We start from the raw sequence: 288358 nt of genomic DNA, 5'->3' as shown, positions 1-288358 counted from the left end.
TTCCATTTCATGTTCCAAAATCAGTTCAGAAAGCAGTACTTTCTAAAGCCCTGAATAGCATAGGGAACTTTCTATCTTCCTTAAAACTTAATGTAGTTTACAATCCTCATGGGATAAGAAATTCCTCTTGTGTAAGAAATAGGTGCTTTTGTGAAACAACGTCTAGCCTCCTTCCCTAGCTTAGTACCGAAAGTGGTGGATCAGTGGTGCACCCTTGAGCTCTGGACAAACTCTTCTTCTGGCATAGGAGGTGGGGAGAGGTAGGATGGAAAGTTTCAAAATCCTAGAGGAGAAATTGTGTGGCCAATACAATTCATAGCTGAAAGACGAACCTGATACTGTTTAGGAAGTTCTAATTATTCCTCTAGATGTTTATGTGAATGTATCAGTAACATTTTAACATTAGCCTTTTCCAGTCCAGATACTTTTCTCGAGCTTATCAGCCTAGATAAGAGGAGGGAAATCAGATGTGAGGGAGAGCACGGGAACCATCAGCTGTGCATCAGCCACCCGATTGTTCTCCCCTGGCTCTGCTGGTCTTGCCAGTCTGCCGGCTCACAAAGGCCTCAGCTTTGATCCCAATCTGACTGTTTGACAAAGCCAGTTGCAGATGCCCTTCATGGAGACAGCAGATTACAGACAATACCATGCTAAAGAAATCCTATCTTCTAGCCATGTATACACTGAAAGCTATCGCTTTATTCTGGGATATGCTTGTTTCAAGGAGTCTCAGAAATGAGGCAACTGTGGAATGGAAGGCATCTATTTATCTGAGTTGCAAAATCTCCCTGAGAAAGACCAAATTTAGCAGCAACCGCTAAATAACAATTGTCTATGGCATGAAAATCATGTAGATTCATGTTTAAGGCATAGCTAGTATAGAAAGACTAATGAGGCATTCAGGCAGCTAAATATGCTCCTCTTTTCCCTAGAACACCTTTCGCTGTTGAAAGTGGGCAACAATAATACAATCATGTGGTTGAGCGCTCACTTGCAGGGATGTGATTCCAGTCTTCAAAACCCATTTTGACCTTCGCTATCCCTCTGACTTAGCAAAGAGATTCTGATTTCACTTTGGCTAATACTTATGGAAGGAAGAATGCCATTTAAATGATTTTGCTTAAAGTAATCTTTACTACAAGATACATGTAGTATCAAGTTGCCAGAAAGTACAAAGTCCTTTTGTAATTTGAAATTATACCTCCAGAATTGAGCAAATGACTCTGTTGATGTCAGAAGAATAGACATTGAGTTTTATCCTTATGTTTAGGTTGGTAAATTCCTTGGTGGTCAAGTCCTTCTTCGTCTCAGCAGCCCTAGAAAAATCAAATAAAATGACATTGCTTTCCAATTACTTTATTTTTCATGCTTTGACTTGAAAATCTTAGTCTTTAGTCTTTTAAAATTAGTGAATAAAACTGAGCTCTTACTCAGCTCTACTTTCCTTTAAAAATTGAAAGAAGATATATTAATACTTACCTCTGAGATCCACACAATCTCATGCTCAGTGATATCACTCTATGGCCATCTTGAGGTTTCTCATTCCCTGTCATCATCCTAAGCGCTCCTCTTGTCATTCAGACTTGACAGCTTCCCACATTCCAAGTTTACTTATTTACCTCTGCAAGACACAACCTCCAAAAAACTTTTCCTTGTCCAAATTAAACAGCTATTGTTAAATTCTGGTTTGGAAAGTACAAATGGTCTGCTATATTTTGGTTTTCCTCTTGCCTTGGGCAGTTGCACCAATATCTCTAAAATTTACTGTGTGCATATTTGTCATCCATCAACCAATACAATGCTAATCATTTCCTCCTTGATTTAGAACTAATAAAATGAGATAATGCAAAGAAGTTCCTTAAAAACAAGGTAAGTATTCAGGGTTATATCTGTCCACAAATCTGGTTGACCAAGTTCAAACAGGGCCTGCTCGGTAGCAGAATTCTCAAGGAAACACAGATTAGCCCCTGGTCACTAGCAAAATCTCCAATACCATATAAGATGTCTACTGTAAGTACACTTTAATCACCAACTCCTAATACAACTTATAAGGCAAAATGTTTTAGGTTTTTTTTTTCTAATTATAATAGTAGTCAACAAAATTTAATAATTACAGGATATCATTAAAGAGAAAATCCCCTGTAATTTCCCCACTCTGGAAAATCACTATCAATAATTTGAGACCAAGTCTCCTCTTCGATATTTTTTTAATTTATATTTATATCAAAAAGTATGTATACAGTATTTTTAAGAAAAATGTGATACCATGTATACTAATTTGTAATCCACTTCCCCATACTCTACCATATTTAGATATCTCTCTATGTGTTTCAGAAGAGCACTAGGTTTTAAAATTCATTTTGGAAAAACAACTCATTTTTTAGAGTGTTTGCTTTCAGAAATATCTAATGTAAATCCAAATATCTACCAAATGTGGTAAGTTCAAATGGACAACAAGAAGATATTGTTCCGTGAGTATCTAATTAGCATTTTCCAGAGGCTCAAAGAACATGGAGAAATCCATGAATTATCTCATCATTACTACAAATGGGTGGACTGAAGAGGTGGTTGTATGGATCTCTGCATATTTGCATTCTATAAGGATTCAATATGAAGTCATAAGAAGTAATTGTTCTCTGGCTCTCTTTCTATATCTTTTCTTTTCGCCCTCACCTTTTTCTTCTTCACACCTAAATCATCATCCAGATTTTTTTCTATGTACACATTGCATGACATTTATGATTTTAAAAGTTTGACTTTGTTGCAAGAGGTTATCATTTCCACTATAGCAAGAGTAAATGATTTATTGTAAGCCATTTTCATCCCATTTAAATGTTCTTCTTAAGAAATGAAGAAATTGGACATATGGAAGAGGCTTGTGTTCGGATGACATACAAATTTATGTAATATCTATCTTAAGTCTTCTTTCTGTTTCCCTCTCTCTTTCTCTTCCTTCTTTTTCTCTCTGCAGTAACCAGGGCATAAGGGCAGCTGGAACATGTGGGCTTTTATTTGATCAAAGGTAATGATCAACCAAGCCAGAGGAAGGTAGGTCAGCTTTCCTAGCTCACCTGCTAAATAGAATCTTTTTACATTCTCTCCAATTGTGAGTCCATCTGTGCCACCATCAAGAAGGAAAAATCTACAGAAATAAAGGGACTGGCTGCAACAGGAACTGAACATTTAAAGTTGCTTTGAATGGGGATGTAGGGGCTGCTACTCTATGGATGAAATGTGTCCTTTGCTCATTTCTGTGAATCTGAAGAGCCATAGATTGGTTGCCTTTGTTGTTTTGCTTGTTTGCTTATTTTATTTTTTATTTTCTTCTCCTACATCATCATTTTCATCTTTGTAGTTCTCTTTTTTCTTCCTTAAATTTTAAGAGGTGACACAAATCTCAGGTTTATGCCAAGAAATGACAAAACTTGCATATGTACTGTACAATCAATATATGTTTGCTAATCATAGTTTCCAGAATAAATGCTCTTTATTTATGAAGAAAAATGTCAAAGGTGGAAATTCATTGCAGGGCTCCCTACTTATTTGCTGCACAATGTTTCTTCTAGCATTTGAGGAAAATTGATATAGTATCTTGGAGTTTCTGTGAATCCTGACTATTTTTTCAGATACAAGTCATTTTAATGATAGTAATATTAATACATCAGATTGAAGTAAAAAAAAAAAAAAAAACCCACTATAAACACCATTGAGTTTCCAGGTCATTCTGATGCTACAAGCACTTTTCTTCCCCACGTCTGATTCTTTGCACTATTTCTGTGGCTCAGCACTCAGATTTTAATTGTAAGTACTGTTCTCTGTACAGATAAACAGAAAATAAAACGAGGCATACCTGCCAATGCCTGCTGGCTCTAGAAACTTTATGTTCCTGTGCCCCAGAATAATAGTCCCTGGTACTTAACAATACTTGTTGGTTGACATATCGACTGCTCATTTCAGAAAAGGCTTCAAACTGCTATTGAAATGTAGTGACAGCTGGCTGTAGGGTCGGGGCAGAGGGTGAGGAATTGTCATGTTCACTGTAAACTTCAAAAGGGAAAGATGAAAAAAGAAAAACAGGAGATGGCCATTGACAGAAAGTGTGATTGTCTGAGGAATAAAGAAAACCAGAACACAGTAATCTGAGGAAGTCGCATGTCCTTCTGACAAGACTATTTTGATGTTGCTATTTTCACACTGTGACCATTTTAAATTTTACATACATTCACGAAATTGCAAAGACGAAGTGTTAACTCTGAGCTTGTAAAAAACACTATGTAAGAAGATAGCAGGGCACTTTCACATATTTCTAAATCTCCTTCAGTCCTCCAGGTCATACTTGGGGGCGTAGGGGTGAGTCTGAGAGGGGAACTGGGGGTCACAATGGAGTAAAGTTGTCTACTGTATATGTTACCAGGTAATTAAAAAGCTGAAAGTTTACATTCTACCTTTAGGCTAGCCTAAATGTGTCTGTGGCTTGTTGTTGCTCTATCAGAACTTCCTGCTTCACCAGGAACATAATATATCTTTGTGTGTTCCCTGTGTACATATGTGTGCAGTACAGTGGCTTGAAACTCACCCTAATTCAATTCAGTCTGTCAGGGAATTTCATGAGATATGCCCATATACTTGGATTTTGTAGAAGTCTCCACTTTCTGAAGATTTTATGGCTGTGCTGCTTTGATAATGGAGCTTGTCTTTTGGATGAGGAATACTGAATTATGAGGAAGATATACAACCTGGTTAGGTCGCTGTGTTGCTGATCTGGTGATTAAGAAGTATGCAACCAAATAGAGAAAATTTCTGGTGTGGATGTTGCTTTCACTCACTCATCACCAGGGCCATCCCATTTTTCTTCTGCCAGGGTTTTGAGGGAAAGCTTAGAAGAACAAGGCTCATAAACAGATGGGTCGTGTTGCAGATCCTGCCAAAGGATGAGAATAGATGGTGAATATCACATGCATGTAGAATGTCATGGTAGGGTAGTGAAAAGGAAAACAATAGGAAGTTCCATTCATGCAGCCAAGGACACTTCTTCCTGTCACTCTATCCATCTTCTTCGTCTCTTTCCCTTCCATGCCTTCCCTGCTGCCAGTTGTTTCTCTGTAGCCCATAAGCATGCTTACATGTCTTCCAGTCAAAAAGGCAAAATATCTTAACCCTGAATCCCCGTGCTCTCAAATGCACAGGGTCCAGAAAAAAGTTTTTAGAGAGTATTCTACATTCATTGTCTACCTTTTCCCACTTCCCATTTACATTTGGATTTTCATGTACATTTTGATCGAGTAGTCCGTCCGAACCCATACAAGCTGGCTTTTGCTTAGAGCACTACGTTCAAACTGCCTTGGCAAAACCCAGCAATCACCATATGGCCAAGCCCAACATATATTTTCCAAGCTTTTTATGGGGCATCTATGCTATGTTTGCCACTATTGACGATAATGTGTTCTTGAAACTCCCTACATCCTCGACTTCAGGTCACTGCTATCCTTTTTCTGTTCCCAGCTCTGACCCTCAGTCTCCTTTATAGATACCTTTTCTGTGTCTTTTTTCTAAACCTGGGTGTTTCTCAGGCATCTTCTTCTGGCACACTGCTCTGCCCGGTCTATGTACTCTCCCTGGGCAAATAATTTTGTAGCTTATAGTTCTAATTAACACCTTATCTTAGTGACCATCAAATGCATATTTCCAATCTTTGTAGTTCCCCTGAGTCTCAGGCTAGAAATAGATCAGTCCAGGCATGCCCCCAAAAGAACCACAAAATTTGTGTAAAATCAGTATGTCTCTTGTCACTTTTCACCAGAATATCCCTCACAGAAGTACTATGCTTCCTCCTATAGGTCTTAATTGGTTATTGGCATCGCTATATACCTAGTCTCCAGTCAGCCCTTTTCTCCCTATCTCTCTTACAACCACTTTCCTCCCCCACATCCAATTAATCAAGTATTTTTTAACCTATCAATCATGGCAAGAGTTGAGGCCTTAACCATCTTTTGCCTGCAATATTACAGTATATTCCTTATTGATTATAAAGATTGTAGTAACCCAAGGAATTCCAGGTACCAAATACAGCTTTTATGTGACACGTGGGGCTTCCTCCCATGAATAATTTGTACCTCAGCAGAAACACAAATACACATCCCTGTCTCAGAAAAACCAATCCAGGTAGGAGTTAATCTCCTTTATATAACTTGGAAAAGTCTTTGATTGTTAGAGGTCGTTTGCACTGACCTTGAGCAGGAATTTGGATTTCATTCTTTGGGAAGGGATGTCGAAGATGTTTCCAAATCATTCCTTTTACCTAAGGGAATGCGTGATAAATCTAGCCTGGAAAGCAGAAGGCAGATGAGTTGCTAGGCTATTGAGAGCTGTGTTTGCATGGAGAAATAATTTCAAGGGAGGAAGCCATGTGTTTATACCTCATCAATATTAACTGAACTTGAAAGAATGAATTGTGACATTGGCATCGATAGTAGATCAAATCATGACCTCCAAAGTACCTGAATTTCACCAAGCATGATGGCTTAATGGTATTTACCCTCATTCAAATTTTACTTGCTCATGTTCTCCATCGTGCATTGTGTTCATCATCTCTTACCTAGACTACTGCCACATCTTCATGTGTCTCCCTGTCTCCAAAGATATGCTCATAGTTCACTTGAAGGCAAATAGATGTTCATGTTTCAACGGGTCTTTTTTGGCATTTAGGCCAACAACGCTATTTTGCCATATCTACCCTAATGGTTTCATAAAGCCTCTTCTCCTAACATTCACCATGAATAGGAATATAATATATTACATAGAGATGCTGTGAAGATTAAATGAACACATCCATTGATCGATATTATTAGTATTTTGAAAAGAATACCCATCTAGGAATATTTAAGCAATTAATCATCCCTAAGATTTTCACTTTGGGCAGTTTTAGTGTAGCATCCCTTTTCCCCACCTCCAAAGTAGACAGGTAAAAATTATTGTGGGGATATATTAATATCCTGGGGATGTCAACCATCAGACATGCTAATAGCTGGCTAGGATGTTCTAGTGGTTTTGTCTCCTCAACATAAGACATGTTCAAAATACCTGGGAAATTTAGTTCATCATCTGAATGATTCCATATGTTAAAAAATATCAACTCTGTGTATGTGTTGGAGTTCAGTAAAAATAAAGCTGGGATTGGAGGATATTCTAGGTCATATTTTTCCAATGAACCAGGAAATAATTTTCTTTTTTTTAAGTCTAGAAACCACTTAATTATCCAGTAGTAGGGGATTGATTAAGTTATAACATATCTATCAGAAGAGACTGTACACAGCTACTAGAAATATTCTGTAAGAAGAAACTAGATAACATAGGAAAAAGTTTACATATAATACTAAATGTATGCACACAGTGATGTAATTAAATCATGTGTGCATGTAGGCATATGTGTGTGTATGTATGGAAAAATTATGTTTCTAGACTCATTTATGAGAGGCGAGATTATACTCCACTTCTATTCAACATAGTGCTGGAAGTCCTTGCTAGGGCAATTAGACAAGAGTGGGAAATTAAGGGCATCCAAATGGGGGCAGATGAGATCAAATTCTCACTCTTTGCTGATGATATGATATTATACCTAGAAAACCCCAAGGATTCAACCAAGAGACTCCTGGAATTGATAAAGGAATTCAGTAAAGTCTCAGGATACAAAATCAATACACACAAATCAGAGGCATTCATATATACCAACAACAGTCAAGCCAAAATTCAAATCAAAAACGCAATACTTTTTACAATAGCCTCAAATAAAATTAAATACCTAGGAATATATTTGTAACAAAAGATGTGAGAGACATATACAGGGAACTACAAAACACTAAGAAAAGAAATTGTAGAAGATGTAAACAGATGGAAAAATCTACCTTGCTCACGGATTGGTAGAATCAACATGGTTAAAATGTCCCTACTACCTAAAGTAATCTACAGAATTAATGTGATAATTTTCTTACCTCAGCCTTTGCCTCAGTTAGGCTTTTATATGCCTTTATGTCATGGAGGTCCATCAAGGCATTTCCTCAGTCCTTTAGTATCACTTTGTCACACATTAAAAAGGCTGAGAATTGAGCCAAAAACTTCCATTAAATAAGATTTCCTTCAGTGTTCCTTGTGTCAAATGCTAATATCTTGAAATATTTTATAGCCATTAAAGCCATTGATTTTAATAAGCATTTTAATCTCTTATTGACCATTTATCATTCATATTCCTACACTTTCTACTCTGAGAACAAAACATAGACGAAATCCCGGTAACTACAGAATGATTACTTTTGCCATCTAAAAATTTTGTAGACCTTCCATTTGCAAACCAAGTCCCAAAGAGCATATACATTATATTGATTAACACTAGCTCCGAGCAGGAGAAGGGAAAAAGCCTTAGACCTACGCAGAGGAGCGTGGGCTTTGTTCTGAGGTCAGAGAGGAGCAAGCCAGCAAAGAATCTTGAGCAGAGGTGTAGTTTGTGCTTAAGAAAAATCTCTCCAGAAGTGACAGGAAAGCTGATTGAGTTAAAACTAATGCCATAATCCTGATAAGATATGAGAATTTACGCTGGGTTGTACACAAGAATGAAGAGAATGAGAGAGCTCAGAAAGATAATTAGGATGAAAAAAGTGACTGGAAAAGAGGCAGTGAGGGAGAGCTTAGGATGATTCCCAGGTTCCTGGCTTCCGTAGCGCTATAATGACGAGAGAAAAATGTGGGGAAAATGCAATCAGAATGAAACAAATGGCTCTGGGCCTGTGCACGCTGAGCTTCAGGGGCCTGCAAAACATCCCGGGGGAGATGCTCAGGTTAGGCTTGGCAGTGCTTATGGCCAGGGTGATGATTTTCCCTCAACAGTAATAAGGAGAACAGAAAGCACCTTGTCCTGACCTGGTAGTTACAAAGGCATCAGAAATGTCCAGCTTATTAATAATTTCTGATTATAAATTTAATCATACAAACTTTCAGAAATACTGATTTAATTGACTTTTATGGGAAAAATGAATCAGTGAAGAATACTTCATTCCTAATAGAAAATTTCACAGAAAATTTTCATATTTTTTAATGACAGTTTATTACAGGTCTATGAAAACAAAGACAATCAATCAAACTGAAATGAACATTGACAGTTGCCCTCCCAGAATTACTGATTAATCAAGGAAGAATTTGTATCATTGTATAAAACCAGTTAAATATATATAAACAAATTGTTTTAAAATATTGCTTGTGATCTTGTTTTCATATCTAACAATCATACCATATTGTATCCTATGAGTGTCACCTCTATGAAACCACACTGATGTAGTTAATAATTTACTACATTTTACTTTTTTTCCTTTACTTTTACATAATAAATTCTTATTTAATTAGCACTGGCCTAAGTTACCTTACTAGACAACTCTAGCAATAGAACAGTCTACATTACACACAAAGATACAAAAGAACAGTTTGCATTGCTTTTAATAATCTACTGATTCCATGAGATTTCAATACTAATAAAGATAATTAATAAGTTACTATTTATGGAGCCTGTACAATGTGTCAGGAACCATAATGCTAAACATCCAAATTAATTCTCACAAGAACTTGTGACAAATACTATTATTAAGCCCATTTTACCTTTGAGAAAAATGAGTCTCTGGGAAGTTATCTAAATTATCACACGGCTATTGTGGTTTTAAACAGAGCTGTCTGACTCTGTTATGTTTTAAATCTCTACATATTTGGCCTCTACTTGAGATCATGTTTTATGTTAATTCTGCCTTTATATTTTAGTAGAGACTTGAATAACCACTTCAATGCTGTTCTATAGGGGCGAGTGTGGGATTCTTGGGGAGATGTCTTCCTGGGAGAGCTCAGGACTTGCCCACATCTTTCCGATACATCTTCGTCCCTCTGCACCTTATCTGACTCTCAAATGCAGAGACCAGGAAAAGTTACACAGGCGTTTCACCGGGTCAAGTCACTTAGCACTGAAGCATGTGCCAAAGACAAGCTATTCTCTTTCATTTCTAGGACTCACTAGTCAATTCTTGGCCACTTTTCCCTTACACTGGGGAGCTTCAGCATGCGCAGGAACCACCGATATGCCAAGGGGTTATCTCTCTTCCAAGGTGCAATGTACCCTCAGAGGGCTTTTTCTGCTGGTTTGATGTCCAAGTGTTTCTAATTCCCCGGGCCTCTGAATATCCAGCTTCCTATGAAAACTCTTACATCATATACCACCTTCAGGCTCATTTTCTAGGTGAAGTTTCTTTGGGGAGCAGAGAGTCAAAATGGACAATATAAATTGTACACGTGTCCAGACAATAAGTAATGAGTGAAAAACAGCGTGTGGGTGGTGACGGGGAGGGTGGCAAATAATACAAATATATTACCCCCAAAATTCAAAGGCAAGAAATCCTGCCATTTTTAATATAAAAACATTATATGGTAAAATATGGAAACAGTTTTCTGTTACATAGAGTTCATGTGTAAAGTATTAATAAGCTAAAGTACACAAAGCCAAATGACAAATCTTGATTAACAAACTACCCACGCTGCCCATGTTTGCCTCAGTGTGTTTAAAGATGCTTGAAGGCTGTAAATCTCTGACCCTCACTCTGACTATTGATTGGTAGGAACTCCACCCTTGTTTTTTAACTAATAAAAACAATGGTTTCTCTTTACTTTAGAGCAGGTATCATATTGGGTAGTTAATTTTTCACTTTTGTAAACGTGTTTCTCACCCAATTCTTACTTGGAGGCTCTACAACACCTATTATAAGAAAAGAGGTAAAGTCTCCACATCACACTAAGAAATCTTGGTTTTGACCTCTTCACCTGTAGTTTCCTTCCATTTCAGGGTTAAAATCAGCATAGAAAATATATAGAATATTTGAAAAAATATAGAATATAGAAAAATGTCATTTAAAAGCATTAACATGTTTTCCTTTCCTTGTTATTTAAATGTATTTTTCAGGAGAGGAAGTCTGGGATTGAATTTGTGGGAAAAATAATACTGAATTCTACTACAACTTGTTTATATTGCCCGAAATCATCATTTTCTAAAGAGATCCAAATTAAAACCTCCAGAAAGAATCCCATGAGATTAATTTCCTTGATTATATGTTGTCATGGGACACATAAAAGAGACTTAAGGGCTATTAAATAATTTTTAAGTGTGAAATCTTCCAGGAAAGCAAGGCCATTCTCATCATGAAAATGTATTAGTATTTCAGAGTTTATACATTCTTGCCAAACCTCTTCTAATTCTTTACAAATCTTCACCATCATACAACTTTCTCATGTTTTATCAATAAATCACTAAGATCACCATTAAAGTTTGAAAGCCGAAGGACTATCTCCCCAAGCCAAGGAGTATCTCCCCAGACTCATTCTGGCCATTCTTCCAAGGTCTCTGTGATCTTCTGACAACGTGTCTTTTCAGCTTTGACATCCAGTCGTTGATTCTTCCCGTGCAGGATTCCTGTCCTGAACACTGGTTCTGCTGCTCATGTCTCCCCACAAAAACATCTGTCCCCATCACCACCCACTTCCTACTCATTCTTCAGGACTCAGCCTATACATCACTTCTTCCAAGAAGCTCCTCTGATCAGCATTCCCCTCCCAATCCCCTGCCCTGCACACACCTTCATTAGCCTCACTCTTGTTATAATTTCTCTGACATATTTTCAATTAATTATCTCTTAATTGTAGCCAATTGTGTAAATATGTAGCTAAATGTCTGTTCTCCCTCATAAACTATTAACTCCATGAGGGGAGGAGAGCTGCCTATTATTACCAGGGTGAGCAGACATATTTGTCAAAATGTGAGCTGAAAGGGACTATCTCTTGAACCCTTCAGCCCACTCTTTTTTTTTTTTTTAAATGTTTTTTATTTCAGCTTATTATGGGGGTACAAAAGTTCAGGTTATATATATTGTCCATGCCCCCCATCCCCCCGAGTCAGAGCTTCAAGCGTGTCCATTCCCCAGACAGTGTGCAACTCTTTACTAAAACGTAACCAAGCCTAAGAACACTACCAAGATTTTTCATTAAGAATACTGAATCACTGGCTTTTCTAATGCAATTTCTAAAAAAGAAAAAAAAGAATATTCAAATAATAAATAAACTTTAATTCTTGAGATCAAATGAAATATTTGAAAATAATGAGATGAAGTTTTTAACAGAAACAAGAATCTAGAGATATTCTACATTTATATGTCCAAATCTTCCCATACTATCGAATGGACAGAGTAGGCTTCTAATAGGACTGTTGCTATGATAAGTAAAAGAGTCAAACTAATGAGTGCTCCATTTTTCCCCATAAACATCTGCATGAATATTATTGAAAATATAGACATTAAAGAGAGATTTGGGGAAAAATCAGAGATCTCTCACCTGGATTGGATTCCAAAAAAAAAAAAAAACCTAAATAAAAATTATTTTGTTTGTTCTAGAAAATAAATTGTTTCTATAATAGAAAACATTTCTACCATAGTATTAAATATAGCCAAGATCAGTAAAAATTAAGCACTAGTTACAGGATTTTGATATTAGAAAATTAATTTAAAACCTTTTATCAATAAGAACAGAGAGAAGGCCTTATTTTGTGATTAAATATCTCAAAATTAGTGAATAGATTATTCATTAGAGTCTGCTTACAGCTACCAATCTTTTTCAGCCATTGCTCATGCTTATAATCAAAGAATAACTGAAATTTATTTTCTTTTCATTTAATCAGTGTGCTTTTGGAACAGACAGGTTGTGTTCTCTGCCATTTACAAACTCGAGGATTTAATTTAGAATTCAATAATTGAATGAGATGGTACAATAACCTTTTATATAAATTCATCATTTCTTATCTTTCCCAAAGAACAAAATGTCCTGTATGCCATAATCACCATTGTTTACTTTTCTGGACGGTTTTTGTTTAAATTTCTATAACTCACCCTGGATTGTAAATCTGCCCTCAAAATTCAGTGTGAACAGTTTACTACTTCAGGCCTTATAAGAGCTCATAGCTGCTCTTCTGACACATGTAAGGCAATTAATTTCATCTCCTGTTGTATAGAAAGCTGAATCCCCGTAATGTCCCTTCCAGGGAGTACAAACATATGACTCTCATTTGCCTCCTGCTTTTTTAAAAAGCTGAAGCTTTGGATTTGGGTTTCAGAATTCATGTATCTCAAAGATTTCCTTCCTTCCTTCCTTCCTTCCTTCCTTCCTTCCTTCCTTCCTTCCTTCCTTCCTTCTTTCCTTCTTTCTTTTCTTTTTTGAAGAATAAATAGGGAAAATACACTACCTAGGCTGACTTTCAAGAATTGGCAGTATTCTTTGTCCTATCTTTATGGACTGCATTTGTATGAGATAGATTCAGTCATTCAAAAATAAAAATCAGTGAACCTCTATTTTATGGCTTATCAAGTTTTTCTGCAAAAGAGGAAACACATGCTGTAGTGCACTTGGTAGGATATTTAGAGCAGCTATATGGACACCTCATCCATCTACGTCTCCAAGGAGAATTGGGCAATGTTCCTCACTCGTCAGGACAGCACAGCCACAGCTCTGGGTTTCTGCTGCAGGTCTGGGAACCTGTCATTTCATTACAGGGTCCCAACCATTGCTGCCACAGCCCCTTTCACAGCTCAGCTTCTCTCTCCCTCTGCTTCTCTCTGTCTCCCTCTCTTTGTAGCCTACTCCTCTGCCTGTTTGTTTCTCTAGGCTGTGAGTGTGAGAGTTTTGCAGTCACAGATCCTGAAGGGATTGTCTGATTGGATTGGCTAGATGCTATACAATTTGCTATATAATATGAAATGCCACCACTGGGCAAAGTTTGGGGGCAATCACCTCACAGCCTACTGGTCTACCCTCATTCCATATAGAAGTATTATTGGCTTTTGAAATGGGACAATTCTTCATTGTGCAGACCTGTCCCACATGTCGTGCACCTGCCTTCTTTAGGTGCACAACCCCTCTCCATTTCCAAAATAGGCTCTGGGTGTGTGAGACACTGAGAATCTCACAGAGTCTTTTTTTCTTGAAACAGGAACAAAGAGAGAGATTTTTACATCACTACTATAACTGGAATTTAGCTTTCATTGTGTGTGTTTTTTTTAAAAAATCTTGCTGATCTGAAAGCATACTTGGGAACATATAACTGAGGAGAGCTCCAATTTTTCTTAGCTCAACACCACCTGGAAAGAAGAAAATAAACCAACTCCCTCTCATCTGTGATTCTATGTTAATGACACGGCTGGGTTTTAAGTTGTTACAAAACAGGGTTTTGGTCTCTAAATTGTATTAAGAATCCACTGAATTAATTAAAGCATTCATTTGTCAATATGTATTTTATCTGTAATAGCCACCATAAGATTTGAAATATAGTACTCTAAAAATTGAATTTTAAGGCAAACATTTTTGAACATTGATTTCCTAATTCTGTATTTCACATAGGCATTAGCTTAAACAGGTCACTTCTTTGTAATTGTTACTCCACAACTTCCAAAAACCACTTGAAGAATAATTTATTTACTTTTGAAAATAGAAACACTAAAAAGCTAGTCAAGATTCTTTGCCTATATACATATATGTAAATATATGTATATTTTATTTTTTTATTTTTTTGAGACAGCCTTGCTCTGTCACCCAGGCTGGAGTGCAGTGGCACAAATCAGAGCTCACTGTAACCTGGAACTCCCAGGCTGAAGCAATCCTCCCACCTCAGCCTCCCAAGTAGCTAGGACTAGAGGCATGTGGGACCATGCTTATGTAATTTTTTCAAAATTTTTTTGTGGAGAAGGGAGTCCCTCTACATTTGTCCTTTGCCTATATCAAAATTAACAACAAATATCAGAAAATGCCCTGAGCTTCAGGTCCTTGAAGGAAACAATTCTTAAATGATGAATGTAACCAAAGGGCAGAGAGGTATTATGTTGTCTCATGCTCCTTCTAGGTAAAATTAAAGATGCTGTCACCTTTAATTCACGCAGGACTAGCACTGCCTCTCCAGGGGCATTTGAAAATTTATGAGGTGTTTTTGGTTGTCACAATAACTGGGAAACGGGCTTCTACTGGCATTTAGTGTTTGAGGTGCAGAGATACCAAATCTTGTGCAATATGCAGAATAGTTCTGTAAAACAAAGAACTGTTCTGCCTGACAGCCAATAGTGCCTGCACTGAGGAACATTGTTATGCATGTAACAAAGATAAACTCCAGTCGCATTACCTGGGGAAAAGATCAAGTTGGTTATCTGCCCCTTGACATCAAGATTGAGCACCCTGTTATCAGCCAGGTGCATGAGACCCAGAGACGCTGCCCACATGTCTTGTGAACCTCTCCTTGCTCCAGATCACTTTCCCTCATTAACAAAGCGGGTATCAACATAGGGTCAACTATTTGCACTGCAATGCCTTGCAAATAGAGTTAGGGAAAATTCTTCAATGTATTCTTTGAAATGATGCTCGTGCTTCTTTCTCTCTCCCTCATCTCATTTCTTCTGCTTCCAGATATTCTCTGTGCTTATCTGCTATACATCTAGAGAGAAACAGCCTCCCCAATAGCCTTTTCTCAGGCTAATTCCTCCTCTGTCCAATCCACCTCCTCCCTCCCAATGCTACTGGATACCCCCTTGAATGTCACTTTCCCCACATTGTTTTTCGACTCAAAAATCTTCAAGGAGCCTCTACTTCCTGTCACATCACCCTTTCACCATTACACCAAAATGTGCTAAAGGTATGGCAATGTCCTTCTTATCTCTGAATTTTCCAGGTTGTCTAATACACTGTCTGACACATAGTAGATGCTGAATATATATTTAATTACTATACCTTGAAATTTTGGTTCTTAACTTCCAAAACTTATGGCCAAACACTTGTTAAAGCTGTTTTGTTCACTATTTTGTTCCAAGCCTTTATTAATTTCACCCTCCTTTGTACTCCTATGATAGTACTAGAAAAAAGAATAGAACATTTAATTTGCTATTTCTCATGATTTGCTATTGCAATCTTTTTCTGCTCAATTAATTAGATCATAAACTACATACCACTGAATATACAACTAATATAGAGTAGCAGCACTTCAACAAGTCCACAGATAATTGTTTATTGCTTGCTGAAAACAATTCCAGTTTGTTTCACCAAATTATGTCCTGATGTGTAATGGGTATTTGGGATTTACAGATCCTTTTATGATGTACCTGGAGCTCACGGGATAGCCTAATCCTTAATACAGATAAGATGAACCTATCCTATGGCTATAGGAGAAGCCTGTACAGTTAATGGAAGTTCCTTACTGTAGGCCAGGAATCTTAAAACAGTCCTTTCAGCCAAGACATATGGAAAACAAAAAGAAACAGAGCTAAATAGATGGTGCTATGAAATTGTATTAATTTATGTGCAATGAATCCTTCACTTCTGAATCAGCCTGTGCATCCAAATGGTCTCTGAATACTCATTCACTCTCAATTTCTAAGCAAAGTACTTGATTAAAAAACTGCTTCCAAATCTGAAAAAGTTCAGTCTACAAGTCACAATTTCTTTATATTTATCGGCATGGATCTGATATGCAAATATTGTTGAGTTACAGTGTTTGGTCAATCAGATTTCCTCTTTAATTTCATATCCAAAGGAGTTCTGCCTACAAATCCTCAGTGTTTTTCAAAAACAGTACCAGCCCTGAGAGCAACCAAGCCTTTAAAAATATTTCCATACATTATTTCTCTTATTTCTTTTTATCTTTTTTAAATAAAGAGGGGAAAGCGTTTATTATCTCTATTCAGTTACACAGAATTGGAATATTGCTATGTAACAGAAATCATCACACTAATGCACAGGAATTGAAAATCAAGCAACTTTGGTCTAGGCTGAATTGAATTAAATCTTGACCTTGTAAACATTTCCATAGGAGGTAGAACATACACAATTTGACTTTTTGTCAAATAAGGGATAGTAAACAATGATTCTGAGATCCTAATAATTTAAAGGTATTGTAAAGGCATTAAATATACTTTTCTCTTTCTTAGAAACCAAAGATAAAAGAGCACACAAATTTTTAATAAATTAGAAAATGAAATATTAAATCTTCATAGTTGAAATGTCTGCATCTTTGAATCTCCACTGATTTCATTTGATAATTTTTGAAAGTATGATTAATAATGAGATCATGTTTTAAGCCATTTGTGTGCAAGGTGAACTCCGCAAGTATCTCCATTCACTGTGGAGTTGTCTGAAGTACGAGTGACTTGAAAAACAATGTCCAGCCACTGCATATTCCATTTTCTTTACTCTCATGGTAGTCTGAATGAATAATGATATTTGCACAGCAGAGATTTTTAAAGTTTCAACCCCCTCAATAATGTTGGTTTAAGTGCCTCCAGCTGCTGTTCCCATGAACACAGTGTTGATGGGTGGTAAAGAGGACACCATTTCTCTACTGCTTGTTCCATGGGAGTCCAGGGTTTCTTGATACTGATTGGAAGTTCCATACATACACTGGGATGAGGAGGAAGGTATTGGGGTTTGCAAGCTGGAAGCTGGAAGGGAAAATATAATCAGCAATTGAAAATTGATTGACATTTTCTTTTCTTTGCAAATGCCACTCACTGTAAACCTCTGTACTTATTTTTGCATTTAGCACATATACCTGTTCTAAATTTGAGTTTTTATGGTTTGTCAAAGCAATTATCTTTTTTTCATTTTTTTCTCACTTGGCTATTCTTCCAGAAATCTTCCTTCTACCTATTTCACAAAGAAAACTTGGTTTCAACTTAGGTTCTACCACCAAAATATATTCCCCAATCTACCTCCTCTTTCTATCTGCACCCACTATTGTAGTTCAAACCACCATCTTCTCTTACCTGGAGCAACACAGCAGCCTCCTAACTGGTCCTGTGACCCTCACCTTTGTCTCACTCTCTCAGCCTCCAGACAGTAGCCAGAATGATCTTGCTGAAGTGTAAATCAAACTTTCACTCTTCTTCCCACATGCTTGTATGACTTCACATACTCTTGAACAAGATCTAAGCTTCTTGCCCTGGTTCTTAAAGCCCTGTGTGGATTGATCCCTGCCTTTTGATTTGTTTTGCTCCACTTTCTCCTTCCTTCACCATGCTTAAGCCACACTGGCCTTCTTTCTGCCCAGTGATCTTTCCAAGCGTATTCTGACTTCAGAGGCTCTACGTTTGCTGTTTCGTCGGCTTAGAACTCCTCCCTCAGATCTTCAGTCACTGCCTCCTTGTCTTCACTCAGCTTTCAACTCAAATGTTTCTGCCTCAGAATTCCTTTCCCAACTACCTTATCTAAAGCAACTCCTCCAATACTATCTGCCATTTTATCCTATTCAATTGACTTCTGAATACCTGAAATGATCTTTTTAATGCATTTATTTATATATCCATTGCCTTACTCTTTCCCTACTTGAATGTAAACTTCTTCCAGGCAGAAACTATGGCCTGATTTCTACCATATCTCACACCTAGAATGGAGTCTGGCACATAGTAGGTTTTCAAAAATATTCACTGACGGGCTCACTGGCCCTATATTTCCCTAATGTGTGGTTGCTGTCTTCTTATAGCTGACCTGGCAGGTTCTCTGTCACTAAGAACCAGGTTTTATAACTAAGGAAGCCCACAGTGGGTCTCAATTCCCCTTGCACTACCTACCCACCTATTCTATTCCTCCTTTTCACCCTGAAGCCCACTTTGCAATCTACTTGTAAGCCAGCTCTAACAACTAATGCTTCGAATCCACCCTACTCCCAACCTATGTTTCATCAAAGCTTCCACTATCTCTACAAGTAAATAGAACTAATAGTAACAATAGCAACACAGTACATTTTAGCCTCATGGTGAAGAAACTTCCTGAAGTGGAATTTTCTGCTTCATTAGAGTAACCTAGAAGCAATGACCATTTGCAGATAGCAGGAGATGAGCTGCTAGACTCTGCTCAGGGAGCATCTGTGATGGTCAGCAGGAGGGGAAGAAGTACTTCCTATTGAATTATTGGATAAGTACACTGAGTGAGGACAGATGAAATTTATTTTATTTTCCCTTACGCTCTGGTTGGGTGTCAATGCCCTTTACTTACGCTAGTCTGAAATCAATTCCATGGGGAGATTTCAACCATCTCATATAAACATTAACACTCTGCCTTGATACTTAATGAATGTATACTGTCTCTGTGATACCTTATTAGTAATTTTAGAAACTAAATCAACGTATAGATTTAATCTCTAAGTCTGTTATTAGTAATAATATACTAATTAATTATTTATAGACTGAATGTACATATAGATTTAGTTTTGACTTCTTTTTTCACTCATTAATAACTGAGTTCCTACTATGTGGCAGACTTTTTGCTAAGTGCTGGTGAGGCATCTATTATGAGTTGCAGAATTTCTTCATAGATGAAGCTTAGGGACAGCAACCTGATTGGAAGAAGATTCCAGGAGACTTCATGGCCAGCACACTGTTTTGCTCATTTTTAATTAAGTTGTATGTTATAGAGCAATAAAAATAGCAACATTTTCTACAGTGTTGAATCACATTTTACATAAAAGATTAAGAAAAAGCTAGTAGCATCCACCATAGGACATTATTTTTTAAAAAACTTGGAGTGTTTTTTCAGGTAATGATGAAGATTATAAAATACATACCTTTTGGAACTACAAGTGGGTTGGTCCAACAAAATCAAGAGAGAGTGAGAAAAAGACACCATTCCTGTCCTTGTAAAATTAATAGCTTTAGACTGCATTTGACAGGTCAATTTTTTGCGTACATAATAGATGCCAGCTATTTTTTTTTAAAGAATAACAGATCTAGCAGCAGGCTGCATAATAGTGATGTATAGAATAAGAAATGGAAAACTGTTAGTAACTGTGTATGTTCAGACACAACAACATAACTTCAGATCCAAAGTGATAAATCGACTATGGGAATCTGAGCACTCAGTTCACCTAAACACATCACCTTCAGGTAATGCTGCATACCTGAGGTCAATGACTTTTTAAAATGTTTTCAAGAACTACTACAGTAATTTACCTAGTACTGGAGTCCGACATGCAACTGGAGATGATGTGTCCGCGTAAAATGAGCTGGGCTGTTTTCTACTATTGTCATCTAAAATGTTCAGGGGGTCGTGGATGTCGCTGTAGGGAGGCAGTGAGCGAACGCTGCTGATGACGGAAACGTGTTGATTCACCATTGATCCGAGTCTGTGAGACTCTGGGTAGTTGATGTTGCTCCCATAATATCCTATAACAGAAAGTGATGAGAATGTGCTGTTGACTTATTATAAACATTCAGGAAAGAAAAAAATGACAAGGTAATTGGGTAGAGCCCTAAAGATGTCAAACGATAAATATTACATTTATATCTACGTTTGCTATAGAGTTGGATTTATGTTTATACATGGATATGGTTTACTACGCTGGTTTTTTGAAAAAAATACAAAAGAATTGTTGTATTATTGATTTTGAGACAGACTATACCTCTCTCATATTTCCCTTATCTAAATTAACAAGATCTGACTATGAAGAAAGAAATCGGACTGTTAGCCTCTCATGAATATACTCTTTTTATTTATAGACTCATATTTATAGGAGAAAGACTTTCCTACACCTTTAGGAGAAAGGCATCAAAGTAGCTTACACGCAAAGCCTATTTTGATAGCTGAAGGTGTCCACAGATCTTTCTAGCTCCCCTGACTTCAAGTTTTTATCCACATAATGAGGTCATTATTTTGTTCTGAATCTTTCAAGTCTCCTTTTAGTTCTCTGGAAGAAACATTGTCCACTAAAAATAGTTTAAAAGGACAGAATGTTCTTCTTTGGGGCTACTAAGGTTGGTCTCAAGCATGTGGTTTGACATAATTTTTTTTTTATTGTATGTGGCATTTAGAAGGGCAACTTTAATAAAGCCATAAGAATTAGGGAATATGTTTGGATGTGGCAGAAATCAGCTCCAAATCTCTAAGATTCCATGATCATTAGAAGCCTGACATGGGATGACATGCTATTCAGCAGAGGTGGAACTCAATGTCCAATTTTGCCTTATTGGCTATCTCAAATGCCATGAAAAGTTCTTTAAAAATTTCAATACCATTAGGTGAATTAGGAGGCAACGTTGCTCCTTGGCAGTTGGCAGCCCCTGCATTGCTCAAGAAATTGAAGCTTCCTGTATTTAAAAATTGCATACTGTGTGAATCTTGGGCATGTGAGGATGGTCCATAGCTGGAAGGTGGCCGAGAGTTATATGGAGACCCAGCACAGCTGCCACTGAAGAAGTCTCTAGAAAGCTGCTGTTCAGTCCAGGCCATGCATCGACCATGCTCGGTATGATGAGGATAGAGTCCTGATGGGGGGTGGGGCTGTGACCTAAACACAGTCTGATAGTTAGAGCTGGTCCCATAGAAGTCATGGTTGGCTTGAGGGAGAGTAGGGTAAATGGGCTCTGGGTATGTCGAGCAGTGTGACGGAGCTGGCAATACTGGGCCCACACTTGGGGGTCTCCCTGCCATTGGTCCTTGGTTAATGACGCTTCCTCGGCTTGCCATGGCTGGGGAAATGGGTGGTGTCATCAGATGGCCCGTGCTCTGTGAAAGCTCCATTTGACCTGGGAAAAAATTACCAGAACAGTCACTTAGTGTCATATTAAAGTGGATGTGCTCACATCTTTAAAAAATATTCAAAAGGTTTATTAATGTACCTTTTTTCCAACTTGGTTCATTCTAACCCTCCAAAAATAACTGAACTGGGGAACACCAAAAATCCAGATTTAAAAAAAAAATAAAATCGCAGCACATGTATATATCACAATAGTGGAGACTTGGAGTTAGTGACTATAGAGGAAAGTCTGGGAGGACCTTATACTTCCACAAGTATGAAGATGGTTAGAACTCATTCGTGCTTGGGAAGGACATAGGAGTCTGCTGGTTACATTTCTCCATAATTAAAAAACAAGCTGAATGTTAAATGGTTTGATTTTTACAGTAAAAGAAAAAGGCACTAATGTTAAAATGGCCATGGCTTCAAAGCAGTCAATTCAAAATAGCATGGATGAGCAATGCAATTTATGAATGCCACCAACTCCCTGGGCCTCTGATTTTCCATATGTAGAATTAGATCCCTGAACTATAAAGGCTCTCCCAGGTTTAAAATTCTGTATGTCCAATGAAGTAATGTATATAAAACGATTTCAAAAAAGACACAAGGCAATAAGCAGATTTAAAATACTCCCTAATAACTAGTTCAAGCCACTAAACATTCATTTTAACACAAAGAGGACCTCAACCAAAAGAGAAAATTAATGGTTATCCTAAAATGCCCAAATCCACTTTCTAATGGCGGAGAAATAGTCTCCTGAAAGGCCAAAAATAAATAAGCTACCCATTTTTTGACCTTCAAAGCATCTTAAAGATTTTATGCACATCTAACCTAATTTTTTCTTCCATTACACGAAGACAATTATACTCCTGATATAACTTATCAAGTGTGTCAAAACGTGATACCCATGTTAATAATGGTATTAATTGAATAACTGCTGAAAATCACAAAAATAGTATAAATATGTATTAGAAGCCAGTTAAGATAATCCTTATTTATTCTTGGAATCCCAAGTGGTGGTTACAAATTATAAGACAAACGAAGGTCCAGGCTCCTCTGAGCTGTGTTCAAGCCCCAGTGGTTCTCTTGGCTGTCACAGGTACCTGCGAGCGGCATGCCGTCTGTATTCCCAGCAGGGAACGGGTGCAGAGCAGGAGCTAAGCCTCCAGCTTGACTGGATGACAGAGGAAGATAGGTTGTCTCCACGTGGCTTTCATTCTTCACAGTGTCGCTGGAAACCAAGCTCCCTTTATTACGGTTAGCCAGAAAACATGAACTTGGAGAAGCAGTGAAAGCAGCTTTACTTGCATCTGGAAAGATTTTTTTAAATGGGAAAGCTGAGATTATTCCCATATTCCTAGTAGATAAACCCAAGTAAAAGAAACTGAAAATGTTTCATGATTGAGTTATTAATCTGGAAACTCCTAAGCGATGTGTTCTGTGGGAAACAAGGCTGGCAGACCTTTGTTCTTGGCAATGCTGCGGATTTTTAGTTGTGGATTTGTGGGTGTAGATGTGTTCTGAGGGGCACTAAATAATCCACTCTGGAGTGAAGTCTTCAAGATACAAGTTGTCCCATCCCAAGTAGATGTGTTCTCTTCCTTCTCTAAACTCCTGTAGAACTTATTTCTACACCATTTATATATGCAGTATACCATGTGTATTGTCTTGAATTAGGTATTCTTTGTATTATAATCACTTCTCCAACTCCATCTAAATTTCCAGAAATTAAGAACATCAATTTTGTATCCTTCAGAGTTCCCAGTAAAGCAACTTGACTACTCTATGTATAAATTAATGAAAGAAAAAACAGTGCTCCAATAGTGTTGGTACATGGTGTCTACTGGTGATGTATTTGGGGAAAAATTTTGAAACTACTATAAACCCACTTAACATGTGTATTTACAGCGTCTTGAACTTAGGTTTAAACACAGAAGTATGCAAAATAAGATAGCTATTTTAAATTACCTGAATTCTTCATATACTTGTCCAATAAATTCTGTAATTCCTGCTCTTTGTCATTATTAAACTGGGTCTCCATGGCCAGGAGAATGTATTCATCAAGAAGCATTCGAATCAAATGGAAAGAACCTTGTTTATGAATGAAGAATGGGGAGAGGACATTGTGAAATGAAAAAAAAAAAAAAAAAAAGGAGAGAGAGAGAGAGAGGGAAAGAGAAAGAGAGTTATCTTTGTGACCATCTCGCAACATTTTACAAGGAGCAACTGATATAAACAAATACTTGTTGGACTTTAAATGACCTGCTAAGACCAACATGCTTAACTCAGGTCTCTAATCTTTCTGTGTCCTGCCTGCCCAGCTCACTGTGTGTACTGTCCTGCCAGCTCTTTGGCCACTAATTACATCAAAGGAAAATACGGATGAAAGTGAGACATGCTTTATGCTTTAAGAGGGCACACATTGGAGCGTGATAAGCTTTAACCTGGGGAGAATGAGCTCTACTCTGCTCTATTTCTGTTTGCTTTGTACTAAATAATTAGACAATAGCCAAACATGGTCTGAAAAAAGCATCAAGTAAGGCAATGTCTTTCTAGCCTGAAACAAAATATTTCTTGATTAAAAAAAAATCAAAAGAATAATTTTCATGGGAAAGATGTACTGAAAACCTTAAACTTCTTTTAACTATTCAACAGATGTCCCAGTAAAAGTCTTTTTTCATAATAAAGTCAGGATTCAATGCTGTATATTTTAAGAAATCTTAAACATGAGCAAGTCTATTTCAAATAATAGACTCAACACATTTAGTTCATCCCTCAATACAAGTTCACTGATTTTATTTAATTCCATTAAGCATCAAATAAAAACAATGTAGTTAATCATAATCTATTTCACAATGTGAAGATTTCTTGAAATGTAGCTATTAAAGGCAGAATTACTGCCCATGAGTTTAGTATTTTAACTACAAAATATGAACCTCAGAAATTTTCCCTAGGAAAAAAAGGTATTCAATTTTTGGAAAAGCTAATGTGACCCAATATGTCTCACAAGTCATATAGATCAGGAAAGATAGTCCAGAAACTTATGAGGGTGTGTCTTTTAAGGTGCTCTTTGGGATTCCCGGAGTGCAGCTATATGAGTGTCTGGAAAAGATGCAAAAATTTGCCATATTAATCCCTTTGGAAAATAATGTCTTAGTTATTGCTTATTTGTTTAACAAAGAAAATTTTTCCAAGCACTGATAGAATGGAATGTAACAGTTGCTATTCATTAAGTATTTGCTGAGAATTATGCAATGTGTTTTAATATACATCATCTCACTAAAGCACCTATGCAAGGGTATAAAGAGAATATTATTCTCCTTCTTCACTGAGCAGACTGGCTTGGGTAAAGCCCACAGAAAGAGAGAAGCAGTGTGGTCTGACTCCAAGACCCAGCCAGTCTCATAACTACTATTCTCTACTAGCTCAATATTCAGATACAGTTTGAGAATTGACCATGTAACATGTTTAAAACTTGATAGGAGATGTGACTGGGGAATGAATGACATAACTCATTTAATAAGAATTTTATAAAGCACATAGGATACCAAAACTGGATGCATTGTTCAAGGTGAGATTATGCATTACTCGAGCACCAAAAAAGCTCCACTTTAGCAGAAAGTCTTGAGCCCTCTTCTTTAATGATCTTCCGTTTTGTTTGCTGGTCTAAAAATAAAGGAACAAAATGAAACTATAAAATCTGTCCTCTTGTTACTACATGCATCCTATGTTAGATCAAGAGGTAAACAGACATTTGACAAATGGACAGATGGCATGGCATGCCATTTATTTCATCAAACAAAACGATCCTTCCAGGGATTTAATTTTAGGCTGTCATTGCTGTCATTTTAAGAGTGGTAAGTCTTTATTTTATATGGCTTTGTTTCCTAATAGAATTAAACAACAAAATGAAATAATTTACAAAGTATTTTTATTTTTAAATTTTCCTTTCACAGAGCTTTAAAAAAGAACAGAAGGTGAAGTGTGAAGGAAGGGTTATATATTTCTGTGAATGATTAACTCTGACTTCTCTGGTTCCTGAATGATAATCTGTTTTCCTTCCAGAAGAAAAAAGTCCCCAAACTATAACTAGTTTCCTTGATAGGGAATGGCTCACACCAACTAGTGATGGATATATTTGTTCTTATTGCCTTGTTTCATGATGGATGACTTGAAGGTTAACTGAAAAAGTTGAAGAAACCACAGAGAAAACACAAAATACCGAGCTTTTGGAATTCGGAAATGCAAATGCTTAAAACCATATTTTTCTGTCAGAATTTCTAAAAACTTACTTTTTAGAAAGAGCCAAATCTTTCTAGTTTCTAAGTTTATCCTTCACTATTCATGTTACTCAGCTGTAACTTTATTGACTGATAGGGAAGGCAGAGCATCTTCTAGTCCTTGGTCAGGAAAGGAAAAATACAATGGAATCCATGCCCAATGCTCTCAAATCTGACATATTGCTAATTTTGATATTTGGGCTGCCTTATGTGTAGAGTATCAAAGCTTTTCAAAGCCTGCAGATACACAGCCTGCCACCTCCCTCACCGGTCAAGAAATTACAGCCAGTTTAGCATTTACTCATAGCAAAAAATGTATTTTCTGAATCTGTCATTTAAAAAGTACCTTAATAACTCTCTGTTCTACCACAGTATCCAACCATTCAATAAAAGCTTCCACGGTAGCATTCTTCTTAAGGAGATCCTTCAGTTCTTGGAACACAGTGATAGAGTCATCTACCAAGTTCAAAAAAAAAAAAAAAGAAAAGAAAAGAAAAGAAAGCAGAACATCGCACTCAGGTTTCACAAAAGAAAACCTAAAACTAGGAATCATCAATAATTTGAGCATAAAAGGGAAGGTAGATCAAGTTAATTTAATCAGGCAGATTAAGTTAAATGTGTGAAAGGAATTCATTTCATATCTTGAGAACAGTAACAAAATATTCTTAGTACTCTTCAAAATTTTAATCTGAAGTATATATAGGTATGTACTGAAATACAGGTTTATATATTATATATGTATGCATGTATTAGGGAAGAGTAAGTTGTTAATATAGCTGGATATTCATTTTGAATCCAGCGCTTTCATTAAATGGAACAGATTAGTTTGAAAGCTAATGAATGAACAAAACTAAGCTTGTTGATTTTTTTGCTTTTTGAAATATCCTTTTCTTTGGCAAAAATTAAATTCAGCACTGCAGAATTTAGTGACATACATGAATAACCTTCCATAATATAAAATTTAGAGGGGAAGTTTAGAACTATAATTTTATTAAAGAGTTTGACATTTACTGAATCTCAAGGGTAAAAAAATTTTATGTTAGGAAATAAAATGTAGGGTTGAGGTTGGACTCCAGAGAGCAGTCCATCATTTGTGCTATATAGGAGGCTGTGTTTTTTGTCTTTTTGGAGAGAAAGGGAGGGAAAAATAGTGGGCCATTTCATTATTCCTCAGAAACCAAGCCTAGCTGTCTAGTCACACATATTGGCTTGGCAAGTTCTGTCAGATGCTCTAAATGTGAGTAGAGAGTCTCCTTTGAAAAGCAGTATTGTGTTGAAATATCATTTTGATATGTATCATACAGTATATGACAAAAGTGTAAAACACATGTAAACGTGTATGTGTGTCATGTAAAACTGGAAGAAAACTCATAAAGCATAAAACCATTTTGTTTATTTCTAGGCAATGAGATTATAGATTACTTTTATTTTTCTCAATATCATCTATATTTTCCAGGTTTTTCACAATGAGTAAGTACAACTGTTTTTGAATAGAGGACAAATATTTTTTAATAAAAATGTTTTCATAAACCATGGTTTTCAACCAGATGTGATTTTGCAGCCCAAGGGACATTTGGCAAAGTCTGGAGACATTTTTGGTTGTCTCAACTTGGGGGAGGTGCTGCAAAACACCCTACAATGCCCAGGACAGCCCCCCACAACAAGCAGTTACCCAGCTCAAGATGTCAGTAGTGCTGAGGTTGGGAAACCTCGTTTCAAACAAAGAGAATGGACTTACGTTCAGTGTAGATATCAGATTCAGTGTCTGAGCTGCCTGAAATGGTAAGAAGGGCCTGAGATCCAATACTATTCAAGTCAACTCTTTCAATGTCAGATACCATGGAATTCACGACATGCTGATCAAAGAGAGCTGGTCTGGCAATCTGCACAAAGAAAGTGAAAAAGACACTATGCTACATCATTTATAGTCCATCTAGAGGAAAGTTTTAGCTTTGAGAAAAAATAGTTCCTTGAGGGAAAGGATCATTAATAACTTTTTCCTTATTTTAAAACTAAAAGCCATAGCTGAGACCCATAATCATCTCTGTCAAAGACTTGAAAATTATTTTTGGACTTAGCAAATGAAAATGAATTTTTTTTGTCCGTGGTCATAAAATAAGGATTTAAAAATGTTATATTTCCTATCTGGAACTATCCCATGCTAGTCTTTTAACATTTAGGGGACAAGAAACGCTCATAAGGGAACCAATCATTTGTGGGAAGGGGAAGTACATAGTAACAATATACAAATATGGTATTCCTAATTTATGAATTACTTTTGTTCTTCCCTATATAAAAGAGCCATAATTATTAGGAAGTTTAAAATGTGTTGGGTTTGTGAGTTTCACAACATCAAATATCACAAAGGCTCATTTCCCAAAACCTTAATTTGTCCGAATCGGATTCACATGACAAATGACTGTTTTACATTTTGATTACATTCAGAAGATTTTTTTTACTTTTTATTTTGAAATAATTTTAAATCACAGAAAAGTTGCAAAGATAGTGCAGAGTATTTCCAAGTACTCTCCATCCAGTGTCTTACCCTATTACATAACCATTGCATATGACCCAAGTCAGAAAATTAACATTGGTACAATACTATTAACTGAACTACAAACATAATTCAAATTTCACCAGTTTTCACATTAATGTCCTTTTTTTGTTCTAGCATTCACTTTAGGATCTCATATTTCATTTAATTGTTGTCTATTTAGTGGAAGTCCTTCAAATCTTTCCTTAAATTTAGTGACAAATACTGTCAGCTTACCAACTTACCTGAGCAAGATGTAAGAAAGATGTTTGTCGTTTCAGGGATGATACAAATCTTCGCACAATGGGGATCTTCTTATCTGTTAGGGCTTCTGGCAAGTTTTCCAATGAGGAAACAACCCACTGTTCCCAATTTTTAGCAAAATTTCTTATGTCTGCTAGTAAGCTAGAAAGAAAGCTATGTGTCAGAGGCTGCATTGTTACAGATGCACTAAATAAGTGTATTTTAATGGAAGTACACTATTATTCTAGAATTCCAAGAGCAGACAGACTCGGCCTAGGTCTGTCATTTATCACCTTGGTCAAAATACTCAATCTGCTTAAGCTCCAGTTTCCTCATATGTTAAATGGGAAGAATAATAGTATCTGTGTCATAGGATTATTGTGAGGATTATATAAAATAATTCATGGAAAGCACCCAGGTTAAAGCCTGGCCCACAAGGAGTACTCAATAAATAATATCTTTATTATTAACTCATAAATCAATAATTTTCTATAAAAAATTTCTAGGAAAATGTAAGAGTGCACCTGATTTCACGTATCTTGACTTCTTGAGAGACATCATCATATTGAGATCATAACATCATTTCATGTATTTAATACTAGTTTCTAATAGCATAGTCTTATAATCCATTTGTGAGATGAATTATCAAAAGCACCCTAATTATACGACCCAACATGGAAAACTGCAAATGTTGGTTGTGTATATATTGCAAGAACATACAAAAATTTGAAAATCAATCAAAATCTAGATATATTATTTTAACAAAACAAATCTAAATATGTTTGGGATGATACACATGTTGGGAACAGTGACATGGTACAGGAAACAGAGTAAGCAGAGTTTAGAGTTAAACAGACTTTGATTAAAATCTAAGCTCTGCTTCTTACTAATTCGCTGCCTCTGGGAAAATAAATTAACTTCTTTCTGCTCCCAGGTTCCTAATTTGTGAATTTGGAATCATAAAAGCTACTTTGGAATAGTCTGACAGGCTATATTTAAAAAAATATAATTGTTCAATGATAACGAATTGGTTAAATGAAGTACAATATTCTCCAGAAGCTGGAAATTTATGCAACTATTTAAAAAGATAATGTTGACCTATATTTATTGATATGGAGAGATGTTTACAGTATACTTCTATAATATGTATGCTATAGTTCCATTCTTTAAATGTGTATATTTACAAATAGTCCTAGAAAAAAGTCTGTGAGATATAATCTAAGACATTAAGCATATGGTGAGATTATGAGTGATTTTTTTAAATGCACTCATGTATGTTTTTCATTATCTATGGTGACCATGAATTGCTCATATAGTTAAGAGATAAATCAATAAGCAATCCCCTTCAGGCTTGATGTAGGAATTAAATGGAATAAGTTACATAAAGTCTCAAAGCCTATGCTGTGTTTAGTAAAGGTTAGCTATTATCACTACTAATTGTCATGTGACTGGATGCCTGCTACTAAGTACAGCCATTTTGCTACGACATGGAAGTGTTAGGTATATCTGATTTAGAGTATAGATTAGATGCTTAAAAACTACAATTGATAATTAAAAGACACAATTGACCAGGCCAATAACAACTATTATACAAATAAATAAAACAATCTAGAAGAAAAGGTAAATAAAAAATAAAATTTGTTTTATTTTATCTACATCTACTTATTGACCACCAACTCTGTCCAGCCCTATATGAATTTGTGCCCGCAAAATATTGAAATAAATTTTATTATTTCATTAGACTCTGTTTTCAAAGAAAAATTTGGCCTTTTGTTTCAAGTTTCTATTGTTCTCGCATCAAAAAAGTCTTTGTGAAAAATCTTCAGGTACCATTTCAATACACTATTTGAAAGTTTATTCCTTTGTCAAAAGAAGGTAATAATTTCATTATGCCACTTTCTGATTTTGTAATTAAGACCAACGTTAATAATTAAACATAATATTTCCCCTATATTATTTATCACTATGCTTATTTTTCATCAATTATCCTCATTTATCATCTTCCAACTAGTTTCCACTGAAGAACTTTCTCAGTATCTTGAAGGCCAGAAGCACTTAAATATTTATTTTTCACTTTGGCAATCCTCAGATTAAAGGGATTTCAGAATTGTTTCACCCATTTTGTTCACTGAGGTCCAAATATAAGGATTGAGGCTCTCTTCTAGCTGATACAAAGGGACAGAGAAAGAAAATAATCTTGATAAATGAATAAATTACTGCCTAATGTTTTCTTTTAATATTATGTATGAGGTGAAACCCCATACTAAGAAATGATAATGTTTTATTAATTGAACATACCTTTCAGGCATTTCTTGCATTGTTGCAGGAATGAGTACATCTGTAAGAACCTTAATCACAGCAAAAGAGAGTTAATATAAGTCTCAACTGAGTGTTTCTATAGAAAGACATTATTTGTCAACTATTTTTTCTTCCTAGCTTCCTAGAGATAACATGTTAACTCCTTCATGAAAGTTATAATTTTATCTCTAAAATAAATGTATGTATGAGTTGTGTGTGTGTGTGTGTGTGTGTGTGTGAGATAGTAAAACAAGAGACAGTGTTGTATTTGCCCAGTATGTTAATTACCAAAGGACTGGCCACGGTAATCATGTACTGTTTTATAACTAAAACCTGACCACTCTCCAGAGGTGGGATGAAGATCTTGCAGAAGCTCATTTTACAGTGCTCTACTTACAGTGCTCACTGTGCCTCCCTGGTTCCACCATAAGGAGGAGAAAACAGGTTTGTTTAAGGTTACATAAAGTCAAGATTTCTGTGTTGGACTAAAAAAAATCATTTGGTGGGGGAAAGTATGTTTTAAGGGTATTTCTTGGAGGAGCTGAGTGACAGTCCAAAGAGCAGTGCTTTAGTGGTTGTAAACGTGTATGCATGAGACCCAGATCTTTTCTTATACTCACTCTTGGAACCACCACCATTTCTGCTTTTGGTTGCTTCCTCCAGTGTTAAGCATTACAGACAATCAATGCAAATTAAACCCTTTCTCTCTAAATAATGACATTCTTATTCAACCCAGAAAAAAAAATAAGATAATCCTTGCTTTCCTCTGCCCTTCTTCAACTTTATCTGGAACTAAAGGCAGAGAGTATACTGCACTAAACCCTGGTTTCTTATCCTGTGATGAGGAAGAACTGAACACAGAATGAGAATATGGGCTCCCTCATTCTGCCTCAAGCCAACCTATCAATTCTTGGTCTGCAAAGTTACTTCTGGACTGAGTCCACCTAGCTTTTGCGTCACTTTCTGAGAAGTCAAGAACCTGACAGTCGCAACTAACTTAGAAGGCTTTTATTTCACAAACACTTAACAGGCTCCAGCTTGGGTTTTCTTGCCAACTCAGATTATTTTTTAAAAGGAAAGCTTTTAATTTTATCTATGACAATTTAGCAGGTAAATGCAGGCAGACTCACTTTAAAGTACTCAGCTTACAATATAGTTTTATCTCTTAGCTTGGACCTTGTAGCAACCAGGGAAGAGACTGTGTCAGAGATTAGCCTCTTTCTCTTTCCCTTTCCCATTAAATGTTTGGCTAGAAGGATGCCAGCTTGTCTTTATACAGGATGTCTTCGTGATCCCTCTGTAGATACTTGAGGACTTTTATTTTGTTTGAGAATAGAATTAGATGTTAATACATTAAAGATAGAAGCTTTCAAGATTTAAAAGTTATTATTTTTATGGGAAAAAACATTATATTATTTTAATCTGGAAATATGTTGAAGAGTTAATAAAAATTAACTATGTTTTCACATATTAATAAGTATGTCATGTATACAGTCATTCTTAGCTGCAAACAGAAATTGAGTTTTTTTTACTTAATGTAAACTTCAATTAAAATACGTACACTATTAAACATGCCTATTAAATTATTTTCTCATCAGAAAAAAATTGATAGTGTATCTCTAGCCAGAAATAACAAATTTATTGAAAATATATTGCAAGAATTTAGATAGAATGCCATGTAAAGAAACAAATGGTTCATGTTTAATATATCCCAAAGAGCTTACCTTATAAAGAATTGAGTCACAAACACAGAAAATGTCAATGATAACAGGGTTTTCAAGCAGGGGAAGAAGATGATCAGGCATTCCTTGCCAAAAGTGTAATAAGAAATGCTGGATCTAATTGCAGAGCAAAGAGTATGTACGTTAAGATTTTCCCTTAACATGAACTCATTAAGAACAGGACATGAAAGTATATATCATATGGTCAACAAAGCGTTCTGTGTCACCCTTACCTCTTCAAAGTTTCCATTAATTGCATTGTCCAGGATACATTGGCAGTGAGTTTTGTACATCATTATGAGAGTATCAACCTATTTCAAGGAAGAAAAAGCTTAACCAAAGCAGCCTTTTTATTTGTTCATTCATTCAACACACATTTTCAAAGCTCCCATTATGTACGAGACAGTATATTCAATGCTGAAGGCTCAAAAATAAATCCTTATTTCAAGGAGATTACTGCCTTGTGAAGAGAGAAACAAAAGTCAATTGACAATTGCAGTGCAGTATGATAAGAACAAAGAAAAAGGTAATTGTGCAGGGAGTCGTGGGTCAAAAGAACATCCTAATTTTCTGCCTAATAAGAAAATTACCTTTGACTGGGGGGAATAAACATAAAATGATAAAATACATCAACTCTTTACACAGTTTTATTAAGTGGATGCTTGGAGCAGTGTGGCGTAGTAGTTTCGAGTTTTGGTTCTGAAGTCGGCTGAACCTGAGTGCCCAGCTCCACTGCACTACTTAGCAGGTGTGACCTACAAGTTGCTTCGTCTCTGAGCTCCAAGCTTTTATCTTTAAGTAGGTAGTAATAATATAGTACCCATATGGTGTTAAGAAAATCAAATAAAATAAGATGTGCTATACATGGAACAGAATCTGGCACACAATAAGACCTTACTAAGTATTATCTGGAATTAGTAATAATACCAAATGATGCATTTACCAAAAAATACTCAAACATTGAGTGTCTATTACGAAGAGTCTCTATTTCCAAGTTAATAAGGATATTTGTATTGCATAGTTTAAAAAGTTTTAAATATATTTTAAAAATTTCAATGGATTTGAACTAGATAGTATTCCAGCAACTTAATATTCAAACTAAAACCTTTATTTTATGTGCTAGAAATGTCCCTACGTGTTGCTGGTTGTTTGCTCTATGTGAAAAGGAGCTCAGCTTAGATTAAAGGTATGAGCTTTCCCCTAGATTACTTGGATTTGAATACCAGCTTTGATCTGCCACTTAGTAAAGATATGTGACATTGGGTAAGCTATTTAATATTTATATGCTTTAATTTCCTCTTCCATAAAATTTACATGGTAATGACAGTAACTATATAGGTTGTTTGTGCAGTAAACAAACATAAAGTGTAGTACATGTTAAAAAATTGTCAGCTATTTTGATCCCAATGACACTAAGGGTGGTGGTGATGCAGGTGTTCTATCCTAACCCTTTGCATTCCACCCTTTATTCCTGAAGCCCGGTGAGAGCACCCATCTTTGTGGTCCTGCTTACAGCTGAACAATGAAAACATGCAGATTGCCATCTATTTCCTTGGAGGCATGCTGACTACAGGACACCTCTAGCAGGATAGGACATCGTTAATGCAAATGAGACTTGATCTCTACTTTAGGCAATGCTATTATGTTTTTAGATGGATTGTAAGTCATACTTTTGAAATGAGAATGAAAACTACTTGAAAGACGGAAGGGAAGTCATAATTATTGTCAAAAATTAACCCTTTGTTTATATATACAAAAGAAAGGAAAACAATGTATCAAGGAGGTATCTACACTCCCATGTTTATTGCAGTGCTATTCACAATAGCCAAAATTATGGAATCAACCTAAGTACCCATAGTGGATGAATGGATAAAGAAAATGTGGTATATATACACAATGGAAGATTTTCCAGTCATAAAAAGAAGGAAATCCTGTCATTTGCAGCAACATGGGTGGAACTGGAGGTAAAGTAAAATAAGCCAAGCACAGAAAGACAAATATCACATGTTATCACTCATACATGGGAGACAAAAAAGTGGATCTCATGAATGTAGAGAGTAGATTGGTTACCAGAAGCTGGGAGGGGGAGGGGTGAGGGGTTGATTAATATTACAAATATACAGTTTGATGGAAGAAGTAAAACTTAGTATTTGATAGTACGGGGACTATAGTTTACAATAATCTATTGTATATTCAAAAGAGCTAGAAGGGAATAATTCAAATGTTTCTAGTATAAAGAAAAGACAAATATTTAAGGTGATGGATATCCCAATTACATTGGTTTGATCTTTACAGATTATATGATTATATTAAATTATCACATGTATCCCTGAAGTATGTACATCTATTATGTCTCAATGAAAAAAATTTAATTAACCCTTTGAGCTCTGAAACCTACTAAAGGACAAATAAGATTTTATTTTCACAATTATTTCTATTTATTTGTGTCAAAATTTGTTGTTTTATACGCAAATCAACATTTTTTAATCTTACTATTAGTACTTCATTTGTTTATTTAATACTTACATAGTCTTAGGCTAATAAATTTTAATTGTAGTGTACTTTGCATTCTTTACAAACCTAATTTTACTCAGTTTTCTGAGACTAGCCATCATGTTAGAGGGAGCAGGAGCAGAGACAAGGCTTAGCTCCATTAGAGGATGTCAGCATGTGGTGGGGGTGGCAACTGCCTTGAGTGACAGTATGATGAGTCAGGAAGCAGACCCCCAGCTTCAGCCAACATCTCTCACTGGGGTCTGCTTCTCATTGGGCAGTCTCCATTCTTTCTGCCTTAAAGAAACAGGTGCTTGGCTTCAGCCCCACCCCCTCTTTCTAGGAACTGACAAGTTACCTAGGGAACTTGGCCACTAGCTATAAAGGTGAAAGGGCTAAGCTGTCCTCAAGGGACAAAGAAGAGTGTCAGTCCTTGGTGCTCATGACGAAGTCCACTGGGAATGAACTTAGAAACCAAGGGTTATATGAGCACCTTGATACCTGAATGAGAAATGATCTACAGACCAGTCTTTCAAGTTGGCACGTAAGAAATTCCTTGGAGGCCAGCAAAGAAACTGAAATAAACTATTGGAGTCTGATCCTCACCTCTCTTTTTTCCTTTGTTGCTCAACCTCCCTGTCCCTCTCCCTCTCCCTCTTGCCAGGTATATTCACACAGTAAACATCTCCATGATAAGTTTGTATGTAAGCAATCATCTCCACAAAAGCTACCCCATATTACCCTTCCCCAGAGAACTGAGATCCCATCGATTTCCACAGGCTTCCCCACAAACTGCCACATGTTAACATTTACTGGCTATTTCCAAAATATGAAGTCATAATATCACACATTATATCTACAAGGTTAAAAAAATGTGGTAATTTTGAGAAATGCGGTGAGAAAGGAGAACAGTAGGAAGTGGACATATTTCAGGAAACTCCCTTGGATTTGGCATCTGAGAATTATCTGCAATACTCTGCCTATTCTTAACTGGCAGAGTATGACTGTCATAAAAATTAACCCTGTAAGTTACTGTGCATCTCTACTTATCTACCAATAACCTTTTTTTGAATCAATGTGTTATTTTTATTTCCTGTTTCTACAAAAAGCCCATTACTAAAGTAATACAGCTGGACATTAGTTAATCATATTCCTCTCTTTGCTTCAGAAGTATAAACTGACTCAATATACTGTGAAAGGTGTGTTCTTCCAATGCTAATGAAAAAAATAAACTTTAGTTGAAAGGAAAACATAGAAATCATTAAGTTTTGATTTAATAATGGCTCCTGCTATACAATAGCCAATAAATCCCCAGCAAGTGACTCTAGAAGTACAGAAATAAAGGAGAATTTAGCCTCAAATTTTATTACATAGGCATTGAAAAGTCATATTGAGGATTATTTATAAGCTGAATCCAATTAAAATATTTCTTTGTTAACTTTAAAAAATTGCAAATATAAGTGAGCATAGAATTTGAGAATTGAAAGGAAACTTTGTGATCATCTAATGTAGTCCTTGTATTCATCTAGTTATTTCCCCCCTCAGTGCTATGAGCATATTCTGTACTAGAAAAATGCTTGATAACTATTTACTGAAATAAAATTAAGCTAATTGAAAACATAAAACTTTTAATTGAAGAAACTGCACATGATAGACACATTCTAGTGCTTTCTTTCTCAACAGAGTTTTAAATAAAAAATAATCTTTAGTCTTTTAAGGTTTATTTTATCACCTTCTGATTACATGCTATCATGGAGATGGTAAATAATTAATTGGAAAGTGTTTAATCAATGTTAGTAAGCATTTGTCTCTCTTATAAATCAGTCAATTATGTTTGATTATGCTGACTTCTGACTGCTTCCTGCAGTGCCATGAGATTCCCAGAAAATTGAGATATGGAAACAACCTATCACAAAATCAATAGAGAAGTATCTTTAATTGATACCTTGTCCTTAGAAATGCATCCTTGGTACACTAGGTGTTGAGCACTGGGGAATTCTGGAAGAAGTGTTCCAGTCTTTGAGCTAAGCGAATATTTACGAGTGAAGCCACCCTATAATTTAGAAAAATGAAAATAAATAAGTCATTATCAACTACATACCTCCAAAACACAATCCTAATAAAATAGAAACCCATAAAATTTCACTGTTCTTCACCCTGCGAATTATGATAAATTAGAATATTTGAATACACTGTTTAGATTATATAACTGAATAAACTACACGTCAGCCAAAATGTTTTCAAACCTTAAATAGTTTCATAGTCATGATGTTTTTCCTATCACTTTAGATGTTGGTTTTGAATATTTGTCAGTTTTTACAACTTTTTAGAAATTTAATTTCACATTAGTTAATGGTGTAAGTTTTGGAAGATCTACATCTGGAATTATTGAAATTATTTTAACTATAAGAGGATCAGGAATTGCCAAATTCAACCTCCTCTTTTACAGATTAAGTAAATGAGATGATGAGAAGTTAATTTATTTAGTCTCAGAGATAATTACTGTCAGAATTTTCACTGGAGTCTAAGTCTTCTGATTCCCAAACTAGTACCCTGGATTTTCCCACATCAACCTTTCCCCACCCTGAGTTCAGATATGTGTTGTTCTTTCACATCTTTGGGGAAATCACACCTTTAGAAGTTTTCAGAAAATTAGAAAAAGTGCCAAATAACTTATGATGCAGTAGTGCTCACATACGTACAAGAAAACCACACGGAAAAAATAAATACATACTCATGACAGAACCAAATCCTCAGCAAATCAGTCTCCCAGGCTATAATTGATTGTTCCTGCTCCACAAACAAAATTTTAACAAACTGAATGGTAATCAAAAGTTTGGGGAAAAATGAAATTGTGAATATGGTAAAGAAAGTAAAATATCTCTGGGAAGGACAAAATGTCATTTTCCCCAGAGTTCCTCCACATTTATTTCTAGACTTTTTATGTTTCTTTATCTCTGTCATATTGAAAATGTTTACTAGACAAAAGCTTTATTACTGACATAGATAGATTGGGTTCCTACCTTGTCTTATCACTCCCAGACTTTATATACCTTGTAGAGCAGAAAGGAGCTGGGAGTTCTTTTGAGTCCTTAAACACCAGATACTTTAGAATGGGTTGCTTATTGACTAATTTGATATAAGCTCTTAAACAAATTTTATATCAAAAACATAGAAATGCTTTTAAAAAATGTTTAGCCTATCTTGCCTCTATTTGCAAACATAGTAAAGTATTATTCTGATTGAATAATTTTTTTAAAAATTCAACATTCATGTGCACAAAGGGAAATAACATTCATTGGAAATCAAGCAGGAGGGAAGGGGGAGGAGGGTTAGGTAAAATCACACCTAATGTGTACAATGCACGCTATCTGAGGGATGGACATGGTACAAAAGCAATTCATCTAACCAAATCATTTGTACACCTGTAACATTCTGAAATAATAAAAAATAATTTAAAAGACAATCTAAATAACAAGAAAGAAATATTACATAAGAAAAAATATAAAATGCAACAAAATAAAGGATTTAATATTTAAAGGAAGGAAAATGTATGGCGAAATATGAAACTAACATTTGATGAATAAACATAACAAAAATAAACCTAAATTCTAATTTTACAAAAGCTTACACTTTTCTTATATTCTTGGATGAAAAATCATCTTTATTTATCCCAAGATGTAATTTGGTGAGATGGAAAAAGAGAAACAGAGAAATATAAACCAAAAAGAAAAGACAATATATAGTGTTGGAAATATAAGTAGTAATCAAAAATCTTTTGATGAAGCAAAAAAGATAGGCCCAAAAGATTTAGCAGGTAAGTTTTATAAAGCATTCAGGAAACATATAATTTGCAAGCTTAAGAGAAATTTGTCAAACAATAGAAAAGAAGGACCACTTCCCAATTCACTTCAAAACTCACATTCCAAATTTGACAAGGACAGAAAAAGAAAGAAAAATTATAGGTCAGTCTTGTTTTATCTCCAAGTTTGCAACAGTATCAACCAAAATATTAGCAAACCGAATCCAGCAGTGTATAAGAATGGTCATAGTCAGGTGAGGTTTAAATTCACTGAATTAACAGAAAAAAAGGAGAATATCATATATTAATCATCTCATTGATGCAGAATAAAGCATCTGTTTAAAATGCAACTCTCATTCACTATTGTCTCTCTCTCTCTCTCCCCCTCTCTCCTCCATAGAAATAGAATAAACCTTACTTAATCATTACACAAAGAATATAAAGAACCCACAAAAATATCTTACTCAAGGGTAAAATACTATAAAAATTGTCTTGAAAATCATAAACAAGATAAAGTTGCCTGCTCTCACTTCTTTTATTCAATACTGTACTAGAGTGTATAGGAAGAGCAATAATAAACAAAAAATTAGGTACTGAAAAAGAAGAAACAACACTAGCATTATTTGTAATTGATATGATTGATTACACTTAAAAACTAAGATGAACCACAGAAAAATTGTTATGATTAACAATAAAATTTTTTAGCAAATATACTGAATATAGGATCAATTCAATTTCTAAATTCAAGGAACAAACATTAAGAACATGCAACAAAAAGATACTGTATGAAATAACAAATATTAGAAGATGCCTAAGAATAAGCCTAATAAAAGAAGTATAAAACATTTATATCAAAATGATTAAACTTTATCAAAAGGCACTAAAGAAGTTATGTAAGAAGATTCAGTGTTGAGAAATGTGAGTTCGACACAAATTTGTTTTCTTCTTCAATGTAGTTCCAATCAAAATAACATCAGGGTTTTCTGAGTAGTTTAACAAGCTGATTCTAAAATATATGTGGAAATACAAAAGATCAATAACAGATACAACATTTCTGATAAAGTAGAACCTGGCAGAAGGATTTGCACTACCACATATGAAGATATATTATAAAGTTTTAATAAATAAAACAGCTGGATGCAGTGGCTCATACATGTTATCCTAGCACTAAAGAAAAGGGTGATATTGGCATAGGTATAGGCTAAAAGATCACTGGAATGGAATGTATAGGTTAGAAATGGCCCATGCATACATGACAAAATTGGCATTGCACATTAGCAAAGATAAAAATGGTTGCCTATCTCATATCACATTCAAAAATCAATTAGAGGAGGAGGACTATTCTGGGAAGATGGTGGAGTAAGAAGCACCAGGAACCACTCTCCCCACCTAGACAACAATTGCACTAGTAGAATATGTTTTATGGAACTATCTTGGAATTCTGGAGCCTACTAAAGGCTTGCCATTTCCAAGGTCTTGGATGGTAAACTACAGTTCATTTTGGTCAATTTCATCTTTTAGCTCAGTAGAAGCTACCATCTCCCACCCCCAGCCCATGGCAGGTAGTGCATGAGATGCAGTAGCAGCTTATACATAGCTAATGGGAGCCAGGGTGAGCAATAAAGACCCTGTCCTTCAGATATTGAGGATCCACACTGTGATTTCTGATTGCTGCTTCTGATCATGAAGGTATAGACACAGAGGCAAGCAGCCACTGCTTCTGGAAACAAGACCCATATCCCCATGTGGACACACAATTGCAAGTCCCTCCTCCTCCATCTGAAATAATTTCTATGGGATTTAAAGATCCCTCACTCTTCCCCTCATTCTCCTTTCCCTTCACTCTCTGGGAGTCAGACATTAAAGTCTAGAGCATTCAAAAGCAACTTCATTTAAGGGGGAAATTAGAAAGTCCCCACACATACTCAGGGAAAGGCACAGACTCAGAAAAGACCTAAAAAGACTGTAAATTTACATCTCAGGCTGATCCTCACTATAGAGACAGTCTACAACAATCAAAAACAGAATAAAACAAAAACAAAAAACAGCAAATCCTGGGGCAGAGACAGAATTTGATTTCCAGACTTAGAGCATGTTGTTATATTCAAATGTTCAGTTTACAATAACAACAAAAATCACAAAGCATACGAAAAAATAAGAAAGTATGACCCATTCAAAGGATCAACAGAAACTGTCATGGAAAAGACCAGATGTTGGACTTACTAGACAGAGGTTTTAAAACAACTGCTGAAGTATGCTCAAAGAACTAAAAGACATGGTGACAGCCAAGAAAATGATAAATGAACTAAATGAAACTGTCAATATAGAGATAGAAAACCTAAAAAAATCTAGAGTAAAAAATACAATAACTTAAATGAAAAATTCCCTAGAGGTATTCAATGCCAGATTTAAGCAGGCAGAAGAAAGAATCAGTGAACTTGAAGAAAGAACAATTGACTTTGTTGAATCTGAGGAACAGAAAGGAAAATGATTGAAAAAAATTGAACAGAGCCTAAGGGTTCTGTCAGACATCATCAAGCAGACCAAGGCATTGTGAGAGTATCAGAAGGAGAAGAGAAAGAGAGAAAGAAGCAGAGAGAATATTTGAAGAAAGAATAGCTGAAAACTTCCCAAGTTTGATGAAAGAAATAAATATAAACATCCAGGAAACTCAACAAAACTCCAACATAGGGAACTCAAAAGAGACTTGCAGCAAGACATCATAATCAAACCGTGAAAAGATGAAGACAAACAAAGAATCTTGAAAGAGAGAAGTGACTGATACATACAAGTGATTCTCTCAAATCATGTGCAAAAGAGAAATTAAAGTTACAACTGTTGTTACAATAACATTGGCTTTTATTATAATTGCCCATGTCTTTAATTTTACTGAGATTTTTATGTTTTCATATGGCTTCAAGGTACTGTCTACTGTCCTTTCATTTCAACTTGCAGTATTTCCTCTACCATTTCTTGCAAGGGAGCTCTAGTGGTAACTAACTCACTCAGCTTCTATTTATCTGGAGATGTCTTAATTTTAATCATAAAAGTGTTTCTCCACAATATTATCAGCAGATTTTTTCATCAGAAACTTTGGAGGCCAAAAAGTAATGTGGCTGATATATTCAAAGTACTAAAAGAAATAAATTATCAAACAAGAATTCTATTTCCAGAAAAACTGTTCTTCTAAAGTATTTTATACCCACAGGATTGGCAAAAACCAAAACGTCATTCAATACCAAGCATAAGAATGTGCTGTAAATGGAATGTTCATATATAGCTGGAGAGACATAAGTTGACACAACCACTTTGGAAAATAACTTGACCTTATCTAGTAAAGTTAAACCTGAGCATATAGGACCTGGAATTTCACTCTTATAGATGTGTATCTGGAGAATGCTCATGTCCATATTGTTTTTCAAGAAAAAAATGCATCAACAATGTAATGAATAAATGCATTGTGATATCTTCATACAGTGGAATACTATACAGCAGTACAAATAAAGAAACTAGAACTTCATATATTAGCATATATATGTGGAATCACAAAACCTAATGCTGAATAAAATCAGAAGGTCATAAAAAATCCATTTCTATGTAGGATAAAACTGGGTGAATAATAAATCATACATTGTTTAGGCATATATAATAAGTGATAAACTTTAGGGAAAAAATGAATGCATAATATCAAATTATGGAGAGTGGTAACTTTTGATAAGTCAGAAGGAGAAAGTGATTGAGGTGGGTACACAGAAGGCTTCTTTCTTTTAGGCTACAAGGTAGGGATGTATGTGCTTGTGTGTGTGTGTGGTGGCGGTGTTGCAAATAATACATTTTTCCAATCAAAAATGTTAGCATGCTAAGGTAACACATATTAAGGAACAAAGTCCATATCTTTTATTTTAATGCTTTTTAAAAACTCTCATGTTGATAAATAATAATTTTGTGTAATAGAAGCTAGCAATATGTGTGGAACATCAACAAGAGGCAAAAGAACCCAAAGGAAAAATTTTAAAAATTAAATTTATTTGAATATGTTAACAATTGTGTACAAATATGGTATAAGTGGCATATATCAAGTAATAATAGGTTGTCAGAATGTGTAACACAAAAAGAAAGGAGGGGCCGATCATCCGCCAAAAAAAATAAAATATGTCAATTCCACTAATGTTTGCTATTACAATTGTACTAAAAGAGGAGAGGTGCCAGATCATAGGCCATCTACAGAAGTCTGGGTTTTTTTTTTGCTTTTTTCTTTCTTAACTGATGACTTTGGTACCCTTGGGTGAACTGTTAAGAATCTTATTTCTAAAAGAAAGCAAGAAGGACCCTACAGAAAAGAAACAAATATGATTAGTAGGTGAGGGTCTGATTTATGAAGAAAGATTAAAGGAGTTAAGCTGCACAGCTTGGCTAAGTGATGACAAAGGAGAGTATGATAACAGTCTACAAATATTTGAAAAGCATATACCAAAAAGGTAGGATTTGATATTTATCTCAGCACAAAGTTGTTCAGCTGGCCATGAATGGCTGATGTTAAGAAGAAAACTCTGGCTATCAAGGAAACTTCCTGGTCATTTCAAATCAAGGGCCCCATTCCCTATGAAATAATGGTAACTTCATCACTCTAGCTACTTAAAACAAAATTCAGCCCACACTAGAAGATTCACAGGAAAAAAAAAGCTTTCTTTGATCAGGGCAAAGTATTAGAAGTAGGTTTGGTTCGTTTGTTTTATTCCTGGGAATTAACGGATTCTGAGACAATCTTTAAGACATTTCTGAAATCTAAACCACTACATTTATGAATAAAGAATTTAAAACAATCAAATTATTACCACCAAGTGGTAATGGCTCTTGCCAACCTCTCACTGTTACTTTGTTTTGCTTTTGTTGTTGCTGGCTTTTTTTTGCTTTTATATTTTGAACTATGTAAAACTTTTAAAAACTTTAAAAAACTTTTTAAAAAGTATAGAGAAAAAATAAGAAACACCCATGTACTTACCATCTTGATTAAGACATGACACATTTCAAATATTAAAGCAGCCTTTGTAACCCTGCCTAATCTCATTTCCTTTCTCTCTGCAAGAAAAAATAAATGTTCTAGATTTGGTTTTGATTATTCCTGTTCAAACTTGTAAAAATTTGCCTTGTAAATATTCTTAAATAACATATATCGTTGCTTTAAAACTGGTGCTATACAGTATGCATCCTAAATTCAATGTGCTTTTTCCACTCAACTTTGTGTTTGAGATGACTCTAATTTGATTCTAATAACTATAGTTCACTCATTTCCAAAGCACTATAGTATTTTATTGTAAAAATATATACAAATTTATTTTCCCATTACATCATAATGAACATTTTAGATTATCTTCCAGTGTTCTGCAATTATAAAAGACACTGCGATGAACATCAGCATACATGCCTCCTTGTGCAGTGTGAAGGTTTCTCTAGGAATGCAGTCATAAAATGTGTGCATCTTCAACTTTATTAGGTACTGTCCCTTCTACTGTTTATGAGAGTTCCTCTGTTCCACATTCCTGCCAACAAAATATCTTTAGACTTTTTAATTGTTGTTCATCTAGTAATTGTGAAATAATTACTCATGAAGGTTTTATTTGCATTTCCCTGATTAGTACTTAGATTGAACACTCTTTTATCAGCAGAGATGATATTCAAAATATGTACTGATTATGTTTGGACTCTGGTAAGTCAGAATGGGCACCAAGAACAGCAGTATTATTTATTGTCATTCTTTTTATTTTTTTTACCTTGTATGAATTTGCCTGTTCATATACTTTGCTATACTTACTTTGGGTTGTCTTTTCATTATTGAGTTGAATTCTTTACATATTATAGAACAGTGCTGTTCAATTAAGCTTTCTGTAATGATGCAAATGTTCTATATCTTTACTGTTTAATATGGTAGCCACTAGCCACATATGGTTTTTAAGCGTTTGAAATGTAGTTAGTTGACTGATAAATTGTTAATATATTGTTTTATTATTTGTTATCTTATTATTTTGATATTTATTATTAATAATGAATAATTATTATTTATTTTATTTAATTAATAGCCATATGTGACTAGTGGCTACCATATTGCACAACATAGTCATAGATATTAATCCTCTGTCATTTATACAGATGCTCCTTGACTTATGATGGGGTTATGTCCAATAAACTCATTGTAGGTTGAAAATATTCTAAGTCAAAAGTGCATTTAATACACATATAATAAAGTGTTGAATATCTCATGTAATTTATTGAATACTGTACTGAAAGTAAAAAACAGAATGATTGCATGGGTACTCGAAGTTTGGTTTCTACTGAATGTGTATCACTTTTGTACAATCATAAAGTTGAAAAATCATTAAGTCAAACCATCGTAAGTCAGGAGCAATCTCATTATGACTTATAAATATCCAGTTTTGTTTTACATATTTGAGGCCGTATATGTACATATTTGCCTTTGTGTACAATTTTTTCATAATTAACATTTCTCCATCTCATTAAAAGAGCCTTTTAATAATTGAAATAATATTCAGTCCTATAAATGTACTATAAGTTATATAACAATTTATTTATTTTTAGTCATTTAGGTTATATATAGTTTTTCACTATAGTCAATAACAATTTTGTGCATGATGTTTTGTTCACATTTTCTATTTTTTATGTGAGATTTATACAGAAGTAGAATTAGCAAGAGAGTCTTGATACAAATCTACAAGCTGTTTTCCAGAAAGTTCATTCTGCCTTCACCAGCAGAATATGAAAGAGCTTATCTCATCATACCTTCACCAGCTTCAGAATTTCTTAATATCTGGTAACTTTATTAATATAATGTAAAATGTTATTTTAATTTTTATTTCATCAAACCTTCTTTAAGTGAATCATCTATTCATATTTTTTATTCTTTATTATGGTCTTCATATTTTTCTTATGAATCTTAGGATTTCTTCAGGTAGTATATATATTATTTCATTGTGATATTTACTGAAGATATTTTCCCCAGTTTTTCCTTTGACTTCAAATTTTGTATGTGATGTTTTTGATATGAAGTTTCTAAAGTCTGTGTATTTCTTATCCTTTGAAATTTCTTGAATTGTTTTCATGCTTAGAAAGTGAATTACACCATCCAGAAACAAGGAAGGTATATATATTTACTCCTAAGTATTCTTTTTATATTTAACAGTTTATATGAAATTCATATAGGATATGAGGTATAGAATTTTTTTTTCAAAATAGTACATTTTTTAACATTATGCCTGAAGAATTTTATTCTTTCATTGGTACTCCACCTTCCTCTGGAAAAAACTTAAGACAACTTATTGAAAAATAGTTTCTTTCTTCATTGGTTGTAATGTGTCCTTGATCATACACCAAATCCTTATATAAACCAGAGCCTTTTTCAGGTACCTAATCTTTGCTGCAGATTTGTCCCATCTGCAGCTGAGGCAGGATCATAGTGTCACAGTATTCTGATATCTGCCAGACAAGTTCCCTTTGACTCTTGTTTACATTTCTCAACTATTCCTTCCTGCAGATTTAACTTGTAACTATTTTGATCATTTCCAAAAATAAATTACCCATTCAAATTTTTATTAGAATATAAAATATCTAATTTAATTTAGGAAGAATTGGCATATTTATAATATTTAGCATACCTATCCAGGCCCATGGCTTGTCTTTTCATTTAAAATTTTCTTTTATACTTGTATTTTTTCCAAACAGTTAGTATGCTTCTTTTTTTAGGACTGCTCCTGAATATTTTGCATGTCTGCTGGCTCCCACCATTTAAATTTTACAATTTTCTACCTTTCCTGTCTTCCACAAAGACTGTTCCCATCTCTCTCAATAGAGTGTGAGAAAATTAAGTCCTACAGAAAACAATTTGAACAACCATTTTCTCAATTCTTTCAAGGGTGGCACTTAGCTAGCACCATTCCACATGCATAAAACAGTTCATTCCTTCCCTACAATGGGTGCCTTAGGGCATTAGGGCTGCAAGCTCTCTGGGAATCCTGATTGAGAATAATTAGAGATTTCTTTAAGCTCTTCAAATTCCTACTTTCCCTCCATGATTTTCACTCACAGCAAATAACCCAGACTGTTACCTCTGAGAGATATCCCAAACCACCACACAGAAGCTACCTCAACTCCCTACCACATAATTTACAAATCTACTCACATCTGAATGGACCCTTTCCTCTTTCCAGTTTTAATGAAAGAAGAGCTCCTTCTTCCAGGGCCAATTCCTTCATTCTGAAGCTCTTCCTTCCCAGCTCGTCCGTTACCTTGTGCTCTCAACTTTCCCCACTTTTATGTCTGCAGTCTCTACTCTTTACCGAATCAGTCTTATCAACATTAGCACATCAGTCTAATCACCCTTCAGAACTAAACTCCAAACCCTTTTCTGAGTATGGCCCTCAACTTGACTAAATTTTCCACCTTCAGTGTCACTTCCCACTCATTTCCCAAACCAATCAAACCCCGGCTCACCACTAAAAATGTTCTCCCTGAAGTCATGAGTTATCACCACTTAACTAATTCCACAGATCGTTTCCTGGTCCTTATCTTGATGACCTTTTAGCACCATTTGATAGTACTGAGAGTAGTGAGTATTCCCTTCTGCTGGACATATTTTTTTCCTTGGCTTCTGTGACATTATATTCTTCTCCTTCTCTTTATACCTCTCTGGATTCTCCTCAGTCATCTCGCTGACCCTCGTTCTCTTTCCCACTTTTCACAACTCTTTTCTGGTAACCTCTTCTCTTCTCATTCATTTGTCACCTAGGCATTTTTGTCCATTACCATGACTTCAATCACCCCCAAACTACATCTCTAAGTCTTCTTTTCCAGTCACATATATCCAACTGCCCACTTTGAATTTGCACCGGATGTTTCACAAACACATCAAATGCAACAAGTCCCAAATTGAACTAATTATCTTTCTACCTGCTTCTCCTTCAATATTTGGTAACTGAAATCAGTTACTTCTCTCCATCTCTAGGTCAGTTATCCTAGTCCAGATCTTTTCTTACACAGGCTCATATATGCTCCAGTGGATTTACTGGCTTCCTTTCTTACACTCTTCTAACTGGTTCTCTGTATTATAACCAGGACAAGTTTTAGAAAACACAAGTCTGATGACATCCTTTCCCTTCAATGGCTTCCCGTTCCAGAATTCTTAACCTAATAAGACCATGCACAATCCAGCCCTTACCCACCTATTATATAGGTATACTCTCTATCTCATTCTACTCTAAAGCTATGTCAAATTTCTTTTATTTTTTTCTACAACACGATGCTCTTGTTGCTTGCCTTCACATATGCCAGTGGTTGATATTTGGCCATGTCAGAGACATTTTTTTGGGAGAGTGCTGTCACAACAAAGGAGGGGGTGTGCTGCTGGAATCTGGTGTGTTAGAAGACAGAGAGGCAGTGATACTACTCAGCATCCTACAATATACAGGATATCTCCAACAAACAGAATTTTCTGGACCAAAATTTCTATGGAATTGAGGCTGAGAAACCCTGCCTTTGCCATTCCCTCTGTCTGGATCATTCATTCTTACTCCCCTACCCCTACTCCACTCCTCCTCCAAACTCCCACTTATTCTCAGTCCTTTCCTTAAGAATCACTTCCTATGGAGAATATCCTCAACCCCCTAAACTCAGTCAACTCCCATGACACCCTTTATAATTCCTTGTTCAAGGTACAGTTTCTTACCATACTGTAAAGCTCTGTGAGGACAGGACCAAATTTATCCATTCACTATTTTGTCCCCTTATATGTATAATACCATATATCTGTTTATTAATATCTTGAACATGGGTTTTAAAAAATAGAACCTTACTCCGACTTTTTAAAAAAGCAAATACATCTCTCAGCCTCATTTTTCTTAGCTGTAAATTAGCATGTTAACACCTGTTCATCCTACCTCTCAGTTATTAATGTTCAAATGACCTAAAGTATATGTGTTTGCATCAAAAGTCTCGTGTCCTGAGCAAACCTGTGATGATTTGGTAACTCTAAATATAAAAAATATATTTTTTTAATTTCAACTTTGTTATGAAAATTTTTATCATTTTAAAGCATTTAGAGTAGTTTTAAGTTTTTAGAAAGCCCTTAATTATGTTAATTTCTATAATTATCATAATAATGATACACTATTATTGCTTCAGGTATCTGTAGAAAATTCATAGGCTATCTAGCCTAACCAGAATATTTTATTTTAACTTTATAAACAAAATCTAGAACTGAGTTTGTAGTGTACTCTTCTAAGAAAGAAAAAGTAGACTCAGGAAATATTTCCTTTTATTCCACAAAGCAAGGCTCGCTGTACTTGGGATATATCAGCTGATGGCTCGCTAGTACCCCCAGCCTCATCAAACTGGTAGAAAGAACACCTGAGAAAAATTACTTAAATTCTCTATTGACATAAACTTTAGTCAACCGAAGTGTATTTCTAAGTCAATATTTTTGCAGTTTCACAATTGTTTATCTAATAAAGAGCTATTATTTCATTGATAAAAAGAACAATCTGGAGGATTTTTATTATGTAATTAGCTATTAACTGTATTAAAAGCACTGGTGGAAAGAAATGATCATTTCAGAGGTTGGGGGCTTTATGTTATTTCTTAAGATAATATGCTTGCATCATTTCACCAAACTAATGGACTTACACTCTTACACTTTACCTCAGGTCCACATTTACACACAACACATTGTCATGTGCCCTTCGCTCTGTGGCACCTTTTTTAATGATTAGTTAACTTGAGGATAATGAAGGTCTTATCATGTGCCTAATTAGCCATGCAGTCCCTAATGGTAGCCTAACTCATTTAGATAAAGTTAGTTTGCTGATCTGTTCTTTAAGGAGGGGGTGGAGAGGAAGCCTAGGGAGAAAGATTGTGTGTGTGTGTGTGTGTGTGTGTGTGTAGTGTGTGTGTAGTGTGTGATGTGTTTGTGTGTGTATACACAAACTAGCAAAGTGAACCATAATGTAGTATAGCTTTTGGGCATCTTGATAACTATTAAATGTTTTGTCTAAATAGGTGTAGTCCAAACACCAATTCTTTCTATATCTTCCACTTTAGCTTTTTGCTTATATTTAAGTGAAAACTTTTTGGACGAATGATAGTCCTTTTTTTTTCTTTTCCAGTCTCCTAACTATCTGATATTAGGTAAGGATAACTGAACAATGATCTTTCCTAGGTTAACTGAAAGTTGTTTGGTAGTTCCGTGTAGAAACTCACTTGTTGCCCCAAATATAATTTAGCTGTATCTGAAATCCTCAGTCATTCAAGGCGTTCCTAATAAATAACATTTATTTCTATATTTGTCAACACAGATGATCAACACGTATTGCTCAGCTTGTAAGACATATTATAGCAGATGTAAAATAGAGATGAAAATAATTCTTACCTCATTCTTCAGCTTGCTTCCAGAAAACCTTTAAAAAATCAGTACATTTCCCATTACTTAAAAAAAATTAGTTATAGTATTCAAGGATATGCAGAGGACCCCCCTAAAAATTGTAACTTCATGTCATGATTAGTGGAATAAACTGGAGAAATTTCTTTGTTTTTTCAAATGAGCTCAAGCATCTTTCTCAACTTACTAAAAAAATAAGTCCTTTAGGGAAAAGTAAAATGGGGAATATTTAGGAAAGTAAGGTGAGATTTGAGGCAAGCAAAGAACACTTGATATTAAACAGTTGTATGTGTTGCAGACTGTATTTACATTTTATAGTGGGTAGTAGATAGTAAGTAGCCATTATGTTTATTTTAATATCTGAATTTACCATAGTATAACTCAGGTGACTAAAATTATTTTTTTCTATAGATACTTTACTTTTAAAAATAATTTTGTCCTCAGCTAAGAGCAGTTCTTAGTAAATCATACGATAAAAGGCAATCTCAGATGCAGACTTAATGTGTTTTTTTTAAAAAAATTGTATATTATCACTGGTTTCATTGGATGTCACTTTATTTATTAATAACCTTCTCCTGATAATTAACAGCAGCTTGGAACAATGTGCTTTTTATTTTCATTTATGCTTCTCCTTTCATAGAGACCCAAACAGGCCAGTAGCTTCATCTTACAAGGGAAAGTGCTATTCAATGTATATGTGATTAAAGATTATTAAAATAAACTTTTCATCTTGGTGAAGTACTAGTCAAACACATAGATCTTTATAACAGATTGTCTCTTAGGAAAAAAATCATGTTTACATTTTCTGCCTTTATTTTATTGAATCCAGCTTGAAAATAGACTAAGCTTTATGACTAAATAAAAATTTAAAAAAAATTCTGCTTCCTTGATTTCTCCTCTTAATCTCTCTAAGACACCTAGTTCACCCTTAATTTCTCATTAATTATTACAAATTATATTTTATAATATTAATAATTTGCCCAGTCATCTAAACTATATAAATGCCTATACAAAGTTGACATTAAGGTCTGACACTTAAAAGAAAACATTTTGATGAGTAAAATTAGAAAGTCATTTTATTCAATAGATTTCATGCACATTTAAAGAAATGCAGAGAATTTGCATTGAAGATGGTATAACTCTACCTTGTTAGGCCCTTTCCAGAATAAACGGAGTGGTAATATGCACTGCTCTCTTTGATGCCAATCCCATAGTAATGATACCTAGAGCAAGGACAGGAACCAGCTCTGTATTAATGAAGGAGATTTTTCAAGTGGGAAAAGAGGCTAAGATATAACTGAAGTAACCACAAGCAAGAACTGCAACCTCTTGATGACATTCCTCTTCCCGTATTTTTTAGGTAGGTAGCATCTTAATGTGCTAAATCCTTCTTTGACAGCCACTGATTCTACTTTTGGTCATAATGCTGGCCCTAGAGTTGAAAAAAGTAGGAGACTCACTTACTGCTACATTCCCTTATATCCCTTAAAAAATTAGCTTTCAAATCTCCCAAATTTGTAAATGTTAGGCATTGGCTCTAAGTATGTTGATTGCAACTATTTTCAGATTGCTCAGTTCAACCTAAATTTAGTCAATTGAACAGTAAAATGCTTTTTACAGTATATCTATTGGATAGAGAAAACAGTGTGACATTATGTATAAGGAAGACAATGATGTCATGCATAGGAAAACGTACGAAGCATGTGACCCTCATGAGGAATGAAAGGCCTAATTTATCATCATTTTCACTTAAAACTTCTGTGCAATAATGGGGAAAAAGTGATGTCACAAATCAATGGAAATATGACACATGGAAAGTAACAGTATTATGAATTATTTGTTATAAATATGCCAATGGATCACGAACCACAAATGTAACATCTCATCAGTTCTCAAATTACAGCTCATTCTCCTAAGCTGCAGACTCTTGACATATTACAGACCCAAGAACAAACACTACAAATATAGTACGAAAGATAGTGGAATAGGTGGCATGTAGTGAGAGCAGCCAGAGTCCTCTAACATCTGCTTTCTGTGGTCAGTTCCCACTCTCCCCCATTCCCTCCCCCATAAAGCATCTCTACCCACTGTTTCCCTATCCCTTCAATTTGCATTTATCTAAGATCAGGAAAGGAATGAAATAAAAGAGAATAAGGGGGTTTCCAGTGGCCTCCAGTCTAACTATATCTGAAAATGTCAAAAGTTTGCTGTTTGTTCTATTTGCTAAAGCAATATATAATAAGCATTGCTTTAAAAGTTGATAAATTTATTTTATTATAACTTTGATCTTATTTCTCATTTATAAACCTTTTTTTAAACATGTAAATAATATTATACCATGGTAAAGTGGTTTGTCATGTAGACCGAGAAAAAACTACATTGCCTTCACAGGTGGTGGACAAAAGCATAAGTCAAAGGGATGACTATGAGTTCAACAAATATTGGCATGTATACTGTGCCCTCATCAATGAGCTAGTTGTCAGTTCAATGATGAGCAAAACAGACATTGAAAATCTGGTCAGGAACATTGATGTCTAGCCTAGTCCACAGCTTCCTGAGCCAGATGCCTGCCAATCATGAAACAGTGACCAGCACTGAGGCACATTTTACTTCCAATTTTTAAACTACCTGATATTCACATTTTTTAAGTGCCACATTTTTAGGACCAAATAAATACTAATATGGATTTATAATTTTTTTCTTATTACCTTTAAGGACAGTATATTTCTATTTCACAATTTATTTGATTCTTATTTTTATAAATTGCTGTGTTTGGTCCCCTCGGTCCTGTTCCCAATCATTAGGGCAGAATACCTTTACAATTAGAAGTATTCAATGCCTCTACCTACATTCAGTGTCAAGATTCTATACATACCCCCCAAAAAGTCCTTTTTGAGCAATATATGTATTTTATTTAAAGGTCAAATATAAATGACACTATCAACCCAGACACAAATTGACACCTGAGGAAAATGACTTGGTCAGCTCCATTCAGCTCTACACCTGGGAAATGGCAAGTCCTTTTCTCTTTATTAATACCTGATAATTTAGTTATATTGATGTAGCTAAGCATATTCTATCAATAAAATCTTATAAACATGCCGGGAGATAGAAAACCAGTGCAAGAGTACATTCTCTTTTCTTCCAACATGTATCCAGTGCTTACTGTGTGCTAAGTACTGAGGATTCAAAAAGAGGTAGTCTCTGGAGGGATTGACAGTCTTATAGGGGAGAAAAGAATGCAAAGAAAGAATTGTAATACCCAACTTAACATGTGCTACAATTGAAACAGGTGATAGGAGGTCATAATGTAAATAGTTACGATTTATTAAGCACCTATTACATGTAATACATCTATTACATGTATACATGATCTCAAATTTCCATAGAACTCTGCAAGTAGAGTATTATCCCCATTTCAAAACAGAGGTTCAAAAATTATGGGATTTATTTGAAAATGTTATGGAAAAAAGCTATGGGTTTGAAGGCAAAATTCAAACTCATGGCTCAGCAGAACACTCTATCTCAACAGTCCATATTGCCTCCATGTTCAAGATGCAAAATATATGTTAAATTCATACTTTAATTTTACCTACAATTAGAAAGTCTTAAGAGAAATATAGTTTGAATACGTTTGCATTTATTCACACACACTCTCTATTCTAGTTAGGCGGGAGTACCTAGTAAGCATGAATAACTAACATGAATCATTGAAACCTACACCATTGATCTAGATGTTTCATATTTGACATTCCATATATAAACAAAGACTCCTTCTAGAATATAAGTGCCTTATAATAGGAAATTAATAAACATTTGTTGAATAAATGAATAAATAACATCAAAAAAGTTAAAAATAACAATGTGTCATAAAGAAAACTATAAAAAGAACTTGTCAATTAAAGGCATGCATGTGGTATCATCTACTTAAACATATCAGCACAATTTAAAATTTGGTAAGGTTAAGAAAATCTCTTATCCAACATGATGTAAGGAAGTCTACTAACTCCTTTACCCTTACACGAGTACTGGATAAACTTATCTATTACTATCAGGACTGCTTGTGCTCTATAAATATCTTGTGCTTTTTACTCTGGTGCTTTTGTTTTGTTGAGCTCTCCATTGGGAATACCCTTCTTCCATCATGTCCTCATTTCTTTTTTCCCCCCAACTTTATTTAATTCTTTCTTTCTTTCTTTATTTTCAGAAAATTACGGGAGTATAAATGTTTAGCTTACATATATTGCCTTTGCACAACCCAAGTCAGAGCTACAAGTGTGTCCCTCCCCCAGACAGTGTGCCTCGCACCCGTTAGATGTAAATTTACCCGAGCCCTCCTCCCCTCTTCCACCTGAACTCTCATTTCTTACTCATGCTGCAAGGCATAGCTTTAACGCATGAAGGCTTTGCCTTGTCTCTCAGACAAAACTCCTAAACTCCCCTGAACTCTCTTGGTCATTTGTCCCATGTAGCTTTGCCCCTGTATCATTGGTATGTGTGTACATGGATTACCTTCCCTATTAAACTCTAAGATTTAGAGGAAAAGAACTTTATTTTTCCCTTCATTGTAGTCCCCATTAGAAATTACTGTAAAGAAAAATCCTCAAACACTTATCTGACGAATCAATGTGTTCTTCCAGGAATTTAGAAACAGATTAAACATAAATTTTCTTAAAGCCAAGAGTTTTTAATAACCACTATCTGACACTGCACTTCTAGGTCATCAGTAAAATACTGGGGTTGAACAAAAATTGTATACCTAACCAATATATATGAAGGGCTTAAAATCACTGTATTTAGGCAGAAAGACTGTTGCTGGCAACACAAATCTCCATATTTAGCAATGACCATTGTAATGTTTTAGCATATTTCATATCCAGTTTCTTTTGGAGCCAATAAAATAATCTTTCCCCTTTAATTTTTCTTTTAGTCTAACTAGGTACATGTTGTCATCTGAGTGATGCTTTTGTGTCTTTGAGAACAGAGGGGGAGAGATAATAAAGGAGCAGCTCTCTGTCTTCCTAACAGCTAAAGATAAACCTCATAAAACTGGGGAGAGTGAGTTCACGAAAAGTGTACATGGAGTTTTCATCTCACTTGCAACATTTTATACCATTATGTTGTTGTTAATAGACTTACCCCAAATAAATCTTGCTAGAGAATATTTATCATGAATATTCTAATATAACAAGAATATATGCTAATGCAAATTAAATAAAAAGTCAGATTTGTCTCATTGTGGAATAACTAGTTATTTTAACTTATATACCACTTATATACCACTGCCTGATGCTTATCCTATAGATTACTCTGAATAAAAACATTTCACAGTTCTTTCTCCCTTTATGACCATTATTCATTTTTGTTAAAGAAAATATATGATAAATGCTCAAAAATCCTGGGGATGATTAGCTAATTTGTCTAAGAAAACATAAGTAGCCTTCTGATTATCTAACAGAATTGTGTTCATCCATTATAATCAACTGTCCTTAGTCTTATATCAAGGACAGATCTAATTTACAATTCATGAATAAAGAAGAATTATTAACTAATGTTTGTGGCTACATTTTTAAGTGAACATGTTATAAAATATAAGAGATTTTTAATAGGACAAATGAAATTATTGCTGTTCTTTCATACTACTAAAATATTTATGTACAATTTTTTCTTCATTTGCTGATAAATTTATACCTTCTTTTCCATTTCAGTCCTTATATAGAATTCCTGAAACATATGTTCCCATTGAGCTAGTAGCCCTGATGTTAGTTTACACTACACAAATGATAACTGATAAGGAAACGATGGGATTAAGCTGGTCAGGGACTTGCAATAACTTGCTATGATAAGAGCAGCTGCCATATCAGTTTTATTAACTCACTAAATCACTACTAATAAATAAGATAATAGGTTTTGTCCGTCATGTCTGAAAACCAAGATTTGGCTGATCAAAGTCTACAACAAATTAAAATGTAACTTCAAATCAAACAGTCTACCATGTGCATGGAATCTATTTGTGGGCTCAACTATGTTCTCCCTTATGTGGCTGAGCTATTCTGAGCAAGGGTAGGACACAGGCTCTTTTTGCTTACCATTGTGTCCTAAGGCCTAGTCAGCACTGAGACCTCAGTAAAATGCTTATAAAATAATTAATATTAATAGTAAAAGTTCTTTGACAGCAAGTATCCTATCTCACAATTCTTTGTATCTCAAACGCTTTGTACATCAATATAAATATGGATTGATTATTCTCAATATAATACATTTATAACCACAAAATATGCCAGAAGTACTCTTCCTTATTCTATTGTACTTATAGAATTTCATTCTATTTTTATTTATTCAAAAGCTAAATTTAAAAATATAACAAAGCCTGCGAGATAATGATACACTTTGCTTCTACCCCTCCCTGTGACACATTTTTGCTCCAGGCTCCCCTTTAATTGAAATACACTGTCTGTGTTACTGTTCTTGGTATAAAAGTAAACACATTTAACATAAGAAAAAAATATTACAGAACGTAAAACCAGTTGTATACTTTTGACATTGGTGGTAAGTCAAAGAGAAAAAAAAAGAAGCAGCATGAAATGAAGTCAATTTTTATTTTGGTGTTGAGAATGTACAGAGTCTGCCACTGAGGTTATTGGTTTTTTTGGCAGGGAGGGGATAGTCAGAGTGAAGGCATGAATGAAGAGCTGAGCTGCTAATGCCACCTGCAAATTGACTGGCTTTGTCCTCATATTAGTTGCTCTAGAGTGAGGCTTTCTGACCCTAGGTGTTAATCTTTAGAGAATTTTTTGCATAACCATTACTAACAGTGGCTTCCTGTGTGGAACATCAGACTTGCCTCTTGAAATAAATTATTCCATTTTTAATTGTTTCTAACTTTGATGGTGAACGATATCTGGGCCTACACAGTGATTTTATCCATTGAGATATTTTTGTTTTAATGTATCTGTTTTAAATATTTTATCTCTTCCTTTTAGATAGATGATTAGATAAATTTGGGGTTACTTTTTTCATCTTTCAGTTTTTAATGAGGGAAAGAAGCAGCACCTGCACATAGTTGAGAGTTGTGAGGACTGATTGCTAGAATAAGACCCAGTTATTTCAGAACGTAGAAAAGCAAAACTTGAAAATAGATGCTGGTTTTACTCATAATTTTTAGACCCTACTAACTATCTCTTTGTCACATAGATCAGCATTTTCCAAACTTTGGCTCTCATATGTGGACCAGTAAAATCTGGAGAGAGACATTTCCATGAACCCCAAAGACATCTAAGAACAGTTTTAGAAACAGTGGTGCTATTTTGTGCCCACAAGACAGAAAAGAACGTTTCGAGTCTATCGTCATCTATAATAAATTCTGTCTGATAGTCCCAAATGAAATGACTGGACATACTCTAGCAATCCTAGGAGAATTTGGCAAAAATTGAGTACTTATTTTTTAAAGTGATCATCACCAGAACAGTTACATAATATTGTTATATTTTAATATACAATCCAAGGAAGTCAAAATAAATAGCAAATTTATTGATATTTTAAAATAATTCAATAAATCTTTAGTAATAGTAAATAAAATTTAGTAACAGTATGTTTAAAGTACTATATTAAACAGTACAATGACAATAAAATAAGTTTTGCAAATTACTAGTAAGATTGGGAGAAATTAGGATTTCCTGATTCTCTAAGATATATTTACTTCATTTATATTTCTGTGTCTCATTCAATTGTTCATATTATTATAGACATAAAATATTTTTCATAAAGTATAAATTATGAGATATTAAACAGCCATTAGAAATAATAGTTGTGAAGATAATATACTAACAGAGAAATGTTTAGGACAAAAATTAAAAGGCAGAGAGTAAAGTTGCATTTGTGCTGCAAATTTGCTTTTATGTAAAACATAAATATCTCTAAATAAAATGACTTATAATTGAGGCTTGATAAAGTGCAGTTAGCTCTTTGAAGAAGAATCTAATCTATCAAAACATTTTAAGAACTGTTAGATCAGTAAAAATAATCTTAATAAAACATACTTCAAAAAGTCAAAAGTTCAATTAAACAATTATTTTGTTGCTATGACTGATATTGGGAAAAAGCAGACTTTCCTACTTTTACTCGTGGATATAACATAAACTTCAGAGTCAGATAAACCTAGAATTAAATGCCAGCATTGTTAGTGTGTAGTACCTGTGTGGCCTTGGGCAAGTCAATCACCTTTGAATTGCAATTTCCTCATTTGCAAAACATAGTAATTTTAATCTTCTATCATTATTGCAAGGATTAGAGATAATGAGTATATGTGTCTGTGTGTGTGTAGTACTCAATAAACAATAACTTTTAATTGTATTGCTGATTTTTTTTGATTCATTGAGCCATAAATTTCATGTTATTAAGGGCAGTGAATTTGAAAGCATATTTGCTCCTCCATTCATTCCTACACTTAATCTCATTTAACTCTCACAACAATCCTATGAGATATTGTACACCCACTTTACTGATGAAAAGCTAAATAATCCATCCAGTGTCACACAGCTATATATGGAAGTATGGGATTCATGCTTAGATTTGTCCAACTTTTAACCCTATGTGCCTAACCACTAGACACACTGCCTTTTGATATACTATCTTCCAAAATAAAACCCAGGGATATTTCTTGGAAATAAAGGTAGGAAAACTACCTGGTTAAGAATAATTACATCAAAACTTTACCATTTATAAGATGCACAAACTTTACATCTTGCTATATCTTTCAACATTCTAAGTTTAAATATGGAAAATTAATTTTTCCTGATATAAAAATACCAAAAATTGTAATAATCATGTCAGAAAAAGCAAATCGCATATCAGCAAGGCAGAAAAAAATTCAAACTTTTAACACTTTGCCCTTGGGCACTTCTCTGGCTCTTAGATTCAAATAAATTGCTAGAAGTCACCACATGCTGTTACATCAACCTGAGTACTAGGGCCTCACTTAGTCACAATGGACAGAGTTAATGATTCATCCCTAATCCTGAAGGCTCCTTCTAGGATTAATTGACTTTCTCTGCAGCTTACCAGCCCGCTCTCTTGTAGACCCTGTCAAGAGGATTTCTCCGCATTGCTTTGCCTCTTTCCCCCCTATCTATTTACCTTAAACACTATCTGATCTTTCCTCCACCTACACAATTCAGCAGGAATCAAATTCAGTAGAAACCAGTCAGTTAAATTGAGTCAACTTTGAAATAAAGCTTATTTCATTAGAAGGAAAGGACTAACTTTATCTGTTTCAATTTGACATTTTATTCCTCCTTCCCAGGCCACAATACTGCCAGCATTAATAGAAATCAATTAAATAAGTATTAATTGATAATCTATTATGTATCAGACAACAGAAATGATATAAAAGTGAATGGGGTAAATTTTCTATCCTCAAAATATTTACTATCTATTTAGGGGAGAAGATAAATTAATTTCTATTAAGATAGACACCAACAAACTGCTATCAGGGTGCAGAGAAAGAGCCTACAATTAATCAATAGGTTAAGAAAAGGAAGAAGTTGTTCATGAGACATTCTTTTAAATGGGTAAAATTTCAACACACATATAGAGAAGAGGGCATTCTCAGCAGGGAAGGCAACATAAACAAAAGGCTGACAGCTGGGGGTGAAGCAAAGGGTACTGAGGTAAGAACTTGCTGAGAGCGTAGGCCACATGATGAAGAGTAAGAAGTAGATGGTATGACAGTAAAATAGGTTGGGATTAAATCAAAATGAACCTTGCATGCCAAGGTGAGAAAAGTTTGTCTTTAATAGTTAGCATTATGAGCCAGTGAGAGCTTCTAAACATGGGAGAGATGTGATGGAATCTAAACTTTACCAGGTCAGTTTGGAAAAATTGTATTGCATGGACTAGAAAGACACAGTCAAAGCCAGGTTATAAAAGTAGGCATGAGGAGAGACAAACTCAAGAGGATTCAAAAAGTAGCACCTATTTTTGGGAACTGACCAAAGCTGAGCTAGCCAATAGGGTAGCCACTAGCCGAACATAAGTACGTGAAATGTGGCTAGTCTGAATTAAGATGTAAGTGTAAATACACACTGGATTTCAAAAATTTAGTATGGGCCAGGCATGGTGGCTCATGCCTGTAATCCTAGCAATCTGGGAGGCTGAGGCAGGAGGATCTCTTGGGCTCAGGAGTTTGAGACCAGCCTGAGCAAGAGTGAGACGCGTCTCTACTAAAAATAGAAAAATTAGCTGGGTGTGGTGGTGCATGCCTGTAGTCCCAGCTACTCAGGAGGCTGAGGCAAAAGGATCTCTTGAGCCCAGGAGCTTGAGATTGCTGTGAGCTAGGACAATGCCACTGCACTCCACCCAGGGCAACAGACTGAGACTCTCAAAAACAAAAATAAATAAAAAACTTAATGTGAGAAAAGAATGTAAAATATCTCATTATTAATTTTTATACTGATTACATGGTGAAATGATAATGTTTTAGATAAATTGGGTTAAATAAAACATTAAAATTAATTTTACTTGCTCCTTTTTACTTTTTTAATGTGGCTACTGGAAATTTTTGACTTAAATACGTGGCTGCATTATATTTCCATTGGTCAGTGCTGGACTAGATGTCAGGACAGAAAGAGACAGTGGACGAGCTAGAAAAGGAGTGGTAGACCAGGGCAGAGGACTTGGGCAGTGCCATGACAGGGAAGTCATAGCGGAATCTGCTGTATTTATTTTAAGAGAGTGTCATCAGCAGGTTCAAATGCTAGACAGGAGCCAAGAAAGATGAGTAACAGTAAAAAGGAGCCTTTTTTCTTTTTTTTTGCCCAGGTAAAGAAATGGACTAGGTCAGAGGGATGTGATCAGTGGTAGGGGAAGTGAGCAGGTAGCTAGTTTTTCAACAAATAGCAAAGAGAAGGAAAATAATAGAAGAACCATGAAGGCATCATACAGCAGGTTTGATGTGGTTTTTTTTTTTCTTAGTGTAAAAGAGATCTGGATATGCTTGTAGGCAGAAGGAAAGGAGAAACTGAAAGCACAGCGGACAGAGGAAATAACTGACGAATGAGAACCTGTCACTGAGGGTTCTCCAGAGATTGCCACAAGAGAGAAGAAAAGCTAAAGATACCAAGAAGGGGAATATTCAACAGCTTATTTTATGTTTGTATTTATATGAAGAGATAATCAAAGAGGCCATTTGTGCATGTCATTTGTTGCAGAGAGAAGAGAGGGGAGATTAAGAAATTATTGTCTGGGAGAGAAAACTTGAGGAAGAACCAGAAGCCTGTAGGCACTTCCTTCCCACTCACAGCTCTTCCCTCCCTGACTTTGGCCTCGTTCTTCAGGAGTGTTGTAGGGTCTGCCTGGTCCCTGCAGCTAGTCTCATACATTTCTCCTTCATGACACCGGCGCCTCCAGTAATGGCTTTAAGATTATTTCATCTGAAAGAATATATTATGATTTCTCTGTGTAAAGTTTGCTTTTTAGACATTACTCTAAAATTGTTCTTGTTAGTTCTCACAGCTGGTAAAAGTCTGCTTCATCAAGAAGAGAATAACTGTTTCTATTCACTGCCAAAGACAATACTTATTTTTCATTTGTGTCAATCCTCATGTACAAGGGCAAAATCTGATATACGTTCATTGATGTATCTTACTTTGAATGGCCTCTTGTTCCAAGCCGCCGCGTTGTTAGCAGGGGAAATTTCTGGCGAATTGTCTAAAAAGAAAGACAATAACTTTAGCTTTTATTTAATAGAAAGCATGTGGTTCTAATACAAGCCCCTCATAGCCAATTACTTGGAGACAGTAAATGAACTCTGAGTGAACTGTGAATGAATACTGGCCTGTACAAAGTAATATCTTACACATATTGATAAGAAATACATCAGCAGACCCAGGAAAGTACTTTTTGATTGGAATATTCTACTGCCTTTGTGTCAATTTCCAAGGAAGATCAATATCTACTTTTGATTGATGTTACTACCAAAGCAGTTATTACTTTATTTGCATAACAAGTGGGAATATTTGGGGTTTTTCATGACTCCATAAAGAAACTTACCCACAATTAAATATCTATCCTCAACCCTGAAAGGACACATGAAACTTCCTCTGCCTTATTGGATCTCCATGATAGTGTTATAAAAAATTTTTTTGTATGTTCCTTTCTCTAAATTTGCTAAAATTAGAATCTGATTAGAGATCAAAAAATGTCTTCTGTGTAAAACAGGAGTTTTAACCTGGATTTTAGGAGAGTCACACATGAACTTCAGAGAGCTCAATGGCAAATTTTACGTATGTGTTAATTTCTTGGGGACTGGGTCTACAGTTTTTACTGGATATTCAAGCTGCTTCCTGACCCCCAAATGGTTAAGAATTATTGCCATAAAGTGGACTCACAAAATGGTAATGTTAACATGGACACCTAAAGTTGTCTTATCCAACCTCCTCATTTTATGGAATGAATGAACCGAGTTTTGAAGAGGTTAAGTGCTTTTCAGAAGGTCTCACAAGAAATTATTCAGTTTAGGCCAGAATCTAAATCACTTGATTACCATGTGCCATATCGCACTGCCTCCATAAATAGACAGGTCTTCAAAACAAATAAATAATTTTTTTAAAGAAACTGGGGAGCTGGATCATAGTATTCATTATTTTCTGGACAATGAGTCCCTCTACAGGCTAGAATTCGGATTTCAGTTTACATGAGGTACAATATTTTTGAGATCCAACCTTCCTATAGTTTTTCTGGGATATTCTAAGTTCTTAGACAGCAGAGCATGACAAGAATCTCATAGAATAAGGCTTTTCAAAAAATTGATATTGTTTCCTGATTCTCATAAGGATGTCAATAGATTTAACGATAGTAATGTCAGATCTATAGATTCCTATCCTAACTATATAGATTGGGTAGAAAGAAGTGCTTTTAAATGAAAGAAATTTAACCAATCCCATCATAAAATATGGAGTTTGGGATGTAAACATCCTCAGAGTGAAATGGAGAATTAGAAGAACTGCTTAGGTAATAGAACAAAACCTATTAAAAGCTCATATACTTGGACTACCTAAATAATGAGGATAACCACTAATGGCCTTAACAAGAGACTTGCCACCTCTGTTTAATTTTGCTTCTCTACACACCATACCACACATCTTTAAAGCTTTTATGATTTTAACATATTCCTTCTTTAAAGGGAAGTGCTAAATCGAGCTTGCTTTAAGTTCACATTAGATCTTCTGATAGCCAGGGTTATAATATTCAAAATCAAGGTATAAACATACACTAGTCCCAAACATAATCCTTAAGAGATTTCATTTATGTCTGCAAAGCAAATGTCTTCATATTCTCTAACAGAACTTGCTCAGATGATTTTGTTTTCATAGTGTCTGCCTGACATGAGTTTAGTTGTAAGTCAATACAGCCAATATATGCCATTTACCTTTCCAAAGGTGGCCGCACAGGCTGGCTCCAATTTCTCTTTCCTGCAGAAATCTAAATAGTGTGCATAAAGGATGCACCGTGGTAAGCAAACTCCTTCACATACAATGTAATTTTCTTCAAGCCTAAGAAAAAAAGCCAAAAATTAGGTCAAATCTTTTTCTTTCCCTCTCCTTTTCTTTCCCTCTCCTTTTCTTTCCCTTTCCTCATTAACTTAATGCCCATTTTGAATATAGATTGTATGCAAATAAGTTAATGAGTAGACATGAGTACAATTTCTTTGTTCTGAATGTTTTTAAAAAATCAGATCACTGGGGTTAGTGTTAGAAGAGCTAGAACCCCAGTGAACATCTGCTAGTGCATTCCTGCCATGCCTGCCTGGTCCACATCACAAACATTAGGTTTTATTTCTATATAAACCTCATTTTTCATCATGGTTTGCTCTGTGATATATAAATATGAATGGTGAAACTGATGATATGGGTTTTTTTAAATAACATCCTCAACAACTAAGGGCTGCCAGGCTTTAGGCTGGCAAATGCTTACATTCTCTCACTTTCATTCACAAACTAGTTCTGAACCCTTAATAGTTAGGGAAGGATGGTGATGCTTTTATTTGCAAAATACATAAGGATAGGCTAATTTTATGTAACTCTAAATGATACTCATCTATTCCGATTCCTACACGTTTTACTGTGGTCAGTACTGTAATTATCTGAAACATCCTGTACATTTGAAACATAACGTTTCCATCTCTATAGATGGCTCCAAACATAACATATAAAACTTCAACTCTATATTATAAAAATAATTACATAAACTTTAAAAATTTAGAGTAATTCTATTTAGTTTGCAATTAAGTATAATTTATATAAATGCAATATATATATATATATTTGTGTTATGACCATATGAACAGCAATCTAGAAATCAGAACTTCTATATTCTAGTCTCAGTTTTTCCAACACTTCAGTAGGTAATTTTGGCTAAAATTTACTTATATCAATTTTATGTATAGTAAGATCATAATTCTAATGTAGGAATAATGCAATATAGAGTATACATTCAGATTGAAATTGGGTGAAACCCTTCAAGACTTTTGACTTAACATATTTCCAACATGCACGAGATAAAGGCTAAAGGAGGTATTCCCTGAGCAGCTAAAGTATTTCTACAAAGAAAAAACAAAGACCAAACCCCAGTGAGAGCTAATGTTTCAAAACATAAAATCAATTCACATGCATAAAATCAAACATCTAGTTGACAGTGAAAACTGGAAATAATCAGTCAGCTTTTTCACTTTGATTTTCAGTCCTAGTTGTTAGCACTCCCAAAATAATCTATAATCTTAAAGGAAAATACAAATAACTCAGTTTTTTAAATGTATAACACTCATTATTTAGAAGCCAGTGTGGAAAATTCAAACAAAAATGACAGTGCTTTTTAGTTTGAAAAATATGAAAATTGTTACAAGAAACATTTACCTATTTAAAATGATATTTTAATTATATGCATATAATGTCCACTTTCATCTGGCTATTTTGATGTTGTTGTAGGCATTGTCTTTGTCTTCAAAATATTGAGTAATTCTAGACATAACTACAATGTTAATTTGGGGTATGATTTTTTTCTTTAATCTTAATGTGTACAGATTTATAAAATAAAAACCCAGGGTTGTTTCCACTGACTCAATTTGAATGGAAAAAAATGAGAGTGATCACTCAAAACACCTCAATAACATATCTGAAATCAAAACACTTTTGCCCCAATTATCCTAATGAAAATAGTTGTATCCTAAATATTCTAGATAGTTAACTCAATTATTTACTGTTCTAGTGTATTCTTAACCAGTAATCATGACATTAACTTCAATAGTTAAACCATAACTTTAGAGGAATATTTGGTTTATATTTCAAATATTTGAAAGGGTTCAAGCATATAATCACAAAAAATAGTATATGCAAATTGTGATTTAATGTTTAAATAAATAAAAAAAATTACTAAGTTTAGAGTCTATTTTTTCATTGTATTTTTCTAAGGTTTAGATTATACTTTGCATATAAATAGGTTATGTAATTTATCATTAAACAAGTAGCTCTTTATAGTAATTTGTTTATTACTTAGAATTTGGAAACAAATTTATATGCCTATTTCTTCCTATTACATAGGGAAGTTTAATATTATGTTTTTACTTTAGCTCCCTCTTTGAAATAAATATTACAACATGTTCTATGTTGAAATCCTACTGACATACTCTTCCTTTTAAAAGATTTTCCACAAAATCCAATTTGTGATATTTCATTAAATCACATATGACAGGTGCTCTAAAAGTAGTTGAACATCTACAAGTTAATAATATCTTAACTGATTTTTCTATGTCTTCTACTTCAAATGCATTTTATCTTATGGCAAATACACTATTTTTAATTTGCCCTCTTATGGATAAATCCAGTGTTAATATCCTTCCTCTTTTCAAGTTGTTTTTAAGAATTATGCTTCATAAACGCAAAAACTACTAAATAACAAACATACAAGGACCAAAGTGATTACATGTTAAGCAAGTAAGTCATGAAAACATTCATTATTGCTTACATTTGAAGAAATTACGGTTTTAGTCAATAATGAACAAAGCAATGTTCTTTTTATTTGCATTGCAGATCATTTTTCATCGGTACTGGAATACGCCTCTTTACTAAACATTCAGTGAAAAAAAATCTGGATTAAATTCTAATCAGTATTTCAAACTTCACCAAAAAGTTTGAGGGAGAAGCAAACTGTGAAAAGCAAAGATCCTGAAGACACTGGCTTTGGGAACTTCACATACTTCAGTGTACCCCTGTGGGCAAGTCTTACCACTGCAGCGTGAGCTGTGTCTGCTTCTTTTTATCCTTCATAATCTGCGTGATGGTTTTCTTCTGAGACAGGTGTTGATCGGCTGCTTTGGTTTTGCTGTCGTGATTGTCCGCATCCTCTTCTTCAGAGGAAAAGTTACCTTCGTGCAAATGCATTTCTGATTGCCAGTTGAAGGGAAGATAAAGAAAAACAGAATATAAAAACTACCTAAGTAGCCTCTTGGTGGACTTTAACTTCAAAGGTGTAGCCTACCAGAGGGTGGGGAGGAGGAGGAGAGCAGCGCAAAACCCCTTAATCTCCAGTTGACATTTTCCTGAGGAAATACGATTTGGAGAGAACACTCTCCATACCCTGTATGGATGTGTGAGATGTGTTTATTTTTATTATTGGCTACCCTTCTTAGACTACATCGTCGTCCCAGTCACAGCGCGGGACGGGGCACACACTCACCTGATTTCACTCCCACCCGCGGCTCCGGGGCTTCCCCTGGCTCCCCGCCGCCCTGCTCGCCCCCGGGCTGCGCCTCAGCCGCCAGGTACGCTCTCTCCTCGGGATAGACGAGCAAGCCCTTGCCCAGGAGCTGCACGCAGCAGTCTTCCCGGATTTCAGGGGACAGTCGGGGCGAAGGCTGCGCCTTCAGGAAGGTGTCTTCCAGCTCGGGGACCTTGGCCATCCTCCCGGCCGCCGAGACCTGGCACCCTCCGCGCGCCCGGCTCCTCGGCGGAGCCCCGAGACCGGGGCGGGGCAGGGCGGGGCGGGGCCGGGACCCGCGGCCGCAGGGGCGGGGGAGGAGGCCACCGGCCGCGGAGTCGTCAGGCGTAGCGGAGAGACGAGCCGCGCACAGGTTCAGCTCAGACCGCCCGACCCGAGGTGGGCCGAGACGCGTCTGCGTTTCTCCGCCGGTCTGTGGTCCGGGCAGGTGCTCCCCTCGGGACTCTCCAGCTCACCTGCGCCCGTCACGCCCTGAGCAGCGCAGACCGGCTCCCCGCACCCCTTCCGCCCCCTTCCTCCCTGTCTCTCATTTTGCGCAGAGCGGAGGACAGTTTTCACACCCAAAGCTCCCAGAAAGATCGAGAGAGCTTCGCTCTCCTCGGCGGGGGAGAAAGCCGCTCCAACTGTGCCCATACCTACTCTCGGGAGACAGAAATGAGGCACCTGGCCGGCAGCCTTGACTCTGCACTCCCGGGGCGGGGAAAAGAGTACTCCAGGGTACCGCTCCGTCTTTGCACAGCGTGGGCCCGGTTTTTAGTCCCAGAATAATTTGAGGAATTGGTGAGGGCTCTTCTCAGTGGCTTGAGGAAAGATCCCATCTCATCACACACTGTTCTGCTCGCGCGCACACACGGGCTTGGACTCCTGGGCTTTGCAGCCTTTGAGGATCTGGCCCCGAACTTGGAGGAAAGATCCACTCCCTTCCATTTATCGTATTTTGTAATTTAAATGTGTCCCTGGTGATTCCTCATCTCTTATGCCTAGCGATAGTGCAATGGACTTTCGCTTAAACGAAAAATGAAATTGCAATAATTTTCCAATCCAAAATGGCAAGAGAGTCACGTGTCGGGGAAAAACAATCTGTGCTTTCTTTGAGCAGGAGCAGGCGGTGAAGACTTGGAATTAGGAAGACTTGGAATTAGTGTTACCTGACTGCTACATCATCTTCCCTTCCTTCCATCCTTTGTTCTCTTGACAGATACGCCCTGTGCCTTTATGTGCCTGGTGCCTTCCAGGAAAAACTTTAGTTCGAATTGCCTCATCACAATCTACAACCTGTCATCCTCTCGGAGCATTAGAGAAAGAAATCACCCTTGAACTGTAATTAAATATTAAACTACATTACAGTGAGGTTTAACATAGAAAAAACAAAACGGGACCCAAGGTGGTGGGTGGCTGAAAGGTGAATTATTGGAAGGAGTCTAAGTAATACAGCCCGAGAAGCTGAAATTACAGGTGCGTTGGAACCTCTCCCATTTTTTAGTACCACTCCTTGGGGAAGGCATCAACTGTCAAAGGTTTTCTCCTTACCTGGTACCTCCAGCAGCTGAATCCAGGTTGGGGCCGCCCACCCATCCACACACCTACAGCTCTGAGGCTATACCCCACAGGAGAACTTTGCCAGTCTTCTCTCTACGCAGTCCCCTGGAAGCCTCACAGCGTACTGAGTCCGGAGGACTTAGCTCTGCAGTACTAACGTTTAGAACGTTCCCACTTTACAGAGACACTCTCAGATTCATTCTGCTCAAATCCCCTTGGATTCTGTTCACATTTTCCGAGCACCTGTCCCTCAGTCTCTACCTCCTGTGTGTTTCCTGTGTCCAGCCCCAAGACCACCACTTGAGAGAACCCGAGACTGAGACTCTTTGGAGGAACTGCCCTTGGTTCCTAGACCACCATTGCCCATAGGCAGAGGAAGCCTAAGTACCTGTATGTTTATATACCCCCAGGGTAGCCCTTAGCCAATGACTGGTGGTTAAGGATCTTGACCTCTTGGTGGATAAATCTGAGGTCCAATTTACAACCCAGAGCTCTTGTGTGGGATCAGATTGAAGCCATCCTCCACCAGAACATCCAGAAATCCCACTCTTGTTTGGCTTCTTCCCCTTCTCTGTACTGCTACTCCTACTCCTTTACCATATATATATATTATTTTGTTGTCCTTATTGTATGTAGGATAATAGAGAAGTAATGGGGAATGGACAATGAAGAGGAGAGAGAAAGAAAAGGAAGGGTCAAGAAATGGCTAAGAAGATTGGGGGAGGCAATTAAAAAAAGAAATATAAAATAAAATATATTCAGTTGGTTAGAATTTAGGAGACCAAGTTGATGGGTTCAATTTCCATGTGACCAGAACTGTTTATCGTTTCTTTCCATAACTGCAAATCAATGTAAAAGATAAATTAATCTGGGGAAAATCTAGGAAAGGGATTTTCTAGGAAGCTATACCCAGATTCCAGTTGGGCAGTGATCAGGGCCAGGAAGGGAGTTATATGGTTGGAAATGGGGTAACAGGTGCTAATGTTATTTAAAGGAAGAATCAGTATCACTTGGGTAACAAAAGGGGAGGGCTTGCATGGAAAGGAAAAGTTACTTCCCAGATGGCAATCTTTAGGAAGTATCAAGAAAAAGTACTTTCTATGTACATAATTTCTCAGCTAGCTGCTTTGACCCTACATCAGAAGTCACTGAAAAACTCAATTACAAGATAATTTCACTACTTTTACCAACATCATTCCAAAGACAGACATATCTCTTAAGCCCAAGGTAGGAACTTCACCTGGAATTAGAGTTTGAAGGTAGCAACTCAACCTTGAGCCGGAAGTGTCTTAAATGAGAGTGTGTCATGAACCGGAAGTGTCTTAAATGAGAGCGTGTGCTGCTGAAACCCTTTCAGGTATCTAGACATTTCATTAGATTTTCTTTAGGGCTATGATGAGATACTCTTCTTCCCTTGTAACTCTCCATACAATAAACCCTAATGAATGACTGATTCTAATGGGTTCATTTCGTATTTATGTTATAAATACGTTATGTTATTTTGAAAAGTAAAAATGTCAGGAGAGAGAGTATATAGGTGCTTATTACATTACTCTGTTTACTTTTCTGTAGATTAAAATTGTTCCAAAATAAAATTTTAAAAGCTTCATTTTTTTAATCATTAGTAAAAGTTGGCCTATGGTTGTTTGTAAGTAGAAGATATTTACATAATTCTAGGGAGGCATATAAACACATAAAATATGTTAAAGCTTAGGAAATATATGTTTTTATTACAATGTTACTGTTAAAAATAAAGTACATTTAACATATTTTAATATTCATTCCTTTAGTTAAATTAAAGTAAATCAGTCTACTTTTTATTAAAAGTTATTTTGTTAAACTTTACCGTACAGTTTTTCCAGTAACCTTTGTCTTTCATGTATTAATAACCACTTACCTTTCTTTCCATTTCCAATTAAAGATAGTTTAATGTTCTTTTTTAGATTAATATAAAACTAATTGTATGTTTGCAATAGTGAAGAAAGAAAATAGATTAGGTTAGTCAGTGGACAAAAGTAAATACTATACTGCTTTATGTGTGTTTAAGAACTGCTTCCCATATAAGTGTTGTAATAAGTACATATAGTAAATGGAAAAAAATATAAGCTATACATCAAATTAAATACTAAATGTATATGTTAAACAGCAGCTGGTACATAATAGATACCGATTAAATATTTGTTACAAAAATGAATGGAAAGTGGTGGCAGCCCTCCATCTTCTCCTTCATTCAACCAAAAATAATTTATCATAACCTGGTGATTCAGAAATAAATAAAACATTGGCTTCACCTTCAATACTCTTGGTCTAGTGGAGGAGGCAGATATATTAGAAATACATGATAAATACATGATACAACATGGTAAATACAACGTGCTCTAGGAATATAGAGGCAAGGGTCCATGAAGGGCAAGCAGAAGTCTTCATAGAGAATGTAAGATTGAGTTGGTCTGGAAAGATTTGTATGCATTCACAGGTGGAATTGTAGAGAAATATATTCCAGGCAGAAGGAACAGAATGTGCAGAGGCAAGGCAGAGCTGGTTGGAGGAATCAATATTTGGGTACAATTGGAGGAAAAGAAGCATCATAGTACATAGAGAATCAAGAGCTTAGGTCAGATCTTGAGAGGGCTTGTTCAAACTGAAAAAGGTATACAATTTTATTATAACTGACGAGCAAATCATTGAGGGGTTTGGAAAGAAAAATATCATAAATAAGTGCATTGTGGAGGAGGAAAGTTAGGAAGACCAGGTGATAAAATGAAGGCTTGGAGTTGGCAATGGCAAGGTGGATAGAAAAGGAAGGAGTGATTAAAGAACATATTAAGGATGCACACATGGTGATTGTTGTAGATTGTTATAGTATTGGCCCATAATAATTCACTGTGTTTTCTATTCATGCCCTAGGGTAATACTTTCCTATCTTCACTCTGCATTTGGTCAGTAGTAATCACACAAGCAGAGGCTTGAAAAACTCTTATGCATTGGTGCTTCACTTCTCTTGCTGATGCTGGAAATCTTGGGACCACCACTATGTGACTAAGCCCAGTCTAGCTTGTTAGAGATATGTCAAACCCATTACTCTAGCTGACAGAATTAACCACTAGCCAGAACCAACTGCCAGACATGTGAGTAATATGAGCAAAGCCACTCTAAAATAACCAGTCACCAGATGACCTGCCAGTGACTACTGCCTCATAAGTGAGGCTTGGCAAAGCTCAGCCTAGCTGAGCCCAGCCCAAGTTTCTGACCCAATATCTATGCATAAATAAATATTGTTTTAAGCCATTAAAATTTGGGGTGGTTTGTTACACAGCTAAAACTAATTGATACAGTAATGGATTAACTTTAGCTTTGCGTGTCACAAAAGTTGGTTGAACTTTAGAGACAGTGAAGTTGCAGTAGCTAGTGGGAGAAGCAGTTTGGAGAATGAGTGTGGGAAACAGTTTATTTTTTGCTTTTGAAGTGGTTTTTGTTTGCCTGTGATATTTTAGATCATGAAGAATAGAGCTCAAAGATGAGGGAGACTTTGAGTAATAAAATTTACTTCAAAGTGTTTATATGGAGAGCAAATGCAATAATATACACAAAAACATCAATAAAAAATAATTGTTACCTTATAAGCCTGTATATATGTAAATTATATGTACTTTATCTTCTGTTTTACTTTTTATAGAATTCACACAAGTGGATGTACACATACTAACAGATACATGCACATCCCATTTTGGGGAGAAATAACTTGGGTGCCACAGTATACTCTAAAACAGCTCCCTAAAGTTTCTGGCTACAGGTGGAATGTAATTTTTGCAGGAAGAGCTTCCCTTTTATCCCCAAATCCAGAGAAATCTGCAATTGCTTCTTCAAAATGAAATGTCTACACAACAGTTACAAAATATGCCAAGTGTGAACCCAAAACCCTCTAAAGCTGTTTAAGGGCTAAACAAACTCTTCTTCATTTTTGAAATTTTTAGTCACACTAGTCTTTTCCACTTTTCCTAATGGTTTGGGAGCTAAGGTGTCAATTATTTCAGATAATAAATTATGCAACAAGATAGGCCATTTTATCAAGCATTTAATGTCAAAACGTGTGTAGTCTACAACATGAAGATAATAAACTGATTATTATCATATCAGTGTTCGCTTGGAAGGAATGGGCAAAACCAGAATGTTTTTCAGTCCTAATACTCTTATCATAACAAGGAAAATAATTGAAATTAAATGTCTTATATTATAAATATGAATTTTTAGTTATGTTTTATCTACTGTCATGAACAATACAGAAGAAATTGGATCATCTAAAATTTAAGGCAGCACACGTGATTTAACATAAATTTGTCACACATTATTTACCAGAATTTTGTCCTTAATTTTTTCTAATTGACAGCTGGTTCCAAACCTGTTTTTTTTTTACAGTATACTTCGCTATGTTATTGTTCAGTTGAGAAATACACTCTAAATGATCCCTTTACTTAGAATCTCTGTTCCATGGATATTTAAGATTGTAGCTTTTATTTCTTTCAACCTTCCAAATTTTTGTATTTTATAAAATTATATATAATTATGTTGATTTTAATCACTTTGCTGTGTACCATAATTTGACTAATAGTCATTAGTAATTTTGATGAAATAAATTGCTTTTTAAATACAATGTTGAGATCTATAACTTTTCAGAACTCACGTAATTTCCTCAAGCTAAACAAAGTAGTTCTGTTTAAATTACTAGTTTTGTACCGTGTAACTGGTTGGAATAGATAACTATGTCCACTAACTCCAGACTGTGGTTCTGAGACTGTGTGTATAGTGCATTTACTCCCCATCCCTCACGTTGTTTGAGAGCTTTTGAACCCAATAAATCATCTTTACTGAACAATTTATCAAATGGAAGAGCTGAGTAAATGCTACTCTTTTCATAACATATTGCTTTTGGGTGCCAGTAAAGGAGAAATAACGGTAGAATAACATAATAAGTAAGTAAACATCAGGTCAAGAGAAGAAGTGGTTGGCTATATCTAACCCAAAAATTAGAGCAGTGCTTTTTGAAGTTGGATCATCTGCATCAGAATTACCTGATGTCCTCATGAAATATGCAGATTCCCACTTCAGAACGAGCAAATAAACCAATGCATGACATGGATTTTACTAATACAGTGTCATGTTTTATAAATTTCTTACATCAAGACAGGAAAATTGGCTAGAAGATGTGGGGAAGGGCTTTCTCTTCCCGGTTCTTCCCGGAGTTGGGGGAAAGCTGAGTTGAGAGGGTGGAAAAAAAAGAAGATGTCAGATGTCGGGGAGGAAAATGTGTCCCAGCCTAAGCCACAGTCTAAAATCTTAAGAAATGTAATAAAATTCACCTTCAGCCAGATTACAATTTAGTATTAGTTCATTCAAAAAGACAGTGTGGAGGAGAGAGTTTGGGGTGGGGAGGGGGAGGGGTAGATTGAGGAACAATGGTCACTATCCATTAGTTGTCTCAGCAGTGCTTTCCTGGTGTTTCCTATCATGGCATATAGAAGATGATAGTATTTATTATATCCAGCACCCTGGCATAAGCAGATGAGTCTGTTCACAGGTATAGCTAAGCAGACCTGGACACCCCAAAAGGGAATGAGGGGGATCAACACCATCCCTTTTGGGGCACCCTGTTGAGAAATTGCTCCAGACAACATGCATCACTCTGTTAATGTGTTCATCACTACACGTGCTTAGCAATACCTGGGCACTAGTTTTGCCTTCTCTACTTTGTGGAACACAGGAGCTAATATCAGGAAGTTGCTGATCATTCTCCAGCTTCTTGTAAAGAACATGAGATAGTTTCTGCATTTCCACAATTAGTGAATGCTATTAAATGGATACAGCATTGCATGTAGAATAGTTTTCTTAATTACTATATTTTGTTTACTTTTGAATGAAATTAGTAATTTAGAAGTTATATCAGAAAGTACATTCAACTTATCTTTTCAGCTAGCAATCTATAATGCTATGAAGTGAAATTTCAAGAGAACTTTGATTATCATGCATAAAATAAGAAAAGATAAGGCAAAATACATAGAATACTGAGAGATAGACTCCATTTTTATTTATTCTTAGATAACAGTTGTTTGTTGATCATATTTGCTTCTTAAAGAAGTAAACAAACATGCATTCCAGGTTTAAAAAAAAGGTGGAGAGGAGGAGTCAATTAGAAATAGAAGTCAAAAGATGGCTTGGACATTAACTTTTATAAAATCAAAAAAGCTAAAAATACCAAGTGATCAATATTTCAAATAAAAAGTCTTATTGGTCATTTTCCCAAATTCTGTAGTACTAAATGTGGATTCCATCTATAACTCAAACTATGTTGAATTTTAGCAATATATCTTTCGGCATTAATTAGATGAATTAAAATATTGCAAAATAAATCAGAAAATATAGAACTTTGGAAATCATATGCCATCTTTAAAAAATTAAATGGCACACAGAACTCAAAGTAAACTATGATAACATTTACACTAACATGGAAAACAAATAATTACATATGATTACATATTTTAAGTTGATCTAACTGTAATTTCTATTTGGTCTCATTTCCAGAAACTTAAAGAACTGACACATAGGACAACACAAAATCAAATGTGAAACCAAAGTGCATGTTAAGTCTATTAACAAACTTGCAATAAATGTGAACCAAGCTTTTTATGAAGTGAATAAGTAACCACTTCATCCTTAAAGCTTAGCTATTACAACTAATAATTTATAACTTAAATCACATTAAATACATGGTTGATTATCTGTTTATACCTATGAGTTAATTTTGAAAGGACACATGAGACATGAAAGTCAATTGTTCTCCAGAGAGAGTAGGTAAATTATCAAAGTCATTATATGGCTGATCATATAAGGAAAATTAAACTAATGGACATGTTTCCATTAAATACTCTGAATTGCCAACTGCCTTCAGCATTCACTTAGTGTTAAAAATAAAAGGACTGACAAAACCATTAAAAAAAGGAAATTGCCATAGTTGAGGCAGGAAGTGATTAAGGCAGAAATAAGGATTTTAGTAGCGTCACAGTCATGGTAAGGATGATTTCTGTTCCAACCCTGTTCCAGTGTATTAATGATAACAAACCTATGAAGAGAAAAAGTAATTCCATAGGGACAACAATAGGCATATGTTAGAATTCCAATTATTTCATCATCCACTTTGATGTGAATAAATCAAAATGATTTGAGCTAGAATAATTAGTGTAGCACTCATAAAAACTTGTGGAAATATGAATGTGTGCACAGGTAATAAAATTCTAATTTTTAAAAGTTAGTAACCTTCCTATATTTTATTAAGATTCATTGCATTAGGGAATTGAAGACTCTGATGTCATCACTGCTTTATTCAGTGAGCAGCAGCCATGGAGTGCTTCCTGCATGGGTAGCTTTGTAGAAACCCGTATAGGAAGTAAAGCTCTCGCTCTACCAAGGATGCACTTTAACGCCTGCAGTAAAAGAACACATCCAGGCTTGCTGTGGGTTCATGACATCCAAGGTGATCTGAAAACACATACTCATCTGTGTGCAGTCCTGAGGGTCAGCAGGGAATCAAGAAAGCTGATGAGAATATGGAGAAGCGCAAATAAAGGAAAATAAAAAGTAAAAAAGAAACCCTAAGTGTCTGGTACATTGAATGCAAATTTAAGACCCAGAGGAAACCACGACAAACTGAAAGGTGTTGAATTTGGCATAATTAGAAAAAAACACATGGTAAGATGTACACTGAATCTTGTGACTGAGATGGAATGGAAGTGTAAGTTCCTCAGGACTGAAAGGATAAATGCAAAGCATTTATCAATTTCTATGCCATTAATAGTATGTAACATTTAGCTTAGTGCTCAACACTCATTATAGGAATTAATGATCTTATTGGGGTTTAATAATATATCATATATCAAACACTTATTATGTGCTAGGTACTATGTTAAGTACTTTATAAGCTATGTTGTTTTATCCTTACTGATTCTATGAAATTGATATGATATTTTTTACAGATGGAGAAACTGAGACTCCAAAAATTTAGGTAACTGTCCCAGTTCTCATGGCTAGTAAATGAGGAGCCAGCATTGAACCCAATCTTATTTGGTTTAAACTTTCATGTTTTTATCCAATAAAATGGCAAGCTTGTTAGACCTCCCACCCAACACAGGGGCCAAGTCTCTGTCTCCTGCTTTCTCGGATTTGTGGTTCTCAGACCCATCAATCCATATTCCCATACCTCCTTTTTATAACAAATTTTGTAATGCTCTCTTTACTACACCAAAAGAAATTCATAGGCAACACACATATGTATTTAATCCATGTAATGCATTGGCTGTAATAGAGAGTAAATTTTTCTAATAAAGTAGAATAATTAATAATAATATGCATTTCAATAGATACATTTTCAGGTATGATTACACTAAAACACTTTAATAAGTAACCTGAAGTTTGCCCCAAGAATGGAACAATTATACAAGCATATTACTACTGGTGGGATTTTGTTCATTTGTATGTTTGTGACTCAAATACATGAGAGTTATTGCCATTGGTGATGTGTTTTTCTGAAATGGTAAACAATTCTTGTGAAAGTTCCCTACAAAACAAAATACAATCGATGGTTGAATTTCTAAAAAGGTCATTATATATTATAACCACACCAAAAACTTCTTTGTGTTTATATGTAAAATTGTTAGCTTCTAGGCTTATAGAATTACACATGGATATTTCATCTACCTGATGTATGGCGAGACATTTAAAAGTCATGCAGAATGCATGTATGGAACTATCTTTACAGGATGTTAAGCATCCTGATCCCACTCACTAAATACTGATGGTACCTTCCCCAATCATAATGAAAAACAAAAATGCCACTGATAGTGGTACAAATGAAAATCATTCATTTAAACCATTAAACAGGATTCACTAATATAAACGAAGATAATATATTGATTCAATGACAAACATGAAGTACCTGTAAAATTTAAACATTTTAAAAAGCTCCATGGCAGTGCCAGGAGCTGGAAAATGTTTGGATTGAGACAATGGAGACTAGCCAGGAGTGAAGTACTCATATGGGATATGTAAAAAACAATAGGAAAAGAGGCATGAAAATAGAAGCTAAATCTTGACTAGAATCAGCCAGTGGGAGACTAACAGATGGAAGAAAAAGAGAGGGAAGGAATATTCTCTTTCTGCCCCAGGTGCCCTGTCTGCATTTACTCCCAGGACCCAGCTCCTTCCAGGCAGCCCTCTCCCCATAGGCCCAGCTGCCATGAGGGGCATGGCTCCAGGCTCTGTGACATCATCTTCTCCCTTGGTCCCTCAATCCCTGGAGAACATAGCAGCTTCTGGCTGTTGCTGATCTCTAAATTGCTTCACCCTTCTCTTTGGCTTTTTAACCCTTTGAACTCCTTTTTAATTAGTTTCCTATATAAAATTTCCTCTTTGAACTACCTAGCATGGGTTCTGGTTTTCTGACAGGATTTTGATTGATGCACAGGTTCTTAATAACAAGAAAAATCAGCTTAAAATTGAACTTAATATTAAGTTCTATTAAAATTGATAGAAACCTTAAAGGAAATAATAGTCTGTAAAACTATCAGTAAATAAGTATTTATTTAGCAAATACCATGTATCTACTAAGATACATTTGCTGTTATTACAACAGAATTCATTTATTCAGCCCTGACCAAAAGAAGCATATACTCTACTAAACCAGGAAGTAAAAGAAATATGCTGTAAAAGTTAAGGGTTTTGTTTTCAAGTAGACCTGGATTAGAATTCAGAATCTACTGCTTAATTCCTGTGTGATTTTGTTCAGGTGTTTTAACCTCTCTAAGCTTCACTTTTCTCTTCTATGAAGTGGGGATCATGATAATAATACCTGGTTTGAAGAATAAATTGTATAAAGTATACATAGCACCTAGAATAATGTTTAGCTCCAAGATCTCATAGGAAAATTCAGTAGCTAAGAAAATTTAATTTTAGGAAAATAGGCTTCGATAAAAGGCACTACAAAGCCCTTAATGACAAAATTCATAGAAGTTCAGCTTTTCAAATAGTTGCATATTCTATTTCTCTAGAAAGAGCAGGAAAATGAATCTGGTCTTTAGAATTTCAGGTTTATAGTTTGAAAGGCTTTCAGAAGAATAACCCATTGGCTACATTAAAGTTCTAGTACACAATTGCATATTCTTACAGTTAAACAGATAACTGCATTTATGATTTCAACTTAGGTATTTTCTTCATACTTTACTGAGTAGATCAGCTGTTCCACTTGTTAGGGATTGTATCTGTACTAGCAAAGAAGAAAGTAATATAAGAAAAATGAAGGAAAAAAGTAAAAGAACAGCCACTCTTTCTTCTTTTTTTCTACATAAGAACGTATATACCAAGACAATGTCTTGATACGGGGAGTAAGGCAGTGGATGACGGCGGTTTTCCAATTTTTGCCTAAGATATAAAATTTTCCAATTATTCTCTTTATGGAAAGAATAACAACAGGCTAAAGTAAAGAAATACAGAATGATACCAAAAAACTAAAAGTCAAATAGGAAGGACTTATGTCAGTGATGGTAAATTAGATAACTCAAATAAGTTTATCCACTGAGAACAACTAGGAAAGCTAAAACAAACAAAACAAAACAAAATTTGAAAAGCCTTAAAAAAAAACTCTTTAAAGACATTAGAGACCCTATGACATTATAAATATTATTTAACAAGATCCAAGAAAAGAAGCAACTCAGAGAAGAAAGTCCAGCTTTTGGAGTTGATTCCCCTGTAGGAATATCTACTGTTTGCAGAAGAGATGCCTCACAGACTGAGAAGCTGGACAAGGTATTGATAGTCTCACAAAATTCAGTGGACACAAACTAAAGCTCAGAGCCTGCTGAAAAAGGAGATTCCTGACAAAGAGCCTTGTTATGGGGCAGTGAAGAGTCCCTTTGCCCTAAGGGAGAGGGTAAACTGAAAATAAAATGACCCTAAAAGAAACCGAAAGTCACTTGCAAATACTCTTAGTTCATGAAATTGAATTAAGTAGTTTGAATTGCTGCTATTCCTATCCAACTATCACAAAGTTCAATCCCTTCTGGAAGAAGAAAACATCATCCTAGGCCTCAATTATTTCTAAAATAAAATCTTTTTATACAATATTTGGTATTCAAAAAAATAGCCAGATAGAATGAGGAAATATAAATTTAAAAATCACAGGAAACAAAGGCAATTAGAACAAAAGTTATAGATGATGCAGAAAGTAGAGGTATCAGACACTGGCTTTAAAATTACTATGCTTGATATATTCAATAAATAAAATACAAGATTGGTAATTTTGATTATACAAAAAAGAAGTGAAAATTCTATAAATAAAAATGCAATTAGTAAAATTAGGAATTCAATACAGCTGAAGATAGAGTTAGTAAACTAGAAGGTAAATCAGAAGAGGCACAGCTGAAGATAGACTTAATCAACTGGAAGGTAAATCAGAAGAAAACATCTAGACTGAATCAGTAAGAGACAAATAAGAAAATGAAATTCAAAAATTAAACTAAGAGATTGATTTATTCAGTGTTCTCCAGAGAGACAGGACCAATAGGATGTATATAAATATAGAAAGAAAAAAACTTTGACCATAGAATATTATATTCTGAAAAAATATACTTCAAACATGAAGGAGAAATAAAGACTTCCAGAAAAACAAAAGCTGAGGGATTTAATCAACACCAGAATTGTCCTATAAGAAATGCTAAAAGGAGATTTTCAAACTGAAAGAAAAGGATGTTAATGAGCGATAGAAAATCATTTGAGGGAATACAACTTGCTGGTAACAGAAAGTGCACAAATATAGAACACTCTATTGCTGTAATTGCAGTATATAAACCACTTATATCCTGAGGAGGAAGACTAACAGGCAAACTTATCAAACATAACTACAACAACAATTTGAGAGATAGAGAGTATGAAAAGATATAGATGGAAAAAACAAAACATTACAAAGTGGGAGGGGGATAGAGTTAAAGTGTGGAATTTCTGACATACTTCCAGAGATAATCACTTTTGACAAAGGAAGACAGGTAGGAAGAAAGGAAGAAAGAAAGAGGACCACAAACCAACCAGAAATCAAATAACAACATGGCAGTAGTAAGTCTTTACCTATCAGTAATAACATTGAATATGAATGGACTAAACTCTCCAATCAAAAGAGATAGAGTGGCTGAATGTATTTAAAAAAAACAAGACCCAACTATATATTGTCTACAAGTAACACACTTTACCTATAAAGACACACATAAATTGAAAATAAAGATATGGGAGAAGATATTCCCTGCAAATGGAAATAAAAAAAGAGCAGCATGGCTATACTTCTACCAGATAAAATAGATTTCAACAAAAAACTGTAAAAAGAGACAAACAAGGTCATTATATAATGATAAACAAGTAAATTTAGTAAGCGTATATAACAATTCTAAATATATATGCACCCAACACCAAACAGATATGTAAAGCAAATATTGTCAGAGCTCAAGAGAGACACAGATGCTAATACAATAATAGCTGGAGGCCTCAACACTCAACTTTCAGCATTGAACAGATTCTTCAGACAGAAAATCAACAAAGAAATATTGGGCTTCATCTGTACTATAGATCAAATGGACCTAATAAATATTTACAGAATATTTCATCCAACAACTACAGAATACACTTTCTTCTCCTCAGCTCATGGATCATTCTTAAGGGTAGACCATATGTTAGGCCACAAAAAAAGTCTTAAAAAGTTCAAAAAAGTTGAAATCACATTGACTATTTTCTCTGACCACAATGGACTAAACCCAGAAATCAATAACAAGAGGAACATTGAAAACTATACAAACACATGGAAATTAAACAATATGCTTCTGAATCACCAGTAGGTCAATGAAGAGATTAAAAAGGAAACTTTAAAATTTCTTAAAACAAATGAAAATGAAAACACAACATATCAAAACCTCTGTGATAGAGCAAAAACAGTACTAAGAGGAAAGTTTATGGCAATAAGTGCCTACATCAAAAAGTATAAAAGCTTCAAATAAATAACCGAATGATGTATTTTAAAGAACTAGAAAAACAAAAGCAAACCAAACCCAAAATTAGTAGAAGGAAAGAGATAATAAAGATCATTAACAAGGCTAGGCACAGTGGCTCACGCCTGTAATCCTAGCACTCTGGGAGGCCGAGGCAGGAGGATCGCTCGAGGTCAGGACTTCGAGACCAGCCTGAGCAAGAGCGAGACCCTGTCTCTACTAAAAAATAGAAAGAAATTAACTGGACAACTAAAAATATAGAAAAAATTAGCCGGGCATGGTGGCTCATGCCTGTAGTCCTAGCTACTCGGGAGGCTGCAGCAGTAGGATTGCTTTAGCCCAGGAGTTTGAGGTTGCTGTGAGCTAGGCTGACGCCATGGCACTGTAGCCTGGGCAACAGAGTGAGACTCTGTCTCAAAAAAAAAAAAAAATTAAAATGCTCAACATCATTAGTCATCAGACAAATCCAAATAAAAACTTCAATAAGATATCATCTCATCCCAGCCAAAATGGCTTTTATCAAAGAGACAGGCAGTAACGAATGCTGGCGAGAATGTGGAGAAAGGGGAACCCTTGCACACTGCTCATGGGAATGTAAATTAGGGCAACTGCTATGGAGAACAGTATGTAGGATCTTCAAAAAACGAGAAATACAACTATAATATGACCCAGCAATCCCGCTACTAGGTATATCTTCAAAAGAAAGGAAATCAGTGTATTGAAAAGATATCTGCACTTCTTTGTTTTATTGCAGCATTATTCACAATAGCCAAGATTTGGAATCAACCTAAGTGTCTATCAGTGGACAAAAGGATAAAGAAAATGTGGTACATATACACAATGGAATATTATTCAGCCATAAAAAGAATGAAATCCTGTCATTTGTGACAACATAGATGGAAATGGAGAACGCTATGTTCAGTGAAATAAGCCAAGTACAGAAAACCAGATTTGCATGTTCTTACTCATATGTGGGAGCTAAAAATTAAAACAATTGATCTCATGGAGATAGAGAGTAGAAGGATGGTTACCACAGGTTGGGAAGAGTAGTCAGGGGGGTGGGGGGATAATGTGGGGATGGTTAAGGATAATAGGTATGAAAATATAGGTAGATAGAATGAACAAGATCTAATATTTGATAGCATAGCAGGATGACCATAGGCAACAATAAGTTATTGCATATTTTGAAATAACTGAAAGAGTGGAATTGGAATATTCCTAACACAAAGAAATGATAAATACTTGAGGTGATGGATACCCATCATACGTTGTATTTCTGTATCAAAACATTACATGTACTCTTTAAATGTATACAACTATAATGTACCCATAATAATTAAAAATAATATTTAAAAAAAAAACTATAAAGAAGGTAGAGTGGTTTACCATAAGATAAAGGAGACCTTAGGATAAGGAATATTATCAGAGCTAAAGAGAGACAACTAATATTGATAAAAGTGCCAATTATTTAAGACTTTAATATGTATGCATGTAATAATAAAGTCTTTAAATTCATGAAGCAAAAACTGAGAGAACTAAAGGGAAAAATAGAAAATCAATAGTCATAGCTTGAGTTTTTGATATTCATGTCTTTATAATTTGTAGAAAAAGTAGACACAAAATTATTATGGATACAGATTATCCAAATACAACTATCAGGTAACTTGATTTAATTGATATTTACAAACACTAAATCCAACAACTAAATATATACTCTTTTCAAGTGCATATGGAATATTTTCCAAATATACTGAGCTATTAAGAAATAAATCTCAGTATATTTTAAAAGGCAGATATCTTAGAGTATTTTCTTTCAACGAAATTAAATTTGAATTTGAAAACAAGTTATTTTGAAAATCCCTACATATTTGGAAATTAACACACTTCTAACATGGGTCAAAGGGAAAAAATTACAAGATAAAAAATATACTAAATGATAATAAAAACATAGTCTATCGAAATTTTATTTTGATCAAAATGTATGATATTCAGCAAAAGCAGTATTTAAAAGGATATTTGTAGCTTTAAATGACTATACCAGTAAAGAAAAAAATGTTTAAAATCAGTGATCTAATTTTTCAATTAAGTAGAAGGAAAAATGAAATAAAGATGAAAAGGTCATTTTAATAAAAAAAATTAAAGAATAGTCAAAAAGTTGGTTCTTTGAAAATATTAATAAAATTTACCAACTTTTAGCAAGAATAATTTTTAAAAGAGTAAGATAAAACACAAATCATTACTATCAAGTATAAAAGAGAGTGTGTCACTATAGATTCTAGATACAAAAAAATAATAAGGCAATATTTATGAACAACTTTTGGCCAATAAATTAAAAAACTTAGGTGAAATGGAGAAATTTCTTCCAAAACACAACTTATCAACATCAATTAAATAAGAAATATAGAAAATCAAAATAGCTTCATTTTATTTTTAAAAATTGAAATCCCAATCAAGAACTTTTCCATACAGAAAATTTCAGGTCTGAATTATTTCAATAATGACTTCTATCAAATATTTAAGAAAGATATATCATTCTTATGCAAATTTTTAGGAAAAAGAAGAGAGAATACTTTCCAACTCATTTTATAAAGTCAGCAAAACCCTGGTACCAAAAACTTACAAAAACACTATAAAAAACAAGTTACAGAATATTCCTCATAAGCATAGACACAAAAAGTCTCAACATAATTTGACATAATTTAGCACCCATTTGTGTAAAAGTACTCAGCAAACTAGGAAAAGTTAATTGGCTCAAAAAGGAAAACTGTTACAGAAATAATGAATTAAAATAAGTCGAGACAATGCTTTGGTTATTGCCTCACAAAAAGAATTGAATTGACTCAGAGTAGAATGATGGTTACCAGACGCTGGGAAGGGTAGTGAGGAGGGAGGCATAAAGCTGGCATGGTTAAGGGGCGCGAATGTGGTTAGATAGCTAGAATGAGCAATAATAATAAAAATGAACTGTATTGGTGAAGTTTATTCTTGCTTTTCAATTTGGGTTTGGAAGCAGTCACAAAGATGATGATGATGATGATAACTATGACAATAAATGACAGTAACAATGATGGTGATTGTATTTTATTTAGAAAATTTTTTGTTCTCAGAATTCACTGTCTTGACTAGAGTGTTTTCACCCAAATGAATACAGCAGAGAAGATATCTTCACATTCATAGAATTCAAGTGAGCTAAGATTTAACATATTTTTCTCTCTAAAACTGAAGTAAACTTACTTCTCAAGGCCCCATATCTGTTCAGCAGTAGATACTGCAACCTTATTAATTCAAGGTAAATTCATTCATTCCAATATTCAACCGATATTTACTGAACACAGTATGTGCTGGGCACTTGGGATTCATCAGTGAACAAAACAGAAAAAGATCCTGTCCTTAAGGAGCTTATATTCTAGCCAAGAAGATAGACGATTTACTAACATTGTGCATGAATAAATTACATAATAGGTTACAAGGGCGTAGGTATCAAAAAAAGGTGAAATAATAGAGGATGCGTGGGATAAAGAGCGCTGGGGGGGTGGGGGATAGAAGAGCCAGGGGATGAGGATGACTAACAGCATTCATATTGCTTTATGTCTATAAAACCAAGATTTTTCTGCTTTTCTGCTGAACTGACTTTGTTTTCCTGACTTATCTATGACACTCTCCTTAGACAAGTCATTGTGACCAAAAGGGGCATTATTTTCCCCTGATGTTTTAGGGAATAACAATGGAGAGGGGTCTCACAAAACAAGATACATAGTGCTAAAAAATTGAATAATATCATCATTTAGAGTTACCAGTAGGTGGGGATGTTGAATAATATTTTTCTATGTTGTCAGCAACCTTGTTCCTAACTTAACAGTGAGAACAAAAAGCAGGCTTGTGAGCAAACATCCACCCTGTTATACAGTCTCTTTTTAATGGACGTTTTTTTCAAAAATTATAACTAACTTTTTAAAGGTTTCAAAATAACTGTAAAAATGATTGGATTCAGTCTGGAATGGGAGCTCTGGAAATCCTGGAGAGAGGTCCTCCCACTGCACTGGGTCAACACTTAAACCTTTTGCTTCTGAGCTGCCCAGTGATCTCTAAATCTCATCTAAACTTTGGACCCAATGCTTTGAGGGTGAATTACAATATAAGTGATGGATAACTGCCTGTGTTTGACCCACATGCTGCAAAAATGAGGTAGAGCTTGATTCTACTTATTCTCCTTCCATTAATAATAGAATATTGAGCAACTACTGACTTGTGCCAGGTGCTAAATCAGGTGCTTTCCATACTAGGTCTTATTTAATCCTCATAGCAGCCCTAGGAGGTCAGCATTATCAGCTGTATTTACAGATAAGGGAACTGAAAAACTAAGTTATTTGACTATGTTCATTCAACTAGTAAGTGGTAGAGACAGAATTTGAACCCAGCCCTGGCTAACTCTCATGTTTTGATTCTCATCTGTCCAATAAAAGATCAGAATTCATTTACCTAATTTTAAAAGAGAAACTAACTTAAACATGTGCATTGCTGGTCATACCCTAGTTTAGGGTATCTAATTGATGGTCAGTGTACGTTTTGTCCTAGGAGCCAATCCTGACCAACGAGCCTAGGGATTGAGTGAAACTAACATATAATATCTTCCTTAGCACCAAAACTATAGCATTTACTCACCCCTCTCAAAATGCAGCTTCAGTCTCATTGTGGGGCTTTGTTAGCATTTATAGAAATTGCCAGTTTAGCAACAAAAGAAAAATATTTTTCTGATTTATCCATAAAGTTCTTTCTTTGGGCAAGTCATTCTGACCTACAGGGGCACTATATTTACCTCATGCATTAGGGAATAACAATAGAGAGAGGTCTGAGAAGACAAGATACAGCATACTAGAAAATATTTTTAATACATATGTCTAGCATGTATCCAAAATCTATAAAGAACTTATTCAAATCAATAAGAAAAACAAACTGTTTTTAAATGGGAAAACAGAATAGACACTTCATAAAAGGCATTTCCAAATGGCTAATAAGCATTTATAAACTTGTTCAACACTTTGTTCACCAGTAAAATGCACATAAAACTTATGAAATACTCACTAGAATGGCTAAAGTGAAAAAGATGACAATACCAAGTACTGGAAAGGAAAAGAAACAACTGGAACTCTCATGCATTGCTGGAAAGAGTGCAAATTGATACAAGTACATTGGAAAATCATTTAGCACATGCTACTAAAGCTGAATATACATGTACCCTTTGACCTATCAATTCAAATCCACCTCTAGGTATATATTCAAGAACATACATGCACATGTTTACTAAAAGGCATTATAAGAATATTCATAGGATTATTTATAATAGTCCAAATATTAATCAACAGTAGAATGGATCAATTAGTTGTGATATATTTTTACAATGGAATTCTATATAGCACAAAAAAATTAACTACAGTTTATACGATAAAATGGATCAATCTCACAGGCATAATGCTAAGCAAAAGAAGCCAGACACTGTATGACTCCACTTATATGAAATTTTAAAACCAGATAAAACTCTATGTTATAAAAGTCAGAAGAGTAGTTATCGTGTCAAGAAGGTAATGCCTGGCAGTGGACATAAGGTAGGCTTCTATAATAGGGTGTTGGTAATATTCTATATCTTGATCTGAGTATACAGATGTTTAACTTGTAAAAATTAATCAAGATGTGCACTTAAAATATGTGCTCTTACCTGTACATATATCATATTCCAGTAAAAATAGTTAATAAATCAATCTCCAACTAAGCATAATATAGTAAAAATAGCTCAATAGGATGAATGAAAAATATGAAGTGCAACCAGAGAGAAACGCTGTTTAGCCACAAAGGACCAAAAAGACAACTGGTAAACTTCTCTTCAATATGCTATTGATAGCTTTCAAACCAACAGAGTAAAAGTGAAAAAATAAAGAAAATTTTATTCCAATATAAGGTAGTAAAGGGTGGGAGGAGAAAAGGAAAGGATAGTAAGATGAATACACAAGAGATTGAAATAATTTCAAATATAATAGAAATCACACTAAAGGTAAATGAATTAATGCATCTATTAAAATCAGAGAATTTTGAAATCAGATTAGACAACAAAAAAATTAATAAAACCTTCAGCTGTATGCTACTTACAAGAGACAAACCTAAAACAAAATGGCACAAAAATGTTGAAAACTGCAGAAAAATACATACCAGGTAAATGCTCCCAGAAGAAAACTGGTGATATAATTTTAGAATCAGACAAAATAGAACTTAAGACAAAACATATTATTAGGGACAAAATTAAAAACTCACAAAAAAGATATAACTATCATGAACATGTATGTGTACACCTAGTAATTTAGCGTGAAATACATACAGCAAAACTGGCAGAATTTCAACATGACATTAACAAATCCCCATTAATGGATGGTTTCCTTTTTAACATAATTTTCTATATATGACACACCTGCATTAAAGATCAATGATAAGTGTACAGTTCAATGAATTTCCATATCCTGAACCGTGTAACCAGTGTCCAGATCAAGAAAGAGTTCATCAGTATTCCAGAAGCCCCTTGTTCATCTTCCAATTACTAGAACCCAAGGTAAACATTACCCTGAAGTCTAACACTATGGGACAATTTTGACTGCTTTTTAACTTTATAGAAATGGGATAATATACTAAGCACTCTTTTGAGTCTAGCTTCTTTTCTCCAACATCATGTTTGGGAGCTATACCCAACTGTTGCATGTAAGCATAGTTTGCATGGGTGAATATACCAAAATTTGTGTTTGCATTCTACTGTTTTTTTTTTTTTTTTTTTTTTTGTTGAGACAGAGTCTCACTTTGTTGCCCAGGCTAGAGTGAGTGCCGTGGCGTCAGCTTAGCTCACAGCAACCTCAGACTCCTCGGCTTAAGCGATCCTACTGCCTCAGCCTCCCGAGTAGCTGGGACTACAGGCATGCGCCACTATGCCCGGCTAATTTTTTCTATATAGATTTTTTTTAGTTGTCCATATAATGTCTTTCTATTTTTTAGTAGAGACGGGGTCTCGCTCAGGCTGGTCTCGAACTCCTGACCTTGAGCAATCCACCCGCCTCGGCCTCCCAGAGTGCTAGGATTACAGGCGTGAGCCACCGCGCCCGGCCTGCATTCTACTGTTGATGAACATTTCAGTTGTTTACAGATTTTGCATCTCACAAATGGAGCTACTATAAACATTCATATATGTGTCTTTTGATGAAGTTACATGGACATTTCCTTTGGGAAATTTTCCGAGAAGTGAAATTACTGGGTCATATGTGTATGCACATGTTTAACTTTAGTACATACTGGCAAACAGTAGTCTAACGTAGCAATTTATACTCCCACCAGCAGTATATGAGAAACCTGGCTGCTTTACATCCTTAACAACACTTTTTCATTTTAACCATTCAGAGGCGTGTACTGGTATTCATGGCTGTAACTTTTATTTCAGTGAATAAGTTGTACCTTTTCATACATGTATTGGTTCTTTGAATACCCTCTTTTGTGAAGTATCTTTTAAATAAAGTCTTTTGTCCACTGTTCTATTGGGCTGTCTGCTTTTTCTTTAATGATTTATGAGAGTTTTTTTTAAAAAAATAGTCTAGATATGAGTAGTTTGTAAAAGGTATCTAATCATGGGAGATTTAAAAATACTTCTATCAGAATCTGATAGCTCAAAGCAAAAGGACAAAAAATTGGCAAGAATACAAAATATTTAGAAGCCTCATGAAGAAAGTCTTAATAAAAGTTTTCAAAATCAGTATCATATAGATCATATTCTCTAGCCACAATGCTGTTAAATGATAAATCAATAATAAAAAGACAGTTTTTTTAAAAAATGCCCCTTTAGAGTCCTGGACTAAAGGACTCTGGAAAAATTGAAGTTACTTTGGAAATTAGGACTATGGGAGGTTTGCCCAGCATGATTATGGCTCTGTGAGAGGAAGCCTGTGGGAAGGGCTACAGCAAATTAGTGGAGAATCAAAAGCAGCACATTCCATTTTTCAGGTTTGGGAAATGCTGCAGGCTATAACCCTCTAGGCTGAATAAAGGCTGAGAAGTGAGCGCTCCATAGAAAACAAATAAATAATCTCACTACTGTGCTTGGTTCAATCCAGTGTTTCCCATTATATTTATATTTTAAAAAATCCTTTTATCCAAAGACAACTATTAACATCTTAAAGTAAAGAACTGTTTGGGAAACACTAGCCCAGAGATTATAATTCTTTGTCTCTTTCCCTAGTAGTTCACATAAAATGCTTTATCAGATTTTCCTGGTACCCTAACTAGGAAGTCATCAGAAGCCTCTCTTTTGCTAGCATTCTATCATTCACTGACACTGTGACTCATTAATGTTTTGTTTTTCTTACAGCTCCTGGAAGATTTTTTTAAGTGGAGCTAAGTTTTTTTATTTACTTTATGATCACAAGAAAATGCTTTCATCATTTCTTGTTTGCTAAAGCAAAGTATAATCGTTTTAAAATAACCATGAAAGTGAAATGTAAAAATATACTAAGAGATAGTAACAGGGTTCAAAAGTTGGAAAGTGTTAATTATTCTTTTCCTGTTTTTCCCTTTACTTTCTTTGAAGGCAAATGGAGGAATCCTTTGATCTTCTGTGTTTTTCAAGATACATATGTTCTGTTATTCTTAGGTAAACACGAAGACAGAACCATGAAATACAAATCAAATGTTTAGCCACACCGCATTAAAAATAATATTTACATATTTAGTGGGAGAAAAGAGAAACAGTCTGTGTTTTATGTTTTACCCTATCTTATCTGAATGTTTTATGATAAAAGTAAAATAGTACAAAAATGTTGAGAATAATATATAGTTTTCTTGAAATTTTATCTACTTCAAATTTTATCTACTTCCACATAGCCAACTAATTTGACTTTTTGAACTTGCTCCAGAATCCTTCGTGAACCCATGGATGGAATTGAGAAAGGAAAAAAATATGAATTTTAGAATTGACAATTTTTCTAGTAATTTTAGCAGGATAGACACTTGACCTAAATAAAAGCAGAACCAAAGATTCACTTCTCCTTTCCTTTTGTAAAGTGTAAGTTTTACTTATCTCATAGAAACGAATATCTTAGTAAAAGAAAGTTATTCATGGTTGGGCATGGTGGCTCACACCTGAATCCTAGCACTCTGGAGGCGGAGGCAGGAGGATCACTTGAGCTCTGGAGTATGAGACCATCCTGAGCAAGAGCAAGACCCTGTCTCTACAAAAAAATAGAAAACTTAACCGGGGCATGGTGGTGTGCACCTGTAATCCCAGCTACTCAGATGGCTGAGGCAGGAAGATTGCTTAAGTCCAGGAGTTTGAGGTTGCAGTGAACTATGATCACACCACTGCACTCCAGCCTGGGTGACAGAGTGAGACCCTGTCTCAAAAAAAAAAAAAAAAAAAAAAAGGTTATTTATAAATTAAAAGTGCTCATTTCTAGGGAGTTGATAACTTGAAGTTCTTTGGACAGAATAAGTATTGAATATTGCTTTAAGTATCAGAATATTATTTCTTCAAGATCAGTTTGTTCTACAAGTTTTTGTGACATATCTCCTATTGACCAAAAAGTATGCTTGGCATTTTTGAGTTATACTTGAATAAAAACCTCAAGGTATCAAATTTTGTGGAAAAAAACATAAAAACAAATGGACAGCAAATTGCTATAACACTATGCAACAAGTATTAAAACATAAGTGTTGACTTCCACTTCTGAGAAGGAGGTTTCGTGTGCTGGAAGAAAAGAACTGTCGAGCCAAAATCATATACCAGGGAAAATACCTTTCAAGAATGAAAGGAAAATCAACGTACTCACAGTTCAAGGAAAATTCAGGGAATTTATCATCAGCACAACTATCCTAAAAGAATGACTAAAGGAAGTTCACTAAATAGAAAGGAAATGATTAAAGAATTTTTTAAGGGTATCCAGGATTTGTTTTACTCAGATATGATAAGACACACAGATACAGAAATGACTGTCATGAAAGAAGGTGTTTATACTCACAGATCCCTAGAAACAGGAGGCTCTGCATGGTATGCAGAGCCACAGTGGGAAGTACTTAGGTCCATCAGGAGGCAGAGGGAGGTGGGGGGTGGGCTGTGGGCAAAGAGCCTTTTATTTTTGTTTCCAAAGGAAGAAATGGGAGAGGCTGGGTAAGCAGGTTTAGGATTGGCTAGTTTGCATAATTTCAGTGGGCTCTAGAGAATGAGGCTATCCCTAGCTGTCTGGTACCTGGCCTTGGGATAATTCGAGCAGGTGGATAGTGGCCCTGATAAAGTTGATTGTTGGGAGAACGGGCTCTAGATTGGTTGGTTTGGATGTGAAAGGTGAGTGGTTTGCTACCTTTAGGAATTAGCTAGTCCTGGGAGAGGCAGTCCTTCCAGGGTCAACAAGGCCCCAAGATATCAAAGCATCAAAAATCAGGATAACAAGATATGATTAACATCTTGACACATCAGGAAACAGGAATGAACAATGGAAAGACTAAAAATATGGGTAAATACAATACATTATCATTTTTCTCTTGCATTCTCTAAATTATGATTGATAGATGAAGCAAAAACTATAACACAGTTTAATGTGATTCTAAATGTATACAAGTCCTATACATGTTTTGTTATATTTACACCTAAGTACAGTCATGCATCACTTAACAACAGGGACACATTCTGAGAAATGTGTCATTAGGTGATTTCATTGTTGTGTCAATATTATAGAACATCCTTATACAAACCTAGATGCCATAGAATACTACATACTTAGGCTATATGGTATAGCTTATTGCTCCTAGACTACAAACCTGTACAGCACGTTAGCATGTTACTGCAATGAATATTGTGGGCAAGTGTAACATAATAAGTACTTGTGTGCCTTAACATATCTCAAAATAGAAAAGTTACAGTAAAAATAATGTATCATAATCTTAGGGGACCACCATTGTATATGCAGTACATTGTTGACTGAAATGTTATAGAGTGCATGACTGTATTTTATTTTTTGAACATGCAAAATAAGGATCTGAAACAGGGAAAAATATGTAAAAAGGCAAAGAGGGGCTGGGCACGGTGGCTCACGCCTGTAATCCCAGCACTCTGGGAGGCCAAGGCGGGAGGATTGCTTTAGCTCCGGAGTTTGACACCAGCCTAAGCAAGAGCAAGACCCATCTCTATTAAAAATAGAAAAATCAGTCAGGCATTGTGGTGTGTGCCTATAGTCCCAGCTACTCCAGAGGATGAGGCAGGAGGATTACTTGAGCCTAGGAGTTTGAGGTTGCAGTTAGCTACGATGATGCCATGGCACTGTACCCAGGGCTACAGAGTGAGACTCTGTCTCAAAAAAAAAAAAAAAAAAAAAAAGAAAAGAAAAGAAAAAGGCATCGAGGTATGAAACATTTCATTTGGCCTTAGAATAGGGAGGCAAGGGGAGAGTATCAAGGAAAGAGCTGGAGGAGTATTGGGGTCTAGGTTATGAAGAGCCACTCATAAGTCACTGAGGAACTATAAGTTAGGAGTTTTATGGCTGAAGGTGTCCAGGCAATGGGTAGGGAATCATGCAGAAGGAAAACATGCTAAAATTTGTATTTTAGAAAGTTTATTTTGATATGATACTAATAGTTTTACATGAAGTAACAATTTGAACACTATTATTACATTATGTTAATAGGATCTAAATTTAACATATTTCAGAATTATTTACCTTCATTGATTCATTCCACAAATATTTATGGAGAGCTTCTATATGTCAGGCTCTGATTTAGTCACTCAGAGTATAGCACTGGGAAGAAGAAAAAAAGTCCGAAGAATCCTGCCTTCATATAATTCAAATATTCTACAGTACATTCTTTTATGACTATTAGAGAAATGATAAAAGGTAGAAAATTCAAAACCTATAATCTTCTTTCCTTCCTTTTTCTTTTCCTTCCTTCCTTCTATCCTTTCCTCCTGACTTCTTTGCTTCCTTCCTTCTTTCCTTTTCTTCATAGAATCTTTATCTTTCTATTCTAATGCAACAGATAGATGATAGAAGATAGATAGATGACAGGGACAGAGAGATATTTAATCAGAATAATTATGGCTAAAAATTAAAAAAAAAACTTCCAAACACTTAAAAGCTTAATATCTCAAAACTTGCAAAGATTATTTCTTAAATTTTGAAAACTATTATCATAATTAAGAAAAGTAAAGTTCTGTGAACATGGTTTTACTAAATTTTAGGATCATGTATTATTGAAGAGACAGGATATAACCATCATAAATTATTCCATTTTTCTGCTTCTGAAAAAAAAATTGTATTACTTAATTTCCACTGATTTTTCTGAATAGGTATAAGTAGCCATGACAGTCACATTGAGTAAATGAAATAGACGAGAAAGAATCTTACAGTAAGATTGTCTAGTCTTTTTTTCATTATTATTAATGTACTTACAAGATTTACGACAAATTCACCCACAAGCTCCATTAACTCTGTATTAACTCTATACTCCAGATGGCCATATGGAGTCATCTAGCACAGAAGTGAGTCTCATTCATGACTTGGGGGTCTCTTGGGCATTAGGAAAGGGCTGTAGGATAAAGAAGGTAAGAAGTAAGCCTCTGGATCCAGATAGATGTGGATTTGAATCCCGGCTGCAGCATTTAGACCATGCCATCCCCAGCAAATTATTCAATCTCTTTCAGTCTAGGATTCCTCGTATTTAAATGGACATGTTAATAGGACCTACCTCATAGGACTTTAAGCATAGAGATTGAAATATAATAAATTCTCAACAAATATTAGCTATTATTGTTCATTGTATTTTATAGGCAAACAATTAATTAGATTTAGATGTCTGAATAGCTGGCTTAACAGGTTAGCCTTTTGGATATTTCAAATGTTACAATATTAACCTGATAAACCCACAGTGACCCAGCCATCAGTCAGCAGGTAACCATTTATATGACTAACAGACATGTAGTTTACCCCTCACCATTTCATTAAAACTGCTCTTGCCAAGGTCATCAATTTCCTCAATATTGCTAAATCCAATTTTTGGTCCTCATCTTATTTCACCTAAGCAGCTTTGAACAAGGTTGATCAATCCTGAAAACATCTTTATTCCTGACTCACCTCGTACCTCATTGGTTGCTTCTTCTCATCTTCTGATTTCCTCATCCTCTGACCCTGGAGTGCTTCAGGAGACAGTATTGGGACCTCATCTCTTAACGTGTTCACTAATAGTCAATGAAGAGTCTCTTCCAGTCCCATGGCTTTAATACAATCTACATGCTGAGATTTTCATATTTATATTTCTAATGCAAGCACCTCTTTTAAACATTACACTCAAATATCCTATTACCTACTTGACATCTTTATTTAAATGTAAAATTATAGCTATTTCAAACTGAAGGGTCCAAAGTTGAAATTCTGATGTTTCCCACTCTAAAGCTGCTTCACCTACATTCTTATTCATCTGAAGTAACGGCCACTTGGTGCTTTCAGTGGCTCAGAATGAAAACTTATACTCATCCTTGACTTCTCTCTTTTTCTTATATCCCGAGTTTATGTCAGCAAATTCAGTTGGCTATATTTTAAAAATATATCCAGAATTTGCCTACTTCTCACTTCCTTCACTACTTCCAGCCTCATCAGAGCTAGCATCATCTCACCTGAATTATTCCAGGAGTTACCAAGCAGTCTTCAATCTATTCTCAACACAGAGACAAAATGATCCTTTAAAGATGTAAATCAGAATATACCTCTCTACTACTCAAAATCCAGTGACTTCCCACTTCAGCATAAAAACCAAAGTCCTTAAAAGGTCCTCATTATATGGTTCCCTGTCATGTCTGTATGTACCTCATACTATGCCTCCCTTCGCTCTTTTCACTCCAGGTTCACCGGCCTCCATGCTGTCCTGCTGTGCTCCCTCCTCAGGACCTTGCTACTCACCTGTACCTGGATCACTCTTCCCTCTCACATTCACATGGTTCTCTCTTGCACCTTTTTTAAGTCTTTGCTTAAATGTCATCTTCTTGGCAAGGGCTTGATGGATCAATTTGCCTGACTAAAATTCCAAACCTGTTCTGGAACTTTCTATGCCCTTTCACTGCTGTATTAGTCTTCATAATCTTCTTCATACCTTTTAATATATCATAAAATGTTTATTTTTTTGTAATTATCTGCCTTCCACATTAGAATGTAAACTTCATGAGGGATTTTTTTTTTCCACCCTATTCTGTCCACTTCTGTTTCTCCAGCAACTAGGACAATAACTAACTCAGTAAGTACTTATTGAATAAATGAATATACAGTATGTATGGTTTAATATGCCTTTGCAACAAGAAAAGAAATTATCCACGTGAAAATGAAAAGTAACAGTCAACTACCAGGTAATTGTCTGAGACTAATTTAGATAAAGTAAGCAATTCTCAAAATAGAATTGCCAGTATGAATGATCCAACTTCTCTCCATACTTCCCTAAAGCACTGAATTGCTACATAATCAGTTTACCTTTGATTGTATCTCAAGAAATTTAATAATATTCTATCAGCACACGTATATTTATCATTTAATCTCATTTCTTGTTTCCAACTCACATTTTCTATTTTACAGACATAAAGGATTGTATATATTTATTTCTATAGTATTTGAGAAGAACTTGATGGATTCAAGGAGCCAAACAAAACTACTTGTCTATTGGAGAATCTAATCAACCAGAATTCTATACAGAAGCCATAGGTAAATTTATCTTTTTAAATTTGTTATCTGGGACAGTCTTTTCCAATCATAATGGAGAGGTTTCTCTACATGTTTGTTTTAAATAGTGCTATCATCTCTTTCTACAAATACGCTTTTGAAGGAAACTTTCAATGATTGCTTGCCTACTGAAGCAGCCAGATCTGCAATAATTCACCAACCTGGTCTAACCATAGTTGTCTGCCTTTGTTTGAGGGATTAAACCTGTTGATTGTCTGAAATCTCAAGGAAGAAGATCTGATCTTGTGCCTCACACAATATCCTACTGCCCACTCAAAATTTCCAACCCTTTGTTTTTACTTGTATTAATATAGGAACGTGTAATGGCAGGTACTCTTATTCCTGAGCAATCTCTTGCAACTTTTTCACTGATAGCGTATTCCTATAACAGAATTTCTGAATTTGTTGTCTAATTAGTTTTCACATGATTTAGCCTCTTTCTTGATACTGAATTGATGCTAAAAGCTGCATATATAGCACATATAAAAGGTTATTTATCCTTAAAACATAAACATGCCACACTCACAACATGAACTGTGAACCTGATGGAGTATGTCTGTTGAAAACAAATTAACAAGTACATGGCGGGCAGTCTGTTGGGCCTACAAGCAGCCAGGTGCTTACTATATTGCCTCGTTAGGAGAGGAGAGCAGAGAAGGAATAAATAGGAAAGCAGGTGTTACTGATTCCCCAAACAAATACTCATTCTGACATCACAAGCTGGGGAAAACCAATGTGAACTTGGAGTTTCTGCTTTTGGCTTGTGAGTGGTCTTCAGCAATATTCAGCTTTCAGAGTTCTTCCAGGTGTTGCAGGTTTCCTAAGATTATATCACGCAGCTGAGAAGGGCAGCTTAAGCTGTGATCACTCATTTCTGTGCTGTTTCAGTGTGTTTGTTCATTTACCTAACAACTACTATTGAGTGTCTAAAATGTGTAGGCTCTGTATAAGATACTAGACGGATATATTCTAGTAAACACAAGGACATAATCTCTATCCTTATAGAGCTTTAAAATAACAGAGGAGATGGACAACAAACAAAAAACTAACAGTGACAGATATTGATAAATGCTGAGAAGAAAATGAGCAAGTTTTCTGAGGAAATCACAGTGAAGCCAAAATTGAATACAAGAAGGCTGAAAATACTCCTAATATTAATATCTTTAGGGTAAAACAGAAATATGTTTTCTCAATTTTGAGCCCAACACACCAATACAGCAATCTGGGTTTCTCATCAATTTAAGCAACTGTGTTTTGTGCTTAATGTTCTATAAGGGAATGTAGGGATATGGTTGCCACAGTTTGAAATTCCTGAAGAAAATTTATCTTACACATTTTACATTATTTATATACCACGTAGAAAAGAGAACTAAGTTATTAAGTTGTTGACTTGGACTTTGTCTATACACACAATAAACTGACTGAAAAGTGACAAGTTCAATCAATTAACATTTGTATCAACAGCACTAAAATAGTGATTTGGAAGATTTATTTTTCATTGAATTTATAATTTAGCTTAATAGCACAAATGGCTTTCAAGTTTATGAAACTTATACAAAAAGCCTAAAACCTTTTAGTTTTTTTTTATAGCTCCACTGAAAATACAGTTTGCAATATGAGAGATTTAGTCAACACATAAAAAGAAGATGAGGCAAAGATTAAACACTGGTAGATAACTGGTAGATCCTTTAGGATTTCCAATTCCTTACCTGTTTTACAATTAGTGCTGAGTTGGGAGAAAGAAGTAATTTTTATAACTGGAAATGTAATATCAGGGCTAAAGAAGAGGATGATGAAACACTACATTGTCACTCTTTTTTTTTTAATTTTTTTTTTATTTCAGCATATTATGGGGGTACAAATGTTTAGGTTACATACATTGCCTTTGCCCCACCCGAGTCAGAGCTTCAAGTGTGTCCATCCCCCAGATGGTGCGCACCACATCCATTAGGTATGAAACACTACATTGTCGTTCTATATGAGACAACGAAAAGTAGAGCTAAATAGTAATCTAAAATATTTTTAAAGTTCTTCCTTTAAGGGGGGGAACATGTATGGATGCATATATCTGTATACAAAATATATACAGTTGACTCCTGAACGATGCGGAGGTTATGGGCATTGACCCCCCCACACTGTCAAAACTTGACATATAACTTTTGACTTCCCCAAAACTTAGCTATTAATAGTCTACTGTTGATTGGAAGCCTTACCAATAACATAAACAGTTGATTAACACATATTTTGGAGGTGTATTATATACTGTATTCTTGCAATAAAGTAAGCTAGAAAAAAGAAAATGTTATTAAGAAAATCATAAGGAAGAGAGCATATATTTACTATTCATTAAGTGGAAGTAGATCATCATAAAGGTCTTCATCCTCATCATCTTCACATTGTGTAGGCTGAGGAAAGAGAAGAGGAGGGGTTGGTCTTGCTATCTCAGGACGGGCAGAGGTAGAAGAAAATCTGAGTATAAGTGTATCCATACAATTCAAACCTGTATTGTTCAAGAGCCAACTGTGTGTGTGTGTGTGTATGTGTGTATACATTTAAAACAATACATTTAAACAAAATTCACAATACAACAAAATAATTATTTTAATAACAGTCAACTTTTTGTATGATAAGTAGAAATGAAATTTAAAAATACCTTTGAAAAGTGACCAGTTGGCCTGTTCTGAACTAATAAAACACTACAAATTATTACTACTGCTTAACTTCACCAAAAAATAATCATTCTTCACTTCATTTTGTGGTAAATAAAGTAACTACATCTGGGCTTCTTAGGGTAGTGATCTAGCTGGGCTCTACTTGTATGGATGAGAAATGATTTTGGGCAATGTGACTTTGCTAACATAATATTTTGACTAGTGTTATTAAATGGTGATGTGTATCAAGCACATGATGAAGTTGTTGTTGGGAGCTTAGTGAGGATGGTTTGAGTTACAAATAGGTAACAACAAAGGCAAGATCATTATCTAAGAAAACATTCCTGTGTTCCTGGGAGGCAGGGTACAAATCTGTTCTAACAGATAGCGGCTCTTCACTTTTCTGGGGGTCACAGACCCTTTGATAATTTGATAAAAGCACTGAATGCTCTCCCCAGAAAAATCTATATATGCATGTTCTCTCAAAATTTTTGTGCAATTTCAGGGGATTCACAGACTTCCATGAAGCCTATCCATAGACTGCCTAGGGTACCTTAAGTAGGATAATATCCCCTATGTTGTACATTAAAGAAAATGAATTACCTAATGTTAAAACTAAATATTAAATTAAAAATGCCAGGAGGGAGATTTCAATTACAGACAGACAGGGGTACAGCAGGAGAGATGGTGCATGATGAAGCAGAAGCATTGCAGTGATAAATGATAATTCAGTATGGAATAGCACAGTGGTAGAATACTAAGCCAGGTGGGTAAATACAGGGGAACGGGGTACCCAATGAGGGAAAGGATACAAGAGGACCAAAATATGACTTAGTTATTTTATAAACTTGTTAAGGACCAACCTTCCTCCTTTTTGGATATTTGAAATCCAACTAAATGAAATAAATTTCTTAGTTAGGCACCCAGCTAGATTCACTGGAGACTTAGGCATTACAATTTTACCTCTAGCAGATGCTTTATTGGACTTTTTATTTAAAGTGCAGTGATATCCTTCTAGCACTTAATGCTATTAGGCAATATGAATTAATATTTATATTTTTATGGGCAACTGATAATAGCCATAGGCTATGAAAGCTGATAATTAGTGAGAACTGTAACCTGGATTTATTTACTGGGGCTCATCTGTGTACTATGAGCTTATTAATGACTTATCACCAATAAAATGCTTAAACTGAGCAATATATTTGTAATGTAGTTAAATACATGACAAAACTGTAAGTATATTTTTGAAACACTGAACTATGAGATACACAAAAGAGGTACAAAACTCCATCTCAGCCTTCAAAAAGCATCAAAATCTAGTTGAAGAGGTAATAGCAAGCACATGAAAATTAGGAAATAAAGGAAGGATTAAACATGTAAAACATTAGCACAAAAATGCAAGTTGAAAGTGCCTAATCATGGGATTCATAGCTAAGTGCTAAAGATTGTGTTCATAAGGGTACAGTCTCTCCTGTTGTGACTTCTTGATAGTGGATTATTGTGGAAAGGAAGCACACCACAAACAGAAAAATGCATTCGAATTGAATGTTGATCAAATAAATGTAAATATGGCATTGTGTTTTGAATACTTGCTTGTTTTAGCTAAATATATTTTTGTTTGCGCTGCCCTAAGAAAAAAACTGAAAGAGATTGACAATATGGAATGATGAGTCAGAATTTATTTTTAAGTTCTGTTTATTTTCCCCGTAGGCTGTAGATATTGGCATCTACCTTCATAACATTGGTGTCGCCTTCTCCTTTCCCTTCAGAGGCAGCACTCTGACCTGTTCTGTCAGCTGGCTCTGTGTGCGGGCATCGTCATCAGCTCCCTGCATGGTGTGGTCCAAAGGTTCCTTGCTCATGGGTCACTGCCATGCTGTACTTCATCTGACTCCTCTTGCGGATAACTGGAATACTATTGTTTTATTGTTTTAAATGTATTCCTTTGATGTTGAAGATGTTTCTGTTGTAAAAATCTTATTACAGGTGCAAATATCACTGAAAAACAATTTTGTGGTGTCATCATAAGTATGGAATTCAGCGAAGTATGAAAGAAGGGTGTGCAGTTGAGGAGGGTGACTGGGAAACTGGGATAACAGGAGGGAAAACTACGGTACTAAAAGAAGATAGGTGCCAAATCTCACTCGCTGGAGAGTTTTCTGGAGTGCTGATGCTGTATGCTGTGCCCCTGCTCCCACGGTACCATTGCCAGCCTGACCCAATCTTTACTGCAGCCTTTCGTCACGGGGAAGCCATCCATCCACCTTAGGTGCTACAGACTCATAATGTTAGAATAAAGCATCCTTAATCATTGACTATATTAATACTTTCCTACTCTGCTTGTCTAACCAGGGCAAGGGTATATTTATGAAAATTACTTGGGGAGTGATAACACTTTTATGCTTCCCTTTAAGTAACATTAACAAGATACTTCTGCACACAAAGATAGTTACAAAGAAATATAGAACCTTGAGATCAAAAGGAAGAACAAGATAGTCCCATCGGTAATTCATATCTCAAAATTTCTTCAAGAGGTTTTACCCTCGAGAAATAATTATTTAAGGTAAAAATCATAATCGTTTAAAATAGAAATAGTTATTGTTGTCATTTATAAGTGTTTTTAAATAGCAAAAAATATGTAGTAACAGAGATCCTAAATTATGGCTAAAAATTCTATCCCTCGTCCAAAATTAAACCCTGATAATAATAGAAACTATAACAGTGACAATAATGTGTCCAGCGGAATTCTTAAGTAATTAATGTACTCTCTATCTTCCTTCAACCTTAATTCAGTGGTGAGTTTCGATTCTAGGGAGATAATAACCAACTAGCGGTACTATTATGAAAATAATCATTTCTACCAGGCATGCATTTAAGATGTTTGAGAAAAATCTCTGAACAATGATTTAGCCAGCTGTAGAAGGCGCTCCGAATTTAGGAATTGATAACTTTCAGTTTGGTTTTGGGAAGGGAAAGGAGAAAGCTAATTATTGAGTGCCTATAGAATTTAGGAGCTTCACAAAGCAGTTCAGCTCATCTCACAACACACCCATTAGATAGATTATCAACTATTTTATAGATGAGAAAAGTATTGTTCAGAGAAGTTGAGTAACTCACTCACAGTCACATAGCTAAGTGGTAGGCAGAGCCACCGAGGTCGGTCAGCTTCCAAAGCCTGAGCCCCTTCTACCACATGATATATATACGGTACTTTACAGGGTGGTGGGGGTGGGGGCAGTTCTAAACCTTTTGATTTCCTACCTTCAGGGGCTCCTTTATGGATAGAGAACTTCAAACTTAAATTGTATTTATTTAAATAAGAAAAATGTGCTTTATCTTTATGTTTTGACAGATTACAAAGACCCTAAATACTGTTAAAATTGCAATCTAAAAGAAATAATTAGTATTGATTTTTCAAATAAATGCCAGGTCTGAACTACATATCTTCAGAATCACTCTGAGTTGCTCAATACTTGTATAATTTTGCAGGAAAATGATTGGAATTTCTTATTTTTAGTATTGTTTTACAAAAGTCAACTTTGAACTTGCAATGAGGTGAGACCTTTGAGGTTATCTGAGAAAAATAACTAAATTCATGAAAACAGAAATCCATCCAGTTGTGCACACACATACACACATACATTCACAAATAAGATTAATATGAGTAAAATATAGTTGCTAAGCATTTGAAGAGTCTTCAAATTTGTGTATGTTTGTTAAACTTTTTGGACAACCAAAGTTAACTGGTTTGCATCCTAATAGGAAATCCTGCCATTAGTAAAAAAGGTGAAACTTAAGAAAACAGTTGAAAAGGTGTGATGAGCTGTGATTTCTCCACTCCTCAGTTGGCATAACCCCACATGTCCTTGGAATCTAAGGCTAACTGAGATAATAAAAAAAAAAAAACGCCATTGTACTCGTTTATTTTTTGAAATTCCTTTAAATGTATCTGCTACCATCAAACAAACTGGATATGTTGAATTTGTAACTGCTTGCCCATGAGATATTTTCTTTTATCAAATATTTTTAAAAGATTGATTTTGAAAACCAAATTTTAAAACTTTAAAAATTTTCTTAATTGTGCCTAAGTTGCTGAGATTTATCTATCTTCTGTTGAATTCCAAAAGATGCCCATCAAATCTTGTTAGTTCAGACTCCTAAGCATTTAAGAACATGTAACCTTAAATTAGGCCCAAATTTATAAAAATAATATAGCACAAACAATGGTGGAAATGTCAATGATCCCTGAAAAGACCTTTCCTGTTCAAAGCAAAACACTGTATTAGACAAATTTCATCTTGTTTTTAGTTTTGCCCATCACCACAAAAGCTACTTATTTCTAACATGTGTAAACTGGAAGTGATTAATACCTAAATTTAACTGAATTTCATTTTTTTAATGGAGCTTTTCAGGAAAAATAAAAGCAGATCTTTTTTCTAAATAGTTGATTATATCAAATTCTTTGTTCCTTGAATGTTATACCTTTGGAAATATAGCCGTCTATTTCTAAAGTGGGAAATCTTTCCCAAACTGCTTCTTCCTGAAGGTTCTACATTCTGCTTCAAAAGAAAAATAAGCACCACATGTACTCACCAGCAAATTGGTTTCCCTGATCATCACCTAAGTGCACATTTGGGAATAACACCAATTGGGTGTTGGGCAGATGTGGGGGGTGGGGGTGGGGGGCATGGGCAATATACATAACCTAAACTTTTGTACCCCCATAATAAGCTGAAATAATGACAAAAATTAAATTAAAATAGTAGCTCGAGAAAAAAAAAATGCCAGCATGACTCAAAGCCCTTGACATATCACTGGAGTAAATGAGTACTATAACAATGAGACCTGTGTTTGCAATTCTATCAGCTTTTACCTAGCATGATGACTATCACACATCTTCAACACTGGAGTCTTAGAGAGAGTTTGATATGTTCTTATTGGTGAAAGAACTATTTTGACTATCATCAGGTATCTGAATATTGAGTGTTTCTGGCGCTTGACACTGTCCCTATACCTTACAAGGTGTTTACAGGTGAAATAGGAACCTTGTTGTTGGCACTCTGTGAGCTTAATGATTCCTAAGAACTCACATGAACTCAGCAAGTGAGATAGAAATATGGCATTTTTGATTATACTGATTACCTGCTTTGTGATTATTCTTGCAACTTCCCACTCTTGCCAGACCCCTGATGACTTTGTGGCTGCCACTTCTCCAGGACATATCATAATTGGAGGTTTGTTTGCCATTCATGAAAAAATGTTGTCCTCAGAAGACTATCCCAGGCGACCACAAATCCAGAAGTGTGTTGGGTGAGTAAAGCCTCAAAAAACACATTTAGATTTCAAGATTATGCCATGAGACTAGGACATGTGAACTGTTTACTTGTATTAACATCTGAATTATTTTAATAAAATTGAAACTCATATATATTTTAAGTTGTATAAGGTTAATCTTGCAATCTCACCTTAAAAGAGAGATACATCAGCCCTATATGCATAATCAAATAACTTCCATGTGCAGAAGTAATGAATGTTTTTCATTAATGTATTTATTTAGATTTTGCCTTAAAAAATTAACTCCTGAAGTCACTTGAGGAGACACTGTAGCCTGTTCTTTACCACAAGCATACATAGCCCATTTGTATTTCTATCAATCACATGTATTTTGTTTTAAAATGGATCTATTATTTGATGCTTTGTTTAAAATAGACTACATTTTTTTCCCATACTAATATTTTTGTCAATGCTGTATTCATTTCATTCTTGAAACAATTTAATTCTTTCATGATAAATTAAGACCCTCCTCAACTCAAAGTGTTTCTTCTTCCTTGATGAACACTTTGCATCGAGCAATCTTAACTACGGAAAAGACATTTGGCACAGTATAATGTGGAAAAATAAAGCTAGGTGGAGGATGTTGCAGATAGATTTTTTTTTTTTTTTTTTTTTTTTTAAAGGAGAGCAGGATGTTTGAATTCTAATTTCAGTTTGGGGACAAACTAATTTTGTAAACTTAGGCAAATCACTTAAACTTTTTGAGTTCCAGTTTCCATTTTCTCATTAGTAAAATAAGGGCCTGGATAACCTCTGAGGACACAGGCAGCATCTGCTTCTGTTGCTATGGCAATGTGATCCCCATGCTTCCCTCTAATTCTAAAATTCTGATTCTATCTTGATGTTTTTGTGTATAAGTTTAATCTCCTCTTTTCTCCTACCTTTTCTTTCCTTATCAAAAAGTATTTACATATTTACTAAGCCCTCTGAGAATGCTTTCAGATAAAATGTGATCCCATGTCACACTAAGATTCCTTCTTAGCATTCTCCTCAGAAAATGGGCATGTTGAGCTATTGTCCTTATAATTGTTGATTAGCAGGAATATCAGGAAATAACAGAAAATAATTCATGAAGGTTTTCAGAGCATTGCATTGGTACCCAAAGGATGATTGCAGAGTTTAGGCCCACAATTGTAGGACAACAATTAGGGATAGAAAAACACTAAAGAATTATTTGATCGAACAAGCAAATTTCCTCTGGGGGGGAAAAAAAACCACTGAATTGAAAATCTTTTACTTTATTGTCACTCATCAAGAGAAATAGCATTCACCAACATTGAACAAATACTTATTAAGTGCCTACATTACCGGGGACCTATTCTAGGCACTGGAGATGAAGGTGAATACATCAAAGAGGTTCAGACTCTAATGGAGTTTACATGCAGGGGACTCTGAAAATGCTATACAATCTATTTGTCAGATAACCTATATTCTTTCTCTTGCCTTCAGTTCTCTTTTTAAATTAAAATCTTAATGTTGATTTGCCAAATTTTATGTTTAGACAGTCCACAATGATGAGTAGTAATAGTCAAATAATCTAATTGATCAAAACTTAATGAACTAAAGAAAATATTAGAATATCAAAACCCTGAACAATAATATTCCCCTTTATTCATTTAAAAAATTTATTGAAGCCTTATTATGTATAAGACATTATTCGTAATCTTTTGTATACAGGAGTGGATGAAATAAAGTTAACAGTAAATCAGTAATCAAACAACTCAGTGCTCTGGAATGATCATAGATCAAGAAGTAAATTGGAAATGCCCTGTGAATGTTGAAATGCCTCGGAACTAAAGTAGCACACTTTATCTAGGAGAAGGCTGTTGGGCTTTACCCAGAGCCTGTTGAAATGTAATTCTTAGGAGACTTATCTGGTCTCCAATCACAGCAGACTAAAATCAAAAAACTAAAAGCTGGGCTTGTGAGTCTAAAAAGCAAGTACTGTGACAGTAATAAAATGCTGACCTCTAACTACAAAACAGAACAAAAATCAAACGCATCTTCCTATTGCAGAATGCTAAACTGCATGTTCAAACTGATCCCAAAATTCATGAAGAAAAAGTTAAATCCCGGACCACAGACTCCATTTAAGAAACTGTGGGTCCTTATATTACTTTTTATGAAGATTTTATCAAACATTATTTTAAATAAAGTGTAACTTCTTCAAGAGGTAAGCTTTGCCCACCTAGAAATTGTTATAAAGCAGAGATGTAGATAAAATGAGATAGCATGTCTATAGAAGAGTTATGTTCTAATTTCAAAAAAAATACTTGTTTCTCAACAGCTTTGAAATATCAGTCTTTCTTCAAACTCTTGCCATGATACACAGCATTGAGATGATCAATAATTCAACCCTATTATCTGGAGTCAAATTGGGGTATGAAATCTATGACACTTGTACAGAAGTCACAGTGGCAATGGCAGCTGCTCTGAGGATTCTTTCCAAATTCAACTGCTCGAGAGGAACTGTGGAGTTTCAGTGTGACTATTCCAGCTACGTACCAAGGGTTAAGGCTGTTATAGGTTCTGGCTACTCAGAAATAACGATGGCTGTCTCCCGAATATTGAATTTACAGCTCATGCCACAGGTAGGTTTAGTTCTATCTGAGGAATCTAGCTGGGGAGTTGCTTTTATTTTAACCTTTCTTTCTCTTCAGTTATAGAAAGGATACACTCTCATTACAGATGGCATAGTGGAAAAGAACTAAGGGAGTAGTCACCTGTCAATCTGTCAGGTCCAGTCTGACAGCGTTCAGCTTGATTTAGATAAGACACAAACCTCTAACGGCCTCAACTGCCTTGTTTCTGAAATAACATCAGTCAGATGCTATGAAGAAAAAGGGGCATAGGGGTCAAGAAAGACTTCTCAAGGGGTGACAGCCTTAAACTTGAACAAGAAGGGATGCCTGGGGAAGATGGGGGAGGGGAGGAGAGTATCTGGCCAAGAAATCAGCAAGTGCAAAGTTGGAATGTCCAACGAATAGCAAAAAAGTCAACCTGACTAGATCAGTTTGAGCACAAAGGAGCATAGTAAGAAATGTATTTGTACAGGTAAGCAAAGACCAGGTCATATAGCGTATTGTAAGGCACAGTATAGTTTGCATTTTGTTCTAAGTATGATGGGAAGGCTTTGAGCAGAGACTGTAGAGTTACATATCTTCCTGGAATGTAAGCCAATAATAAGAAATTAAGCAAAAAAGATTTCTGAAAATCCAAACCAGATATTAGAGCACCCTGCATGAAGTTCTTGCACATTACTCTGGGTCAAGCAACTTCCCTCGGCTTTCATTTTGAGCTTACTTACCTTCGTATCCCACCACCTTGTAACTCTCTAAGTCACTGCTCTCTAAGCTCAAGGAAGATTAGAAGCCAAAATTTGAAAAAGAAAAAGGCTTATAGTCAGATTATCAAGAATTTACCATCTGATAGAAGTGAGCAAGTAGAAAAATATATGTAACATAATGAATGTGTATAAGAATTCAAAATATACAACTTTTTGGAAGTAGAGTAAATAAATACATATACCCGTAAAGACCCTCAGAGTTCCATTATAGCATAGCCTAGTGGAGCTGGTAATGAAAACTTTAAGTCCAAAATGAAAACTCAAAAAGAATTATTCCCCAAACACATCAGAGATAAGGCTTTGGCTCAAAATTTCTAGACTATGTACAATGCTAGTTAGGTGATAAGTAAGAAAAGTAGACTATTTTAACAACTTCAGCTAATATAAAAATGTAATTTCTCTAATAGACAACATAAAAGGAAAGAGGATCCTCTACAGGTAACACTGAGTTTACAGAAGCCAGGCTCAGACAATGCAGCCAAGCACAGCAACATCAAATACTGGGAAGGCAACTCAGGTGTAGTGAAAGTCCACTGTGTGTTAGTATCAATTTAAATTTTTCCTTTAATCTTAACAAGCATCCTATAATTTTACAAGTAAAGAAACTTTAAGTAACTTTCCTAATTTATTGAGTCAGGATTCTAACAGTTTGTCTGGCTTCAAAGCCTGTTGCCTTTCCACCATACCACATGGCTGCTATAAGTAGTAAGAAAAAAATTGCTGAGCAAATGACAAGTTGCTGTTGCATCTATAGAAGGTAATAATTCTCCCTAGAATAAAATCGCCACAGTTATAAATCAAGTGAAACTTTGCACACATTATTAGGTAGGTTTTTCAAAATGCTAATGCTTATTTGACTAGATCAGGGATCAGAAAACCACAGCCTGCAGACTAAATGTGGCCCTCATGCTCTCGAGTTGTCAAGCCAAGAATGGTTTATACATTTTTATAAGGTTGTAATAAAAAATGCAAAAAAAGAAGATATGACGGACACCATATGCAACCAACAAAGCTTAAAATATTTTATGTCTGGTCCTTTATAGAAAAAAATTGCTGATGCCTGGACTAGAAGCTTATTTGACTGGATAATTTTACCCAGAAGAAAACCACCAGGATTGTGATTTAGACAAGATTTTGCACAGCCTGGTGTCCCCAAATGCATTTTGCTTATTTAATTGGCTGCATTTTTCCTATATTTACCTCTAAGTATTTAAGTAATATTCATTATTGACCCTGGCCAGAGATAGAAGATAGATTCAAATGAATTTAGAGGTGTAAATGGAGATAGGAGATAGAGCCTGAACCTTCAGAGGGCATATACTATACAGAATATGAAATGATTAGAGAGCAATGACTCTAAACCATCCTTAGGTGCTAAGTATTATGACTTAAGCTATTTGTAAAGTAGGAATTCATATAAGGGGAAGGATGGAAAAGAGCAGAGAACTTAGGAAAATGTTATGGAAACTTGTGGAAATCAAACAGGGAACCACCTATTTAAGCAGCCACCTGGAGCTCATCAACACCGTAACTAAAAGATTCCATTCATTTCCAGGTGAGTTATGAATCAACTGCAGAAATCCTGAGTGACAAAATTCGCTTTCCTTCATTTTTACGGACTGTGCCCAGTGACTTCTATCAAACCAAAGCAATGGTCCACCTGATTCAGAAATCTGGATGGAACTGGATTGGCATCATAACCACAGATGATGACTATGGACGATTGGCTCTCAATGCTTTTGCAATTCAGACTGCAGAAAAGAATGTGTGCATAGCCTTCAAAGAGGTTCTCCCTGCCTTCTTCTCAGACAATACCATTGACATCAGAATCAATCAGACACTTGAGAAAATCATGGCAGAAGCCCAGGTTAATGTAATTGTGGTATTTCTGCGGCAATTTCATGTTTTCAGTCTCTTCAATAAAGCCATTGAAAGGAATATAAATAAGATCTGGATTGCTAGTGATAATTGGTCAACTGCCACCAAGATTACCACCATTCCTAATGTTAAAAAGATTGGCAAAGTTGTGGGGTTTGCCTTTAAAAGAGGGAATATGTCCTCTTTCCATTCCTTTCTTCAAAATCTTCATATGTTTCCCAGTGAAAATAACAAACCCTTACATGAATGTGCCATGCTTTTGTCTGCCTGTGCCCATGTCAAGGACAGTGATTTGAGTCAATGCATTTTCAACCATTCTCAGGGGACTTTGCCCTACAAGGCTAACAAGGAGGTAATAAAAAAGAACTTCTTCCTGAGAAATGACTTCCTCTGGGATTATGCTGAGCCAGGACTCATTCATAGTATTCAGCTTGCAGTGTTTGCCCTTGGTTATGCCATTCGGGATCTGTGCCAAGCTCAAGACTGTCAGAATCCCAACGCCTTTCAACCATGGGAGGTACTAACTCACACATCCAAGAAAATCCCCTACCATCATTTTCTCTATTTTTCTTCCTTGCTTCAATTTGCAAAGATTTATATTAACTTCTCTTAATCTTATTCCTTTTATAAGTAAACACCTGCAGTGTTTAAATAACCTGCCTTACTATCCTAGCTCTTTATTCTTGAAAATAATAGAGTTGTATTTTACCTTCACCTCCTATTCTGAGCCACCAAAGTTATGTTCTTTTATTTCCCAAGAAAATTCTGTTGATGGTGCTATTTTCCTTGAGTCATATAGATGATCTCTTTTAATGATGTTAACAAACATAGGTTAGAGCAGACAAGTTTAATAATCCTTTTTGTTTTTACTAAATATGATGGAGATGGAAACTAAAACTAGGAAGTACCAGAAATATGACTACAGTTTGGGTCTTCTGGGTATATGCCCTTTACTTTCCACTATGTCTCTGGTAGTTTATAATCCCAACACCTGCAGTTATGACTCTCTCAGTTAGGGTGGTCTCTGTAGGATGGCAGTCTTGTTCAAGGGAATGTTGCTAAGTAAATTATGATATTCCAGGTTTAAAGGTACCACTAATTGCATGTAAAAGAAGTTTTTCCTGGCCAGGAGCGATGGCTCACGCCTGTAATCCTAGCACTCTGGGAGGCCTAGGTGGGCTGATTGTTTGAGCTCAGGAGTTTGAGACCAGCTGGAGCAAGAGCCAGACCCCGTCTCTACTAAAAATAGAAAGAAATTAGCTGGCCAACTAAAAATATATACAGAAAAAATTAGCCGGGCCTGGTGGCGCCTGATGCCATGGCACTCTAGCCCGGGTAACAGGGTGAGACTCTGTCTCAAAAAAAAAAAAAAAAAAAAGAAGTCTTTCCCTTTATTCTCTTTGATTAGTTTGGAGAAACAAAGTTTAATGTGGACCCATTGAGTGAAAAAAAAAATTTTTTTTTTTGAGATAGAGTCTCACCCTGTTACCCGGGCTAGAGTGAGTGCCGTGGCATCAGCCTACCTCACAGCAACCTCAAACTCCTGGGCTCAAGCAATCCTACTGCCTCAGCCTCCCGAGTAGCTGGGACTACAGGCACGTGCCACCAGGCCCGGCTAATTTTTTCTGTATATATTTTTAGTTGGCCAGATAATTTCTTTCTATTTTTAGTAGAGACAGGGTCTTGCTCTTGCTCAGGCTGGTCTCGAACTCCTGACCTCGAGCGATCCACCCGCCTCGGCCTCCCAGAGTGCTAGGATTACAGGCGTGAGCCACCGCGCCCGGCCAGTGAAAATTTTTCATTGTGTTTTCTTAAATGTCCTTGAACAAGACATTTAAAAGTAAATTACTTCTTTATAATGATAAATTTTACTCATTAGAAACAAAAATCTCAATAATATGTATTGAAAGCCAAACTTGTTTGTTTGGCAGAATCATATCACAAAAATATATATATTTTAAATTTGTAAGAGAAAAGAAGGTAAAAAGGAATATGACTCAATTCTTCTGACCATATAAGTAGATATCCAGAACAGGTTATTTCTACCTTGTCATTTTTATTTTAAACACCCACAAACACAAACTCCAATGTCTGATGTTACTAGCTTACATTTGGGAGGATCATGTGATGGTCAGAGGGTATTTCAAATTGCTCATTTTAAAACTACTTTTCACCTTGTAAGTGCAAAACCAAAAATCTTGTGAAGAGGTAAAACTAGGGATTAAGACCATTTTTAAAAATTAAAACTCTCTTTTAAAAATATATATTTATATGTCTAATGATTTTAAGATGCCTACTTGAAAGCATTCTCTTTGTACCGTAAAACTTTAATGAAGGATTGGTAAAAACTACAAATTATCTTTTTAGATCACCATTCTTCACTATACTCCAAATTTAGTCAGACATTTTCTACATATTTCAATAGTTTAGCCTGGTGCATTGCAGAAAAACACTTTTCACTTTCAAAAGTGGACTATCGCAACGAAACCACTATATGGAATTTTAGAAATGAGAGATGGTGAAGGAGAAATGGAGAACTGTCATAGAGACAGATGGCATGAGAGAGAGAGAGAGAGAGAGGAAGAACCTCATAAGGAAAAAGAAATCCAAATAGTAAGATCCACTGAAGATCTGGGAAAGCATTTTACATCGGGAACAAGTCTCAAACATTTTGAGGAAAAGACTTGAGAAAGCATAATCTAAGCGGAGTCTTCTAAAATGTTTTATTTAAACACTAGGAGCCTGGGGTCATTCTTTTTGCCCCCAGAGTCTGTTAATCTAGAAACAAACAGAAACATATCAGGAAGGAGGAACAGTGGGGCGACTTGCTCCTTTGATCATGATGTGAGTGAGCCACATCTGGTCAGTGCCATATTCAGAGGGACAAATAATGCAAACAATTGTATTTTTATGAAAAAATCTCCATAGACATTAAATTTAAAAGATCAAAAACATTTAGTGCCCCTAATCAAAGATACAATCCTAAGGATTCCTTTGTCCCCCAGCAAAATTCACTAATATTTAAATGATACTTTCTGAATGATTTTAGATTCCAATAATTTTAAAGGGGTTAGTTCTTTCCAGTGTTTGAGGGTGTTACTTTGGCCCTATATTTATTTGGTGATATTTCTGAGCAGTATTCAAACAGATTTTTAATGTTCCCTGGATGTGTATGAGGATACTACTTCCTTGCTGTGATTAGTAATTTGTGTTTTCTTTTTTGTTTTCCTTTATTTTTGATGATATATAGGGTAGTAAGTGATGTGTGTGAGATGAGAGAATGTCTAACAGTCAAACTTCTATTCACGTATTTATTTAGCAAATATTTGTTGAATGTCTCAATGTTCCAGGCATTGTGTTGAGGGTTGAAGATGTAGGAACAAGACAAAGTTCCTTCCCTGAAGGAGTCATCTGTCCAGTGGGGTATACAATCAAACATTTAAGGAGCTGATTACAATGTGGGATGATGATACATTACAACGTTTTATATAAATACAAGGGAGCAAAGAAGCACATGACTGAGGCAGCTAATCCAGTATTAGTAATTCAGAGAACATTCTCCACAAAACGTGGCATCTATGGTGAATATCACGGACAAATAGGAGTTAGCCAGGACAGAACTATTCCAGCAAAATCCCAGAAGAGAGAGCATGACATTTTCAGGGGACAGAGAATAGTGCCATAGAAATGAAGTCTTGCATGGAAGCTGTAGACAAATAAGACTGGAGGAGTTAGTGAAGGACACATTACTAAAGCCTTGACAATCAGGGCATCGCAAACTTTAATGTGCAGTTGAATTGCCTGGGAGTCTTATTACCATGCAAATGTTAATTAAGTAGCTGCACAGTGGGACCTGAAAGTCTGCATTTCTAACAACTACCCAGCCCAGGTGATGCTGATACTGCTAGTACAGGGACCACCCTTTAACTATTAATAGAAAGGTTGCAAACTACATTTTAAGGTTTGTACTTGAAAGAGTAAAGGGGAGCCAATTGAAGATATTTTTAGGAAGGAGAGTGATGTGATATGTTTTCTATCATAGAATAGCATTCCAATTGTAGTGTGAATTGATTAGAGGAACACAATACTGGAGGTAGAAAAACCAATTTGGTAATCTGGGCATAAGATAAAAATGTCTGTACTACAGATGTGACAGTAAGGATGGAGAGATGTATACTTGGATATTTAAGAGGAAGGATGAAGAACATGTGTAGATAGATTGGATGTAAAGGATGACAGAGAGAAGCAAAGATAATGCAAATGATTTCAAATTTGGGCAACTGTGCAATTTATTGAGATGAAAACATAGAGGAAAGTGCAAGTGTGGTGGGGAGAAGAAATATTAAGCATTGCATTTTGGAGATGTTGAATTTGAAGAACCTATGAAACATATAAGTGTAGCAATGGTGGTTGCATATTAGTCCAAAGTTAGGAGAGACATGAGAGTGATTTGGGAGTGGTAATAATAAGAAGAACAAATAATTTTTAAGGCCTATGGTTCTAGGTACTGATATACATCACCTCTAATCTTTAAAATATTAGGGTAGGTCCACAGGACTCATATCCTTTACACTCTATCTTAAAGAAGTGGTAAGAGAAAGTGTTATTGGTGGCCATTGTAGCTATTCAGAGATGGAGGGGACCTCAACAATAAAGGTGTGGCTCATGGTCACTCACATAGTTATCAATGAAACTGTCTCAGCCTTAGATCACTGTGCTTTTTGCTATAACATGGAACACTTCGAAAAAGAAAAAGGCATATTTTGGGCACCAGGACAGAGATGTAAGACCTCTGCTGTTTTAGTGGCATAGATACCTCTTTCCACAGTAAGCTTACTAATGGAGATAGAGCAGACATCAGCACAGCTAGGGAAATGGAGAACAATGTCAACCATAATACCTTAATTAGTGTGGCCTCCAGGCCTTGTGTTCTTAAAAACAGGGCATTACTACACACAAATGAATAATATAATAATTTAAATGCAAATCCCATTCTCCGAATTTTGTAGTGTCAACTTACAGTGAACTTCAGAGTCTCCACGAAAAGCAACAAATAATTGATAGTAAAAGTATTTTTAGTAGCTTAATAACTGGGGTATTAATGTTCAAAATTTACCTTAATCCAGAGTAAATGTTCTATCACACTTAATGAGGAATGAATGGACTGTTTCATTTTCCTCAACCCTCTTTCCTGTATATGTAAGTTTATTTACATTATATAATGTTATCATTTACAGAACATATATGTGTCAGAACTTTATCCTGTGAAACCTAATTTAATGCAGGAAAAAACAGGTGGAAATTATTGTTCAAACACAAGAGTGGAAGAGGATATGCTCCCTAAAGAACTGAGTTACTGGGGCTTACATGTGCATATTGCTTAAGGAAGGAACAGAAGAAAAACCTGTACACAGGTAGAAGTAAGAACATTGACGGTAGGCCCTTAAATATTCTTTTATTTTTGTTCCTTTATTTTTTTCCTCCTAGGTAATTGCTAGAATAAAATTTTGTTAGTTAATTCCACCACATTAGATCTAAAATCCTCCTTCTTTAAAGTAATCTAATTAAGTTACATTCATTAAAAGAACTAGGAAAACTGTGGCAACATATAATAAAATCAATACACACACAGAGATTTTTGCTAAAGTGATATTTGGTCATTGATATGACTTTCAGGCAAATAGTACATTTGCCTTAAAATATAACTTGATATTCTTATATTCTATTGACAAAAATAAAACATTCATAAAGGATTAACTGAAAAGGACTAGAATAGGATAATTCTATTCAAATAGAATAATTTCTGCCTCATTCGATAGATTTTGCAGAAGCCACATAGAGCCATAGACTTATGTAGTGAGTGGGCCATTATGAGTGCGTTCAGAGAGGCTATGTACTTGGCCATGCTTAGAGATCAAGTTAACAGCGGAGCCAGAATGGCAGCCTGTTCCCCTACCTCCTACTCTCGTGCTCCTCCACTGCAGCACAAGCTCAATATGGCTGCCCCGTTTGTCAATAAAACATTTCCTGCCCTAACTGTATCATATACCAGTTCTCACTGTGCATATTGAGTAGCAAGACAAGTAATTTTTCAGACATTACATTTCTATCCTCCCAAGTTAAAAAAATTATTTTATGAATTAAATTAGAAATAGAATTTAGAGATCACTTTATTATGTACTCAGTCATTAAAACAGACTAAATAACTATTGGAGGTAATAAGATAGAAAGTAATCGTAACCATCAAGATTGCACTAATGAGAGAATCAGTGTTAGAACCCAGGCATCTGCCCGAGAGGACCCATTCTGAAATGGGACAATGTGAATAAATGCAGATGCTCAGAGTTTCAATTTTATAGGCTAGAGAAGCTGCCATCCCTAGAAATTAACTTGCTTTCTTAAACTCATATAACAAGACTTTGGCAGAAATGAAACTGGAACCCAAGTGAAATTTATTCTCAAAATTGTTGCCAGGTGGTTAAGAACCACTTCCCCGCACCCCAGAATCTTCTTTCTTTCTTATTTTTAAGTGATATTTATTATAAGGCAGTGTTATAATTAGTATAATAGGTATATTTACAATGTTTATAGTCAGCATTTGTTTCTGTTTTTTTTATTATAGTTACTTGATGTGCTGAAAAATGTAACATTCACTGATGGAGGGAATTCATTTCATTTTGATGCCCATGGGGACTTAAATATTGGATATGATGTTGTGCTCTGGAAGGAGATCAATGACCACATGACTGTCACCAAGATGGCAGAATATGATCTGCAGAATGATGTCTTCATCATCACAGACCAAGACGCAAAAAATGAGTTCAAGTATCTTCAGGTAATTGTGTTGTAGGCTATATTTTAGCATCCAAGTCCATTAGTACCTCAACTGCAAAAGTCATGACCCCACCAGGAACCTCTAGTGATCCTCCTGCCCATTCACTGTCCCCACCTTCCGTCCTTAAATTCCATGGTCAACTAGTGTAATGCTCCCTTGTACCCTCAATTCTCTTGCTTCTCTCTCTCTCTTCATCTTACTTACTCAACAAAAACATAATCCTGACTAAATTAGCTCTCTGCCTAATCAATGTAGCCCCTACATTAATTCCCTAATCAATGTAGCTGGCGCGCGCACACACACAAAAGGAAAACGAAAACCTTGCTGACTGGTATCACTTTAAATTCATGATCTGTAACCTCCAGTGGGCTCTAAATGCTGCTGGGCAATCAGACTATCACCCTAGGCCATTAACTCTCCCACCTTCTTAGACGACTATTTTATATTTTCTCTTCTTATCTTTGAGTTCAATACATCTTCCCCAACCTCACGTTCCATTGACCCTGCTTTCTATTATACTAACAAAACTGAAACAATCAGAAGAGATCTCCGGTGTCCCCGTGCCGCCACCTCTGTGCCCGTACCTCTGCCTTCCATCTGGCCCTGTGGGTGGACTGTCTGCTCCTAGCTCAGGTCAGTTCCTGTACTTCGCTTCTGGGTCCCAACCTCTTTCACTTATCCAAGGATATTGCTCTGGCAATTTCACATTCTCTCCGGTGTTCTCAATTATTCTCTCTTCTGCATTATCTAAGGGTGATATAAATATGCTGTCATTTCTCTGATCTTAAAAAAAAAAGACACTCCGTTGTTCCCCCACATCCTCCTCCATGTAGTAATACTACCCATTCCTCTATTTCTCCTTATAGCAAAACTTCTGTTGAATACACTCTCTGGCCTCAATTTTTCTCCTTCCATACTCTTTTGAACCCTCTGCAATCCATCCAAATTATTTCTGTCTAGCTCACCAATGTTAATAAATCCAAATATCATCTTACTTCACTTATAACCTAATTATTCTCCCCTCCATAAATACTTTCCTTATTTGCTTCCATGACAGTATAAGCCCTTAATTTTCTTCCTATTTCTCTGGCTGCTACTTCTCTGTCTCCTTTGCTGGTTCCCTGTCATTCACACTACCCCTAACCACCTGGGTGCTCAGGGCTCAGAACCGCTCCTCTTTTTGTCTACACTTTTCCTTAGTGATCTCACCTGGGCTCAGAGCTTTAAATAATGTCATTGTACAGAGGAGTGAGGACTCCCAGATTTTATCTTCTGACTTCCAATCCAAACAAATACACAACTGCCTAAGTGACAGCTCTACTTGGATGTCTAATAGTCATCTTAAGTTAATGTCTCCAAAACAAAGCTCCTGACAAGTCTCTTCCAAACCCACCCCCATTTCAATAAATGGCAATCCCCTTCTCCTAGTCACTCATGAAAAGTCCTGCTGGAGTCCTTGCCCCACCTCTTTCAATCATACTCCATATCCAGTGAAAGTTTTACTTTCAGAATATGTCTTGAATCTGACCACTTTTTACTCTCCAGCCCACAGCTGCTACAATCACTTCTCACCCAGATCATTGTATTAATAGAAGGTTGCTAACTGCTCTCTGCCTCCACTCTGACCCCTTTAGTCTGTTCTCAAAACAGCAGTCAGAGTAATCCTGTAAAATATAGTGCTCTGCTCAGAACCCTTCCATGGTATCCTATTTCTCTCAGGGTCAAAGCCAATGTCTTTATAAATCCTACAGGAACTGCCCCTCCCACTTCCCCTGTACCTTCCTGACCTCATATCCCACTCTCCTTCCCTACTGTCAACCCCTCCTGCAATCTCACAGGCTTCTCGCCCTCCCATGCATACCTTCCCCTCTAGCTCAAGGACTTTGCACCTGCTGTGTCCTTTGCTAGTAATAATTTTCTCCGTTGTTATGTGGTTAATTGTCTCACTTGCTTTCTGTCTTTTCTAAAATGTCATCATCTCAGTGAGGCCTTCTAGTGACTTTCTGAAAGAGCTAATTTCCATAATTTGCTTATAGAAGTTATTAATGTGACAAAACTGTGTTCTTCCTAAAGCAGTTTCTCCATCTGAAACATTTCATATATTTAAGCTTGCTCATATTCCTTAAGATGGCAAAAAAATCTGTAGTGTTATGAAAAAAGACCAAAATATTATATAGTAAGTATATCTTTAAATTAAGTCAAAGATAATTAGGATAATTTTTCTTAAAAATTTATTTGGGATTTCTTTTCACTTTTAATATAGCAAATTCAATCTAAATGCTCCCTGGAATGCAGTCCTGGACAAATGAAGAAAACTACAAGAAGTCAACACATCTGCTGCTATGAATGTGTGAACTGTCCTGAAAATCACTACAGTAATCAGACAGGTAATTAAGTCACATGACATGGACAGTGACACACTTGAACCATTTCTCTTAGGCTGATTTTTCTATTGCGTGACTTTTATTTTGGTTTATTTTTTCACTTGAAAAAATAAAAAAGCTTCCCCTGCTCCTGCTAAATTAAGTTCCAGTGAAATTTCATTTTATTGTGGAATTTGCTCTATTATACCAACAGATGCACAACCTATAAATAATAGAGATGTAAAAATAACTTCATTTCCAAGGGAAAACGTCATTCCCTCACACGTACTTTCTCTCTAGCAACTCTTAAAGCAGTGCAAGTTCTCTGTCAGTTTTGTCCAGGTATCCCCACACAGATGTGATTGGCTTGTAACTGGGGCACAAAAAGTACAAATAAGTAAATGTTGAATTAACTAAACTGATCATAATAGAGACCCAGAGGCACCTGGAGTTAAGATATAGGTATGCATATCCTGGCGATCTGATTTCTACCAAAAGGCAAAAGTTAAGCATAAAAAGAAAGAAACTTCTGTGAGACAAAAGGGGCCAACTATTGACAGAGATGAGATGCTAGTAACTGATTGTTTGCCAACGCTCTTTAACAATTTGACAAGATCAGAGCAAAATACACAATTTAAAGTACAAGAGTGAGGTCAGCAGCCTTAAGTGCCCTAAAAGAAACTTTCAGCACTTTCCCTGGAGTTAAGCCTACTTTAAAAGCATCATACACCCTTGTTTATTGCAGCATTCCTATTCGTCTTGTATAAAAGAACCCCAGAGCTGGAGTAGTCCCAAACGCTTATTCTTTTTTCTTATTGACTTCAAGCAGAGAAGGATATCAATGAAAATATCTCAATATTCATGTTCTATCATTGTTTCACAAAAATGCTGTTTATCCCAATCCTGAGAGGGACTATGCTGCTTAAATAATCAGATAAGGAGGAGGGTAGTTTTTCAGGCAATATGGTATCTAGCAACTATCTTCCAAGTGATAGAATAAAAACACAAAGAGTTATGTAACATTTATTTCCATAAAGATGCTCTGAAGTCTTCCAAGGTTCTATGTGGGCTGTCTTTTGACAACCAGGGCAAGTTGCCTCCAAGAACAAGTGTAAAAGACTGCAGACACCTTGGAGAAAAAGCTAGGAGTTGGGGTAACCCAAAAGGACATCATTTGCTATTCTTCTGTACATCTCTAGCACATGGCTCTCATACCTAGACAAGGCCAACAATGGTCCACTGAATGAATGAAATGACAGACACTAGCTACTGTTAAGGGGAAAACAGAAAAGAATGAATATTTGTAGAGCAAAAGGGTTTGGAAAGAGGAGGAGACTAGAAATATCATAAAGTGAATAAACAGAAACACAATTTTACTTTGAGGTTAATAAAGAAGAGAATGCAGAAACTAAAAAGTTGAATGGGCAGTGTGGAGTGTAATCAGATGAATGCCTTGAGCAGGGCTTTTGGGAGCAGTTGGGACCCACTGTCTTTAGGGGGTTGGAATGGGGAGCAAATGCAATCCCACTTTCAGAGACTCTAACATCAATTATTCATGCTGCCCTGCAGTCAGAATCAGCATAATGCTTTTCAACCTTATCACTGCCAGTGTGAGAGGTTCAAATTCCCTAACCTCTGGGGAGAAAAATAAACTTTAATTCTTCATCAAGTGTCATTGATTGCAATCTTGTATTATCTTGCTTTTTAGAAAGAGACTTGAAGCTTTTAGGGTGACCCATTCATATTGGGTCTTTTAAAAGAACTGCAGCCTTAGTCATAATAGCAGCACCCATGTATCTCTGTGTGAAACATTTTAGATCTATTATCTCCATTGTATGCAGCACCCCAATGAGACAGTGTCTTTCTCTGAGAGAGAGAGAAGAATTTGGAAATAGGCTCAGAAAGTTCAGTTAGCTTATTCAAGATTACAGGAATCATAAGTGGTAGAGAAAGGAAAAGGACTTAATCTATGCCTGTTTCCAAAGCCCTTATTCTCTCTCTCTTTTTTTTTATTTCAGCATATTATGGGGGTACAAAAGTTTAGGTTACATATATTGCCCTTGCTCCCCTGCCCCCAAATCAGAGCTTCAAGTGTGTCCATCCCCTAGACGGTGCTCATTGCACTCATTATGTATGTATATACCCATCCCCTCCCCGCCCCAACATCTGCCCGACACCCGATTAATGTTATTCCTAAATGTGCTCTTAGGTGATGATCAGTGAAACCAATTTGATGGTGAGTACATGTGCCAAAGCCCTTATTCTTAACAGAGTCCCTGAACTACCACCTATAATAGCAAGTTCATAAGAGGCTAGCATCTATCCTGAGTATATTAATTCCCTGAAGACTCACAGCCCAGCTGGCATTTTTCTTTCTCTTTTTTCTCTTCTTCTTTCCCCTTTCACCTTTATCCCTTCTCTCTCATTTTCTTTGGGTCTGTGCATGTTTTATTTTAATAAGTAACCAATAAGACAATTATTTATATCTGTTTTCTACTCAGGACTATTACTGAGGAGGAGTCTCATTTCCAGTATTGTGGACCTAGTTTAAATGTTTGCAATGTAACCGAATCACCTCTCTCTTTTAGATATGGATCACTGCCTTTTATGCAACAATGAAACTCACTGGGCCCCTGTAAGGAGCACTACATGTTTTGAAAAGGAAGTGGAATATCTCAACTGGAATGACTCCTTGGCAATCCTGCTCCTGGCCCTCTCCCTACTGGGAATCATATTTGTTCTGGCCATTGGCATAATATTTACAAGAAACCTGAACACGCCTGTTGTGAAATCATCTGGAGGATTAATGGTCTGCTATGTGATCCTCCTCTGTCATTTCCTCAACTTTACCAGCACGGGCTTTTTCATTGGAGAACCACAAGACTTCACCTGTAAAAGCAGGCAGACACTATTTGGTGTAAGCTTTACTCTCTGCATCTCCTGCATTTTGATGAAGTCCCTGAAAATTTTGCTAGCCTTCAGCTTTGATCCCAAGTTGCAGAACTTCCTGAAGTGCCTCTATAAACCAATCCCTATTATCTTCACTTGCACAGGTATCCAAGTTGTCATTTGCACACTCTGGCTAATCTTTGCAGCACCTGCTGTAGAGGAGAATGTCTCCTTGCCCAGAGTCATTATCCTGGAATGTGAGGAGGGATCCATACTTGCATTTGGCACCATGCTGGGCTACATTGCCATCCTTGCCTTCATTTGCTTCATATGTGCTTTCAAAGGCAGGAAACTACCTGAGAATTACAATGAAGCCAAATTCATAACATTTGGTATGCTCATTTACTTCATAGCTTGGATCACATTCATTCCCGTCTATGCTACCACATTTGGCAAATATTTGCCAGCTGTAGAAATTATTGTCATTTTAATATCTAACTATGGGATCCTCTGTTGCACATTCTTCCCCAAATGTTATGTTATTATTTGTAAGCAAGAGACTAACACAAAATCAGCCTTTCTCAAGACTATTTACAGTTACTCTTCCCACAGTGCAGACGGACTTGCCATGAGTCATGCTTCACTGGACTCCATTAACAGCAATATCGCAGTGGCCAATCCCAGCTCTAGCGGCAAGTCTGCAACCTGGCAGAAAGGCAAAGATCTTCAGGCACAAGCCTTTGCGCACTTGTGCAGAGTAAATGCCACAAGTATTTCTAAAACTTTGCCTCGAAAAAGAATTTCAAGTATATGAATGAGCCTTAGGAGATGCCATGTTCTGGAATAAAAAACATTTCTAGGGTTTCTGCATCTAATATGTGCATTTACTTCCCCAGCAAATGTCATATGTATTTCTTCACTGCTACCATCTTCACCAAATCTTGGTTGAACAATCACTCTGTCCAACCACCTATTTAACAAATAAAATGGAGCCTTCAACTTGAAACTCCATTCTCTACTACATTCATCAGCCTCCATCTCTGCCTCCTTCCTCTCAGGCACATTGGTAAAGGTTTCTTTTCTATTTGAAGTCATCCCATAATATATTATCCTTATTCCATTCTCTCTCATCTCTTCTCAGATCTCTTTGTATAGCTTCTCCTTCTCCCTTGAACATCTTTGCCTTTCCCATCCACTGCTTAGTGAAGCTAAACAAGCATTTGAGCAATTCCCAAGTGCCAAGGGATGTGCACAGGGCACTAAAACAGTATTGCACAATGGCATTTAGCCCCCCTGGGAGATGATGGGGGCGTTTAAGAGAAGACTAAATAAAGAGTATGACATTTAGGTGAAGCCCTGAAAGAAGAGTAGGAATTAACCAATCAGAGAAAGTACAGAATGGTATTCTAAATAAAGGGGGAAAGCCAGAGCAGCAGCAAAAAGTGTGACAAGAAGGTGTGTTCAGAGAACTACAGTCACTTTGGTATTACTAGAGAGGAGTCCTCTCTGGTGTGCAGAGGTTAGGTCATGAATGAATGCCACAGACTTCAGTTTTTTGTGAAGGAACTTAGGTCTTTATCCTGTGGGCAATGGGTGGCCATCAAAGTGTCTGGCAGAAAGGGGACAGGCAGCTCAAAGTCTCATTTTAGAAAGATCACTCCAATACAAAATGGAGGATGGAGTTGCCTTAAGAGAGGAGCAGGATCTGTACCAGGGAATAGAAATGTATGTATAATTCGAGCTATGTAGAAGGCAGTAATATGTTAGAGGTGGTCAGTGAAGGATAAGTTACAGATGTCTAATTTGGCTTACTGAAATGTGGTATGGGATACAGAAGGGAAAGCTAGTTTAGAGTAGTAGGTGGGATGCTGAATTTGAGGTGCCTGGAATAATTTCACGATGTATCAAACATTCATATGGACATAAGACCATGAGCTCAGGGGATGTTGGTCAGGCTGGTGATAAAGATTTGGATGCCATGCTTAAATCCTCCCATCTTTATAAAACAGATAAACATAAAAAATAACTTTGTTCCCCAGTCTTGGCTTTCTCTTTAGCTGCCACCCTCTTTCTTCCTCCCTTTCACAATTGAATGTTTAGAGGAATAGTGTCATTATTGACTTGTGACCTAATAGTTCTGAGTTTACTAAAATCTGTTTCAGCACCACTCTGTTGAAATACTTCAAAGAAAAGTTATCTGTGACCCTTTTTTACCCAAATTGAGTGATCATTTTTAAATGTTTATTTCCCTTAAATCTTAATGGCATTTCTTGTCTAATTCCTCCTCATTGAAATTCCCCGTTTTTCCCTCCCTGATTTTTTAATGCCTTCAATGAGTCAAACTCTTCAGTCTGATACCCTGGTTCTACTCTGATACCCTGTCCATTAAGTTTTGGTCTCCTTTGCTGGTTTGTCTTCCTCCACTTGACCCTTTAATGTGAGTATTCTCCAGAGTTCCATCTTCAACCTACATCTCTTTTCTCACAACACACTCTCCTGATACAATACTGCCCATCTCCATGTCTTAATTTGACTCAGAGAACTCCCAAAACCACATCTCTGGCCCAGGTCACTCTCCACACAACCTACCTGCCTGTCCCACTGACATTTCAAAGCAATATGGCTAAAATTTAATCCATTTTTTCCTTCTCTTAACTCTCTTCTTCGCTTTCTCCTCCTGTTTTCCATTTCTCAGTATGTTGTACCACCTTTAGACTAGTTGAGTCCGTGGGATTCATCCTTGATTCCACTGTCTGCTTCACCCCCCTATACCTTTAATTCATCACCCGTCTTTTATTTTTTAACACCTACATTTTCTCAAAGCCTTGCCATGTTCTCTATCCCTGTCATCACTTCCTTAATCCAGGCCTTTATCACCTCTTTCACAGATTGTTGCAATAGCCTCCTAATTTGACTCTGCCTTCAAATGCTTTACTCTAAACACAGGGGAGATCTGGGAAATCTTGCTAAACCTTCTACTCACTTCCACTAGATCTCTCCCTATAGTAAAAACCTCTTCATGTCGTTCAATTATCTAAAAATCCACAGTAAGTCAAAACTCCTTATCTTGATACCCAGGCTCATCAAGTGTAGCACCATCATCTACTCCTTCCTGCCTGCTTCAGTGCCCTTCAAAAATGGCAAATTGCTGGTACTTGTCCATCCCCACATGCGGCTGTTTTATGCCTCAGAGCTAGGCTCTTCCCTCTGCCTTGATGGCCTCTCTACTCCTTGTCTTCCTAGAACTCTCTAGCTAAATCCACCAGACACGATTCAGGTATCTCCTCTTCTATGAAGCCTTCCTTTCTGCCCCTGTCATAGCAGTGTAATCTGCTTTTATCTTAATTTATTCAACTAACCCTTACTAAGTGCCTATATGTCCAAGGCATAATTCTATGCATAGGGAAAATAAAAAAGATAAATGACAAGTTCTCTGCTGTCAAGGAGTTTACATTCTAGTATTTTTACTGTTTTGCTTTGAGGAGTCAATCCTTTAGTAACAGCTCTCTCAACTGCTCTTTCCTCCACTACCACTACAATCATCGCCACTAATAGCACCCCAATTTAGGCTCTTATGACTCATATCTCTCCTGTTAAAAGATTCCAAACTAGTTACCTACCCTAGGATTCATATTCTAATATATAGAATGCATCATTACAGTTCAATCTTTTGCAAGTTCATGCCAATACTATTGTTCTTTTGCTCAAAGAAATTTAATAACCTCCCATTGCCTTTAGAATTAAGTTAAATTTCCTTAACTTGCTGAACAAGACCTTCCACAGTCTTACCTCAGCATAAACTGAATGTTTTTTAAAAACTCAGAAAACAAACAAGATATTAATCCTAGTTTACTGCTTGGTCTAGATTTATTCACAAACAATGTAGTAATAATATCTCATAAAATTGTTAAGGGGGATAAAATATTCTGATGTACATGAAAATGTTAAGACATGATTATTCTGTTTGTGATTTCACTGACTCAGTGCTCTGTTGATATGAAAACAGTTTCTCCTATTGACATGAGGGCAAAGCTGTATGGAGAGTTTCCAGATTCTTGAGTGTGGTCACACAAAACAAAATCCCACTACTGTTGTGCCAATAGAACAATAAAAGACATATTGTTTCATAAGAGTTGTGAGTTTTACTACAGTTACATAGCTTTCAACAATTGTTCCAGAGGAAAAAAAATCCTATTCAATATAAGAAATTAAGTTCTGAATTCCTTGAACCCACAAAGCCAAAACTAATCTTTGCCATCATGTAAAAGGAACAAGTAAGAAAATGACTATTTTACTTTTCATTTTGCTTTTAACTTCTGAAGTTCTTAAATTCAAATAGATGTAAGTTAAATGATTTTTTTGCTCTTCTTGGAATAAATAATTTCCTTCGTTTTTATTACAAAGGCAATAAGTATTATTTTAAAAATAAGCAAAAAAAAATGCACAAAAAAGTACCAATAATTCTAACCAACCAACAATCTTCCATTACATAAGTACACAACACTTTACAGGTTGTCTTGACAAAGTCCAAATCATTGTTTAGATAGAAACGTTTCCTTTAGTCAAGACAAACTGATCTAGTGGAAAAGCACTTATAATTCAGTGTCAGACTAACTCATATAGTTATCCCCTTATCCTGCCCACAGAGACACACATAGTAAAATATTTTGTAGTTAAAATGGGGAGTGGGGGAAAAATACACATTGCACCACAGCCTTTACTGGCAAGAAAAACCAGAAACCAGTCAGCTTGGGTGAGAGAATCTCAAGAGCAAGATCCAAGTGTAGCTCTTATCTGTGTGTCTGGGTTTTGTACAAGGCTGCCCCAAAATTAGTATTCCATAAATACTGAATGAGTAACGTTAACATTTTCATGAGTATTCTTGAAATCTGTGTCAACACAGTAACTCAATGACTGTTTTCCAACCTTTCCCTCTGATATTAGAGTCTCCACATCTCCTTAAGTGTCTTTAATCCAAATCTTCAGATAGCCCCCTACCGCCATTGTCAGCAAAATAAGACTTCCAGAAAGTTAGAGTAGAAAACAATTAATTGCATAGTCCTCAAAACTTTGGAGAAAGGAAGATGTAGAAAAAGCATATAGACAATTAAACATAGAAGTGAAAAGTGGAGGTTCCACTGTGACATGAAAAAGAAAGGAGTATGCCCACCCCTACTTCTTTTCCCCTTCTTGCTGGCCCTATGTAGAAACGGAGCAGCCACTTTGGACCATGATATGGAATCTTCAGGAAGATGGCAGAGCAACAAGATTGAAGAAGACTTGTTCTCCAACACTCTGGATCTGACTTTTCAGCTCTGGATCCTTTATGCTTACAATATATGTAACAATAACAAACAGTTTGATAAATTCAGTCTGCTTTAATGAGTGGCTAAGCACAAAACCAAAATGAAGAATTAGAAGAATCAGAATCAATACAGCAAGTAGATGCATTCACATCCACGAGCCACTTGTAGGAAAATCTCAGGTGATTGAAAATTCTCACATTTCATAACTTCTCTTATTTTTCCTGGTAAACTGGCAGTACATTTCCAGCCAAAATCAGATTAGTAGGAAATGAAATTTTTAGACCTAAAAACAAGTTCAAACACATTCTCATTTCTACATATAGCAATTTTTTCACATCTGTAAATATGTGGACTTGATCTGTTTTTCTGCTTGTTAGACATAGAAGGACATGACTAAAAAATATACAAGCCTAAAGTGTGAAATCCATTCTGCAATTTTTTTAAATTTTAATTGACAAATAAAAATTATATATATTTATCGAGTACAATTGTGATGTTTCAATATGTTTACAATGTGGAATGATTGAACTATCCTTACACGTCTTACTGTGAGATCCAATAAATTTTCCCATTTTTCCTTCAGCTTATTTTTCTTGGATTTCAATGATGTGAAACTAAAGAATCATGACCAAAATGCATGTGCCTCACATCAATGATTACATTTTCCCATCTGTAAAATGAAAGGTATGGACTAAATTATTTCAAATTTCCCAATTTTGAATCCAAAATTATTTCGTTCTAGATTAATTGAATATTACTTCAGGACAAGTCTATTATGTCACTGTTTGGTACCCAAAATTTCTGGCACTTAGTAGGCTCTCAATAACTATTTCTGTATTAAATTGAAGAAAATGGTCTAGTCGCTCCCTAAACCAGTTACCTCTTTTTTTTTTTTTACTTAAAACTTTTTTTATTGCAAAATGACAATTTATAATTGTGTAAATTATGGGGTATAAAGTGATGTTATAGTTTATGGATATAATATATATTAACTAAATCAAGATAGTTATATCCGTCACCTCAAATACTTAACATTTTTTGTACTGAGAACAAATTTGAAAATTGAAAAGAGCACATTTGAAATTTACTCTCTTAGCAATTTTGAAATAAACAATATTCTCTTGTTAACTATATTCAACACTCTGTGCAATACAACTCAAAAAATGAAAAAAAAATTCCTCTTGTCTGACAGATTTTGTACCCTTTGACTATCACCTCCCCAGTCTGCCCCCAGCCTACGTAACCACCATTCCACTCTCTGATTCTGAGTTCTATTGTTTTAGATCCCACATATAAATGAGAAAGTGCAGTATTTGTCGAACATTATGCTAAGTGAAATAAGTCAGTTACCTCTTATTTTTGCTTACTTATTCCCCCTTTGTAGCTCCAATAAAACACAATATCAGGCAAATGTTCACAGGTTTACCTTCCTTGGGAAGGGAACTAAATCATTTTGGTTAAGTAAACAAATGCATTTAATCCCCAAATGAGAAACACATATTGTACTACTGATCTTATACCATGGGAAATGTAATGATCCAAAAGAATTATTTATTATTGACATTATCCAATTTATTAATTGTACCATTAATAATGAACTTTCAGATTGATATTTCTTGCTTTCTTTATGTAGAACATAGGGAAAATGTAAAAGGATTTATTGGATCATAGCTAAAAGAAGCATAAACCAAGTTTTGGAACTGTAGCTCATGCTTCTATTAATGTTTGGACTGTCTTTTCTTTAAAGTACTTTTTTTAAAAGTATAAATACCCATACACACACACACACACACACACACACACACCATTTGACCTCCAGAATGGGGGAGAAAATAAGAATTCCCTCTGCTTCGATACAAGAGTGAGGCTTCTTTTCCTGTTTTCTAAGACACAGTGTGTACTGTGCTTTGGGGCTAACCCTAATAATTTAGTTTACAACTCACCCAGAGTGGAGTTTTTGAGACCCCAAATCAGTGCCTGGAATGAAGTTCTAGCATAAGCTGAAAAAAAAAAAAAACAGAAGTTTGAAGTTAGATACATAACTAAAGGTTCCAGTGGTGACAGAGGGGAGAAAACTTGACTTCTCTACTGTCAGTGGGCATGAGTGAGATGAATTGCTATATAAAAGCAATGCTTGTCCAAGAATTCTCAATATTTACATAATATATATACTTATAAATCATACACACACATTTCTACTATTTATATTTTCTGTTAACTGAACTTTTCCCTATAACAATATACAAAGAGTTTGGGAGGCAAAAGTGAGGAAGAAGGGTTTGTCACAGAACTGTCTTTTCTCATAGTAAATATCCTCAGGACTGCTAGAAGGAGAAATGCCATATACAAACAGTATTCTCGGAAGTTCCTTGCCAGGAAAATGTCTGCATTTCCTTGTCCTTGGTATTACATTTGTATAATATTTTTAACTTCTCTAAAAAACTTTTCCTGATATTGTTACCAAACCTTAGCAGTGTCTTAGATTTTTTCACATAAAAAATGATGATAAAAATGCCTATCCAGTCTACCACATGAGGTTATTATGAAGATCAGAAGAGATAATGCACATTAAAGTACTTTGAAAGCTATAAACCACTATTCAAAATATTATTACTATCCTCATCACTGTTAGTATTTGTTTTCACAACAATCTTGTGAGGTGGGTAACTATTACTAAGGAGGAAATTAAGGAACAGTAAGATTAAGTGTCTTGCTTAAAGTTGTACATCTGTTTAGTGGCCAAGTTGAAATGAATTCAGACTCCCTGACTTGTTTCTGGAATGTCAGGTCATCTATAATGAAAATCAGGAAAAGAAAAGATTTCCAGAATTTTATATGAATACTTTTTTTCATACCTTTGATCTACAGTGTTTAAACTTGAGAGAAAAAGAGAGACGGGGAGACAGAAAGAGAGAGATTACATAATATCACAGCCATCCAAGTCAAAAGATAAGGTTAGAATCATAAACCTGTTTCTCCAGTGAATTAATCAAAACAAGATGTGGAACAGGAGGAAAGGGTTGGTTCCACAGTGTTTACTTAACCATAAAGAGACAGATATTTTCAGACCTGCAAAGTATGTTAAATTTGCTAGTTTGGAAGTAGAATTAAGTATATACTATAGATGAAAAGATCATTCAGAACAATTTTTTGAAGGCCATTTTGTCAATATCTATCATAATTAAAGAAAAACACTGTTGCTGACTTAGCAATTCTACTCCTAGGAATTCCGAAACAAATTCTCAACTACACAGAGATTTGTTTATTTGCAGGATTTTTTGCAATAATCTTTAAAATAATAAAAAATTTCAAAAACGTCAAACAACTAAAATGTCCATAAATAATTATATAAATTATGATACATTTATAAGGAAAGACTATTCAGCCATTTTAAAAAGTGAGGTAAGTTTATATGAATAGATATTAAGACCCTGCCATGCATTGTGAATAAAGGAAACTAGTTGCAGAGTAGAATAATTTTTGCATAATATATATAAAGATTGGAAAGACATGTAGCTAACTGATAATACTGGCTTCCCCTAAAGAGTGAGTGACTGAGTAGACTTTCTATATTTCTTTATTGTTTCAATTTTCATTACAACAAACACACTTTATTTCAGAATAAAGCGTGAATAAAATGCCATTTCTTAATCTTTCCATCTACTGATTTAGTGTAATCACAATGAAAATCATAAAAAAGATGCTTTATATAATACAAATATAAAAATACATGCAAAAGAATATTCTTAAAAAGAATAATAACAAAGGTGGGAGAAGCATGAGGAGACACTAGTCCTTTCAGATAAAGTAACAATAATTAAATGATGTAATGCTAATGTAAAAATAATCATAAATAAAATGGAATTTTTAAAATCCAAATAAACCCATTTATATTTTATATTCAAAATTTGGTGAAATAAGAATCACATAATTTCAGGAACTGAAAATTATTTAATAGAGAGGGATAATTATAGTGCAATTTAGGGAAAATTGATTGGGACCTAAAACTTATTCAGCAAATGAACACCATGTCAATTATTTGGACATAGAAATGCTAAAAGAAAAAAAAAAGGAAAGCACTAGTTACAAAAAATAAAGATATGCGGATATTCTAAGAATTTAAATAAAGTATGAAGAAACATCGTATTACTCATTGTTTTTCTTTTGAACTACTTCCTTAAGTCAATTTCCTAGGTTAAAATTGTTGACGCCCACGCGCACACACACACGCACACACATTTACATACCTCTCGGTAGCTGTTTGGAATCAAATTCAGGATACATGTTTTGACAGATATTAGAGTATTTACAGCCAGAATTAAACAAAATATCTGAACTCAAGCCCATCCAGAACATCATACATTCTGTAATTCGTTACAACAGATAAAATAGAAATAACTTAATCATTCACCCTAGAAATAAAATTTATTATATCTTTATGACTCAATATTAAGATGCCACATACTAAAAAGATAAATATAAAGATTATACCACAAAATGGAAATGTTTATGAAATAAGTGAAAATTTTAAAATGTTACAGATACTTTAATTAGAACTATGAATAAATGTGGATAAGAATTCTAAAGATGTGTAGAGAAAAAAAATATTTAGTGTTCAGGATGTGTTGGAATATGAGAAAATTTTATATTACCTTTAATGTTATTTAACAATATATAATATGTTTAAATAACCTAATGCAGTCTGTTGAAATGTACAATGACAAGAGTAAGATGTTCCCATCAACTTGCAGCTCTATTGCCACTAATTAGGGAGAAAGTAGACTATAAATGTGATAAATGTGACCTGGATATGCTTGAAAGCACAATCGCTTTCTAATAAATAAAATGCCAGTTTCAATTGCCTGGAGGCTATGAAAAATCATGAAAAAGCACAGGCCTGAAACCACATATATATTTTAGTGGAAACGCTATCACAGAAAATGTCTATTAGATTAACTTCTGTAGGAGGTGACACTAAACTCATGATTTTATTCCAGGCACATCACAGACATGGGGAAAATGACTATAATTGCCTCACTTTTTCTTCCGCCACTTGAGAATAGCCTATATTTAGAATTTTTAACTACTGAAAGAAAAAGAAAAAAGACAGAAAGAAAATATATATATTTGAGCTACAGAATATAGATTGTGGGTCAGCTGAGGGCAGAGAAAGTGTTCATCCTCTGCATCCCAGGAACGTAAAAAGTGCCCCCACTCTGCAGGTGCTTGTCTGTAGAACAATTTGAAGCTACTGCTGCCACCTGGTGGGAAATTATATTTTTACTTTTTATTCATAGACAGAATAGTATAACTGAAACTAAGACCTTCGTGGAATACTTTCAGAACAATCTCATGGTAAACACTAACATTGATATTTCATTTTAGCACAATGCTGATGGATACAGACAATAAACTAAAATGTGTATTTTATTAGTTTACTGAGTACAAGTAGTTAAGAAATGGTAGCATAAAGATACAGTCTTAGAAGCAAAGAATTTGTGGGCCGGGCGCGGTGGCTCACGCCTGTAATCCTAGCACTCTGGGAGGCCGAGGTGGGCAGATCGTTTGAGCTCAGGAGTTCGAGACCAGCCTGAGCAAGAGCGAGACCCCACCTCTAGTAAAAAAATAGAAAGAAATTATATGGACAGCTAAAAATATATATAGAAAAAATTAGCCGGGCATGGTGGCACATGCCTGTAGTCCCAGCTACTCGGGAGGCTGAGACAGGAGGATTGCTTGAGCTCAGGAGTTTGAGGTTGCTGTGAGCTAGGCTGACGCCACGGCACTCACTCTAGCCTGGGCAACAGAGTGAGACTCTGTCTCAAAAAAAAAAAAAAAAAAAAAAGAAGCAAAGAATTTGCTTTTAAATTGATTCTTTAAAAAATTACAACTTTTAATTTTGGCAGGTCAATAATCCCCAATTTTGAGCTTTCATACACTTGGCTTCCTTAGGGAAAAATGGTTATAGAAATTGTCCTTTCTTCCAAATCTTCTAATTATAATACATAGGAACAAAACCTTCATTAAATATATTTTTAACTTTTTCATCATTTATTCATTCATTCAACATTTTTCAATGCTTAAAATATTCATCTCCTGTTATAAACAACAAGAACAATTTTTTCAAAATTTCAAATATCTCCCATAATTTGTGTCATGGCTCACTGTTGGTTACAATAAACATTAAGCATCATCTGGTATTCCTAGCTTGACTCTTTGTGCTAACTCAGTACTAAATTCAAGTGTTTCTTTGGTGCTAAGGGAGTACTTGTGTGGTCAACATATAAATGAAGTAAAAATTAAAATTTGAAAGTCTTTAAAAATCTTTATTAGAAACATATGCAACATAGTAATATAAATTTGGTTTCCTGGAGCAAAGCCTCTGTTGTCCCATGCTGATCATAGCTATGGCCTTCATTGGCTTCCAGAGAATTATGTGAAGTTCCAAGGCTTCACAGACAAATCAGACCTGATCTTTGCCTGGGCAAAGTTTAATGAGAAACACAGGCTTATTTTTAACATCAGGCCAAAAACATGCTACTGGGGCTGTGGCATTGGTTACTGGGAATGCACCTACCTTTAGCTGTGAACAGGTGAGCTGAAGGTGCTGAGACCAGAGGGGAGTTTGCATTTCCCCAAAGCAAAACTCTGCTTTTCCTGGAGCAATGAGAAATGAGAAGGACAGGAGCACAGGGCATAACCAAATGGAAGAAGAGAGGTGTCTAAAGAATATGTTATAGAGTGATTTTTAGCCAGGTTCTTGAGCAAATAAACATGTTTTAATGTTTGCTTCAGACTGAAAGAGAAACAAAGAAAACTACTAAAACTGGGCATCTATTTATTATTAAGTATTAAAACTTAAGATTAAAAATAAAGTAACAGTTGCTTATTTAATGTTTAAGGAGTTTTCTGCTCAGTCACCTCTATTTCAAATTTCCATTAAAGAGATATTTATATTCTCTGTCTCCAATTTCTCTCCTCTGGGAGGAACATCCCAACAGGAACCGTTTGAGAGTGAAAGAAAGTACTAACAATAATTATGCCAGTACAATAGGCATCCTGACTTTCTCAGGGAATCTAGGACTCTACCCCTCCTCCCATTCACTCCTAAACCCACTTCAGTCAGGCTTTATCCTGCACCACTGCACCAGAAATGCTCTTGGTAGGGAACCATATTGTAAAATACAATGATCAATTCTTTGTCCTAATTTATCTGACCTACAGCAGTGTTGATCACTCAAACACAAATACAGTTGATCACTCTTCTTCCTCAAGATTCTTTTTCTTAACTTCAAGGACACTACACTCTTTTTTTTTCTTCTTCCTCCAATATAAATAGATGCTTGTTTCAGTCTTCTTTGCTGGTTCCTTCTCTAATCTTTGATCTCTTAATGTTGGAGCATCCCAGGATTCAGATTTTGATCCTCTTCTCTTTCTACACTCACTCTCTTGGTGATCTCATCCAACCCCTGACTTTAATACCATTCATATGCTGAAAGGTCTCTCATTCGTATCCTAAATGCTAGTCTTGTATATTCATATGCCTATTTCACATCTTTACTTGGATGTCCGATAAACATCTGTGATGGTTAATTTTTTGTGTCAACTTGATGCTATGGGCTGAATTATATCTGCCCCGAATTTCATATGTGGAACCTGTAACCCCCATTGTGACAGTATTTGGAGATAAGAGTTTTTAAAAGGTAATTAAAGTCATATGAGGTCATAAGGGTGGGACCCTAATCTAATAGTGCTAGTTCCCTCATAAGAAGAAGAGACACCAGAGCTCACTCTCTCTACCATGTGAGGACACAGTGAGAATGCAGCCACCTATAGCCAGGAAGAGAGACCTTACCAGAACTGAATCAGCCAGGTCCTTGATCTTGGACTTCCCAGCCTCCAGAACCATAAGAAATAAATTTCTGTTGTTTAAGCTACCCAGTGGTATTTTTATAGCATCCTGCGCATACTAAGACACACAGCTAAACCACAGTACTTAAATATTTGGTCAAACACAGTCTAGATGTCTCTGTGAAGGCATTTTTAGATGAGATTAACATTTAAATCAGTAGACTTTGAGTAAAGCAGATGACTCTCCAGAAATATGGAGGGGCCTCATCCAATCAGTTGAAGGCATTAAGAGAAAAAGACTGAGATCTCCTAAGGAAGAGGGAATTCTGCCTCCAGACTGCCTTTGGACTTGAGCTACAACATCAACTCTTCCCTGGGTCTGTAGCCTGCCAGCCTGCCTTGCAGATTTTAGACTGTAAGACTTGCCAATCCCTACATTAACATGAGGGGTGAGCTAATTCCTTAAAATAAGTATCTTTCTCCCTTTCCCTCTCCCTCTCCTTCTTCCTCTATCTTTTTCTCTGGATAATGCTGACAATATCTCAAATTCAAAATATCCAAAACAGAACTATAGATCTTGCCCATGGAATCCTTTTTGACCTACAATCTTCCCCATCTCACTTAATGGCAACTATTTCTTTCACATTTCTTGATTCTAGGATCCTGTCTTTATCTCATTCCCCATAGCCATTCCATCAGGAAATTTTGCTGGCTAAAAGTGCAAAATATACCCAGAATTTGGCCATTCCTCGTGACTTCCATGGCTAACATCATGATCTAAGCCACTGGGATCATTTACCTGGATTATTTGCAATGACCTCCTGACTGTTCTCCCAGCTTCCATTCTTGCCTCACCACAATGTATTATGATTAAAGAAGCCCGGTGATTCTGTTAAAATCTAAGTCAGAGCATGCCACTCCTCTTATCAAAATCCTCCAATGGATGTCAATTTCCTCTAGAGTAAAATTCAAAGACCTTACAGTGGTCTGAAAGGCCGTGTGTGATCTGCTTTCTCCCACCCCAGCCCTCACTCACTTTGCTCCAGCCACACTGGCTTCCTTGCCCTTAACTGAATACTCTAAGTGTGCTCCCTCCTTCGCACAAGCTCTTCCTTCCATGTGAGGCACTCTTTCTCCAGATAGCCTCTTGGATGACTCCTTCACTTCAAGTCTTTATCCGAATGTCAGCTCTTTTGTGAGTCCCATCTTGATCACTCTGTGTAAAATTCCAATCTACCTTCTGTCCAGTGATTCTCAATCTCCCTTAACCTTTTCTATTTTTAACATTTTGTTCATACAACTTTTAACATACTAAATTTCCTACTTATAACATTTATTTTTCATATTCTGACTCATCCAAATTGACTAGAAACTTCAAGAGAGCAGAGATCTTTGTTTTATCCACTGATATTATCACAAGTGCCTAGAATTGTTTTGTCACATTGTAGTTACCCAACATATATCTTTAAATAAATAGCAGGGTTGAGGCTGGGCATGGTGGCTCATGCCTGTAATCCCAGCACATTGGGAGGCCAAAGTGGAGGGTTTTTGAAGCCAGGAGTTCGAGACCAGCCTGGGCAACATAGCAGGACTCCTTCTCTACAAAAAATAAAAAAATTAGCTGGGCACACTGGCACACCTGTAGTCCTAACTACTCAAGAGGCTAAGGTGGGAGGATCACTTGAGCCCAGCAGTTAAAGGTTACAGTGACCTATGATTGCTCCACTGCACTCTAGCCCGGGGGACTGAGTAAGACCCTGTCTCTGAGTAATAATAATAAAAAAAGGTAGGGTTGAAAGTAAAGTTGAAAAAAATCTCCAAGAAGTAAGTCAAAGACATGGAAAACACTCGGAAGAAAATTAGAAGATTTAAGGGCTCCAAATCCAAAAAAAAAAAAGTTTCCATATATAGAGTACAGAGAAAATGGTGACATGGAATTCATCAAATAAAAATTTCAAGAAATTCCCCATTACTTTCATTACTAAATGGCAAGTTCTCAAAAAAATAGAGCCCACAAAGTGCCAAGTGCTTCAGATGAGAAGAGATATATGCACTTGGAAGCACCTCATTTTGACGTTTCAGATCTCTAGAGAGTCAAAGGAAAAATTCCAAAAGTCTTTAGAGGAAAAAAAAAAAAAAGTTTTACTCCAAAGGGTTCCGAATCAGGATAATATCAGACATCTCAACAGCAGCACTGGATGTTAGAGTTCAATGGAACAATGTCCTCAAATTCAAAAAGAATATTTTTGAATGGAATGTTCCTAACACAAAGAAATGATAAATGCCTGGGGTGATGGATAGCCGAATTACCTTGATTTGATTAATTCACATTGTATGCCTGTATCAAAGCATCACATGCACCCTATAAATATGAATATATACAACTATTATGTATCCATAATAATTAAAAAATCTTTAAATATTGAAGAAATTAATTAGAAAAAGGTGTTTCATTGAAAAAAAAAAAAAGAATGAGGTTCCATTTCTGAAATGTATTGGTTAAAATAAATTCTTCAGCATATTAAATACAATATAACATGACAAGGAGCTTTTAATCCAAGCATCCAAGATCTGTTCATGTAATACCACCACTTTACCTCAAAAAATGAGGAATCACTTTTAATAAGTTAATATTTATTATTTTAAAAAGAACTTTGCAAACTAAGAATAGAAGAAACATTCCTAACCTGATTAAGTCTATCTACCTCTACTGGGTTGCATAATGTCCTCCCAAAATTCACATGTACCTGAAACCTATAAAGGTACCTTATTTGGAAATAGAGTCTTTACATATGTAATATAGTCAAGATACAGTCATTCTGGGTTAAAGTGGGCCCTCAATCCACAATGACTGGCATACTTAGAAGAAGAAGGAAACTTAGACACAGAGAAACACACTGGGGAGAAGGCCATGTAGAGACAGAGGCAAAGATTGGAGTAATGTATCTGCAAGACAAGGAAGGCCAAGAATTGCTGACAACCACCCAAAGCTGGAAGAGGCCAGGAAGGATCCTCTCCTAGAGCCTTGGGATGGAGCATAGCTTTGCCAACACCTTGACTTCAAATTTCTAGACTCCAGAAACTGAGAGAGAATAAATTTCTGTTGTTTTAAGTCACCTAGTTTATGGTAGTCTTTTACGACAGTCCTGGAAAACTAATAGACTACCCAACCATTTAAGCCAATACAGTAATCCTCCTTTATCTATGGTTTCGCTTTGTATGGTTTTAGTTACCTGCAACTAACCACAGTCTGAAAATACTAAATGAAAAATTCCAGAAATAAACAATTTATAAGTTTTAAATTACATGCCATTCTGAGTAGTGTGATGAAATCTCAGGTCATCCCACTCCATCCTGCCCAGGACGTGAATCATCCCTTTGTCCAGCATATCCACACTGTAGATGGTACCTGACTGTTAGTCACCTAGCAGCTGTCTGGGTTATGGGATCTACTGTCACAGTATTCCAGTTCTTGTGTTCAAGTAACCCTCAACGTACTTAATAATGACCTCAAAGTTCAAGAGTAATGATGTGGGCATAAAGTTATAATTGTTCTATTTTATTATTGCTGTTGCTAATCTCTCACTGTGCCTAATTTATCAATTTAACTTTATCATTGATATGTATGTGTAGGGAAAATCATGGTATTATATAGGGTTGGGTACTGTCTGCACTTTCAGGCATCCATTGGGAGTCTTGAAACATATTCCCTGTGGATGAGGGGGATTACTATATTAGACTTCATGGTGAAACTTTAAAAGTACTCCCATTAAAGTCAGGGACAAAATCCATTATACAGTTTCTTATAAACATTGTTCTCAAGGTCAGAGCCAATGATTACAAGGAGATACAGAAATGGAAAAAAATAGAAATACCTTTTTTTGATGATATTTACAATTATGTAAATAATGTATGAACAGAACTAATAAGAAAGTTCATCAGGATTGATGGATACAAGATCAGCATAGAAAATTCAATTTCATTTCCATACATTGGTGATAACCCATCAGAAACTATCACTGAAAAATATTTATTTCCCAAGTAACAAAAACTATAAGGTACCTAGAAATAATAATAATTAAATGATTTGAGGTAATAGTTCCCTGCCAATTATCTTTAACAAATTTTGTTGTAAATCTTCATTATCATGGTGATAAATAATGATTAAGCTAGTATTTGTAGATGGTGGTATAATAAGAAATGTGAAAATAAAACCCATTTAGTCTCTGTTCTTTTTATCACCATGCCTAAATATTATTGTGCTTCAGACTGGAAATTTGAAATCAGTAAGAGTAGACCCAACTACAAAGGTTTGAAACAGAAAAAAAAAATTTCTTTGATGAGTTGATTTTTATTCCTGAATAAGCAAAATGTTCAAATATATCAGTTCCCAATTTCCGAGAAAACATGAGTTTATAAGCCAAGAGAGAAAAGCAGCTGAGAAAAGTTAAAGGAGAATGGTACCAGTGCATGTGAGGCCAGAGGTAGTTGTCTTAGGGGATTTGAGGTGGCATCATTCACAGCACGATTTTGAGTGAACATCCTTCTTTAACTGTAACTACATAGGTAAGGAATTATATTGTAGATGTATAATGAGTGTGATTAACTTTGCAAGACCACTCATGCATTCATGTATGAGGGGGTGGTGTGGGATGAGGAGCTGGAAAAGCACTAGGGAGTCATCACAAAATTTTATCCAAGCATGTACATTTGAACCATGTGGTCATTATTGCGCTCAAGAGTGAAAAGTCTGTAACAGATTTAATTCTTGGAACCATAAAAGGCTAACTTTGTCATGCAAGATTATTGCTAAGAACTTTGGAAGTTGAAATTAATCATTGAGGCCTGAGGCTGCTCCACCATAAAATGATTAGGCAATTGCATACAATCTAACATATACAAGAGAGTCTTGACAGCTGTTAAACGAGACTACAAACATGACCTTTTCAGCTAAAGAATGTGAGAGACATGGCCATTGCAAATGGACATATGCCCCTTTACTGTCTGGGGGACAGTTTGCTTAAACTATACTTCATAAATGTGCATACATTTCAGATTTGCTGTTTCTAGAACAAATAAAAGCTGTGTATTATTGAAAATATAAGAGGCTTTGAACAGTTCTTATCTGTAGGAGCAGTTAGTCCAACCTGCTTTCTTCTGAATGTATTTCTCAGACTAATGTGTAGAACAATGGGACAAGCAACTCAGCCCACTCAGCCACACCCAGATAAACACTGTCACATACACACAGTGTCGACCCCACCCCTACAAGCCAGAAGTAAACTGTGATGCTAGTTGAAAGCTATTGCGAATCACTATTAGCAGCACAGAGTAATTAAATGTCACCTGCCTTCCCATGGTTAGTGACATTTTAAGTGGCTAAGGATATGACAAGGCCAGAAAATTCGAATCAGACCATGCAAAAAATCAGAAAGGCCTCTATGAGGGAGTGACAACTATGCTGACACCTAAAAAACGAGGAGGTAGTGAACATGTGAGGCCAGAGCAAATGCAAAGACCCTGAAATGACAGCAATCTTGCCCTGTTTGAGAAACTCAAAGGAGACCAATGTGACTGGAACATGCGGAAAAGGATGAGTGGTCAGAGTTGAGCTTGGAGAGATAAGCAGGGCCAGGGCAGATGGGGTCCTATAGCTCTTGGTTAAGAGTTTCAATTTTATTTTAAGCACAGAGTGGTTAGAACCACTGAAATGTTTTCCCACGATAGAGAGACTATCTGATTTATGTTTTTCTAGAAGATCACAACCAGACCATGTTTTGATGTTATCGTCAGCCGTGATTGTAAGAACCCAGGCCAAATTAAGACTTTTGGCATCCTCAAGTGCTGAAAATGTTATGGTCTTCCTCAACCCATATGTAAATATATATTTAGAAAATAAGAGCAAGAACAATCAACAAATTTTCTCATGTTCCCATGAGATTTTGTTTTTAAGTTCTCAGTGTCAGAATAATTTCAAAATGCTCCCTCATGTTTTTGGTGCCCCTTCTGTTGCTGGTGTCCTAAATGCATGCTTAGTGACTGGTAGGGAACAGGCCCTCACCTGGGCCACCTACTTGATAAAGTTGCCTGAAGCATTAGAGACCACAGTGAGCTGAGACTGCCATAAACTGTCACTTTAGAACTTTCCTAACAGACTAGTAGAGGATTGGAAAACAAATTAGTTAAGGTCCCTCTGGGCTCTTTCTCTGGGAGCAGGTCATTTCCTGTGTGGGAACAGCATCCCAGCCAGACTGGGAGCTCCTGGGACAGCTCTGCAGTTCTATCTTTGCATCCCTTGCTTTAGTCCAGCACGAAGCACACAGCTTTCAATTAAAAAAAAAAAAGAAAAAAGAAAGAAAGAAAGAAAGGAAAAAAGAAAAAAAAAATTACCCATAGTCTCCACTCAGTCTACATAATCACTTTATTTAAAATCTATTCCTACTCATAACAGCATATCATAAAAAGGCAACAAATTAGCTGTAGGAAATGGCAATGTAAACCATGCCAATCGAAAACAAGGCTTAAAGGAACAACACTGACAAAAGTACATTCACACAAATTACATGAACTTTTGGGTTGAAAAATAACCTAGAATGGAATGGGTAAAATGAAACTACCATGAATTGATAATAAGCTCTGTGAGAGGCAAAGATTTTTGTTTGGTTACCTGCTATAACCTCAGAGCCTAGAACAGTATCTAGCACATAGCAAGCACTCAATAAATATTTGTTTAATGAATAAATGTGCTATTCTGGTTAAAAAAAAGAAACAAAATACAATTAGCTTTTTCTTTTATTAGTTGATTTGAGTTTTTTAAAACTTGTTCTAATTCTAGAACTAAAGAAAAGATCTGTTGTGCAGCTGTAAACAATTTATTTTATGTAGACCATTGCCAAATAGTGATATTTTAATCCCATCAGGGATAAAAAATAGGATGCAAATTGCTCCTTCTTTCATAAAGAGAAATCTCTCTCATTGGTTGAGAACCCTTATTCTCTTGCTTTAAAATTCTGCAATATTAGAGAAGCTCAAATTAGAAAATCCTGTGTATATGCATGACATTTGGTTCTCTCCAGGGAAATGAACTTATTTAGCTAGATTAATATTCCTTGGTTATTTCTCAGAGATGGTCTTCTCTAGCTTTATGGATATTTCCTCTCAATGATGTGAAGACAAATAAAATACTAAAAGAAAAAAAACACGTTTCAGTAATTGGAGAGAATTTTCAAGTAGCATAATGCTGCAGCAATCAGATATTATCTATGGCAACATACCTTCTCAGGCAGGAATTCGTTCAGTTCAGTTCCATACCTATGTATTTGGAGACTGCTATGTGCAAGGCAACATGACAGACACAGGAGATACAAAGTTGAAAGGGGCATAGATTGTCCTGAAGTATTTCAGTCTTTTCTTAAAGTAGCTTAGATAGACTCTATTTTTAAAGACTTGCATTCATCTATTCATTTATTTAACAAATACTTACTAAATATCCACTATGTGATAATTTTTCCAGCTCTTTAGTGTGGGAATGAAATAATAAATCCTGAAAATCAGGGAGCTCACCATTCCCCACAGGAGATATCATGAATTAAAAGGCCCTTGGATTTTGAGACTAGTTAAATAAAGAAACCATATCTTTTTAAGTGTTATTACTGTGCCAGGTACATTTAGAGGGGCATCCCTAACTGTCCTTTCTAAATAGCCTCCCACCCTGCCCCTGCTTACTTTTGTTTTTCATCTTGCTTTATTTTTCTTGATCCACTAATCCCCACCTGACATCATCACTGCTCTCTTCCCAGCTCTGAGAGGTAGCTGGCACATAGTAGGTTTTGGTAGTCTTTGCATGAATGAACTTAAAAGATATTAATAGGAATTGTGGTTTTACAAATGAGACCAAGACTTGTAACTTGAATGATTTGTTCATGATTATGTAACTTTTAAGTCACAAATCTGGGATTTACACCTACATGTGAAGGCAAAGCCCTTGTTCTTTTCACAAGCGCTCCTCTAAATGCGTAAGTCTTTACAGAGCTATTAATGTGCCTTCTTTTGTTAAACACTGTTGAGTGAAAGACACTTGGCTGGCTGGGAGTTACACAGAAGTTCTTGCCTTCAAGAGCCTGACAGTCTCCAGTTAGGAAGAAAAATATCTGGAAATCAAATGACAAGTGTAAAGCTGTGTCTAGTCGGGGAGGGAATCTCACAGGCAGTATAACAGGAGAGGGTGAGCACTTTCACTTGGCTGGGCGGCCTGTAGTCTACGGAAACGAACAAGTAAATTGGGTTTTTGTACAACCCTTCCCTCCGACTATGGAGTATAAGTCTCTGCTCCCATTTAATGCCAGAGAAGAGTAGATTCTCTCCCCCGCCCCGCTGCTTTCAGCAGAGGAGAGATGGTGGAAAGCGACAGAAGAAAGGCACATTTTGAAGTGAGTCTGGAGAGTTCGTGGGCTTACTAAGAAATGTAAAGGTAGAGAAAAACAATTTCAGGAACTGAGGTTGTTCTGCCTCGAAAAAGTATGGAGGTGGGAGTGGGGTGAGAGCTAACTTCAAAAAAATCTCGTACTGGAGAAATCAGAAGTTTGTCGAGTGCCCTTACACTTGCTTGGTAAATATTTGACGTTTCCTGCAGTTGAGAGACTGTTGTCTCTTCCTGGAGAAGAGGGTTTAGTTTTATTCTCCCGGGCCAGAAACGGTGGCATCTAAAGCTGAAAGCCCGACGGAAACACATTTCTACTCAATACCAGATACACATTTAAAAGGAGAGCTGAGCGCGCCGTCTCAGGAGGCGGTGAGCCTGCGCGTTCCGGAGTTTCCAAACAGACTGGCCGCTCCCGGGGGAAGCAGCCTCTAGGGCCTTGACATCCTCGCTGCTCCATCCCCCGGTCACCGGCTGTGGGCGGGGACCCGGAGCTGAGAGTGGTCGCGCCAGGACTCCAGCTGCCGCAGAGCTCCCCCGGCCGGGGCGTGGTGGGCTGGGGGCGGGGAGGAGGCGCAGAGAACGCTCTCCGGTTTGGGCTGCGGGTGCCGGTGCCGGTGCTGGTGCGACGCGGGGAAAGCGCGCAGCATGCTCACGGCCGTGGGGAGCCTCCTGCGCCGCGGCCGGGAACGCTTCGTCCGCTGCCCCCCTTTTCCGCCCTGGGGTCTTACCTGCTACTCCAGCGGCGAAGCCCCCAGGGGCTCTGGACCCCAAGGGCCAGGTGAGCCGGAGTTCGGGAGGGAATGGCCCGGAGAAAAGTGGCTACAGAAGGGCGGACGAGGGGACCGGGCCAGGAGTCTAGGCTTGAGCGCGCTGATCCACCGTGCCGTGGGTCTGTTCTCCGGCCCCTCTCTGTTGCTTTCTCAGCAGGGAAGGTTCACAAGGTGCTCGTCCAGCACAGGCCTTCGCAATTCGACAAGAAAATCCTGCTGTGGACCGGGCGTTTCAAATCGATGGAGGAGATCCCGCCTCAGGTCCCGTAAGTGTGCCGGATGCGGCGCGGGAGAGTCGGGCCAAGCCACGAGGGGTGCGGGGTTCTCTCCCCTCTGAGCCGCGCAGCCCGCAGCGAAGGCGGCCGCGGTGCCACCCCGTTCGCAGTAACACTCGCCACGAGAGAAATTTACCTGCACCCCACTAGGGCGGCTAAGCGTCAAGTTCTTTGACTAGACAGGGGGCCCCTACGCTTTACAGGGAGATTGCAGCAGAGTGAAAATCCAGAAGTTCTGTGGGCACTTCCACCATCGCCCAGATACGGGTCTCCCGCAAGCTCCGAGCAGGCGGGCGGGGTAGTGGGGCCCTCAGGCCGGACAGAAGGCGCGGTCCTTGCGCGCACCTGGTGTTTGCAGGACCGCTAGAAGGGGAGAGGGACTCTCGCCCGGGGCCGGCCCGCTACTGTACCCAAGGAAGGGGTCCTTAGGTCGTGGCTCGTGGGGCCGCTGGAGGGTCTGGGGGAAGCCGCGCCCACGCGGCCTCCCTTCTGTGGATACAGACGCCTGGAGGATGAGGTTCTGTGGCCTTCTAGGCACCGACTTTACTCGGGTTGGGACGCGCAGGCGTGTCAGCCTGTTTGACCTCCTCGACGCTAAACCCAAGACAGAGGGACGCTGAATGGTAAATGACAAAACTCAAGCTAACAACTTCACGTGTAGGGTAACGTAACCTGTAAAATAGATAGATGGATAGATAGTAAATGTAAGCTGTAAAAAACCATCTTTCTGCAGCTTCAGTTCATGCCTCTCGCAGCACTTTTACAAGGGAATGAGTAAAAAGAGAGGGACAGAAACTAAGAATAAAATAAATCTACTTTTTAAACTGATTTTTTCAAAGGAAGACTAAAACCATAATAGCAAAGAAGGATTTCAGAGATTCTGTATATTATATTGCACAATGTAATGGATGCCTATTAGAACGAGTAAGGGAAACTCCGGCCTGTATCTTGTTTTTCACATACTGCCTGCGGTTTTATCCTTTTAGTTTGCCATTTACCGAAAGCATCTCAAGAAAATGGCGGGGGAGGGGGCGGAAAGTAGTGGGAAATGTACAATCAGTAATGAATTCTGAAATATTTTCATTGCTTTCTTGGATCAAGTTACTTAATGAAGAATGGTCATGAAATCTGAAATAGCATAGCATTTGAAATCTGTTTTCAGCATTTGTGCAACTACAGACATATTTTCTAATATTACAAAACAAATTTTGTTTTCCTTGAGATCCATAGACTCCAAACAACAGACTTACCCCAAAGCAGAAATTAGCCTTAGAAAAGACGTTATCATCACAAGCTCTGGTTATCAAATTTTAATGGAGAATTGAATACTTTAAATGCCAAATGAAGAAGTAAAAAGAACATAAACAAAACAAAAAAATAAAACACACACGCTCAATTTGTTTGAATTTTGATTTCTAGTGCCATAACAGAGTAATCAAGAATGTAAAGAACCAGGATTATTGTAATTTAATGTTTGTGGAGAGAACCTATGCCCAGTGCCCAGTATTGTGGATTAACATCGCTGTGTATGTGGAGAGACCCATTTTACAGAAACAATTTAATTTCCCCAGGGACACAGTCAAAATAAGTATTATAAACAGGAGCATTTAACTATAAACAAGATGCCTATAAAAAGCGTTGTAGTTTTGGGTTGGAAACATGTATTTGAATAGTTTTTATTTTCTACAATCTTTTTTTTTAAGTATTGCTATTTAGGAGGGATATTCCTATTGAGCTAAGTGTTAGACTTATGATACAAACAGCTTGCACTTTTTATGCTCTTAATGGACATATACTAAACAAGTGACCTATAATTTTTGTGTCATACACTAATTATATTTAATAATAACTGTACTTTTTCTTGTTTTTTCAGTGCTAAACTAATTTGGTATAACAGATCAAAGCCAAATGGATGGGTAAAAAGGATCAGAGCTTTTAGGTTCCATCTGGAACAAAAGTTAGCAACAAATATAATCTAATAATGTCTCCATATATCCAGTGTCACTGATTGAACCTGTTTGCAACTAACATGTTAAAACTTACATTATTCTGCCTAAAATCTAAGGAAAACAGTCTATATTGGTTTTCTGTGGTCTTCCAACTAGTGGAAAAGATAAAAAGTTTTTCATTTTTAAGAGAAATTGCAAGTTGTCTTTCTGGAATTTTTTAAAAATGTAACTATGCTCTACTTAAATTTAACATTAGATAGGAAAGAATGCCGATGAATATATTCTGAAGAGTCAAGTGCTTTAGTTATGCATATTTACAAACTACCACTTCACATTATTGCAAATTGTTAAAGTTCATTTTGATATAAAGGCCCCTCAGGCATGATTCCCTTTGTAACAATACTTTGTAGTAGTATTGTTAAAATCTTAGAAAACTTGCATATAACTTTATTTTTTTTTTTTTGAGACAGAGTCTCACTCTGTTGCCCAGGCTAGAGTGAGTGCCGTGGCGTCAGCCTAGCTCACAGCAACCTCAAACTCCTGAGCTCAAGCGATCCTCCTGTCTCAGCCTCCCGAGTAGCTGGGACTACAGGCATGCGCCACCATGCCCGGCTAATTTTTTCTATATATATTTTTAGCTGTCCATATAATTTCTTTCTATTTTTAGTAGAGGTGGGGTCTCGCTCTTGCTCAGGCTGGTCTCGAACTCCTGAGCTCAAACGATCCGCCCACCTCGGCCTCCCAGAGTGCTAGGATTACAGGCGTGAGCCACCGCGCCTGGCCTGCATATAACTTTATTAGCAAATAAGATTACCTAGTACTTAAAGTACGATTATTTAGTACTGAAGTACTATTTCAGAATAATACCAAGAAAATGAAGGTATCTTTTGTCTTTTTCTTTGACAAATTATTGTAATTTTGATCACTTCTTTTGAAAACTTCCTGAAAAGCCATGAAGGAAACACCCTTTCTCTAACAATCATTTTCACAAAGTGTATAATTAGTCTCTTTTCACAATAGTCTGGCAAGGAGCAAAAACAGATTGGGAAGCCAGTGAAAAAAAAAGTGATGAGGCCGGGCGCGGTGGCTCACGCCTGTAATCCTAGCACTCTGGGAGGCCAAGGCGGGTGGATCGCTCAAGGTCAGGAGTTCGAGACCAGCCTGAGCAAGAGCGAGACCCCGTCTCTACTAAAAATAGAAAGAAATTATATGGACAACTAAAATATATATATAGAAAAAATTAGCCGGGCATGGTGGCGCGTGCCTGTAGTCCCAGCGACTCGGGAGGCTGAGGCAGTAGGATGGCTTGAGCCCAGGAGTTTGAGGTTGCTGTGAGCTAGGCTGAGGCCATGGCACTCACTCTAGCCCGGGCAACAAAGTGAGACTCTGTCTCAAAAAAAAAAAAAAAGTGATGAAAGTGAGTTTTTAAAAATAATAAGTCTATTAAAAATGGAAAACAAAGCCTATGTAACACAGAGGCTGAATGAATACAAGTCATAGAAATATATATGCTTTAATTCCTACTTTTAGTCTAACTAATGAATAAAAATAATGGAGAGTCAGGTCATAATCTCTAGTATTTATATTTTAAGGAATTAGAAACTAAATATACTACATTATGGTTTTATAGTGGCTAACATTAGTTTAATATCTGAATAAATAATTTGAAATTGGTAAGATAATGGGCTAGCATTTGGAAATCTTTCATACTTGTAGTTTGCATTCAGGGAAATTTTTGAAATATCTACATAGCAAATCATCTGTTGATGTAAGAAAACCATACTGCTTTAATATAATTAACAAAATACACATCTTGGTTTAGCCCAGAAATGATAGATGCTGCAAGAAACAAAGCTCGAGTAAAAGCTTGTTACATAATGATTGGACTCACAATTATCGCCTGTTTTGCAGTGATAGCATCAGCCAAAAGGGTGAGTACCTCCTTAAAATAAAGATGGACTTGTGAATTTTCAGAAATGTTATGGGCTTTGTTCTCAATTCAGGGATTATTGCTGTTCTTTAGTGTAAGAACAAAATTTTCTCTTTGAGACCCAAAGCCACTCACATATATCTATCATACTAGAAACAAATTTGTTCATGGAAATTTGAGTCAGCAAATTAATTCTATGGCTAGAAAGGACAAAAACTTGTTTCCACTTATAAAGAAAAACAAAAACAAGACAATTCACAGCCTGGTTAAAATATGTACAAGAAGGAGAATTTTGTTGTATGAGAGTTATCCAGGCTAGATTTTTCCTTTTTTTTTTAATGTTTTTTTTTTTATTTCAGCATATTACGGGGGATACTAATGCTTAGGTTACATATATTGCCTTTGTCGCATGCGAGTCAGAGCTTCAAATGTGTCCATCCCCCAGGTGGTGCACACCACACCCATTAGGTGTGTATATACTGATCCCCTCCCTGCCCATCTGCCTGACACACAATGAATGTTATTACTATATGTGCACTTAAGTGGTGATCAGTTAATACCAATTTGATGGTGAGTACATGTGGTGTTTGTTTTTCCATTCTTGTGACTACCATTTGATCCAGCAATCCCATTACTGGGCATCTACCCAAAAAAACAAAAGACATTCTATAAAAAAGACATCTGCACTAGAATGTTTATAGCAGCACAATTCTCAATTGCAAAGACGTGGAAACAACCCAAGTGCCCATCAATACATGAGTGGATTAATAAAATGTGGTGTGTGTATACCATGGAGTTCTATTCAGCCACAAAAAAACAATGGTGAGATGGTACGTCTTGTATTATCCTGGATAGAGCTGGAACCCATTTTACTAAGTATCACAAGAATAGATTGTTCCTTAAACCATGAACTCAATTAGCTATTGCACAGAATTATGAAATAGTTAGAAATGCAAAGTTGGAAGTGATTGTCAAAGCCATCTAGTTTATCTGTATCCTATATATGAGCCTTTTCCTTGCTATCCCAAATGTATGGTTTCTGTTTAATACCTCTAGAAAGAAATTTAGGGCTGAATACTCTCTATAATTTCATTTTCTGCCTCCCAAAATACTTCCATCTGCTGGTCACTTTTTACCACAAAGAGCAGCCCCACAAATACTGGGAGATAACTAACACATATCTTCTCTTCTTTGGTCTGCTCAGTTTCTAACAACTTCTATCTTGGAGCTCTCCTCTGGACACACTCCAGTTTACCAGTCTTTCTCTTCACTGTGGCACCTGCAACTGAACCTATCAGAGCTAGATTATAACTTCCTTAGTTATGAACACTGCATTTCAAGGTGCATACGTATAACAGAATAGTTTGCTTTACTCCACACATCCTCACTTTCTGGGCATATTTAGACAATTACCATTTTGCCTAATTCTATGATTCTGTTCTTTACTCCTCAGGTACTCATGTGTATCTGAGCCCACTAACTTCACACAGAGACTAGAACCTATAAGCTGATTAATATTATATAAATGTCCATTCATTCCTATCTGCTTGGAAAAGAACCTATGCTTTGAAATTGTTCTTGTCAAATGGAAAAATTTGTAAATGTTTACTTGGCTGAATACTCAAACATGTAAATAAATTTGATCATCTCTTGTTTTTAACCTACCCCACATAAATGATAGCCTGCCAAATTGATGATTCTCTAGTTTCTAGGAATGTTTTAATGGTTAATATATTGCCTCTTCTGCAATTAAAAATACAAACATTAATTAGATAACTTGTTTACTTAGAATAGCCCTCTAATGATTTATTTACAATAGTACTTTAAAATAATGTTTTTCAAACTGGTAATTACATATCCCCAAATGAAGCAAGAAGACCAATTACACTCAATATATCTATTTTATCAGCAAATTGGCATGTTAGAGATCTCCAATATTATTATTTTATTTTCAACACACATGATTTGAATTGCAGAAAAGTGTTTTTTTCCTTGTAGTTGAAAATCCTATGTTTCAAATACAATTCTATTATGAGTCAGTAGCCAGAATTTTTCTGTGTGAAGCTGACACAAATAACTTTAACTAAAACAGCAACTGAGAATTGAGTTCTGTTACGGTACCAGTGATTTTACTATTTCCTCTTCTTGAAAAGTGTGATAGCAGACACACTGGTTTTCAATCATTAATATTCTAAATATTTTTTAGTATCTGCAACATGCCAGGCACTATGGATGTTATTAGAATACCGTGGCAAAAAAAAAAAAAAAAAAAAAGATAAAACAGGTATTTTCTAGTGGGGAAAATGTAGAGTAATCAAGTAAACAAATAAACTAAAAAGATGATTAGGAATTCTTAGTGCAATGAAGGAAATGAACAGTATGATAAAATACTAAGACCTGGGAGAGGCCATTTTAGATGGGGTGGTAAGAGAATCCCTCTCTGAGGAGGATGAGAATAAGCTAGCCACGGCAAGACCAGGGGGAGGAAGGAAGCATATGCAAAGCCTAGAGATGAGAAAGGGTTTCCTGTATTAAAAAAGAGCTAGTCTAGATGGAGTGTAATGAGCATAGAAAAGATGGTTTGCAACAGTGAGAGTCTAGAAGTATCAGGACCTGATTGGTCACTGCAAATAGTTTAGATTTTATAGTAAACACATTGGAGAATGGAGAGTTTTAATCAAGATAGTAACAAGATTTTAAAATTTTCATTCTCCTGCTTATTCAACAACCAGTGGGGGTGGGGGGAAAGACTCTACTTAAAATGGCAACAACAATAAAAGATAAAGTCCTTAAGAATAAATTTTAAAATTGTGCAATATATATGAAAGCAACTTTTAAGCACTACTAGTGGCCACAAGAGAAGACTTGACTGAAAAAATTTCATGATCTTGTATAAGACTCAACATCTTAAAGAGGGCAGTCTTCTCTAAATCTATAAAGTTGACATGACAGTAATAAAATAGCAACAGGATTTGTTTTGGAAGTAGACAAACTGAGTCTAAAATTCATATCGAAAAAGATAAATAAGAAAATACTAGAAATATGTAGTACTAAAGGAGGACTAGCTCTAAAAGATATAAAAACAAAACAATTACAATAATTAAAACTGCATTACTGGCATATCAGTAGATATTCAGCTTAATAGAATTGCATTCAAATCACACCATTACATGATGATTCAATATATGAAATAGTGGCTTTATAGATGAGTGGAGAAACATAAGTTAGTCAAGAAATGATACTGAGACATACCCCTCAAAAAACAAAAACAAAACTTCTCTTAGCTTAGCAGCTGTGCCATTGCTCTTGGCAAACCTTTCCAGTAGATGTATCTATACACACTGTCTCAAAGTTCCTCCTCCCATTCACTGTTTGATCAGGCTTTTGCCCCAACATGTCCACCAAACTGCTCTTATCAAGGCCACTAATGATATTCATGATTCTCACCTTCATTGACCTCTCAGCATTTGACACATCTGATCTCTCCCTCCCTTTTTTTAAAAACTTACAATAAATTGTATTTTGTTTGCAAATGACACAAAAACACTTTCCCTAAATTTCACAAATATGTGTAATATAAAACCTTTTTTGTCTTCACAAAAAAAGATTAATATAAGAATATTTTCATATAACAACAACATAATTGATATACTTTATTATTGTCAAAAACTTTGCAATTTTATGTTTGGTTATAATCTCATGACAACGGAAAAATATGCCACGTATTGATATGCAGATCTAATAAAAGAAATACATCATTAGCTGTGATTACTAAATCATGATTCTAATTTTTAATTTTATCCGCCAGTTATACAAAAGCTTTTGTTCAAGTTTGTCCAGTAATTCTTGATGTCCCTGATGTTCAACAGGTATTTATTCTTGCAAAATGATTAGGAGTTTTATATTCTGTACAAAATGTATTCAAAACCCACATAAACCGTTAAGAGACTTTGTTTTAAGCTTACAAAATTTTTCGTATAAGTATTTGAAGATACTATGTCATTTTCTGGCAAAAAAAGGAACCATTCTCAGACATCCATTTAACAGTGCTGAAAATGAATACAGGCATATCTGGGAGCAATTGCAGATTCAGTTCCAAATCTGAACTGAGTGATGCTGCCATATATGGAGATGTGTAAGGCTGGGGAAAGACTGGTAGGCCTGAGGGACAAACCATAGTAAGTAAGTTCTCTATTTTGAATATATTAAGTGTGAGATGCATATTAGACATTCACCAATATCTATTAAATTTTGATTTATTTTACTAAGGACTGTGTATGCTTTTCAGTCTGTGAGGATCTATAGCTTTCCTCACTTCTGAAAAAGTCTAAGCTGTCATAACTTCACATATGGCCTCTTCACCCATTCTATCCTTTCTTCCTATTACAAATGTATGTTAGAACTTATAGTTCTATTCGCCGTGTCTCTTAGCCTCCCTTTTCTACTTTTTGTATCTTTATCTCTGTGCTGAATTTAGATTATTTCCTCAGATCTATTTTCTAGCTAGAGTTTTCACCTCTTAATTATGGTGCTGAATATCTGTTCTTTTCACAGGCAGTTTTTCTCCCAGATAAATGCCTAGTTTCCTTGCCAGTCGCTTGGGCTGGGGAGAGGAGTTTTAGTCATTTCATAGGAGTACCTTTTCCTGATTCCTTCTGCTTTCAACCCTATGCCCAAGATCCAAGTCCTGGACTCACCATTCTGTGCAGGTATTAAACTCCCAGCCCATAGCTGTGCAGGCCAATGTTTTTCCCAAATGCCCCCTGACCAAAATCATGTCCTTCCATCCTGGCTTCAGTCTCTTCTGTTCCCCACCAATTCATGCCTTGAGTTTCTTCCATGTCTGATACTTGAGGATTTCTTTCTTGATTTGGGGCATATTTTTTGTTATATTTTATCCAACAAACATGTCTGTATGTGCCAAAAGAGGATAGGGGCAGATTTCTGACATCAGCTGTCCTGCTGCCTGGAAGTCTAACAAGTAATTTTTTTTCCATGCCAAAGGGCCATTTTTCTTGGATACTATTTGTGACAGATGTTTGACGTTACTTTTCTCCTCTCTTTTTTACAGAGTCTCCTCTGTGTATGTTTAGCTAAAATACAAATTTTTCCAGAGAGTCACAATGCTTTGCTTTGTTTTCTTTGCAGGCTGTACAACGACATGAATCCTTAACAAGTTGGAACTTGGCAAAAAAAGCTAAGTGGCGTGAAGAAGCTGCCTTAGCTGCACAGGCTAAGGCTAAATGATAGTCTAAGTGGCAAAGTGTTCTCCTGAATACCATCCCTGTCATCAAAAACAATAGAAGATAGGAAAAAATAGAACATTTAACAAAATAATCGCCATGATTTTATTCTGGTAACAAGAAGCACAAGATCTTTTTTATTTTTATTTTTTTAGCAAACTTTTATTGAAGTATATCATACATTCAAAAAAGTGCACAAAAGTGTATACAGCTTAATAGATTTTTTACATAGTGAACACACCTGTGTAACCGCTGCCAAGGTCAAGATGTAAAACAACAGCACTTCAGAACTTCCTTCCTGCCCTTTCTCAATCATTAATCCCCAGAGGTAACCATTGTTCTGAGTTTTATAACCATAGATTAGTTTTTCCTGTTTTTGAGCTTTATATAAATGGAATTTATGCAGTATGCACGTGTGTGTGTGTGTGTGTGTGTGTGTGTATTCTTTACTTAACATAGTTATAAGGTTCATCCACAAATTGTGTGTAGCATTAGTTCATTCATTTTTATTGATGATTAGTATTCTGTTTTATGAATATGCCACAATTTATTTGAATATTTGGTTCATTTTGGCCACTGCAAATCATGCTAAGACATGCACTTCGGGCATGTCATTAAAATGAGATTGAACTAAATCATTAAGGGTTCCTTAAAATCAAAACTAATTTTTAAACAAAGTTCCACTGTATTTGGTAACCAGATAGTCCCTCTGGTTATTCTTTTCATAGTTTACAACTAGGTGAAATAGCTTTGAAAAGTCTTACAAACCAAGGACTATTAATTCCAAAATCTATTCCCCAAATGATAAAGTACTAAAACAGTAATTGTAAAAGCAATTTTCAAAATGACAAAAACATTAGAGAAAGAAAAATGGTCTTCAAACTTCAGTCCTAAAAAAACTTTTTTAAGTTATATATCTCATACTCACGTCTTTAATTTAGAATCTGTTAGTTTTTAAACAATAAATGTAGGCAGTTGAAAAGATATAATTTCTGGTATATTGTATATTGCATGTACTCTAAGTATATTTTTCATCATAACCTTGAAGCTATGGGGGATGTCTACCTTATAATTTTAAGGACAAAGCCTGTCCTTATTATCAAACTAACGAACCAAATTGAACTTATACAGTCATGTATCACTTAATGATGGGGATACCTTCTGAAAAATGCATCATTAGGTGAGTTTATCATTGTGTAAACATCCTATAAGGTACTTACACAAACCTAAATAGTATATTTTTATTTATGTATGTATTTTTTCATATGGAAAACCCAATGTCCCAGCACCATTACTAAATATGAGTCATTTCCCTGCTGGATTTGGAGGGCCAATGTCAAATGCTATATATGAGCTTTCTATTACCATATATGCCCCATTATAATCTTGTGGGACCACTGTCATATATGTGGTTCATCGCTGACCGAAACATTGTTATATGGTGCATGACTGTACTTTCTGTTAAGAAAAGGCTTACTTTGATTTGAAAATGAAAATGTTAGTACACATTCTTGTGACAATAATCTTACTTTTGAATTCTAATATAGGTAGAGAAGGCATGAAGCATTTTTGTGAGTCTATTCCCCAGATGAACCAAGGCACTGGCTGCTTTATTTTTTATTTTTTTAAATTGATGCACAATAGAGGAACATAGTTTCAGGGTACATGTAATAATTTAATACATTCATATAACTTGTAAAGATCAAATCAGTGTACTTGGGATATTCATCACCTAAATATTTATCTTTTCTTTATGCTAGAGACATTTGAATTATTCTCTTCTAACTATTTTTGAAATACATACTCGATGATTGTAAACTATAGTCACTCTACTGATCTATCTAATACCAGGTCTTATTTCTTCTATCAAACCGTATATTTCTGCCCATGACAAGAAGTTGTGCCCATCAACTTACCTTCATCCCTCCCTCCCTTCGTTCGTTCCTTCCTTCCCTCCTTCCCTTTTTCTTTCTTTCTTCCTTCTTTCCTTTCTTTCTTCCCCTTTCTCTCTCTCTTTCAAAATGTACAGTGAAAGTTACAAGAGCAGAAGTTTGTTATGAATGATATTGAAATTTGATTTTGGACATCAGCAATATGGTGAAATAGGAGGTTACTTGCTCATATCCATTCCTCCACCAACAATTTTGCAGCTATCCATGGACATAAGTGCCTTTGTGGGAGCCTTGGGATTCACGTAGAAGTCTGTAAAACTCCAGTGGAGCCCAAGACTTAGGAGGTTCGTTTTGAGAGAGCAGACTCATACCCAGGTGGTAGACCTGCCAACTATGGTTGTGGCTCTGGATCTGGAAATGGCTCCATTTCCCAAAGGGCTCAGCTACAGCCCCATTTGGCCTTGATCCTGTTATCAAAAACACCCAACAAAGGGTCCAGGAGGAACCACATACACTAGTACCTCAGCAGATAGGCTCGCTGATATCAGTTCCAGAAGTAGGTCCCCAAATTACCCTACAACTCGGCTCCAGCTCCCCTCAGCTGTGGTTTCAGATTAGTCCATTTGCACAATGATACCGAAGGAACTCATCCATTTGTGCCACTGACAGGCTCGTGGGATTGTCCCACAGCAGAGCTTGAAGAGACCCTGCCCAGTCCCTCTCTGCCAGTAATTCCTCTTGCACAGAGAACTGCTGGAAGACTCACTTGTCTCTGTTATTATGACAGGTTTGCTGGCTTCCATCGCATAGCAGACCTTGAAGGGGCCATATTTGGCTCCAGCCCCTCTCTATGAAGGTGGGATTGCTCCTGGGCCTGACAAAAAAGACATTAACTTGCCAAAATTAGGCTGTAAATACTGAAACAGGAGTTTGCCCCTTCATATGCACAGACACCAATATAAGGTTACATGGGTAGCAAAGAATCAGGCAAACATAATGCCACCAAAGGAAACTAATAAAGCCCCAATGACCAACCTCAAAGAAATAGAAATGTATAAGAACTTCTTAAATGAGATGCAAGAAAATACAGATAGACAACTAAATGAAATTAGGAAAACAATGCATGAACAAAATGAGAAGTTCAATAAAGAAAATAGAAACCATCAAAAAGAACCAAACAAATCCTTGAACTGAAAAACTGAATAGAAAGCTTCAATAGCAGACTTGACCATGCAGAAGAATTAGCAAACTTAAAGGCAAATCATTTCAAATTAGCCAATAAGAAGAAGAAAAAATACAAGAGATTGAAAAAGAGTGAAGAAAGGATAAGGGACCTATGAGACATCATAAAATGTACAAATACACTAATTATGGGTGAAAAAGAAAGGGGCAAAAAGGGTTTTTTTTTTTAAAGAAATACCATCTGAAAACTTCTCAAACGTTGAGAGGGATATGGACATTCAGATTCAGGAAGCTCAAAGAACTGCTAATATGATCAATTAAAAAAAGATTATGAGATACATCATAATCAAACTGTCAAAAATCAAAGACAGAGAATCTTGAAGGCAGCAAGAGAGAATTAACTTATCACATATAAAGGGGCCTTTATAAGACAATTAGCAGACTTTTCAACAGAAATATTTCAAGACAGGAAGGAATGGAATGGCATTCAACATGCTGAATGAAAATATTGCCAAAAAAGAATACTACACCTGGCAAAGCTGTCCTTTAGAAATGAAGTTGAGATACAGACATCCTAAGACAAACAAAAGTTGAGAGAGTTCATCACTATGAGACTGGCCAAACAAGAAATGCTAAAGGGAATTATTCAAGTTGAAAAGAAAGGATGCCAAGTAACAACAAGAAAACATGAAAGTATAAAACTCATTGTTAAATATATAGTCAAATTAAGAATACTTAATACTGTAACAGTGGTATGTAAATCACTTTCAACTCTAATATGGAAGAAAACAAATGTATTAAAGACAAATTATTATAGCTATAATAATTTCTTAATGAATACACAATATATTAATAAATAGATGTAAAGTGTGACAGTAATAGTATAAAACGTGGTGGGGAGAAGCAAAAGCATGGAATCTTTATATGTAATTAAACTTAAGTTGCTATCAGCTTACATTAGAATATTGTAACTATAAGATGTTTTATGTAAGCCTCTTGGTAACCACAAAGAAAAAACTCTAGTGGATACATGAAAGATTTAAACAAAAGAAAACAAAGCATATCACTACAAAAATTCAATACATCACAAAGGAAGACAGCAAGATTGGAAGAAAGGAACAGAGGAACTACAAAATATTCAGTGAACAATTTAAAAATGGCAATAGTAAGTCTTCACCTATCAATAATTACTTTAAATGTAAATGGATTAAATTTCTAATCAAAACACAAAGAGTAGATGAATGGACCCCCCTGCCCCCCCCCCAAAAAATTTCCAACAATGTGCTGCCTATAAGAGACTCACTTTAGCCTTAAGGAGACACATAGAAGGTGCAGAGTTGGAAAAAGATATTATGGTAACTATAAGAGAACAAGGTTAGTTATAACAAAATAGAACTCAAGTCAAAAATTGTAAAAAAGAGACATAAAAGGTCATTATAAAAACTATACATGTTGGCGTGGGTGTGGAGAGATAGGTACACTCATACACTGCTGGTGGGACTGTAAACTAGTGCAGCCCCTGTGGAAAGCATGTGGAGATACCTTAAACAGATTCAAGTAGACCTACCATTCGATCCAGCAATCCCATTATTGGGCATCTACCCAGAAGAACAAAAGTTATTCTATAAAAAAGACACCTGCACCCAAATGTTTATAGCAGCACAATTCACAATCGCAAAGATGTGGAAACAACCCAAATGCCCATCGATTCATGAATGGATTAGCAAAATGTGGTATATGTATACCATGGAATATTATTCAGCTATTAGAAATAATGGCGATATGGCATCTCTTTGGTTCTCCTGGAGAGAGCTGGAACCCATTCTATTAAGTGAAGTATCCCAAGAATGGAAAAATAAGCACCACATGTACTCACCAGCAAACTGGTTTCCCTGAGTGCACATTTGGGAATAACACCAATTGGGTATCGGACAGAGGTTGGGGCTGGGTGGAAGGGATGGGTGTATACCTACTTGATGAGTGCGATGCGCACTGTCTGGGGAATGGACACGCTTGAAGTTCTGACTGGAGGGGATGGGGTGGGGGGAGGGGATGGGTACACACCTACATGATGAGTGTGATGTGCACTGTCTAGGGAATGGACACAATTAAAGCTCACACTCGGAGGGATGGGGAGGCATGGGCAATGTATATAGCCTGATCTTTTGTACCCCCATAATGAGCTGAAAAACAAACAAACAAACAAAGGTCATTATATAGTGATAAAGGGGTAAATTCATCAGGAGGATGTGACCTAAATGTGTAAAACAAATATTAATAAATCTGAAGGGAGAGATACGATTGGAATAGTAGTAGGGAAATTAAGTACTCCATATTCAACAATGGACCTATCATCCAGATAGAAAATCAATAAGGAAACATTGAATTTGAACTAATCTTTAGACCAAATAGACCTAACAATCATATACAGAACATTCCATCCAATGGCAGCAGAATACCCATTTTTCTCAAGTGCACATGAAACATTCTCCAGGATAGAGCATATATTAGCCCACAAAACAAGTTTTAATAAATTTAAGAAAACTGAAATCACATCACATCAAATATATTTTCTGACCATAATGAAATGAAACCATAAGTCAATAACTGGAGGAATTTTGGAAAAATAACAAATATTTGGAAATTGAACAATATTCTTCGAAACAATGGGTCAAATAAGAAATTACAAGGTTAATTTTAAAGTATCTTGAGACAGATGAAAATGGAAACACAATATACCAAGTCATGGGATACAACAAGAGTAGTTCTAGGAAGGAAGTTTATAGCAATAAAAATCCACATCAAAAAAGAAAGATCTCAAATAAACAACCTAATGTTACACCTCAAAGAACTAGAAAAAAAAAAAAAAAAAAAAAAAAAAAACAAAGCCCATAACAGCAGAAGGGAAAAAATAATAAAGAGTAAAGCAGATATAAATGAAATAGAGACTAGAAAGATGGTAGAAAAGATCAACAAAACTAAGAAATTGAAATCATTAGCCAGATAAGCTAAGGAAAAAAGAGAGAAGATTCAATAAATAAAATCAGAACTTAAAGAAGAGACATTACAATTGACACCACAGAAATACAAAGGTTCATAAGAGGGTACTATGAACAATTATATGTCAACAAATTGGACATCCTAGAAGAAATGAATAAATTCCTAGAAACACATAACCTACCAGGACTGAATCATGAAGAAACAGAAAATCTGAATAGACCAATAACAAGCAGATTGAATCAGTAATAAAAAATCTCCCATCAAAAACCAAACAATCAACCAACTAGAACCAGATAGTTTCACAGCTGAATTCTACCAAACATTTAAAGAAGAACTAATACCAATCATTTTCAAACTCATCCAAAGAATTGAAGAGGAAGTACTCCCCAACCCATATTATGGAGCCAGCATTACCCTGATACCAAAGCTAAACAAAGAAACTATAAGAAAATTACAGGCTAATATTTCTGATGAACATATATTAATATGAAAAAATCTTCAACAAAATATAAGCATATCAAATTCAACAGCACATTAAAACAATCATTTACTATGATCAAGTGGGATTTATCACTGGGATCCAAGGATGGTTCAACATATGAAAATCAACAAATGTGATATACCATATTAACAGAATCAAGGACAAAAACAATATGATCATCTCAATAGGTGCAGAAAAAGCATTTAACAAAATTCAACATCTGATTTTCATGATTTAAAAAAACCTTTGGGCCGGGCGCGGTGGCTCATGCCTGTAATCCTAGCACTCTGGGAGGCCGAGGCGGGTGGATCGCTCAAGTTCAGGAGTTCGAGACCAGCCTGAGCAAGAGCGAGACCCCGTCTCTACTAAAAATAGAAAAAAATTATATGGACAACTAAAAAAAAAAAAAAAATATATATATATAGAAAAAATTAGCCGGGCATAGTGGCGCATGCCTGTAGTCCCAGCTACTCGGGAGGCTGAGGCAGGAGGATCGCTTGAGCCCAGAAGTTTGAGGTTGCTGTGAGCTAGGCTGACGCCACGGCACTCACTCTAGCCTGGGCAACAAAGTGAGACTCTGTCTCAAAAAAAAAAAAACAAAAAACCTTTGAACAAAGAAGGCATAGAAGGAACAAAAAACAATAAAGGCCATTTATGACAAGCTCACAGCTAATATCATATTCAATGGTGAAAAGTTGAAAGCTTTTCCTTTAAGATCAGGAACAAGACAAGGATGCCCACTCTCACTCCTTCTATTCAACATGGTACTGGAAGTGCTAGCCAGAGCAATTAAGCAGAGAAAGAAATGAAAGTCATCCAAATAGGAAAGAAGGAATTTAAATTGTCTTTGTTTGCTGAGGACATGATCTTAATATAGAAAACCTCTAAAAAACTGTCAGAACTGATAAAGGAATTCAGTAAAGTGGCAGGCTACAAAGTCAACATACAAAAATCAGTAGCATTTCTAGACTTTAACAACAAACTATATTCAAAAAAGAAATTAGGAAAACAATCCCATTGACAACAGAACTAAAAAAAAAAAAAAATCCTTAAAGATGAATTTAACCAAGGAGGTAAAGATCTGTATGCTAAAAACTATAAAACACTGATAAAAAATTGAAGATGACACAAATATATGGGAAGAATCCTGCGCTCATGGATTGGAAAAATACTGTTAAAATGTTCATACTACCCAAAGGAATCTACAGAATCGGTGCACACTCTATCAAAATTCCAATGACTTTTCTTTACAGAAGTAGAAAAAACAATACTAAAATTTGCATGGAAACACAAAAGACTCCAAATTGCCAAAGCAATTTTGATCAAAAAGAAAAAAGCTGAGGAATCACACTAGCTGATTTCAAAATATATTACAAAGCTACAGTAATCAAAATACCATGTTAGTATAAAAAGACACATTGGCCAATGGAACAGAATATAGAGAGCCCAGAAATAAACCCACTATCTCTGATCAATTGATTTTTGACAAAGGTGCCAAGAACACACAAAGGAGAAAAGACAGTCTCTTCCTAAATGGTGCTGGGAAAACTGGGTATCTACATGCAAAAGCATAGAAGGAAAAGCACCATGACATTCCTGAGCCAGGGGTGGGGAACCTGTGGCCTCGGGGCTACATGTGGGCTTCTGGATCCTGGATCCTTTTCACTGAATCCTAATTTTACAAAACAAATCCTCTGTGCAATGATTTTTTTGAATATGGTAATAAATATTCTAGGCCGGGCGCGGTGGCTCACACCTGTAATCCTAGCACTCTGGGAGGCCGAGGCGGGTGGATCGCTCAAGGTCAGGAGTTCGAGACCAGCCTGAGCAAGAGCGAGATCCCGTCTCTACTAAAAATAGAAAGAAATTATCTGGCCAACTAAAAATATATAGAGAAAAAATTAGCCGGGCATGCTGGTGCATGCCTGTAGTCCCAGCTACTCAGGAGGCTGAGGCAGTAGGATCGCTTAAGCCCAGGAGTTTGAGGTTGCTGTGAGCTAGGATGACGCCACGGCACTCACTCTAGCCTGGGCAACAAAGTGAGACTCTGTCTCAAAAAAAAAAAAAAAAAAAATTCTTTGCTCTAGTATGTACTTTGCTATTAATATGGCCACTCCAACTTACTTTTGATTTGTGTTAACATGTTGTATCTTTTTTCCATCCTTTTACTTTTAATCAATTTGCTTCTTTATAAAATGGTTTCTTATAGACAAGATATGGGCCTTTTTTATTCTGACAATCTCTGTACTTTAACTGGCATGTTTAAATCATTAACAATTATTGTGATTATTGATGTAACTGAGTTTAGATCTACCATCTTGCTATGACTGTTTTTTTTAATATATTTTTTTCTCTTTTTCTGCCTAATTTAGATTACGTAAGTATTTTTTATGATTCCATTCTCTCTCCATTGTTGGTTTTATAAAGTAGATGGAATTTTTTTTTTTTCATCTTATTGTTATGAGGGATACAGAATTGCAGGTTACATACGTTGCCCATGTACCGCCTTTCCCCCCAAGTCAGAGCTCCAGGCGTGTCCGTTCCCCAGGTAGTGCGCGTTTCACCCATCACGTAGGTATATGTCCCTCCCCTCCCACCCCCCCTTCCCGAGTCAGCACCTTCAAGCGTTACCATTCCCCAAACGGTGTGCAATGCACTCATTGTGTAGGCATACCCCCATCCCCTCCCCCACCCCCCACCTCAGTCTGATATCCGATTGGTGTCATTCCCAGATGTGTATTTAGGTGACGTTCAGGGAAACCAATTTTCTGGTGAGTACATGTGATGCTTGTTTTTCCATTCTTGGGATACTTCACTTAATATAATGGGTTCCAACTCTCTCCAGGAGAACCACAGAGATGTCGTATCTTCATTATTCCTTATAGCTGAGTAATATTCCATGGTATACATATACCACAGCTTACTAATCCAATCATGTATTGATGGGCATTTGGGTTGTTTCCACATCTTTGCTATTGTGAATTGTGCTGCTAGTAGATGGAATTTTAACCAATAATGGCATCTGTTTTTGCTCCCTGTTAGGAAGACACAATCATAAATGAGAAGAAATGAAACAGACACATTTATGTAAATGCAACTGTAAAATAGTATTTTATTATTTTTAATATAGTGCTGTAACATTTCATAATATTGCATACTGCTCAAATGTTGGTTTACTTAGGTAAGAATATCTTCCCCGTGTCTTACCCCTCAAGTCAGAATTTAAAGACACACTATCCTTTTTAGAGCCCTATTATATTGGCTCCTAAAATGTCACATTTCATAAAACAGTAATGCTATAAATGAAAATGAATAAAGGTTAAGAACAATCTGATTTCAGTTTCACAATTAAGTAGCCAGTGGATTGCTGAATTTAGAACAATAAAAATTCACTAAGACTTTTTTATATTTACTTTTTCCATAATGCTCCTTCTTTGAAGAAGAAAAATATAAAGACAAAGGCAATAAATACTTTATTTTAGTCCTTTATCCAATAAATCTACCTTTAACTGCAAATAGGTTTTACAGTTACCAAATGATGTTATTTCTGTGCCAGAAGATTTTATTACTTTTTTGCATTGTTGTTGCTTTCTTGTTCTGGTGCTACCAGTAAGTGAACAAATGACAATAAAATTTAAGGACACTAAAAATTAAAACAATCTTTCAAAATAAAATTTATAGTAAAAAGACCAGGCCAATGAGTCAAGTACTTATAAACAAGTAAGCAAAATTGCATAGATTAACTTGTAGAAATTCAAATTCAAATAAAATAAAACACCAAATTTAAATATATGAAAAGGACTCTTTCAAGTATTTTCTTGGTATTTGCATTAATGCTGCCCACCTTGCCCTTTATGCTGCATTTAAGTATTATTATTTTTTTGGCACAGTTTCTCTTAGATTTAAATATAACGAATCTTAGAAAAGCAAGTTAAAAAAAGATTTTTTTTTTCATAAGAGCCAGTGAAGAATGAAAACATATTTTGGAGCATTTTAAATGGTACATTTGAAAAGAGTAATCATATTTTTAAAAACAATTGTAGTAACAAAATATTTGTTAGCCTTTATCCAATAAATATATTACCAGGCTTAGAGCTGGTCCCAACTTCTAGATAGTACCGTTTGCATTCAAATATAATCACATTAATTACCCAAGAAACAGATCCAAGAAATTAAATATAACTTGGTATTTAAATGCTTATAAAGTATGGTCATATTCTGTACTTAGAGATATAATGTTGGTTTTACTGGCAAAAATTTAAAAATCTCCCTTCATAGGTCATTCTATGTGTGTACCCACACATATATATTTTCTTCTGTAAGACCTATAATTGTATGAAAAATTTGGCTTAGAGATTTATTATAGTGAGTATAGGGTCCTCAAAATAAAAGCAGGCACAGCTGGTTAGTTCATGAATTATGCTGCATTATCAATTTCAATTGATTAGAAAGAGTAGAATACCCTGTCACCTGATACTTAGAACTGTCTACACCACAAAAAAGTGTTTATCTGATAAATTTGCCATCAATTTGGTAATCTTTAACTACCCTGTTTTTTGAATATATAATGAAAAAGAAAAACTTTTTATACTCAACTATATAACTCCAACTACTTAAAAAGGGCACAGATACAATCCTCTACTTAACAATATAAAAAAGGGTTGGCAGATGCACTCAGCATTATGGACACCACTTAAACCTGTATTTTATTAGCTATAGGTTTTAAGTGTCTTGCCAAAGCTTAGTTTCATGATATATAATTTACAAAGTGTCATACTATTTAAAAGTACTCCTATATACATTTTCCTATTGGAACATGCCTCTGATTTCCAGCAGAAACATTATTAATGCCATCATAAATGAAATCGTTCTTTACAGAATAGATTATGAATCATATCAAAATTGCTTTAGTTCTCATCTTAAAAGAGCTGTAAACTAAGTTTTAAATAAGTTTTCTAAGCATATAATTGGAAATGTAAATAGCCTATATATAACTATAAATTAAAAGATTGAGTTCAACAGTACCATATCTGCTTAGAAATTCTACCAAGCATAGTACCATGAGTAACACACATACACACATATATATGTATCTATAAATAAATAAATATATAATGTTACTATTAAAATCTTTCTTTTAAACTTTCATAGCTTGAAGAGGATTTTGCTGTTAGTTCATAAAAACACACACATTTACCAATCTGATACAAATGTAATCTAAAACATGATTCATAACAAGCAGCAGTATGACCCTCTATAAAAGAAATAATTCTAATATAGACTTCAACCATATTAAAGAATCCTCAGTAATTTTCATTATCATTTAGTGTCCAAATGTTAAATGCATCTAATAAAATTTAATACATAACAAGGTTATTTCTTCAGGATAATTTTGCCATTCAAGTATCTAAGTTTATTATTATAGAGAATGAAACTTTTCAATTACTCTTCTGAAAAAAAAATCAGAAAAATAATTACAGTATTATTTTAGATATGCAGCACTACTTTAGATTCATGATGGCATCTGTCATGATGCTCTTTAAAATGAAGAGTGAAAAAATAAGAAAACACTATTTCAAAATGGTAGCATATTTGGTTGAAATACAAAATATATTAATATAATAGCATTTATATGTTAAAAACACAAATATTGAAATGCTTTATTTAAAAGTAATCTTTTTAATGTGTTCAACATGAAGAACAGCTTCTCTCTTCATAATTGCCACATTTTAACTGATTATCAGCACAATACTTTTTGTTTTATAAATAAATTTTATAGGTTTTCTGTTGCAATTTTTTTTGCAAAGTACAACCTACAGCACAGTGATTTATAATTTAAGGTAAATACTTTCACATTCTAATTTAGCTTTTACACTATTTCATGCTTCTGAAGCTTTTTTGTTTTTTTTTGTTTGTTTGTTTGTTTGTTTTTGCTTCAAGATAGAGGTAGATTTAGTAAGACTTACTGCCAAAATGCAATTATCAACAGCTATACTGCTAACGTGCAGTTTCCAAGAATGCTTGAAAAAATTCAGAATTGTTATGTAATACTTTACCAAAGTTCTCTTTTCAAGCTTAAGTTATTAAATAATTGCATAATGTATTTAATTGTTCACAAATAGATACAAAAATCCAAACAACAAAAGACATAAATACAAGCACAAAAAATAACAAAAAACTACAAAGAAAGGTTGCATCTGAATGGAAACTTCTTTCATTTTGCTTTTTAATAGTGCATCAAATTCTTCCTTTTCTATGTAAAAAACAAACATTTCTACTGACACTGGCAACAAAGAAGAGATATCCAAAGCTACCCTTTCCAACCATTAATTTTTTTTCCTTCACCAAATTAAAGTTGAAATCCATCCATCGGTGCTTCCTGCTGCTGAAATACAAACTGTTGTTGGTTTTCATCCACCTGAGGTACAATACTGGGGTCATCTTCTTCTACACCAAAGTAATGTTCAATCAGATCAAAAGCCTTTTGGTAAATTTCCTGATTTTCATGGCTTTGCAAAAACTCAATTTTATCCAGACCTATTACATAAAGCATATGTATAGAAACAAATTTTTATTTAAGTATCTATTTATATCAAAATAATAAATCAACATCATCTATCACTGCACTGTTGATAGGACTGCTATTTTTATCTAATTTTTGCATATATTGATAGCCAACACTTATGCCTTATAATTCAAGAGAGTATGGGGTAGTGTGATCTGAAGAGGGACCACAGGCTTGGGAGTTAGAGATCAAAGATACCATTCTGCTAGCTGTGTGATGTCAGCCAAGTAAGTTCAGTTTCTCTTTTAGTCTCTCAATGTAAAATGACAGTTTTAGATTAAGAAACTCCACAGGTCCTTTCCAGAGTAATTATGCTAAATAACAAAGCACAAAAAGGGAAAGCAAGAAAACAAATGAAAAAAAACAAAACATGGTGAGCCAGAGGATATCAATATAGAATAAATGTGTAGTAGTTGCAAATCTATGACTCTTTTTCACAACAAAACAACACCACATATGGCTGCTGTGTGATTTACAAAAAGCATAACCTATTATATAAGTGACAATGAAAAACCTCATTTTGAAAGAATGAAGAGAATCTATAGCAATCTATTTAATTGCTAACAAGAAAAAACTCTACAGATAAGTCTGGGTAATGCTAATTACAGATAAACTACTTCAATTACATTACTGTAGAATTTGTAAGAAAGTATGAGCAAAGTAGTCATATCTATACAAAATCACAGAATAGCCCAAACCCTAGTCTAACTTGGGGTCAAAATAATGACTGTAGAAAGAAAATATTCTTAAATCAGTCATTAATTTCTTATATTTATGTGATGTCTTAATCAGTGACATTATATAATCTGAAATAAAGGCAAAGTGATAATCCAACCTTTGTTTAAGGATCATAAATCAATGTCTCAATCAGTCATACAATATAAGGGGATTTAATACAGAAGAGTTAACATTTAACTCAAGTAACTTAAAAGAAAAAAAAAAATTAGATTCATGTCTTACCCTAAAATAGATTCCATATGAGTTAAGTTAAATGTTTTAAGAATCTAACCAGAAGTAAAAAAATTAATTTTTATCCAATTTCTGTGGGGACAATGACTTTGTAAACTTTGAAGCAACAGAAGATTAGACTGAGTTATTTATTAAATATAAATGAACATGGTTTGTTTTACTAAAATAAAAAGACTAGGAGAATTGCCTTATCAAAATAAAAAACTATAAAATAAAAATAATTCCAGTTTAAAAAAAAAAAAAAAAGTCCAATAGGTAGCTGGATAAAGTACAACAAATATGCAAATTTGGATGAGGAAATACAATAACATATGGAAAATACAGACTACCCTCTATATGAAATAAACCAAGAAAAGCACATAAAAGCAACTTGGTGATACCACTTTACATCTGTTAAATCATCAAAATCAACAAAATAAGTATGAGGTTGTGGAGTAGATTCATACAATGCCAGTGACACTGTCAAGCCACAGGCCTTTGGAAAGCAAAATGAGAAGATAGCAAAAGCTTAAAAAGAATTATGTGCCTAATATTCCTAAATAAATTTCATACAATTTATCCCAAGATGTTAATTCTACAGAAGAAACAAATTTATATGCAGAAAGATGCTTACTTTGGCCATATAAAGCAATAAACAAACTGGAACCAAACTAATGGTCAACAACAGGTGTTATGGTTAAACCTGCACTCAAATTGCTAAAACGGCAGTCAATATAACATCATGTGGCTATTAAAATCATAAAATTATGTCGAAATACGAAATTTCCCCAAAATGTTGAAAAGCAGAACACAAAACTGTACATACAGTATAATTAAATCGATGTAAAGTATTTGCGCATAAGGACAATGTAAAAACAAAGGTAAATAATATAAATAAATAGGGTAATAAAATTACGGGTAACATTTAAACATTTAAAAAAATATTATACTGCTTTTACGACAAAAAATCTTTATGAAATTGGAGAGGGAAAATGCCTATGACAGATAATTAAAAATTTACTATAATTATACATTTTTAACTGATTGCTTACCATATGCTTCTTCAATGAGAGCACAGTATGGATTAATGCCTATTCCATTCTGCTTAGATTCTTGTTCTCCAAGACGTAAAATATTTTCAAGTCCATTTAAAGCCACTTGGACTATTTTGGAGTCCATAACAGTCAAAAGGTCACAAAGTGGTTTAATGCAGCCTAAGGCTACCAGATACCTTCAGAGTAATTTAAAAAAGAGAAATGGGAAGGAAAAACATTTTAAAAGACTTAAATAATGTTTATAACAACAGCATGAAAATATTCTTCATAGTGAAATGTTACATAATCAATTAAGTATGCCTATACAAACTCAAATATAAAAATATTTAAATTTTCACTTATATTGGAATTTCAAAACCTTCTTTCCTATTTTCTAATTTGACAAAATTAGCAATAAATGGTATTACAAATACTACAAAATACACACACAAGCAAATTGGTAGTTGGGCTTGTTTTTGTATGGCATATCAGCACTAAAAATAGTGGGTACAAGGTTTTGTTTGTTTGTTTTAAAGGAGAGCCTGTATTCACACACAGGGGTAATACGGAGGTAGGCAGAAATGAAGAGGGAGAAGAGATACCTAAATTAAACTTCAGGAAATTTCTCACAAAAACAATCATAGCTAATTTTCTGAAACATAATGCTGTGTTTCAGAAGCACAAAAGTCTGTAGGAACAAAACAGGCCATCTTGCAAATAATTTTCATAAATAACATTCACAAAAAATTTTCATTCACTTTTCTAATACTTTGTCCTTTCATAGTTGTTATTAGCTGCTTTTCCAGCCTCCATAATGTACATGAAGTAACTGATTTGTTCACTTGGCAAAAAGTCCTTATTAGTTGTGTGACCTTGAGCAACTGCTCTGTGCCTCAGTTTACCCATTTTAAAATGGGGATAATCATAGTACCAACTTCAGAGAGCTGTTGTGAGAATACAACAGGCATTTAATAAATGTTTCTGTCCCTTTTTAAAAAAATGTACAAATCTTCACTGGAGTACTAACTTGCCATGTGCTTGCTGTACTGTAACTGATAAAAAATATTTGTTGAATAAATAACTATCTTCACAGTTATGGGGTTAAAGGAGGTAAAATATGTTAAAGTACCTGACACATTGCTGGTACTCAATAACTGAAATGACTGACTTAGCACAACTGGCAATAGAAGGCACTCATCAAGTATTAGAGGTATGCATGCTTAACCTAATCTGAGATTGAGGTCTTCTTCCCAAATATGAAGAGTGATGAAATGGTGAAAATGGTTAGAAAGATAATTATCTCAGTTTGGGCACCTGATCCACACTAGTAAATTTAAGGAATCACATATGGAATAGACATAATCATGAAAATAGATTGGAAAAAAACACAACTGTTTGTGGGTAAACAAACTTCCAACTCAAAGCAGATAAAAATAACATTAGCATTAAAAAATACAAGACAGAACAAAAGAAAGATCTTGTTTTATTACAGCACAGATTCATGATAAAAATGAAATGGAAATATTGATTAAAACAAAAGAGTGGAATGGAAAATAAAAACCAGAAATAGATATTATCAACATACAGAGATATAAATTTAAGAAAGATAACAGTACAAATGAAGACAATCAAAGATGATGATCTCATAATAGGCAGATTTCAAAATTGTGTAAGTAATTTGTAAAGCAGTATTGTATTAATATTTTGACTTCTTGTTTTATAAATTAAAAAAATTAATCAAGTATTTATTAGAAAATATTTCCTAAATAGTCACTTCAAAAAATCTAAAAACATGAAACCTTGAGTTTCATGGAGGAATCTTCAGAATAAGAAGATTCCGTAGGAAGTTAGGCTTTTATAGAAGTGCAAAGTGAAACTTTGCTACAGGAGATAAAAAGAGTAAAAGCACATGATAAAAAGAGATTTAGGAATCAATATGGATAATAAAAATTATGATGATTACAAATGATAACAGTAGCTACTTTAGTTGAGAACATAGTTAAGTTTAGGCACTGTACTGGGCACTTTAAATGCATAGTGTATTTTTTTAACTGTATTATTTTTTATTGTATTGTTATTTTGTACTGGGTTTTTAGTACTTTTGATCTGTGGTAGGTTGAATCCACAGATGTGGAACTCCAGGATATGGACAGTAGATTGTACTACCATAAGGTACTATTTTCTTTGAACTAATTTAAAAAAAACAAAGAAACTGGAGAGAGGTTAAATGACTTTGTCAAGACCACACAACTTTTACTGCAGGAGCAGGATTTGAAATCAGGCTGACTTAAAAGCCCATACACCTGTTATTTATGCTGTCAGTAAAATAAACAACCAATAAAGGCCTAGATTCAGTCGGTTAATGTGAAAAAGAAAAAAAAGGTAAGAGAAAAAAGCATAGAAAAATGGAAGATACTATCCACAGGCAAGGTTAACAACCAATTAGGAGTAGACCATCACTCTATAAACAAATGTCTACTTCAATTTTATTAAAATAAGTAGATATCCAAATTTATTAGCCATTTCTATATAATAAAGCTACATTTTTGTGATTTTAATGGTTTCAAAAATATTTAATGCCCATGATAATGTATTTTACAAATTAATAGAATGTTCCTATTCAGATTTTTAATCTCTGAGTTTTCAAAATAGCCTGCCAATGCTAATGATGTTAATTATAATTTAAATGAAAAAAATTATGAATAAATGCTATAACTGATATAACACTGTCATTTCACATATTAAAAATGCTTATCAAACTGACTTAGAAATAATGTTTTAGCTTCATCAATAAATAAAAAGCATGTTTTATTTTAAATTCTGTCTCATTTACATTTAGAAAATAATTTTTAAAAATCTGTATCACACCTTATCTGCTCTGGAGTGCCTCCTGATGTTGCATTAGTTATAGCCCATGCTGCTTCTTTTCTGGTGCGAAACTCTGCCTTCTGAAGAATCTCAATCAAAACAGGAAAAATATTTGCATCTATAACAGCCTGAGAGGAGGAAAAATGATGTATAGCATAATTAGTACAAACACTCTTTTTAAAATATTACCAATTAGAGGAGTGGTGCAACTCAGTGGCTTTAAAATATCAGGGTTTTTGGAAATCTTTGCAAATGTTTTATTTCTAGTCTGTCAATAAACTTTCACACATTTTTCTTTTTTTAAAAAGGAAATTAGCTTTTTAAAGACTAGAGCAGATAATAGCAGAACATAAATTTTAAAGATGATAAAGCATAAAGCCGTAAGACTGATCAAGATGGGTAAGTAATCACTGACACAAGGATCTTGACAGAACCCTAATAAATCATTAAAAGCTTTGAGAGAAGATCATTGCCTAACTTATCTAAAACTAATGGAAAACAATTCCTTTTTAAAGACTAACCATTGTGTGTCAGGCACTGTGCCAGGCATTTTTATACACACAGACACACACATACACATATATACACGCATATATACAGTTGCTATTCCTCACTAGAACACTGTAAGTTAATGTTATTTTAGAGGAGAAAAGGCCATGTTTTTAAAAACACTTTTCAGGAATTCTTTTCTAAAGAATCTTTTTTTGGAACTCACTAAAAAACATCACTCATAAAATGTTGACTTTTGCCCAAAATGGCTTCTTAGACCTTCCTGTTCTATTTTCAGATCTGAAATTAACTTGCCTGAATCTGAGCTCTATTTCCAGCAGTGATGTTAGAAACAGTCCAGCAAGCTTCTTTTCTAATTGACTCCTTCGGGCTACTCAATAAATGTAAGAGACAGGGCAATGCAGAGCAATTCAAAATTACCTAAAACAAGTTAGAAATGGAAACAAAAAGTTTTACAGCAAATAATATACACAAAAATCTATTAATGAATTATTTAGAAGTACAAAAACCATTCTGAAAAATGAAATTAAGAGAACTTCTTCTCAAGGTAAAACTTGAGCACTTGCTGCCTTTTACTCTCCTGCTGTTGTCAAAGCTTGTCTCATGCCAGTGTAGGAAAGTGCCCTCTTTTCAACCCACTAAAATGCAAATCATAGGTGTGTCCTTCAAATTTACAAATGTACTCAGAGTTCAACTGATATAACAACTTGAAGAAAGATTTGATGACTGAGGGCAATATCCAACCTCTAGTTTTGCCAAATGAATTAGTAAAAAATACATACAGGGAATATCAACAGTCTGAAAGTATCTAATTCTATGACCATTAGGAAACCTTAATGTGTAGAATAAGTCTGTTTCATAAACATTTTTACTTCTCTTTTGTAAAGAAGTGTATTCTGCTTTGTCCCTTCACATTCTTTATTCTAGTACAAGATTAATTATGTTCCTATATTCAAAATACCCCAATGATTTATATTAAATTTACTTGGTGAAGAATGTAAATTCAGCTGCAAAATACAGTTCATGTTTACAAAGGCGTTTTCATTTAAAGAGCTATTTTAAATGAATAATTATCGATTAATAAAGATCAACTGTTTAATGACTCTGGTATGTATCCAAATAGGACTTAAAATGATTAAAATTGAAAGAAAATATGTAGGTTAGAATAAAAAATATACTTTTAGGTGATCTAATGTGTTACACAGTTTAAGTTTCTATCTTCAAAAAGATTGTACCCCAAATCTGGAGTCCATCTTGACATCATACCTTTGACATTTCACCATCCTTTAAAATACACACACACACACACACACACACACACACACATTGTTAATGAACAATCCCAGAAATGTTTCCTTGCCATCCATCCTTCCATCCTTATAATCTGGGTCTTCAATCTAGCATAAAAGGCCCTATCATTACCAACCTCACTTCTAACCTATAATCAATCACGTTCTCTACTAACAGTTTCTATTACAATCAAGTTTAATGCCTCTTAAACATAACTCATGCTTGTCTGCCTCTGTACCTAGCTTTAGTTCCAACCTCTTTATGGACACTACACAGATTTCTTAGCATATTGATCTCTTTTATTAAACTGTTTAGCATTTACTGACTGATCAGTTCAGAGCAAACATACTACCTTGGGTAATTTGCATTGTTTAAATATATGTATAGTTTCTCCCTGATTAGATAATAAATCCCTCAAGAGCAGAGCCCATTTCTTGTACTTCTTTGCATTGATACAGATCTAGGATAGTGCTTTCCCACAGAGGTATTTGAGGTTGACCACTTGTTATCAAGAATATACTTACTGTCACATTATGGATGGCAATACAATTATGGTAATGCTAAAGTCTTGATTAATACATATCAAGTGGTATGAAACATAATAAATTTCTTAAAGTCCATTACGTTAACAATTTATCATATTGAAGTCTGAACTCACCTGTGTTTGAATATCATCACCAGTCACAATATTACCAACTGCCCTTAATGCAGGTGATACAACTTTATAATCATTGTGCCTAAAAATAATAAAAATAGGAACTTGTATACTAACAAAAATTTAAAATTTACATAAAATTTACGTAAATACAAAAAACTCCCATATAGTTTTCATCCTGAGATTTTATTCAAGTTTCAGTAATTATTCCAGTAATATCTTTATAACAAAGAATCTAATCCAGGGTCACGATTTACACCCAGTTTTCATGTCTCTTTCAACCCAGAGCAGTTTCTCTGTCTTCTCTTGATTTTCATGATTTTGACATCCTTGAAGATCATAAGCCAGTTATTTGTATTTATCCAATGTTTCTTCATGATTAAGTCCCAGGTTATGTATTTTTGGCTGGAATATCACAAATGCTATAATCCTTTCTTTACATTCTACTGGGTGACATACAGTGTTTATTTTGTCCCATTATAGTGGTGATGAACTCTGGTCACTAATCAGATGGTATCTGCCAGACTTTTCCACTTTACCATTATTGTTTTTCCCTTTATAATTAATATTTTGTGAGGAGATACTTTGAAACTATGTAAAATCCTATTCCTTAATCTACTTTTACCACTAGCTTTAGCATCTCTTGATGATTATTGTCTGAATTATTAGTAATTATCAGTATTATCAATGATTTTCTAATACTATTATTCTAACTACATGCCTTATCTCCATCTACTTATTTTAGTGTGGACGAGTTTCCTATTTTATTCAAATAAATGATACATTAAAATAATTCATTTCAAAGCTCAAATTGTCCAGGTTTGGAGAGTGAGAGCCCCTTCAGGTTGGCTTCTGTGTCCTTTTGGTATTTTTCCGTTTTTTGCGCACTCATTACTTTTCACAGTCATGTTTCTCATTCCCAGCCCTGGAATCAGTCATTTCCTTAAGAACCCTGATTCCTTTAAATGAAGAGTGGTATTCAGAAACCTAGATTTGGGTATTCAGTGTGTTCAGCCAATTCCTACATGAGAGTTATTGTTCCCAGGCCCTTTAAGAGGACACACACATGCTTACACACACACACACACACACACACATATTTCTACACCTATTTTTGTTAAGAGCCATGAGTTCACACTGATATTTCTACTTCTAATCTAAAAATCACAGGATTATTCAGGCTTTCTCCTCTTCCATATTTATTATTTCCATTCTCTGATAACAAGAAATACCTTCTATCTTCCTTATCTTCCTATATATGGCCAATCTTCTAACCTAGCTAAGCTGCTATCTCATGATGTGTTAGCTCCAAGCTTCACTCTAGCCTGCTGTGTGCTCACTCCGGTACGTGCCATTCTCGAGCGTGGGCCCTGATCTCACCACTGGATCTGCCTGCCCACCCTTCTCTGATGCTGTCAGACCTCTCTTCTTTGTGCCACCTATCTTGTTTGGCCTATCTAATGGCTTTTTGACAAAAGAAGAAAGGGAGGGAGATAACATATTTTTTAAAAGAAGGTAAGAGGATGAAGCAGCCATAATATATTTTTGTTTTTTCAAACCGAGTCTCATTCTGTTGCCCTGAGTAGAGTGCAGTGGTGTCATCAGAGCTCACTGCAACCTCAAATTCCTGGGCTCAAGTGATCCTCCTGCTTCAGCCTCCTGAGTAGCTGGGACTACATACAGGTGCATGCCACCATGTCTGGCTAATTTTTTCTATTTTTTGTAGAGATGAGGCCTCACTCTTGCTTAGGCTGGTCTTAAACTCCTGAGATCAAGCAATCCTCCCACCTCAGCCTTCCAGAGTGCTAGGATTACAGGCATGAGCCACCATGCCTGGCCAGCATATCTTTTTAAAATAAGTTTTCCTGAAAGTTTTTAACTTCTTTATATAGAGAAGCTGTTTTTTTTAAAGAAAATAGCTATAACAGCTCAGCAAAGAGAAACATATTATCTTTAAAACAATCGAAGTACTAAAGGATTTTCACGTGAACTTTTACTCAAATTAATTATTATAATGCAAAATAAACTAGATTATTGGTTGTGTGAGAGCAGGAACTTTGTTCTATGCTTCATAAACAATGTCTTGCACAACACCTTAGCAAATAACAGGCATTCCATAAATACTTGTTGAATTCAGTCTCTCTCATTCATAAAAAGATCACACTAAGGAAATTCATTTACAAAATAATTAATCCCAACTACAAGCTATAAGTTTAAAGGTCAACATTTTAGGAGTATAGCTATTCTCCTAAGTGTGGGGTTGGTAGCTTTTTAATTCTTCCTGAAGATAGGGACTCTTGAGATATTTACAAGGTCATTACTTTAATTGCTAAACTTAATACACAATCATACGACTATTAAACATAAATTATAATTACATCAAAAGTTCCACCAATCTTCGACACACTCCAGAATCAATGACTGCTTGAATTTTATCATTGGGTCCATCGGAGAGATAAGAAAGGGCCCAACACACATCTGCTAACACATCTGGGTCACTGCTAAACAACAATCGTGATAGGACATTTAAGCAAGGTGAAACCTGGAAGGGAAGAAAAGGCCAATATTTAAATTTTTTCTCCATCTAAAGCCAAATTTCCTTAGGAAAATATAGAAATTCATTTTAAAATAAAAATTTAATGCTATGAAAAATTAAAATATTCTGTTGTTTTAAAATTATGAACAGATATATGAACATGAAATTGATTAGGATTCCTGTTAATTTTATATTAAGATAAGTGGTAAAGTTTTTTTTAACTAAGGAAATATATATTTGGGATCTCCTCTCTATGTCTAAATCATACACATCCCCACAAAAAAAGACATACCAAAACTGAGGTAAGTCTAAATGCTTCAGTTATGTGTTTAACATAATGATCATAGAATATGATCTAACTTAAATGAGTCTCACTTTACTCATTACATGTGCTTTATTGGAAATAAATCTACTTTGAGGAGCAAAGGTACAGAAAATATAAAAATAATATATTTGTGAAGGATCTTTAAATAGAAGTCACTAATAATTGCATTTCTTCCTAACGTAACAAAAAGCCTAAATCTTCAACTAAGAAACAACACATTACACCAGAGATTTTTAATCCCTCTAGCATTAACAATATAACTAATTAGTTGTGGAGGTAAGCAAGCCAATTCACTTCTCTGAGATGTGGTTTCCCAATCTGTGAAACAAAGGAGCTGAATTATTAATAGATAAATGCTATGATTCTTCTTGTCTTCCTTTAAGACAGACTTAGTTTCAAACATTGCTTACTAGGTACGGGACCATGGGAAAATTACCTAATATCTCTAAACCCCAATTTCTTCATTTGTAAAACAGGGATGATAAGGTACTATTAAACTGGTAAGAATGCATGTAGCATCTATGAACAGTACCTGACATACAGTAAGTACTTAAATAGTGGCCGTCTTTATCCATGATTGGTATTGATTCTGTATTCGTTAAAGTTGCTTTTTAAATAAGCAAACCTATTGAAAAGACTGATATCTCTTAGTCTTTCTCCTCAGGTAAGAGCTATATGTTAAATGTTAGATATGTCACAAATAATAAATGACGACATCTTCTTTATGTCCTAATATTTTAGATCAGTTTTCCCCTTATCTCTATTTTAAAGACTATCAGTATATAAACTATGATCTTCTGAAAGTAGTTATCTTTTCTGATGGGCTCTTCCTTTAAGGATGATCCCAGGATTCAGGTACACAAATCAGTACTTTACAAAATAGACATGTCCACCTGTACGTTAGTAAATAAAACTGGCACAGCTGGATCCTTACCCAACAATCTTGATTCCACCCTTACCAACCACCTCTTCCTTGAATGGTGAAATCAGTTTTTTAAAGCAAATACAAAGTTCTGAGTTAAAAAAAAAAATCAGTGTAGCTGATATATACCTTTTTACTAAGTTAAAAAACAATTAAGTACTACATATTTCTAGTTTTGAGAGCAAAATTTAAAAAAAAACATTTCTGCCCCACTGTCTTCCCAGAAATAAGGAAAAGAAATAGAAATACAAATTCTGTCTTTGAGGAGACTAACTGACATTTATAATCCTGCCCACAATACATAAAAATAAAAGTGAAAAAAGGAATGGTAATTGACTTACAAGAGGAGGGAAAAGTGGAATCTTAGTGCCAGGAGAGGAAGCTACCAATAAGAAGGAAGTTATTTATCCCCCTGCCACCACCCCCAAATGCCTTAGAAATCAGAGGCACCAGGTATCACAGAAGGCAGGGGAGATGGTGCTAAAATAGAGGGGAAAATTAAAAATCTGAATAGGAAGCAGGTCTGGGTCCCTACCTCATAGGTAGGTGACTAGCATTCTCAATGCTACCAAAGACTGAAAGTTTAAGAAATTGTAGCACTACTGGAGATCTGGGAACTGGGCATTGGAAGGGGCTAGAGGTTTTTACCAATCAGTATGTAGATTTTACTCTCCAAGTTTCCAATCCAGTACTGCATTTCAGTCTCCACTGTGCCTGATATTCCAAACTTCAGTTTCTGTGGTTCACATTTTGTTGTCCAATTTCTTGGACATTTGTGTGTGGTTTCTTTCCTTTTAACTTAAGGTTTTAGAACTATGACTCCTACTTAAATCAATTATTACTAAGGTGGTTGTCTTCTCTATTAACAGTCCTTCTATGTGTATTATAAGTTGGCATTCTTTTGTAAAAAAGAGCTTTTCCTTTTTACATTTTAATTTTAGTATCAGGATAGAGTTAGATTTTTTATCAATGTGTTAAAAATATTTCCCTTCCTTATTCTTTTCCATCCTCAATATTACCAAATTTAGCTACAGGGAACTCTATCTGAATATATTTCAGAAGTAGAGCCGACAGAATTTCCTGATGGAGTGGATGTAGAATATAAGATAAAAGAAGGCAGGCAAGAATAATGTTAAACTTTTTCATCTGAGTAATGGAAAACAGAAGTTCCATTAACTGATATTGTTGGCAGAGCAGGTTTGGGGGGAAAAGGACAGGAGTTATATTTTAGATATATTGAGTTAAAGATGCCTATTAGATATCCAAATAAAGACACTGAGTGTGGAGTACAGAAGAAGGTATGAATCAAACAATGAAATTTGGAAATTGCTCATATGCAGATGATATTTAAAGTCACAGAATGGGTGAAATCACAAAGAAGTGAGTGAAGATAGAGATGAGAAAAAAGCCAAAACCACATACTTTGTATTCTCAACTTTAGGAGGTAAAAAAGAAGAGATGGAACTAATAATAAAACTGAGAAAGAGCAATCAATCACCGAGATGGAAGGAAAATCAAGAGAGTGTAGTGAACTGAAAACAAAGTGAGAAAAGTTTAAACAGGAAGAGGAGGTGATTAAATTGTGTCAAATGCAGGCAAGTCAGGCAGGTAACATAAAGACTGAGAAATGACCACTGGACATACCAGGTCATGTAAGAAGTCTGCACGCTAACCCGTAGATTTCACAATGTGGAAATATTTATGCCCTTGATGAAAGCAATTTCAGTGCAGTGACTGAGGAAAAATCTGATTGGAATGAATTCAAGAAAGAATGCAAGGAGAGAAAGTGAACAATGCAAGAATAGACAAATAATAAATTTTTGCTGTAAACGGAAGCAAAGAAATAAGGGTGTTGCTTAAACAGCAGTCTCCAACCTTTTGGACACCAGGGACCAGTTTCATGGAAGACAATTTTTCCACTGACCAGGGACAGGCCCAGTGGCCTCATCCCTAATAGGCCACGGACTCTCATTGGTCGGTGGCCCGGGAGTTGGGGACACAGAGTTAACAGGAAAACTCACAGGGGTTCTCAGAGGCAGAAAGGAGAATTAAGATGAGAAATAACAGTATACTTTTATAGTAATGACAATGATTTAGAGGAAGAAACAAATTGATAATGCTGGACAAAGAAAATTGTGGGAGTGATTACCCTGAATAGGGAAGAGAAAACGCTATGTAGTACACAAGTGGTGGAATTAACTTTATAAAGGAGCACAAAAAAAATAAATGAACAATGACAAGAAAGTATAATAGGTAAGTACAAATAACCACATGATAGTAAATGTGGTAATGATAAACTACGGAAATTCTCTTTTGATTGCTTCAGTTTTCTTAGTGAAATAGAAAGCAAGGTCATCAGCTAAGAGTGGGGGTAAATGAGAAGGGAGTAGAGGTAGGAGGACAGGAAACAAAATAAGAAACAGCCTGTTAATTAACAATCCTTTCTCTGCCAGCTTTCAAATAATGTGTATTAATATTAACCAATATAAATGTGAACTGGCCTGAAGTTCAGATCACTATATGAATTCTCAAGGTCCACATAACTTTTCAAAGTCCTTTATTTCCCGTGCAATGTTTCATTTAAAGGTAATAACTTTAAAAGGATGCTTAGAAAAATGTGGTTTAGACTAGCAGTCCCAACCTTTTTGGCACCAGGGATCCAAGGGACTGTTTTCACAGAAGACAATTTTTCCACCAGGGCCGGGGGTGGCAGGAGTGGGCAGTGGTGGTGGTTTTGAGATGATTCAAGCACATTACATTTATTGTGAACTTCATTTCTATTATTATTACATTGTAATATATAATGAAATAATTACAAAACTTACGATAGGTGAGGGACCTCTGGTTTAGACTACTAGTTTTATTAATTTTATAAATTTCAGTAACTTTCAAATAAGGAAATTCTTCAGGAAAAATATAACTACATAAATTTCAAAGGTATTATCAATTATATGAGAAAATGTATTTAAAATAAATTATTTATATAAGGTGTTTGCTATTACAAAGTTTTAGAAAATCTTTACTATTTGTCTATGGCTAAAGAACTCATAAAAAACCATGAAATGTATTTAGAACAAAAAGATCTCGAATTGTAAACATTTCTTAAGAAAAATCCAATACTGCTACTAAGCAGAAAAAAACAAGAAAAACATCAAACATGGCATAGTAAACGAATCATATCCTTACAATTAGTACCACATAATTAATACCTCAACACAAACATGTATGGATGCATGCCCTCTATTTCAAACGTGAGGGAAAAATGAAAAACGAAACTCTCGAAGTATATTTTAAAGAAAAGAATTTAAAGAGAAGTGCAATGTATAAACCGAGGTTCTTTTAGTAAGAACTTAATTTAAAAACAGGTATATATCATTCTAAGAGGTAAAATAAAGAAATGACTGTGATTGCTAAAACTATGACTCTAATTAGTAAGCCAATTCTATATATGCAAGTTTAAACATACAAACAGTAGATGAAAGATTTATCATCAGACATATTGACCTTTATTACCTCCTCAGACAAAATATGAACATTTTTCCCTTCAACTGTATAACAATCATTGCCAAATTATCAGTCTTAACATAAAATGCTCGTATTTGTTTTGAAAAGGCCTTTTGCAGGGTCCTTGCGTACCTCAGAAGTATTTTTTTCCTTGCATTATACTCACTCGAAATACTCATCTCCTCCCCTTCTATTATTAAACTGCAAATCATACAAAATAGTTTAAAACTGAATAAAGCCTTTGTTGTAACATTACTGCATAACTTTTTCCCTTGGGGAGCTGTGAAGTACACCTTACTCAAAACTTTTTTCTCTAAGATGTATCTATTAAACCAAATTTCTGGTTAAAATTTTAATTTTGTTCCCCATTTTATTTTTTGCATATTTTATAATACTTTAAATCATCTTTTTAGTTACATTATGTATTTGTCAATAAACATGGAACGAAACAGGCATGGAAGGTTGAGAAAGTTTTATGAATTATGATTAAATACATAATATGCCATAGAGTATGATAATAGATGAATGGACACAGTACAATGAGATTTTTAAGTCATACTTGCAGTTTAGATGAAATGTGGCAAAATCATGAATTCTTAAAACTGTAATGGTGAAAGTATAAATGAGAAGGCATACCAATTCATGCATTATCTTTATTGAATTTGAAATTTATTATTTTTTACCCCAAGAAACTTTATCACCAGATCTTAACCAAATTTTGAGCTTCTCATAGTGCTATATAGTCATTGCTCATTGTGCCCTTTAGTTCACATAGAAACTAAATTCAAAAGAAGTAAAATAGTTTTCTAAAAGTTCACCCATGTTCTGCCTTTCTAACAACAGCATCTTATTGGTAAGCAATAGAACTAAATTGGAATTTATTAATCTATCTTTCTAGAAGCAAAAATATTAGTAGATAGGGAAAAAGATATTCTTAGGACATAAAGGTTACAATGGGAAAGCACAAACAGTGGACCTGAAGGAATTACCTTAATCTCTCAGGAGGCTTCAGTTTCTTGTAAACTACAAGATTTCTAAAGTCATCTCCTAGATACATAAATATCTGGTTATAGTGGTTATCTCTGGGCACAGGAATTTGAGCAGTGGGAAGACGGGAAGGGAAATTTCTATTTAACTGTAAATCTTTTTAATTTTGTATATGTGCAAATATTGTCTCATCAATAAAGTATACAATCACTAACAAAAAAAGAGTCCTTTCAACCTCAAAAATCTACTATAAAGAAACTTAAGTTTATGGAGCTAGACTTGTTAATTTGTATATTTTACTCATACCTTACTAAAGTTTGGAGGAGGGTTTTTGCCTCTACATAAATTTGAGAGGGCCCATACAGCATTTCTTGTTGTTGTAAGTCTGTTTGAATTTGTTAATAAGCTGCCAAGAAAAAGAAAAAAAGGACTGTCACTTTACATTCATTTTTCCTCTTTATTTTCTATCATAACATAAAAATTCTCTTCAATATATTTATAAGATATTCAAACTGGTAAAATAGGATAAAAGCATCTTTAAAATTCATTACGTTTTCACAAACAAAAATAAACATATTACATTTCTATTTTCTAAAGTTTGAATCTATGATCTGAATGGATTCTTAAAAGAAATCATAAAACACCCTTATTTGAAAATAAAGGGTGTCATGGGAAATTTACTTATTTCTACATACATTTTAAAAAGTACTAGATTACCTTTGTTTTAATCATGGAAATAAAACATTATACCAATTCAGAAAGCATGGAATATAGGGTCAAGTTAAATGAAGATCATCTATTGACATGGAAGTTTTTTGTTTTGTTATTAACAGATGGCATGTCTCAGTGTTTTTTATTTGATTTGCAATAAACGCTGGTATCTACTAAGAAACTGAGTGTCTAAAACAAAATTTTTTCTTCTCAGACTCTTAAGGAGTTACTACTTACAGGTATTTTTTTTACAACATAGTAAGTTATATTTTAGTTATTCATATTTAAACCTAAAGTATTAATAGTAGTCCTTGAAACTTAGAGAGTTGTGGACCCTGTTGAGACCATAATCGATCCTTACCTCAGAAAAAAAGCACATACACCAAAATTTTGGCATGCAATTTCAGGAGTTTGTTAACTTCCTAAGGACTTCCACAAACCTGCTAGAAGTACAGAGAACCTAAGTTAAAAAAAAAAAATCCCTGTTTTGGAGTGACATAAGCAAAAATGGTACAGAAGAGAACTCTTGAGGGCCCATTTCTCCCCAGAAACACTGAAAATACTTGCAAACACTGTTAGAATCAACTGTATTGGAACTCTGGAGAATAGTCGAAAGTTTGCAGCAACTAAGAGAACTTTTAACCAGGAAACGGCTGAAATGTGGTAGGAAAGCTTTCTGGCATTTTAACTTACCCTTGCCTAATCCTCTCCCCAGCCTGGCAGCAGCCTTTAAGATGCCAGCCTGCATTTCCACTGTGGGTTCCTTGTTCTAGAGGGAACAGAGCATACCTTGTTTCAAAGGAATTGTGTTTGTCTCTTTGGACTGGTTTGGATGCTCTCTGAAAAACTGATATAAGGTGCTCGTCTTTGTTTTTCCTAACTGCGAACTCTCTCAAGGTGGCAAAGTAGCTATGTAAAGAATGTTCCTCAAAAGCATTAAAAGGCAAATAAATAAGATATTTGAAAAAAGGATATAATTGAGGCAAACAAGAAACACACTGAAAGCCTGGGTGAAAAGCTGGGAGTGAGATACTATTGGGAATGAAGGATTCAAAAAGCTCTCACATGTATCAGACAATATAGAAAGCCATGTACATGCGCAGGGCAGAGTGTGTAATCAGAAAAAACTTGAGGAGACCTTAAGCTTTCACCTCTGGCAGACCTATAAGCTTAGCACAAGCAAGGAATGAAGGCTAAGTCACAGTTATAATCAGCCTGGCTCAGCTTTGAAGGAGTGGCCCAACACAGAGCCAATCTGCAAAGACGTGGAAAATTTCTTTTTCTTTCTATGTGGCTCCAGACATTTAAGAAACCCTCTATTGTCAAATCACTAGCTAACTACTAAGTTAAAGGAATAGAGACTTCAGAGACTGCACATAACAAAGAATACAGGTTTGACAAAATTAATTCAAAAGGTCCCTAAACAAATAATTGTAACAAGCAGCAATACCAAAACCTGGAGAAAGAGGAAAATCTGATTTCCATAGTTGCCATATTATAATAATCAAAATGCCCATTCTTCAATAAGAAATTACGAGGCACAAAAAAATAAAAAAGTATGGCCTATTAAGAGTAAAATATATAAATTAAAACAAATTGTCCCTGAGAAACTACAGACATTGTATTTACTATACAAAGATTTTAAATCTATTGTCTGAAATATGCCTAAAAAAAGAACTAAAAATCCCAAAGACAAAGAATTAAGGAAACTAGGAGAACAATGTCTGGACATATAGAGAATTACATATAAGGAGATAGACATTATGAAAAGGAACTAAATAGAACTTATTGGGCTAAAAGTACAATAACTGAAATTAAAAATTCACTAGAGGAGTTTTGAAAGCAGATTTGAGAAGGCAGAAGAAAGAATCCATGAACCTAAAGATAGGTCCACTGTATTAACCAGTCTGAGGAGGAGAAAGAAAAGAATGATAAAAAATGAACAGAGTTGAAGAGACCTATTAAACAAGATCAAACATACCAATATATGCATAATAGGAGTCTGAGAAACAAAGGGGCAAAAAAATATGAAGAAATAATGGCTGAAAATTTTTCAAATTTGATAAAAGAAATAAACCTACACAACCAAGAAGCTAAACGAACTTGAAGTAGGATAAACTCAAAAAGATACACACCAAGACATATTATAACCAAACTGTCAAAAGCCAAAGACAAAATCTTGAAAGCAAAAAGAGAGAAGTGACCCATTGTACAAGGATTCTGCATAAAGATCAACATCTGATTTCTCACCAAAAACCATGGAGGATAAAGGCAATGGGATGACATGTTCAAAGTGCCGTAAGAAAAAAGAAAAGCCTGTCAACCAAGACTTCCATATCCAGCAAACTACCCTTCAAAACTGAAGGAGAAAGAGATTCCCAGATGAATAAAAGCTGAAAAAGGTCATCACCAGCAGATCTGCTTTACAATAATAGCTAAAGGGAGTCCTTTAAGCTGAAATGAAAGGCCAATAGACAATACCTCAAAACCATACAAAGAAAGAAAAAAACCCTGCTAAAGATAACTACATAGGTATATGTAACAGACACTATCACGGCAGTTTTAGGTTCATAGTTCCTTTTTTGCTCCTGTGTGTTTTAAAAGACAAACACATAAAATAATTATAAATCTATGGTAATGGGCAAACAATGTATAATGAGGTAATCTGTGCCAACAACTTTAAAAAAGTGGGACAGAAATGTATAGGAGCAGAGTTTTTGTATAATTTTGAAGCTAAATTGCTATAATTCAAACAAGGTTATTATAAGTTTAAGATGTTAAGTGTGTACCCTAGAGTAACCATTAAGAAAATAACTTAAAAAATATACGGTGAAAAAAAAAAGATATCACATATAGAAAAAAAATAAAGAAGCCTGAGCAAGAGTGAAACCCCCCGCCTCTACCAAAAATGGAAAAAATTAGCCGAGCAAGGTGTCGCAAGCCTATAGTCCCAGCTACTCGGGAGGCTGAGGCAGGAAGATCGCTTGAGCCCAGGAGTTTGAGGTTGCAGTGAGCTATGATGACACCATTGCACTCTAGCCCAGGTGACAAAGCCTCCCAAGTAGCAAAGACTACAGGCACATAGTACCACACCCAACTAATTTTTTAAAAAATTTTTTGTAAGGATGGAGTCTCACTATGTCGTTGCCCAGGCAGGAGTCAAACTCATGGGCTCAAGTTGTCCTCCCATCTCAGCCTCCTGAGTAGCTGGGATTACAGGAGTGTGCCACCATGCCCAGTTAAATTTTTTTTTTTTTTTTAGACATGGGTCTTGCTATGTTACCCAGGCTGGTCTCAAACTCCTGGTTTCAAGCAATCCTCCCACCTAAGCCTCCCGAGTGGCTGGGACTACAGGGATATGCCACTGTGCTCAGCATTGAAACTATAGTGGTGATAGCTGCGCAATATTACAAATGTACTTTATGTCACTGAATTGTACACTCTAAAATGGTTAAAATGGTAACCTTTATGTTACACGTATTTTATCACACTAAAAAAAAGTCTGTTCTAAAGATTTTCCTTTTCCTTTGTTCTAAAGGTTTTCAAAATAGATTTGAGGCCTCTCCAAAATACAACTCATTTAGAAACAAAATAGTTATACTGATTTTGTATAACAGGGGCTGACACATTTTTTCAGTAAATATTTTAGGCTTTGTAGGCTCTCTTCCTCTGTTGCAACTACCCAACTCTGCTGACACAGCATGAAAGCACCAAAGACATTAAATAAGCAAATGGGTATGACTGTGTTCCAATAAAACTTAATTTACAAAAATAGGGAGCAAGCCAGATTTGGCCTGAGGGCCAAAGCTGGCCGACCCGTATTGTATATTATTGTTCTTTTTTTGTATCAATGAGGTCATAATGGAAAAGTATATCTTTTCTTGTCCAGATAGGCTATTAATATATTATAAATTAAAGTTGAATTAAATTAAAACAACAAAGTATGTTAGGATATAGTCTAAAGTAGTAAAAGATTTACATTTACTGAGAATCAAATGAATTAGTAATAAATAAATTAAAACACTCACAGAACTGATCAAATGATATATAAATAGGAGTTTTCTATTTACTTAGGTATTAGCTAAATATGAATTTTAATGTGAACAGATAATCTATAATCATTATTAAGCTAATAATTTTTTCCTCTTACCCAAATAAAGAGCATCTAGTACCTTGACATAAGCTCCTTTTTATTACCTTTCTCAATTTTTTTATGAAACTTTAAAACTTTCGACAATCAAATTTTATAATGAAATATAAACAGTTTTTTTCTGAAACGTATTGTGTTTATAACTAGTGCTACATAGCTGGGTACTGTTTGCTCTCCATTAGTTTTATTTTTTAGTTTGATTTTTTCAGTTATGATTAAAAAGCTACTTAGGACTATTCTTGGGATTAGACCCAAGAAATGCTTACTAGTTCATAAACCGCTACCAACTTGAGATATTAACAAATAATAAAATGACCCAAAGACAGAGAACCAAAAGTAAAAAGTATATAAATCAGGTCAGAAACATCTCAAATTGAAACTTTAAGAGATATTTTAATAGTATAAACTTCAAAATGACTCTGATATTGAATTCTAAATTAGTATTTTCTTTTATAGCTCAGCTAAATTGTCAAATACTATCAAACATTAACTCTGAATAAGCCCATAGCAAATGAAATTGTACTTAGTGGTTCAATGCCTTGCACACAGTAGTTCCTCAGTTAATAATGGTTAAATGAGAAATCACTTCTTTCCCAGAAAACTACTTTATCTACAGGAGTAAAATGTCTTTTGCAAACTAATGTCCAGAAATTCATTCTTCTAATTTAATACCTTAGCTAGAGAGGATGGAGAATAGCACAGAAATGATAAAATTTTTCCTTCTAACCATCTCGATTTTTTTTTTTTTGACTACTTGCCATTGACTAATAAAGACCCTCTTAGTGAATCATAAACAACATGTATAAAAAAAACCTATCTTTCAAGTAATTTTATGTCATTTCTCTAAAGGACTTTACAGGGCAATTTCTTTTTAAAAAATGTGTAAAGTTGAAGAAGAAACCACTAGATAAGTCACTTTAAATAAAATTTTAATCCTGAAAGAAAAATCTCTTAAGATTTTTGTTCTCTGAACATTTCAAAATCAAGTATAAAAACCTCCTGACATCCTAAATACACCATCTGTTCAAGTATTAAAGGTTCCCTGCTACAACAACATTTAAATTTTATTATATTATAAACTACTATATATCTTTGTTTTGTAGAATAATTATTTTAGCACTGTAAGCATCAAGTAAGCAATGACCACTGTAGTGTTAAGTATGGCTTAAGATAACATAAAAGACATAAATATGACAGAATTTGAAAATTTCTCTTGGTTTACCTATTTTTAAGCTACTGAAGGCACAGTTAACCATAAGCCAAATTTAAAAGCCTCACTGAAGAACTTAATTGTGTACGTAGAAATATAGTGGTATATATAGTTTGTGATATATATTATACTTAATTGTGATAAATTTAAACAAAGTACTTACTCTAACAGAGGTGGAAGTATTTCACAATTCAATACAAAATCTCTGCATTCTGCATTGTCACCAGCAATATTACCAAGTGCCCAAACCGCCTTAGAAAAATAAGAACAAAATATAATCTTAAGATAATATCTTAAATAAGACACTCTTTTAAGAATGAGATTTTAGTATAGAATGAACAAAGTGATAGCTTTTAGCAACATACAAAAAAAAAGTAGGGCAGTAACAAAGGAAAACTTTTAAAATGCAATTTGATAATATTTTTAATCAAACTGAAAGACAGGGCATTTTAAAAGTTGTCCTTGCATACTAGCGAAGTACCTATCATGGTCAACAAAGCACAGTTTTTCTACTCTGAATCTACATGGAGACAAAATATATTTATTTAGTGAATTTTCCGGGTAGTCATGTACCACATAACAACATTTCAGTCAACAACAGACCACATATACGATGGTGGTCCCATAAGATTATAATATCCTATTTTTACTGTACCTTTTCTGTGTTTAGATATACAAATACTTATCATTGTGTTACAACTGCGTATTGTATTCAGTACAGTAAGATGCTGTATAGGTTTGTAGTCTAGGGGCAATAGGCTATACCACATAGCCTGGGTGAATGAATAGTAGGCTGCTCCATAGGTTTACGTAAGTATACTTTATGATGTTCACACAACCACGAAATCATAAATGACATATTTCTCAGAACATATCCCTGTCTTTAAGTGACACATGACTGTACTTATAGAAGTTTGATCCAAGAAATCCACTACGCCAAGAAATTCACTCAATGGGAAGGGATTGATTTGTAAAAGAAGAGGGGAAAGAGACAAAGCATGGAAAAATGAGTTAATAGCTAATATGAGAATTAGCTTGAATTGATCCCTAAAAATAACTTTAAGATTAGTTGGGGGTCATTATAATTTTTAAAATACATGGTAGCAGTGCCGGGTACAGTGGCTCATGCCTATAACGCTAGAGCTTTGGGAGGCCAAGGCAAGAGGATCGCTTGAAGCCAGGAATAGCCTGGGGAACAGCGAGACCCCATCTTTACAAAAAAAAAAAAGAAAAAACCCAATTAGCTGGGCCTGGTGGTGCAATCCTGTAGTTACAGTTACCTAGGAGGATGAGGCGGGAGGATGAGGCAGGAGGATCATTTGAGCCCAAGAGTTTGAGGTCTGTGAGCTATGATGATGCCAGTGCACCCTAGCCCAGGCAACACAGACCCTGTCTCAACAACAACAAAATAAATGGTAGTAAAAGATCAAATTATTCACTTACTAAATTTCAATTAGATGAGAAATTGTGTAAATGCAATTATCATTTATTATGTTCTCACTTCAAATTTTTCATGTAAGTACAAAAGTACATGTTACTTTTCAATTGTGAAAGTTATATTTCATGTTTAAAATATGAGAAAATTAATTACAAATCATAATCACAAATGGTACTTTCAAGAGAAAATTAAATTCTATTACATATAACAATACAAATTAGAAACTTACCTGTTCCTGAACATCTTCATGTTCAGAATTAAGAAGTTTGATAAAAATTGGAACAGCCCCAGTTTCAATCACTACCTTGGTATGCAGAAAAGTTCCAGATGCTATATTAGTTAATGCCCATGCAGCTTCAAACTAAAGGGAAAAAAGTAAAATAAATAAAAGCACCAAAGAAATGTCAGAAAGGAGAGGGGAAGAAGAGGAGTAAAGACTTAACTAGACAAGTCTGAGAGAAAGACTGACATAATTAATAAGATTTATTGTGAAGTCATTTTTCATAGGTGAAAACCTTTAGGGGGAAAAAAGCATTCTTCAATATGGAAAAATAAGAACTGAGAAAGAATATAATGAAAATTTACAAAATCAACAAAATATAAACACATTTGAATTTATAATTCATAAAATTCCTAATATTTATTATTAGAGAGCCAAGTGTTCTAAAGCAAGCAGTTAAAAATAAGAATAAAGACATACAACTATTATGTACTCATCATAATTAAAAATAAAAATAATAAATAAATAAGAGACACTACTTAATAGAGCAATAGGGAACTTAAGATCATAAAATTTCCCTAAGGATCAAGTAACCCCAACCTCCTCTTTTAAGAAACAAGAAAATCAGAAGTTGAAGGATATAGGTATTTGTTCAACATCAAGTATTCATTATTAGCAGATCCTAGATTAGGACTTCTGGTATCTTTAAAAAAGTTACCCAGTATCAATTCAATTAAAATTCAAATATACATTATGGATTTATAACAGAAGCAACTGAGAAAATTCAACCTTGACTCCAAAACAATATACAAGTGAAATACTGAAAGCAACTTACAAATCCACAGCCAATCTAAGCAGCAACTATAGCTTAAAAAATATTTCACATGGACAGCTCTTCACATGAACAGAGACATCACTATGAATAAAAAAAAATGCACCCAAAAAGCATTACTGAAATACTGAAACGTACAGTTACTATTATGTGTAAAATTAAGAAAAAATTTTAAGGAAGGAATTTATTTTTATTTATTTTTGTTGTTGCTCTGCTTTGTCCATATTGCGAAGGAATTTACGTTAAAAAATAATGAAGACCGTAATCCTAACTGATTGTAGATAATGAAATAAACTAAAGGACAATTAAAAGGTAACTCTACAAAATTGTCCTTGGTATCCCTAGGAGAAAGCATTAGTGAAGACTGGTAAATTCATAAACCTACCAGCAGACAATTATAAGCAAGTGAGAACTGTGAAAAACTGGAGTGCATGGCTACAATTTTTTAAAAAAATGAACTCTCTAATTTTAAAAAAAGAGGCAGAACTCTTGCTCTGGTCCATTTCATCTTTACTATCTGGCAACAATGCCTACTCTTCTGATCTATCAAAAGAAGCCAAAACTCTGGATATTCATTTGAATTTCCCCAATTTTTAAAAGTCGAGCATCTAATTTACAAGTTTTAAAACATGTTCAGGCCAAACAAAATTTGTCTGTAGGCCAGTCTGGCCTATGGGCCCCAGTTTGAAGCTCTCTGCATATGCTGTCCTCTTACCTAATATTAATTTTCCTCTTTTTAGTATGCCAAACTCTCCTTCATCCTTGACATCAGTCCTGCAACATTACCTTTGTGAAGTCTTCCCTGACTTCCCCTAAATAGAGTAAGTTGCTATATTCTCTGTGTTCCCAGAGCACTTTGTTTATCACAGATATGTTTTATGTCTGCCTTTCCCAGCAGAGAGTAAAGAACTTCTGTAGACAGGGACAACATCTTAATTTTGGAACTACAGTATCTTCCATAATATCTGGCTCAAATCAGCACTCAATTTTATTAAATATTTACTCATTTCTTCTTTCATTCAGTTGGAATTAAAAAGGCAAATAATAAAATAGATATCAGGAGGCTTGGATTTTAGTCTGGACTCAGGGTTTATATAAAGCAAAGGAACTAGATATCATGATCTCTAGTTCAAAATAATTGACAATAAAATTATAACATAAATAAAGTAGACCTTTCCTCAGGGACCTTTACTGTAAACATTTTCAACAATTTTTCACGTTCATATGTACAACACATTCCTTTGCTTACACCTAAAATATTTCCCAAATTATTTACAACTCTTAAGTTGTAAATTCATCAACTGTTACCCAAATAACAGTTCTCCACTACCAACAACAGCGCTGATAAGTCAGGTATAAATCTTGTGCAACTCCTAATACATAGACAGAATTCCACCCTGTCTTCTTACTTAAGACATATTAACTGTAACTATATCATGGTTGAGAAGCAATGATTTTTAGGACAACTCTAACTTTGGTCACATTTTTAGTAGATAATACTAATTTATTCTTTTTTGGAAAAAAGAGCTAATTAATCAGCTAAAAATGTTTTTTTTTTTTTTTTTTTTTTTTTTGAGACAGAGTCTCACTCTGTTGCCCAGGCTAGAGTGAGTGCCGTGGCGTCAGCCTAGCTCACAGCAACCTCAAACTCCTGAGCTCAAGCGATCCTCCTGTCTCAGCCTCCCGAGTAGCTGGGACTACAGGCATGCGCCACCATGCCCGGCTAATTTTTTCTATATATATTTTTAGCTGTCCATATAATTTCTTTCTATTTTTAGTAGAGATGGGGTCTCGCTCTTGCTCAGGCTGGTCTCGAATTCCTGAGCTCAAACGATCCCCCCACCTCGGCCTCCCAGAGTGCTAGGATTACAGGCGTGAGCCACCGCGCCCGGCCTAAAAATGTTTTAACAGGTAAAAGTTACAACCCTAGTTAGCTAAGAACGAAAATAAATTTAACCATTAACATTTTAGTTTGGGATTTTCAAAAATAGAGAGTTATTAAAGGTTGACAACTATAAAATTTTTATTAACATTAGCAATGATTTCATATATTTTTCCAAAACTGTTTAATAAAATAACAATTCCGAGAAAAAAATCAGCACTGCAACCATGCCCAAGGCAAGACAGTTCACACTGCCTTTTCCTTCAATTGCCAATTATTTACTGAATGCTTACAATATGGTCAGTATTATGGAAGTTGCTTTCACTAAAAACTTTAATATGTCATTCCGAGAAAGAAATTAAGAAAGCAAACTTTAGACTCACTTGTAGAGTACAATTTTCATTTCTTTCAAGAAATTTCACAAATCTCTGTACGACTCCTGGTTTCTGTATAACTTGATCTATTGGTGGATTAGGTTCTACAAATTAAAAAAGAATTAAGTTATTAAATAGACAAGAAAAGACAATGATCTGGTCCCTATGGCAATTAACAGGGCACACAAAATAACTCTTTCCTAAGTTTCACTCAGCCAAGTTTAAAACCCTTAGCTGCATATAACTTAAGACAAATGTTTTCATAATTACAATTTTTTTACAAAGTAACTTCTACTTTCACTAATTGCAAGAAGAAAATTTTTAAAAATTTCCTACATGGGCCGCTCCTAAGTGGCAGCTGGAATGGTAGTCTCCACCTCCTCCCATCCATAAAAAAAATAAAAAATTTTCCTACATAAATATTTAAATTTCATAAGTTAAAGGCTATTGAGGAGGTAACCTTTACAACTCTGAGTATTTCAGGCAAATACTCAAAACACCAACCGAGGGATAAATTTTCCACTAATTTTTTATAGTACTACTTTCAATTTCTAAGGATATCTCCTTCACTATCAACCATGCCTTGCCTATTGTCTCTCGGCCAGATGAGATTCTTTTATATTTTGTTAGGGTATTATTGTTTATAGACATGCTATTGGACTATATATAATTGTTAATAAATTTTCATAAAATGCAAAGGGCTTTTGAAAATTACAAAATCTCCTGGAAATTCATGTAAAATTCACAGAAAGGTATTTCAGGTATTGTTATCTAAGTACAAAGAACTCTTTCTTCTACCTTGGCTTAAGCAAAATGTGCCCTCTGTGGTTCTTCAGTAGCTTCTCTGATAGTGTTCCTTTAAGTTATTCTTATGCCTGCTGTTTATTCTCTTCTTAGAAAATTTACCTATTTTGTTAATTCAAGTATCACTTATCATTATCATTTGTGATAACTCACAAATTTAACCTCCTTAACTGAATTCTCCTTTCCTAGATTCCAGATCATCTTTCTAAGTACCTATCAGATACATTTTTATATTCACGCCTTCTTTAAAAATGTAGCATAACCAAAACCAAACTTAACTATATCACTGTGCTTACTACTCCTTCCCCTAGCCCTGCATCCACCACCCAAATCTATTACTGAGTTACCTATACATCTAGTCACACAAGAGAGAATTCTCATTTCCACTTTTGAGTCTTCCTTTTCTTCTTATTTCCTCTATTTGACTGTCACTGATCATAAAAAAGTCATATATAAATTCTAATATATTATATTTAATGAGTAGGATGAATAAGCAAATGGTAGCCATCAAATATCTGAACAAATCCTTCTTCTTGATATAGAAAAACCTTTTCATTAAATTTTAAGTCAGTTTAAATCCTAGAAACCATGTTCTTAATTCTTAAAAAAAAGGTTGACTTAGGAAAAGACTTCTTTTTTCCTTTCCTTCATTTTCCTACAAATCTGCTATTTTTCTAACCTGGTCAAAAATTAGGAGATTTCTGCAAAGTTAGTAAAGTTATGCCCAGAAAGTTTTGTTTGGGTGTTCTAAATGAAAAGTCCAGATTCTGCAAAATGTTAATTACAGACCCTAGCTTATGCTGTTGTTATAGCTATACAGGGTAAAACAATATATATTTGTAATCCTTTTACTCTTTACCTCAAAAAAAAAAAAAAAAAAAACAACAAAATTAGAGTGTTGCAGTTATGACTTTCACCTTGTTTTTTTTTTTGTTTTTTTTTGAGACACAGTCTTGCTCTGTTGCCCTGGCTAGAGTGAGTGCCGTGGCGTCAGCCTAGCTCACAGCAACCTCAAACTCCTGGGCTTAAGCGATCCTACTGCCTCAGCCTCCTGGGTAGCTGGGACTACAGGCATGTGCCACCATGCCTGGCTAATTTTTTCTATATATATTTTAGTTGTCCATATAATTTATTTCTATTTTTAGTAGAGACGGGGTCTCGCTCTTGCTCAGGCTGGTCTCGAACTCCTGACCTCGAGCGATCCACCCGCCTCAGCCTCCCAGAGTGCTAGGATTATAGGCGTGAGCCACCGCGCCTGGCCTTCACCTTGTTTTTTATTTCCATAGAAAATTCTAAATTTACTATCTTCTCTTAAATTTTTTTTTAATTTAAGGGAAAGAAATTTTGTCTTGCTCTTTTTGAAGGGAGAAGATGAGGTTGAGAGATGGAAAAAAATAGGGCTTTGTGGTTAGAGTGTGGGGAGAAGTGGGCACTGAGATTGTCAGCTATATCTATATACGCAGGTAAATACAGCTATAGATATGACATATATCTCCATTAAGAACCCAAATATAGAATCTTCCTGAAGAATTAAAAGCAACTCATTTATGCTTACCTTCATCTAAAAGAAAGCAATTAAAGTACGCTTCAATCATTAGTTACTCTGGTATCATGAACTATTATTATTATATTAATTTACAGAATAATATTCTATATCATCTTATAAACGTGATGAACTATGAAAACTTTTCGTCATGGCAATGACTTTCAGTCATTATGGCAATAAGCAGAATAGGGGGAATATCTGCTTCAGCACTCAAAACTAGGCAAGAATCATGCAAAACAAAAAAGCTTTGGAGAAATTTCTACAAAACTGGGATAGAAGAAAAGGATGACTAGTGATTTACATCCCAAAGAGTAGCCATGATAGGGAAATAATAAGGAGATACAGCAAAAAGTCACCATCATAGACTTAAGTCAGAGGAGTAAAGTCTGGCTTAGGTAGACTACGCAGTTGCTAGGGGAATATTTATATCCCTACTGTCAACAGCAAGAACACTAATTACAATAAAGAAATGCTTACAACAGAGGCAAAGTTTCTTGCTATTTCTGCTTCCAGTTCCAGTTCTAGCTGCTTTTCCATATTTCCCACATTGATAGATCAAATAAAAACATAGTAAATCTTTCTAGGCCTGATAGATTTGGCAGGAACTCATATCAATCAGTAAAAGAAAACATTTATAATTCCTGCTATATGCCCAACCTAGGCAAGCATAATTCCATTACAAAGAAGCAGCAGAGAAAACGATTATCCCTATGAAAAAGATACTACAGTTTAGGCCAGGCACAGTGGCTGGCCTGTAATCCCACCACTTTGTCAGGCCAAGGCAGGAGGATTACTTGAGGCCAAGAGTTTGAGACCAGTCTGGGCAATGCAGCAAGACCCCATCTCTACAAAATAAAAAACAAAAAATTAGCCAGGCATGGTGGTGCACATCTGCAATCTCAGCTACTCAGGAGGCTGAAGCAGAAAGATTGTTTGACCTCCAGAGTTCAAGGCTGCAGTGAGCTATGATCATGTCACTGTCCTCCAGCAAGGACAACAGAATGAGACCTTGTCTCCAAAAAAAAATAAATAAATAAAATTTTTAAAAAAGATAGTACAGTTTAACAGAAATAATACTTTGAGGAATTAGAGCATATAAGGATAAAATCTTCTGACTGAAGAATTCTAAACCCAGACAACTTGCTCAAAGACATCAGAAATATATTATTTAGACATGTAAAGGCTTAAAAGAAATTGTACCAATGCAATTTTCATTGGGAGGGGGCAATCCTTCAAGCAATGTTCTACTTTAATAAAAGATTAATTAAAATAAAGAATTCAATAATGGGGAAGTTGTGGTATAAAAACACTGGTGCCAAACTCTGAAAAAACTAACTCTAAAGAAATTCTGTTAATCGCTTATGATACGCATGTCAAAAAGAAATCATAAAAGAGAATATGACAATGTAAAAAACAATTTAAAATATTAATTTGACCCAGAAAATAACCCCAATTACAAAATTAAAAACTGTGAAGTTTGGTTAGGAAGAGAGAAGCCATTCTTGATAGTATAAGGATTTCTTAACATTTGCTAAGCTCCTTTAGCTTGGGATGTAAAGAATGGAAAACAAAAGTTAAATGTATTTATAAACATGTTCTACAAAAGGAAAGCAAAGGTAAAAACCTTGTAATCTATGCTGATCTGATGACAAGATTTCTTTCATTCTTCATATGCTGCTAAATTATATGTCCCTTAGGAAGATAAGGCAGCTGAGCCAAGGGCATTTTCAAAATCTCAGCAGTTCATATATACTGTACAATTCCATGTATTTAAAATAATAATTCTATAAATTACATACATAAAATACAAAATAGACTAAGATTGAAATTTTTATTTAATAATGAGTTCTTATAAACTCAATATAAAATTGGAAAAATAACAGACAAGCAATTATGAATTATAGTCAATAAATATTCAACCTAATTGCCAAAAAAATGCAATACAATGAGCTACTATTACATAGGCATTTATTTGTTTCTTAAAGGTGAGTGTTGGTAAAAATACAGTGAAATAAATACTTGTACAAATTGATCGAGTGTAAATTGAGTTTATTCCCTTTGACCCACTTTTTCACTTTTATGAGTGTACATTAACGAAGTTTTAGATTGTATAATTGTTACAGCACTGCTCATGATAATCCAATTAGGAAAAATGATTTGTCTGATTGGATTATTATTTTATGTTCATTCTCTGTAATGTTATGTTGCCATTTAGGAAAATCATGTCTGAAACATTTCTACAAGAATTTAAAAATTATATATCTCTAACTTCATTTCTTGGCAGCAAAATTGATTTTTATATTTGTTTCTTTAAATTCTTTTATATTTTACAATTTTAATATAATTAACGTGCTACTTCGATAATATAATATTGAAAAATGGATGTTATTTTAAAATATATTTTATAGAAAAAATAAGACCTACTATGTCTGGCAAAGAAAGGTGTCTTAAAATAAAAAAATCTAATAAAATAAAGCTCAAAATCCCATAATATCAAATAAGCATACTGAAAAGAATTCTTGCCTTTAGAAAGCAGCTTTCTAAATTTTTGTGTTGCTGTTAGCTGTTGATCAGCATTATTAGAAAAAATCATCTGAACCATGTCTGTGGTAATAACTTCTTCCTAAAACATACAAAATAAAATATAATTAACATTTAAATATCTTGCATAAATAATATTTGCTGTCTATAATAGCACCAAATATTGTTAAGGTATAATTTGAAATCCAGTTTTGTAAAATATACCTCTGGAATGGGTACAGTGGAACTGATATCTGGATCCTGTATAGGACTTTCTAGCATAGATTCATCATTTCTGGGCAAAGAGACATTTCTGCGTTTGAACAACTGCAATAAAGAGAAACCATTTTATATATGAAGCTCTCCATAAAACATCCAATTGTCATAAAATTCCATTTACAAAAGAAAGTAATAATTTTATAATTTAAAATTCTGAATATGTTAGTATTTCCCAATCATTATACCAGGAAGATTTGAAGTATTCATGAGAAGTCAAACTTCCCAGGCTGGGTTAGCTTTTGCCCTGCACAGACTACTTTGGGTCATTTTCAATCCCAGGTCTTTTACCAATGGCCAACTCATCAGTAGAGTACACATTTACATTTTACAGCGTTTGAAAATGCATATATTCCCATACTAGATTATGAGATAGATACCTAAGTATTTTTCAAAGAAAATCTTAATTAAAAAGCAAATCTGTTACATAGGAAAGATTAACATGGTATATTAACAGAGTTAATATATTTGATTAACAAGGAATAGAAAAGAATTCTCAGGAAAGATAGCCCTATGCTTATTAATTCAGGAGTGAATAAAAATGAAGGGAAAAAAAAAAAGAGGAAGAAGGAGACACAGCAAGGTCACTAAGGGAGATTTACAGGTATAGCTGGCTCTCTCTATCTGTGGGTTCTGCATCCCAAGATTCAACCAACTTCAGAACAAAAATATTTCAGGAAAAAAAATAATAATAATGAGCAAGCCATGGTGCCATGAGTCTGTAGGCCCAGTTACTTGAGGCTAAGGTGGGAGGATCACTTGAGCCCAGGAGTTTGAGGCAGCCTGAGCAACACAGTGAGACCCTGTTTCTTTATTTAAAAAATAAAATAAAATAAAAAAACCAATACAACAATTAAAAAAAAATAAAAACACAATATAGCATAACAACTCCTCTATACAGCATTTATATTGTATTAGGTATGATAAGTAATCTAGAGATGATTTAAAGTATATAGGAGGATGTGTACAAATCATATGCAAGTACTAGCTAAGCCATTTTATAGAAGGGACTTCAGCAGCAGCAAATTTTGGTATTCACAGGGGTCCTGGGACCACTCACCCAGTTGATATCGAGGGATGATTATATATTTCCTAAATCAAAATTTAAGGAAAAAAATATGGTTATATTCTTTTTGATAGCTAAATAAATACTGCTCTTCTTCAATCTGTACCCACTTCTCTTTCTAATCATTCATTCGACAGGATTTTTTTTCAGCACCTATCAAAGACTGTGCTAGGTACTATAGATAGGGAGATGACAAATCATAATCACATTTCTAAAGCAGGCCTTTTTCTACTTTCTTTGTTGCTAGTCCTTTTCACACATCAGTTTTAATTTGTATATGTGAAGACCACACCCTCCTATTTATTTTTAAATATTTCTAAATTTAAGTATATCTTGGAATGAAAAATGTTGAGATGTACTCTTAAATGATTTTCTATTATTTATGTCACATGCAATGTATAAACAGAGAAGGCTATGAGATCTGGATGACAAGACTATAAGAGCAACAGTATGAGTAGCACTGAAAGATGACTATAATTAACTTAGTGCAAGAGCTATGAAACCTGCAAAGCAGCAAATAAGTATATTCATGTTTTTGTAGGGGGCCAATTTTACAATGACAAATGGAAGTGATCTAAACAGACTCAAGAATTAAAATTTCTTTGCTGTGAGGTAGAGCTATGATTAACATTAAAGGTTTATCAACAAAACAGAAAAGCCATTCTTCTCAGTGACTAAAAATAGCAAAGGATTCTGATTCATGAATCTGCAATTATACCTGGAATATAATAAATTAAAAAATAGATTTAGCTATGTTCAATCCTAATTTTCCATTTAAATTATCTAAAAATTAGCAATAATAATTTAACATCTAAAAATCTCTATATAAATTTTTTTTGTTAAACAAAATTAAATATTTAAAGATACCTACTTGTTCTTCTCTTTTTTGTTTTCGAAGCTGTATTCCTTCTTCTTCTCTACGTCTACGCATCTCTTGAGGATTTAGGGCTTTATTCTTATAACTTTTCATTCTATAGTTATCTTTCCCTGGACTAGCCATGGCATCTTAAGGGAAGGAGAGAAGAAAACAGACTGATAATTCTCAAAACAACACAAGACACTGCAGGGCAACTAAACTGAGTATCACTGATGAAACAGACCAACAAAATCCATTCTGAAAATTATGTACAAAGAATAATTCCCTAACTCTCATATCAAGATTGGAGCAAAATGACCAAATATTTTAGAAATAACATATTAAATAAATAATTCTGGTTGAAACAAAAAGTTGTTACCCTTATTTTACTGATTCTAAGATGCAACAACCTTCCCCATTCTCCTACGCCCCCACAGTATTTTAACCTTTCTGAAGCATCTTATATCTCTGTCAGGAAATAACCAACATAGTATCATCTTATTTTTAATGAAATACAGTTAGTAGGCTTCAATAAACACACCTCAAATACTCACTTAAGGCACTGCCTTAAGAACTAAAGCCAGAAGAATCATGGCTTCGGTCATAATCACAATACCAGTTTTCAGTACTCCAGTATAATTAATTCTTTTCAAATACTAAAATATATGTATACTTTATTTTCAAATAGTTCTATTACAAATATATCTTAAAACATTAACATTTACACAAGTATTTTAAGTATATATAAAATACTGTAAATAAATATGAAATTTTATATTTGAAATATATGTACTAGTTTTACTTTTAGAAAGTAAATTATAAACTTTTTAATAATGTAACATTATTGATATTTTTATATCAATGGCATGGTCTGATATTACTACCAAAATACTGATATTATAACCTATTCTGGATTTACATATCAAGAAAAAAATCAGTCTAAAGCAGGGTCTCAACTTGAATTTAACGTGAGAGATAATTCTTGAGTACCTAGTATGTTAGTCTGATAAATCCGGAGGACATACTCATGTCCAACCACGGACAATGTTGTGATCAATTAGCTCATGAAGTAAAGACAAGCAGAGAGGTTGGCATCTATCTGCCATACCTGATACAGAAGAGATAGACTAATGAATTGGCAAATTTCACTACAAGCAGTAAAATACACTAAACATACACATTAAGTCCTGTGAGGGCACAAAAGACAGGGCAACTAACTGTGCCTTAGGGAGCTCTACAAGCTTCACAGTTATTTTATCTTAAAAGATGAGCAGGAAGTTGCCAGGGAAGAGGATGGAAAGAGAAATGGGAAGCAAAAAGCATTCAGTGGAAACATATGCAAAGTTTTTCAAGAAGTCTGGCATAACCATAGAACAGTCAGAAATTCAGTATACCTGAACAAGAAGGACAGGAAATAAAACTATAAAGGCAGATAAGAATATATATGGTTCATATAACCCAGCTGAGAAATGTGGACTTGATCCTAAGGAGCAGAATTAAAGAGGTGAAGGAGAAGGTTGTTTCCAATTCCAGGGAGAGATAAAAGAGATGATGAAGACTTGAACTAAACAAGTAACTACAATGGAAATATAGAAGACAGGATGGATTCCAGAAACATTTCTGAAATTGATTCAACAAGAATTAGAGGCCAAATGAATTTAACAGACATGTGATGAGGAAGAAAAGGGAGTTGAGGATGACTCTATGACTTTAAACTTAAGACATTTCAGCAGTATGACAAAATAACCAAGACAGAGGATCAGAGCAGCAGTTGTTCTGTTTGCTTGCCAGCTTGTTTCTGAGACAAGAATAATGAATTCAGTTATTTTAAGTTTATTTTTAAATGTAAATTTTAAAAAATCACTCTTTTAATATACAGTTCTACAAATTTAACAAATGAACAGACATACAACCATCACAATCAAGACATAGAATTATTCTTTCATCCCCAAAAAACTCCCTCATCCTTCTCCTATTGGCCTCCTCCAACCTTTAACACTTGGCAATCACTGACTTGTTCTCCATCCCTATAGTTCTGCCTTTTGCTGAATTTTACATAAATGGAATCATATAGTATGTAGTCTTTTGAATCTGGCTTCTTTCATTTAGCATAGTATTTTAGAGTCATCCATGTTTTTGGCATCTATCAATAGTCTGCCCTTCTTATTGCTGAATAATATTTCACTGTATGGGCATATCCCAGTTTATTCATTTTCCACTTGAAGAACGTTTGGGTGGTTTCCAGTTTGTGGTGGGTTTCAGTTTTTGACGGTTACAAGTTTGCTGTAAACATTCATGCATAAGTGTTTGTGAAAACATATGTTTTCATTGCTCTCAGGTATATATCTAGGAGTAGGACTAAGGAATAATATGGCAAGTACATGTTAACTTTATAAGAAACTGGCAGACAGTTTCCCCGGTGACTGCACCGTCTTGCATTCACATGAGCAATGTATCAGAGTTCCAGTTGCTTTGTATCCTGTCTTTACTTGGTATTGTCAAGATTTTTGTTGTTGCTGTTAATTGTAGCCATTCTAATAGATGTGTAGTACTTCAGTTTTAAACATGTTAAATTTATAGTATTTAGAGTACACAAAGGAGTCTTTGATTTACAGATGGTTAAAAATATGGGTCAGAACTCAGGACAGGAGTCCTGACTGATCATTCAAATATCATGTAGAGGTACAAAAGAAAGATGATCAAAGGAGAATCTTGAGGGTATCCACATCTTAGTGGAAAAAGGTAAAAGGAAAGGAAACCAAAAAGAAAAACATCAGAGAAGTAGGAGAATCAGAAGAAAATAAGAGTACTACAAAAGAAGGGACTTCAGGAGATAAAGGAGTATTTTAAGTTGTCATCTAGCCAACTTAAGTACCTACAATAAGCCAAATACCATACCAGGCATCAGATTTGATAATTAGGTCACTGGTAAAGACAGCGAGATCAATTTCACTAGTGGAGAAAATAAAAGTAGACTGGAATGAGCTGAGGGCTTTAGAATGATTTAAAAGGTACTCTTAACTTTTGAAGTTAACTTCTGTACATTCTAAAAATTAAAATGCATTTATAACTGACCAAAATCCCGCTTTAAAATATTAAATATTTAATGGATTTCAGCAATATTTTGTGCACCTACAGTTATTAGAAACTGCTCGATACAGCTTTATTAATAACAGTATTTATCATTATTCTCTAATTATCTTATATATAAAAAAACTGTCTCATTACTAAGAGCTTAGACTCTTGGAACGAAAAAATAAAGATCAGAGTTCATTGCAGAGCAAACTGGGTCTCAACATTACTTGTTGAATTATGATCAACAAGTATAAAATATTTAGTTATGTTCATGGAAATAAACCTCTTAAATATTTATCGCCTACATATGTGGCATTTTCTAGGCCATTGGCCTCTAAACTTTTTTCATCACACATCAAATATATGTGAAATATATTTGGGTAAATTATGTATGCAAAATATGTATGTAAAATATATTTGTGCACTCATCCTCCATGTATTTTCCACGTATGTATTACTATCTTAATATACTACTCCATTATAAAATTCACACAAAAAGTTTTTAAATAGGATAGGTTTAAAAGGTAAGCAAATAGAAATTCTAATATTTTCTTTCCACATCTGATTGGATCACCTTGTGCTCCACTCCTCTACCACACACGCACTATTTCTGAGACCGTTAATCCAGGCAACTACATTAAAATGGTTCAATATAAATTTGTTAACCAAATAAAATGTAGCCCCAACAACTCATGTATCACCTGTTCCTTTTTCTTCTATAGTACTAACTTCCTGCTTCTTATTTAACACCTGCATTGTCACTGCAGTTCCCTTAAGGAAACGTTATGGCCAAGGAAAATTATCCCTGAAGGTGCCTCACCCAATGGGATCGTTTTGTTCACTGAAAATTTACATCAAAGGCTGGGGGGGGGGGTCTCATAAATTATTTTAAATATAAGAAATGCTATTCAGACACCTTAAAGTTGCCTAACGGAGGATTTTTTTTTTCATTCACAAGCTTATTTTTAACCCAGCTTTTAGAAAAATTGTGTTAAAGTTGGGCAAATAACTAGAAACTGAACTTGGGGTTTTCTTTCTTTAATATCTATTAACAGAATTTCTTATGCCAGTAAAGCCTTCATTTCTATGGATGTGGGTGCCTCATTACCAAAATTACAAGACTGCACAAAGGGGGAAGTGCCGACTACAGCCTCTAACACCAAATAAGCAATACTTAGGTCTGAAGGATAGAGCTGTTCCTTGCTTAGCAAGAAAGCCACTTTCCTACATAATATGTCATTATCGAGTGTTGTAACTGACGGACAAGTCATTAGTCTTTTTCTCTTTTTTTTACATGTGTCTAAAAAGCTCAAGATTAATGCCAATGTCATATTATTTTGAAGTATCACTATGCGATTTCACAGCTTTCAAATCCTTTCATCTCTTAACTCATATCGATGACACACCGTTACGTTTTCATTTTGGAAGGAAGCTATCAGAAGCGTCGAACGTCGGCTTGCCAGCGTCGGGACTGAGCACCTGGAGGCACCCGCAGGCAGGTAGAGGGTGCGGCCAGTAGGCCCACGCTAGGGAACCCGCCCCTTCTCTAGGCACTGTGGAATTTCCATAAGCTGTCGGACCCAGACAGTCGCTGGGTACCAGGAGTGAGTGGCAACGTTTGGCAAGACCATTTAGCGAAAAGAACTACGGAGAAACGATGAGGCAGAGCAGCGAGAGGCTGAGATCGGCTGCCTGAAGCTCCTTACGAGGACAGCCTGCCTGAGCGAATCTGCACTCACCGCGCCTAGGTCCGGCCGCCACGCCCCCGCGACCGTTGTCACCCCAAGAGAAAGATGAAAAACACCCTGGAAAGGCCAGGTCCTGAACCCTTCGTAAAGTAAGGGACAAATAAAAATAGTGGACCCCCCCCCGCCCCAGGAACTAGTAGCTCCCAAAAGGTCCAAACCCAAGGTTCCCCCGACCTGGCCTGTGTCACTCCTACTCACCCATTAACGTGATACTCTCCAGTGCCCAGACTTCCAAGTCCCCAGCGGCGACGTCTGCGGCGGGTAAGAGAGGCGCAGCCACTCCGCCCCTAGCGTGGAGCGTAGCGATCCGGCTCGCAACCCAAGATGGCGGCCACCTGCGCCCCTTCTCTAAGACCCTGAGGCTCGGCTCCCAGAAGCCCTTGCACGCGGCGGCGGCGGCGGAGGAGGCGGGGCCGCGCAGACCGGCCGAGGGTCGTGGGGAAGCGCGTTCCCTAACTCCACACACCGAGAGAGAAGTCTGCGCCCGACACCTGGATTTTACTGGCGTGCTTCTTGTGGTGAGGCGGTACCCTGCTGTCCCTATTTCTCCGTGTGCCAAGGGGCGACCTCTCATTCATTCACTCCCGAGGATGTAATCCGTGCCAAGCACCGGATACAGTATTGGGAGTACAACAGTGAAAAAAAGTGGTAAAAATCTCAGCCTCATGAAGCTTATGGGGAGGCTCTCGCTTTCTTCAGCTTCATTAACTTCTTCCTATATGCTCTGCTCATTTTCTTTGGTGCTTTCTAGTATGTCATTTATTTATAGTTTTGGATTCTATAACACCTGTGGATTTTTGACGAAAATGTAGTCATTGACATTAAACGAATAACCCCAGATAAAGTACTGTAAAGTGTAACACACGTGCAGCCCTGGAATCTACCCTGGAGTTCAACAAACAGTATTGAAAACAGACTGTATCCAGATGCAATGCTAGGAACAGACTGTATAAAATAAATGACACATGATTCCTACCCTGAAGAAGTTTGAAATTTATTAGGAGGAAAAACATAATGACAAATTGTTATGTTTGCTATGTTCAATAGTTGAAAAATAAACAGAGAGAAGAGATTATTTAACGGTGGGTATATATGACTGAGAAGGGAAGAAAAGCTTAACAAAGGAAACTGTATAAGACTATTGAAGTACTTACTGTCAGAGAAGTTTGTTTGCCGTAATCACCTGACCATACTGTTCCTTTTTTATTTCGTCCCTCCTCCCTCCTGAGAGACTAAATATATAAATGGACAGTGGCCGGATTATATATAAAAATAGAATGCTAAACTACAACCTGTAGTAACTAGCCCAGGAAGCCAACCTACTATGTACGCACAGTAACCAGTCCAAGAAATCAGACTATTATGTGTGGCAACCAGTCCAGGAAGCCAAACAATAACCTTGTAGCAATCTATCCCAAATGGCCAGGACTTAATTAATAACTGATAGCTTCCCTAATTGTTGTCTCCACTTCCAACTTAAGATCAACTAGAGAAAGCCAAATACGCATCCACCCCTGGATAATTACATAGGATGCCCTGCTTCTAATTAGTCTGTCTACAGCTTCTCCATGCAAGCAGCCTCAAATCACGGCTTATCTGAAGCCTACCCTTTTTTCCACTATAAAGCTTTCCCATCCCTCTGCCGGTCTTTGAGTCTTGCAAGTGATGGTGGTTGACTCCCTTGCTATTGTAAGCTTAGAATAAATTTCTCTTTGCTTGTTCACATTTGGGTGGTCTGCACTTGTTTCCACACTCCTGAAGAAGATTCCTGTTATCTGGACATGTCTCGCCTCAGGATAGATCTGGCTGAATAGATGGTAATGATGTCTCTTGGACCTCTGCTCAGCAGGGTATGAGTCCCTGCTTTTCCTATCTAGGGAAGAACTGAAGGTACAGGATTGGTATCAAAACGTTTACTTCATTTGTTGTTTAGAATGCCAACCACAGCAACTTCTAAGATCTGACCTTCTATGGCATCTTTCCCAACTCTGCCTATCAAAATAGAATCTACTTCTCAGTGGTCTCTTTATTCCAAAAGCTACTGCCTCAAAAGTAGGGAGCTCATTGCCCTTTTGGCTTACCTCTTTCAAAGGCCATGATGGAAAAGCAAAAGGTTCTATCCCATTGACTCAGATATTTTTTTCTTACTTAGGCAGATACTATTGTCTGAATGTTTATGCTCCCTCAAATCAGTGTCTTGAAACCTACCCCCCAAAATGTCAAGGTATTAGGAGGTAGGGCTTTGGGGAAGTGACCAAGTCATGGGGGTGGAGCCCTGATGAATGGCATAAGTGCCCTTGTAAAAGAGGACCAAAGGAACTGCCTTGCCCCTTCCACCATGTGAGGCTAGAGGCACTGCTTATGAGAAAACTGACAGTCACCAGACACCAAGTCTGCCTGAACCTTGATCTTAGACTTCTAGCCTCCAAAACTATGAGCAATACAAGTGCTCCTTGACTTACAGTGGAGTTATGTCCTAATACATCCATTGTTAAGTTGAAAATATTGTAAGTCAAAAGGCATTTAATACACCTAAGCTACTGAACGTCATAGCTTAGCCTAGACTACCTTAAATGTGCTCAAAACACTTATGTTAGCATAGAATGGCAAAATTATCTAAAACAAAGCCTATTTTATAATAAAGTTATGAAGAATTTTGAATTTTGAGCATAGACATTACTTATTGTTATACTTTTCATATAAGATGAGAATTTATCACTCTTATACCATGTATCCTTGCTGTCACAGGTCTCATCCAGAAAACAAGATTTTCCACCTAACATTTATTGCATAGTACTCTACAGGAATAATGTGAGGGGTGAGAAGACAGGATTCTACAGGGAGATAAATTATGATGCGGTTGCAACAGAGTCCTTAGACAATATTACAGGAGCTGGGATGGCCCTTCATAATCCTCCCTGGATTGTGGCTAGACGTTCATGTTTATATCCCTGAATCAAGCAATTATTGGATATTTATATCCCTGAATCAAGAAGTCAGTGGATATCACTGAATCAAATCCAGAGAGAGGGCTTAATCTTGAGTAAGGCAACAGTTCCCTTTGACCAGAAGGCAGTTTCTGGAGTGGAACTTGGTCTAGAGCCCTCAGCAGTGGGGGGAAAAAGTGCTTTAGGCTTGAAGAAGGATCTGGGCAGTGCACCACAGATTCCAGTTTACATGCTTTTTTGGTTTTCCAAAGAGAAACACATGGCTTTCTTTCAACTTCATGCCTCCTCTTTCTGATCCTCCTTACTTAGTCCTCCTCCTCTAACTGACCTTTAAATGTTGGTGCTCCAGGCTTCTTACTTTTCTGCATTAGTTTCCTAGGTGATACAATTTACTTTTCTGCATTAGTTCTGTAGGTGCTACAATTCACCCTTGTACTTTTAAAAGCCATCTACCTATTAGCTACTTTCTCCCAAATTCAAATCTCCAGCCCTGACTGCTTCCTTGAGGCCTGAACTCATATATCCAACCTCCATTTGGATGACCGATGGACATCTCAAGTTTAATAAACCAAAACAGATTTCTTGATTCCATCCTACCCCTTCCCATCCCATTCTGTTCATTTCGTAGGCCTCTCTATCTCTATAATCATACTATCATGCAGCCAGAAACTCTAGCTAAAAAACTTAGGAGTCATCCTTATCTTTCCCTTAACAGTGCCTCCTGTCTTTTGGTTCTAGCTCCAAAGTAGCCCTCATCTTTGCCTGGTTTATCTTTACTGACACCTCTTTCAACTTTCCACCATTTCTTTTATAAACTGCAGTAGTATCCTAATAGCGATCTGTATCCACCTTGACTCCTTTACAATCTATTTTCTGTCCAGAAGGCGGAGTAATTTCAAATTAAATTTTTATTTTAATCAAATAATACAAGTATATCATTTGAAGAGTCCCATAAGTTTGTCATGAAAATTAACACTTCCCTCCTGACCATCCCCAGTGCCACTTCCCAGAAGTGACCATTTTCAACTGGTTTAGATATTTCGTATTGGTATCTCTTTTCTAAGTAAAAATTTTAAATCATATACTTATAATGCTATTTTTTCATTTTTAAAAATCATAGATATTATCTATTGTTATCCTTTTATATAAGATGAGAATTTACCATACTCTTACCACACTAGCCTCACAACACAAGTGCGCGCGAGCGCACACACACACACACACACACACTCTTATGCCTACTTCCTCATCTCATAGCCTCTAGTATAGTTCTATCAAATTAGTTTTGTTAAATCAATATTTAATGTTTATGTAAATAATGTTACATAAATAGTGGTCAGAGCTACATTTCATGGTATACTATAATTATATTTTCTTCCTTGTATAGTTTTTTTTTGTTCTAAAGTTAATAATTGTCTGTTTTCTATCATTAGCTTGGTTTTCTACATACTAATCATTAATTCATCCTCAAAGACACTACTAGAGATGTGCATTAGTTTCCTATTGCTGCTTTAATAGATTATCACAAACTTATTGGCTTAAAATGACACAAATTTTTTATCTTACAGTTTTAGAAATCAGAAGTCCAAAATGGGTCTCACTGGGCTAAAATGAAGGTGTCAGCAAGGCTGTGTTGCCTCTGGAGGCTCTAGGGGAGAATCCATTTCCATGCTTTTTCCAGTTCCTCAAAGCTGGCTGCATTCCTTGGCTTTTGGACCCCTTCCAACAATTGCATCACTCTGACTTATGCTTCTGTTGTCACATCTTCTCTGACAATGAACCTGCTGTCTCTCTCTTATGAGGACCCTTGTGATTAATTGTACTACCTAAATAATCTCCCCATCAAGATCCTTAACTTAATCATATCTGCAAATTCCCTTTTGCCATGTAAGGTAACATTTTCACAGGTACTGGTAAATTGGGCCATGAACATCTTTGAGAGCCACTATTCTGCTTACTACAGGGTATATTTCTCTCAGAAAGATCACAAACATAAAGTGATCTGTGAATTGCTTCTTTCCTCCCTCTCTCCCTCTCTTTGTTCTATTCCTTCCTTCCTTCATTTTCTTTCTGTTCTCCCTCATTTTGGAGGAGCTTCTTGAATTCCATATCTTACACTTTCTTTGCTTCCTCCTTCATTTTGGTGGGAACTTAGAATGGATGAGAAGTAATGTTTTGGGAAAATTATGTTCAGTATCATTTCTTTGATAATTAATTTTCCACTGATTTTGCTGTTATTCCTTTCTGTATCTCTTATTAGTTGGATGTGGAACACAATTTATCATTTGATTTTTTCCCCTCTTTTTCATCCCTTGTTCTTTTTATTCTGTTTTCTGAGAAATTTCTTGGGCTTTATCTTTCAGCCTTCTAATGACATAATGTATTTTAAAATCTGTGATTACATTTTTAATCCCAAGAACTATTTCCTATTTTTTATTCAAAGATTAAATTTTCTTATCACTCTGAGGATATTAATTATAGTTTCCATTGAACCTTTTTCTCCTTTCTTTGTTTCTTCAGAGTTCATTCTCTTTTTTTTTTTTTGGCTTCCATCTTACCTGCCATAGGATGTACTCAAATGCCTGATAGTCCTTGAGTATCCATGTATCCATTCATATTTAAGAGTAAGACACTAAAGAAACCTACTGCAAGCTGTGTGTCTATGGGGCTTGTTTATTTGTCAATTGGTGGCCTCCTTATAGAGTGGTAAAATGGAGACCTCACTGTTCTATTGCAGAACTTCCTAAAAGTTGACATCTATAACTCATTTCTCGTGGGACAATCAACTTCTCTGCAGAGGAATTTTCTAATCTCCTGCCTTGGGGGCACAAATCAGACATCAGAATGTGATGGGGAAAAGGGTTAGAGGGTTCATGATTTAGTATTTAACTTTCCCCATTTCCCATTTTCAGTCCAGCACCTTGACCCTACCCTTAGCTATTCATTTCTGGGTTCATAGCCTTTCTGATTCATTTTCTTCATGAACTAAATCTGTAGCCTTCTGTCTGGACAGAAAAGTTGAGTCACATAACAACCTAGTCATACTAGTCAGGGTTCTCCAGATAGATATAACTTACAGAATATATGAGAGGAAATTTATTTGGGAATTCACACATAATCACAGAGGTGAAGAAGTCTCGTGATAGGCCATCTGCAAGCTGGAGCACCAGAGGAGCTAATAATGTGGCTCAGTCCAGAAGCCTCAGAACCAGGGAAGCTGAGGGTACAGCCCCCAGTCAGAGGCTGAAAGTGATAGCCCCCAGGAGGCCACTGGTGCAAGCCTCAGCATCTAAAAGCTAAAGAACCTGGAGTCTGATGTCCAAGGGAAGGAAGTGAAAAGGTGTCCTACTCTGGAAGAGAGAGAGAGGAGAGAATCACCCTTCTTTCATCAGTTTGTCTAAGCAGGGCCCCCTTATTAATAGATGGTGTCTTCCCAAACTGTGGGCAGGTCTTCTTCTATCAGTTCACTGACTCACACGTCAGTCTCCTCTGGAAACACCCTCACAGATACACCCAGAAACAAAGCTTCACCAGCCATCTAGGCATCCTGCAATCCAGTAAGTTAATACCTAAAATTAACTCACACTGGTGACAAAGGAAATCTGGAGGTGAGATTCTAATAAGTGTTCCTTATTCAGACTTTCAGCATAATGTTTCTTTTTTCAGTCCCAAATTTCAACCTCTTCAGAAGTATCATGTCTTTAATTTCTGAACACTTCCAGATTTGGGGGAGGTATGAATTGACGTGTTTTTTGTTGACTTCTGTTCTTAGCTAAGTTAATTATTACTCATTTATCCATTTTTTAGCTTTCAAAGTTTTGTAAGAATCTCTTTAGCTCTTCATTGTTATTGTTATTTTTATTCTACTATCATTTTAGTAGATTTTGAAAGGCAGGGGAATATAAATGTACATGTTCAACCTGCCATGTTAAACCACAAATCTCCAGAATAATTTTTAAAAATATACTGTTTATCATCAGATAATGTCATCCTCCTATTTAAACATCCTAATAGCTTTCTACCAGGTCATACATGATTTGGTCCCTGTCTATAACTCTGACCTCACTTTGTAATCTCTTCACCCTACCACATTATGTTCTGGTCACAAAGTGTGCTTTTTGCTCCAGCGTTAGGCCTTTGTTCTTGATATTTTCTCTGTCTGAAATGCTCTTCCTCCTGTTGGTGCAAGGTTTCTTCATCAGTACACTCACCTCCTCAGAGAGACCTTTCCTAACATTAGTATCTCTATAACCCAATTTTATATTCTTCATAGCACTTATTACGATCTGTTCATTTACTTTTTATTTTCTCCGCCTCATAAGAATGTCAGCTTCAAATGTCATGGATTTTGTGTACTACTTCGGCAGTTCCTTTTCCAAACAGAATACCTTTCTAATAAGCACTCTTTAAGTATTTGTTGAATTAAATAAGGGCTGAATGACAAAAATAGGATATTTATGATCTTGTAACTGAAAGGAAAGAACCTATCTTACTTATCCTCCATCTTCGGAGTACAGTTTTGTAATTAGAGAGTGGTATTCAGGAGGCCCTAGACAGAGTAAGGTAGACTCGTGCATGCCCTAGGACCCGCCTTATGAGCTCACTCAGATTGAGTCTTCAAGACCTCGGAGCCTAGTTTTCTCTCTTAGCAAACAAATCAGGAGTTGGAACCCAGATGGGGGGAGAAAAAAAACGGGAATGGGAAGGATGTAAAAATGACTACGTCTCCCAGAACGCACTACATCCGAGATCGGAGTGGAGCGGGGCATGCTGGGATTCCTTCCCTTCCGGAAGACCAAGGAAGTGCTTTTTTGAATGTGGTACTGAGGCGTAAGATTTCTTGGAGTCCCTGATTCTTGTCTCAGTTAACTGTGACTCTCTGGTTACTGAGAGGGCCTGGCTGGGAGAGGTATTGGATGCCGCGCACGCACTCTTGTTCCGGAGGGGACCGAAGAGGAAACCGAGCGGAGCTCAGTGTGGCAGCTGCCTCCTTTCCGGGCGGGTAAGAACTGACGGTTGCATCCCTTTTTCCCCCCGCCAAAAGCTTTGATCTAGTTAGTGTCTGGGCTGGTTTTGTGTTTTGACTCCGGCCGTTGGCGCAAACTCGGCCTTGTGGCATTCCGGCCCTTACCTCCTCCCCCAGCACGTACCCAGCCCGGCACCTGCCACCGGCCTTCTTATGTCTCTCTCCCGCTTCTGAGTCCATATCCAAGTGTATCCTTTTGTATTTGGCCGTGTCCCAGCCGCCGGAAGAGAAGAAACTCTGGGTGTGACGTTCTTCCCGGCTGGGAAGGGGATGTCCGGAGAACTTCCTTCTAACACTTAGCTGGAGAGAAATGAGAAACATAAAGACAATGTAGGGAGGTCTTGTAAAGGTAAACTTATTTAAACGAAGGGAATAGTGTCATTTTTCTTTTCCTGTTTGTCTGTAAATAGTCCGTACCTGAACGATGGTGTGTAGTAGGAAGGTGATGGCGGCGATTTCTTTTTAAAAACCATTTCTTGACTTTACCTTTGTGTCAGTAACCAGTACTTCCGTAGTCCATAAAATCTAAAAGTGACTAGTGATCTAGTATAACTTATTTTACTGATTGAGCCTCAAAGAGATGAGATTATAAAAAATGATGAAACCTGAGATTTTAACCCAGTTCTCTCGACATTGGAATAAATGCTCTTTTCTACCATGCCACCTCCGCTTTTTTACTTTGGGGTGAGAGTAAAGGCTATGGAGCATGACTGGGTTAGCATTTTGGCTTCCACTGTATTCTGGCTGTGGTGACCTACCTGAGCCAAGGTTTCCCTATGTGTAGAATGATAATAGTGTTACCTGCCTCCGCGTGGAGATTCTTCCAGGTTTTTTGTGAACGTTAAGAGAAGAGAATTTCTAGACATTTCATGTGAGCCAAGCAAGGAGAGCTTTTTGTTGAAAACAAATAGTATACTCTTAGTGGGGAGAGCCGGCAGGAAAGAGAGCAGCTGTACTGGGAAGAAATTATTTTAGATTTTTTGTAGGTGTACTACTTGAGGGGAGGAATATTCAAGACCAAGGGGTTGGCTTTTACTAAAAATTTGGGTAGTAATTTCTAGGATTAGGTTCCCTCCCATTTTCATACTTTATAGGTTGTCTGGGAACTGTCATGGTGATTTAAAAGGCAGAGAAATTTTGAAATCACAACGTAAATGATATTATAATTAGCCAAAGTTCATGTAAGGTGGCAGAGATAGCTGACAAGCCAGTTGAAGCTGGTTCTTGTCTGTGGTTATCAGCCCCTCTAGTAAGCTTTTGGTTGAGGGTTGACACCTGCATCCAAATCTGCAAGCCTCAGCATAGGGTCTCAGCCCTGTCTCCTAATCTCTTACTCTAACAGTAGTACTTAAATTAGTTTTATACATATAAAGCTGTTTAAGTGTTAAGTCCTATTATTAGAGATTATTTACCATCACCATTATAATCAACTTTAGTGTTCTGTATTTAGATACATCAATTGATAAACAGGTTTCTTCTCTTTGTTTTCTATTACTGGAGTTACCTTACCTGGACATTTTTTTTTTTTTTTTTGAGACAGAGTCTTACTCTCCTGCCCAGCCTAGAGTGCCGTGGCGTCAGCCTAGCTCACAGCAACCTCAAACTCCTGGGCTCAAGCGATCCTCTGCCTCAGCCTCCCGAGTAGCTGGGACTACAGGCATGTGCCACCATGCCCGGCTAATTTTTTCTATATATATTTTTAGTTGTCCATATAATTTGTTTCTATTTTTTTTAGTAGAGATGGGATCTTGCTCTTGCTCAGGCCAGGCCATTTTTTAAATGTTACTTTTTCTTCACCTTGGACCAGACACTTTTTGAAATGTTTTATTTTTAAAGTTATTTGTTTACATTACTGTTGTCTTTATTTGAAACCATAAACCTGAAATTTTGGTTGAGATTTATAAATAAGTTTGTATATGTGAGGAACAGTAAGTACATTGAAAATTGCTTCATCTAAATAACCTAGCATTAAATACTAAATAATTGTCTCAAATCATTTTATGACATGAGTTTTTATTCAATTCTTTGAAACTTAAAATAATGTTGTATTCTTTTCTAGCTACCTGTCATACCATGCTTTCCTGTGATATTTGTGGTGAAACAGTAACTTCAGAATCAGACATGAAGACTCACCTACTAATTGTTCACATGGAAAATGAAGTTGTGTGTCCATTTTGCAAGTTGTCAGGTGTGAATTATGATGAAATGTGTTTTCATATTGAAACTGCTCATTTTGAGCAGAATACACTGGAAAGAAACTTTGAGAGGATAAATACAATACAATATGGAGCTTCAGATCACAAAAAGGACAACATCCTACAGTCTAGAACAGACGTTAGTTCAAGTATTCATTCAGCTTGTGCATCTAATCATCTGAAAAATTCAGCTCAAAGCCTGCCTAAGGATAGTACTTTAAAACATGAAGCCTTTTATGCAGAGAACTTAACTGAATCTAGAAAATTCCTGAAAAGTAAGAAAGAACAATCTGGCTTAACTGAAAGAAAAGGATCGATTTATGAAACAGTATACAGTCTTCCCGAATGTCCATTCTGTGGAAAAATAGAGGAGTGTAGTCAAGATATGGAAACTCATATGAAAACAAAGCATGCCAATCTTTTAGATAATCCATTAGAAGGTAAAGTGTTCATTTTATTATAAATTATTAAAAGTAACAGTATTCTTAAATTAATATCTGGTCCTAAAAGTTGCTTTGTAAGTCAGATTACTGCATTACTCCATTTTATGTCTGTAACATTTTTCATTTGCCATTATTGCAATATAAAAATACAATTATGAGAAAGAATTTTGATGCAGATATAAGATGTTTCAGCTATATTGAGAGTAATTTTGAAACCTTTCTGTCCAGTTTCTAGAGAATATTCTTTTTATTTCCACCAGCTCAATGGCATCTGGACTGTCCTGGACTCTTTATTGTGTTCTAGTTTGACTCCATTATGATTAGAGAACATACTCTGTATGATACCTGTTTTTTTTTTAAATTTGTTGAGGCCTATTTTATGGTTCAAAGTATGTTCTATCTTGGTACATGTCTTATGGGCACTTAAAAAAAAGAGTATTATGCTTTGTTGGGCAGACTGTTCTATATATGTCAATTAGCTTCTATTGTTTGTGTTTAGATTGTATATATCCTTGCTGATTCCCTGTCTAGTGCTGACTAGTACTTATACCAATTTTTGAGAAGGGGTTATTGAAATCCCTGATTTTAACTGTAAGTTTATCTGTTTTTTCTTTTAAGCTCTGTACGGTTTTTTGCTTTATGTATTTTGAGGCTCTCTTATTGGTGTATACACATTTAGGATCTTATATTTTTTTCTTATTTTGAGCTTTAAGAATTCTCTATTTTGAATACAAGTTCTTTATCAGAGAAGTATTTTGCAAGTATTTTCTCCCATTCTGAGTTATCTTTTCATTGTCTTAACAGGGACTTTTGTGGAATAGAAGTTTTTAATTTTAATGAAGAGCAGTTTAATTGCTTCTTTCATGGATCATGCTTTTGATGTTGTATCTAAAAACTTATTACCAACTTCTAAATAAAAGTTTGATAGTTTTGCATTTTACATTTAGATCTACGATCCATTTGAATCTTTGCAAAAGGTATAAAGTCAGTGTGTGGATTCCTTTTTTCATGCATTTCCCCGATTCTTAGTGAAATTAGTATCTTTTTCACATAGTTATTTTAATTTCCTCTATTGTGAAGTAGCATTCTATATTTTTGTATATATATGTATTAAGTTATGTGCATTTTCCAACTGTATTTATGTTGTCTGATTTTCTATTGAGTTGTCTTCCTCACTTGCTTTTTAAATATATTTTCAGTACTAATCCTGGACTTCAGCTGTATGCCATATGCTATTGATTATCCTTTAATTTTGTGCAGGATTTAAATTTTGTTTATGTTTGCTTTCTATGTATTGTCTAAAAAAGTATTTTGTACCCTGACATCAAAAAGGTATTCTTATTGTATTCTAAAAATTTTAATGTTTTATATTCTTTTCTTCACGTTTCTTTTTTACTCCATCTGGCTTGTGTGTGTTTGTGAGTGTATTGAGTGTATTGTGTGAACTAAAAAACAAATTTCTAGTTTTTTCCTATATGGACCAGGTTTACCACTGATTCATAATACTTTATATTTTATTAAGTTTTCATATTTATTTGGGTAAGTCTTTTAGTTCTGCTTTATTTATCTGCTTGGCTATTGTTTTCTTATTACCATACCATTTTAAAAATTATGATTTTGTAGGATGTCATCAACATCAGATAGGATAATACTTCCCTCATTTTTCATTTTCATTGTTAACTTAGACCTTCTCATTTGGTGTTTTAGAACCATTTCATCAAGTTTCGTGAAAATTCTGTTGGAATTTTGTTTGAAATTAGATCAAGATACACCTCTGAATTCAGGCCATCTTTTTTAATCCCTCAATAAAATTTTGTGTTGGTTTTCATTATACATTGGTGTTATTTTTATTCCTACATAGTTTATAGTTTGTATTGCTTTTGTAAATTAGATTTTTTTCCTCTTAACTTTTGCAGGTTTATAGAAGCATTATCAATTTTTTTTATATAGCTAAGCTATCTAATCTTGTTCAAACCCCCCTTAGTAATTTTAATAGTTGTCCATTGATTACTTTGAGTGTTCTAAGTAGATGATTTTATTATCTGCTAATAATGAAAATTTTGTGGACTGCTGCAAGGATTCTCATTGATGAGAAATGCCAGACACATTCCACTTATACACTGTTTCCTGTAAGTTTCTCAGTAAACTGGTGTGTGGCTTATGGTAGTCTTGAGTCCATATATTTAGTTGTATCAAAAAAGACCTGATTGTCAATAGAGGTATAGAAGTGGAATAGGTAGATAGCTAGATGTAACCAACTTTTAGTTACAACAAATGGATTAGGTGAGTTTGCAGGTAATTTAAAGGAATGATTATCATTTAGAGGATGCATAGAATCTAGTAAATAAAAACATGAGAGAGGCAATGAATGACAAAAAAATAGGCCATTATATTCTATATTGGTGGTTTTAATTAGGGCAAAGACTTTAGAGTGGTGCAATTAAAAGAAGTAAGGTGGAAGGATAGGTAGTTAGAAGAGGGATGTTTGAAATTGAGATTTCAGAAGTGGTTTAGGTATTGGTGCTGACAAATCAAGGTTATGATTGTGCCATTCAGTGGTAAATTAGTGTGAAGGACAAGATTGTTGGAAGTGAAGGCAAAGAACCATCCCTATGGATAGTGAAGTTGCTAAGAATGATCACAGTATAAGAGCTAGAAAAAGAAGATTTTGATTCAGGTGCTAAAATCTATAGTAAATGAAAGGAAGTATGTAGGATTTAATAAAACATTAGCCACTAAGAAAGGTATGGGATGCTATATATTCTGGTAACATGAACTGGTAAAAAGATGGAGCTTTCAAAAAGGTAGGAAAAAAACTAGTTTGACAGTGATGAAATGGAGCAAAGGGGACACCTTTTCTACTTCTAGGACCCTGAATTATGAAAGAAAAATTGCCTGTGCGTTAGGGGACAATAGGAAAAATGGGTTCTCATGGGCCAACCAGATTTCAGTTAAGGCAAGAAGGTTTAGTGAATATATAGAGAAAGCTTGTGGTTATAAAGAGGCTGACTGATAATAGACTGTGATTTCCGGAGGATGAGGTAGTAGGCCTTGGGAAGTTGGGAGGGGTGATAGGTTGGGTCAGATTTGTGGATGTACTTCAAATATTTAAAGACTGTTAAGACACAGCCAATAACCAATTAGAATGGATTGATTGTCCCACAACAGGTGGTTAAGTCAGCCCTGGATGACTCCATTGAATGATAATGGCTAACTTATGAAGCTTAGACTTCCAGTGGTAAAGAAAGTATACAGAGATGTGAGGTGCAATGGTTCAGTGTTGAGGAAGGTCGGTGATCACTTCAAACTAGAAATTGGCTTGCAGTAGTGTGATGATCAAAGAGATGAACAAAGGCCTCCTTGGCCAACTCTGAGGCATTTTATGGTAGAGAACTGGCTGAAAGTCCTCTCACAACCTGCAGCATTACTTATGGAAGCCATATACCTTTACTGCTTAGTGCTGCTTTTGGAGATATTTTCTGAATACTTTTACATACCTCATTTTCTCTCGAGTTTTGCCATTGAATTTTTTATTTCAATGATCATATCATTTATTTTTAATATTTATGGTTTTTTTTTTTACCTTTCTGTTTCTGTTTCATAGTTTTCTGTCCTGGTTTCAAAGATTCAGTTCCTCCTTTATTTCAGTGACTATTTGGAACATACTTATTTTACAATCCTTTATAAATTACTGTTAGCTCCATTTCTTCACAAGTGACTTCTTTAGTTTGTGGATTTTGGGACTGTTTTTCATGGCATTAGCCCTCCCAATGTGTTTTGCAATTCAAATTTTAGTACTCATCTGTTATGGGAGTTTTCTCTCGTGATTACTCCCAGTGAAGCAGTTTCATGGTTCCTTTACCTTGGCTGTTCAGTCTCCACTTCCAGAGAAAGCCTGTTAGTTTGGATTGCTCAGTGCTTTCACTCTATGTATATGCATAATTCTGGGTCCCTCTTCTGTGCCTGTTATCTGCCAGGCCTTGGTGTTACAGAGGTTCTGCTGCTTCTGTTACTGGCAAGCTGGACCTATCTGCTTATAGTGCTGTCTGATAGATACAGCTCTTTAATCCCTGATCTGAGGTAGTCAGTATGGTCCCAGTTCCCAGCTTTATGCTGGATGCTAAAGTTCAGCACCTTACCACCACTCATTTTGGTGGCTGCTGAGAATTTAGCTCTAAAAACACATATCCAAACTGGCTCCTACTTTCCATTTTGGTTTTCTTTCCTACTTTTCTTGTTTTGACTACAGATCTGAATGTTTATTATTAATATTTCCTTTTTTTTTGAATGGTAAGAGAGGTTTGTGCTATGTTCAGTCTTCCATCTTAACCCTAGACATGGAGAAATAACTTTTAAATCCAAGTTTAAACAGCTCTTAATAGGTTGTAGACAATTTTTAATATAAGGTGAAAAACAAAAAATTTAAAAAATAAAATCTACTTTATTATGTCTCTTACACAGACTGTGATCAACCACTCTATGACTGCCCTATGTGTGGACTCATATGTACAAATTACCATATTCTCCAGGAACATGTTGATTTGCATTTAGAAGAAAGTGCCTTTCGACAAGGTATGTTTTTATGTTTAAAGATGAATATGTTGTGATTTAATTTTTTTAAAGTGTTATATTTACAAGTTGAGGGCATTCCTTCAGCAGATAGAAGTAACTGGATTTAGCATTTGGTCAGTAAAAATTGTTAAACTAGAAACTGCTGTATGGCATATACACTTTTAAAATGAATACGAACTATATAACCAAAATGTCTTTTAGTGCATTTCTAGCTGCTTACTCCAGCTTCCAAAATTACTTACTGGATTTTTAGTGACTCTTTTATAAAAGTTTCCTTTGTCCCATGTGTTTTTTAATAATGACATTGCTCAATTATTCATTATGATGCCTTAGAAGTGGAAAGATCCTATATGAGTTTTACAAACCCACTGAAAGAAAATATAAAGTGGACCCTGAGAGAAACCAATTGTGTTCTACCCTGTTACAGTTTCTTAAGGTACATACATAACTCCTATTAATGCAGGGATCTTTACTGTCCAGTATCAGTGATCCTACTACATATCAGTGATCTCCATGGACAGCATTATCTGCTCACTCAGCCTAACCCCTAGATGAGAATACTTCTCTATTCTAGTGGTTTTCTACTAACTATTCTAGCTGGTGAGTTATCTTCCTTTGAACAAGATTGCAAGAGAGTACTGTGGAAGGATAGATAACCCTTTTGAAGCTGAATATCTGATAATTCTCACTCTTTATGATAGGCTTTGTATGGGCACATGTATTATGATGTAAGCCAATAGTGGGTAATGTGAGAAAGATATGGTCTGAGTAAATCACTGTAGATAGTGTCAGGGTGTACTAAAAATCATTTGTGAATTGTATATCCCCAGGAATGGAAGGGGACACCAAATAGAAAGAAGAGGGGACCAAAGCAGTTGTTGAGAGGCTTGAAAGGAAAGAAAGACTATTTAGTAACATAATTTAACCATCAGGTTGTAGAGTTAGGGAGACAAGGTACTGGCCAGAAGCTACTGACTAATGGATCTGAGACACACTGGGTAGAGAAGAAGCAGGGCAAGATGTTACAAAGTAGCACCATTTGTTTGGGTCCAAACTGTAATTAAGTTATCTAACACCTGTACTTTGTAAGCAAACATTTTTATGTTTTCTATTATTTTCATTTTCTCCCCTAGTATTTCTTTGAAAAATCAATCTGCCTTAGTTGTGTTAAGGAGCATCAATGAAGGATGTTACTTAACCTCTTTAAATTCTGATTTCCTCAGCAAATAGTAATACCTACTTCATAGGGTTGTCATGAAGGTAAAATGAGATAATTAATGAAAATGTCACAGCTTAAACCCTCAGTGAACATTAGTTGTTACTTATATGGAGGGTAGTCCTTACAGAAGCAGTTTTGAGTTTTGCTAGGTTTCTACTTGGTGGTTCCATGACATTATAGTCATGAATAAATGACAAATAATAGCATTTACTCTTTTTAAAATATGTATTAGCTAATAAGCTTTGATTGCAGTAGTTATTTCATTTTGAACATTAAAAATGTCTAACAGGCATGGATGGAGTCCAGTGTTCCAGTGGTCTAGAATTGGCTCACCAGCTTCAACAAGAAGACAGAAAGAGAAAATCTGAGGAATCAAGACAAGAAAGAGAAGAATTTCAGAAACTACAGGTACAAAGATTAATAACAATTATGTATTTTGATTTGGTAGAGTTCTTATTTTTCAAATATGCTTTCAAAACTCCAGCCTATTATTTTTGTCATTAATATTAAAAAAATTGTTATATATATTTTATAGTTAATAACGGCCACCATTTATGAGTACTCATTCTGATTAGGTACTGGGGTAATCCCTTCATATATAGTCTTTTCAAAATCTTTACAGCAAACACATAAAGAAGTTATTTTAGCCCCCCTTTCTTTTTTTTTCAGATGAAGAAATGGAAACAAAGAATGGTTAAGTAACTTGCTCAGGGTCAGGCAGCTATTAAGTGGTAAAGGTTGGATTCAAACCTCTGTAAGTTGATGGGGCAAATTAGGAAACCAAGACTCAGAATTTAAATGTTTTTATAGGTACTTGGAAATGAAATTTATACTTAGAATTAATGTCTCCTGAGTCTTCAGTTCTTTTACAGATTGCAATTTCAGGTATTTAGAAAGAACCATTTTTAATGGAAAATACTTGATGATATTTGAGAGTTTATTTATCTTAGGTGGGTCATGGTATCTATTGAACTAAACTGGCAGCATCTGTTCTATTTTTAATACATGTTCATTTTTAACATCCATTTCTACTTTTTTCAATCCCAGTTTGTGGACCTTAGCGTCATCTGTGCTAATAATGCTCATAGAGTTTTTAAATGTTCTTTTTCTATGTGTTAATAGGATAGCATATACGTGAAAAGGGTTTATAATTGAGTAGTTTTGAAAGTGTTCAATTAAACAGGTTTGTATACTTCAGGACTTCTCAGAGCCTTTAATATACTAACATGCATTGTACATATCATAATTTTCCCAGACTTCTTTGACCTCTTTTTTTCTCAGACATCTCACAATGTCTATTTTTCCTTGGAATGTGCTTTGGAAGATGTAATTTAGGATTTTTTTCTCACTGATGATTCCTTTACTTGCAAAATATTTTCCCACCAGGATTCAGAGGAGGAAAGAAAATATAGGCTTTTCTTAAGTCTTCTATGCCTTGTGTAATTTTGAACATCATCAATACAAAAAGTTTCCAATATTTAAGGAGGTTTGTTATTTATCTTTGCAAGTTAGTTCTTTAAATAGAATCAGTTCTATGCATACAATTTGAGATTCTCAGTCCAGCGTGCAGAAACATAGTTCATTTACTGGGTGGCATGATTGAATGAAGGAATTAGGAAATAAATAGGCCTTTGTGGACTAGCCTGGGAACCAAATAACAAAGACTGGCAAGTTTCCTGCAAAAAATCAACAGTATGTTCAGAACTCTTCTGCCTTTCACAATACCTATAACAGAAAGACAGGAATCCTCTACTTTCCCTACTACAAGGAAAGTAAGACTCTTGCTGTAGAGTTTGCCTATAGAGAAGTGATTATTACTAAGTCAGGGATCTGCATGTATGTGATTTAGGTTTCCTAGAAATCTTTAAGTTGACTTGTATAAAGTCTGTAAGCCAAAATGTTTCAACAAATATTTTAAAATAAAAACGTAGTTAAGTTTACATCTTCATCAAGGCACAGGGACATAAAAATTACGTGAGTTTTTTTGTGTCTTTTATGTCTCAATAGAGACAGTATGGTTTAGATAATTCCGGAGGCTACAAACAACAGCAACTGCGAAATATGGAGATAGAAGTAAACAGGGGAAGAATGCATCCATCTGAATTTCATAGAAGAAAAGCTGATATGATGGAATCGCTAGCAATTGGTATCGATGATGGAAATACAAAAACTTCTGGTGAGTACAGCAAAATCATAGTTTTAATATTGCATATACCACTGAAATAATCAAAATCATTTGAATTTTGCTTAATTTTCATGATCCATGGTTTATGTAGTTTTGCATAGTTTGTGTTCAAATATTGTTTTGAAACTTCTGAACTTCTGTTTTTACAATAAATAATTCACTTAAAGATAATTTTCTTTTATATTATGTTAATTTTTTTGACATTTAAAAATGAACCTTTTAAAAAACTTTTTGTTGGACACTAATGATGGTCTAGAAGACCAGTGTTGTCTAATAGAGATATACTGTGAGCCTCATGTATAATTTTAAATTTCTTGAATCCATTTTAAAGAGTAAAAATTGAGATTAATTTTAATAGTTTAAACCCAATGTATTCATATTATTATTTCAACATGTAATCAATATTAAATATTGAGATATTTTAATTAATGAGATAATTTACATTCTTTATACATTCTTCAAAATGCATTTTGTATTTTTTACTTTACAGCACATCTCAATTAGAAAAACCATATTTTAAGTGCTCAGTAGCCACAAGTGGCTAGCTACTATTCTATTTATCATTCAGTACATTTTTAGACACTAAGGGCTTTATATACATTGTATCATTTAACTCAAAACAAACATCCTCTTGTGTACTGTTACATATTCTGGATGATGTCATTATGTTTAAAGAGGTTAAATGACTTCCCTAAGGCAAAGTTACAGGGCCAGTTAATTGGCTCAGCCAGTATTCACAGTCAGGTCTGCTGCACTCCAAAGCATGTCTTTTTTCCTGATGAGTATTTTTAAAAATTATTTTCTTTGTATATCTGTTAGTGTAGTAACAAAATTTATATGGAAACAGCTTTGTTCCCATCACCCAGATTTTTTTAATGTTACTGTTTTGTCATATTAAAAGTTTTTAAAGCTATAAAAGCTTTTATGTGTCTTTTAAGCCCTTTGTGTACCCCTTCTCTGATTCTAATCTCTTCTCCCCGACAAGGGAACCGTTATCCTGAATTGATATTTATCAGTCTCATACATGTTTGAATATTCTAATCATATGTGTATGTACATTTCTATAAATAATATATAATTTACATGTGTTTAATCTGTATATAAATGGGATACAATATGTATGCTATTAATTTTTTTGCTCAAATATATTGGCTCTTACAGTTGTATCATTCATTTTAGCTGCTCTCTAGCACTTCCTTTTATGAATTATATACAAATTACCTGTTTTCATATTCAAAAATATTAGGTTGTTTCCAATTTTTTACTGTTATAAGTTAGGAACAGATCTTCTTCAAGAGTTTCTAAGTGGTTGTAATCTGCATTCATTGTGTATTCTCGCAATATGTATGGTGACACTTTTTAATTTTTGCCATTTAGTGGGTCATGGGACGACATATGTTTTAATTTGCATTTCCTTGATTACGCCTGAATTAATTTACTTTTAAATGAATTACCTATTCTATTCTCTTGTCTCTCTCTCTTTTTTTTTTTTTTTTGCACTAATGGTGTTTTTAATGGCAGCACAATAGAGAAGTATAAGGTTTTACTAGCTTGAGCTGTTAATAATAGAAGTTTTAAAAGTAGCCATTGACACTACCAAGTAGCCTCACAACAGAAATGTTTCTCAGGCTGTAGAAAATATACAGGACAGGGTAGAGACTCTCTCATATTTAGTAGGCGGGCAAAAGAGTTAACTGCCAACCCAGTACTATGAATGTACTCATTTGGAAAAAATTTGTTTTGTTCTGGTGATGGTTTCACCTTCCTTATCTTTTAGTTGGGTGAGAAATAAAAGAAAATTTGCTTTCCCAAGTTTTATGTTCTCTTGTAATAAATGTTAATACACGTTAATAGGATGCCATCCATTAAGCGTGCAGGAGTCCTCCTGGTTATTTCTGAATCGTGGTGTGTACACATGAGAGCTCAAATAGCTTGTCTTCTTGCATTTGGTTGTTACTTGCTTATTGTTAGACAAAAGATTAGCAGTATATCCTTTCCATATTCCTTGCCACCATGAAAATCCACAGTCCTCACCAAATATCTTGTTTTAAAATTTGGGAAATGGTAGTAAAACAAACAAACAAAAAGCTCTTATAAAAACCACTCACTTCCTAAGCATGGGCCTGTGCCTTCCCCCAGAACACTGCGTTTCCACTTCAAGTGATGGGCCTTCCACTTCTACCCAGATCAGAAGACTAGAACATGGAAAGGGAGTGCATATATTTTCCCTTTTCCTGGCACAGTCATCTTCAAATTTTAGTTCTGTCACATAATATAATCTCTGCAGATGCAGAGATGAAAGATGCAAACAATTTCAATTCTGTGTAACATGTAATATACTAGTGTTAGGAAAATTGGATTGTAGTAACAAGCCAAGGACATGAACTAAAGTTGGAGCAGTAAGAAGGGAAAGAAAAATATGGAATTGACAGGGTTTAGATGTGTAACTTGAGGGAGAGGTTGATACTAAAAATGTATGAGGTAGCCATATAAAGGTGATAACAAATCCTTCTAAGTCTCTATATCTCTTTTCTGCTTTAGGAATTATGGAAGCACTTCATAGGTATTATCAGAATGCTGCCACAGATGTGAGGCACGTGTGGCTTTCTACAATGGTGGATCACTTTCATTCATCGTTAGGTGACAAAGGTTGGGGTTGCGGTTATAGAAATTTCCAGATGCTGCTTTCATCATTATTACAAAATGATGCCTATGATGATTGCTTGAAAGGTATGACTCTGAACTTGTCATATGATAAAATTTGTTTGATGTGGAATGAATTAATACATAGCAGGGACAATTATAACTTCAACAAAGTTAGGGGATATTTACATAAGAAACCTGAATTCTGGTTGGAAGAAGAGAAGATGATATAATAGAAGATGTTAGGAATAACAGTCCTAAAAACTGTGTTGTAGGTTCCTCTATAGTATATGATAATACTGCTAAGTGATATTGTTCAGTACTTTAGTACCTGTCACATAACATGTTTATTTGTGTGATTTTAGGTATGTCAGTTCCTTGCATTCCAAAAATTCAGTCTATGATTGAAGATGCATGGAAGGAAGGTTTTGATCCTCAGGGGGCCTCCCAACTTAATAACAGGTTACAGGGAACAAAGGCCTGGATTGGAGCATGTGAAGTATATACACTCCTGACTTCCCTAAGGATAAAGTATGTACCTAAAAACGCAAGTAAATATTATTGCCATATCTGGAAGCTGCTTTTGTTTTTTTAAATTTTATTTATATCAAAGAAATAGTTAAAAAATAAAATTAAGTAGCATTAAAAGTCTTATACTGAAAACTAGCAGCTTATTCCCTATCTCATGCCTCTCTCCACTCTCAAGTTCTATTTCTCACAGGCAACTGTCACTTCCGTTGTTTTCAAATAATATGCTTTCATAGCTATTTCTTGTTTTATCAGTTTGACATAGTGTCTATTGTGTTTTTTTAAATCTTCCACCTGATCACTCTCAATCCTTCTAATATGATTAAATCTCAATTTTTATTAAAGTCAGAGTTTACATCTTTAGAATTTCGTAAATATTGCTCATTACTAATTTTATTTCCTTTTCTAACAAGCTTTTAACATTTTTCTTGTGTTAATAATTGTCTTTCTTTTCCCCTTTTTCTGTTTGCATCATGGTCTCAAGTTTTTCTAAACACTCCTTCTGAGGTCCTCCTCATTTCTGGACACCTCCTTCTTGGAGTCATCTGTCCTAGTTGAGCCAATCTGGATTATTTGCCTTCTAGATCCCTTCCACAGCTATTCCTGTGTAGCATTTCTTCACTATTTTCTTGTAACGGGACCTGGATTTTTCTGGATTCCATGTCTTTCTCTTTTCTGGATTACTCCCTTTTGCTTGAGCACTTGCTTTCTTCGCTTCGTGAGAAAGGGTGTCTAGTCCTTATTACTTAAATGATAGTTTGGGTGGCTTTATCTCTAAAATCATTTTCAGATCAAATTAAGTTTCCACTCTATTGACTTATAGCAACCAGTATTACTGTTGAGAGTAAGATGCCATCTGATTCTCATTTTTTTTTTTTCGTATAATCTATTTTCTTTGGAAATTTTTCACATCTTCTCTTAGCCCTGATATTATGAAATGTCCCCATGAGTGTGGGGTTTGATTCATTGTGTTGGGCACTTCTTTTTCTCTTTGAGTCTGGAGTTGTGAATTGTAAGATCTCAGTTAAGACTTTGGGCTTTGGAGTCAGACTGCCTAAACTTGATACTAGCTTTCCTACTTACTAGGTGAATGACTTAACTTGTCTGTATCCTAATTTCACCATTGATAGAAGAATATATTAATAGGAACTACTTTATAAAATTGAAACAACAATTAAATGAGATAAAGTGCTTAGAACTGTGACAGGCATGTAGTAAGAATTCAGATATTAACTGTTGTTTGATAATTATGATCCCTCCATGTTCTTAATTTTAGGGGTAAAAATATTTCTTACATTTTAAACAGAAAACTAATATTGTGCATATAACTTTCTTGAATTATTTAAACTATTTTAATGCCTTCTAAAATTATTTCTGCCTTTTTCTTTTTCTTTTTGCCAATCTGTTCACACCTTCAGTTATATATAGTCTATCATGTTCTGTGCTTTTAAGTAATTCTTAAGGAAAGGAAAATTTCCTTCTAAAATCCCTGATGTATCCAGCTTTTTTCTTGGTACCTTAAGTAGTTTAGTAAATCTTTTTTATTAATATCCCCTGAATTTGTTTACTAGTTATTTGAAATGCCTTCCTTTTGCGCTCTATATGAATCATACTCTGTAGGTATTATTCCATATTTTAAATGTAAACATGAAAACTGCTAACCCAGAAACACTCTATTTCTAAACAATTTATTCAGAAGTTTCATTTGAGCACTTAAAACTCAGTAATCAATTGCAAGGAATCAGCAGTAAATTTGCTGAGGCCAAGGTTAACAACCATTGCAATTTGGGTGTTTTATCACCATGAGAGCCAAGTACAGGTATCTGTTTAAAGTGATAAACCTATTAAATGCTTTTGGTTATACTTGACCCTTTTTAAAATAGTTGTTGAGTAGTATATACAGTGCTTCTGGTTAAAAAATTGTTTACTTAAGAGTGACTCCCACTTGAAAATAGAATACCACTGAGGATATATAGGAGATAGTTGTATAGATGTGAGCATACACACATTTTTCAATGATCTTTACAGGTATTCTTGTCTGTTGCTGGAATTTGAGAGAACTGACAGAAAAAATATTCAGGATATTTTTTATATATGCAAATGGCTATTGAATTAAAATCAGAAGTCAGCTTCTAATTGATCATCAGGATTAAACATTAGAATAAAAGCTGTGTCCCAGATTATATGTAGATGACTTTTTAATCAAGTATGGTCCTCATTTATAATTCATGAAAAGGTTATCAGAAAAGGTTTGCAACCTTTAGATTAGTCATCAGCATTATGAATAGTTATTTAAATAATTACTTTCCCTGCAAAAATGACAGTTTTGTAGATAAATAAAAAAAAGTCTATTTAATTTTCTTTCTTCCTTCATAGAGAAGTAATGGCTAGATAAAATTAGTTCCAAACTAAGAATTTTTTGTATACGAAAACTCCATTAATTAAAATATTTAAAAATATTCTCTACATAATCCATTTTATCAATTTTTTTTTCATAGGTGCCGTATTGTTGATTTTCACAAGTCGACTGGTCCTTTGGGTACACACCCTTGCTTATTTGAGTGGATATTGAACTATTATTCTGCAGAGAGGGAAGGAAGTCCAAAGGTAGTATGTACATCTAAACCTCCTATCTATCTTCAGCATCAAGGTTAGTATAAATCATAGATAACGATGTTATTTATAAAACAACAAACTATTACTTTAGGACAGGTTAAGATTCTGATAATGGGGAGGTGTTGTGACATTAGTCTGTCTGATTTTCAGACCTACTTTGTTAGTACAATACATTCTTGAGTAATAAAGGATGATAATTCCTGGCATCTTCTGGACCTTTGGACTTGCTGGGGTTTTTTTGTTTACCCTTCCTTTTTTGTTCTTCCTTTCCTTACCTTCTTAGATTTTTACCCAGGTGTCACTTAAGTGAGGCCTGCTCTGACCTCACCTTATTTCAAAGTGCAACTCATTATCCCAGCCTCCCACCACTGGCATTTACTTCACTTATTTACCTTGTTCATAGAATATCTCTTCCTGTTAGAATATAAGCTTCATGAAAACAGGCAGGAGTGTTTATTTTGATTTTTACTGTATACCTTACTGCCTGGAATAGTACCTGGCACATGGCTACTTGGTATATTTTGTTGAATTGATGATTTGAATTGACAGGAATAAAGAGAAGTAAATGTTAGGAATTTCATTATTTAGGAATACAAACTATAAGAGATTAAGCTCTCCCCATTGATATTCTAGTATATATAATTTTACTTTTGTTTACCTTTTGGAACCATGAGAGTTTTTGTTCCAGAATAGGTACATAGGTAAATTTCAAATCCTTTCATCTGAGATAATTTGTATAAGAGGAATCAAGGGATTGGGAAAGGAAAAGTGTGGCAGAGTAGAAGCAGACTTTTTTGTAATGAAGCCTTTAGAAAACTAAAATTGAACAAAAGAAAACTGAAGTAGAATTGAACTCTTGTGTCTTAGGAGAGCTTGGGTATATACATGTCAGAGAGACTGGCTATATATGTATTTATGTTCTAAACATAGATATGCTCACACACTACATATAGAGACTGTATAACTATAGCTAATATGACATAGCTGTTTTTTTAAATCTTTTGATAGGTCATAGTCGAACAGTTGTTGGAATTGAAGAGAGAAAAAACCGAACATTATGGTTACTAATATTTGACCCTGGATGTCCTTCTCGAGAAATGCAGAAACTATTAAAGCAAGACATAGAAGCCAGCAGTCTCAAGCAACTTCGGAAATCTATGGGAAATTTAAAACATAAGCAATACCAGATAGTGGCAATAGAGGGTGCACTTTCTCCAGAGGAGAAAATTGTAAGTATCTATTTATTATGTGATGCTTGAGTGGGTTGGTTTAGAATTTTTAGTTAAAATCAGTGCTATCCCTTTGTATCTTCTAGCACCTCATTCTGTTTCATTAAGCTGGCAAAGATATTTTATGGTTTTTCACTTCTAGAATGGGCATCCTTAAATTTGAAATGGTACAGAGTGACTGTCAATTACTTAGAGCTTCAAATAAATATTCAGTTTTATAATATTTAATGTTTAATGTCAGGTGAGTGATGAATCCTAACAATATGTATGGTGGTAAGAAAACCTAACTTAATCCAAAGATACCTCAGACTGGTTTTATAATTATTATTTATTAAAATGTGATTCTTGTGATTCCTGAGGCTCTACTTTATGTGCTTGGGGATATGCACAGTTCCAGAATTTAACTTCATTAGAGTTGCCTCTTCTCTTTATCCTTTGCAGTTAAGTGATGAGTGGTATATTACAGAAAAATTTTTAGAAATTGAAAAATCTCTACTTAGTATGAACTGAAGCTATGTGATAGCACATTTTTTAAGTCTAGAAAATGCATAGGCCCTGGTATCTTAAAATAATGCCCCTATTTGAGTACTTCACATTGATTTATTTTCCTCTAAAGAGAAAAGAAACAGAGGATTGGAAAGAAACAGTTATGGAAAATAATAGGATCTTGGGGGAAAGGACTATAATTTTTTGAAAAGAGAGAGAAAGTAATCTTTTCAGCCTCATAACATATATAAAGGCAAAGATTGTTTAAGAGATTCTTCAGTTTAATTATAATACATTAAAAGATTTCTTTGCAAGGACTTAAATACCAAAATTGCATTCACTTTTTTCACCTTATTAATTTGGCCAGATAAAGTTGGGGGTTCATTTTAATTATTTTAAAATACTAAGATCCTTGCTCACCAATATACACATAACTTTTGAGAGTGGTTAAATATTGTTGTGGACTCTAGCTGAACATTTTAGTTAGCTGTTATCTTTCTAGTTTTGGAAACCGAGTCATTGGTGGGGTTAGAATATTAAAAATGTACTTTCCACACTGTGCATTTCATTCTGTTCCATTGTTTTTGAGCTATGAATTGTGTAGCTGTGTCTTTATAAGAATCATAACTTGGCTAACAATGCACAATACTGCCAGGTAGAAAAAGAATAGTAAGTATAATATGATTATAATAGACAGAAATTTTTATACTGGCAACTGTCTTAAAATTACCATAAGACATTTCTGACATAAATATATTAATATTTTGAGTATCTACTCATTCCAGACCCTGTTCTAGATGTTAGAGCACTTGTTTAGGTGAAGGGATTTATTTTAGAAAATATCTTCTAATTCAATTCAGTCAAATAATAAATATACATCTATGTAATAACCATGTTCCTCAACTCTTTTTCACAGTTTGATATACAGTTATTAAATTACCTCACTGCATTCTTAGTTTTCCATTGTGCCAACTTGATTTAATTAGTTTAATTTAGCTTGGTTTAATATGTCTTGATTTGGAACTCAGGTTGTGAAAATAGCACAATGATTGAAAAGCTTTTTGGAGTGATGTTTTTAAGGCCATAATAAGGGAAATAATTTTCTTAAAGTTTCTTTGCTCATATCCCTATGTCCCTCTGGCCCTCTTCTGTGTTTTATCTGTCTCTCTCTGACTTTGAGCCAGCATTTTACTTTTGATCATTATTCATAAAAAAGCAACACATTCTGTTTCATTTGCTTAATTTCTTTATGGCTTATCTTTAAAAATGTTTATTCCTAATTTCATAAGTTTGTAATTTTTCTTTAGGAATTTTCATTATTATCTTGAAAAAAATCTCAGATTTTATTTTTATAGTAGAATGATAATACATATTCTAATTAATTGACTTCTAGCTTATAATTGACGGTGTTTTTAAATTCCTTTTCAAGGCCAGGAGACAAGCCTCTCAAGTCTTTACAGCCGAGAAGATTCCTTGAAGAATTAAGCATTTCAGTGCTTCAAAATTTTGCTTTGTTTTCCCAATTCAGATATTGAACTCCTTAATAACAACTTATGAATCTATGAATTCTCTTAACTACTCAACATAAAATTTCGTTTCTAAAATGCTTATGTTATTTACTCCTGTAACTTTATTGTTTAGTAATTATTTCAGTAAAATATCTTGTTTGCATTGTGGGCTTTGTTTTTCTTTTCTTATCCACATTTCAGAAACTTGTTTTATAGCCATAAGCTAGTATATATTTGGTCCTTGTGTTAGGTACTTTTATTTTAGTATTTTACATGTATTAATGAGTTCAAGCTTCAAAAGAGTTTTGTGAGATAAGTACTATCATTAGCCTCATGAGGAAGCTAAAGTTCTGGGAGGTTACTAATTTGCCCAAGAAAATGATTGTGACGCAGGTTGTGAACCTCGGCCGTTTCACTTCCAGGCTCTTACCATTATACGGTTTGGCTGTCTTTTGTTAGAGAACATACTTAATGAAATTGCTTGTTCACTGCTTAGAAATAATCTTAAGATTAAGATAGTTCTAAAAACATGGATTTGCTTTTATTAAATATTTACACTATACAACTATGATTTAGAATCTTGTGTTTAAGGTGTTCTGTGGAAAAGAATCTTTCAAATTCTTGTTGGATATGCCATGTATGGTTACAAGCAAGAATCTTACTCTGGCCAATGTAAACAGAAGGAAATTCATTAAAAGATTATCAGAAGTTTGCAATCAATGGGTAGCTAGAGAACTGGGGTGGAACCAAGACAATTGTGGAGGCTAGAACATGCTCTCATTTATAGCAGGAGCAATGCAGTTAGGAACCATGGTAGAATGTCTCAGCTCAACATTCAGATTCCAAAAGAGGGCACATCTGATTGGCACGAGACTGTCTAATGGGACAGAGGTAGTTCCTCAAAAGGAAATCAGGGTAGATGAGGAAAAGGATATTAAGCAACAAAAAAGAAAAGCAAGTGTCTATTACATCATGAAAAAATGAACAAGAACCTACTTGAATTAAGTTTTATGAATTTTAGGTACTCCAACAAAGACCAAAAGTTGCATTTCAAGGATGAAATAGTATTGCCAACTGCAGAGTTGTGGAAACCCTTCTAATATTCTGTCTGTTGGACTAGTAACCAGTTCTCTATTTTATAATCCCCATGCAGTTATACTCTTTCCATGCTGTCCACATCTCTTAACCTAGATAATGTGGTAACCTCCTAACTGGTCTCCCTGTCTGAAGTGTTGATTCTCTCGTCATCCTTCCACACTGAAGCCAAAACAAACGTTCTAAAATACAAATATGTTTGTGTGACTTTCTAGGTTTCTTTTTTTCATTATGGGCAAAATCCAGACTTCCTATACAATCTGGCTTCTGCTTACCTCACCAGGCTCACTCTTCAGAGGAAGTTTCACTCTTTCTAGACAAAAATCTTTTGCCAAAATGTAGCTAGTGCTGCTTAGAACCTTTCCCCTATAGCTTCCTGACCTGTTCAGGTCTGGATTAAACACACCTACCATGCGCTTGGTAACAATGTTACTCAAAGTGTAGACTGATGATCTGCAGTCTGTGAGAAGGTAAGTGCAGAAATTGAGAACCGCTGTGCCATTTTATTTTACAAAAATAACAGCAATGGATTGGAATTTTTTTAATTGGTTCTTTACCACAGAATTACCAGTGTTCTGTGGTACCCTGTAATATCTGCATCACAGTACTTGCTAAATTGCAATCTATTCTAATTTTCTATTTTTTTATATTCCTTTTTTGAATGAAAGCTCTGATTTCAGGAGCAGTGCCTAGTTTTTATTCATAGCTGCATGTTTGGTACATACAGGACTTAAAAATACTTTTTTTTAATGAAGGAAAATAATGTTTTAGGGAAGCAGTGGTAGAAAATATAATCTGAAGTCTCTGTATATCCCAACTAATCATATCTGTGCACATTATTTTTCCTCAATCCCCAATCAGTTCAAATTAATTTCTGTAGGATAAAGGAGTCAGATCGAGAGAGTTAAGTTACAAAAGGGTTAAAAATTTTTTCCTGCAGTTTTTTGAGCAGGTGATGGAATTATGAGCACTTTCTGGGTAAAAAATGAATACACATATACAGTACTTGCACACAGCGTCATAGACCCAACCATAGGCAATTACACAGGCTTAAGAATACATGCTCTGGTTCGGTAGTTGTCAGGTTCTGTTTTGTTTTTTATTTTGTGCAGGTTTTTTGTTTGTTTTTTTGTTTTTGGTCTTCATACACCTTGACACTTTTTAAAAAGTATTAAAGTTTCCAAGAAGCTTCTGTGGGTTATGTCTTTCAATGTTTGCCATATAGAACTTAAACCTGAGAACTTTTTAAAACAAGAATATACAAGCACATTAGCCATGACCATTAGAGCAGTGATGTGATTGCATGTCATTTCACCTCTAGAAAACCCATTGAGCATCTTTCTATAAACACAAATAGTTATGAAATTCCAAGTGTATTTTTAAGGAATGACATTGCAGATGAATAATTTCCTATATGTGTGTGTATATACACATACATATACACACACGTATAAAATCAGTCCCATATAAGGAAATGTATATCCGTGCCACGTAAGACCAGGCTGATTTTCTTAGTCATAATCATCTTCCTCATCTTCATCTTCCTCGGTCTCTTCATTCTTCTCAGCGGCAAGTACAACTGCGTCTTGTGCAGCCCTGAAAGCCTGCTCCTCTTCCACACTAGGGTCATCCATTTCTGTAATTTCTGGTCCACTGGGGTATTCTTGATAAACCGCTGGTGGAACTGGGGGTGTATAATTGTCTGGACTATACTTATGACCCCAGCCTATGTAGAGATTTTCAAACTTTCTATAAAAAAAAAATCATATAATTTCTCAAGAGAAGTTGACCCTTCTGTAGTAAATTGCTTAGAGTATCATCGTCCCATTAAAAAAAAAAAAAACATTTAAAATGCTAACTGTGAAATATTTCTCAATGATTCTACTACCTCAGAATTATTTTGATCCGAACCACTTAAGCTGGTTAAGAAAACCATGGGGCCAGACACTGTCAAAAGGTGCCCTACAACTAGACCACAAGTAAAGGCCTTTTTTCATTTAGTTATTTTCAGGAAAACAAAAGTTACTATCTTTCATAAAGTGAGATTTTAAAAAGTTGCTAACACAGCAAATTCTTGGCTGGGTGAGGAGTTGGGCTTGTGGTTTAAAACCTATGCGTTATTTTTCAGGCATGACTATAGGCAACTTCAAAGAATTTACCTGGCAGGCCTCACCCAGGGAAAGATGCCCTTGCCCACCAGACTTGGTGCACCGCCAGTGCACTGCTGTCTCTAAGGGAAATTGCTGTCAAGGACGCTGGCCCCTCTGACTGGCTGTACTCTTCATATAGTTGTTTTCCTAGCCCAGGTGCCCTCATTTCTAGGTCTCTTTAGGAGAGGCCTTCCGGCACTTATTTTCCCCACTGTCTGTATTCAGTACTTTCACATTTCTAGCCCTTACATCCTCCTCCTAGCCTTCACATCCTCCTCCTAGCCTTCAGGTCCAGAAAACTGGAGAAGCCTTTTGTCTGGGGACTCCCTTGTCAGTGAGATGATCCCCACGACCTCCGTATCTGTGCTATCTACATCTGTGCTGACCCACCCAACTGTCCACTGGTGGGCCATTTCATGAAAATGAGACAGGAGGAAGTCAATGCTTTCTCTTACTTATACTATCACAGCAAATGATTAAAGACTTAACTCTCATTTTTGGCTTGTTGTTTTAATGGCTACTCTGACACCTGGCAACTCAGCTCTCTCTCCAGCTCAGCTGAGCTTCTGACATCGGATTATTTAGGAAAGAAATGGAAGCATAAGACAAATGGAAGTCTATGTTCTAGGTGAGGAATAAAAGGATTTTTAGTATCCTCTTTAGGTCTTAATTTCTTTGAAAGTGATAGCCTAAATAAAGCATATTTTTAATTATCTTTTATAGAGATGTCCAACAAAAATGATCTGAGATTTAAACTAAACATTGCTTAGAATTGCCTCCATTAATCTATTGAGTGACTATGTCAATTACCCAAATAATCACAGATGAAAAATTATATCTTATTTTGATTAATTGGATAATGGAGATGAAGGAGCAGAAGTCTGAATTACTCTAATGTCCTGAATTTGATGCTTTACTGTATAATACAAATGTTATTTTAATAAATCCTATGGCACATACCTACTATGCCAAAGATGAGCTAAAACAATAGCAGCTTAACATCTCAGTGATAATTTATAATTTCCAGAGCTTACGTAGTCACAGTGATGGCTTTGTCAGTGGTCAGATACTTACTTGCCATTGGAAAAGGCATATGCTCCAGGCCAACGGTTGGATCGGAGGACTGCAATGGCATATTGTGGAACAAGATTTGAGGATAATCGTGTTGTCCAAGGGGGTATATTCTGAATTTCTGCAACCCAAAGAGAAATTCAAAATCTTAACTCCTAAATAGACAAGAATCTACCATGCAATACAGAAGCTATTTTTATATTAATAAATGTTCATACACACTTGCACACACACACATTTGATATAGAAAGGAAAACAAAATATTAGAAGCTAAATCAAGGATATTTGATGAATTTTTTGGAACAATGAAATTTGAAATATCTATCTCCATTTTTGCAACAGAGACAAGACATTTTATTAAGGAAGAGGAAGCTTATGTGGTAAAGGGAGTAATATTTGATGACCAAATGAAAGGTCAGATCATTATTATTAAAAAGATAAAGGGTTATAAGCATATATAGTCCAAAACTGAAAGGGGAGAAACAAGAATATAGGGACAAAAGTAGATTTTTTTTAAAAGTACCATATATGGTATTTTAATATAACTATGCCATTTGTTTATGGTCTGCAGAATGCAAGACAAGAATGATACACAAGACAATTGTCAGCATTTCCAATAAGAGGTAGCCCACTTATGTTTCTCGTTTATATCACTCCTTCAACTTTGTCAAACATTGGTGTGCCAACTACATTCTTTACTCCCCGCCATCACAGAACACACAAAGGAGGAAGGGGATGAAACCTTGGCTCCTGTCCACTTTTTAGAGGTTTACAATTCTCATATATTTCCTATATAATGTATATAGTATATGATATAGTTTGTGTGTTTCTGTGTGATAATAGCTATATAAAATAACCTGAATCTTCAGAGATTGGTGTCAAAAGAGGAGGCCCCACTTCCTGTTCTATGAACTCAGTTTCTTCTCCTTTTTCTTCCTCTTTTTCTTCATCTTCTTCCTCTTCTTCCTCCTCGTTTTTTTGTATAGGGTTGAACCAATTACAGCGACCCTAGGAAGATTGCAAGGTTGCAAGATTTAGCAGTCTAATGAGGACCTTAAAATCTCAAAATATTCATTTGTATTGAAGCAATTATCAGCAGGGGGTTTCACTGTGTGGGTATTTCATCAATTATTCATTTGTTCGTTTAACATACATTATTTTCCAAGTGCTATATTGATCTAGGTTCTTTCAAGGAAAAGATTGTATTATTTATTTCAAGAATTTGCTCATTTCTTGAAGTTACAGAACTTGAGGGTTCAGTTATATTTTAAAATTAGCAGAAACTTATTGAAAAGGTAATAATGCATTTTGCTGGTTTGTAATAAATAATTTATATGAAAGAGGTAAAGCTATGATGATGATGATAATGATTAACAATAAAATTTTAAATGTGGTAAAAAGGTTATGTATGGAGGTTTGGGGTTTATATTAATAATTTCTCATTTAATTAACTCTTACATAGAGATAATTAAGATTACATCTTATCTAGATAAAAGTATAATGAAGATGTTCTACCTGTAGGTGAGACAGTAGAGCAGAGGGGTTAAGAGGATGGACTCTGAGTCCATTCTGCGCAGCCTCACATCTGATTCTGTTACTTATTAGCTTTATTCCCCTTGTCACATTTCCTAAGCTCTCTGTCTCAATTTTCTCATTTGTAAAATAAGGATAATAATATTAACTTTTTCCTAGGGTTGTTGTGAGGATTACATAAATACATATATGCTATTAACAGCACCTGGTATAATAGGTGCTATATATAGCTGCTATATATCACTGTTTGCTTCTTTTTTGCTTTTGTTATACTCCTTTATTATTCTTGGCATTAAATTGCCATGTGTTATAGAGATAAAATAAAAGAACTGTTTCCAAAATTGATGTACTCATCTGTATTTAACATATAAAAAATTGAGTAATTTCAGAACACATCAATCTAAATCCATACATCATCTGTCAAATACTCCACAGAAGTATTTGCTTTATTTCCATTTGAAAATATAAAAAAATGTTTGAAGATCCCTGGGGCCCTGGCAATTACGTAGTACTCTGTGTGTGTGTGTGCTTTTTTTTTTTTTTTTTTGAGACAGAGTGTCGCTTTGTTGCCCTGGCTAGAGTGAGTGCCGTGGCGTTAGCCTAGCTCACAGCAACCTCAAACTCCTGGGCTTAAGCGATCCTACTGCCTCGGGCTCCCGAGTAGCTGGGACTACAGGCATGTGCCACCATGCCCGGCTAATTTTTTTTTTTTCTATATATTTTAGTTGGCCAGATAATTTCTTTCTATTTTTAGTAGAGACGGGGTCTCGCTCTTGCTCAGGCTGGTCTCGAACTCCTGACCTCGAGCGATCCACCCGCCTCAGCCTCCCAGAGTGCTAGGATTACAGGCGTAAGCCACCGTGCCGGCCTTGTTTTGTTTTTGAGACAGGATCTCCCTCTGTCACCCAGGCTAGAGTGCAGTGGTGTCATCATAGCTCACTGCAACCTCATACTCCTGGGCTCAAACGATCCTCCTACCTCAGCCTCCTGAGTGGCTGGGACTACAGGCACACAACACCATGCCTGGCTAATTTTCTACTTTTTGTAGACACAGGGTCTGGCTATTTTGCCCAGGCTGGTCTCGAACTCCTGGCCTCAAGTGATCCTCCCACTTCAGCCTCCCACATTGAAAGGATTACAGTGAGCCACCATGCCCAGCCTTTACTCATCTTTTCAATGATCTCTTTATCTAGACTCTGAAGGTCTTCATTTTGCATTTCTTTATGAAAGGTAGGGACAATTTAAGAAATATTTGCTCATTAGCTTATAGGTTGAGAATCGAAAAACCCATACCTGAGGGAGAATATGCTGTACATGATGAACCCAATTGGATAAGGATTCAACTAGATCAATCACTTGGATGCCTTCAAAATCTGTGTTTTCCTCAAAGCTATCTCGCCCACTTTCTACCTCTTCCTCCTCCTCTCCTTCCTCTTCACCGAACTGATAGAATCCTAGAGGACTGACGTGGGTTCCTGCTGAAATTCGGGCAATTTGTGCTCGTAAGTAATTGCTCTCATTTCCTGGGAATGGTGGGTAGCTCATGATGGGAGCATCCAATTGCCCAGTGAAAAATTTCTTGATTTTTCTTGCAATAACAATTTGTGCAGGTGTAACTGACGGTAACTTCACCCATGATCTCCCTGGTTCATTGCAAACAAAATAGACATATTTGTTGGCACCTGTCCTACTTTCTTCTTTGGGTATAGCCTGTGGGGTCTTGTAAAAGGACTTCGGTAATTCATCTTCCTCATCTTCATCAGCTTCACTTTCTCCATTGTCCCTCTCCTCAGCTACATCTTCCTCTTCAACCTCCTCTTCATCTTCCCCCTCACGAAATTCCACTTCAGCTACAATATAATTCATTCCCAGACCCAAGATCTTGCCCCAGAAACGGCATCTTTGGATTGGGTGGGTGTCAGTAAGCTGCTTGAGGGCAAGAAATATGCGGTAAGTCTCATCTGTGCCCAAACCAATTCCAGCTTGTTCAAAATAAAAAGCGGACTCCATTACATTTGGAAGAGAGTTTTCTGCCTGGGAAAACAAATGCTGTGGTTAAAACTTTATCAATAAGGTGAATGCTTGTCTCCCTTTTCTGTTTTATACATCTTGATATTAGCTCTAGTTTTTCCTCTCCACCACGTCTTCGACATTTCTTTCAAGAGTTTGATCCAACTATGATAATTCCTGCATTTCAATTCTTCTCTCATTACTTATAAATGTAGCTTCTATCATTGTATCTTATACTCATTAATATATTATAATAGCTACCTTGTTCTATGTGTGTACATTAGGCAGAGAGATTTAATAACTACTATTAACAATAATGGTTCAACATCCCTGTTTTATGAAAAATGTTTAACCAACTCTCTTACTATCCTAAAATAAGATGTAGTATAACTTATGTACACACATATGTAGAAAAACATGGTTTTATGTACATTTATATTACCATATTTTAAAAAATATTCATTAAATACATGGTTTTATAAATATAGGGTAAATAAAAATCAATATGGCATCCTATATATAAGGCAACATATAGTATAAATAACGGAAATGAATAACGACGTAAATGCTCAGCATGACTACACTTGAAGATATAACATTGTCAGATACTTGCCTCTACTTATAATAAATAATTTAAAACAATGAAGAGAAAAGTAATTCCATAAAAGAAATACAGGAAAATAAATAAGCAGAGTCTCAAGGAGACTGGAGAGAAATATTTGTGAAAAGGTAGGAAAGAACCTTAACTGAGGTTAAGATAACTTGCAAGACAGAATCATGACTCTCAAGATGAAGAAATTGAGGACACTTTGCTATCCTTACAAATTATCTGCTCTTATTTATATTATAACTATAATGTCAACATAAATATAATGACATTTTTCAATTCTCATCCCATTGATTTAGATTTCTAAAACTTTTTCCTTGACATTTGCTGCACTCTCTCTTGATCTTATTTGGCCCTCTAGCACTATTTCTTCTTAGTCTCTTTAATTATTGGTTCCTTTTTCCTTAATTGAGCTGTAAATAGTGGTGTCCTCAAAATTTCCTTCTCAGTCATCTCATTACTCAATACTGTATGCTTGGAAAATTTCTTCCACACCACGGCAAGTAACATACCACTGTTTAAAATTTCTCTCTCGAACTCTGACTTTCTTCCCATGTTTCATACCTGTAATTCTAGCCACCTAGGAGAAATTTTAATCTGAGTATTCTACAGATATCTCAAGTTAATATTTAATTCATATTTCAAAGTTTTCTCTTTTTTCTATGTGCTCTTTCTTCACTGATAACATCACTATTCCCTCAGTTTCTCACACCAATAAGTTCAGTCATCCTTGCTTCCTCTGACTCCTTTGACCTTTAATATTAAATAGAGTCCTATTGATTTGAGCACATAAAAATTTGTTGGCATTATCCTCTCCTCTTTTACCCATTTCTGTCACGTTAGTCACCATCCTTGCTGCTTATGCTATAACAAAATGCTTCTAAGTGCTCTCCTCCTTGCCCCTATTTTACCTTTCTTTTTTCCTTCTCCTTCACATCACTACCAGAGTTCTTTCTAAACCAAAAGTCAGGCCATGTTATTCTCTGTTAAAAGCCTCTCACTGTACGTAAGAAAGAAATCTCTTATCCAACCTACAAAGAGCAGTCTGGCTTTAAGCACCTTGTTTGCTTCATATCCATTATTACTCCCGCAAACTCACACTCTTCTTTTCCAAACATGAAATAATCTTTCCTGCTTTTTGTTGTTCTTTTTTCTCAAAATTTTATTCCTTACAGTCTTCACCTGGTGAACTCTGACTTACCCTCCATGACCCAAAAGAAATGCCTCCACTACAAAGCCTTGCCCAAGTCCCAATTGCAGAATTAGTCATTCCATTCTGTCTTGTAGCCTGTTGTCAAAACAATATAGTAACAATTGCTACCATTGATTAAGTTCCTAGTATACGCCGGATCCATTATATATACCACCTCTACCCCTCAGGTTGTTTTCATAAGATTATCCCTGAAGCTTAGAAAGTTTGGTCATTTGCTCAAAGTCACACAACTAGTACATGATCGAATGAGGATTCTAACTCAGACCTGGCTAACTCCAATCCCCATGATTTTTTCTATCATATGAGGCTACAATCACAGAAACAGCTCAATCTGGTTCAACTTTGTATAATAAATAGCGAATTGTTTTTCAGTTGCCATGGACCTCAAGTTTGCAAGTTACATAACCTGGGCATGCCACGATGAACCAGGAGTGCAGCAATAGGCAGAACCTAACTGCTAGGACTAAGGAACAGGGATCTAATTAAGAAGCGGACACCTCATGGCATGATACATGATCCAATCAGACCAACCCTGGCATCACCTCATTGCAAGATCCAATCAAATCATGCCTCATTACTTTCTGCCTATAAAACCTGCCCCAGTCCCTAGCTTGGGGAAAGAGATTTGAGCCCAGCTCCTGCTTCCTTACTTAGCAGCTTTGCAATAAACTTTTCTTTCTGCAAAAGAACCAGTGCTTCAGTGTTTGGCTTTCCCACTGTCAAATGGACCCAGTTTGGTTCAGTAACAAGGTTATCTATTTATTGTACTAATCCAATGGCTTTCCAATCTTTTTGCCTCTTTCACTGAACTGTAAACAAATTAAAGTCAGAGAAGTTTTTTTCACATGTATATATCAGTACCTGCTATGAAGTAGGTAGCCACAATGTTTGCGAATGAATGGGTGAATGAATAAATGAATGCTCACGGCTAAGCACAGGAATTCTGGTGCAGTGGAAGACAGGGATGCAATCATGAATACTCTAAACATGTAAGTCTGAGACAGAGTTGGTCATATGTCTCATGTTTCAATGCTTCAGAGACCTGCCTCTCTTCCTGTTCCTGCATCTTTCCACTCTCTGAGGTGGAGCTTTTAATCTTTAACTTATGACCCAGCTGTCCTAGGTTCTAAAACCAATCCTACCCTTTATGAGGAAAATTTATGGGATCTCGTTAAGGGGTTCCAGGATCAAAACAGCTTGTTTGTGTTCTCATTCCATATCCTAGTTTAGGATGCACATCCCTACCGTGTAATCTTGCGCCTATAGATAACACAATGCCCCATTCTTATACGGGAATCTGACCTTTCTTTGATTAAGTCTTCCATGAAAATATCCATTTGCCTGATCTCCACATGCTGTTTGTTTCCAGACTCATCATCACTGTATATTGCTACATAACCAAATGTCATCTTGTTGAAGCTGTTTGATGTCAACTTCTTGACCTATATCACCTGTTACTTCTGTCTGAATACTATGGATCTCACCGTGTCAAGTTGGGTCTCCTACCACAGGCTGCTGAGCCCTAGAGGGTACACCTCCCATCTAAGTCTCTCTCTTACCTTTTCCCTGATGGAGTCCTTTTTTGAAGGACTCCATACCTTACTCTGAGCATCAGATTTGCAAGTACATAGATATATTTTAAATAGTCTAGTGGTAATAGAATGTGGAAGCTCAGCAAACATGTATACAGGCATTTAGAAAATAAATGTTGGATACTATTTTGAAATATTTAAAGCTAAAATTTCTGTGATGGACCAGATTTTATTCTTTAATTATAGCTCTGTCACCAACTTTTTCTCTAAATATTTTCAACAACTTGTCTATCAAGATTAAAATAAGTATTTTACAGCTCTCCTCTTATATTATGTCCCATTGACATAATATGCATAATATCAAACCATAATATGAGAAGTTTGCCTTAGAAGAGAATGCAAATGCTATCAGAAATACTTCTAAATTTTCTAGTAAATTAAAGGGGAAATATGTAATTTGATTTAAAACCTAATTTTTAACTATCTGAAATACATTCATTATTCAACAAATATTTAACAAGAAACAGCTATATACCCAGGTCTATATCAGGCACGTTGGAGAATATAAAATATGAGGAAGCCATTTTCCCTGATATCAAGAAACAGCCCACAAATGTATAAAAAACAGCTAAGGCCTGTAAAATACCAAAACACAATGTGAAAAAATAAGAAACCCATAAACAAGGAAATGGGTGGTGTGAAATGAGGTTGATTGGAAAAAGGTGGAAGAGATTTAAAAAAAAAAATAAGATGCATATTCTACTTAGGAAGCTATAAAGGACAGTTGATATAAACTTAAACTCACAACTCATGCATACCAAATAAAAACTTAAGATTTAACTATTAAAATTTATAGTAGTAACTTACTATTTCATCTTCCAGTTCTTGGTCAACTCCTTCCAAATGTCCCTGAAGAAAAAGAGCCTTTTGCTTCTCTGCTATTTCATAGGTTGGAAGCATCTCCTTCTCATTTTGGAGTGTATCTAATTTTTTACTAAAATGTGCCATCTTCACATCTTGACTAATATTTTCAATGATGTCAACAGCATTTTCAGGACGCTCATCTAATATCTTAGTCAGCATACTAGAAAGATGATCATATCTACTCAAACAGAGAAAATTCCAGACAATATACATGTCAAGAGCATTTGAAGAAGCATGTTATGCAGACTCAGCTAGTTGGTTTTTAGGAAACTACAATATCTTGATGCCCTCAGTGGATGAACACCTAAGGTAATTTCTACTGTGCTAGAAATAACCTATCCTAGAATTTTCCTTTGGAAATGCCTCCAATATGATATGAATGTTTGAGATATTTTTTAATTTTTAAATTTGTTTTCACGTCAGATGGGTAATGTGCTGATGTTGTAACAAGGTTTAAGGAGGCACATCTCACACGTGTACGTGAACACCCAATGATCACACTTAGGGACTACAAAAGGGTCAGGATGATTAAGTTATTAAAGAAAAACATATTACAACAAGATACATATTCCACAGCAGGTACCTTTTCACACTTGATTTCTGAAATTAAAACCTCTTGGTTATATATTTAAAAGTGATTAACATTATTTTTTACTGTTTTACCCTAACTTCTTTTTTTATTCCCCTTCCCCTACTCTCATCAAATCCAATTTAAATTCTTATCCTGTTTACTCTGTCTTTAAGATCTGTTCTCTTCCTTTCATTCCATTTTTTAAAAGCCAATTATCTACTTCAGTGTTTCTTAGACCTACAAGGAATGCATTTCATATTGCAACCTCCAGCCACACACAACTAAAAGAAAAGTGTCATTAAATATTACCTTTATTAAAATGAAATGCACTTTCATATTTTTTTCTGTTCTATTGAAAACACTGCCCTAGCTTTTTATTTTGCAACTAAATCAGTGAAATTGCCTCTACCCTCCCATTAATTCGTTACATTCTATACACAACTGCTAGTGTGTGCTTTTCAAATACCAGATTCACATGTAGATTTACCATTTAAGAGGCCAAATGTCTGTCAAAGTGCTCTCATGTCATGTTAAAGTGCTCTTTTCTTAAAAAGAAACTCCTCTGTTTAATAAGTGGAAACTTGGATAAATTGCCTCTTTAGTGGACATGCATTGTATTTCTCCAACTTTGTTTCTAATTATTAATTCAATTAGACTTTCTGTCTCAGCAAAGCAAATCTAAAAAAAATAATTTCCATACATTTGCTAAGTCCTATCTAGGAGCCTTTACTTACTATGTCTCATATATATAATTTCTCTCCAAAAATAATTTAAAACTCTCTTATCCTCAAGACCTTAGCACTCAAGTCATTCCCTAACCGTTCTTCCTCAGTTTAGAGTACCCCTTTCTGAAAACACTAATACGCTGCTATGAAATTTTATACATTATGTATTTCCTATTCAGCAACTACCTTAGGTTTTACAATGGCCAAGATTAGCGTTTTGTTTTTAATATATCTCCTCTCTTATTATAGTGAAACAAAACAAATAGATGTTTAATAATAGCCTACTTTCTGTTGATCTGAGCTATTTTTTTTTCTTTAATGTCTGTATTTATCTAACGGACCTTAGGAATGTCAGAGAAAAATACGTAGATTATATGGGCAACCAATGTAAAGGGCAGTTAAAAATATTATATGGTATTTGAAGAATATATTATTCTTTCCTCAAATATTACTATTTTTATAAATGAACAGAAATGTTTTCGCTAGGAGTTTCTTTAAAACTTCATCAAACTTCTTTACTACTCATTTAGTGTTGAAACTCATGGAGAAGCCTCAAGACTAAACATACTGTTGCTTACCAGACAATAGCTGAGTTTGTAATTGGAGTGTTTAAAAAAAAAAAAAAATTTACTCCAATAGAGGATGTGTATGATATAACATCAAAACAGGGACTCGAAGTCCAAATTTTCATTTATTTTTCAGGTTTCAATATAATATCTACATGTGCTTTATTCCTTGTTCTTCAGTCCAGATATTATATAAATGTTCTTTCAGTCCACATCTGAAAATACCTTTGTGTAAAATTATGAAGTATGTTTATTAGATTTTGATTCATAATTACAGTTTTTTTAATTAGGGAGGATTAATAACTTGCTCTAAAGAATGGTAGACAAGAAGGAAGCAATTCTTATCTGTGGGATTTTTGTTCAATGAGGAAAAACCATTTTCAGATCCTATGTTTTAGTCAAAGTTTGTTTTGAAAAATTATTTCTTTAAATTGACAAATATTAATTGTAGATATTCATGAGGCTCATAGTAATGTTTTAATACATATGTATGGTAATCAGATCAGGGTAATCAAAGATTGTTTTAATTACCACAGAAATAGCTTTTGTAGCTGTCAAATTAGATCTATATATAAGAGACAGAGTTAAAATAATCTTTTAGTAAGCAGTTTTTAACTACAGGGCTGAAAGTATTTAGAGGATAACAGCGAATATTATGGAAGATATTTGTTTACTGCCTCAGATATAGCATTTGGAAATAAAATTAAATTTCTATATGTAAGTAATGTCAGTTATACAATTCAATTAAGGACATCTTCTCATTTCATGTTTTTGTATTCAGCTTTAATTGTTAGTTAACTCACTGGGCAATGTGGCTCACATCTGTAATCCCAGCACTTTGGGAGGCTGAAGCAGGAGGATCACTTGAGCCCAGGATTTTGAGACCAGCCTGGGCAACACAGTGAGACCCTGTCTCTACAAAAAATAAAAATATTAGCCAAGCCGTGGTAGTATGTGCCTGTTGTCCCAGATATTTGAGAGGCTCAGGTAGGAGGATCACTTGAGCCCAGGAATTCAAGGTTACAGTGAGCTATGATCCTATGATTGCACCACTGTTTTCTAACCTGGGTGACAGAGTGAGACTCTGTCTCTTAAAAAAAAAAAAAATTGAAAAAATTGTCAGTGAACTCATATGTATTTATAATGCACTCTTTTGCAATTATAACAAGTTTGTAAATTCATGCATGTTATTTAATTCAAGGCACTGTAATAAGAAGTTTATATCCGAAATTCAAGTGGAATCCACTACTGAGTAGCAACTCTAATTCTTAGAGCTTAAGTAAATTATAGTTTAAAATAACTTATATATAATATTTTAAATTTTCAATCAGGTTTAATGAAAGGTTTCTCACATAAATATTTTTTTATTCATTAGACCTTAAAATTATATCTCATATTTTTAAAGCCTAATAATAGCTGCAGATATTTGCCACATTGTATATTCAGTAGACATTCATTTAATATTTACTGATTAATCAGGAAGCACTTTAGCAGATGATGATGAGAACTTGCAATATTGTGAGATATATATATTGGTTTTCACACACAATTTTTGGCTCATAACTCCTATAGTCTTGTTATTTCTCCCCAAGGCAGGCCTTAGAAATTAAGAATATACTGTAATCTTCCCCCACCTCTGGCCATAAAGAAATTTTCTGACTTACCTTGTCTGGTTATAGGTCATAAGACCCCCATCTCAGAAGGAGTCCTATCCCATATCAGATAGGAAGGAATGCTACACAGAGAGGCCAAGAAGAATCTGAATAGACAAGCCTTGCTGCGTTTCCCTACTCAGTCTATTGGTATTAGATCATACCCTTTTTGCCCACTCACATTTCCGCATGGTTGTCAATCATGCCTAGCCAATGAAGTCTCCATAAAAGGCTCAACAGGGCAGGATTCAGAGAGTATCTGGATAGCTGAACATGTAGAGGTTCCTGGAGGATGGCTTGTCTGGGGAGGGCATGGAAAGTCTGCACCCCTTCCCCCCATACTTCACCCTGTGCACCTTTTCATCTGAATCCTATGTAATATCCTGTATAATAAATTGGTGAAGGTAAGAATTTCCCTTAGTTCTGTGAGCCACTCTAGCAAATTAATCAAACCCAAAGTGGGGGTTGTGGGAATCCCAACTTGCAGCTGGTAGGTCAGAAGTTCCGTAGGCCCAGACTTGTGACCGGTATCTAAAGTGGGGGGTGGTTTTATGGGACAAGCCCTCAACCTGTGGGATCTGATGCTATCTGCAGGTAGATAGTATCAGAATTAAATTGGAGGACGCCCAGCTGGTGTCCACTGTAGGACTGACTGCTTACATGTTGGTGGGGAAACCCCGTCTCCTACATTTGGTCACAGAAGTCTTCTATGTTGATTATTGTCGAGAGAATAGAAAAAGCACTTGGAGTTTGCGTGAGTTTTTTCTCCAGAAAACTGAACTACATCCAGAAGGTGTGTACTTTAGTCTCTGTGCTGCCATTCATTCATTCATTCTTTTTTTTGGGGGGGCGGGGAGAAACAGAGTCTCACTCTGTTGCCCAGGCTAGAATGCCGTGGTGTCAGCCTCACTCACAGCAACCTCAAACTCCTGGGTTCAAGCAATCCTCCTGCCTCAGCCTCCCGAGTAGCTGGGGCTACAGGTATGCACCACCATGCCCGGCTAATTTTTTCTATATATATTTTTAGTTGTCCATATAATTTATTTCTATTTTTAGTAGAGATGGGGTCTCACTCTTGCTCAGGCTGGTCTCAAACTCCTGAGCTCAAACGATCCACCCTCCTCGGCCTCCCAGAGTGCTAGGATTACAGGTGTGAGCCACCGCTCCCGGCCCATTCATTCATTCTTATTTAATTAATAGTTGATAGCATTGTGCTAGGCACTAAGTACATAGTGACATACAAAACTCATACAGTCCTCAGGCTCTGGGGCTGCAATGTAGTGGGAGAGTCAGACATTAAAATATAAGTCTATAAATATAAATATATATAAATAAGAATTGCATTATGTGCTATGAAGGAAAAGAATAGAGTGTTATAATAGCATTCTATGGAAGCTGAATTCTAGAGAATGAGGAGCCAGCCAGGCAAAGACTCAGGGAAGAAGTCTGCTAGGCAGAGGGAGCAGCGTGGGAACTGAAGCCGTGGGCTGGATGGAGCACAGTGGTGGAGGGAGAGGTAGGAGTCAGGGAGTGCTGTGAGCCACTGGAATCCTGAGCAAATTAGGTTCTCCAGACTCAGTCCCCTCATTTAAAAAACAAATAGATTGTATTAGGTGTTTTCTAAAATCCCTTCTAGCCCTAAAACTCTGTTGACCCTATGATTATGCAATCCTGGAAGCAAGATTATCTAGGAATCTATACTCATCATGAGTTCTAAAATTAAAGATATAATGGGATGGCCAGAACATACCTGGGTCATTGGTCATCGCATTTTAAGAGAGACCTGGATTAAATGGCAAGTATTCTGGGTAGTCTTTACAGTGACCAATTCTCCCAGTTTGCCCAGGACTAAAGAGTTTCATAGGCTGTAGAACTTTCAATGCTCAAATCAGTACAGTCCTAGGCAAACTGGGATGGTTGGTCATCCAAGCACTGGTCTGTGTGGGAACTCAAAACCACACCATGCAAACACTAGAATGATTAGATTAGACATTAGCTCACTAATACTGGTAGAAAATTATTTTTTATATGCATGCTGGGAAAATATTTGGACTTTATGGTCCTTGTGGTCTCATTCAAGCCTGAGACTCTGTAATTCCTAGGTTTTATTTCTGTGTGTGTGTCTAGGGTCTTTAAAGAAGCTAGAAGAAAAATAAAAATTAAAAAAAAAAAAAAGAAGCTAGAAGAATCTCTACCAGTGACTGTTTTGAGTCCTGTGATCCAGGGACTTAAATCACTAACACAATCTTTTCAAATATAATTCTATTCACCCAGAGAAACACATTCTGTGCTAGGCACAATGGCTCATGCCTGTAATCCTACCACTTTGGGAGGCAGAGGCAGAAGGATCAGTTGAGGCTGGGACCCCCTCTCTACAAAAAATAGAAAAATTAGCCAGGTGTGGTGGCGCATGCCTGTAGTCCAGCTACTCCGGAGGCTGAGAGAAGGGGATCGCTTGAGCCCAGGAGTTTGAGGTTGCAGTGAGCTATGATGACACCACTGCACTCTAGCCCAGGTGACAGAGTGAGACCCTGTCTCAACAAAACAAACAAAACAAAACAAAACACCAAAGAAACACACTCTCACACAGAGATACACACCCTTCTACTTTGCCAAACTTTACTCTTTTTTCTTTTTTCCCTCCAAGACTTACAGATTCAAGCCCGACTTGGTACTGGTCTTCAGCAGGTAAGCCTTGGCATTCCGAATGGCTGTCTCAAGCACACTGGGCATCGCTTCAGAGGCCCCAGGCCCGGGCTGGTCTAGCTCACGCTCACTGTTTGAGTCTTCCTCCTGAAAAGTGTCAAATCTCAGCTCTTTTTGTTTAGAGTTGCTATAGCTCGCATCCGTTGATCCACACAAGGGAGATATGGGTTGCTGAGACTGTTGAAAGGTGTTTGCCTCTGACTGGCCTGCGTGATGAGGAGTGGATTCTCTTTTGTCAGACGATTGTTCCAAAGGATCAGAATGAAGCGTCCCAGCTTCCGGAGTCACACTAGCGGTCCGGTCTGACTGCAGTGGCGCGGCAAGGTCCTGTCTGGCCACAGCCCGGGGAGAAGGAGTGGGAGCGGGCTCCTGGAGAGGGGAAGGGGAAGATGATGCTCCTGGCCCTTTGGGGTCACCCAGAGACGTGATGACTTTAGCCTGGGGGCTCCAAGGAGGGCTGCTTCTGGGCTGGGGTCCAGTTTCTGGTCCCTGCTCCGCCTCCAAGGGCTCAGAGGACTCTTGCTCAGGAGACTGGGGAGAGGCTGCTGTCTTTCCTTCCCATGGCGGCCCTGCTTTTTCCGGTTCTTGGTTTTCTTGTTCTTGCTTCAAGGAGGTCGAATCTTCTTCCATGGAAGGAGTCAAGAGGAAAAAAAAAAAAGTTCTGGAAGAAGGGGGCGTGCAGATACGGAAGAAGAAAACGCAGGGCAGTCGCTTTGCCGCTGTTTCCTAAGCGATTTTTGGGTCCTACTTGCTCAGTAAGTTGCAGCGTCCTGTCTCCATAGCAACCCCGGGCAGGGACAACAATGCACACCTGTTGCCGGGATTAGAGGGAGGAGACTAAAAAAGATGAAAATCCTAGATTTGTGATTTGGTGGAGCCCCTGCCCCTCTTTCTACTGCAGCCAATCCGACCTGGACTCCCGCAGTCTTGGTTGGAAACCGAGAACGCCTCGTTCTGAGTCCAGAGCGCAGAATAGGAGGAGTGGCGACCCCGCGCGGAAGAACGGGAGATTTTTAAGGGTCTGGGAGTTTGATCCAAGTTGTGCTTTGCGGAGCGAGGCGTGGTTTAGTGCAGTGCATGGACAGTGCGCTTACAGAGGGGGATGCGGGGGAGAGAGAGAGACACAGAGGGAGGGAGAGAGAGAGAGAGAGAGAGAGAGAGACTGAGACTTTGGGACTCTGGGAATCTTGGAGGTTCAGGTGACAGTGGGATCCCAGTGTACAGACCAGGAGAGCCCAAGTCTTAGAGTGATGTCTCATCTGTGCTTACCAACCTACTCCGGAGAAGAGACTTTTGGAGAATAAACAGAGAAGTCTTGAGTTTCATTCTTCCATTATATGGAATCTTTCGGATGAGTAGGCAGAATATTACCTTCCATGAGAAAGGCGATGTAGAAAATTTACCCTATGTTGTAAATAGACAGATTGTAGGTTACCTGTTTTCTGATTACTGAAATTCAAATTAACACTAAACTACACTGGCATAATATAACTTTTATTTGATCGTGTAAATGTGATTTCATAATCTTGAAATGATTTAAGGTCAGGATTATGACTATTAATTTATACTATGCAGTATCCAACATGAGAAGGTATAGAGAAATAGACCATATCTGGCCTTGACTGTAATCCATGAATTAATTAAAGTCTTTAATATTAATTTGTTCTGTATTTCTCTCTCTTTTAAAATATACCAACTCTTAACTGGTATTTGACACTTTACATTGAAATGACTTCCACTTAGCAAAATGTTTGTCATAAATTCTAAATTAATGAAAGAACACAATACTCCTCCACCCAGTTTGATAATTTGATAAAAGCTTTGGATCTTTATCCTTTCCAAAGTACACATGTGTGCACACACACAAAATGTTGCATATAATTTCTGCTGGTACAGAACTCTTTAAAATTAGACTCCTGGGATTTAAATAGAATGCTTGGGGTTCTAAAAACAAAACAAAAGGTTAGGATAAACTAGAAATATAAATTGGTTTTTTGTTTTTTTGGGTTTTTTTGGTAATTTGTAAAAGGATTGAAGGAGTCAGCATTTTTTTCCTTATTTTCTCCCTTGCAGCTGGCAAGCTATGATGGAGCCTTTTTTTCTTGGAAAGACAAGACTGAGCAGGGTGGTAGGGACAGGAGAAAGGAAGCATGAAGGGACAGATTTAACTTGCTTGTCTCTCTACTTTAGGAAAGAAGAACAATTGAAAGGAAAAACCTAAGAAAATGCCTATTATTATTCCTGCTTCATTTTTCAGTCCAAAGCTCTAACAAGACTTTGACTGTAGTAATCTTAAAGTTGTTTCTCATTGCCCTTAGGATAAAGACCAAAGTTCTTAGCCTGCTTTCCTTCCCATCTTCAACTTAGGCCACTCTCCTTAATGCTGGCTTCATAATATGGGTTGAGAAGTGTTTCTCTCTTTCCTATTTTTTGGAATAGATTGTGTAACATTGCCATGATTTCTTTAAATTTTTAGTAAAATTTATAGCGAAACTGTATGGGTTTGGAGAATTCTCCTTCAAGAGGATTTTAACTACAAATTCAATTTTTTAAAATAGTTATAGGACTGTTCAGGTGATCTCTTTCATTTTGGATGCATTTTGGTAGTTTATGATTTTAAAGCATTTTATGCATTTCATTTAAGTTGTTGAATTTACGTACGCTGGGTTCTTTGTAGTATTCTCTTCTTATCCTTTTAATGTTTGTGGGGTCTATTAGTGATAGCTCCTCTTTCATTCTTGACTTTGATGATTTGTCTTCTCTTTTTTTCTTTATCAGTCTTATTGGAGGTTCATAAATTCTACTGTATATTTATTATAAAAAATTAGTTTTGAGTTTTATTTCTCTATTGTTTTTTGTTTTCAATTTCATTGATTTCTGTTCTTAATTGTTTCTTTCCTTCACCTAACTTTGTCTTTATTTTGCTCTTCTTTAGCTAGTACCTTGAGGTAGACTTGGATTATTGATTTGAAGTTTCTTTTCTAATATAAGCATTTAAGGTTTTATACACTCCCTTTAAGCACTCTTTCAGCTCTATCCCACAGATTTTGATGTCTCATTTCTTTTTCATTCCGTTCAATATATATTTTTAAATTTCCCTTAAGACTTTCTCATTGACCCATAAATTATTTTTAAGTGTGGTGTTTAGCTTCTAGATGTTTGGAAATTTTCTTATTATTTTTTCTGTGATTAATTTATATATAATTATATGATTTCGTTACTGTCAGAGAATATACTTTGTATGATGTTATATCAAAGTTAAATTTCTGATTTTGGATTTATCTTATTTGGCATTTACACAGCTTCTTAAATCTGTATGCTTTTGCTTCTCACCAAATTTTAGAACTTTTCAGCCATCCTGCACTCATTCATTGTTTTTTGCTATTCCAATGAAACAAATGTTAGAAGCTTTGTTATTGTTCCATAGATCCCTGAGTTTCTAGTCTTTTTTTTTTATCTATTCTCCTTATATAGCTCAATTAGATAATTTCTATTGATTTATCTTCAAGATTATTGGTTATTTCCTCTGTCATTTCCATTCTGCTTTTGAGCCCATCTCATGAGTTTTTTAAATGTTATTATTTTTCTCAGTTCTAAAATTTTCATTTTATTCTTATTTATCCCCTTATTTCTTTTCTGAGTTTTCTGTTTTTCCATTTGTTTCCAGAGTGTTTATATTTGCTTCTTTTTTTTTTTTTTTTTTTTTTTTGGTTTAGTGTTGTTTTTTTTTCACTGATGGGATATATTTGCTTCTTGGAGTATGTTGATGATGACTGCTTTAAAATCTTTGTTAGAGAATTCCAACATTTTTGCCATCTTGGCATTAGCATCTGCTGTCTTTTTAAATTCAAGTTAAGAATTCCTGGTTCTTGGTATGACAAATAATTTTGGATTGTATCTTAGATATTTTTATATTTTAAGACCCTACTTCCTATATAAATCTTCTATTTTAGTAGGCAGTCAACTTTCTTAAATTCTTAATACATGTCCAAATCCAATTTTGTAAGCTATAGTTTGAAAGTCAATTTAGTTTTCAAAACCTGTGAAGTAAAATTCTGGTCTGCCTTTGTATGTGCTACACAGAGGTCAATTTGAAATATGAGCAGTATTCACACAATAATTCAATTTTCACAGCTTTTGTGGTGTTGATTCTTCTTGATTTTATGCATAGGCCATTTGGGATTTTGCTTAGAAATTTATCCGCAGACTTAGAGAATTCCACCCACCCCCAGTCTCTTATCCATATTCTTTACCCCATTCTGTAATTGAGAGGGGATGGTGAGCTACCTCTTTGCCCTTGTTCACTTAATGAAAATTAGGGAAATAGGCACTGCCTCTGCTCCTATTAATGCAGGGTGGGGATGATTGACGGGACTCTACCTCACAGTCTCCACAAATGCAGGGCGCAGTGGGGACGGGAGAGGATGCCACCTCTGCTTGTGCTCATGTAGAGAAGGGGTGGTTAAAGAGGCTATAACCCACTGGCTCTGCAGTACCCAATGTGCAGGAGACAGTGTGGCTTCTACCTTCGTCTTTGCCTTGAGTAGAGTGGGTAGCGTAAAAAAGGATTTTGTTCTTCAAGGCTTCTCTTTTCTCAGTCTTTGTCTATGGAAAGCAGACCTTCTCAGGGCTTTTCAAAGTCTGTGCACATTGGAATTTCCAGGTGTAGATTGCTCTAGTGCCAGGCTTGGATATATAGGAGGAGAAAATAAACAACGGAGAGTTCACTACTAGGTCATCCCTGAAGTTCTGTGATCTTTGGCCAGTCTTTCTTCTTTTTTACACCATTCATAATCTTCTGATAGTTTCTTTATGTATTTTATTCAGGATTTTCAGTTATAATTAATGAGAGTAATAGGCTGGAATGTGCTTACTTTATCTCTCAGAGATCAAAGAGCTGAAATGAGAGGAACTGACCCATGAATTGGTCGATAACTATAATAAGGATAGAGGATGGGTGTTGGAGCTCAGAAAACTACCTCACAAAGAAGATCTCAGAAGAAGCCTCAGAAACAAAAGTTTTTTTCTGATCATTTCCTGCCCTCCTGTCTCTCAGTCTCATCCCCTTACCCACCGAAGGTTAGCCATAGAAACTAGAATCCATCTTCCCCAAGGTCTGTCACAGAAACCAGAGCCCTTTTTCCTAAAGCCAGACATAAAATTTAAAAATATTAGTTTAACCTTCCCTGCACCTTTCTATGTAAAAATTGGCCATAAAGAAATTATCTGACCCTACATTGTTTGACTATAGCTCATAAGACCCCCATGCCAGAAAGGGTCCTGACCCAAACCCTGAAGGAAGGAATGTATGCTCAGAGAAGCCAAGAGAATCTAGACAGACAGGCTTGCTGGGTTTCCCCATTTAGTCTGTTAATGTTAGATCATATTCTTTTTGTCCACTCATATTGCTACATGCTGTCTATATTTTGTTGAACCTAGGCATAAAAATGGACAATTTCCTCTATACCTTTTAGTCTTCATTCTAAAGGCTCCCATGTGTTCATGTTCTATAAATTTGTACTTCTTTTTTTCCCAATTAATCTGCTTTTTTCAAGTCGATTTTTCATCAGGATCTCAGAGGGCCAAGGGGAATTCATCGGGAATTCATACATGGGTGATATGAGTAGATGACATGAAATTCAAAACTGAGTGTTTTTGTGGAGGAGGGTGGGCTCATTGTCTGAAAGAAGCAATAAGAAGGAAGGAAGACAAAACCCCACTCATGAGAAAGAAAACAGCTACTATTTGAAAGAGTTACAAGGGAAGCGTTAACTTCACTGGAAAGAGACAAGTTTGTTACAACAAGATGATGAAGAACACCTTGCCAGAAGAGGTTGAAGTTATATAGTATTTGATTGATAACTGACCACGGATTTCAAAAGGTTTCAGGAGATGGGGAAGGGTATAATGTCTGAGAAAAGGCTTAGATTTTAGAGGATTTGATTAATAATTAATCATAATTTCAAAGGGAACAGAAATAGTGTTTCAGGAATTTGGAGTGATAGAATATGTACTCAGCAAAAGTAATGTCCAGAGTTTGGGCAAGGGGGAAGAGGAGTCGGAAGGATGAGTTGGAATCCCAGGTCTCTTGTGAAAACCAACATGGCTAGGATCAAGGGTATAATAGGATAGTCTTAAAGACCCCACAGCAGAAGAGAGTGGGGCTGCTGTGAGTTGAGGAGAGGGAGTGTGGGAGACCTGCCAAGATCACACAGGTTGTGGAGCATGTGCTGAGAGCCTCCTAGTGGGTGCATGTTTGCCTGAAAAAGTGGCTATTCTACAGTGTGCAGAAATGCCCTTTTGACTTCCGGGAGAAGCTGGGAGAAGATTAGTTTTATCTAATTGTGCTGACTCTAATTTGAGGAGAACCTGCTGATGAATGGTTAATTAAAATGTACAACTTTAAGTACTTTTATTTTAACATATAATAATGAAAATGATAAACTAAGCATTTTACTCAAGAAGCTAGAAAATAGAAAAGGAGAAAGGCATTCACAAGACAAAAACTGAAACTGATATTTTGAAAACAGACTAATAGTGGGATTTATAAATAAATACAAATGCTCATCTTCTTTCTGTTTTCCTGAAAAGATGAATGGTACAACCCGGCAGGCTAACTAAAAGGGAAAACACAAACAAGAAAGAGTAAGTTATACATATGACCACAATTCAAGTGGTGATGAAATGACATTACAACACCTGGCTAGTAAGCTGTAAAATATTGGTGGCTTTAATGCTTTTCCAGAGAAAATATGAATGAGCAATATTGAATTAAGATAGAAAACAATGATGAAGGATTAAAATACTGTGGAGGATGTTAAAAATACATTATCAAGTGCATTAGTTTCCTAGGGCTGTGGTAACAAAGTTCCACAAAATGGGTGGCACAAAACAACAGAAATTTGTTTTCTACAGTTTTGGAGGTTAGAAGTCTGAAATCAGTCTTCTAAAGGAGAATCCTTCCTTGCCTCTTCCAGCTTCTGGTAGCCCCAAGCATTCCTTAGCTTGAGGCCGCGTCACTCCATTTTCTGCCAATGCATTCCCCCTCTGTGTCTGTCTTCACATGGGTTCTCTTCTCTGTGTGTCTGTGTCTGTATGTTCTCTCTTCTTATAAGGACACTAGTTCATATTGGATTAAGGCCCACCCTACTCCACTATGAACACCTGTGTGCACACACTAAAGACATTGTCCTGTCACTAATGCAAAACTTGCTCTTCACAGCACAACTTGAATGAAACTCTCACACCCTTAAAGTTCTCCCACACAGGGTCACATTCCTCCTACTTTGTGCTTAAACACAACTAGAATGGTATGGAGATTAATATAAAAACTCTGTACATGTCTACTTGCTCCCCTTTTCTGAACATTTTTAGAAAACAAAGGTATGTAACAATTATAACCACGCACTGTTGGGGATTTTAATAAAACTCATAAAATTATTATATATGTAATATATCATATATATGTACATAATATGTGTAACAATAATAATACAAAAACAGAGAGGAGAGAAACTATTCTATAGCTCACAACAATGACATTAGTATAGTTCGGAAATAGAGGCTAATAAGTTAATATGCAAAATGTAAGCCCTAAAGCAACCACTAAGATAATGATCACAGAAATTCAAAATCATCAAATAAATTATAGTACCACCTCACATATTTATACTGAAAAACCCTACTTGGTTTTAGTTTGGGATTACACAGAATCTATGGATAAATTTGGGATGAACTACCATCCTAACTATATTGGAACTGTGATACAGGAACTTGGTAAGTCTTCCCATTTATTTAGATCCTCTTTAACTTCTCTCACTAATTTTTTACATTTTGTAATGTAAGGTCTTGCATTTCTTTTGTTAAAGTTGTTTTTTGGGTGCTAATATGAATTTTATTTTTGTCTTAATTTCTTTTTCATATTTTCCATCATTATGTAAAAATATAATGCATTTCTTTTATTATTCTTATATCTCATGACCTTACTAAAATGATTATTTCTGGAATTGTTTTTGTAGATATCTTGGAAATAAAATATATTTTATTAAAATAAAGACAGTTTTACCCTTTCTTTTCTAATCTGGATGCTTTAATTTCCATTCATTTAAATTTATTGCACTGGCTAAAACCTCCAGTATAAGGTAGAATAAAAGTGATGGGAGTGTACATCCTTGCCTAGTTCCCTATTTTAGGAGGAATGCATTTAGTCTTTCTCCATTAAGTATGATGTTAACTGTGAGTTTCTTGTAGATCTCCTTCATCAGTTTTTCAAAGTTACTTACTATATTTGTTTGCTGAGAGCTTTTATGAAAACGAAGTTTGGATTTGGTCAATTACCTTTTATTTGCCTAACTCGATGCTATTTTGATATTTTTCTTCCTTTTATTAATATTGTACATTTCATTAAATTAATTTTTGGATGCTTGAACTGACTTTGTATTCTAGAGATTCATCTCACTTTGTCATACTCTCCTATATAAATAGCTGGATTCCGCTTGCTAATATTTTGTTAATAATTTAATGAGGTATTTTGGTCTATAGTTTTACTTCTTAGCACATATTTGTATGTATTGGGTGCATAAAACAATTTAGAAAGTTCTCCCTATCTCTTTAGTTTTGGAAAGTATTTGTGAATGATTGGTGGTGTGTCATCTTAAAGTGTTTGATAGAATTGACCTGATAATCCATCTGAGCTTAGATTCTTTCTTTGTGGTAAATTTTAAGTTAGCAATTCTTTTTGTTTAATTGATATAAATCAACTCAGATTTTATAATTCCTCTTGAGTCAGTTTTGGTAATTTGTGTTTTTCTGTGGCATTTTTCCATTTCTTCTAAGTTACCACATTTGCTTATATGACATTCATCATAATAATCTTTATTGCCCTTTTCATTCTGTAGTGTCTATACTGATGTTCTCTCATTTTTAATTGTGTATTTTCTCTTTTTTCTTATTCATTTTACCTTAAGGTTTGAGAATTTTGTTGATCTCTTTTAATAAGCAACTTTTAGATTTATTGATTTTCTCTAGATTTTTGTTTTCTTGCTTTTATTTAATTGATATTTACTCTAATGTTAATAATTTATTTTGTTCTGTTTTCCTTGCAGAATTTTCTTCTACTTTTCTAGTTTCCTAAGGTGAAAGGTTAGGTTCTTAATTTGAGATCATTTTACTCATATAAACATTTAAAGCTACAAAGTTCCCTTTAAGCACTGTTTGGGCTCATCTCATAAATTTTATGTATTTTCATTTACATTCAGTTCAAATTATTTTTTAAGTTTCATTATAATTTCCTTTTATTTCAATGAGATAAAAATAATAAAGCCTCTAATTTGTGTAGCTTTGTACTTACATTATATCTATGCATTTTATACATTCAATAAACTGTATTATAATCATTGTTTTAAATAGTGGATCAGAACAGAGAACCCAGATATAAAATCATCCTCATACTGCCATCTGATCTTTGACAAAGCAGACAAAAACATACACTGGAGAAAAGACTCCCTATTCTATAAATGGTGCTGGGAAAATTGGATAGCCACATGTAGCAGACTGAAACAGGATCCACACCTCTCACCACTCACAAAAATTCATGATGGATAACAAACTTAAACCTAAGGCATAAAACTATAACAATTCTAGAAAAGATTGGAAAAACTCTTATAGACATTGGCCTAGGCAAAGAATTTATGAAGAAAACCCCAAAGGCAATCACAGCAACAACAAAAATAAATAAATTGGACCTGATTAAATTAAAAAGCTTCTGCACAGCCAAGGAGATGATCAATAGAGTGAATAGACAACCTACAGAATGGGAGAAAATATTTGCAAGCTATATATCTGATAAAGGGCTAATAACTAGAATCTACAAAGAACTCAAGCAAATCAGCAAGAAAACATCAAACAACCCCATTACAAAGTAGACAAAAGATACGAATAGAAGCATTTCAATAGAAGATGGACTAATGATCAATAAGCATATGAAAAAAAATGCTCACGATCTCTAATTATCAGGGAAATGCAAATCAAAACCACAATGAAATATCACCTAATTCCAGTGAGAATGGCTTTTATCAAAACGTCCCAAAGCAATAGATGCTGGTGTGGATGCAGAGAGAAAAGAACACTTATATACTGTTGGTGGGACTGCAAACTGGTATAACCTCTATGGAAAGTAGTGTGGAGATACCTCAAAGAACTGAAAGTCGACCTATAATTTGATCCAGCAATCCCACTACTGCGTATTTACCCAAAGGAACATAAGTCATTTTATCAAAAAGATACCTGTGCTCAAATGTTTATTGCAGCTCAATTCACAATGGCAAAGATGTGGAAATAACCCAAGTACCCATCGATACATGAGTAGATTAATAAAATGTGGTATATGTGTATGTATACCATGGAATATTACTCAGCCATAAAAAATGGTGAACTAATACCTTTTCTAACAACCTGGAAGGAACTGGAGACCATCCCTTTAAGTGAAATATCACAAGAATGGAAAAACAAAAACCACATGAACTCACTACTAAATTGGAACTAACAGATCAACACTCATGTGCACTTATGGTAGTAAAATTCAGTGGAAATCAAGCAGTGGGAGGAGGGAGGAGGAAATGGGTGAACTGACGCCTAATGGGTACAATGCACACTATCTGGGTGATGGACACACTTATAACTTTGACTCAATCTATACAAAAGCAATTCATGTAACCAAAACATTTGTACCCCCATAATATTCTGAAAAAAATGAGAAATTAGAGAAATGCACACATGCACAAACACACATACACAGTTGATTCTTGTTGTGTAGTAGTTATGTTCTGTAAAGTCACCATGGGCAATGGATTAGTGAATACTGAGCCATTGTTCCTAGGGTAAATATAGGGTTAGGTTTCTGCAAGGCTCCCTTAACAATATTTTCATCAACTGATCAAGACATAAATTCATTTTATGTATTTTTCTGTTTATAAACACCTTACTTAACTTATGGTTTTTACAATTAGTTATATTCAATATTTCTGTCAGGAGCTCAGCTGAACTGGAGACAGGGCTGAGCTGTCTGGTTTCACAGTAGCCAATTAAAGCAACCATGAGCCAAAATGAAAGTAACAGTGAAGTCTTTGATGACTTGCTGCCCCGGCATAAACATGAGTCTAAAACAGGGTAAAACACAAAGTCCCTGTCCATTTTCCCTGTGAACAGTGCGCTGGTGATGGGTCAGGTGAACCACCATTGACTTGGGTTTTGTTTCACTATTGAGAGAGCCCCAAGCAACAAGGCTCTTCGAGTTTTATGGAACTCAGAGTCGGGGAGGAGGCAGGGTTAGGAGTGAAAAACTATTAGGTACTGAGTTAGAATGGTGAAAAGTGTCTTCAAGCTTTCCTCTTCCTCTCCCTAATAAGGAGGACTGGGCAAAAGTGCCTAAGGAAGACCTCTGCCCAAGTCCTCAGATGAAGAGACATAGGAAAGAAGCCACCTGGACAAGGGATGCAAATATATGAAGAGCACAACAGGCCAGCATCCTTGACCCTAATTCCCTTCAGTGACTGTAGTGCACTGGCTGTGTACTGGTGTGGGGAGGGCGGTTTTCCCTGGTGAGGCCTGCCAGGTAAAGTCTTTGTAATTGCCTGTGGTCAAGCCTGAAAAATCAACATGTTTTTAATCAGCAGCTGGACTCCTTATTTCTTTTTAATATTTTAGACTATATTGCCTTTTTAATCATGTAAGACAGCCAGTACTAGTAGAGAAAAGCTTAATATTCTCCCGAACCCAGTTACGTGACCATAAATTACTTTAGCTTTCCTCTTCATAACAGTGCTATCCACTGTGCTGCTTTTATTGTTCAGCGTCTCATGAATCCACCAATTTAGCTACTTTTCCACCTTTTCCATAGCTTCACCACACACTGTAGATGTTATTTTAGCACTTCCTATAGTGGCCTCATATATAGATTGGTGAATGTCCTCTTTCATTTTTTGGATGTACCATATTGGTGGTTAATTAACATAAATTTATGGCTACAGTCCTATAATTCATGCCTGAACAAAGCTTATCTAATACAAGTTTTTTCCTTTTAAGGCACATCACAGCCTTTTTGCACTTAGGAATACTATATGGCACCTTAGCACTATTCTGGGGCTTATTTATTTATTTATTTTTGAGACAGTCTCACTTTGTCACCCAGGCTAGAATGCCATGGTGTCAGCCTAGCTATGAAAGTTGGCCCATTCAGGATGAGAATGCACTTTCTTGCCCCAGTTTAATTCTCTTTTCTCATACAGATCTCGCCTAACTGCTCTTCTCTTTCATGAAACAAAGATCCAGTCTCAAAAACCCATAATTGACAGTTCTGAGACACTATCTCTATCATGTGGTTTATACCAAATGTGATCATATACAGATAACACATTAAATCAGAATGAAATTCAAGTTCAACTCCATTACAAATGATTGTACCTCAGTTTCTTAATAGTTGGGAGATCTTCTACAACTAAGTCATTGCTGGCTTTAATATTAACCAACTGTGTGACACTGCATAAAGTATACAAGTCCAACTTTATATTTCTGAGATACATTAGAGGAAAGAGATTGTAGGAAATGTTATGAAAATGAAGGTAAGATTTAAGCTTTAATATTAAATTTAAATAGTTACAAATTTAAAAAGTTATAGAGAATTATCTTAGTCATATATTTACATTTTATAGTAAATTTAAACAAAAAACACTGGATTTACAAAAGTAAATGACTTACTGCTAGGCTCTTGGTGTTTAGGAAAATTCCAAAGAACTACTATTACTTCCGTAGAGAAGTAATTCTAGTTGGGATGATGATATAATCCCAAGTAAAAAATAATACATTTAAAAAATAGAACTCACTGGTTGAATTTAAAATACATAATCCAAATGAGGTTGAATTGAATTAAATGATAAATGTTGTAGGTGATAAATTTTAAGATGAATTGTTAAGTACTAAGAGCCTAGATTAGTAAGAAGTAGGCCTAGAGCACAGAGGAGAGAGAATCACGTATTTGTCTGGTAAAGAACTTCACAGTAGAGGCTGTAGCTCAGGTTCATAGAATCTAGGTGGATGTGGGAAAGAGCTTAGAAGTCTCAATTCAAGCTCCATGAAGTAAGCACCCCCTCTAGAATACCCCACCAGAAGACCACACTACTTCTGATCAGACCCTGGCATGACAAAGGGCACAGCACTCCAGCAAGGCAGCCAATTCAATACAACTAGCAGGAAAACTGTTATCTATAAAACGAACCAAAATTTAGGAGTGAAAGGCCTCAAACTCTTTGAACAAACAGCCTTGTCCTTGATCATGTCAGGATGGCAGCTCCATGGAGGGAGCCATGCAAGGCAGTTTGCAGTCTTCATTCAGTAAATATTCACAATAATCTTATGCAGCAAAGTTACTATGTTCTTATCCAGAAGGAACTAGACCCCTGGATATGCACTATGACCAAGGCTACACAGTTTTAGTAAGAAGCAGAACCAGGATTTTCCCAGGTTTGATTCCAAAACTCACCATCTCTCCTCTCTTCTTGTCTGGCCATTTGAGGCTTACATTAGCTATGTCTATTGCATGTTAGACAAATGGAAAGGAAGGGAGGCCAGAGAGAACATGAAAATTCTGTGCATTTGACTGAGTAAAATCTAATGAATACAATCTAATCTACTGAATCTGTTAATAAATAGTTTCAATGATATCGCAACTTTATATGACAAACATGAGATACCATTAAAAAATGGCAGTCTCCCAGAAACAGTTAATTAGGTGCAGGCAGATGAATGAGAGGTACTGGGGAAACCTATCGCGCGGGTAGGGATAGTCCGTTGGGCTGGTGCAACGGGGCTGAAACGCCGCCCCCTTGTGGCTGCCTGGAAGCGCCCCCCTCACTCCGCGGGTTATGGTGCCCACTCGTCCCAGCGTGGCCACTGGGATCCCCGTTAGCAAAGCGAAATACTTGAAGATCTCCAGCACTGACGACAGACACGTTAAGCTTCAGAAGAAAACTTTAACTGTTCAAGCTAGCTTTGAATCAAAAAGAAGGTCAGGTGTCCTGAAATCTCACTTTTTAAAGTTTAAGAAAAGCCCTCCTAAGATTCCTTATAAGGCCATCGCCTGCGCCACCGTGCAGTTTTTGATCGGCTCCTTTCTGGTTATCACGGGCTGCCTTCTGCTGGCAGGCTACATCAGCGAAGTGGGGGCCCACCGGGCGGTTCCCGTCCTGGTCATTGGCATGCTGGTGTTCCTGCCTGGCTCTTACCACCTATTCATCGCCTATGGAGCATACAGAGGCTGCCAGGGCTACTCCTACGATGACCTTCCGGACTGTGATAATTAGCCCCCACCGCAGCAAGGACAGAACAGTCACAGCTGGGACTGAGCAGAGCTTCAGGCATTTGGCAGAAGCTGTGGAAATCTGCACCTAAGAATTAAGGAATTAAGTAGCTTTGTAGGTGCTTAGCGAAATGATGGCCAGAGTTTATAGATCCATTCCCAAAATGTTAAATCAGTTTGCCATTAGCCAAATAGTAAACTGGGACATGCTCTATTTTTAATCATCCTTTGTCAGGTAAAAGCTCCAGACAAAAGAATAGCAATGTTAATTGTATGGGGAAGTAAAAAGTTTTGCTGTAGAGCAAAATGTTGGGCCACCATCCCATTACGAGTCAAACACTTCCTTTAAATAGTCCTCATTGACAATTTGACCTTGTGGCAAATAAAAAAAGGTGATATGTCTAATTCACATTATCGAGTAATTTAATTTTGAAAATTTATGGTTAACCTATCTCCCACACTGCTGTTAACTTTGTGTTCTTTTGATGATCTTGGTAAAGTGAAATATCAATTTGGGGGGAGCAGTGGGAAAGAGCATTACAACTGTGTTTTGCAGAGGCTCCATGAGCCTTGGAGTAAGACAGAACTGGTTTAAATCCCAGATGCAAATTTTCTAGCTATCTGACCTTGGACAAATTACCTTAATATTCTGACACAGAGTTTGAAACTATAGTTCCTAGGGCTTGGGATTTCAGTAGGAGTCAAATAAAGTATTTTATATCAACAACATGGCACGTAGGTATTCCCAAAACTATTAATTCCTCATTGTAACATAGGGTTCTGTAGAAGACTGCACTTAAAGTTAACTAAAGCCACAATGAATTATATCCATTCGCTTAGTTGGTCACCCAAGAGAATTAGATTGCTAATATGTAAAGTTACAATCTCAGTTTAAAGCAGGACACTGGCTTGCTTTTTAATTGTATTAACCCTCTCCTCTTGAGTCCCATATAAGGAAAAGCCAGGATTTTGAGGGCCTGGAGCTTATATAATTTGGAGAGGTCTCAGGAAAAATAATACAAAATTATGACTACAGAATTAATTGAAGGCATGGCAATGGGATTATGCAATTGTGAGGCCCTGCAGCTTGAGTTTCATTAGTTTCTCGGTAAGTCTGGCTCAGAGAAGGTGAAGAAGGAATCTAGAGAAAATAAATGAATGTGAGGATATATCTGCAATTAAGGCTGTGGCTCCAGATTAAAGGGAACAGATGATAAAGCAGTAGTGTTTTCTAGGGTAAAGGAAACCCTTTTTCATCCTATCAAAAGAAATACTTTCTGAAATGTTGTGTTATGTTACATAAAGGATAAAGATTTAGACTTGTGAAAGATGAAGAAAAGACTGTATTTTCTGGATAAAGAATATAGGCAGTTCATAAAGGAGAAGAGAGATACTCTTAAGTTTGTTACCTTTAGAATAATCAACATGTGCACAAGTTAGAAAAAGAATTTGGTCGTCTTCTCTGGGGACTATATTGTGCACCTAGATTTATAAATGAGGTGGAAAAATGATAAATTTCTAAATATTATGTTGAGATCAAATTTTTGCTAAATGAACAGGGATACTATGAGCTATAATTTGTTTGGGCTTTAATAGCATCATCATAATTCTCCCTCTTATTAGAAACTACAGAATATATAGAAAAGTCCAATGGAAAAGTAACTGGTAAAAAGGCCACCACACATTTTATAAGAATAATTAAAATTATAAGGGACTCGGTCATGAAAAGGCAGTGCCTTTTGTATAAAAAGAACACTTAATCAAATGTGCAATGGTAGTTAAGGAATGTCAATTTAGGAATCAAAGATCCAGATAAGGGCAATAGTGTAAATGTTGGTTCACAGACGAATCTTATTACAAAGAGTTCAATTAGGCAAATCAAAGCAGCGGGATTGCCAGAGTATGATCATAACATAGGAGATGATATTAGAAATTCAAGCATTGTTTTAATTCCAGACATGGTATGCATAATGTGTACTGTAACATTAAAATTTTGGTTAACCACATCACGTGTCTGATAACTCTTGTTGAATTATAAATTATATATATTTGGCTTTTCCTTTGACATTCAATGTTCAGATCAGTTTCCCAGAACATCATCCTTTTCAAACAATTACATTTCCAAGCACTGCCTGAGAGGTGTGGAATCACAGTTAACCAAGGCAAGTAATTAGACACAAGAGATGCTGGGGTAGAGTGAGAAGACATTAGCAAAACTGATCTACATGCCAGAAAAATATTTCAACAAACATTCTGATAGTAGGACCCTATCCCTGATTTTGAAACAAAGCACAGTACTTTATTATGCCCTTTCCTCAAAAGTTTTGTTTCTCTGTCCTTCCAAGTGGATCACAATGTCATAATTTGCTCCACAGTCATCTTTCATGATTTTAAAAGTAGCCTGTTCACTACTACATCTTCATTCATCCACAGCTTTTCAAGAAATTTGCTGATTTTTAACACAGTATTTCTGAGGTCCTGAAAAGGGATGGGGTGATTATACACGAATCCCGTGATGAAGGCAACAACTTGCGTACCAGAGTAAAGCCTCACGATGTAACTGTGAGTAAGGATCCTACAGGGCAGATACAGCTCAGAGATATATGTGTTTCTATTCGTAGTTTAAACGATCTGAGGAAAATGTTCAGGAATTAACTAGAAATACAAGAAGAAATGCCTTTTACTACATCATTCCATTCATTTCTGCCTACCTGTGTGTCCCTGAGGCCAACCCTGACTACCCTAGTCACTAATGCAAACTGCCTGACACCCTCCTGTGCTTCTCCTCACCAGTTCCCTACTCCACGTTTTCCCTTTCCAGAGCATTTATCACCGTCCAATTTACTAAACAATTTTCTTATGTGTATTGTTTAGTGTATATCTTTCCTCACAATATATTAGTTGAAAGGAAAATAGGGATTTTTATGTTTCATAAAGTGCTTAGAACAGTTCCCAGCATGTAGGAGGCACTGGATAAATTTGTTGTATGAAAGAATGAATGAATAAATCACTGTTGCTTAACTTAAAGGAAAAATAAAAAATATTTTAAATGAAGAGGAGAAATGGAATATTTCTCTGGAAACATATGTCTCCTTTTAAACTCACACATGTGGAATTTGTGAGCCGGTGAAACAAAGGAGCCCAGAAAGGCAAGGGCAGTGTACAAGGAGGGACAAGGGGAAAGGTAAATCCTCTCCTGGTGCAAGAGTTTCAGGGCCCTTTGTGTTCTTCTTTAGAGCAGTAGATTAGGAGAGAAATGATGTTGCTTAGCAAAGATGAGCAGAGTGATAGGGTGAATTGAAATAAGAGCGAGTGAGGCAGCCAGCAGCCCGAGGTGGGCCCGAGTGAGTGGGTGCCCCAGTACAAGTGCAGAATCAGCCAGCTGGTGGTGTCACCGTCTGTAGTACTGCTGACCTCCAACTAACTGCATTGCTTTCCACTCAGCCAAGCCTGAACCAGAATCCCAGATTATGGATGAGCAGGCGAAATCCACAAACAGCAGCAAAGCAGTTAGAAAACACAACTGAATAAACATCGTCCTTCTGTTAGCTACAAAGTTTACATATACATGCTTAGGAATAAACTTAACAGCAACTTACTAAGGCTTTTATAAGAACCAGGCATCCGTAGCAACTGACGTGAATAAAAATGCAAATAAATGATGAACACAAAATATTTCTGAATGGCAAGGCTCAATTTATGAAGTCAATTTTTAAATTACTTTTTAAATGTAAAGCAATAACTAACAAAGTTCCAAAAGGATTCTATATAAGAGTTCATAACATTATTTTAGCAATTTAAGTGGCATGGTTTTAATAAACGAAATGAAAGCAGAACAATGTTTACAGAGTCAGCTTGTGTACATACAATTATTTGGAAAATAATAACATCTATTATAAGCAGTAAGAAAATGGTGGACAATTTAATAAGTGATGTTGTGTGAACTTCTTGTCCATAAGAAGAAATAATTAAATAGTATTCTTACAGCCTGGGAATAAAATCCAAATAAAAGGAAGATATGACTTATGAATATATGACTACATTTGAGAAACAGCCCTCCAGAGTAAAGCATAAAACACAGAAGCCATGAAATGAAAGATGGACTCATAGTATTATATGAAAATTAAAATTCTGGATATGTCTGGAAAATCATCAACAATTTGTAAGTAAATGTAAAAGTAAAGAGTACAACTCTTCATGATTATATGCCAAAACGACATGAGGAATCCTCAGAGGATCAAAAAGGAGGAATGCCTGGACATGGAAAGCTCTCCTGATGGCAGAAATATAAAGGTTTTAATATTCATTAATCAGTGAAATTTTACAATATGGTTCAGAGAGTCAAAGATTGAAGTGTAAGATTTAATGTATTTCCTGCTGAAGGCGCTTTCTTAGGATTCTGTGTGCTGAGCTTAGTTCTGGGTTTCATTTACATCCCAGATGAACTGCAATGGAAAATCTTTCATCTGTTCTTGGAAAATCTTGTCAAATCTTTCATTCTGCTGGACAGTCATGTGATTTTTCCAGTCTCCTATGGTACCTGGTAGAAAATAAGAGAGAAATTGCTTCGGTGAAGTTTTGTGGTGTGGTGAGGGGCAGAACAAACATATGTGCTGGGAGTAACATTTTCCTCACTTTTATTTTTCTGCCAGTTAAGCTCCCAGGCATTCCTCTACCTGGCTAAGACTCTTCACTCTCTCACTCTATGGCAAGCAGATAAACACATTTATCATTGCAATTTTGCTATAATTAGATACAATCATCACCCATATTCACAGTGTCAGCACCTAGGAAATTGAAAACCACTACAACTTGATCGCTGTTTTGTTCCAAGATCACATTGTTTCCCCTAATCTATAGAAGTCTCTTAAACATTCTATAAGTCATCACTGAGATAATACTTACAGGTAAAGACTCAGATGCTCAGAGAATTTTTAAAACAGCCCAAGATCATACAGTTTATAATGGCAGAGCTGAAATTGTCCCACCTTTACCCCAATTACTTGTGAGATGGCCTTAAACTAAACTTCAAAAGACACGCAGTTGTCATGAGGAACAGTAGCTGATAGAGAGTCAAGAAAAGACAGGCTGAATTGAAAACACACTGAAAACTGAAACAAACACCTGAAGCACTGAATGAACTAAGAACACAAACACCTAGTGCAGGACTGCTAAAGCCAAAGCAAAAGGTGATCAGGTAAATAAAATCAAGGAGAGACCTGTTTGTTTCTCTGCAAAATAAACACATGGCTCACATTCACAAAGACATTTGGATCACTCTTTTTTTTCTTATAGCCATTTCAGTCTCTCATTGTCAGGGGTTCCTAAAGACACCAAAACACAGAAAAATGTCTTCTTTTGAATGCAAATTGCAAGTGCAGTGCTAAGGGAGGTGTGCAGTAGCCTCAGCATCTGGAAGACAGTAGGATGTGCTGGGACTAATGGCAATGGGCATGTCCCTCTTCAGGTCAGCTCAATGCTACCAGTGCTTCAGGTATTTCAAGAGAAGGGAAAAAGATACACCAAAGAGAGGAGGGAAGGAAACATTAAATTAGAGAAACACAAAGCCAATATTTATTGCTTCTTGACATAAGGCATACAACCCTATGAAATTACTAAGTGCCAAACCTATGTCTATATTTCTGTGTAATACCAAGTTAACAAACATGAAATATAAATAGAATGGTAGTGTAAAGTAATTAAAATATTTTAATATTTTTGATTCTAGCAGTTGTATGAAGAATACATGTACTCTAAAAACTCATTCCTCAGAGGCCAGATAAATGAAATACAACTATAAATTTTTTTAAAGTGTTACACTAGTTTAATAAAAGACATGTAGCCAGTAGTCCATCCTAATACCAACATTAGAGCTAATATGTGTTGTTCATTCACCACAGTGAGAGGTCCAGGATAAATCATGGTGATGCAAGAGTGGCCATTGATGGCCAATAGACTTGTCAATATTCCATTGTCAGGTGCTGTGGCCTTGTTTAGGAGGGGAAAGCATCTAATCCTAAGTGAATATCCATTTGGTGGCAGGTAGGCACTGTGCTACTAGGCATCAGTCAATTTTCAGAGGCCATAGAGAAGACCTTGTGATTTTAGGTTCCCCATCAGATGCCCTTTAGGAACCAGATAATGTAGTCGCATGGAGGGCCTCAGGCTGACATCACGTAACAGAAACTGACTACAGAAGGGAAGAGGGCCAAGAGGGCTCCACTGTTTGAAACTGTACCAGGACACCCTGGGGCTACACTCTGTGCCATCTGCACCACAGTGGAAAACAGCTGTTGCTGCTTCACTGCTGAACTTCACCTTTGCGAAGGAAATGGCCTTCTTGTAGTTTTGGCCCAAAGCCCCTGTAGAGTGCATTTTCAAAGTTTGCTAGCTGATCATCCTTCATGTTCTGAAATGTGGCCTGTCTCACCACGGCATCCACAGCCTCCTCACTCAGGTCTTCACCCAGAAATTTGCAGAGTTTTAACACAGAACTTCTGAGATCCTGAAATAAATCACAGTATGATTAATTATGCAAATTATAAGAAGAGAGGCATATGCAAGTGTCAGATATAAATATTGCAGGAGTGAAAAATGTAGGTACTTCAGCTGGTTGTAAGTTTGGAATTGGACAGTGCAACTTGACTTTCTTATACCTTACTGGTAAATATTTCATTTGTCTGCTGTTTGAGAGTTTAATTAGGTTAATTGCACATTTTTTCATTTTCTCTGTGTTCACTTAGCAAAGTTTCTACTGTCAGGCACTGTCCTGTGTGATGTGAAAGTGAACACAGGGATAAGAAGGAAATCAGTGCTGGGAGTTGACTCCAAGACCTAGGGCAAGAAGGATTGTGGAATAGAATTAAGAGAAAGTCACAATAAAGAAAAGATATTTACTCTGGATCTTGAAGGAAAAACAGTAATTTTCTAGGCAGACAAAACTGGAGATATACAGTGTGAACATAAGAAAGCAAATACACGATACTATAGTTGTACGGTGTGTATGAGATATCAGGCAAGAAAAAGTTAGAAACTTGGTATGCTCAGAGCTTGATGGAAACAGGCCTGGGATAGAAAGTAGGAGACATGCCTGGACAGATGGGTGAGACCAGACTGAAAGGAAGATTGCATATTGGTCACGTGGACCCAACTGAACCCACACATCAGACCCAACTTAGGCCATTGAAACAGAAAGAGGAAGTCAAATGTAAGAAGCTTCTGAGATTGGCTTTCGTCCTGGAGAGAACAAAGCAAGGCACTAGGTCCCTCCCTTCCTGCATCCGGTGCTTCCAGATGAGGACCTGAGTTTGGAGCCTTGACAACTGTCTTACAATTATGAGGAGAGACGTCACTGATACAGCAAATATGACAATATGGAAAGGTACAAAATGGTTGAGACGTTCATGACATCCTGGAGTTGCCATGCCCAGCCTCAGGATACCAACCTCTGCCTTCTCAGTTACTCAACAATAAGATTTTCTTGTATTTTAAGCCACTTATAATTAATTGTTCCTGGGAGCTAGATTCTCACCAAGGAAACACAGACGTTTTCTCATTTATGTAATTTTTCTTTTCTTTTTTCATTACAAACCCTTGCGTCGAAGGTTGACTTTCAATGGATTCCAGTGAGAGAGCTGCTCTGCTGCCTACGATGTTTTCATTTAATTTTTCATGCAATGCTTAACTGAAGACAACACAGATAAGATGAGTGACACCAGAAAAAAGCCTCATGTTAAACTTAATCTCAGATCTCAAACTCTATATTTTTCTTTGGGTGTTGTGGGCATGAACTATGGTATCATTAGGCCAGGCTGGGTTAGAGCTTAGATCAAAGCACAAACTCGATCTCATCTCACCTTCTTCATCTCCTCGTACATCATGAACTGAATATTGAAGTAGTTTCTGTGCTCATACCAACCTCTGATATGGTCAAACCAAAGATTTCCTACCACTGTGGGAAGAAGAGGTAAGTAAGTAGGTAAACATGTTGAGAGGGTTGAACAGGTTATGAGGTATGGGAATCTCCAGGACCAAAAAGGAAACAGACGTCTGTTGCTAGTTTCTAGATTTTCCTTGCCACGTGGTTATTGGGGAAGCATTTAACTCCCACCAGGGAAGAATTTTACAAAATCAAAGACAAGTTAGTCTTTAAAAATGTAGTTTGTCTGAACACAAAAGCAGCCTAATGTGGAATGAGGAAAGACCAAAAATGGAGAGCAGTCCAAGGAACTATGCCTCTCCTTCCTGTTCCTCTCCCTGTCCCCAAGCACACACACACTGCCATTTCTCCTCTCCACGTGCCAGTGTAGGGTCCCAGAGGAGTCACTTTAGCTCTGCACAGTGGATCAGAGCCTAAGCTTAGGCCTCCTGTGTGACATCATCATCTCTGTCTCTTCAGGCCTTGCTCTTTCTCACCTAGCTATGTGGGATCCTTAGAAAAAGGACGGGGAAGGGAACTCTCAGACAGACACGTCTGGGAAGTGCCACATGCAATATGCAAGGACAAAGCAGTAAAGCAAGTGTGATCTCAACTGAACTCTCTTCTCAGCTGAGCTAGAACCCACATCTCTGAGTTACTGACACTAATGTGTCTTCACTCTTTTCATGGTAAGTGATTTTGTAATCTAGGCAACCTCTGGAGAGTGGGTGAGACTAGAGAAATTGGCATGAATGGCAGGACTTGGTCCCTCTAGACAATCCTACCAACTCGTTGATAAATTGACCACTGACCCCCATTCTACTCTATTTTCATCACTCTCGTTTCCACCTTCCAAATTCATAAAGCTCAAAAACTCATCACAGCACAGCAAACGTATCATCTGGGTAATAACATCAGTTACCTTTCCCTTCCAAAAATTGTTTCATAAATGCCTCAATGGTGTCCGCAGATTTATGTACTGAAAACGTGTTTAAAAAATGAAAATATGAGCACATAACATCCTTAGGGTTTCTGTATATGTATATAATCTGCAAAGAAAAAAAAAGGAATTATTGTTTCTGATGCTTTCATTTATCATATTTTCTTCATAATACATTTCGATTGGATTAAGCCCAGTATTTTTAGCTTCCATAATTCCCTGCGTCCTGAACATTCACAGCTGCTCCTTTATATTTAGTGCTTCCCCTTCTCTGCAACAGCATTCAAGACACATCCCAGAAGTTACTTCTTATCTCCCCCAGGCAGACAGAGAAACTTAGTTCTTTTGCCCCTAAATCAGCTGACTCACGAATGCATGTGACAATGCTTCACAAACTATAAAAATATGTGAGAATAGCAATAATTTACTGAAATGGTTTAAACTTACATTGTGAAATTTATGGTTTGCTTTACTCATCTTTTAATGTAAGGTTTACCTAATTTTTATTTGTATATCGTTGTTGAGTCAAGCACAAGGGCTTGGCACACAGAAGTTACTTTCTAAGTATTTTGTGCTTTGAAACTATCCAGAAATAGAGCATATGGTGGTGTTTTTGTTTATTTTTTGTTGTTTGGGTTTTTTTAGGCTAGTCAAGTGAAAGAGTGGGAGTAGATAAGGAACGCAGGAATCTTTTACTGGTTGTGATCAATTATTTGCAAACACCTCTGCACTCAGACCAGCCTAAAAGATTTCTTTTTTAGAATTGTCTATCATAACCAATCAGAATAAATTAATTCTGAATAACAATTAAGCAATCCAATAGCATTGAAATACAAAAGATCATCAAAATCTACTCTAAATCACAACTAACTGGCTCATTCTATGTCTGCACAGAATATTCAGGGGCTCTGGATAAAATTGTAGGCCTACATCTTTGTTTTTATTTTTATTTATTTATTTTTTGAGACAGAGTCTCTCTCTGTCACCAAGGCTAGAGGGCCAGTGTGCTGTGGCATCAGCCTAGTTCACAGCAACATCAAATTCCTGGGCTGAAGCAAACCTCCTGCTCTGGCCTCTCAGGTAGCTGGAACTACAGGTACACACCACAACACCCAGCTAGTTTTGTATTTTGAGTAGAGGCGGGGTCTCGGTCTTGCTCAGGCTGGTCTCGAACCCCTGAACTCAAGCTATCCTCCCGCCATGGCCTCCCTGAGTGCTAGGATTACAGGCATAAGGCACCGGGCCCGGCCATGCATCTTTGTTTTAATTAAATGTACAATTTTGTTACTCCTCTGGGAAAACTTCTAAGTTTGCTGCAGAGAAGCTAGCCCCTAATGCTGTGAGATGAGATGATGGATGCGGGATGCATCTGAAGTTGTCTCATCCCTGAGAATCTCTCAATGCAGGGAAGTAGAGTCCTTCACCCATGGGATAGCAACAACGGTTGATATTGGTGGAAAGAAACAAATGGCCCTCCTGCGCTGGAGAAAAAGAACTAATTCCCTTTCAGTTCCTTGCTGTGATTGTTTGGTTCTAAGAATGGCTTCTTGTCTTTCATCCATTTGCTTATGTAAAAATGACACACGTACAAGTGATATCTCTGAGTTACTTGTGCCACATATCGTGGTCCTGCTCCTCTCCTATGGATAATGACACACGTTCTTAACACAGGGAACGTGGGAGGAGCAAAAGTGTGAGGAAAAAATAAAATGTTCTATTTGAATCCTTTAAGTTTGATATGTCCATTAGACAAACAATGGAAGATATTAAATAGTTTATATCAGTCTAGAATTGAGGAAAGAAGTCAACTCCTTGTAGATTATCTTTAACTTGATATGATTGGATAATATTAACTAGCAGTTAACTACACAGGGAAAAGAGGAGCAGGGGAGGTCAAATATCTGGGAATCATGTGCACTGGGAGGCCGGACAGAGCAGAAACCGGTAAGAAGGCAGGGGCAACGCCTCTGTTGCAGAAAAGCCCAAGTAATGTTTTCTGAATAGGAAGGGTATGTGTTTTCTCACAAAATAGGAAAACGCAAGATTAGTTTGGAACAGATTCAGTTAACTCAACATCTGAGTGTTGTCATCAGGGAGTTACAATCTCCCTGCTTTTCTGCTCCGACAGGCTGACTCCCCTCCACGTCCGAGACCCCACTGCTCTTTCTTCCCCAAGGCCTCTTAAAAGAGTGAAGAGACTTTCCTGAGAAGATCCCCTGTAAACTCATTTTCCTGTGTCAGAGCCCAGAAGTTTGTTACAATGGGAGCACCCTAAAAGGAATAAAAAGAGTAGGAGGTAGCAGCCAGATAACCAGGGGCTTGAAGTCACAATTTAAGTTCAGGTGGCTCCTTCATTCATTCTTTCAGCCCAACCACCTGCCAGGCACGGTTCTACACACTCTGCACACAGCAGTGAGCACACTTGTACCTCTGCCATGCAGGTGCTATGGTCTAGGCAGAGACTGAAAATAAATGAATGCATAAATACATATTATATCAGATAGTAATTACTGCTGTGTATACAGGGAGGTGTGTTATAGAAGATGGTGGCTGAGGTGGGGGTGAAGGAAAAGATCACAGGAGTCTGAGAACCAGCCCAGGAGGCTGGGCGGGGCTAGGGCCAGGAACAGGCAATTGCAGAGCCCAAGCTATAAATTTTAAGGAGGGCCTCACTCCCAGGCTCTTGCCAGGGCTGACCCTGTACTTGCACAAACCTGACAGCATGGGCCACCTTAAATGTTGAGCCCAGGTGCCTGGTTAGTCTCTGCCTTGTCTGGCTCTGCCAGAAGATCATTCCCATGAACTTGTCCAATCACAGGAGGGACAGGCATAGAGCTAGAGAGAAAGGTAGAGAGCCAAGTGCTGACATTTTCAATAGATGGTGGTCACTGATCCAGGGAGGAATGTGAGAAAGCAGAGAGAATCACTGTACAGAAGAGTGACTTGGTTTGAAGTTCCCTTGACCTTCAAAGTAAGGAGTTCTTAGGTAGAAAGGGGCTTGGGAATTAGGTTGGGAGGGTCAAAGGGAACCTGGGAGGGCACTAGGGGTGTAGGGCGGACAGGAGTGCTAATGTGATGTGTGTATGTAATAGACACCTATTAATGTTTAAATTAGCTCTATTACTTATACAGTTAGGAAAGAGACAAGGTGAAAACTAAAATTCAAATATTATAACAGAATAACTTAGATGTGTGCTGAAAATGAAAGTATGTAGAACACATTCAATTCCATCCTTTGCTGTTTGCTACCAGCTGAATGAATGTGGTGTCAGTGTAGGGAGGTTCAAGGAGGTAATGACAGAGAGCTCTTCTTTGCAGCAATAATGGTATTTCTCTGCCCTACTTTGGCTTTTTTGTCCTTCAGTCCTCTTGGAACCAAGTAGTATGGGAGGTGGGAAACGAAGAGACGAGGAGATGGTCTTTTGCCACAATCTGTATATCTAGAGGAGTACTCAAGAAAGGGGACACGATGAATTGTTTCCAGATTTTCTGTTCTTTTGCGATGTTCTTCAAAATAAATCAAGCTTAATATCTGCTGAGCCCAGACTGTTCCTATAAAAGAAATAATTTTGTTTTTATTAATGCATGGATGTCAGAAAAACATATATATCCAGGTTTTCAGTCAAATAAAGTTTGTTATTACAGTAGGTTGTATGATAGTTTCACTTATACAAAGTGACATAAGGCTAATAGGAACATATCTTGCTTTTATTTTTCTATTTAGGATGTTCCGTGTGGGTTTTCATACCGGCTTATACTTTGATACCTTCTTTGTGCTTTCTTCTGCTTCATATATGATACCTTTCAAATTATCTTCTATGCTTACCTCTAGATTTTTGTCCTCAACCTCATACTTAGAGCATTAGCTAATATAATCACAGAAAATGGAATTGAAGTGAAGAAGTAACTTTGAATCTTTCCCGCTTTCCCCGTTTCACTAGTGATTGCTGCTTAAGGAAATGGTGTTTAATTTTAAGTATCTACAAAAGGACTTTTGACACCAACATGTAGACAGAAAGGAAAAGTTAATAACTGAAGTTTGACCATTGGCTTTTAAGTGGGATTTGAGAAAAGTATTTAGATTAATTCCAATTAGAGTGGACATATAATTTTCTTATACCTCTTATGTACGCTGAATATTGGGGTCTAAGATTTCAAACATTCCTTGAATATAGGTAGTGTTTATGCAGTTTGCAGTCAAAATGTATTGAAATGACTGATGTACACCACCAAAAAGTAACAAGTTCCAGTGCGATAATTATTAGATTCGTGCTAAGATAAAACTTATTGCTCCTCAAAAATTCCCATCGTAGCCTTTGTTTCCAAAGACTATTCAATAACCTCTGGTGAGCACCTGCACCTGGTGAGTAAGAGCATTGTTGAGCATACATCCGTGTGGGAGGGACAGGTGATATGCACCTTATATGTTCCTCTTACTACTTAACTATTGGTGGCTGTAGTCTTCAGTGTTGCCAGGGAAGACTATGACCACATGTGTCTACTTGCTGTCATAGCTGGACCAAATATTCCACTGAAAATTCATTGATATGAAATTCTACAGAGTTTCTTACATTCTTCTTCTTTCCCAGATAACAGATACTGCTTGTAGAAGAGATATCACAGCTTTAATACCACCGGCTCTGGTAGCTGAGGGGTTGCCAATGGTGGTGAGCAGAGGTGGCCACAGGGCTGTAGATATTGAAGAACAGGAGAACTGGAAGAGTGTGTTCTCCATGCAAAAGAGGCTGCATTTCTTCTCCCTCCTCTCCTGCTCCTTCCTCTTCAGCTTTCACTTCCCTGTCCCTTCTCCATCCCTCTTTTTCTACATTTTTTGTTTTACCCTGTTAGGATGTCAGATGTTAGAGTAAAGGGACCTTCATTTTTCCCTGAAGTTCCTGACATTTAACATCACTGATTCATTTCAGTCCCTCACTTATCTACTTGTATGTTCCTTTTATTCCCATTTCCTACTGCAAATGCTACACCTGCCCCTAGCATTGTAACCAGTCAATTGGTTTTAAAGTGCATCTGTTTGCTTGAGTGTGTTCTTTATAAATCTGTACTGTTGTGAGTTCTTATATTTTCAACTTAAGTGGATCATCTTATTTGTTACGCTTTTTTAACCGAAAGCTGTGGTTTTAAGATCCATTATGTGCTGCCTCAGATCTATTGCCCCTATCAAATGCTGCCTCCTGCTTCATAGTTGCACCCATGGGCTTTACCTATCCACTGTCTCACTGAGGGACTTCCCCGCCCAAGCAGCATAGCAATGCGCATCCTAGTTTTGTTCCTTTGCATGGACCTGTTTAAGAATTTCTTTAGGATAACTACTCAGGAGAGCAATTGCTTGTGCTGAAACTAAGATCATAAGGCTGAAGGAATGGACTACTTCTGGTAAAAAGATATCAAATCATAAACAGGACCTAAGGCCATGCCAGGCAAGGGTTCAGTCCTGCACCCCTACATTTAAAGTATGAAGTAGCTTTGAGATGCCCCAGGTGTTTCTTTTTTCTAGCAGTTAAACATGCACTGGCCTCACGATAAGCAATATTAAGACAATTGTCACTCACTGACTGCCATACGCTGAGTAACTGAACCCCTGTTCCACACACCACAACTATACCTTTGATTGGACAAGAGACTGATTTCAGTAACTTTCTTGTGACAAGAGACCACAACCCATGGAGTAGTTCTGGCCAATTTATAGGGTCTGGTCACTGAGTGACTTTGTGTCCTTACTTCACCTTTTGATGCATAGGGCCTAACTGGAATGCATTTAAATGTTGTCTCCACCCCCAAAGTGAACATGGAATGTATGTGACATGCATGTTTGCTTAGTGTGCATGCGTGCATCTCCCGTTGGTGAATATTCATAACTGCCTCTAAAATCTATTGAACAGGTATACTTGGCCAACCCGTTCAGCATAAATTCCTGTCTCATCCTTCCCTGCCTCAATGTGGTCGATTTCCAGTTTCAGCCAGAGGCTGTGCCTACTCCCTGGAGCTTGTGACTCTCTTTGAGAGATGCAGAAACAAAGTTCTCCTCTCCAAATTTATGAATCTTCAGACTTTTTCTGTGACGCTTGGTATGTATGTACCTAATATGTCCAAGAAGTGCCAGAGTGCTCTTCAGAGAATGGCTGTTTCGGTCTCCTCTCTCATGGGTAATGCGCTAATGCATGTAGATCTCTATCCACTCCTCGTCTGCATTTGACATATTCACCTTTCAAATTCTCGTTAGTCTACGTGATGGGTAAATTTATGTGTAACTTTAGTGGGTGAAAGGCAGCCTAGATTGCTGGTAAAAGATTATTTCGGGGTGTGTCAGTGTGGGTGTTTCAGGAAGAGATTAGAGTTTGAATGGGTAGGATAAGAACATCCTCCCTCACCAATGCAGCCAGGAATGATCCAATCCATTGAGAACCCAAATAGAACAGAAAGGTGGAGGGCGGGCAATTTCTCTCTCTCCCTGAGCTGGGACATCAGAGTCTCTGGCCCTTGGACATTGCAGCACCTGGTTCTTGGGCCTTTGAACCCTGGGACTTGCATCACCAAACTCCCCGATTCCCAGGGCTTCGTCCTCATACTGGGAGTTACACTATTGTCTCCCTGGCTCTGAGGCCATCAGACTTGGTCTGAATTACACCACCGACTCTCCATGGTCTCCTGCTTCCTAAGGGCATATTCTCAGCCTCCATAATCATGTGAACCAATTCACACATATATATATATCCTTAATATATATAACATATATGATATATATTCCTATTAAATATAAATAATATTTTATATATGCTATGATCCATATATTCTTCTATAAATGCCTTGTGGTTTTCTTAGCTTTGCATGTAATATAAAAATTAAGTGTACAAAATAAATCATACATCATAAGGTCATAAATAGTGTATTGTGAAGGGAAAATTAATCAGCAAAGAAATTGGAATATTTTTCTGGTGAGGCTTCATTTTTAATTATGGCCATTCAGAATGGCTTCACTGACACAGTAATATTAAAATAAGGAACCCAAGGAGAGGAGGAAATGATCCATGCAGATGTCTAGGGGAAGAGCATTTCTGGAAGCTGAGACAGGGAGTGCAAAGGGCCTGAGGCAGCAACATGCTTTTAGAGCTCCCCTAGAGCAGCTGTGTTGGATCAAAGTCAGCAAAAGGGCCAAAACTATTTTTAAGTACTCACAGCTGGTATCTGCTGCTGTGAAACCTTATAACATAGAAATAGGTCCTGTTCACTTATCTGGACACGTTAAAAACCTCTCAAAGCACATGACTCTTTTTTGTTAAGAACTAATGTTTTACATATGCAAAGACTATTTGCAATATCTGTGATCATGTAAATGCTGATAAGTCTCTATGGTTTAGATACCTTGTTTTTAAGAAGTTAAAAGAGTCACCATTTGACCACCATTTTCAAAGTGACCAGGGAGCTATGGCATTGGCAAGGGACTAGTGTGGTGAGTTATCAGGCTCACTGAGCAGCAGGGGTCACTGCAGACAGAATGTGTCTTCAGAGTACAACACAGGACGTAAAACTGGGCCACATGATAGGCGCTAAATAGAGTAGAAAATGGAATTGAAATCAGGCTTCAGTCATACTGGGTGATCAGCAGGAAAAGCAGGCTCAAGGAAAGAATGGAGGCACCAGGCCCTGAGGCAGATGCTCAGGCAGAAAGTAAAAATACAGCAGGCAATGGCAAGGAGAGAGACAACCCTTTAGGGGTTCCCTAACTGAATTCCTATTTAGAATATTGCTTTAATCAAACAAGTCATTCTATGACTTAGAGCTAATTAAAAATATTTAGGAATTATTCTGTAATATGATAATTAGTATGCAAACTTTTCTCCTTCTCATGCTCTTCAAATATATGTCCCAACACCTGACTAAATGCTAAATATTCTTGCTTCTTTTCTCATCCCACCTCAGCATTCAGTGTTGGATGTTATCTTAAGTCTAATGGTTTTAACATTTTGCCCATTCCAATGCCAAATCAGAAATAACTTATAACTGCATTGTACAAAACCTTATTTCACAGGATATCGAACAATGAGTTCTGTATGTCCAAAGGATTAACACTATATGGCCATATCTAATACTAGTGAAAAACTAAATTCTCATATTATAGAAGTATCATTGTATGTCTTAGATTAGCTATTGGAATACTGAACTTACCAGATTTGGGGTATGTGACTACCAAGACATCATCATCTCTAATTTCAAAATCATCTAAATTTTTTGATAAGTAAGTTTGAAATGCACGAAGAAAATAAAATCCTTTAAATTTCACTAAATTTGTTTCTAAATCTTCCATAATTCAGTACCTGCAAAAGACATACGACATTCTTTGAATGATATTTAGATGAATTTTGTATCTTCTTTCCATCAGTATTATTGCCTTCCAGGCATATATTCAGAAAAGAAATTGATTCTTTATTTTCTCCAGAAACACATATAACATTCTAGCTCTAAAAACCAATTCTGAGTGTGTGTCACTTGCTCCAATACCCAGGAGCTGTACAAGGGGTGGGTCATTGTTTTCTGTGTATGTGCTCCACTCATGTAGCTACAGGGAAGAGACGTGAAAGTAATTTTTGTAATAATTTCAAAAAATGATGTTATCAGATGTTTGGTATGTATTCCACCATAAACAAATAAATGCAGTGGATTTAAACAGATGTGAGAAAGATTTGTCTGTTAGACTAGTCAAAGAATCCTTTATCACTGGGTCTTTTTTTTCTTTTTCTTTTTCTTTTTTGTCTGTAACTGAAGTATAGGGCCTAGGTTTTAGCTATTTTTATAGAAGCTTTTCTTTGTATAGTTCTGGAGTTATCTCTTTATATTTTTTGACAATTTTTTACTAAAATATGATTTTATTTCTTAATGTATAACTTATTTAGAGCAATTGGAATAATAAAACCAGGAAGTCACAGATATGAATACATACAAGGAAGCCTGGGAAATTGAAGATGATCAATTAAATTGTCCATAATGACAAAATAAATATTGCAAGAATGTAAGAACATGAAAGAAAATATTCAAATAGTGTGTCAACATGAACAGTGGTAGAGGGAAGATTTTAAACCAAATCTTGTGACTCATCATTTATGTATATATTTTACCTTGCATTATTTTATTATTTTAATGTTGCAAACTCTGAGATTTTTTTTAATGTGGGAGTTCTTTCAGAGGAAGTCAAGTATTTTCTTCTTTCCTACTTGCTAATCATAGGATTAAAATCAAGAAAAGCATGATAAATACAAAATTTGAAAGCAATTCAAGGTAGCTGGGGCCAAGAATCATTCCAACAGGAAAGGACATAAGTAATTTTAAAAATATATTTTGAAGGAAACACTCTAACTGTAAATCTTAGTTTTGATAGCTTCTCTTCTAAAATGAGATTTATGAAAGGTAAAGATTAGTTGGCACCAGCAACATGTTTCTTGCCAAAGCAAGGAACAGGGAGGGAGGTGTGGATGACATCAGAGAGAGAGAGAGACTTGTTCTGTCACTGGAGTTACTTAAGGATCCTCTTTGCTGTCCCCAGATATTAAAGAAAAACAGCAGGATTTACCTCTATTAGAGCTTATATTTGGGATCTATCATAATTTCTGCTGGAAAGAAGAAGATTTCCTTGAAAAGTAGCCAAATCCATGCCTTGGGATCAGAACAATGAGGATGAAGCTGTGAGACCTTTATCTTATCACAAAGTAAACATAATTTCAGTACTTTTGGAGTAATGCTAAAGAGACAATAGATCATAACGAGGATGGCTAGTGACCTAGGAGTGACTATTTGAGCACGAGAAGGCAGAAAATGATTACAATCATCTAGAAAAGTAAACATGATTTGAGGAGCATGAGTTCATGATGATGGTATTTACTGTGATGTGCAACAAATTTCTAAACCCCTAACAGACGTTCCATTACTAGCACATGGAATTCCAGTCAACAACCAGGTCATTGATTACAGAGTATTGGTCAAAATTAGAGGATATGCTCAGAGTGCATTTTAAAATATATGTACTGTTCAGGGTTCTCCCACCACACTTGGGAGGCTGAACCCTGAACAGCACATATATTTTGAATGGCCTCTATCAAAAAGTCCCAAAGTAACAAATGCTGGCATGGATGTGGAGAGATTGGAACACTCTTACACTGCTCATGGGACTGCAAATTGGTACAACCCCTGCAGAAAGTAATTTGGATATACCTCAAAGAGCTAAAAATAGAAATACCATTTGATCCAGCAATCCCACTACTAGGCATCTATCCAAAGGAAATAGAGACATTCTATAAAAAAGACATCTGCATGCGAATGTTTATAGTAGCACAATTTGCAATTGCAAAGATGTGGAAACCACCCAAGTGCCTATCAATACATGAGTGGATTAATAAAATGTGGTATATGTATACTATGGAATACCACTCAACTACAAAAAACAATGGTGATCTAGCATCTCTTATATTATCCTGGATAGAGATTGAGCCCATCCTTGGAAGTGAGGTATCAGAAAGATGGAGAAACATGTACCACATGTACTCACCATCAAACTGGTATTAACTGATCAACACTAAGGTACTCACATAGTAGTAATACTCACTGGGTGCCGGTCAGGTAGAGGGGGTAGTGGGTGGGGGGTAGAGCGGGTGGGGTGGGTAAACCCACAGCTAATGGAGACGAGGCGCACTGTATGTGGGAAGGACACACTTGTGGCCCTGGCTTGAGTGAGGCAAATGGATTTCATGTAAGCAAAGTGTTTGTACCCCCATAATTTCCTGAATCAAATAACATAAAATAAAATATATGTGCTTAATTCATTACTTTAGATGGAAGGAGAATGAGAATTATTAAAACGAAGAATGTAGAAAATTCATAGTGGCTTTTAACAGCGAGAAGAAGTTATAAAAAGCATGTGTAAAAGATACAGGAATGTGAGGGATCGAATGTTTGTCCCTTGCTATCTTTTCAAAAGAGTGAAACAACAGTACCTGATGGTGATCTGGGCTAAAACATAGTTACAAATGCATCTGGGAGAGAGACTGGTCATGATCTGGGATGCCACCTGGTTCTGAAAGATCAAGTGGATTATATGCTATTTTGTGCAGGAGAAAATGTATAGAGCAGGCTTTTGAGGAATGCATGTACCCCACACCTGAGCGCTACCTGATTCTAAATTGGATTGGAAGGAGCACGGAGGATGTGATACATGCATGATTACCCATTAGGGTATTTTGAGGTATAGAATTATAATTAGAATGATGTTGAATCACAATCTGTTCAAATGACCCATTTGGGAAATTTTTAAATGTTTTTAGTATGTATATCTTGATGTTTCAGAGAACCAAAAAATTGGTTGAAAGCAAGGGAACTTGTCATTAGCCTGAGGTAGCCAAAGAGAAAGAACACTGAAATGTAAAGCAAGTGGTATAGCAATTAAAGGTTCTGTGGGGAGTGGCAGGAAAGATATGAATAAGCTTTTCTTATTCATTGCAATGGAAAATGGAAAAAGAAATTGGTCACAATATTTATGGTAACCAGGTGATATTTTGTATGAGTGCAACAATTGAGCCCAGTTCAGAGAGAATTCTGATGAAAAGAGGTTGAGGTCACTGAAATCTTGTGTAGACTAACACAGAATGTTGTAATAACAGAAAATTTCTTTTTCCTCTAATATTTTTCTATAGCAATAGGATATAATGAAACCAAACAAAATGGCGGGAAGGGAAATACAAATGAGCTCTTTTTTTTCAGAGGAAATAAAAGGTCAAAAAGACATGAAAAACTCGGGAAAATGTTGACTGTGCTAGGTTGATCACAAGTAGGAGTAGAATAGCAAACAAACAAGCTGGATCTGATATGTAGTTCTACTGTCACATAGAAGTTCCACCATTTATAAACTACTTATAAGGCCGGGCGCGGTGGCTCACGCCTGTAATCCCAACACTCTGGGAGGCCGAGGCGAGCGGATCGCTCAAGGTCAGGAGTTCGAGACCAGCGTGAACAACAGCGAGACCCCGTCTCTACTAAAAATAGAAAGAAATCATCTGGCCAACTAAAATATATATAGAAAAAATTAGTCGGGCATGGTGGCGCATGCCTGTAGTCCCAGCGACTCAGGAGGCTGAGGCAGGAGGATCGCTTAAGCCCAGGAGTTTGAGGTTGCTGTGAGCTAGGCTGACGCCACGACACTCACTCTAGCCCGGACAACAGAGTGAGACTCTGTCTCAAAAAAAAAATAAAATAAAATAAACTACTTATATATAGAATCTGTGTGTGTGTGTATATATATATATATATATATATTTTTTTTTTTTTTGAGACAGAGTCTTGCTCTGTTGCCCAGGCTAGAGTGCCATGGTGTCAGCCTACCTCACAGAAACCTCAAACTCCTGGGCTCCAAGGATCCTCCTGCCTCAGCCTCTCGAGTCGCTGGGACTACAGGCAAGCACCAACATGCCCAGCTAACTTTGTCCATTTTTAGTAGAAAGAGAGATCTCACTTTTGCTCAGCCTGGTCTTGAACTCCTGACCCCAAGTGATCCTCCTGCCACAGCCTCCCAGAGTGCTGGGATTACAGGCTTGAGCCACTGCACCTAGCCTAGAATCTATATCTTTGCTTTAGTAGAGTGTGTTCTTAAATCTCTAAATAGATATTTTGGAGCTACACCATTGTTAGGTCTGTGGAATGTCAAAGCAAAACAGTCACACAGTAATTTTGCCTCTGATAGATGAGAGGAGATATCTTAAGCATATTTAGGCTAGTGCTCAGAAGCGACACCAGTCGAACCGCATATAACTAGCATACTACAGACACAAGAAAGAAGCTACTCACCATAGGAGTTATGTGAGAATTAAGAGTTAATGTCTTATATACAGGCAAGTGAGAAGAAGAATTGTGTTGCTGAGGATGGAGAATTATATATGGAAACTAAATATTCCACAAAGAGAATTAATGACTGACCAATTGGCAGGGCTGCTAAAATCAGTCATTCACTCAAGGGGAGGCTTCAGCTGTTGCTGGCATGCAGCTCTCACAGTAGACCACTGAAAAAAGCCTAATTTATTTATCAGGAAAAAATAATCTTGGCTCAAAAAGCGCAAACTTTTCAAAGCTGCTAGATCAAGTACAACATCGCTGCTTTGGAATAACTTCAGAAAGTCAGGATGTATTTGCTGAAACAAACTGTCTGCTTGCTGTCCCACTTAGGACTCCCTTATCTTCATAGATCACTGTTAGAATGGATTGAGTTGCTTCTACTTCAGTAGCACAGCTGGTGGGGACTTTCGGTCTTTGTGTTGTTTCTTGTGAGACAGAATTGAGAATGAAGTGGGAAGATGACGAACGAATGCCTTATCTGCCTGTAGTAGGTAGATTTACTTTGGAAGATTAGGCATTTCCCCAAATTCTACAATATGCTTGACACAAATGCACTCATCTAACTATTATACCAAATCACCATTTATCTGCCATCACAGCCACTCAATTGGGCAAATGTTCAGCTGGTCTTCATATTAATTTATCACACAGGTAGAGAAGGATTCTGAGGTTGGTTCTTCAGGCATTCTTTTGTGACATCTTTGTTATGTGTTCCACCATAGCCAGGCAGTTTGTCTAGCAAATGGCATGACCATAAGAGAGAAGTATTTCAGGCACTACTCAAACTCTCTGCTTACTTAGGTTATTGACATTAACTGCTGCTTCTTGTCTGTTATTAGTGCTTCTTGAAAAACATGTATGTCTTGCCATCTGCTAAGCTAACTTATGACTCTTTTGTACCTGCTGACTTAACACCAAGCACATTACATGATTTGGAACACAACATAGACCCATCCCCATACATCCACCCTCACCGCTGTTCCACAGACACCAAGCTAAGCAAAGCTATCTTGTATTTCTGACTTTAGTAGCATTGGATTTCATGGTTTCAACTTGCCCATTGTCACCATTCACTAAACTGAAATCTTATGTGAACAAAGGTGTCAATCTCTTTTATTGGAGAAATCTTTAATGCTAAGAAAATTGAGTTTTACTCTGACAGAAATTTCAGCTTGTAACTATTTAGACTGCCTTTCTCTCATAGTGATTTCTAAATTTAAATAAATACTGATTTCCTTAAGACTAAGTATGTTAATGGTTAAAAGGAATAACTGTCAGTCACTAACTAAAATGAATAACTTG

The 288358-nt window shown here is 35.8% G+C and overlaps 8 protein-coding genes and 1 non-coding gene across 14 annotated transcripts; 4 read left to right on the top strand and 5 right to left on the bottom strand.

The window, feature by feature from the left end:
* Nucleotides 1–16704: 16704 nt before the first annotated feature.
* On the bottom strand, nucleotides 16705–67403 carry RFX6 (regulatory factor X6). The gene is made up of 19 exons (XM_069488499.1): nucleotides 67140–67403; nucleotides 66690–66846; nucleotides 63838–63961; nucleotides 62056–62117; nucleotides 51557–51634; nucleotides 50403–50430; nucleotides 37115–37222; nucleotides 32910–32987; nucleotides 32680–32793; nucleotides 30956–31005; nucleotides 28660–28819; nucleotides 27620–27764; nucleotides 26228–26337; nucleotides 25150–25267; nucleotides 23570–23692; nucleotides 22705–22911; nucleotides 21099–21611; nucleotides 20040–20252; nucleotides 16705–17534 (listed from the first exon to the last, which is right to left on the bottom strand). Exons 1-19 carry the CDS (start codon nucleotides 67360–67362, stop codon nucleotides 17365–17367), a joined length of 2781 nt encoding a protein of 926 aa, XP_069344600.1. The 5' UTR covers nucleotides 67363–67403; the 3' UTR covers nucleotides 16705–17364.
* Nucleotides 67404–104258: 36855 nt separating this feature from the next.
* On the top strand, nucleotides 104259–122727 carry GPRC6A (G protein-coupled receptor class C group 6 member A). 3 transcript variants are annotated; one of them, XM_069488406.1, is made up of 6 exons: nucleotides 104259–104519; nucleotides 106831–107134; nucleotides 109445–110284; nucleotides 116390–116602; nucleotides 118866–118989; nucleotides 121554–122727. In XM_069488406.1, exons 1-6 carry the CDS (start codon nucleotides 104326–104328, stop codon nucleotides 122666–122668), a joined length of 2790 nt encoding a protein of 929 aa, XP_069344507.1. In that variant the 5' UTR covers nucleotides 104259–104325; the 3' UTR covers nucleotides 122669–122727. The 3 variants fall into 3 exon arrangements, with proteins under 3 accessions (XP_069344507.1, XP_069344509.1, XP_069344508.1); XM_069488408.1 differs by having other exon boundaries at nucleotides 104282–104519; nucleotides 109445–109756; XM_069488407.1 differs by lacking the exon at nucleotides 116390–116602 and having other exon boundaries at nucleotides 104282–104519.
* A 20594-nt stretch (nucleotides 122728–143321) lies between these two features.
* On the top strand, nucleotides 143322–154008 carry FAM162B (family with sequence similarity 162 member B). Its single transcript, XM_069489084.1, has 5 exons — nucleotides 143322–143362; nucleotides 143952–144211; nucleotides 144361–144469; nucleotides 148250–148358; nucleotides 153506–154008. The coding sequence occupies exons 1-5, from the start codon at nucleotides 143322–143324 to the stop codon at nucleotides 153602–153604; spliced, it is 618 nt and encodes a 205-aa protein (XP_069345185.1). The 3' UTR covers nucleotides 153605–154008.
* A 12374-nt stretch (nucleotides 154009–166382) lies between these two features.
* Nucleotides 166383–205333, bottom strand: KPNA5 (karyopherin subunit alpha 5). Its single transcript, XM_069488061.1, has 14 exons — nucleotides 205206–205333; nucleotides 200200–200333; nucleotides 198212–198313; nucleotides 197990–198089; nucleotides 193126–193220; nucleotides 190038–190169; nucleotides 188534–188622; nucleotides 182606–182705; nucleotides 176404–176567; nucleotides 174029–174107; nucleotides 172375–172500; nucleotides 171571–171698; nucleotides 168721–168899; nucleotides 166383–166692 (listed from the first exon to the last, which is right to left on the bottom strand). The coding sequence occupies exons 1-14, from the start codon at nucleotides 205207–205209 to the stop codon at nucleotides 166505–166507; spliced, it is 1620 nt and encodes a 539-aa protein (XP_069344162.1). The 5' UTR covers nucleotides 205210–205333; the 3' UTR covers nucleotides 166383–166504.
* Nucleotides 205334–212740: 7407 nt separating this feature from the next.
* On the top strand, nucleotides 212741–232773 carry ZUP1 (zinc finger containing ubiquitin peptidase 1). Its single transcript, XM_069487725.1, has 10 exons — nucleotides 212741–212957; nucleotides 215041–215616; nucleotides 220081–220191; nucleotides 221700–221818; nucleotides 223418–223586; nucleotides 226137–226325; nucleotides 226604–226769; nucleotides 229265–229416; nucleotides 230391–230611; nucleotides 232527–232773. The coding sequence occupies exons 2-10, from the start codon at nucleotides 215055–215057 to the stop codon at nucleotides 232572–232574; spliced, it is 1737 nt and encodes a 578-aa protein (XP_069343826.1). The 5' UTR covers nucleotides 212741–212957; nucleotides 215041–215054; the 3' UTR covers nucleotides 232575–232773.
* Nucleotides 232774–235211: 2438 nt separating this feature from the next.
* On the bottom strand, nucleotides 235212–251831 carry RSPH4A (radial spoke head component 4A). Of its 4 annotated transcripts, XM_069487578.1 has the most exons (6): nucleotides 250908–251831; nucleotides 244684–244918; nucleotides 239748–240488; nucleotides 237779–237929; nucleotides 236925–237042; nucleotides 235212–235449 (listed from the first exon to the last, which is right to left on the bottom strand). In XM_069487578.1, exons 1-6 carry the CDS (start codon nucleotides 251588–251590, stop codon nucleotides 235212–235214), a joined length of 2166 nt encoding a protein of 721 aa, XP_069343679.1. In that variant the 5' UTR covers nucleotides 251591–251831. The 4 variants fall into 4 exon arrangements, 2 of the variants coding, with proteins under 2 accessions (XP_069343679.1, XP_069343680.1); XM_069487579.1 differs by lacking the exon at nucleotides 237779–237929 and having other exon boundaries at nucleotides 235427–235449; XR_011235505.1 differs by lacking the exons at nucleotides 235212–235449; nucleotides 236925–237042; nucleotides 237779–237929; nucleotides 239748–240488; nucleotides 250908–251831 and adding an exon at nucleotides 246615–246647 and having other exon boundaries at nucleotides 244856–244918.
* Nucleotides 245158–245260, bottom strand: LOC138396206 (small nucleolar RNA U13). Its single transcript, XR_011235670.1, has one exon. It is a non-coding gene; the product is annotated as a small nucleolar RNA U13 (small nucleolar RNA).
* Nucleotides 251832–264876: 13045 nt separating the features above from the next.
* Nucleotides 264877–265314, top strand: LOC138395108 (transmembrane protein 230-like). Its single transcript, XM_069487580.1, has 2 exons — nucleotides 264877–264990; nucleotides 265051–265314. The coding sequence occupies exons 1-2, from the start codon at nucleotides 264877–264879 to the stop codon at nucleotides 265312–265314; spliced, it is 378 nt and encodes a 125-aa protein (XP_069343681.1).
* A 4362-nt stretch (nucleotides 265315–269676) lies between these two features.
* LOC138395980 (amine sulfotransferase-like) lies at nucleotides 269677–282491 on the bottom strand. Its single transcript, XM_069489083.1, has 6 exons — nucleotides 282353–282491; nucleotides 277512–277720; nucleotides 274151–274277; nucleotides 273167–273261; nucleotides 271629–271815; nucleotides 269677–269850 (listed from the first exon to the last, which is right to left on the bottom strand). The coding sequence occupies exons 1-6, from the start codon at nucleotides 282489–282491 to the stop codon at nucleotides 269723–269725; spliced, it is 885 nt and encodes a 294-aa protein (XP_069345184.1). The 3' UTR covers nucleotides 269677–269722.
* Nucleotides 282492–288358: the final 5867 nt, after the last annotated feature.

The sequence above is a fragment of the Eulemur rufifrons genome, chromosome 15, assembly GCF_041146395.1.
Source record: "Eulemur rufifrons isolate Redbay chromosome 15, OSU_ERuf_1, whole genome shotgun sequence".
Classification (NCBI taxonomy): domain Eukaryota; kingdom Metazoa; phylum Chordata; class Mammalia; order Primates; family Lemuridae; genus Eulemur; species Eulemur rufifrons.
The sequence above is the reverse complement of the archived record's forward strand: the minus strand, read 5'-3'. Positions and strand labels throughout refer to the sequence as shown.

Excerpts from the sequence above, each read along its gene's own strand:
- RFX6 (XM_069488499.1), bottom strand. The coding sequence starts at position 67,362 with ATGGCCAAGGTCCCCGAGCTGGAAGACACCTTCCTGAAGGCGCAGCCT. Across the intron at positions 66,847-67,139 it reads GCGGGTGGGAGTGAAATCAG|AAATGCATTTGCACGAAGGT; the intron begins GTGAGTGTGTGC and ends ACTGGCAATCAG. Across the intron at positions 25,268-26,227 it reads TAGAACAGAGAGTTATTAAG|ACCAGCAAACAAAACGGAAG; the intron begins GTACTTTTTAAA and ends CTTTATTTTTAG.
- GPRC6A (XM_069488406.1), top strand. The coding sequence starts at position 104,326 with ATGGCATTTTTGATTATACTGATTACCTGCTTTGTGATTATTCTTGCA. Across the intron at positions 104,520-106,830 it reads CAAATCCAGAAGTGTGTTGG|CTTTGAAATATCAGTCTTTC; the intron begins GTGAGTAAAGCC and ends GTTTCTCAACAG. Across the intron at positions 110,285-116,389 it reads ACGCCTTTCAACCATGGGAG|TTACTTGATGTGCTGAAAAA; the intron begins GTACTAACTCAC and ends TTTTTATTATAG.
- FAM162B (XM_069489084.1), top strand. The coding sequence starts at position 143,322 with ATGGAGTATAAGTCTCTGCTCCCATTTAATGCCAGAGAAGA. Across the intron at positions 144,212-144,360 it reads CTCTGGACCCCAAGGGCCAG|GGAAGGTTCACAAGGTGCTC; the intron begins GTGAGCCGGAGT and ends CTTTCTCAGCAG. Across the intron at positions 144,470-148,249 it reads GAGATCCCGCCTCAGGTCCC|CCCAGAAATGATAGATGCTG; the intron begins GTAAGTGTGCCG and ends ATCTTGGTTTAG.
- KPNA5 (XM_069488061.1), bottom strand. Across the intron at positions 182,706-188,533 it reads ATACTTCCACCTCTGTTAGA|CTTATTAACAAATTCAAACA; the intron begins GTAAGTACTTTG and ends TTTTCTTGGCAG. Across the intron at positions 174,108-176,403 it reads AGATTGGTGGAACTTTTGAT|GCACAATGATTATAAAGTTG; the intron begins GTAATTATAATT and ends TATTATTTTTAG.
- ZUP1 (XM_069487725.1), top strand. The coding sequence starts at position 215,055 with ATGCTTTCCTGTGATATTTGTGGTGAAACAGTAACTTCAGAATCAGAC. Across the intron at positions 229,417-230,390 it reads TATCTATCTTCAGCATCAAG|GTCATAGTCGAACAGTTGTT; the intron begins GTTAGTATAAAT and ends ATCTTTTGATAG. Across the intron at positions 230,612-232,526 it reads TTTCTCCAGAGGAGAAAATT|GCCAGGAGACAAGCCTCTCA; the intron begins GTAAGTATCTAT and ends TTCCTTTTCAAG.
- RSPH4A (XM_069487578.1), bottom strand. The coding sequence starts at position 251,590 with ATGGAAGAAGATTCGACCTCCTTGAAGCAAGAACAAGAAAACCAAGAA. Across the intron at positions 237,930-239,747 it reads TACAGCATATTCTCCCTCAG|GGTCGCTGTAATTGGTTCAA; the intron begins GTATGGGTTTTT and ends CAATCTTCCTAG. Across the intron at positions 235,450-236,924 it reads TATGCCTTTTCCAATGGCAA|AAAGTTTGAAAATCTCTACA; the intron begins GTAAGTATCTGA and ends TTTTTTTTATAG.
- LOC138395108 (XM_069487580.1), top strand. The coding sequence starts at position 264,877 with ATGGTGCCCACTCGTCCCAGCGTGGCCACTGGGATCCCCGTTAGCAAA. Across the intron at positions 264,991-265,050 it reads TTCAGAAGAAAACTTTAACT|TTTAAGAAAAGCCCTCCTAA; the intron begins GTTCAAGCTAGC and ends CACTTTTTAAAG.
- LOC138395980 (XM_069489083.1), bottom strand. The coding sequence starts at position 282,491 with ATGGAAGATTTAGAAACAAATTTAGTGAAATTTAAAGGATTTTATTTT. Across the intron at positions 277,721-282,352 it reads AGTCACATACCCCAAATCTG|GAACAGTCTGGGCTCAGCAG; the intron begins GTAAGTTCAGTA and ends TTTCTTTTATAG. Across the intron at positions 274,278-277,511 it reads TGAAGGACAAAAAAGCCAAA|ATTATATACATATACAGAAA; the intron begins GTAGGGCAGAGA and ends TTTTCTTTGCAG.